Raw genomic sequence first — 281,127 nt, forward strand, 5'->3', positions numbered from 1 at the left:
AATAAATATACATATAAGGGCGGGCATATTGCCTTAAGGCAATTTCTTCCTACCTACCCAAACCGTTCAGTTTGAGAAAATTATAAATACATGGACATATTGAATCATACAATTTTATACAAAAATTAAAAACAAAGATTAACAAAATAAAAATATATAAAGAAAAAAAACACTATAATTTGAAGAGAGGAGAGGGGTTGGGAAGGAAAGAAGAAGGATAAAGGAACAATTTAAATATTTAGATGGTGATATTTCAATCTTGACTTAAATGTAAATAAAGAAGGGGCGTCTCTAACATTAGTGCGTAGATTATTCCACAATCGAGCGACTACTACTGTGAAAGAGGAGGCAAGAAAATTAGAGCGATGACAGGGTATTAAAAGGGTTCGTTTGTTATTTGAACGAAGAGATCGTCCGTGTTGTGAAAGAGGTTGGATGAGCTCTCTCAGATAAACAGGCGAAGTGGGATTATTTAAAATATTGTGAAGAAGTGATAGAATGTGAATGTTTCTTCTATGCCTGATGCTGGACCAGTGTAGTTGCGTGCGATACTCGGTATAACGAATACAAATATTCTGCAATCGTTCTAACTTATCAAGCAATTCAGAGTTAGCATCTGGATAACATACATCCGCGTAGTCAAGGAGTGGAGAGAAATTCTGTAATCTTTTAAGTGAATGCAAACTGCTATAAAGTTTACGACTAACTTCGTTAACCCGATCGTGCCACCCTAAATGCTTATGAATTATGATACCTAAGTTTTTGACTGAAGTCACGAATGGAATTTCTGTACCATCTATTTTGAAAAGAGGAAGTGTGGAAAGATTCACTTTTGAATACATTTGTTTACTAACAACAAGTGCAATTTGGGTTTTTGTTGGATTTATGAGAAGTCCATGTTTGTTTGTCCGTGAAGAGATATGCTCGAGTGCAAGTGACATTACTCGATGTGTTTCAACAATGTCGACGGGTTCGAAATGAATATACAATTGCAAATCATCGGCATATAAATGGTACGAACAGGGGAGGTTTTTTGTTATTGGATTGATAAAAAAAGGAAAATAAAAGTGGAGAAAGTACCCCCCTTTGTGGCACACCGGCGGTAAGATCAATCCAATTTTCAATAGAATCTGTAAAAAAATGTTAGAAGCATAATTCTTTTTTTCATTGACCTACCAGGGTCGCATTTGACGAGAATGCGTGTACAAAAATTGGAAGGATCATAGAATTAAGAATAGTCCAGAAGGAGCGTAGAATCATATTTGAATACATCGGACTGTGTCCAACAATTCCCCCACTTGGACACACTTTCGCCGCGCGCATGCTTGAAGTCACCGAGTCATATTGCCAGATCGCGAAGAATATAACCATAACACAAATGTAAGGTTAAAACAAATTGTTAATTTTTCTAAAATTGTATTGCACACGCGGAAACATTGATTGACACAACAGAGTAAATAAGTAAAGGGTCATTTAATAAGAGTAATTGAATTAATTAACCTAAAATATAAAACAAATTTTATTTTACATAAAACGGATATTTTTATATCATGTTAAATAATATTTTATGTTTTGAAGATAATGTCGATCAAATGTCCACCACGGCGTTGTTTAATCCGAGGTTCAATTTTCATTATTTCTCTTATTATATGAGCAAAGTAGGGTAAAAATTTACTACCCTGGCAAAACTAACGAAATTTCCATTTTGTTTCTTTAACAATATGACAGATGGAAAAATAATTCAATTTTTAAGTAATGCATTTGTTACATACACATTCATTTGCTAATTACAAAGAAACTAATGGGTCAAAACGTAAACCTACTCATTTATGAGTAGTTGAGTCGCCCTCTGTTTGATGTGCGTATGCGTTAGAAAATTGTTTCAAGAAACACTTTTTGGAAAAAAGGCAGCCCTTGTTTACAGTTCACTAGGCATCGAAGGATTAACGAAAAATAAGACTACTTACCGATCGTCGTAGTAAAATCGACCGCAGTGGGACATTCTGATGATTTCCGTATCCGTCGTGAGGGTCCCGGAGTCCAGCGCACATCCTCTGACTGTGATTCTTTCGCCCGTGTCATCTGCAAAAACAAAATGACGCCTTTATTATCATTATCAAACCGCCTTCAGTTGTCCTTGTATATATTTATTGGCACCTCGTTTAGTAAATGTTTTGATAAAGGTGTTTTCCTCATTTATTTATTTATTCATATTTTTTCTCTTACAAACTATAATTAATAATAAAAACAATGTGACATCACTGGGGTTACCCGTAACGAGGACACTCGACAATATTTAACAATGTTTTTGAGTATGTCCAAATGCTTGCAGACTGGCTGGATTTTCTCCCTAGGGAGTTGTTCATATTTAAATTTGTTTAAATTTAAACCAGCGAATGACAGGTCATAAACCCTGTAAATGCCTAGACTCCCATTTTCCCTTCTTAAAAATGTTTTCCCTCTCTGTTGCAACAAATTTAAACTTAACAATATATATATTTAAATATTTTTACATTTGAGAATAAACAAAGAAGACTAACTTAATAAACAGAGATAATTAACAAAATACACAGACAGTCTTAAACACTACGCATTTATATACATCTATATTATTTATATTACAAAACACACGATGAAAGAACAAAAACTTAACATAAGCTATACACTTGTGGAGCAGTTGTTTCAATATTAGTTTGGGCGAATGAGACAATCCATTTTATTTCTACCTAGCTGCACTATCCATTTTTTTATAGTCTTTTTGAACATTTTCTCGTTATTAATTGTTTTAATAAATAGTAGAAGTATGTTATAGATTTTAATGGAATAATACTCAAAATACCTTTGTCCGAAAGTGGTATTAGTTTGGAATTTCACCGGTGTAAATATGGAAAATATTCAAAAATTATTATTTATTACGCTATTCATTGCATTTAACCGGCGGTTGGCGAGCCAAATGTCAAGAGAAGCAGTCGCTATAGTAATTGTAATTTAATGTTCACTTTTTTTATTAGATACTCCTTACTATTTTGCAAATGCAATATATTGTATTATTTTTTACAGTAAACGCCACGCCGATTTTTCGCCAGTGAACTGTATTTATTTACGAAGAAAACTAAAAACAAACCGACGCGTGCGTTGACTTAGAGATTACGCACGCGTTGACGTATGATTGCGGTAAATTGTTCATTGTGATCGCTCAAATGCTTAGCGTGTTTTTAAGAACGTCGATAGTTATTTGTGATCGAGCTACTGGTGTTTTTCTTGATCTTTTGAAGGCGTTTGATCGCTTCGATCAAGAAACACTTATTCTTAAATAAAATTTGTGGATAGAGGTGGACCACTCGATTTGCCGATATCTTGTTTAGTAAATATAATTCAAAGACAGGGTTCAATTTTGGGTCCACTTCTAATTCTCGCCAACGACGCTGATGCTGCCGCGCTTCTTGGTAACAAAAGTCTGCGATGTATCGAGGGAAGCCATTTGCTGATGGACGTAGACAAATTTAATGCGATGGTTTTCGAAAGAAATGAAAGTTTGACTAAAGGTGAAAGTCACTGGATCACTGAAACGGGTAGAGGAATTTGCGTATCTGGGAAGTATGTTTACTAGGGATAGAATGACTATATGAATGAGGGTAACAGAGTGAACGCACAGAGACATTTTGTAGGCCCAAATTTTTTTTTTTACTGATAATATTTCATCGATTCCGAACTTTCAAAATTTTCCTTCTTTTAAAAAACACGCACTATCCTGGATTCAAACTAATGATATGTACCCTTTTTTCTATGATTTATTTTGTTGCCCTTTAATAATAAAGAATATTTTTGTGTTTTTTTTTTAAATATTTTTTATTTCCTTTTTTATTTAAACTATAAAAAAAAAATACCATATTATCTTTTACAGAAAATTTTATTTTTTCTTATGTTAAACAAAAATATTATAACTGTCTATTATTTATTATAGGAGCAAAATTTCATTAATATTTTCTTGTATACCCACGAACGATTTTTTTTTATTACTATTTTTCTACTAATATGTATTTCATTGATATGTAATTATGCTTTATTTTTTTAATACTCTGTTTTATTATTATGTTTATTGTAAAAAACAAAAAATAAATAAATAAAAATAATAATTTAAAAAAACGGTGCACTTAAATGAACCTTGACAAAAAAAAATTCGCAGGAGATAAAAATTAGAAATTTATAATGGAGTCCTGCGAACGTATTGAACGCGAAGAGAAGTAGGTGTCGAAAATGTTCACTTGTCTATTTGTCATTCCCTTTCCGCACCTAATGGTGCAAAGGGCACTGCATCGCAGCATATCTTGATCATTTTTTTGTAAGATTATTCGGTTCAGTTGCCAGTCCAGGGACTATGAAATATTCTAGTGTAAAACACCTTTTTAAACAAGTTATGTATTTCATGTCAACCGCGTTGGGAATCGAACCCGAGACCTCTTGCGCGGTAGGCAAATGCGCGACCACCACACCACGAGACAATGTAAAATAATATATGTAGCGTAAACGCAAGCACAATATCTCGCAGAGCAGAAAATTTTCCTTCCAACGACGCGCAATTTTTAGCATTTTATTTTACTTTCGGAACTCATTTTGGGATTAAAAAAAAACAAATAAAATTTACGTTAACATCAAAAGGTACTAACCATACACTCCGGCTATCTTGATGCACGACGTGGCGGGGAACAGCCCGTCCCTACCTTTCCGGCCGCCCATGCAGGGGCTCTCCAGAATGTCCAGGGAGTGGTTGTTGTGGAAGGGGTCGTCGCAGGCGGCATTGGTGCCGTTCATGGAAACACACTTGAAGCAGTCAATGGCGCCCGCTGAAAACGAATGTAAACTTGAATTTAACGCAATGCAGAAAGCAGCCATCCAAACCGACATTAACCCTCAACTATACGGGCTTCTGAAATCTTCATTTAAAGTTAAATAAAAAACGCCTCATCCGGCGTTCCCCAAGGCTCCATATTCTCCCCCCTTTTTTTAATATAATACTAGCTGACCCGACAGACGTTGTCCTGCCCGAACGTCGGCTTGCCTTGGAAAAAGACTTTTTATTGATAAGTAGGTACCTAAGTACTTGTTTGTGATTAAATTCCAAAACTAAAAATTGTTAATATTCAAATATTGAATTTAAGTAGGTACTTGTTTATGGTTGAATTCCAAAAAATTTTTTTTTTTTTTTTTTCAAATATGGCATTCTTTTTGCAAACGTCAAACTCCGGTCTTCTCACCAACAGAGGGGTGTACTTGTGTAGGAAAACGATTCATAAAACATTGTTGATTTTAATATTATTTTAGTATTACCAAAAATCCAGTAAAAAGAAATAAATGGGTAGAAATTATAAGGAATTTAAGGAAAAAATCTGATTGAGATCCACAAAAAATTGAGAACACAAAAAACAACATCTTTCCATTTTTTTTGTAAATGCATTCTCCTCGAATGCAACCCTGGTAGATCGATGAATAAAACATTAATGCTCCTTACTTATTTTTTACATATTAGATTGAAGATGTTAATATCTACGAGCACGCACAGCGCAAAGATCTATATTTCTCTGAAAACCGCACATAAATCGGTTAAGCCGTTTAGAAGTTCTGTGACATCACACTTACAGAGGAATTATTTATATAAAGATTTACAGGAACGACCTTCCCATCCTCGACGACCGTCATTCCTTCATACTCTACGCCCACGACACAGCCATCCTCACTCGATCAGCCCGTACAAAAACCATCACTAATAGACTACAGACCCACATCGACAAATTCCAAAGATGGTTCCACGAGAAGCGTCGCCATCCTCGTCTCCAGACGACTTCTGCGCAAAAGACCGCAAGATAATATCATCATGTCTGGAGAGAGCATAGCTTGGCACCCCCAACGGCGAAGTGTCTTGGAGTTACTCTCAACAAAAAACTCACGTGGGGTGAACACATTACACTCATTATTCGCAAAGCCATCTCCGCCAGAGCATCACTCCGCCCCTTCATATACAATAACAGCACACTAAATGACCAAACATTAAAACAAAGCTACTCATATACACGGCGTTTTTCCGTCCCAACATCACCTACGCCTGCCCCGTCTGGAGTACCGCCAATCACATCCATAAACTGCAGTCCTTCCAAAACAAAACCCCACGCATTATTCTACAAGCCCCGTGGTTTGTCAGAAGCTTTAGATGTTGGACTGATTCAATGTGATTTATACGGAGACCACACCTCGGAGGCACAACACTAGAAAAATCCTAACTAACTAACTAACTAACCATCACGCCATTTCCCCGGAGGGGTAGGCAGAGAGGATAGAACGCCACAACACTCTGTCCTGGCACACTTCCTTTGCTTCCTTCACACTCATACATCTTCTCATGCACGCACGTCGATTATTCCGACTTTTCACATGACCACTTTCAAGAATTTGTTGTACTCGATCATGCCATGTCTTTCTCGGCCTTCCTCGACTTCTACAACCGGACACATTCGCATCATAAATCTTTTTAGCCGTTCTTTCATCATTCATTCGCTCCACATGACCGAACCATCGCAAAAGACCTTTCTTAATTTTGTCGATAATGCTTAACTCAGCCTTGCATTCTGCTCTAATTTCGACATTAGGGCACCTATCATACATTGTTTTTCCGCACATTCGCCTGAGGGATCGCATTTCAACAGCATTCAGTCTACTTTCGTCCCTTTTTTTCCAACTCCATGCTTCGCTTCCATACATTAGGGTTGGTACCAGAACTCCATTATGAACTGCTAATTTAGCCTCTTGCGATAGACACTTATTTGCTACGACAGACTTTAAGGCACCATTAACTCTGTTACCGGCACTAACCCTCCTTTCAATATCCTCGTCCATATTTCCATCTCTAGTATAGTAACATACTACCCAGATATACAAATTCTTCGACCTGTTTCAAACTATCTCCATTTACTACAATCTTACATTCAGTCATAGTTACATTTCTTTCAAAGACCACGACGTTCGACTTTTGCACATTCATTAGCAAATCACTCTCCTTGCACACTTCGTAAACCTTTGTAACCGAGGATTGCAGTTCCTCTTCCTAAAAAAAAAATCCTAAAAAAATCCGAAAAATCCTAATCTCTTAAATTAAAGTACAATTAACCCTTCCATCTGCTGGCTTTTGTGGAGTAAAGAAGCTGAAACGTTTTATCGTGCAAGTGAGATTCATCCAGCTGAACCAATTTACCCACTAGGCAACGCCTGAAAACAATTTTCCATTTTTTATACTACTTCTTATCATCATCATCATTCCCTTTCCGCACCTAATGGTGCATAGGGCACTGCATTGGTACACCGATCGCAGCGTATCTTGATTATTTTTGTTACATGAAGGTAAGATGATCAGTCTTGCGCTTCAGTTACCAGTCCAGGGACCATGAAATATTCAAGTGTGAAAGCACCTTTTTTAAATAAATATTTCAAATCAACCATGTCGGGAATTGAACCCGACACCTCTTGCATGGCAGGCTAACGCGCTGACCATTACACCACTAGGCCGCTTCTTCTTATACCGGCTAGTTAATTCAACAATGTTAACAGATCATAAGCACTGTAAATGCGTAGCTTACATATTACCTTCTCAAATTAATTTGGAAAAATTGTTACGTTTTTAATAATGAATGAACAGGACGATTTATATCTCAACCCTCAACAGAGATTAAGGAATTTCTAGATAGGTTGATATTTCAAAATCCTTAAAATTAAATGGCGTTGTTTATTAAATTTTAATGTTCAATTATTTTATAAATAAACTGGTTCGCTGTAAGCAACCGGGGCTGGTATTCCAAACGCTTTCGCGGCTGAAGAAAATCCATTTTTCTCTTGTATTTACATACAAAAAACACGAGATAAAGTATTTTCTACGGCTGCGAGAGCGGTTCAGAATAGCACCCAAGGCCCTAGCGTCGCGTCTGCAACACAAAAATCTTATATTTAATTATTGTAATATTAATAAATAATGTAATAAATGGCTTACCTGCTGAAAATGCAGATGAAACAATTAGCCCAAGAATCGGTATTAGAAATGGCGTTATCAACATGTGTTGTGACATGCTTGTGCATTATATCTGAAACAAAATGTATTTGTAAATTTAATATCATCATTTTTTCGGACGGTGTATACAATTTAATATCACGCGTTATGTTTCCAGACGGTGTATACAATTTAATATCACGCGTTATGTTTCCAGACGGTGTATACAATTTAATATCACGCGTTATGTTTTCAGACGGTGTATACAATTTAATATCACGCGTTATGGTTTACGACCGTGTACACAATTTAATATCACGCGTTATGGTTTCAGACGGTGTTACAATTTAATATCACGCGTTATAATTTCAGACGGTGTATACAATTTAATATCACGTGTTATGTTTTCAGACGGTGTACCTATACAATTTAATAGCACGCTCACCAATATGTTTGAGCTTGTTTGTCTGAGAATATATCGAGGCTATACACAATTGTCTGAGAATATATCGAGGCTATACTGACATAATGAAATAGGTCAACAGTTTTTAACAACAACAAACCACCACGCCGTTTTCCCGTAAGGGTAGGCAGAGAGGATAGAACGCCACATTACTCTATCTTTGCATACAGATCTCGCTTTCTCTACATTCATACATCATTTCATGCACGCGCCGGCGCAATCGGCATTATTCCAACTTTTGACATGTTCATTCTCAAGTATTAGTTAAATTTGGTCATATGAGAAAATTATAAATACATGGACATATTGAATCTTACAATTTTATACAAGAACTAAAAACAAAGATTAACAAAATAAAAATATATAAAAAAAATAACACCATACTATGAAGAGAGGAGAGGAGATGGGAAGGATAGAAGAAGGATTTTACATTTACATTTACATTTTTTTTTTTGCACCACAACAGGCCAGAAGGCCTAATTACAGTGGTGAATTACATCACAGAGCACCCAGGCTTGAGAAAAATCACATTTTAATTTTTGTGTTCTCACCGGGAATCGAACCCGGAACCTTCCGTGTGTGAGTCAAGCGTCTTGACCACTACACCACGGAGGCCGCCGGATAAAGGAACAATTTATTATTTAAATAGTGTCATTTCAATCTTGACTTAAATTTAAATAAACTGTCTCTAACATTAGTGGGTAGATTATTCCACAATCGAGCGGTGATTCAAGTGAAAGAGGAGGCAAGAAAATTAGAGCGATGACAGGGTATTAAAAGGGTTCTCTCGTCACTAGAACGAAGAGATAGTCCGTGTTGTGAAAGAGGTTGGATGAGCTCTCTCAGATAAACAGGCGAAGTGGGATTATTTGAAATATTGTGAAGAAGTAATAGAATGTGAATGTTTCATCTATGCCTGATACTGAGCCAGTGTAGTTGCGTGCGATACTCGGTATAACGAACACAAATGTTCTGCAATCGTTCTAACTTATCAATCAATTCAGAGTTAGCATCTGGATAACATACATCCGCGTAGTCAAGGAGTGGAAGAAGTAAGCTCTTGACTAATATTATACACTATCTATATAAAGATATAACGAATACAAATATTCTGCAATCGTTCTAACTAATCAAGCAATTCAGAGTTAGCATTTGGATAACATACATCCGCGTAGTCAAAAAGTGGAAGAAGTAAGCTCTGGACTAATGTGTGCTTAACATTAATTGGCGAGAAATTCTGTAATCTTTTAAGTGAGTGCAAACTGCTATAAAATTTACGACTAACTTCGTTAACCTGATCGTGCCACCCTAAGTTTTTGACTGAAGTCATGAATGGAATTTCTGTACCATCTGTTTTGAAAAGAAGAAGTGTGGAAAAATTTACCATGGTGGCATCACACGTCCCTGTTTGACTCCTTTATGAAGTCAAACCACGATGTGTCTGATCCATTTACCCTAACACATGCTGTGCTGTCTTTATACAGAGAAGCAATAGCCCGCGTCAGATTTCCGCTCACTCCATACTCCGATAACAGCTTCCATAATTACAAAAGAGTATGGTTTACTAATAAACCTATCTAAAACACAAATTATGTTTGCGGGTAGTCAAAGATTGCTTAGTAAGCTGGACGTATCTTCACTTAATCCTCTTAATGTCAATGGTAACAATATTCAATACAGGAAATCCGTAAAAAATCTAGGAGTACAAATGGATGAACATCTCTGCTGGCGAGCTCATACTAATGAATAAAGCCGCAAAATATTGTTCAGTCTACACTCACTTAGAAGGTTGCAAAAATTCTTAGCCATTAATACTAAATCCAGCCTTGTACAAGCATCACTACTGCCCATTCTAGATTACGCTGATGTTTCCATGACTGATTTAAACTGTGGGCAACTCGATACACTTGAACGACTTCAGAATACATGCAAAAGGTACATTTTTGGTCTTAGGAAATATGACCACATTTCTGATTATCGTAGGCAGCTGAAATGCCTCAAAATTAGACAGCGGAGAGACTATCACTCCCTCTCACTTCTGCTCAATGTACTTCATAGTCCTAACGCTCCTATATACCTGCGTCGAAAATTTCAACGCTTATCAGTTCATGGTTTACCTCTTCGTTCTAATTCTCAAGGCACTCTCTTAATACCCATCCACCTCTTTCTTCTCTAACTAATATAGTGTCCATGCGGCTCCACTGTGGAGTCATCTCCCATCCACCATCAGAGATGTTACTACAGTATCTCTGTTTAAATCACGTCTGAAGAAACATCTCCTTTCTCTTCCTTAATCTCTCCTCCTTTCCTCTTTTTTCCTTTTTCCCATTGAGTAAAGTAGAGTTTTGATTTAAGGTAATTTATAAACAAATACGTTTATTTCTATTTTTATATATCTTTAGCTTTTTAAACTGTTTTTTCTATTGATAATGTTCTGTAACTTGAATTATAAAAATAAAATTTTTAACAATGTTTGAGTATGTCCAAATGCTTGCAGACTGGCTCTCCCTAGGGAGTAGTTCATATTTAAATTTATTTCAACAGAGAGGGAAAACGTTTATGAGAAGGGAATATGGAAGTCTAGGCATTTACAGGGCTTATGACCTGTCATTGGCTGGTTTAAGTGGCCACTTTACACGCTGTGTAACATTCACCATTCTGCCCATATTTGAACATCTATATTCCTTCAATCCTTTCATCTGTTGATGTTTGTGAAGTTAAAGAGCTGAAACCTTTATTTATGCGGGTGAGATTCATCTAATTGAATTATTTCACCTACATACTAGGCAACGCCTGAAAATGTTATTTTTTCAATTTCTATACTTCTTCATGGACCAGATGGATTTATCGAAGAATTGAAGAAATATGGATGTTCAAACATAGGCAAAATGGTGAATGTTACACAGTGTGTAAAGTGGCCACTTAAACCAGCCAATGACAGGTCATAAGCCCTGCAAATGCCTAGAATTCCATATTCCCTTCTCAAAAACGTTTTACCTCTCTGTTGAAATAGATTTAAATAAAACTTTTATTTTATTGGTTGGTTGGAAGAAATTGCCATTTGGCAATAAGCCCGCCAATGGACAAAAAACGTTATGTACAAAAAAAAAATTCTTTTTTCAAACGCTTTTTGCAGATCGACAAATGCGCAGAAAATAATGGAAGCTGTCTTTCAATGTAATAAATAGAGCGAAATGGCGTCTCTACGGCTGTTTTAGAATATAGCTGACTAAGTCTATTTTCAACTTATAATGTAAACGAACTGTGCAAAGCTTTCTATTGAATGCGGGCTTAGGAGTATTGCGTTTTAAAATCGATAAATATTCCAAAACGCCGCACAGTTTTTCGTTTATTTAATTAATATTTATTTTTAAATAACACAAAGGTATAACACGGTTAAATGGCGGGCTCATTGCCACTAGCAAGCTCGACGCTGACAACTCTAAGAGGGTTCAACTCCCTGGGGAGCTGTTTATATTTACATATTACAACATAGATGAAGAACATTTAAGAAAAGGTAATATAGAAGTCTAGGCATCTACAGGGCTTATGACCTGTCAATGGCTGGTTTAAGTGGCCACTTTACACGCTGTGTAACATTCACCATTCTGCCCATATTTGAACATCTATATTCCTTCAATCCTTTTATCTGTTGATGTTTGTGAAGTTAAAGAGCTGAAACCTTTATTTATGCGGGTAAGATTCATCTAATTGAATTATTTCACCTACATACTAGACTAGGCAACGCCTGAAAATGTTATTTTTTCAATTTCTATACTTCTTCATGGACCAGGTGGATTTATCAACAATATTTAGAGTTCGTCCAAATTTTTGTAGACGTGGACTGGATTCAACTCCCTGGGGAGCTGTTTATATTAATCCATATATAAAAAATTGGAAAACGCTTTTCAGGCGTTGAAATAATTCGATCGAAAATTGATTAAAAAAAACGCAAAAGCAAGCCTATTATATTAATTATTTATCCTTTTTTCGTGAACAACATCAAATGATTTTTCCATCTCTAACGTTTTTGCAGAATGATGTAACCTTATATATATTTATATATATGGATAATTTATATAGCGCCATTTTTGTGAAAATCACCTCAAGGGCGCTGTACAATTAATAAATATCCCAGTACGTCTTGCAGCTACGGAGCGCATGGACGGTTGGGATTTTAGTTCCTCGTTTTCAATTAAGATCAATCAAAAATTATAACAGATAGGAGCTTAGATTACAGGACGTCTTGCAGCTACAGAGCGCATAGACAGTTAGAAATTTAGCCCCCATTTACACATTTAAAAAATTGACAAATAAATTTAGTGTATTAAAAAATAATAATAATATGAATAACAAAAAGGAGTAAGATTACAACACGCGTGCAGCTACTAAGCGCATAGACGATTGGAATTCTAGACCCATTTACAAAATGTAGGTATTTTAAAGTTGATATATGAAAGCTAGATAACCAATCATCGTGCAGCTACAAAGCGCATGGACGAAAGGAATTCCAGCAAAGTTAAAACAATATCAATAAATTTATAAAAAATAGAGTATAGTAGTAAATTGGTCATGTGTTCATGCCAAGAAGTAAGCAATATAAAACTTAATAAATAAAGCACGGTTTCAACTCCATGGTTAACAAAGGGAGATAGATGTCATTATAGATAGACAGTAGGTAGATACCGTCGCCATGTGGCCCACTGGCTGCCTGATAATTTCTGGAAACGCATGTGTGTAGTTACTGGGGGATTATGTCTATTGTTCCAACGACTCGGTGTCCATTTTGGTCCGTTTTATGAGACGCAACATTCCTGCTCAATTCACCTTTTTACACGAATATTACACAAACGCGTGTATGAGCGGTTAGATTGATCATTTTGTATGTTATTAGAAGGCAGATATTTGAAATATGATGTATTTATCAATAAATGTCAGTTCACTTTTAGTAGCACTGTTGTAATTTATTAGTTATGGGTGTAGTGTTCTAAATAGCAAAATTTATGTACTTTCGCGTCACCTTGTAAGAACGTCGTTAATAATTAGGTTTATTTTAGTTTTAAAGCTGATTTTATACATTTATGTTGATTCATATGTCAAGCATTGTATTAAAAACATAAATGAACACGCCAGATACGAATGATTTTTCGTGTGTCAATATAAATCACTCCTTAGACGTTACTACAAAGTTATGTCGTCACTTTTTCTGACAAATATAATTCTAATCAAGCTAATCATCTTACATTTTAAGGACTATAGGATGTAATTGCCTAGCTTGGGACGGGAAATGTACCCTTGTTAGCTGGGCAAAGTGAACGTAAAATTGTATTTTTGATAAAAGGTGTAAATAAATAAATAAATAAAAAGACCCAATGCATTCTAAATACAATAACAGATCAGAAATTACAGTAGACAGTTATGTTGTTAAAATAATGTAAAAATAAAAATTTTAAGATAGAAAGTGCTTTCCTCAGGGAAGGCCCACTGTCGTGAAATATGTTGACATCTGAGGTGATGTGATTAAGTAGCAAGATTGTTCTACCAATCGGCACAACCATTGGCAGGTTGATTCTGCACCGTGGTAGGTAAAACAATCGACGCTGTCTTTGTCGAAGACAGTTATCAGGTACGAACAGGCCTACATCCATCAGAATTTCTGAGTCATGTATGCGACCTGGAAGAAGCGAACACCCAAATGAACGTCCCTCTTCCTCCAAATGACTGGTAGCCTGGCATCCAAGAAGAGCCAAGGATCCACACTCCCTAAGGTACAGAGAGCGCGGAAATTTCTTCCGCTCTCTCCACCGTCGAAGAGTATCGAGCCTCATGTGGCGACCAAATAATGCAACTGAACTCCAAACGACTTCTCACCGAGACATTATACAATGCCCTCATAATCCGAGTGTTAGAAAAGATCTTGGCATTTCTAAGAACAAAACCGAGCACTTTAAGGGAGTCATTACGTAGATTAACTATATGAAGATTGAAAAGTGCCCTACGCACCATTATGTGCGGAAAGGTCATGACGATGAACATAGTCAGAATGGAGAATTAACATGTTACAATAGAGATGAAGAACATTTAAGAGAAGGTAATATAGAAGTCTAGGCATCCACCAGGGCTTATCACCTGTCAATGGCTGGTTTAAGTGGCCACTTTACACACTGTGTATCATTCACCATTCTGCCCATATTTGAACATCTATATTCCTTCAATTCTTTCATCTGTCGATGTTTGTGAAGTTAAAGAGCTTAAGTCTTTATTTATGCGGGTGAGATTCATCTAATTGAATTATTTCACCTACATACTAGACTTGGCAACGCTTGAAAATGTTATTTTTTCAATTTCTATACTTCTTCATGGACCAGGTGGATTTATCAACAATATTTTGAGTTTGTACGAATTTTTGTAGAAAAGGACTGGATTCAACTCCTTGGGGAGCTGTTTATATAAACATATTACAACAGAGATTAAGAACATTTAAGAGAAGGTAATATAGAAGTCTAGGCATCTACAGGGCTTATGACCTGTCAATGGCTGGTTTAAGTGGCCACTTTACACAGCTCCCCAGGGAGTTTAATCCAGTCCTTGTCTACAAAAATTTGGACAAACTCAAAATATTGTTGAGAATGGAGAATGTTACACAGCGCGTAATGTGGTTTCTTCAACCGACGAATCACGTTGTCAAAAATGTTTTTCCTGTCAGCAAAAAAATTCGACATTAAATAACTGTCTTTATCGAGAAGACTTTTCATAAAGACGAACGAGTCTTCTGGGGCGGTTGTGCATTTGCGGGGCCTATGACCTGTCAGTGCAAAATAATCGATATACTTTAAAATGGCGACGGCATGCACAGATAATTTTTATAAAATTTGAACGTGTAAATACCATAATTGAAGAGCGCTGCCCGTAAACAAAATTAAAACTGTATTTTGAATGTTTTTTCACATATATAATTGACAGATTAGCGCATTAATCCTAGAAAGGGGGCGTAGTGATCCCCGAGGACCACAGCCTTTTTCAAAACGTCCGAAATCCTCCGAATGCTATATTTCGCACGCGCGACGCATTTTTTAAAAGACAGCGTTCTTTAAAACCGTTCTCAAATCGAGTTCTATCGATTTTTGCGCGTCCCAACAAAGCGATATTCGTGAAATTGTTTGGTAAACTGCGGGCTCTGCCGCTAGCGAATATCGACTGGAGGGCTGAAGAAAATTCTGGAAAATGTGTACAGTAGGGATGCGCAGACCTGTTGTTGGGATCGAATGATTCGATTGCTGGATAAAATTAAAATAAAACGAACTATCACGTCGTTTCAGTTATTTTATTTAACTTTTTGTACTTAATTTTATTTGTACATTGGCGGGCTTATTGCCAAATGGCAATATCTTCCAACCAACCAATAAAATAATAGTTTTATTTTTTATAATTCGAGTGACAGAATATATTCAACAGAAAATAAAGATTAAAAAGGTAAAGATATATAAAAATAGAAATAATCGTATTTGTTTATAATAAATATATTTGGACTTTATTTAATAGCCTTAATAGAACTATGCATTCCAGATAAACTAGCTGACAGTCTCACGCTTAGATCAGCTACGTCTACGGCGAGAGGAAAAGTTATTATACCTCTACGCAAACAGCGCACTAAATTTAGTGAACGCGCATTTGCGGTCGCAGGCCCCATGGCATGGAATGCTCTCCCAGCAGAGGTGCGAGGCTGTGAAAGTGAAGTGATGTTTCGGAAAAAACTTAAAACCCACTTGTTCTCTAAATCATTTGAATAAATCCGTAGCATGTGACAACAAAATAAATTGTTTTAATTAAATTACAAATTTAAAAGCTTCTATTAAATTTATTTAACAATAGAATCACCATGTAAAGCGCCCTTGAGGTATTAATATTACGAAAATGGCGCTATATAAGTTATCCATAATAATAATAATAATAGCCTTACGTGTCATGTACAAGGCTAAGGTACTCGGAAAAAATCGTTTTCGTTTGTCTTGGAAATGGTACTCGTATGTCCGATCACTGATTCTGGTTTATTACCTTTATGAGTCCAATCACCATTGTTGCAAAGTCCAAGAACAATGGCGCGCGATAACTACCTCTAACAACAGTGTGGATGTCTGTCAAGGATATTCCATCTTTTCTGCATTCTGCTTCAAGATTTTGGCGTTAAAAACTGAAAAATGGGCACAGAAATAACAGATATTTGATACTCTGAAGAAATATCATCGCGTGGACAATAGTCATCATTCCTTAATTTAAACCTACATAGGTAACTTCTCATAGCTCCGGGGCCGGTAAAAATTTGGGTCGTTCCGAAAGTACTTTGGTGATGACGACGGAAGTTTGCCGCATCAGCCAGCGTTGGGTTTAATGATTTTACCTGTGGAAGAAGCGCGGTAATGATCCTCCCAACGCTGCTGCGTATTTTGTTTTATACAGCGTTTAGCAAAGCTAAGGGGAAATTCTGAGAAGAAAGGTGCCGTTCTTTTACAAGTTGCGGCTCTTGCATGGTTTATAAATTACCTTAAATCAAAACTTTTACTCTATGGGAAAAAGGAAAAAAGAGGAAAGGAGGGAGATGTTTCTTCAGACGTGATTCAAATTATTTAAACAGAGATACTGTAGTAACATCTTTGATGGCGGATGGGAGATGATTCCACAGTCGAGCCGCATGGACACTATATGAGTTAGAGAAGAAAGAGGAATTGTGGATGGGTATTAAGAGAGTGCCTTGAGAATTGGAACGAAGAGGTAAACCATGAACTGATAAGCGTTGAAATTTTTCACGAAGGTATATAGTAGCGTTAGATCTATGAAGTACATTGAACAGAAGTTTCTTAGGCAGAGAGGATAGAACGCCCACCTCCTTCCTTCTTTCCTTCCCATCCCCATTCCCCCTCTCTCTTCATAGTATAGTGTAAATTTTAAATTTAGTTTCGTTTCAAAATTTGTATAAAATTATAAGAATTACCTAGAATATGTCCATACTCTTCTAATTTTCTCAAACTTAACAGTGAGGGTCATCATCATCACTCCCTTTCCGCACCCAATGGTGCATAGAGCACTGGATTGGCACACCAATCGCAGCGTATCTCGATCAATTTTGTTACATGAAGGTAAGGTGATCAGTCTTACGCTTCAGATATTAGTCCAGTGACTATGGAATATTCTAGTGTGAAAGCACCCATTTGAATAAATATTTCATATCTATCATGTCGGGAATCGAAACCGCGACCTCTTGCATGGTAGGCAAACGCAAACGCGCTGACCATTACACCACGAGGCCGACAACAGTGTGGGTAGGTAGGAAGAAATTGCCTTAAGGCCCTTAAAATGTTTTTGCATCCATTTTCGCTTCCTTTATTTTTCGACTTTTGACATGTCTATCTTTAAATATCATCATCCATATTTGTATTTGGTCACGCCATATTGTCTCTCTCGGTCTTCCTAATTTTCTGCATACATCAATATTCGCTTAGTAAATTTTAGCCGTTCTTTCGCTGTCCATTCGCTCTACATGTCCAAACCAACGCAGAGCTCCTCTCTTAATGTAGCCTTACATAATGTACATTACATTACTTTATGTGCTTTGTAATGTGAAACATTTTGCATATGTTTGAAATCCATTTATTTTTTTACTAAAAATAAACATTAAGGTTCTAATGCGATCTTAAGCTCGGGTTTCCTAGGACAGCGGTGCCCGTATTTTAACGGCCGTAGTGAACATTGATGCGGTTGACAGCCGTCGTAACGGTGACTAGAGAGTGGTTTCCTATAAAAATGGTGTTGATAACACCGTTAAAAATAAAACCACTCTCTAGTCACCACTACGACGGCTGTCCACCGCATCACCGTTCTCTACGGCCGTTAAGATACGGGCACCGCTGTCCTAGGAAACCCTAGCTTAACCCAGCTGTTGATATTTCAAAGTAAAAGTGTCGAAACCTTCATTGATGTAGGCGAGATTCGCCTAAAAACACTTTAAAAAAATTATAATAGGTCATAATTATATGTACTCGTATATATTCGTATTCGATTATCAGTAGAAAATCTGATATTCTTATGACCAGTTATTTATTTCATTGAATTATTCAATTGGTCACGTGCATCACTACTGAAAAATGTATGTTCCAATATAATACGCGCGGTTTGCGCATGCGCGGCCGCCATTTTGTATCCCAGTTTCAAATCATTTGTAAAATTAAACTACCGACATCTAGCGGACGAACGACAAAGTATATTATTTATATAAATGAACAATGGCCATTGATGAATAAATACATTATTTTAATTATTTTCCCATATTTAAAACTACTATAAAACATTATTTTTAATAGTCAAATATAATGGCAAGCTGTGCATAATCGATTATATGGACGATTCGCCAGGCAATTACATTTCAATACACAATCATTTGCAAGATAATATTTCTTTCGAACAGACAAATAAAATATAAACTTACATAAACTTTACTTGTTTTTATTTTTAGTGGTGGGGGGTCAGTGCTATGCAAGCTCCTGACGTCACTGTGGCCTGTGAAGATCTATTGTGACGGGTCCCCGAGAATAGTTCTCGCCCTCCGGGACCAGGTCTATAAATAGTCTAGCTGTAGGAAGGCGAGAGATAACATTTTGCTAAATCTCCCCCTGCGAGCCCAGATCCGTTAAGCATCAGGCTATTAGGTAGGGGGCAAACTCTTTACCATCCTCAGGTTTAACCAGTGGTCCCTCGCGGATGAGGCTCCTTTTATGATGCAAAGCATCACATTCACACAGAACACGTATAGGTGTTTCCTCATCTGCACTGCAGAACCTACATCTAGAAGTTTAGGAAAGGTTCATTCTGGCGCGGTGTTTGTTCAATCTGCAGTGCCCTGGGCGGGCTCTAGTGATAATCCTCACTTGATGGGGCTGAGCTTTATTAGGTCAAAAGCAAAACTTTTGGAGAAACTTCATTACTTAGTAACAGCTTGCCCACCGCAAACCGCGCACCGCATCTGAGGACCTACATGAAGGGAAAAATTGCTGTGTTTGTTTGATTAGAAAATCAAAATGGCCACATGGGGTACAGTGCATCAAATACCATGGGACGCAGTAAATCATGATCCACTGTGTACCTAAGATATTAGAAGTATTTCTTATGCTACCCACATATTCACCAAAGTCTAAATACATATTTATTTACTGACAGAGTACACCGTGGATCGTTTCCAATAATTTATTATGATGTTAGTAAATCAAAAAAATTACAATGCAGTCTGAAAATATGATAATTAACTCAGAGTAATAATGCGTAACCTAAAGAGGAGCCCAAACGTAGGAAAATCATTCTATGACTATTGGGTATTAAGTTAGCTACAGTTCGCAGCAAAACAGGTCGAGAATTGCCAAATGGATATTAATTTGCATTGTAAATAATTTTAAATGTGTACCTGTGTATTTATTATTGCAGGGTTATTCCAATTCATTTTTCTATAATTCGCCTATATTTATTTTACAAAACTGAAATACGTGTTTGTGTTTATTTTTTTATTTATTTATTAATTTTATTCACAATATACTTATGTTACATTTATTGAGATTGAAACGGCGAGTCGTAGCGGCCTGAAATTTGGACACGTCATTTAAGATGCGATTTCAAGGTTAACTTCGCTATTTTCGAGTAAAATTTGAATCCACCTCTACTCGATAAAGACTCAAACTTTATAGGGATGCCTAGTGCGGCCCCGACATATTGCCCGTAATCAACTGTCATTATCAACAGTAAACATACTTTAATTCACAAATTTATCACCTAAATTGATAAAAAATAGTATCTGAAATAATATGTTGATATAAGGAAAGTTTTTAAGTAACGTAATACACGTTTCGGGACAATAAATGCCAAAAATCAATGTAAATCGTGGGAAAATATTGGGAATCAATTCCCTATGAAAACTGACTCCTTTAACAGCTTTGACGCTCCTACTGCTGCAAGCAAACATACTGCAATTCGCCATAGTGGATTTTTATTTATTATAACGTATCCAAGTTATTTACAAACAAAGCCAAGCACAGCTACAAAAGCATTTGATCGAATCGTAATGTTTATGTTGTCAAATAAAACAAAATGGCCACCAATTGGTTGCTAACCAACAAACCAACATCGGTTGCGTTTTATGAAACATAGTGATAGGGCGTCTCTCTAGGTTACGCATTATTACTCTGAGATAATTAAGCTACAGTGATACTGTATAAATTTTATTAAAATTGTTCAAACCATTACAAAATTACGGCCCTCCAAAAAAAGGATGATCTACTCTCCGCACCCTGGCCCGATTATTCTAACCATATGTAAGATACTACCTTTTGTGTTAAGTCATCATTTTTCCTTTCCGCACCTAATGGTGCATAGGGTACTGCATAGGACGCGAATCGGAGCGTATTTTGATTGTTTTTGTTACATGAAGGCAAGATGTCTTACGCCAGTTCAGGGACTATGAAACATTACACGGGTAAACGTTGTTTTGCGCCGGTTCCATTTACAACTACGCTGGTCGGTGCCGGCGTGGGATTCCCCGGCTCGGCCGACACCAGAAGACAATAGGCGCCGCGATTCTAACAGCAGACACACTTTTACACGTTGTTTTATTCTATTACCGTGTACGCGAGCAGCCTATTGTGTGTGTGAAATTGTTCCCGAGTAGTATTTATTATAAAAAAACTCATTATTTATATCAAGAGATTATTATTCATTTTGTAAGCGAATTTAAACTGTATTTATTAAATATATTTACAATTTATTTGGAATATATATGGGATATGTATGAAATAAACATGTTAGATTGTCCTTAGAATTTGGACACGGATACTAACCTTGTATCCCATTATATTTGTGTTCATTTTACGCCGATTTTTTTAGTAAAACGACGTTTACCTGTATAGTAAAACACATTTTTAAACAAATGTTTCATGACGGCCATCCATCGCTATGATCTTACGTGGAGATGTGTTGACCTTTTTTATTGATTAGTCATTTTATTTTTATTTATATCCCTACAGAGATGAGGTAGAATTTTTTCAAATTCAGGATTATGGATATTCGAGCGTTTACAGGGCTTATGACCTGTCGTTGGCTGGGTTAAGTGGCCACTTTAAGTACTACAACATTCCCCATTCCGCTTATTAGCGAATATCCACACCAGGTAACATTTTTGATTTTTGTATTTATGTTACGAATTGAGAAACCATCCACAAGCGAGTTGGAGCGCCATGCCGTATTTTAATTAAGCAGATTACTATATTTTATGTAGTTAAGACTCTTCCGAGTTAAATTAATGAGGATATTAGGTGGATATGAGGAGGAGTTAAAATAACAGGTCATAAGCCCTGTAAACGCTCGAATATCCATAATCCTGAATTTGAAAAAATTCTACCTCATCTCTGTAGGGATATAAATAAAAATATATACCTACTCCCCCTTGGGAGAAAATCCAGATTTGTGTGTGTACAAGTACACGTACCAAAAATAATGTAGTCATTTTATTATGTTTATGTATCTATCGCAGGCTGTTCTTCTATATTCGGACAGATGTGGACAAATGCTACAGATGGTAAATGAAACACGCTCGCGCACAATTGTAAATGTCTTTATTCCGCAGGCCGTCAATCGTCTGGGGTGGCGGCAGCACCCGTACTTCAAAATGTCGTCTTTCACTCGACGCGACACAACGCCACAGCACTGTTAACATGGGAATTTTTTAGCAGTCTTAAGAGGTAACAAGATTCCAACTGACGAATTGAGCGGTAGATTGAAAACAGTTTTACTTAGCAAGTCTTTTTTCCTCTGTTTAAACCAAAACCGTCCACCAGATATTAAACCCATTCATGACAAGTTCTGTATGGAGTTGAAAAAAACATCCGAATTCTTTTGGTCATATTGAATTGGCTTGTGACAATAATCACGTAATTAATAATTATTCCTTTAGTCCTTAAAATAAAGCTTGAATAGAATGACAGCTGTCAGCAAAAGTGATGACAAAACTTTGTAGTAACGTCTAAGAAGTGATTTATTGACACACGAAAAATCATTCAAATCTAGTATGTTTTTTTTTTTTTTTAATACAATGCTTGACATTTAAATCAACATGATTATAAAAAATCAGCTTTAAAACTAAAATAAACCTAATTATTAACGACGTTCTTACAAGGTTACGTCATTTTGCAAAAATGTTAGAGATCGATCGAATAACACATTTTTTTTTGTTGTTCATGAAAAAAAGGATTCAATGTCTTATTTTTTAGTGAATAATTGTCTTAAACGCACTATAATAAGCTTTTTTTGCGTTTTTGTATCAATTTTCGGAAACAGAGTCTCATGTTTGCATGAAAAAACGGATAAAATCCATTTGATCGGTACGTGGTCTGTGCTCAGTACTTCCCCACCACTAGTCACATTAGTTTGGCAGCTGTCATTTTAATCAAGCTATATTTAAAAGACCATAGGGTACAACGTTCAAAATCAGTTGCAATGAATTCATCCGTAAGTGACGACATGAGCAAAATTGAAAATTCAGGGTTGAAAAAAAAGGTGATTATTTTTACAAAATATAAAAAAAAGCCAGTCATTTATTCGTTTTTTAAATGGTGCATAGGGCACTGCGTTGGTAACCAATTGCAGCGTATCTTGGTCATTTTTGTTGCATGAAGGTAAGATGATCAGTCTTACGCTTCGGTTACCAGTCCGGGGACTATGAAATATTCTAGTGTGAAAATACTCTTTCGAATAATTATTTCATATCAACCGTGTCGGAAATCAAACCCGAGACCCCTTGCATGGTAGGCAAATGCACTGTGCATGCTTTTAATTTGCAAATTATTTTATTCGATTATAAGCCTTCAAAATGGAATGTCAAATAGACAAAAGTGAGCAAATTCGACGCCTCTTTCTGGTCGCGTCCAATCGAGGAAATAAAGCAGCCAAAGCGGCTGGCGAGATTTGGGCTGTGTACAGTGAAGATGCTATGCGTCCGGACACAGCAAATTAGTCAATAATTCGCACAATCTTCACTTAATGTAAAAGAAAACACAATATCCTGTAGAGTAGGAAAAATTCTTGATGACGTACAATCTTTACTATTTTTGTATGGCTTTTGTTGGTACTTTTTAAATTCGAAAAAAAAACAGACGCAACTTATTTTAACATCTAATACTTCAATAACAACCATTTTTTTTAATTTTAGCACAAATTTGGAAAAAAAAATAATCCTCGTCACGATTGGGTAAAAAATAGGAAGCGTCGGCTTGTTTCACGGCGCCCGGTCAATTCGGCGTCAGGAGGAATCTCGTCGTTTCTCGTATCCGGTCAGGGCGAGCGGCGAACGAAGCACGCTCGCGCCCAGCGGACAGCGCCTCTACTCCGCGGGCCGTCACTTGTCCCGGTAGAGCGGCGGCAGCACGCGCAGGTCCAGCACGTCGCCCTGCGCGGGCCGGCGCGGCGCCGCCCCCTGCAGCACGTGCGGGGGCGCCATGAAGGGGTCCTTGGGGTTGCCGTACACCGTCTTCTCGGGGCTGCGGGTGCCGTAGATGCTCTTGCCTGGGAAAGACGGCGTCGTTAGTACAGAATATAAATGGCAAAAATTATGAATTTACGAGCTCGTCTGTGACAGGCGTTTCGGGCTCTTTTGGGCCTGCCGCACACTCGACGAGTGGCATGGGAAGTAGCGAGGGAAGGAGGTAGGCAACATTACTCGTCATGCTGCACGTCATGCTCCTCATCGTGCCCACCGCTCCCTAATTTGTCGGTATTTGAGCGCGAGTCAAAGGACCGGCAATATGAGCGCGAGTGGCTGGCCACATCGCGCGGTCGCAGTACGCATCGAGCGCTCACACAAGACGCACGCGACAATTTTGAATGACGTATATTTCTTAACATATGCATCGATAACTGTATGAAAGAACTGAAAGATTTAAGAATGGGAGTTAAAATGAGTGGTATAACTGTTAACTGTTTTCTGTATGCGGATGATGCCGCGCTTCTTGCTAGCAGCAAAGGAGACCCGCAATTCTTGGTAACAAAAGTCTACGATGTATGCAAGGGAAGCCATTTGCTTATGAATGTTGATAAATCCAAAGTGATGGATGGATGAAAGGGATGAAAATATAACTAAATGTGAGACCAGTGTGAACGGAGATATCCCGAATCAGATAGAAAAATTTGTGTACCTGGGAAGTATGTTTACTAGGGATGGAAAGGAGGGTGAGTGCCGGGAACAGGGTGAACGGTGCACTAAAATCTACTTCGGCAAACAAATGTTTATCGCGGGAGGCTAAACTAGCAGTTCAAAACGGAGTTCTAGTGCCGACTCTAATGTATGGGAGCGAAGTAAGGAATTGCAAAAATGATGATGAAAGTAGGTTAAATGCTGTCGAAATGCGATCCCTCGGGCGAATGTGTGGCAAAACGATGTATAATAGGCGCACAAATGTCGAGATCCGTGAACTGTGTAAGGCTGAGACACGCACTATCGACAGAATCAAGAAAGGGGTGCTGCGTTGGTTTGGACATGTAGAGCGAATGGACAACGAAAGAACGGCTTTTTAGCCGATCTACGATACAGATGTCGATGGATGCAGATGCGCGCCGTTTCCCCGTGTAGGGGTAGGCAGAGAGGATAGAATGCCATATCACTCTTCTTTGCATACAGACCTCGCTTCCTCTACACGCACGCCGATTGTTCCTACTTTTGACATGGCCATCTTCAAGTATTTGATGGACTCGATTGTGCCATGTCTTTCTCGGCCTTCCTCGTTTTCTGCATCCATCAACATTCGCATTGTAGATCCTTTTAGCCGTCGTCCATTCGCTTCTTTGAATTCAATTATAGTTAATTGAGGCCATTCCCTATTAAAATTAAATTTTTCCTTTTTTAAATCTCTTATTTTTTTAATGTGTAGTGACTCTACAGCACCGTAACGCGCGGGTGTTTTTAGGACAGTAAGGGAAAGCTGTACAAAATCATTATAAAATAGCTAGCTCGCCTTGGGTGACTCTGGGCGGCGTGCACGCCCCGAACACTTGCAGGAACCGCGCGTGGTTCAGGATGGTGTCCTGCAGCGCGGGGTCCAGCCCCCAGGGGCGCACGGCCGTCACCTCGAGCCCCCCGCGCTGCAGCAGCTCCAGCTTGGAGCGCCGCAGCGGCGGCGCGGCGGGCGGCGGCGGCGCGGCGGGCGGCGGCGGCGGCGGCGGCGGCGGCGGCGAGTAGCCGTCCAGGTCGATGATCTCGGGGCTGGGCGGGGGCGCGCGGCGCTCGGGCTTGACGCGCACGCTGCGCAGGCTCGAGGGGCGCGCGCGCGCCGCGGGCGGCGTCGTCACGAGGGGCTGCGGACGGCGATGATCGGATGAGTTTTTATTTAAAGAGCATTGCCTCGCTTACGGTGGCCTTAAAACTTGTAATGTATTTGTGAATAATACTGTACAAAACAAAAAACAAAAAAATATTACTACCAAAAGTCAAATATAATGGCAATTTCTTACCAGTCTACGGATGGAAATCAAATTACACTAAAAAATCATTTCCTTAAATTATTTCTCGATAACCCTTGGCCTACAGACAGATGCTCGGTGTATGTCTAAGAGACAGAATAAGAAATGAAGAAATAAGGCGCAAAACCCGAAATTGAAATGGCAGTGGGCAGGGCACTTGGCGAGACAAAATGATGGCAGGTGGACACCCAGAATAATGAAGTGGAGACCGTGGGCAGACAAAAGAAGTGTTGGAAGGCCACGGAAAAGATGGGTCGACGACATCGCCTCTATTGCCGGTAAACGTGGATGATTAAAGCGGGTGATAGGAAGGAATGGAGACGTTTGGAAGAGGCCGCCATCCAGCAGTGGAGAGAATAAGGCTGCAGAAGAAGAAGAAGAAGAAGAAAGAACCCTTGACCTATGTAGGTTAATGTTAAATAATATATTATAATTTGTTTTTACAAAGGTTTGCGAGATTCGTCCATTTTTGTTTTAATTATGTTCAACTAAATGTATTTTTATTTTTATCTGATAATCTTTAATTGCATCAATCCCAGAATAAGTTTGCTAACTTATGGGAATACAATTATGTTTTGTACATTTTTGTATTTTGAAATTAAAAAAAATAATTTTAAAAAAAGCTGTGCACGGTCACTTGTTTGGACGATTCGCCCCCGCTGTCTTTCTTTTCACCACTCGGTCTGCCGACAATTTGGCGTTAAATCGACGATAATTTCCATACCTTGTGGTCGACGGCGGTCAGTGGTAACTTATCCGGTTGCAGCAGTTTCTCGGGCGGGACGAGGGTTATGGCGGCGCGCGGGGGCTCGGCAGGCGCCAGCGAGTCCAGAAACTCCTGGTTCAAGTCTGCCGCGGGCTTCGATACCTGCCGGACAAAAAATGGATTATTTTCTCTTAGCACGGGGCGATATTTCATCATCACTCATTCCCCATTCCGCACCCAGTGGTGCATTGGTAAAAGAGACGCGGCGTATTTTGTCTGTACATCTGTGTCGTGAAGGTAAGGTGATCGGTCTTCATGAGCTACCTGCACAGATTCAAGCTATCCGAGATCGACACCTTAAGATGTATATTTCTGGTAACTTGGAGAAAACATTTGAAAATCATGTATACCTTAAAATTATATATTTGTTCGAAAAACCAGTTTGGTTTCACACAAAAATTCTGATTTATGAAGATTTTATTGTCTCCTGTAAAGTTGTCATTTAGAGACACACATTGAATTTAAATTAAGACATGATACAGAAAATGTAAAATAAAATATATTTGTTAATGGACTATCAAACTAAAGCCAAAGCATTTTTTTATTTATTAATAGGCTGTCAAACTAAGCTAAAACATCTTTTTTATTTGTTAATGGACTGTCAAACTACGCCAAAGCATCTTTTTTATTTATTAATAGACTGTCAAACTAAGTCAAAACATATTTTTTATTTGTTAATACTGTCAAATTAAGCCAAGGCATATATTTTTTTTGTTAATAGACTGTCAAACTAAGTCAAAACATATTTTTTATTTGTATAATAGACCGTCAAACTGAGTCAAAACATATTTTTTATTTGTCAATAGACTGTCAAACTGAGTCAAAACATATTTTTTATCTGTTAATAGACTGTCAAACTGAGTCAAAACATATTTTTTATTTGTTAATAGACTGTCAAACTAAGTCAAAACATATTTTTTTATTTGTTAATAGACTGTATAACTAAAACAAAACAATTTTTTTATTTGTTAATAGACAAACTAAGACAAAGCATCTTTTTAATTGTTAATAGACTGTCAAACTAAGTCAAAACATATTTTTTATTTGTTAATAGACTGTCAAACTAAGCGGAAAAATATTTTTGAATATTGTTATGTGTCATTGCAGTGATTTTTGGAAATTTTGAAATTACTGCGCCCGTGATGACGCAAGTTCTTGTCGGAGAGCTCTACTGACATTGAAAAGAGAAGCCCTGTGGCCTAAAAATACACTAAACGTTGAGAAAAATAGCCACCGGTCGTCGAAAGGCCATTTGCCGATTCTAAAGAACTTGTGAACTTGTATTTATTCAAACCATTTTAATGATTTTTTCATACATTTTAGAGAAACTCGGCCGTACATTTGAATGCTCTAATTTCCCAGGCACTGAACTTCCAAATTGACCTTCCGCACAGTGCCGGCGACGGAGCGCGTCGGTTCACGGACGACCAGACGAACGGCGAGCGTACCTTCTCGTAGTGGAAGCCCTCGCGGGGGTAGTCGTCGCGCAGGATGCCCGACGGGTCGTAGTCGGGCGCGGGCGGGTCCTCCTCGGCGCGGCCGTTGGTGCGCGGCGGCGAGTCGCTCGTGATGTCGATGGTCGCCACGGGGGGCCGCGGCGAGCGGCGCGCGCCCTCCGGCGGCGGCTCCGAGCGCTCCAGCGGCAGCAGGAACCTGGCGGAGAGGAAATTAATAGTCGTAGCTGCGAGACTTGTTTTAATATCATTCAAACACTTAAGGTAGCCCAGAACCTCTTCGTTTGTGACTTCTTGAACTCCATGGTCACTGGGGAAGAGACGTAGGCTCACTACCTCACACCGGAAACAAAAAGTGCATCGAAGTTGACGGGGACTATGTAGAAAAATAGCTAAAAGTCTAAGCTTTCCAATGATGTATTGCTCGTTGTATATGAAAATGGTTTTCATTGTTAAAAAAAATAGGGAAACATATTTTACGGACAACCCTCGTAAAACAAAATGTAAATGGGGGCTAGATTACTTGCCGTCCATGCGCTCTGTAGCTGCAAGACGCGCTGTAACCTAGCTGCTGTATGTTACAATTGAAATATATCATAATTGGAAAGGAGGAACCAGAATTCTAATCGTCCATGCGCTCTGTAGCTGCAAGACGTGATGGGATATTTATTTATTGTACAGCGCCCTTGAGGTGATTTTCACAAAAATGGCCAACAATATATCTTCTTTTTTTCTCCTACTTCAATCTCCAATTTTTCAATTGATTTCATGAGTAAGATACAAAAATCATCAGACGACACCTGACATCTCTTCAATTCAAACTGGTAGGCAAACAAATCATCACGCCGCTTTCCCGTAGAAGTAGGCAGAAAGGATATAACACCGCATCATGCTGGCTTTACATACAGGCCTCGCTTCTTCCGCATTGATCGCAGCGAATCTTGATAATTTTTCGTTACGTGAAGATAAGACGATCAGTCTTATCTTCAGGTGCCAGCCACAGTCCCAGGGATCATGAAATCGGGTCGGGAAAGTCGGGTAATCGAACCCGAGGTCTCTTGCCAACGCGCTGACCGTATAACTACCATGAGGTGGACAATTATTGAAATATAAATATTATACACACCTTTCGTAGTTCCGCCGCGCGACCGTGGCCTGGTGCCCGGCCGCGCCCAGCGAGCCGAGCAGCCGGCGCCAGCCCCGCGCCCGCGTGACCTCCTCGTACCCGCCCGCGCGCCGCACGGCCTCGTAAACCACGTGCAGGCTGACTGAAAGCAGCAACGGAAAACGTTGATAGTGACCCCCCCTGATCGAAGTAAATCGTTATTGTCAACATTACCAATGATATTTGTTACATTTTTGAAGCAAAATAAAGATATAGAACATCAGTGGCGTGCGTCCCATAAAGGCACATAAGCAGTGCCTAGAATTTCATTAAAATAATAGAAAAAAATATTATCAAAAATATGAGTAACTATTTTTAAAATTTGAAAAATGCGCCATAGATAATTCGGTTAAGTAGTGTATTGTACCGATCAGCGCACCGCTATCGGCCTGGGTCGGGAGAAACACGAACTACAAATGCCTTATTCTTCCATATGAACATAGCGCGTATGCAGGAACGAAATGTGTATGGGTGGGTTATATTTCAGTTGTAATTACACGTGTATGTGTAAGCTAGTAGGCAGTGCTTTTCGAACGTTGGTAGGTACATTGTTTTAGAAAGAACAAATGAATACGTTACTCACATCTAGCGTTTTTTTCGATTATTATTTAATAAAAGACAGTCATGTCGAATAAATAACCTCAAATTGGCTTCTTTTATAATTATACAATCGAGAGAATCTATGTTCCGCGTTTATTTTTAAAATAAAAATAGTAAAGGTAATTTTTTGGAACTTGATTTACTAGCTCAATATGACGGTATCTTGGAAAATCACTCGCAATAATCTAGAAGTGCATTTACGGGAATGTCAAATAGAGCCCAAAATAATTTCATTTCGAGTGTAGCAACCGTAATAAATGAAAATATAAAAATATTTAAAAGAAGGATTTCGTAGCAATATGTTATTAAAATTATATTAAATATATCATATAAATTTAGCATTTATTTGTATATTTGATGTAGCTTAGGTAATTTCAATACGAACTACAGCATAGTGATTCAAACTAATATGACTAGTGATAGTGAAGGAAACTGTTTGGTAAGATTGATTAGGTACTTATACTATATAAAACATACTTTTTTTTCTACTGCCTACCCTAGTTAAAAACTCTGTGCACGCGACTGAGCACATATATATAGCACATTTGCTAGGATGAGGCGTTCGAATTTATTTGCTACCTACGGGACCCTGGTTAAGATGTTGCATTTGCCTATTTATTTATTTTTTGCCTATATCTATTTACCGATATTGTGCCGGCCCCAGAATAAAAACTGAACTGGGCATGTGTACATGTGCTTTTTTACATTCTCACCGCGATCGCAAAGAAGATATTTTGCGATCAATAACTATTAAATCCACTGTGTTGTGTAATTCGCCAAGTGCCCCTCCTTCCTGACCACAAGATCGGATCAGATCCTGAATGCCGCGACAGAAGTTCCAGACAATAAAGGTGCCAGAACCCAGAATAAGGTGGGTGATTACAGTCATAGTATTTAGGGTTCAGTGGCAAAGCAAATAAAGGATAACGCATTCCGCGAACCAGCAATCGAGCGTTCATCCGCTAACGGGCAAGTGGCGGTTATTTTTGTACTCACGCTCTTTGGCGCCGCGGGCGCACAGCGCGCGGTCGGGCGGCGCGGCGCCGTCGCGCCGCTGGTGGAAGCGGCGCACGCGGCGCAGGAACGCCCGCTCGCGCGCGCTCTCGCCCTCGTCCTCGGACGGGGGCGCGGGCGCGGGCGCGGGCGGCGGCGCCGGCGGGGGCGCCTCCGCGGCGGGCGAGGGAACGGGCGCTGGCGGCGACTGTGGGATTAATATTAAACATCATTATGGTTATTTTTGAGTTTTTTTTATTATTATTTTAAATTTTTCATTGATAAACCCTCACGAGTTACATGCATTGCATGCAAGTATTTTTACTTTTGAAATTCACATTCTACTGTTAATAATAATATTTTAAACATCTTTTGTAAAGGTTGTCTGAGTCTTTTGTTTAGTTTTGTCTGGTAGTTTATTGTATAATTTCAGTCCATGGTTTATTAACAGATGAAAGAATTGAAGGAATATAGATGTTTGAATATGGGCAGAATGGTGAATGTTAGTGTGTAAAGTGGCCACTTACAACAATCATATTAAACCATTAGAAACGGTTCAAAAATTTATCAAAAAAAAATGCTTCACAAAAATCGCACTTTTCCCTCTTTCCAATTGTTCCAAGAAGCTAAACTTTTAGATCTTAGACAAATATATTGTTTTCAATGTTATAAAATATATTTTTAAGAACCAAAATTTATTTACAAGCAATTCAAATAGATCAAGTCAAAGAAGGAATCGTGTGTTAGAAATAGCACATTGTAAAACGAGACGAGGCCAGCACAGAGACATGCATATTTTATAGGCCCAAAAATTTTTAATTATTTTTTTACTGATAATATTTCATTGAATACAAACTTTCAAAATTTTCCTTCTTTTAAAGAACACGCACTACCCTGGATTCAAACTAAAGATATGAACTCTTTTTTTCTATGATTTATTTTGTTGCCCTTCAATAATAAGGAATATTTTTGTGTTTTTTTAAAATATTTTTTATTTCCTTTTTTAATTACTATAAAAAAAAATACCATATTATCTTTTACAGAAAATTTTATTTTTTCTTTCTTATGTTATACAAAAATATTATAACTGTCCATTATTTATTATAGGAGCAAAAATTCATTAACATTTTCTTGTATACCCACGAACAGGCCGTGCCTTTGTGGGATTTTTTTGTTCACTTTTTTTCTATTAATATGTATTTCGTTGATATGTAATTATGTTTTATTTTTTTAATACTGTTTTATTATTATGTTTATTGTAAAAAAAAAGAGAAAAAAAAAAGAAAACAGCCAATGACAGGTCATAAACCCTGTAGATACCTATACTTCTATAATACCTTCCCTTAAATGTTCTTCATCTCTGTTGTAATTTGTTAAGAATGAAAAAGTTTTTAAAATGAACAAAATATATGTACCCAATACAGGTTTAAAAAATGTCAATTCGACTCTCAATCAGCGTCGGTTGCCTTACCGTGGGCGAGCTGTGCGCGCTGTCGCTGTCCGAGGACTTGGAGAGGGAGCGCGCGCGGCGCCGCCGCCCCCTGCCGGCGCGCCCCTTCAGCCGGGGGGCCATGTGGTTGCACACGAACTCGTGCCCCTCCAGCTCCGGGTACTCGAACGTCTCCTGCGGGGCACACGACGACAATCATTATCCATCAGTTCGTCATTTCCTTTCGTTGTGAAATATTTAACAAAAAATTTAATAGTCTTGATATATTGAACACTCCATACAATATGTACAGAAGAGAATTAATAGGCTTGATTCATGCTCTTCATTCATAATTCATTTAATCATTAAATCAAATGCAATTTTCCACTCTCACTTTCCTTCAATTATCCTTTACCACTCCTTATCAATTTCCTTCTTTTCCTTTCCACTATCTCCTTGTTTTGTCCATATTTATCTTATTTTAATATTTATTATATTTATTCTTTATATAGTTTAAACTTCAAGCCGACGTCGCTTTATTACAGTATTATTTAGTGAATACATATAATTGGAGGCAGGCCCTACTATGTATACATTTTATCTATATTTTTTTTCAAATATTAATTTAACCTGTACATCTGTTTGTATTCGAAATAAATAAAATAAATAAAAATAAAAATTTCCAAATGATTTTCATCCGGTGAAGCTGCTACGAATATTTTCTAGCAAGTTTACATCAGCGGAAAGATGCCTAAGTATGAAATGTATTTTTTATACATTTTGAAGGCTAATTCTAGTGATAGAAGTAATAAAAGAAAAACGTTTCAGTTATTTAAAACGTAACAGGTATGTAATAATGCGTAACCTATAGAGAAGCCCTATCACCATGTTTCATAGAACGCGAGCGATGTTGGTTAGCAACAAATTGGTGGCCATTTTGTTTTATTTGACAACAAACACATAACGATTCTATCGGATGCTTTTGTCGCTGTGCTTGACTTTGTTTGTTAATAACTTGGATATTTACGTTATAATAAACAAAAATCCACTACGGCGAATTGCAGTATGTTTGGTTGCAGCAGTAGGAGCGTCAAAGCTGTTAAAGGAGTCAGTTTTCACAGGTAATTGATTTAGAATATTTTCCCATGATTTACATTGATTTTTAGCATTTATTGTCCCGACACGTGTATTATGTTGCTTTAAAACTTTCCTTATAATAATAATAATAAATATGGATAACTTATATAGCGCCATTTTCGTAATAAAATACCTCAAGGGCGCTTTACATGGTGATTCTATTGTTAAGTTAATTTAATTGAAGCTTTCAAATTTGTAATTTAATTAAAATAATTTATTTTGTTGTCACGTGCTACGGATTTATTCAAATGATTTAGAGAACAAGTGGGTTTTAAGTTTTTTCCGAAACATCACTTCACTTTCACAGCCTCGCACCTCTGCTGGGAGAGCATTCCATGCCATAGGGCCTGCGACCGCAAATGCGCGTTCACCAAATTTAGTGCGCTGTTTGCGTAGAGGTATAATAACTTTTCCTCTCGCCGTAGACGTAGCTGATCTAAGCGTGAGACGCCTGTCAACATATTTACTTCAGATACTATTTTTTTTCAATTTGGGGGCTAAATTTGTGAATTAAAGAATGTTTACTGTTGATAATGACAGTTGCTCACAGGCAATATGTCAAAGCCGCACTAGGCATCCATATAAAGTTTCAGTCTTTATCGAGTGGTCGATTAAAATTTTATTTGAAAATAGCAACGTTAACCTTGAAATCGCATCTAAAATGACGTGTCGAAATTTCAGGCCGCTACGACTCGGCGTTTCGGAGACGTGACGGACAAACAAACAAACTCAACACGGGACTTTGGTTCCGCGGAGCTGGGATTTATGTTCAATAAATGTAACATAAGTATATTGTGAATAAAATGAATAAATGAATAAAAAAATAAACACACACATGTATTTTCAGTTTTATAAAATAAATATAGGCGAATTATAAAAAAATAAATTGGAATAACCCTGCAATGATAAATGCACAGGCACATATTTAAAAGTATTTACAATGTAAATTAATATCCATTTGGCAATTCTCTTGCCAAATTATATTATAGACTAGCGGACCCGTTAGACGTTGTCCTGCCCAAACGTTGCGCGTTGGCTTGCCTGCTATTAGCTTGGAAAAAAGATTTTTAATTGATAAGGAGGTGCCTAGCTACTAGTTTGTGATTAAATTTCAAAAGTAAAAATTGTTAAAATTGAATTTAAGTAGGTACTTGTTTATGGTTGAATTCCAAAACATAAAATAAATATTTTTTCAAATATGGCATTATTTTTTCAAACGTCAAACTCCGGTCGTCTCACCAACAGAGGGGTGTACTAATGTAGGAAAACGATTTTTTAAAATGTATTGAATTTAATATTATTTTAGTATTATCAAAAATCCAGTATAAAGAATTAAATTGGTAGAAATTATAAGGAATTTAAGGAAAGAATCTGATTGAGATCCACAAAAAACGAATGCTGCTTGTAAACATTCAAAAACACACTTTTTTATACACAAAAAACAACATCTTTCCATTTTTTGTAAATGCATTCTCCTCGAATGAATAAAACATTTATGCTCCTTACATCTCTTTTAGATATTATGTTGAAGATTTTAATATCTACGAACACGCACAGCGCAAAGATCTACATTTCGCAGAAAACCGCACGTAAATCGGTTAAGCCGTCTAGAAGGAGTTCAGTGACATCACACGTACAGAGGAATTATATATATAAAGATATCAAGATATTGAATATTTTGGGGCCCAGAAAACTTAAATTTCTTTGCCCGAATTCAGAGTTTGCGGTAGACCCCGTGATGACCCATCCTCTAGTTTGACTTCTGGTATCTTATTGTAAAAATGTATCACCATATTCCTGTCATACTGTATAATTATACCACTATATTCCTGTGTTATTGTATAAATGTATCTCTATATCCCTGTCATATTGTATAAATGTACCACTTTATTCCTGTCTAATTGTATAAATGTATCACCATATAGGCAGAGAAAAATCGGAAAACTTACTCAAAAACATTCTAAAATATTGTATAACTCTATAATAAATTAACGTTGTTTATTTTTGCATAAAAATGTCTGCCTTAAAACTGGTTGTACCTAGTTAGGCAGACTAGATATGATCCAGAGAAATATATTCCCTAAGTATGTATGTAGTAGATAACGACATTATAACTTTTTGTTATTATTATTAGTCTTTTTTTTTAAACATGTATATAAATAATTAATTAATAAAAATAATATCTGATCTAGTTATTTTTATATAAAATTGTAAATAATATTTTTGATGATTCCTGATTTGCCCAAATGTATCTGTTTCAATGTGAGGCATCATATTTATTTTAGATTGATTAATATATCTAAGTCAAATGCGCAAATTAATTCCCTGGTCGCGTTAATTCAATCTCGCCCACGGGGCCGATAATACGAGGTCCGAAGGACTGATTGCATGAGGCCCAAAGGGCCGAATTCCCTAACATGAAACAGTCGACGATAGCCGACTGCTGCCGGCCAGTTATAATAATTTGAATGTTAAGTGGACTATCGACACACCAGCGCAGTGCCCTATGCACTATTCGGGTGTGCGCAGGGGAATGATTTTATTTTATTTTGTAATTCGACAAAGATACATACTAGAAAACATACAATTTGAAAGCATACGTCGATACAATTTTACATGCATATATTTTCAATTATAGAATTACACAAAAAAGATTTATATATTAAGATGTAATACATATTTTTGAATTTTTTTTTATATACAGGATACAATGCAATAAAAAATAAGTTGTACGTGTGTACTTATTAAATAAGATTTATTCCTAAGAGATTATTCGCAAAACAAAGCGGCTTTTTATCAGAGAATTAAAATGAAAAAGAGAAAATGGCCACGTATCACTATGATACGTGGCCAGTTGGCACACAAGTGTAGTGGCCTATGCGCCACTCTGTGTGGACGGGGCGATGTTGACGACGCTATGTTGCCAACTGGCGCACGTCTCTATATCGATGTCGACGGGGGAACGACGTATTCATACGCGGCCGGTTGCGTGCCGCAGTGGCGGGCGGCGGCGGACTCACCCGGCAGTAGAGCACGCGCGTGTCGGCCGAGGGCGGCGCGTACCCGCCGAGCGCGAGCACGTGCGGGCTGCGCAGCCAGCCGGCGCGGGCGGCCTCCTGCCCGTGCAGCCGGCGCAGCACGGCCCGGTAGCGGCAGTAGCGCGGGTACGAGAACACGACCACGCACGGCGCGTCCTCCGAAGCTGCAAGGGACAATGGGCGAATTAGAAGTTATGTTTATTTTATCATTTCAATTTACATCTTATTGTATAAATTTATCATCATATTCCTGTCATATTCTATAAATTTATCGCTTTATTCCTGTCTTATTGTATAAATGTATCACCATATTGTCTTATTGTTTATACAATTATATGGATCTCCATATTCCAGTCTTTTTGTATAAATGTATCACCACATTCCTGTCATTTTGCATAATTGTAAAATAAAATAATCAGCGCCAAAGACAGTACTGCACAAACTCCATAATTACAGATTGGAAAAAAATGCTTAAAAAGGATCGATTTTAATTTGAATATGGTATAAATAATAAAAAATCTACATTTTCTTGTTTATTTGCTATCACGCGGAGCTGTGGAAAAAGAAAGTACCTACTTAGCGCAGTTAAAGTATGACTGTATTCATGTCTTATTGTATAAATGTTGCACTATATTTCTGTCTTATTGTATAAATGTATTACTTTATCCCTGTCCTATTGTAGAAATGTATCAGTGTATTCCGTCTTGCTGTATAACTGTACTCCAGAAGCCACGCTCCACACTCCATATGGAGACACCAGTCACATGTAATACATATTATCGTTACATCTTGTTGTCTCGTTCAGAAAATTGTATTATATATTGTGCTGTGTACGTAATCGGTGCTGTGTTACGTTTATGTTTTCTTTGTAATAATATCATTGCATTATACCAACATAGCACTGTGTACACAACAATAAAATTAAATAAATAAATTACTGTCTTATTGTACAAATGCATCACTATATTAATGACTTTTTGTATAAATGTATCACCGCATTCCTGTCTTATCGTGTAAAAGTGGCACTATATTCCTGTCTTATTGTGTAAATGTCTCAAATTATCTTCGTCCCGGAATGGAATGGTGGAATGGACTACCTATGAGGGCCTTCTCCTTGTCGATGTCCGCGAAGTCGAGCCGGTGGTCCTCCGGCGGCGGGGCGGGGGGCGCGCCGGGCGAGGGCGGCGCCCACGCGGCCCGCAGCCCCCGCGCCCAGCTGCCGGCGCCCGCGCACGCCCACGCGGGCAGCTCGTCCGCGCGCACGACCACGCGCTCCGAAATGCCGACCACCTCGTCCTGAGGAAGAGACAGAAACAATATATCAATACTACAGTGTGTGATATTATCATCAAATTTTTATGCGCACCCGATGATGACATAGGGCACTGCATTGTTTCATTAATTGAATCGAATGTAGCGTATCTCGATAATCTGTTACGGGAAGGAGAGGTTATCAGTCTTACGCTTCAGGGACAGTGAAATGCTTCAGTGAAAAACTAAGCATAAGGAAAAAAAAAACTTTATAATATGTCCGATTACTTAATAAGCGCGGGCTGAAACTGTTCGTACCAAAGGGCTTCGCAGCACTGATGAAATGAAGGTCTTAAGGTCCATTACTGGAAAAACGCCCCGAGACCGAATCCGCAATACAATAATTAGGGTTTTACTTATTGACCTGGTATAAAGTTACGCCTAGGCATAGTGGTAGAATTAGAATGATGTTCTCATCCTTATTGTACCACTATGTCTAGCTGTTTAACACATTTTACCCTGAGCCCTCTTAAATTATTACACTCAAGTCATTCTTTAACCTCCAGCTAGGTTTTGACATTTAATTCGAAATCTTTTGGTTTGAAATGAAAAGAAAAATGCATGATTGTGTCGTCAAAGCGAGCTGGATTTAAGGAAAAAGACTTTTCATTGATAAGTAGGTACCTAGGTACCTACTTGTTTATGATTGAATTGCAAAGCTAAAAATTATAAATATTTAAATACCGAATTTAAGTATTTAGACACTTGTGCATGGTTGAATTCCAAGACTTAAAATAATTCATTTTCGAATACATAATTATTTTTGCAAATTACAAACTCTTCTCACAAACAGGGGTGCACTTTATTGATGAATGCGATTTTCAAAAATGTATTAAATGTCAGTTAATATATTTATTTTTAAAAAAAGACGAAATATTTGCTTTCTTATGATTTACCCAAATATTTCATTTTGAGGGCCATTTTCAACGAGTTGTAAATAACTCACTATTAGAAAATGGGAATCAAGTTGGGGTAGAGTGGGATTCGAACCATGGACCTTTGGTCCATGAGTCCGAGACACTAGCCACAGGACCGCAACCCGGTTATTATTTTAGTATTACCAAAAATCCAGTAAAAAGAAATAAATGAGAAGAAATTATAAGTAATTGAAGAAAAGAATCTGATTGGGATCCATAAAAGCGAATGTTTTTTGTAAACATTCAAAAACAAACTTATTTTAAACACAAAAAAACAGGATCCTTTCATTTTTTTACATATGCATTCATTCTCGTCGAATGCAAACCTGGTAGGTGGATGAAAAAAGATTTATGCTCCTAACTTTTTTTTTTACAGATAATATTGAACATTTTATTCTCTACGAACATGCACAGCGCAAAGATCTACATTTCGCTGAAAACCGCACGTAAATCGGTCAAGCCTTTTAGGAGGAGTTCAGTGACATCACACGTACAGTAGAATTATGTATATAAAGATATACACATACCAGTGCGAATGGTGATTTTATTTACAGGTAAGCTATAAAAAAATATCACATATTTGTACCTACATAGGAGGTACATAATATAATGTAAGTAATATATACTATGCATTGATATTTTTCTGTGGTTCTGTTTGATACAACAACTCTCATCCATGAAATCAACTCAAACTATGTAACTTCGTGATATATTATCCATTCCTTTAATATATAATTCGTTAAAAAGTAAATAAAAAATACCACTATGAATTCAGTCGATATTAGGTATTCAATTAATATGTCAACTAGCCGAATTGTTCTAGTAATTAATAGTGCTAAAAACGGCCGCGTGGAGCGCTATATGTCCTGCAATATGACGCATGAAAGTAATTATGGTCTTATGTCAAAAGCACCATCTCAAAGAAAAATATTCCTTAAGAAATAATGTTTGAAATACCGTTTTCCAAATCAAGAATCTTCAAATAATTTGTGTAATCTGCAAGTTTAATCTAGGAGAAAAAACCCTCACTGGGGTTTAGACATTCAAAATATAGTATACTTATTTGTATGAAAAAATAAGCTGGAATAATCGGCTAGTTTCTTGGCTCACCGCAGGCGCTGGGCGCGCCTTATTAAAATTTATATTTATATTAGGATAAAAATACAAACAGTGGAAATGATTTAAAATAAATGTTAATTAGTTATTTGTTTTTTTGTAAACAAAGTTACAATAAAACATTATTACGGATAGTCAAATATAATGGTAGGCTGCGCATAATCGCTTCTATACACGGTTTGCCCCCGATACATACATATATATATATCAGTGGCGAACGGTGACTTTTTTTATAGGTAAGCTTTAATTTTTTTCATAATTTGTACCTGCATGTACATACATACATGTAAGTTATCTCGCAAATGAGTGGAGGCGTATTAAAAAAAAAAGTATAAACAGGTACACGGATTCTTTTTCTATGTTTTTGTTAAAACAACAATTAAACAACAAATTATAACTTTGCGAAATATGTAGGTATATTCTCCATCATTTTAATACAGTATATGTATGCAAAAGTAAAAAAAAAAAATTAAAAAATAAGGATAATAAAAAGTATATTCATAATTCCTTTTTGTTTAGCAATGATTGAAAAAACCGTATATTTTTTTGTAATTTACATTTTAGACTGCAAATATTTACTCATTAAAAATAAAGTAAACATTTTATGGTAAGACGTCACTCCTATTATGTACACAAAAAATGATTTTTTCTTTTACGTAATATATTTTTTTTTCTCAAAAACTTTAAAAAAAACAATAAGATTAGATTTAAATTCATTTATTTATGCCAAAATACATAATTTTAACTTTACATATTACATTACATAACATGACATGACAATAACATTCATTAGAAATATTCGCAATAATATTGCAACAAAAATGTCACGTGACCGTCGTGACCGCCGCGCCGCGCCGTCAGTTTCGTTTCCTTCTAAACTGAGAATGAATAATGCAAGGAATTGACGACACCGGGCGAGGCGCCACTAGCTAAAACGCGCGGACTAAAAAACTGGCGTCATATGTCAAAAGATTACTATCAAACGAAAATGGTCTTTAGGAAAGAATGCTCGAAATGCTACTCTTCATTTGAAGAGTAGCATTTCGAGCATTCTTAGAGAATTCTCTATTTAGAGAAGCTTTAAATAATATCTGTAATCTGCGAGTGAACTTAGCGAGGAAAATATACGCACTGGGTTTTTGAATGTTAAAATACAGTATACATTTTGTATTGAAAAATAAGCTGCAATAATCGGAACCGGGCAATGCGCTGGGTGCGCATTTAGCAGTTTATATTTATATTTTGAGGAAGATATAAACAGTGACGTTCATTTATAATAAATATAGATTATTTTGTTTATTCTCCTATAATTAAAACTACTATAAAACATTATTATTAGTAGTGAAATATAATGGTAAGCTGTGAATAATCGATTATATGGACGGTTCGCCCCTGATATATGTAAAACATTTAAGTTTGTAAGTGAAAATTCTTGATGGAAATTCATTGTAATTTATTATATAAATAAAACACGAGTGATACTTTAATCCACAAATTTGGAATATCCAAGTCTCGAAGATGTCGCGAAAGCGATGAAACCGGTCACTGGATATTCCAAATTTGTGGATTAAAGTATCACTCGTGTTTTATTTATATAATAAATTATATATATATGTGCCTGTGCACATTGATTATTATTTTATTTTTTTTCAAAGTGTTACATTTTTCAATTTTTAACTGTTTATTTAGTTTGAATTTTGTTTTTTATTTAACATTATTTTGTACACTTGCCGAACACAAAAGTGTGACTATTTTTTGGCAAGTTCAACCCGAAGTGTTTTATTTTATTATGTAATGTTTTCATGCAATAAAGGCTGACTAATAAAAATATAAAATAATAATATAACTGTATTACAATGGCATGTTGACATTTATCTTCAATTTTATTCGCAAAGTAAAAGTAAGTTTTCTGTATGAAAAATATAACACATTTTCGTACTAGCGTCTCGATATGTACCGGTGCAGATAGATAGCGTTTGTAATCGCGGCCTTCATCAGCTATATTTCGAGTCTGTCCGAATGTTTGTGGACAAGGACAGCGCGTAAACCAGCCGATGACGGACCACAAGTCCTGTAAATGCCCAGGAATGGTATCCCGACAAATCAAATCAAATTTTGCACAAATATAAATATTTATTTGTTTTGACTACAGCGAAATAAATTCAAACTATTTCATACAAAGAGCTTTGAATGCTTTGCCGATAGATGTCTCTGCCATCGTTCGTTCATAGATGTCGCTAATAGTCATAAATATACAATGGTGTAGACATGCCAACATTACGTGCATGGCCAAATCTTTATAGAAGCTGTTAAAAATATAATATATAGTCTCTAGGCATTTGCAGAGCTAATTTATTTTCTGGAAACAAGCATTTTTTTTATTTTAAAAAAAAAAGTTTTTTTTACAGTATACATAAGAGGTAAAACAGAGTATAAAAAAATAAAGGATAATTACATAGCAATGAAATACATATTAACAGTAAAAATAGTAAACAAAAATCACACAAAGGCATGGCCTGTTCGTGGGTAGACAAGAATTTTTTATGAATTTTTGCTCCTATAATAAATAGACAGTTATAATATTTTTGAGTAACATAAAGATAAAATAAAATATTCTGTAAAATATTCTAAGGTATTTTTTTAATAGTAATTAAAAAAGGAAATAAAAATATTTTAAAACACATAAAAATATTCCTTATTAGTAAAGGGCAACAAAATATATCATAAAAAAAAGAGTTCATATCTTTAGTTTGTATCCAGGATAGTGAGTATTTAAAAGAAGGAAAATTTTGAAAGTTTGGAATCAACATTCGACAATGTTTTTTAAAATTTTTATTTGAAATATATAAATAAATAAAATAATTTTTCATTTTTAAATTCGTATTCTACTGTCTTTGTTTTAAAGAAATTTCAGCGTTCTTATAATTTATATAAATAATTCACTAAATGTTATTAAATATTTGTAAATAACTACTTACTGACTTTTCTATGTCTACCGGTTTCGAGGCGTACCCGTCTCTTCGTCAGGACACCAATTAAACCAACATGCAAACTAACATGCAAAACCCACTATACACCTTCACCATAGTTGTTGCACAAAAATATAAAACTAACACGACATGCATGTATTGGTACTTTGTAGTAACGTCTAAGGAGTGATTTATATTGACACACGAAAAATCATTCGTATCTGGCGTGTTAATTTTTTTTTTTAATACAATGCTTGTCATATAAATCAACATAAATATATAAAATCAGCTTTAAAACTAAAATAAACCTAATTATTAACGACGTCCTTACAAGGTTACATCATTTTGCAAAAACGTTAGAGATGGGACAAATTGATCGAAAAAAAAAATAATTTGATGTTGTTCATGAAAAATGTATAAATGTCTTATTTTTTGGTGAATAGTCTTAAGCACACTAAAATAGGCTTGTTTTTGAGTTTTTATATCGATTTTCGGAAACAGAGTTTCATGTTTGCATGAAAAATGCTGTTAAAATCGATTTGAACGGTACATGATCAGTGATCAGTAATTTCCCATCGTTTGGCAGCTGTCGTTTTAATCGAGCTATATTTTAAGGACTATAGTTTCATATTTTCGTTTAGAATCACGTTTATATTTGATAAATTAAAAAATAATAGTATTTTTTGACGTTCAGTTCGCTAAATTGGTACATTTTTTCAATCCTTTTTTGGGTACATTAAAAAAAAAATTGCCGATGCTCGTAATACGGCGCGCGATGCGCCCCTGGCGCTGCGTCACACACACTATCGTAGTGGGCGTGCGTGTACAGACGAGGCGGCCGCGCGCGAGTGTGCGTGCCCGCACACACTGGCGGAATCCAATAATGTATAACAAACAAGCAGATAAATACAATTAATATATACATATTACTTACTCACTGACGAAAAATTATTAGACACGTTATTTCTACACTAGCCACATCTTAGACAAAGTAATTGCGTTGCCTTCAACAATTAAAAAAAAAAAAATGTTTTCGATGGCCGAATACCACGCTTTGTTTAGAGATGATTCATTCGCATGAAAATAATTATACATAGCGCCATTTTTGTGAAAATAACCTCAAGGGCGCCGCACAATAAATGTCCCGACACGTCTTGCAGCTACATAGCGCACGGGTGGAACTAGGATCAGAGCAACTAGCAATATCTTGTAGAGCAGAATGATTTTTTTCTCTACTTTTTAAAAAACTTTTTGTGCTCATTTTTATACTTGGAAAAAAACAGACACAGCTTTTGTTAAACATTTTGTCTTAACATGATTACCAATGTACCTGAGCTTAGTCAGAATTTAGCAGCTTTATTCCCCCGATTGAACGCGAACAGAAAGCGGTGTCAAAAATGCTCACTTTCGTCTACTCGACATTTCATTTCGAAGGCTTGTGATATATATTTTTTTATTTTTAAAAAGAGCGTTCTTATAATGTAGGAAAATATTTAATTATGAGAGCCATTTTCAACGAGTTGTAAATAACTCACTATTAGAAAATGGGAATCAAGTTGGGGTAGAGTGGGATTCGAACCACGGACCTTTGATCCGTGAGTCCGGACACTAGCCACGGGAGCACAACCCGATTCAAAATAAAATAATATTTGTAACGTAAAAGCAAACGCAATATTTTGTAGCGCAATTTTTTTTCTATGTAATGACCTTTTTAACTTCTAGTATTCATTTTTAAATTTGAAACAAAACGGACAAAACTCGTGTAAATACCTACTTCATTTTTTTGATAAATATATTTTTATCTTAAAGTTATAAAACGCCAGTGGCTAATAGAGATACGGACAAAGCAGTATACAGTTTACAGCGATACAAAGGGTGCTCAGGTCGAGAATTACAAGCGCAAACCGAAACCATCCGTTACACGTTCGTTAGTGAACTAAAAACCGAACCAAAAATGTGCAACGCTTTTGTTCTGTCCAATCGAGCCAAGGGGCTTTTTTAGCGAATTATTACGCTGAGGTTTTTTACAAACTTTGAAACTAAATCCCGGAAGATTTAGATGGTTTTACCAGTTAAGAAAACTTAAAAAATGACATATAGCTGCATTAGTACATATTAAAATAGTATTTACCTGTTGATACTTTAAGAATCATTTATTTATCTCTCTCAGAATCAATTATCCTATATGCTATAACTTCCTGGGAGTTATCAAGCGAAACTTACATTAACTTTATTCAAACATCGCAAAAATCAATCATCAATTTGATACAACTTAAAGATTAATACGGCCAGAGACACAATATATCAATATCATTCATGTATAAATCTGTATATAAATGATCAGTTAGGGCTCTACTTCGGTACAACTTGATTTGTCAGCACGCGTCGCACTCCGAGCAGAAACACAAATGGGTACATGATTACAATACCAGCGGTGCTATTCTGAACCGCTCTCGCGGCCGTAGAAAACACTTTATCTCGTGTATCTGGAGCCAGTCAGCCAGTCTGCAAGCATTTGGACATACTCAAACATTGTTGAATTAACTACCTGGTAAAAGAAGAAGTGTAAAAATTGGAAAATTGTTTTCAAGCGTTGCCTAGTAGGTGATTCGGTTCAGCCGGGTGAATCTCACCCGCGTGATAAAGGTTTCAGTTCTTTTACTTCACAAAAGTCAACAGATGGAAGAGTTGAGGAAATGTGGATGTTCGAACACGGGCAGATTGGCCTTGTTAGGCCATTTTCAAACGAATGTGAATATTAGATGGATTGAATGTCCTTATATAGTTATATAATTCAAGGTACTCAAGTATTAAATAAAAATAATCTTATGAACGTGTACATTAATCATAATTGAGGGAAAAACCAATGGTTAATGGCGAGGCTAAGTGTTTAATAGGTAATGGGGAATTTAGGTATTTATATTTAAATTTCGGAAAAAAATATATATAAAGTAAGTATTTATTGACACACATCGGGAGATAATTAATGAAACTTTATAGTTTTATAATTTATGATAATTGTTGTCGAATCTATACCAATAATATTATAATAGGTAGCTGTTCTTTTTAATTTTAAAACATGATTGAAATATCATGAAGAAATTTATAAAGACATAAATGTATTATTATACAATTTTCCATCAAAATATATAAATGCAATTGTAACATGATTCATATATTAATTATAAGTAAATGACGCGTACGTCATGTAAGCGAGTACATAAATGGACAAAGTGAAGAATAACAGTCTATTTAAATATGTTCAATAGTGGTGGTCGGTTTGTTTATTTATTATTTTAAAATTAGGGTTATTTAGATATTTATTTATTTCCAATTGTTCGAGTATAGTAAGTTTACGTCCTTTGTTTTCAACGTGTAATGACATTGGGTTATTTGAGATATGAATTTTATGATTATTTTCAATTAAGTGATTGGCGAATTGAGAATCTTATTTTTTATTTTGTTTTTATATTTGTAAAAATGTTCAGTAGACTCAAATCAGTGTTTGATTTCTTGTATTATAAGTTTTAATATGGAGATCTAAAAAATAAACACCAAATCAATTGTCCCTGGACTGTCACCTGAAGCGTGAGACTGATCATCTTACGTCCATGTAACAAAAATGATCAAGGCACTCTGCGATTGGTGCACCGATGCAGTGCCGTTTCAGTGCGGCAATGAATTTATGTAGATGATGTAAGTATTTTTGATATTGACTCTCCCTTCCCGGTGATGTGTGGCTAGTACACATTGCATCTAATAACTTTAATATCTCCATAAATATAATAAATGATGGGTTGAGATTTTTCGTATTCTTTTGTTATACATTTACGTATAGGTAAGAATGTATTTTTATTAAATAATTAATGCTTATTGGGAACATAAAAAGCGTTTTATTAAAAATTTGGAGATATCACTGATACAATAGAAAGTTTACCAATTTGTCGCACGTTGCGTTCCTAGTAAAAGAGTAATCCTAATATATAATTGTCTCGCACACTCGTTACGTCTTACTCTCGATACTACGGGTATATTAAGGTGCGAAAGAGACTATTTTTATGCTTCACACGCGCGAACAGCAAAGCTTCTTGTACTTCTTCCTGACGCCCGTTAGCTGGGTTAGAATTAGTAGCTTCCGGGCTTTCGTTGGGGGCGGTTCTTTTGCGCGCACTGAGAGCACGAATCAATTTTAAAAAAAATGTTTTTAGCAATTAGATTCAACTATAAATAATTGAAACAATTGCCGATGAATATTACACTTTTACGATTGAAAATCCCTAATTTATTGCATGTGTAGTGACTACACAGCACCGAAACGCGCGTTTTTAGGACAGTAAGGGAAAGCTTCAAAAAAACTGAATAATTTATTATTTTATTTATTTATACGTTTATACATAAATTGTTACAAAAATGGCACAAAAAACACTCTGGCAAATTCTGCTTGTACTGCGAGTAGGCTCAGTATATGAAGGGTCGGCAAGCCAGAAATATTAGTACGTCTAATGTTGTAATCGGTTCCTATATGGGCAAATGCCTGTTCCAAGAAACCGATTTGTTGCGGCAAATATGGTTTTCGAATACGTTTCCTATAAATAAAAATAATATTGAAAAAATAGAAAAACAGCTATAGCCCAAAAGAGAAGAAAAGAAAAAAAAAGTACTGTTTACATTAAATATAAAAATAAAATGAAATATATAAATATACAGGTTGTTCTTTAAGCCCTGTTACATCCGAAACCACGATGATCAGTATGGGCAAGAAGACATATAAGCATATTTAAAAAAATATTAAGAACAAAGAAAAAAATTTAAAATAAAATATTTAAACAAACAAATGGTTGCTCACTTCTGCAGGGGAGAAGTGAGGGGAGCGCGGCGCAGTGTCAGACTCCCCCCTTCCCCCTCCTCGTTTCACCCCAGCAGAAGTAAGCAACCGTTTGCTTTTTTAATTTTATTCGTTCTAAAAAAATATTTTAATGCGCCAATATGTCTTCTTGCTCCCACTGATCATCGAGGTTTCGGATGTGACGGAGTTTAAAGAACAACCTGTATATACACACACGCATATATACTACATACATAACATACATATATACACAGATACTTTTTCTGAAATTAATATATCAAATATTTTTGTGTACCAGATATTATTATATTATCTTATATATAATTACTGTGAACTAATTTTTATTATTTGTTTTTAACAATAATTTGTTAATACCATTTTTTATACGTATAAGTATATGTAAATGTATATATTTTTTTGTTTAAATTCTTTACAAGTTATTTACAATTTGCTTTTTAATTCAATTACTTTTCTTATATCCATGTATATTTTTTTCTTTTTTAAATTATTACTTACTATGTTTGTACTTACCTGTATATTTTTTTGTAAATGCCCCTTGGGCGTATTGTAAAATTAAAATTAAAATAAAATAAAAAATAAAATATAGATACATATAGATATATATACACACATACACACATAATATATATGCACATGCAAAAATACATTAAATTTATAAATGATTCAATGGGATAGCATAATATTTAGATTACTATCCTCAAAAAAATCTCAGATTCCTTACTTCCAATGTCTGTCAACCAAATTGTTAATTTTTTTTTCAGTGCTGATGGTTTATCAGATTTCCAAAAACACGGTATCAGGTTCTATATCAGGTTAGGTCCGTTATATTCAACCTGGCTTCTCAGATTTTGTCATTCAGAGGTTTTCATCGGTACAACGACGATACACAATGTGGCGGCGGCCTGACGTGCTATTTTCATTTAATTAGTTAAAAATGAATAATAGAAAATGTAATAATAATAATCCCGAGTGGCGTAGATTCCGCCAGCGTACACAGCCCTGGTATTAAAACCAGTGTAGCAGCCGCGGCCCGGTGCGCCGATCAATTCTAAAATTATTTATTTATTTCCATTATTTTTACTAACACAATTCCTGTACTGCGCGGACGAGTTATTTTGTCCGTATGGACGACGATTTCGAGACGTTCCATTGTATATTGTCGTAAAATCCATTTTAAAGTATGTTCGTATAAAATATTTAATATCTGTTGACAAAAACATGAGATGCGTCCGTTGTATTTTCGCCAAATTTTAAAATAAGCACTGAAAGGGAAAAGTGGTAAAGTTTAAACGTCATTTGAAAGAAGATTTTCTGTTCTAAAAGATTTTGTGTTAGCTTTTACGCTACACGTATTATTTTATTTGATTACGAGCTTTCGAATTGGAATCTCGAGTAGACGAAAGTGAGCATTTTTTACATCCCGAGTAAAATAATGAAAAGAATACACTAGTGACTAATTTGTTGTAAAATAATGTAAGAGAAATACATTATTGACTAATTAGTTATAAAATAATGAAGGAGAAATACATTATTGACTTATGCGTTAAAAATAATGAAGGAGATATACATTATTGACTAATTTGTTTAAAATAATGAAGGAGAAATACATTATTGACTAATGCGTTAAAAATAATGAAGGAGATATACATTATTGACTAATTTGTTTAAAATAATGAAGGAGAAATACATTATTGACTAATGCGTTAAAAATAATGAAGGAGATATACATTATTGACTAATTTGTAGTAAAATAATGAAGGAGAATACATCATTACCTAAATTGTTGTATAATAATGAAGAAGAAATGTATTATTATCTAATTTGTTGTAAAATAATAAAGAAGAAATACATTAGTGACTAATTTGTTTAAAATAATGAAGGTGATATACAGTATTGACTAATTTGTTTAAAATAATGAAGGTGATATACATTATTGACTAATTTGTTTAAAATAATGAAAGAGAAATACATTATCGACTAATTTGTAGTAAAATAATGAAGGAGAATACATCATTGCCTAATTTGTTGTAAAATAATGAAGGAGAAATACATTATTGACTAATTTGTTTAAAATAATGAAGGAGATATACATTATTGACTAATTTGTTTAAAATAATGAAGGAGTAATACATTATTGACTAATCTGTTGTAAAATAATAAATTAATATCAATATTTAAAAAAAAAAAAACTAATAATAATAATAATGAAGGAGAAAACCATTATTTACTAATTTGTTATAAAATAATGAAGGAGAAATACATTAGTGACTAATTTGTTATAAAATAATGAAGAAGAAATACATAAGTGACTAATTTGTTGTAAAACAATGAAGATACATACATTATTGACTAATTTGTTCTAAAATAATGAATGTATTTCTCCTTCATTATTGACTAATTTGTTATAAAATAATGAGGGAGAAATACATTATTGACTAATTTACTTTGAAATTTTATTTTCAATAGCTCGTAAGAAAAATTTACCTCATTATTGAATTTCAAATAGCCCTTATGTACAAATGAGCCTTATCGTTAAATTTTAAATAGCTCGTATGGACAAATTTACTTTATTTCTTTTTAACCTACCCGTATGAACAAATAAACCTTATTATTCAATTTTAAATGGCTCATAATATGATCCAATTTACCTCATAATTGAATTTTAAATAGTTTAAATTTACCTCATTATTGAATTTTAAATAGCCCTTATGTACAAATGAGCCTTATCGTTAAATTTTAAATAGCTCGTATGGACAAATTTACTTTATTTCTTTTTAACCTACCCGTATGAACAAATAAACCTTATTATTCAATTTTAAATGGCTCATAATATGATCCAATTTACCTCATAATTGAATTTTAAATAGTTTAAATTTACCTCATTATTGAATTTTAAATAGCCCTTATGTACAAATGAGCCTTATCGTTAAATTTTAAATAGCTCGTATGGACAAATTTACTTTATTTCTTTTTAACCTACCCGTATGAACAAATAAACCTTATTATTCAATTTTAAATGGCTCATAATATGATCCAATTTACCTCATAATTGAATTTTAAATAGTTTAAATTTACCTCATTATTGAATTTTAAATAGCCCTTATGTACAAATGAGCCTTATCGTTAAATTTTAAATAGCTCGTATGGACAAATTTACTTTATTTCTTTTTAACCTACCCGTATGAACAAATAAACCTTATTATTCAATTTTAAATGGCTCATAATATGATCCAATTTACCTCATAATTGAATTTTAAATAGTTTAAATTTACCTCATTATTGAATTTTAAATAGCCCTTATGTACAAATGAGCCTTATCGTTAAATTTAAAATAGCTCGTATGGACAAATTTACTTTATTTCTTTTTAACCTACCCGTATGAACAAATAAACCTTTTTATTCAATTTTAAAATGGCTCATAATATGATCCAATTTACCTCATAATTGAATTTTAAATAGTTTAAATTTACCTCATTATTGAATTTCAAATAGCCCCTATGAACAAATTAGCGTTGCGGTTTAATTTTAAATAGCTCGTATGAACAAATTTACCTTTTTTCATTTTAACCAACTCGTATGAACATATTGAACAATTGACTTTGTAATTTCATTTTTAATAGCTCTATTTGAAATTGTCCCGATTCAACATGGAAATTTCTCCGCTAGTCAGGATTGAAACGGGCTAATTTTAAATACACGAAATTGAAAATGTAAATAAATTTGTCTTACAGCTACGTGTTTTTGATTAATGACCCTGCATGGCAAACTATTTAGTGTCAATAATAAATATTATGTATATACAAGGAAACTAATCGGAATAGATAACAAGAATCATTAAAAGAAGTCGAATTAATTAATGTCGCACAGTATTAATTTATCGATCATGGTTATTCAAGGTAAAAGCCGTATTATGTTACTTGTTCAGCGAGCCATTTTGTTTTTATTTAACTAACTAACTAACTAACCATCACGCCATTTCCCCAGAGGGGTAGGCAGAGAGGATAGAACGCCACACCACTCTGTCCTGGCACACTTCCTTTGCTTCTTTCACATTCATACATCTTCTCATGCACGCACGTCGATTATTCCGACTTTTCACATGACCACTTTCAAGAATTTGTTGTACTTGATCATGCCATGTCTTTCTCGGCCTTCCTCGACTTCTACAACCGGACACATTCGCATCGTAAATCTTTTTAGCCGTTCTTTCATCATTCGTTCGCTCCACATGACCGAACCATCGCAAAAGACCTTTCTTAATTTTGTCGATAATGCTTAACTCAGCCTTGCATTCTGCTCTAATTTCGACATTAGGGCACCTATCATACATTGTTTTTCCGCACATTCGCCTGAGGGATCGCATTTCAACAGCATTCAGTCTACTTTCGTCCCTTTTTTTCCAACTCCATGCTTCGCTTCCATACATTAGGGTTGGTACCAGAACTCCATTATGAACTGCTAATTTAGCCTCTTGCGATAGACACTTATTTGCTACGACAGACTTTAAGGCACCATTAACTCTGTTACCGGCACTAACCCTCCTTTCAATATCCTTGTCCATATTTCCATCTCTAGTAAACATACTACCCAGATATACAAATTCTTCGACCTGTTTCAAACTATCTCCATTATTTAATTTGTAAAACCAAAAGTTATCGAGTCAAAAGCACTCGTCCAGGATTCATACTCAATTTCACACTCCAAACTGTATTCTTAATCGACGCGTAAATACTATTAATAAAATAAAATAAAATTTATTTAATTATTTAATTTTGTTCAAAATTGTTTAAATTTCTTTGCAAATATATTTCTCTTTTCTTTTCTCGATTTTATTTATAAGTACATAATATTTATCTTTATTTGACTTAAAATAATATTTTTATTTATACAGGGTGTTCTTTAAACCCTGTCACATCCGAAACCACGATGATCAGTACGAGCAAAAAGACATATTAGCATATTTGAAAAAATATTTAGAAGGCAGAAATTAAAAAAAAAAATATATATTTAAAACAACAACTCGAAACCGGTAGACATAGAAAAGTGGTTGTTTACAAATATTTAATCACATTTAGTAGTATATATTTATGTATAAAAAAAATGAAAAAGAGAAATATTTTGTACTTAAAAATAAAGTCAAGAAAAGAAACGAAAAAAGAAAAAAAAAACACTAATAAAGAACTATGTTTTTTTTTCTTTATACAGGGTGTTCTTCAAACCCTGTCACATCCGAAATCACGATGATCAGTATGAGCAAAAATTAATATTGGCACATTCAAATATTTTTTTAGAACGAATAAAATTTACAAAAAAAAAACCAAATAAAACAACTGGTTGCTTACTTCTGCAGGGGAGAATCGAGGAGGGGGGAGGGGGAAGTCTGATACACTTTCAACCGCGCGGCCATGCCCCCCTCGCTTCTCCCCTGCAGAAATCAGTAACCATTTGTTTTTTTTTATATTTTATTTTTAAAAAAATATTTATTCTAAATATGGTAATATGTCTTCTTGCCCTTCATACTGATCATCGTGGGGAAATTACTGATCACTGATCATGGTACCGATCAAATCAATTTTATAAGTTTTTTCATGCAAACATGAAACTCTGTTTCCGAAAATTGATAAAAAAAAAAACGCAAAAACAAGCCTATTATAGTGTGTTGAATACAATTATTCACCAAAAATAAGACATTTTTACTTTTTTTGTGAACATTATCGAACGAATTTTTTATTTATTCGATCAATTTGTCCATCTCTAACGTTTTTGCAAAATGATGTAACCTTGTAAGAACGTCGTTAATAATTAGGTTTATTTTAGTTTTAAAGCTGATTTTATATATTTATGTTGATTTATATGTCAAGTATTGTGTTAAAAAAATAAATTAACTTTCCAAATGCGATTGATTTTTCGTGTGTCAATATAAATCACTACTTTGAAGTTACTACAAAGTTATGTCGTCACTTTTTCTGACAAATGTCATTCTAATCAAGCTATATTTTAACGACTATAGTAAAATGAACATTCAAAAAAAATATTTTTAAAATATAACATAATGAAATAAAGTATTTTAGTAAATGAATATTACATTTTCTTAACCCATTGCATTTTTTTTCATGTACACCTCTTTTAATCCAACACCGATTTTTTTTTTTAAATAGCACATTTGGTTAAAATTTAAAGCAACATTTTTTTTTAATCAGCATCCTGTAGATTTTAAATGCGTTGGTTCGAAACCTCACTAAAAAGTCATGTCGTCAGTTTTTTCTGACAACTGTCATTTTAATCATCTTACATTTTAAGGACTATAGTTGATAGTATTTGTGATTGAGCTACAGGTGAGCTACTACTGCAAAACCAGTCGACGTACAACTAACCGTATAGTCAATTTAAGTTATTATTTAAATATTTAGCAAAAATAACCAATATTATAATAATTTATCGTAAGCGTTTTTTACAATGAGATATTTTATACCTTGGGCGTAAAAAAAAATGTTTTCAAATAGAGAATAACACGGTTTAGTCACACGCAAAAACGCCCGGAAATAAAGCCTGTAAAAAAAAACTCTCCGCGGCACAACGCGCAGTGGAATCACAAAACGCTAACGGAAAATGACGTCAGCATCATATCGAAGTTTCGCCATTATTACTCAAGGCAAACAAACCATCGAGCCGTTTTCCCGAAAGGCTGGGCAGGTATGCTAGGACGCCATTACACTGTCCTCGCATACAGACCTCGCTTCCTCTAAATTCATTCATCTTTTCGTGCGCGCGTGACATCTGAACGTAGTCATGTAGAAAGCAGCCAGACATGGAAAAGTGAATCTGAGATAATGGCGCGTTTATGAAAAGAGTGAATAATCAAATCCACACAGTATTTGAATGTTTTTTAATTTAATTTAATTTATTTATTTTTACATGTACACATACTTATCCATATTTTTTTTTTTTTTTTAAAAAAAGAAATATTTGCGTTCTTATGATTTACCCAAATATTTAATTTTGAGGGCCATTTTCAACGAGTTGTAAATAACTCACTATTAGAAAATGGGAATCAAGTTGGGGTAAAGTGGGATTCGAACCACAGACCTTTGGTCCACGAGTCCGAGACACTAGCCACATGACCACAACCCGATTCGATATACATATCCATCCGATATACATATCCATATACACATACACATATATACACATACATATACATGAACACATATCAAACTACTCATAAATGAGTAGTTTTAAGTTTTGGCCATTAGTTATTCTGTGGACGTCGCTTAGTACGCAACTGCCGATTCAAATTTAACTATTGTGTCGTTTGTAAGTGTCAAAATACTGCCGGAAAAGGGGAATAGGGAGAAGGAATACAGATGTTCAAATACAGGCAGAATGGTGGATGTTACACAGCGTGTAAAGTGGGATTAGCTTTGTAAATGCCTAGACTTTTATATTCCCTTGCATAAAATGTTCTTCGTCTCTGTTGTAATACGTTACTATTTTTTTTTATAATACAATTTCTTGCGGCCAAATATTTTTTTGTGATATAAATTAATTTTTGACATAATTTTCTAGAGACAGAAGTATTTTTTTAGTTATACAATTTCTTGTGAAATTAATTATGTTAAAAGGAAGATAAAAAATAATACATTTTTGACAAAATCTTCTGTGATTCAAATCTATTTTAGACGACATTTCCACTGACGAATCAAAAATATATTTTAGAATGAATTCTGTGGCGAAAAAAATTTAAGTAACGTTTTGTACAACAGAATTCGTTTTGTTAAAATTATATTTAGCGTAAATATTATTTTTTTATGTTTGCATTTTTCGGGACAAATAAATTATCATTCTCGATAAAAAATTCCAGTGACAAAATTACTTTTTGTGACAGAAATGTGTTTCAAGTCATGATGATTTCGTAACACGAAAATGACTGTTTTCATTTATAATATTTTTACTGACAAAACAACTGGTTTTTTATTCATCTCGAGACAAGTGTATTTTAAGCAAGAATAATTTCTTCTGATATGAAAAAAAAAACATTTTCTTTAAATTCCTTGTGATAAAAATGTATTTTAAGCAATAAAAATTTCTAAAGACTTTAATAATAATCGTTTTCTCTTTATTTCTTAAGACAAAAATGCATTTTAAGCAATCTTATGACAAAATATTTTTTTTCGTTACAATTTCTTGTGACATTATAAGCAAGAATAATTTCTCCTGAGAAAAAAAATATTTTCTTTCAATTTCTTGTAATAAATATATTTTAAGCTACTACTACTACTACTACCATCACGCCATTTCCCCGTAGGGGTAGGCAGAGAGAATGGACCGCCACACACGTCTATCCTGGCATACACTCCTAGCCTCTTCCACATTCATACATCTTGTCATACATGCCCTTCGGTTCTGTATGCTTTTGACATGACCAGACTTAAGATTTTGGTTTATCTGATCATGCCACGTCTTCCTTGGTCGTCCTCGTCTAACGTTGCCGTTCATTTTTGCCATATATACTTGTTTTACCATTCTCTCATCGTCCATTCGTTCTACGTGACCAAACCATCTCAGAGACCCTTTTTAAATCTTATCAATTATATTTTAAGCAATAACAATATATTTCTGAAAACAAATATAACAACAATATTTTGAGTTTGTCCAAATTTTTGTAGACAAGCACTGGATTCAACTCCCTGGGGAGCCGCTTATATTAACATATTACAACAGAGATGAAGAACATTTAAGTAAAGGTAATATAGAAGTCTAGGCATCTACAGGGCTTGTGACCTGTCAATGGCTGGTTTAAGTGGCCACTTTACACACTATGTAACATTCATCATTCTGCCTATATTTGAACATCTATATTCCTTCAATTCTTTCATCTGTTGATGTTTGTGAAGTTAAGGAGCTGAAACCTTTATTTATGCGGGTCATAAGCCCTGTAGATGCCTAGACTTCTATATTACCTTTTCTTAAATGTTCTTCATCTCTGTTGTAATATGTTAATATAAGCGGCTCCCCAGGGAGTTGAATCCAGTCCTTGTCTACAAAAATTTGGACAAACTCAAAATATTGTTGATAAATTACCTCGTCCATGAAGAAGTATAGAAATTGAAAAAATAATATTTTCAGGCGTTGCCTAGTCTAGTATGTACGTGAAATATTTCAATAAGATGAATCTCACCCGCATAAATAAAGGTGTCAGCTCTTTAACTTCACAAACATCAACAGATGAAAGAATTGAAGGAATATAGATGTTCAAATATAGGCAGAATGGTGAATGTTACATAGTGTGTAAAGTGGCCACTTAAACCAGCCATTGACAGGTCATAAGCCCTGTAGATGCCTAGACTTCTATATTACCTTTTCTTAAATGTTCTTCATCTCTGTTTTAATATTTAACAAATATAACAAATTGAAATTTGTTGCAACAGAGAGGGAAAAAACATTTTTGAGAAGGGAATATGGGAGTCTAGGCATTTACAGGGCTTTCGACCGGTCATTAGCTGGTTTAAGTGGCCACTTTACACACTGTGTAACATGCGCCAGTCTGCCTACGTTTGAACATCCACATTTCCTCGACTCTTCCATCAAATTTAAATATGAACAACTCCCTAGGGAGAAAATCCAGCCAGTCTGCAAGCATTTGGAAATGCTCAAAACATTACAAATATAACATTTAAATAAATATATATTTTAAGCAATAGTAATTTATTATGGCAAAAATAACTTTTTCGTTACAATTTCTTGTGACATTTTTAGCGTCAATAATTTCTTACGACACAAACAACTTTATTGAAAAAAAATTGTAATACAAATGTATTTTATTTATTACAACGAAAATAATTTATTAGTAACGGTTTCTTGTGACATTTTAGTCAGGGAATCGAGCCCGAAACTTTCCGTCTAATAGTCGCCTATAACACAACGGAGGCCGCCAATTTTACCTGCGTAAAATCTAATAAATTAATTTTTAAAATCCAATAAATTCATAACGCCTGGTCATCCCCACGTATAATATTTGTGAGCTTTCCTATTTCCTCCTAAACTATCCCCCCTCTATATCTATCTAATGTCCATACAAGGGTTGTATTCACTACGCGACGAATTATAATACTACATATGTAAGTTAATTGCAATATTCATTATTAATTGCAAGCAACTTTTTGCTAAAAAATAGGTAATAAGAACTTATAATTAGAATAGTTATTTATAGTAAAAATATGTATATTTACGTATATTCCAAATAGATTTTTACAGTAAAAATATGCACTTATTTAAAATAAGAATATTCTCTTAAATTAGTAATGGGTTTTTACAATAAAAATATTTACGTATTTATAACAAGTATACGTACTTATTTATTATTTATTTTATTTATTTAATTTTACAACACGCCCAAAGGGGCATTTACAAAAATTAAACAGGTTAGTACAAACATAGTAAGTAATAATTTTAAAAATAAACAACACATTTAAAAATATAATATTTTGTTTGCACGTAGAAACAATAAAAAGCATACTGCAATGCAAAATAAAAAGTTAAACTTTTCATAATAAAAAGGATAAAAAATATGTTAGAATTAAAAAGAAAATTGTAAATAATTTAAACAAAAAAAAATATATTTATATAAATATATAAATACGTATAAAAAAATGTTACTTATGTAGAAACAAAAACCAATTTCATATTTTTAAATATAAAACTAATGCTTGCCAAAATTCTTATATATGTAGAACTTGCAATCTGTATAACAATAAATTTAACCATATTGATATTAATAATATAACATGCAACAATTTTAGAAAAGTAATTGAAAATCAATTTATGTTTCACTAATTTTTTTTTTATTTATTTTTTTTTAAATATGTTTTTTAATATTCTCTTATATAATATCTTATTTAACCGAAATACCTACCTGTGCAGTTACATTGTGTATGGATATGTGCATGTACATGTGTATGTGAGTTTGATATTTGGTTAATTATTATAAACACTTTATTTTATTTTAGTTTTTGAGTTTTTTATTTATTTTTATAATTATTATTGTCTTCAATTAAGTTGTTCTTCTTATAAGGCTCAATAATTATCGCAAATGTTATACTCGCTGCATATGTATGTATACTTATTATTATGTTATCCGCACTGTAAAATGTACATACATATCTAAATTTAATATCTATTCTTAACTTCTTATTGGTAATATTTATCTTTTAGCTTACGAGAAGGCCTGTAATTGGATATTAATATATAATTTAACCTACACTGTAATTAATAAACATTGTAATCTGTTGGCTTTCCAAAATAAAATAAATAAATAAAAATAAAATAAAAACAAATTATAAAAAATAGTTTACAGTAAGTATATTATATAAGATAATAATATAATATATGGTACACAAAAATATTTGATATAATATATTCTTATTTATTATAAAAATATGTACTTATATTAAGAACGTTTTTAATGTATTTGGTTTTTTAAAAGGTTTTCGAAATTCTTAAAATGAAGTCCAGCATTTGGTAGGCTTTTTTAACAATATAATTTATATGAGACCCGAACAGCAATCTATTATCAAGAATAACTCCAAAGACTCTAATCTCGCTATTTCAAATTATATTATATAGTCATAATTTTATTGACGTGTATAAGAGATACAATGAATCCTATGTAAAGAAGAATACACTACTACTATTATTAAATAGATAAAGCAAGTCAATTATAGAAATTTAAAGAATTCATTTCAAATGGATTATTTTTGACATTTCACCTTACGCCTACTCACTGTTGGTATATAACTTTTTTTCTTTGCATTTAAAAAAAAAATCCTTACAAAAATTATGTATCATTATCTCACTTTTAACCTCTCCGGCTATCCCTATGCAAAAAATTACGTCATTACGAAGCACAAACGAACAAACACACTTTCGCATTTATAATATCGTCATTATAATTTAATCTAATTAATTTTACCATGTATTTTTTTTTGTTAATTATCATGGCTTGACACGGGCACAGCCTAAAAAGCCTTGATAAATTTAAATGAATAAATAAATAAAATACATTCGTAGCACTCAATTCACTGCGCAAAAATCGCAAGCAGCTTTATTCCCTTGATTGAACGCGAACAAAAGTAGGTGTCATAAATGGCCGCCGTCTACTGGACATTCCAATTTTTTGAAGGCTTGTTATCAATAAAATAATATACGTAACGTAAAAGCAAACACTACATCTTGTAGAGTAGAATATTTTCTTTCTAAAGACGTATAACCTTTACCAATTTGTTTACTCTTGGGGATCATTAATACCCATCTACAATTCCTCTTTCTTCTCTAACTCATATAGTGTCCATGCGGCTCCACTGTGGAGTCATCTCCCATCCACCATCAGTACCTCTGTTTAAATCACGTCTGAAGAAACATCTCCTTTCTCTTCCTTAATATCTCCCCCTTTCCTCTTTCCTCTTTATTCTCTTTTCGCATTGAGTAATAGTATTAATTTAAATAATTTATAAACAAACTAGCGGACCCGACAGACGTTGTCCTGCCCGAGCGTTGGCTTGCCTGCTATTAGCTTGAAAAAATAATTTTCATTTATAAGTAGGTACCTAGGTATGATTGAATTTTAAAACATAAAATAATTCCTTTTTTAAATATAGAATTCTTTTATTAAATGTCAAACTCGGCTCTTCTTATCAACAGAGGTGCATACATTTATGCTCCATACTTTTTTTTTACACATACAACAACACCAAACCATCACGCCGTTTCCCCGTAAGGGTAGGCAGAGAGGATTGAACGCCACATCAGTCTATTTTTGCATACATATTTCGCTTCCTCTACATTCATACATCATCTCATGCACGCGCGCCAATTATTTCGACTTTTTACATGTCCATCTTCAAATATTTGTTGGATTTGGTCATGTCATGTCTTTCTCGGTCTTCCTCTATTTCTGCATCCATCAACATTAGCATTGTAAATATTCTTAGCCGTTCTTTCGCTGTCCATTCGCTCTACATGTCCAAACCAGCGCCGAGCTCCTTTCTTGGTTTTGGCGATAATGCTCGTCTAAGCCTTACATAATGAACGGATCTCAACATTTACACATAAGATTGAATATTTACATATCTAAGAACACGTGCAGCGCAAATATCTACATTTCACTGAAAACCGCACGTAAATCGGTTAAGCCGCCTAGTAGGAGTTCAGTGACATCACACGCATACTAAAATTATATATATATATATATAAATATACTTTTTAATACTTATTTTGTATGACTGTGTGTTTTCTGAATAAAATAAAATTAAAAATAAAAACATAAAATAAATAAATAAATACGTTTATTTATATTTTTATACATCTTTAGCTTTTTAATCTTTATTTTCTTTTGAATGTGTTCTGTAACTTGACATATTACAACAGAGATGAAGAACATTTTAAAGAAGGCAATATAGAAGTCTAGGCATCTACAGGGCTTATGACCTGTCATTGGCTAGTTTAAACATCCACATTTCCTTGTCCACCTGGTGGTCAGCGCGTTTACTGCCACGCAAGAGGTCTCGGGTTCGATTCTCGACATGGTTGACACGAAATATTCGTTTAAATTAGTGTTTTAGAGAGTTTTATATTGGAATATTTCACACTTCTATATTGCCTTCTTTAAAATGTTCTTCACCCCTGTTGTAATATGTTAATGTTAACAGCTCCCCGGGAAGTTTAATCTAGTCATTGTCTACAAATTTTGGACAAACTCAAAATATTATTATAGTGACAATTATTAGTGTGGTTTATAAAAGATGGTGTTTTATGTGTCTTATACAATAATGTTGTCTTTTTATTTCGGATGTATTAATTTGTATGATATTATGTATTGTCAAAAAAATGATTTTTCTTCTGTACGGTCCCAAATGAGTTTTTTTAATAACTCCTGGAAGTATAATATGTCATTTTTGTATTATATGTTTTATTAATAATAAAAATAATAAAAAAATAATAATTCTGTAACTTGAATTTCAAAAAAAGCAAAAAGTTCAAATTTATAAATAAATTTGGAAAAAAACCGACACAAATAACGCCAAAAATTATTAGCAATTTATTTATGAATTATGTGCGTGCGGGACGCGTGGTCACCCCGCGCGCGCTGCACCCCGAGCGCCCGGTTGTTATGACTACGAAAGGGGTTTGGGGAGGGGGCAGGGTACAGTACAGCGTAATGTGGAGGGGGTAAGGCCATGGGCGGGCGGTGGGGGCCGTCGGGAGTACCCGGCACACGCGTGCGCGTAAGCTAAACAGCCCCAGATAAGGGGATAAAAAAAAAAAACATAATTATTTTTTGAGAACGTCCAAATTTTTGTAGACGCGGCTGAAGCCCATTGTTATTTCAGTTATTAAATTGAAATTTATCGATATGTAACAAGGTATATTGATATTTTTTTTTGTTAATCTTCTGTTAAAATTTTTGTAAATAAATTTTGTGTAAAAAATACGTATGCTTTTAGTTCTTAATAATGTTTTTATCACTTTTTTAATTTATATAATTTCTCTGACTTTTTTCTTAGTAAAGGAAAAATTAGGAACCCGCTGACAGCCGGTTTCGCGATTTAGTGGGTTTTAATAATTTTTACTTATATATTTTCTGTTCATGTTTACCTTCTTAAATAAAAAAAAATACAAAAAAAATATGTCATTGGCTGATTTGAGTGTGCCACATTCATCATTTTGCCCGTGTCAAAACATCCACAGTTCGATTCCCGGCATGGTTGACACGAAATATTTATGTAAATTAGTGTTTTAGAGAGTTTTACATTGGAATATTTCACAATCTCTGAAGCGTAAGTCTGATAATTTTATTTGAATGTAATGAAAATCATCGAAATGCGTTACGATTGGTGTACGAATGCAGTGCTCTATGCGCCATTAGGCGCGGAAAAAGAATGACGATGACTATGACCTGTCGTTGGCTAGTTTAAGTGGCTCCTTTAAACACTGCGTAACAATCACAATTCTGCCGATGTTTATAACATTGGATAATTTATATAGCGCCATTTTTGTGAAAATCGCCTTAAGGGCGCTGTACAATAAATAAGTGTCCCTGCACGTCTTGCAGCTACAGGGCGCATGGACGGTAAATAATCTAGCCCCCATTTACATTTTGTTTTAATTTGAAAACGAAGTAAAGTCGATGAATGGCATGAAAACAAAAACATAAAAAACGCATTAAAAAAAATAGGAAGTCTTGCAGCTACTGAGCGCATAGACGAGTGGAATTCTAGAAGCTAAAAATTATATGTAAATTTATTTCAAATCAGCCAATAACAGGTCATAAGCCCTGTAAATGCCTAGACTTCCATATACCCTTCTCAAAAATGTCTTCCCTCTCTGTTGAAATAAATTTAAATATGAATTACTCCCTAGGGAGGAAATCCAGCCAGTCTGCAAGCATTTGGACATACTCAAACATTGTTAAAATTAAATCAATGAATTCACAAAAAATAAACATTAAGAAAAGTAGATCATTTATTATAGGAGCAAAAATTCATTAGCATTTTCTTGTAAGCCCACGAACAGGCGATGCCTTTGTGGGATTTTTTGTTTACTACTTTTACTATTAATATGTATTTCATTGCTATGTAATTATGCTTTATTTTTTAATACTCTGTTTTATCATTTGTGTTTATTGTAAAAAAAAAAAAAAAGAAAAATAAATATAAAATAAATGTGCAAAAAAATAAACAATTAATAAATAAAGCACTGTTTCAACATTATGGCTACCGAAATAAAGAAAGATATCCGAAGGGAAGCTATTGTCGACTGAAGGTATCATAGCCGGACATGTGGCAGCTCGCTGATTCCTGGAACTGCTGTGATCGAGGGATGGCGCGCATTGTTCCGCATTTTGGTTTAAGCGTCCACATTGTCTCAACTGACCCCGTAAATTTCAGTATTCTCATCTCGAACGTGTTTTCTCTCTCTGTTGCAATACATTTCATAGTTATTTGTACAAATATTGTTTATTTTTATTACCTTATACTTGTTTTTTATTTTTACTATTAAATCAAATTGCATTGTAGTATTGGCAAATACGCATTTCATAGATACATATTTTTATTTCTTATTTTTTCGTGATAATATATCCTTGCTTGTTTATTAATTTAACTTAAATTTGTCTTTCTTGCTTACCGTATCACTTTATTTATTGTTTGCTTTACAGAATTTATGTCATAAGCTTATATCTTTGCATTTTTTGTTTATATGCTCACTGTTTTTTCTTGCATACCTTTGTTATTATTGTTTTTTTTTTACTTTGTACAACTTTTTACTATTTACTAACTAATTTCACATATTTTTTTCTATATATTCTGTGATTATTATTTAGTATGTTAGCATGTCTTTCGTTTTTTTTTGTAAATGCCTTTTGGGCGTTAATGAACAATAAAAATAAATTAATTAATTTAGTTTAAAAAGCGTATTATCACCATTTTTAACACTCCTCTCACTTTTCTTAATCTATTTCATGCACATAACTGTATTCTCCATCCGTCTGGATACGGAGCGTAACAGATTAACTCCCTGTAGCTCAATCACAAATAACTCTCGACGTGCTTAAAAACAAGCCAAGCATTTCAGCGATCACAATGAACAATAATGAACATGCTTAAGTTATCGCAGTCATAAGTCAACGCGTGTGTAATCTCTAAGTCAACGCTCGCGTCGGTTTGTTTTTTGTTTTCCCCGTAAATAAATACAGTTCACTGGCGAAAAATCGGCGTTTACTATAAAATAAATAATACAGTATATTGCATTTGCAATATAGTAAGGAGTATCTAATACACAAATTACGAACAATCAAATCAAATTACGAACAATTACTATGGCGCCTGTTTTTCTTGACATTTAGCTCGCCAACCGCTGGCTAAATGCAATAAATAGCGTGATAAATAATAAATAAATAAATAAAAATAGCAGTTATGAAATATATTCCATATTTACACCGGTGAAATTCAAATATGTGATTGCGCAGCAGGATTATACGTCGCGAAACGTAAATATTTTGACATTAATATTAGGTGTTCACGGATGTTCCATTGTGATCGCGAATACAATAAAAAAACCATGGTGAGAAATTGTTATCACGTCGCTTATTAGCATGTCGTTAGTTATTTGTAATTGAGCTACTGGTGTGTTAAATCCAGTCCTTATCTACAGGGATTTATACATATTCAAAATATTATCTGATTTGGGGCCATATCGAAAATATATTTTTAGCTAATAACTTAATTACATCAGCTATTAAAATAAATTGTGTCATTTTTTTTTTTCAGATTTATAAATGAACACTCAAATTCAAACAAATTGCTAAAAATTATACGTCATTCGAAAGAAATTTTGCTTTACATAGTATTGTGATTGCTTTTACGTTAAATATATTGTTTGATTTGATTACGAGCCTTCAAAATGGAATATCAAGTAGACGAAAATGGACATTTACGACACCTCCCTCTGTCCGCGTTCAATCGAAGGAAGAAAGCTACCACAGCTGCTCGCGATATTTGCGCAGTGAATTGAGTGCTATGAATTATTGTATATTTTTTTGTAAAATAATGAATAATTGACAAATTTGTTGTATTTTCGATGCAATGGTCAGAGCGTTTAGCTACCATGCAAGAGGTCTCAGGTTCGATTCCAGACATGTTTGATCTAAATAATTTATTTAAAAATGTGTTTTTGCACTAGAATATTTCATAGTCCCTGGACTGGAACTTGAAGCGTAATACTGATCATCTTACCTTCATGTAACAAAAATGATCAAGATAAGCTGCGGTTGGTGTACCAATGCAGTGCCCTATGCACCAGTAGGTGCGGAATGGGAATGATGATGATGTCCTCTAGTTTTCTTCATTTGGAAAAAACTGACAAAACTTGATACACAGAAATTGACGTTTCGCTGTCCCGTTTTCCGCACCCCAAAACTAAACCGAATTGATGGTTGTTTTATTAGAAATAGAATCAGTTTTTTTTTTTTATATTTATAATTTTTGTATACCGTACGATCAAAGACGGCAGATAAAACAGGATGCTTTTTAAAGGTTTTGGATAATCCTGGCTCCCATAAGAAGTAATTAATTAAAAAAACAAAGCTATAGGGACACGCCGATGATAAATATCTGTATTGTCTAAAAAAAATCATTGCGAAAGTGTCGAAATCCAGGGAGAAAATACGAGAATACGTTTGTACGAAAAAAAAAAAATAAAAAAAAACGGATTAAATCTGAATTGAATAAGCGGTTTGAAAGACTCGATAATTTAGAAAAAAATATAAAGTACCATGTAATTAAAATTATGATTATTTTCTACCAGATGGTTTGCGAATTCGGAAACAACGTTATTATTTCAATTGTTTGACGAATACTTATAAAGTTTCTGCGTCAAATATAGACATTTTTTTCTGTTTCATCATAAAAATTGGGTCGTTTTTTTTACGATTTTGTCAAATTAAATAAATACAAAACTGCTGTGTGACGCGCCGGTTGCGATATGAACGCTGGCGGAAACAAATTCACAATCCGTCCCTAGGCAAACATGGATTGTGGCTCGCGTATTCGTGACGCAGCGGTGCCGAATATCTTTAATATTTTTTTAGTTTTTAATTTTACATCTTGTGCGGCTACGATCTCGCATAAGTCAAGACATAATAGAAGAATAGACGCATCTCTCTCATTTCAAAAACAATTAAGTCGTATTTTGCTATTGCAAGTCTAAATTATAAACACAAAAAAAAATCATTTCAATAACTATGAAGAAGCCGCAGTACATCACAAAATCGATACTTTACAATCTAGAAGAATCATCAATGATTCCGTCTTCCTTTACAAAATATGCAATAACAACTTAGATTGCCGTCAACTGCTTGAGAAAATTAAAATTCGTATTCCTCAACGCCCAACTCGGCTGCAACATTTATTTCATGTTGGTATTTCAAGCACGAATAATGACAAGAATGCATCTTTGCCCAGAATTATAAATAATTATAACATGTTTTTTGCTGAAATAGATAAATATTTCATAGAAATGGACTTCAGAATACATACATAAGGTACATTTTGGGTCTTAGGAAATATGACCACATTTCTGATTATCGAAGCAACTGAAATAGCTCAAAACTAGACAGCGGAGAGACTATCACTCCCTCTCACTTCTGTTCGATGTGCTTCATAGTCCTAACGCTCCTATATACCTGCGTGAAAAATTTCAATGCTTATCAGTTCATGGTTTACCTCTTCGTTCTAATTCTTCATCCACACTTCCTTTTTCTTCTCTAACTCATATAGTGTCCATGCGGCTCGACTGTGGAATCATCTCCCATCCACCATCAAAGATGTTACTACATTATCTCTGTTTAAATCACGTCTGAAGAAACATCTCCTTTCTCTTCCTTAATCTCTCTTCCTTTCCTTTTTCCTCTTTTCTCTTTTTTTCCTTTTTCCTATTGAGTAATAGTTAGTTAACATTCATCATTCTGCCCATGTTTGAACATCCACATTTCCTTAACTCTTCCATCTGTTGACTGTTGTGAAGTAAAAGAGCTGAAACCTTTATCGGATTTTAGTATTTATTTAGCCTTTCTGTCGTTTTTTTAAGGGTAGATAATATTCATAAATTATTTCAATTAAATAATAGAAAAAATAGTATTAAATCATTTCAATTAAATAAGTAATAGTAATGAATTATTTCAATTAAAAAACAGAAATAAATTATATCGATGTAATAGTCATAAATTATTTCAATGAAATGGTAATAACTGATTTTCACTAAAGAATAGAAATAAATAAAATTTAACGTCTATTACAATTCTATTAATTAGGTGAATTGAATGTTATAGTAACAAATAATTTTAATTAAAGTATATACTAAAATGAGTAATAGTAAAAAACCAATTCAATTAAATGATATAAAAGCATTATTTCGATGAAATAATATGAAAAATAGTAATAAATCATTTCAATTAAATAAGTAATTAATTACTTTAGGTAAAAAACAGAAATAAATTATATAGATGTAATAGTAATAAATTATTTCAATGAAATGGTAATAACTTATTTCAATTAAAGAAAATAAATCGATGAAATAGAATTTAGTGATTTTAATGTTATAGTAATAAATCATTTCGATTAAATTATATAATAAAATTAGTAATGGTAAAAAATTACTTCAATGAAATAATATAAAATAATTATTTCAGTGAAATAATATAAAAAATAGCAATAAATCATAAAAGTTAAATTAGTAATAGTAATTAATTATTTCAATAAAAAAACAGAAATAAATTATATAGGTGATATAGTAATAAATTATTTCAATGAAATAGTAATAACTTATTTCAATTAAAGAATAAAAATAAATTAAATCGATGTAATAGTTAAGTGATTTCATCAATTCAATTAAATTATATAATGAAATTAGTAATAGTAATAAATTATTTCAATTAAAGAATATAAATAAATAATATCGATGATATAAATAATTGAACAATTTCAATGTAATAGCAATATTTTTTTAAAAATTAAATTAAAACTATAAATATTATAATTCAATAGTACTAAATCATTTCATTCAAATTAGTAAGAGTAATAAAATAAAATTAAAAAACGTCAAAATAAGTATGTAATAAAAGCATATAACATTTTGGAAGGAAACTAGATTAGTTATTGTTCACTAGTATATACGTAAAAAAACATGCAACAGATTAAAAATTAAAAACAAAAAATGGTATGCATATAAAGCGCATATGTAGGTACCAGGGGCGAACCGTGTATATAAGCGATTATGCACAGCTTACCATTATATTTTACTAACCATAATGATGTTTTCTTGTAACTTTATTTACAGAAAAACAAATAAATAATGAACATTTATTTTAAATCATTTCCACCGTTTGTATTTTTATCCTAATATAAATAAATAAAAAAATTATAAAGCACGCCCAGCGCCTGCGGTGAGCCAAGAAACTAGCCGATTATTCCAGCTTATTTTTTCATACAAATAAGTATACTATATTTTGAATGTATTAACCCCAGAGCGGGTTTTTTCGCCTAGATATTAAACTTGCAGATTACACAAATTATTTGAAGATTCTTGATTTGGAAAACGGTATTTCAAACATTATTTCTTAAGGAATATTTTTCTTTGAGATGGTACAATTGACATAAGACTATAATTACTTTCATGCGTCATATTGCAGGACGTATAGCGCTCCGCGCGGCCGTTTTTAGCACTATTATTTACTAGAACAATTCGGCCAGTTGGACATTTCAATTGAATACCTAATATCGACTGAATTCATAGTGATATTTATTTATTTATTTATTAACGGACATTGTCCATGTATACAATTTATAGGGTTTAAATATTACAATAAAATAGTTTAAAACATTAAAAAAAAAGGAAAGAAGCATTGATAAACATAAGGGACACCGAGACAAGATCTGGACTATTTATTTAGTGCTCGTTTAAATCATTGTAAAAATTAAACCAATAAAGTCCAGATCTTGTCTTGAGTTAACAATACGACAAAGACAGGTCGTTGGAGAATTAATGCCATAGTTTGTTCTATGCTGATCGATGAACAGTACTTCATTGTTTCTCAACCTACGAGTCGGAATATTGAATTTTACTTGTCCCAGTAATGATGAAACATCGATTAGTTGATTTCATGGATGAGAGTTGTTGTATCACACAGAACCACAGAAAAATATCAATTTATCGTATATATTACTTACATTATAATATTATGCACCTCCTATGTAGGTACAAATATATGATATTTTTTTATAGCTTACCTGTAAAAAAAATCACCATTCGCCACTGCTTTACACACTGCGTAACATTCACCGTTAACTCAATCACAAATAACTATCAACGTGCTAATAAGCGACGTGATAACAATTTCTCACCGTGGTTGTTTATCGTATTCGCAATCACAATGCAACATTTGTGAACACCTAATATTAAATGTCAAAATATTTACGTTTCGCGACGTATAATCCTGCTGCGCAATCACATATTCGAATTTCACCATAAAATATTCCAAAACTACTATTTTTTTTTTTTACTACGCTATTTATTGCATTGAGCCGGCGGTCGGCGAGCCAAATGTCAAGAAAAGCAGTCGCCATAGTAATTGTAATTTAATTTTCTCTTTTTTGTAGTCGATACTCCTTACTGTTTTGCAAGTGCAATATATTGTATTATTTTTTTAGTAAACGCCGATTTTTCGCCAGTGAACTGTATTTATTTACGAGGAAAACAAAAAACAAACCGACTGCGATAACTTAAGCATGTTCATTTTTCGCCATTGTGATCGCTTAGATGCTTAGCATGTTTTTAAGCACGTCCATAGTTATTTGTGATTGATCTACGGGTAGGTATACATATTCGGGAGCGAGAGAGACAATTTCGCACGTCACACGCGATCAGCAAAGTTTCTAGTACTTCTCCCAGATGCCAGTTAGTAGCTACCCGACTTTCGCCAGCGCTGCGAGCATGAACTAGTAGTTTTTTCAAATAATTTAAGCAATAGCCTATAATATTTCATTTTTCCCATTTGCAATATTGCTGAGAGACATTGCATAGATTTATTTAGTAATTCTGTCGATGTTTTAACTTCTACATTTCCTAACTGTTTTATCTCTTAACTTTTGTGAAGTTAAATGACTAAAAGCTTTTTTAATGCGGGTAGGTATTAAATAAAACAGCTACTTACATTATATAATATACCTCCAATGTAGGTACAAATATACGATATTTTTTTACAGCTTACCTGTAAGTAAAATCACCATTCGCCACTGGCATTTGTAGGTACAGATTTACGAATAGTTTTTGTAGCTTACCGATAAAACAATTCACCGTTCGCCACTGCTGCGCAATATGTGTAAGCAGTTGTGTGTATTAACATAAATATTTACGTAGCATGCGGTAGGTGGGTGGGTGTGTATGTATGTAGATTATGATAAACGGAATCGAAACCCGGGTAATCGCGTCCTTATCGCGGAGCCGTTATCTGGCTGCGGCCGGTTCAAATATCCACAGAACACCGAGAGCGCAGTGCGTATTGCGTACCGGTGGATTTTTATAAGCTGGCGCGTGCGCTACACTTACGCATGCGCATTGCGCAGTTTCCGCGAACAAGCCATGGTATGGCATCGCACGGCATACGCATTATGAAAATAGTCTCTGTCTCTCTCGCGCAAAATAAGATTTATTTATTTATTTATTTTATATGTTTATTTATTTAATTTTACAGTACGCCCAAGGGGCATTTATATTAATTTAAAAAAAAAACTTATTTACAAAATAGTCTTAAAGTCCTGCTGAGTTGCGTACATACAATTATTTACACTTAACCTACATTAACAATAATTTTACTTGAAAAACAATTACATATTAAATTACATTTTGAAAAATTAAAAACTATAATACAAAAAACTTTTTTCTAATAACCATAATTTAAGGAAACGACTCACTTCTGTATTTAACTCAGCATTTTTAATATTGTTTGGTAACATGTTAAATATTTTAGGTATACTGTATTGCAGTGTCCTTTTGCCATATTTATTGCAGTATCTAGGAACAGCTAACCCTTCCATACTAGTAAACCTGGTGTTGTAATCATGTACCAACTTGTGTTTATACTCGGAGTGCGACGCATGCTGACAAATTAATCTGTACCAAAGTAGAGCCCCAACAGATAATTTATTTACAGATTGATACATCAATGATATTGAAATATTGTGTCTCTGGCGGTATACATCTTTATCAGTGGCGAGCCGTGCTTTATTTTATAGGTAATCTATCAAAAATGTTAATTAATTTGTACTACATATAAGTACTTACATAACACGTAAGTAATGTAATTATAAATGACTTTTTTTTTGTAATTCTGTGAAAATCAACTCAAACAACAATTATTATTAAGCACGCGATAAACGTAGTTTTATTCTACACTATTTTAATACAATACATGCACAAAAGTTTATTAACAAATACCACAATGACATTCCGCAGATATTTCCATTATGATCTGTCATTGACAGTACTGTCAAGACTTGAGCACTGGCCGATTTCTTTTAAAATGAATAATGCCTAAAACGGTTACTGCGAACGCCACCTGTCCTATGTGATACATAATATGTCAACGGTATCCCATCAAAGAAAAATAGTCCTTCGGAAATAACGTTCGAAATACTAGTTTCCGAATAGAGAATCTTCTAAAAATATTTGTAATCTGCAAGTTTGTTTTAGTACTAAAAAAGCCGACTTGGGTTAAAGACGAAAAATACAGTGTGCTTTTTTGTATGGAAGAATAAGCTGAGGTAATCGGCTAGTTTCATCGTTCAGTAAGAATGGGCTGGGCGCGCTTCATAGATATTTTTTTGTAGAAAGATATAAACGGCGATTTATAATAAATGACAATTACTTTATTTTTTTCCCATAAACATGGTTACTATAATTTATTATTATTTAAAGTCAAATATAATGGTGAGCTGTGCATAATCGCTTACTTTGACGATTCGCCCCTGATCTTTATGTAGTAGCAATTTGATCATAGAATTTTGCAAGGTTTGAATAAAATTCATATTAGTTTCACTTGATAACACCCCCAGGAAGTTATGGGGTGTCGTATAATTGATTCAGAGAGAGATAAATAAATAATTTGTAAAGTATTAACAGGGACATAATATTTTAATATGTACCATTCTATAACTTATTGCTCTTACTTAATCGCTTACACTATTTTCTAATATGTACATCCCATTTAAAATTACAATCTATAGTTAAACCTAAATAAACATACTGCTCAATATTTTTAATATTTTCACACATGCACGGTTGCATAATATACAATACTATATATACAATATACAGGGGAGTACATAGTCGGTAATAATTTAAAAGATAAACATCGCTTTTTTGTATACATGTAGAAACAATAAAAGCATACTGCCATGCAAAATAAAAAGTGAAACTTTACATGGTAAAAAAGAAAAAAATATATGGATAAAAGAAAAGTAATTGGATTAAAAGCAAAATGTAAATAACTTGTAAAGAATTTAGGCAAAAAAAAATATACATATACGAAAAAAAAATGGTATTAACAAGTTATTGTTAAAAACAAATAATAAAAATTAGTTTACAGTAAGTATATATAAGATAATAACATAATATCTGGTACACAAAAATATTTAATACATTTATTTCAGAAAAAGATAATAATGAATAATAATACACAATCAAAAACAGAGAAAAAATTGTATGTAAAAGAAAGTTTTATTACGACGTTAATAATTAGTTTTAAACAGTGCATTAAAGAACGCGCGTTTAAGAGTGCATTTAAGAACCACTTAAACCAGCCAAAGACAGGTCATAAGCCCTGTAAATGCCTAGACTTCCATATTCCCTTCTCAAAAATGCTTTCCCTCTCTGAGAATATGGAAGTCTAGGCATTTACAGGGCTTATTGTTGGCATCGGCTTTGTCATTGGCTGGTTTAAGTGACCACATTACACACTGTGTAACATTAATTCATTCTGCCCATGCTTAAACATCCACATTTCCTCAACTATATGTATGTTTTCCCTCTCTGCTGCAATAAATTAAAATATGAATAACTCCTTAGGGTGGAAATCCAGCCAGTCTGCAAGCATTTGGACATAATCAAACATTGTTGAATTACTACCTGGTAAAAGAAGAAGTATCAAAATTGGAAAATTGTTTTCAGGCGTTGCCTAGTAGGTGATTTGGTTCAGCCGGATGAATCTCACCCACGTGATAAAGGTTTCAGCTCTTTTACTTCACAAAAGTCAACAGATGGAAGAGTTGAGGAAATGTGGATGTTTAAACATGGGCAGGATGGTGAATGTTACACAGTGTGTAAAGTGGTTACTTAAACCAGCTAGTGACAGGTCATAAGATTTACATTAGAATCATCCGTTTTTGGAACAAAGTTTTTGATTTTTAAAAAAAGACTCGATAATGTCGCCACTTTGCTAATTAAATTGTTGATATGAATATGAATGTTTCAAGTATGTCCAAACGTTTGCAGACTGGCTGGGGGGGGGGGGGGTCGCCAACTGCACTAAACTGTTATTTTTTAAACGTCTTAGCGAAACAGCTTAATTTGTGAAACGGTAACTTTATTGCTATTTTTATTAAAAACCGAAATGCCCACCTCTAGCCCACATACGTAGAACGAAAATTGCGATCTTAGCGATTTGTAAACAATAAAATTGATGATTTATATCGATTATTATTATAAGACCCGGCTACACCCCTGCGCTCCCGGTGTGGACGAGCCACGTAATTTTGAATTATGCACAAAAATCAACTGTTGGCCGCGTTTATCACTTTGCATTTCAATAGTGCTGTGGCCATAATTAAAATTATGTATCCGTCAGACTGGATTTTAATTATTAATTTATTTAATTGGGAAAAAAACCACAGCTTTACTTTGCATTTCAATAGAGCTGTGGCCATAATTAAAATTATGTATCCGTCAGACTGGATTTTAATTATTAATTTATTTAATTGGGAAAAAAACACAGCTTTACTTTGCATTTCAATAGAGCTGTGGCCATAATTAAAATTATGTAGCCGTTAGACTGGATTTTAATTATTAATTTATTTAATTGGGAAAAAAACACAGCTTTACTTTGCATTTCAATAGAGCTGTGGCCATAATTAAAATTATGTAGCCGTTAGACTGGATTTTAATTATTAATTTATTTAATTGGGAAAAAAACACAGCTTTACTTTGCATTTCAATAGAGCTGTGGCCATAATTAAAATTATGTAGCCGTTAGACTGGATTTTAATTATTAATTTATTTAATTGGGAAAAAAACCACAGCTTTACTTTGCATTTCAATAGAGCTGTGGCCATAATTAAAATTATGTAGCCGTTAAGACTGGATTTTAATTATTAATTTATTTAATTGGAAAAAAAAACCACAGCTTTACTTTGCATTTCAATAGAGCTGTGGCCATAATTAAAATTATGTAGCCGTTAGACTGGATTTTAATTATTAATTTATTTAATTGGGAAAAAAACCACAGCTTTACTTTGCATTTCAATAGAGCTGTGGCCATAATTAAAATTATGTAGCCGTTAGACTGGATTTTAATTATTAATTTATTTAATTGGGAAAAAAACACAGCTTTACTTTGCATTTCAATAGAGCTGTGGCCATAATTAAAATTATGTAGCCGTTAGACTGGATTTTAATTATTAATTTATTTAATTGGGAAAAAAAAACAGCTTTACTTTGCATTTCAATAGAGCTGTGGCCATAATTAAAATTATGTAGCCGTTAGACTGGATTTTAATTATTAATTTATTTAATTGGGAAAAAAACACAGCTTTACTTTGCATTTCAATAGAGCTGTGGCCATAATTAAAATTATGTAGCCGTTAGACTGGATTTTAATTATTAATTTATTTAATTGGGAAAAAAAACACAGCTTTACTTTGCATTTCAATAGAGCTGTGGCCATAATTAAAATTATGTAGCCGTTAAGACTGGATTTTAATTATTAATTTATTTAATTGGAAAAAAAAACCACAGCTTTACTTTGCATTTCAATAGAGCTGTGGCCATAATTAAAATTATGTAGCCGTTAGACTGGATTTTAATTATTAATTTATTTAATTGGGAAAAAAACCACAGCTTTACTTTGCATTTCAATAGAGCTGTGGCCATAATTAAAATTATGTAGCCGTTAGACTGGATTTTAATTATTAATTTATTTATTTGGGAAAAAAACAACAGTTTGACATATAATTCATATAGAAAATAAGGACGCATTGGAACTTAGAATGTAAAAACCGTCAATAATCATTTTGTAAGGCTTGGTTTGGACACGTAGAACGAATGGACAGCTAGAGAACGGCTAAGAATATTTACAATGCGAATGTTGATGGATGCGGAAATAGAGAAAGACCGAGAAAGACATGGCATGACCAAATCCAACGAATGCTTAAAGATGGACACGTCAAAAGTCGGAATAATCGGCGCGCGTGCATGAGAAGATGTATGAATACAGAGGAAGCGAGATCTGTATGCAAAGATAGAGTGATGTGGCGATCTGTCCTCTCTGCCTACCCTTACGGGGAAACGGCGTGATGGTTTGTGAAAATGTTCAAAAAGGCTATAAAAAAATTGACAGTGCAGCTAGGTAGAAGTAAAATAGATGGTCTCATTCGCGCAAACCAATATTGAATCACACGGGTAACCCCAGTGAGGTCACATTATTATTAATTATAGTTTCTAATGGAAAAAATATGAATAGATAAATAAATAAATTGCATTATTTATAGGTTCAGTTTTTTTATGATGCCGGTACTGTTGTGACACTTCTCTCGGTCAAAGCGTAGTCAAAAATATTTTTTTAGCAAAAAGTTTCATGGTTTTCGGCCCGCGCTTGACAAACTGACCCCGCTTGTCAAGGTACCCCTCGCACACACATTTCAGGTTTCGGAAGCCTCCGACGCCGCCAGGCGATAAAGCACCCAACGGACACGCCGGTTCCATACAGTACCAAGGGCGATAGTCGCTCGCGCGGGTCGAGAAAACTAACTAATACTAATATAAATATATAAAGTAGAATACAAAATATTATGACAGTGGTGCAGCCGAGGCTCTACCGTCAAAATATTTTTTAAATTTGTTTACTAAAATATTCAAGCCACATATCGTAATGAAACTATCAGGGCCTCGATTATGATGGGAATATAATATTGTCATACCTTCACCTTGACGGTATAAAGTTGAAGATAAATTCTCTTTAGCGATTACAAAGATATACTACCAACCCCCCACCTTTAAGGTTTGGGTAGTTATATCAATATGAAACAAGAGGAAGCGTACTTCACGGTACAGATTTTTACGGTCGAAAATGACACGAAGAACGTAGAACCCCTCGATACATTTATCTACGCATTAAAAGTGACAAAAATTTTGTGCCACCGAGCAATTTTTCCTTTAATTATGATTTACATCAATTTTGAATCGTTTTGAGGCTGACACTTTTTTTCTTAAAAGCCCATTAAAAATATGAGAGAGAAATAAGTAAATTTTCAAGTCGAATTATATTCCGACATAACTGTCAGCTTAACAAATCGAACGTCTAGATGCGAAAATAATGTCGCTAGGTTCTGTCCTATTAACATACAAGAGTATCTAGGCGTTAGAAAGTTACCACTGTAAAAAATAAATTTAGTTATTATATTTTTTCAATCTGTTTTACTCTTTTTCTGAGAGAACGTATTAAAAGTCGGCCTTGTAATCGCTCAGTACTACCTCAGTAGATAAATGCAGACGATCGTTAAGCATATCGTTTTGGCAATGGTTAAAAGTCATATAAACATTAAATACAAGCGAGCTTTTTTGCTTGAATTGGGATTTGTAATCGCTTTGAAGTGGGCACTTTCTATCACAGAAGCCTATTTAAAATATAAATAAGAACTATTTGAAATATTAATGAAGTAATTAACGCGGACTAATTTTTGCGGTCATTCATTGGTTGGTTTTGATCATTTGATGTCGATATGACAAGCAGGTAGAACATACCGAGGTAAGATACAGATAGTACAGAAGTTAAGTATACCGTCTCGATATATACAGATGAAGATAGCGTTCATAATAAAGGCCCAGGTGTTAACATTGCTTGTGTCCGTTTTTATTCCAAATTTAAAAATAAGAACTAAAATACTAACAAAAATTGTACGCGTTATATGACGTTCGTTTACTAGGGATGGAAAGACCGAAAAATATATTGAAAAAAGAGTTAGTGCCGGGAACAGGGTGAACGGTGCACTGAAATCTACTTTGGCAAACAAATGTTTATCGCAGGAGGCTAAACTAGCAGTTCACAGCGGAGTTCTAGTTCCAACTCTAATGTATGGGAGCGAAGTATGGAATTGGAAAATCGATAATGAAAGTAGGTTAAATGTTGTCGAAACGCGATCCCTCAGGCAAATGTGTGGTAAAACAAGGTATGATAAGTGCACAAATGTCGAGATCCGTGAACTGTGTAAGGCTGAGACTTGCATTATCCACAGAATCCAGAAAGGGGTGCTGCGTTGGTTTGGACATGCAGAGCGAATGGACAGCAAAAGAACGGCTAAAAGGATCTACGATGCGAATGTTGACGGAGGCAGAGATAGAGGAAGACCGAGAAAGACATGGCAAAAAATACTCGAAGATGAACATGTCAAAAGTGGGAATAATCGGCGTGCGTGCATGAGAAGATGTGTGGCGTTCTATCGGATCTGCCCACTCTTACGGGGAAACGGCGTGATGGTTTGTTGTTATTATAGTATTCAAATCCCTTCATGAAATGGCTCCAAAATACCTATCGGGCCTTTGTATTAGGGAAAATACATGGCAAAGAAAATCTACTCTTAGGTCAGCATTTGATTCAGGAAGAGGAAAACTCGTCGAAATCCGGCGCTCCCCAAACACTAGATTTGGAGATCGTGCTTTTGCCGCCACCGGCCCCTCTGCCCGGAACCGATTGCCTTCAAACTTACGAATCATCGACAGTCAGTCAGTTCAGATCCCAACTAAAATCCAACTTCTTTAGACTATCATACCCTCAATTATAAATCTGGAAATATAATATATCACTTAAGTTTAGTTGAAGGTGATTTTTTACAAAAATTGGCGCTATATAAATCAGCCAAATATTATTATTGTTTTATTATATAAATAAAACACGAGTGATACTTTAATCCACAAATTTGAAATATCCAGTGACCGGTTTCATCGCTTTCGCGACATCTTCGAGACTGGTATCTTTATTAAAGAGTTAAATGTATTTATACAGAACAGAGGTAAGGATACATAATTCAAAGTTATATGTAAGTAAATTAAATAAAGTTATTTTTATCTTTAGGATCATTATCAAAAAAAAATTCTTTGGGTTAACTAATGGGTTGATATAATCAAACTCATTAAAATAGCATTAAATCAACCCAAAGAAATCTTTTTTGATAATGATCTTGAAGATAAAAATAACTTTATTTAATTTACTTACATATAACTTTGAATTATCTATCCTTACCTCTGTTTTGTATAAATATATTTAACTCTTTAATAAAGATACCAGTCTCGAAGATGTCGCGAAAGCGATGAAACCGGTCACTGGATATTCCAAATTTGTGGATTAAATTATGACTCGTGTTTTATTTATATAATAAATTACAATGAACTTCCATCAAGAATTTTCACTTGCAAACTTAAATTATTATTGTTGTTGTGAATATTGATCTTCTTACGACAATTTCCATTGTGAAAGTGATGCTAATTCGAGAAATTAAATATTCACTTCATTTTCAGATTATATAAAAAAAGTAACTAATTAGTCCTTTTCTCAAGGAAGTTTTTTGCTCTAAAGATTCGCGGTCAAACCTTGAAACGCCGCGTGTCTGTACTCATGTGGCGTCACAGCCACTCAAGGGTTAATACTTGCCAATTAATACAATATTTGATTGATAAATATCATTTGATTTCACTATCGGCGGAAAGAACGCTCTTGTAACGTTGGAACTTCAATAATAGTTCAAATGGAATTTTTAATTAAATTCAACTGACGGCCGTTCAAAGTTGGTGCGGCGTATATTCCCATCAGAAGGAACACTGGCGGAAACAACGTCAAATAAAACTCGACAATTTTCATGTAAAAACAATAAACGATGACAAAATGTAAAGGGCGTCGAATTGCACGTTTAATCATTGATATTTTTAGTAATTTATTATTAATTAAGGATGGGGTTTAAATACATTATATTAACAATGTTTTGAGTTTGTCCGAATTTTTGTAGACGAGGACTGGATTCAACTCCCTGGGGAGCTGTTTATTTTAACATACTACAACAGAGATGAAGAACATTTAAGAGAAGGTAATATATATCTATATTCCTTCAATTCTTTCATCTGTTGATGTTTGTGAAGTTAAAGAGCTGAAACCTTTATTTATGCTGGTGAGATTCATCTAATTGAATTATTTCACCTACATACTAGACTAGGCAACGCAGGAAAATGTTATTTTTTCTATTTCTATACTTCTTCATAGACCAGGTAATTTATCAACATTGTTGATATTATTAATAATTACCTAGTGGGTGATTTAGTTCAGGCGGGTTCAGGTTTGGCTCAAGCGTTGCCTAATTAATTAATTAATTATGGATAACTTATACAGCGCCATTTTCGTAATGAAATACCTCAAGGGCGCTTTACATGGTGATTCTATTGTTAAGTTAATTTAATTGAAGCTTTTAAATTTGTAATTTAATTAAAATAATTTATTTTGTTGTCACGTGCTACGGATTTATTTAAATGATTTAGAGAACAAGTGAGTTTCAAGTTTTTTCCGAAACATCACTTCACTTTCACAGCCTCGCGCCTCTGCTGGGAGAGCATTCCATGCCGTAGGGCCTGCGACCGCAAATGCGCGTTCACCAAATTTAGTGCGCTGTTTGCGTAGAGGTATAATAACTTTTCCTCTCGCCGTAGACGTAGCTGATCTAAGCGTGAGACGCCTGTCAGCTAGTTCATCTGGAATGCATAGTTCCCTTAGATATTCCGGAGCCGAGTTGTGCAGTGACTTATACATAAGCCAACAGAGTTTGTATTCGACCCTCTGTGGAAAACGTAGCCAGAGTAGTTCCCGAAGTAGTGGAGTGATATGACTGAACTTAGAGATTCCGAAAATAAGTCTCGCTGCGGCATTCAATACAGATTGTAGGCGAGTCATTTTGTTCATTGGTAGACCTGCGTAGATACCATTACAATAATCGACTCTAGACACTACAAACGCATTTATTAATTGACGGGCGGCATCAACCGGCAAATTTTTGCGTATGCATTTAATTTGTCTCAGCTGGTAGAAGCATGAACTTATCGTTCTACTAGTAGGTGATTTGGTTCAGCCGGATGAATCTCACGCACGTGATAAAGGTTTCAGCTCTTTTACTTCACAAAAGTCAACAGATGGAAGAGTCGAGGAAATGTGGATGTTCAAACATGGGCAGAATGGTGAATGTTACACAGTGTGTAAAGTGGCCACTTAAACCAGCCGATGACAGGTCATAAGCCCTGTAAATGTCTAGACTTCCATATTCCCTTCTCAAAAATGTTTTCCCTCATTGTTGAAATAAATTAAAATATTACTTGCATATTATGTACTTACATGTAGGTAAAAATTGATGATTTTTTTTTGTAGATTACCAATCAAATAAACCGAGGCTCGCCACTGCTATGTACCTACTTAAATTCAATATTTGAATATTGACAAATTTTAGTTTTGAAATTTAATCATAAACAAGTACCCTGGTACCTGCTTATCAATGATTTTTTCCAAGGTAATAGCAGGCAAGCCAACGATCGGGCAGAACAACGTTTGCCGGGTCCGCTAATATTTTATATACTGATGACTTAACAATTTAATACTCACTGTATAATTTTAAAGGAAAAATAATTATGTATGACATAGAACTATATTACAAAAATCAAACTGACGCATTCGCTAACAAAGACAAATGATGACCTAACTATACTTAATAAATAAAAACAATTTTAATGAATTTTTTCATACTCGAGAAACTGCACAGTCTAATTTTTACAGCGCGTAAGAAAATATTTTTATATCCAATTTCCCTAGACACTCAACCCGCTCAGTTTTCAAGCCGTGCTTTATCTCTATCGTAAAAAAATATAATATATAATTTTTATGTGACTCACTAAGCCTTTATTCTTAGTTCGTAATGTGCATACGCTGTGTTCGCTTTATCTTGTAATGTAAAATGAGACTCATTATTCTCTCATATTTATATATATATATAATTCCTCTGTACGTGTGATGTCACTGAACTGCTTCTGAACGGCTGTACCGATTTACGTGCGGTTTTCAGAGAAATGTAGATCTTTGCGCTGCGCGTGTTCGTAGATTTAAAAAAAATATTAAAATCTTCAATCAAATGTGTAAAAAAGACGTCAAGAGCATAAATGTTTTATTCATCGATCTACCGGCGTTGCATTTGAGGAGAATGCACTGACAAAAACATGAAGACATTTTGTTTTTTGTGTAAAAAATCCACAAAAATCAAACAGCATTTGATTTTTGTGGATCTCAATCGGATTATTTCTTAAATTTCCTTATAATTTCTATCCATTTAAATATTTTTACTGGATTTTTAGTGGTGCTAAAATAATATTGAATTCGATACATTTTTGAAAATCGTAATCCCACACAAGTACACCCCTCTGTTGGTGAGAAGACCGAAGTCTGACGTTTGCAAAAATAATGCCATATTTGAAAGAATATTCATTTTATGTTTTGGAATTCTACCATAAACAAGTACCTACTTAAATTCAATATTTGAATATTAACAATTTTTAGTTTTGGAATTTAATCACAAACGAGTACCCAGGTACCTACTTTTCAATAAAAAGTATTTTTCTAAGTCAAGCCAACGTTCAGGCAGGACAACGTCTGTCGAGTATAATAGTATATATTGTCAGTTCACTGATAAAACGCCTAAATTCATTTTTGCCTTTACTGACACAAAAAAAGATTGAGACAAACGTTTGACTTAACCTTTTCTGAGCCGATAAGGATTGCTTCAACAGTTACCTGTAGCTCAATCACAAATAACTATCGCCGTGCTAATAAGCGACGTGATAACAATTTTTCACCGAGGCTGTTTATCGTATTCGCGATTCGTGTACACCTAATATCTAAAATCTGTTGATGTTTAAAGAGCTGAAACCTTTATTTATGCGAGTGAGATTCATCAGCCAATGACAGGTCGTGAGCCCTGTAGATGCCTAGACATCTATATTGCCTTCTTTAAAATGTTTTTCACCTCTGTTGTAATATGTTAATGTAAACAGCTCCCCGGGGAGTTAAATCCAGTCCTTGTCTTAAAAAATTTGGACAAACTCAAAATATTGTTGATAAATCCACCTGGTCCATGAAGAAGTATAGAAATTGAAAAAATAACATTTTCAAGCGTTGCCAAGTCTAGTATGTGGGTGAAATAATTCAATTAGATGAATCTCACCCGCATAAATAAAGGTTTCAGCTCGTTAACTTCACAAACATCAACAGATGAAAGTAATACAGATGTTAAAATATGGGCAGAATGCTGAATGTTACACAGTGTGTAAAGTGGCCACTTAAACCAGCCAATGACAGGTCATAAGCCCTGTAGATGCCTAGACTTCTATATTGCCTTCTTTTAAATGTTCTTCATCTCGGTTGTAATATGTTAATATTAAATGTCAAAAATATTTACGTTTCCCGACGTATAATCACATATTTGAATTTAATTAATTAATTTATTTATTTATTAACGGACATTGTCCATGTATACAATTTATAGGGTTTAAATATTACAATAAAAGGATAGTTTAATACATCAAAAAAAATAAAAGAAGCATTGACAAACATAAGGGACATCGAGACAAGATCTGGACTATTTATGTAGTACTCGTTTAAATCCTTGTAAACTCAAACAAAAAAGTCCAGATCTTGTCTTGAGTTAACAATACGACAAAGACGGGTCATTGGAGAATTGAGGCCATAGTTTGTTCTATGCTGATCGATGAACAGTACTTCATTGTTTCTCAACCTACGAGCCGGAATATTGAATTTTACCGTTGTAAATGTAAAAAATATGACAAAACTGCTATTTTTATTTATTATTTATCGCGTTATTTATTGCATTTAGCCGGCGGTTGGCGAGCCAAATGTCAAGAAAAGCAGTCGCCATAGTAATTGTAACTGAATTTTTTTTTTTTTTTAAATAGGGCCATTTTTGTGAAAATCACCTCAAGGGCGCTGTACAGTAAATAAATATCCCAGCACGTCTTGCAGCTACAGAGCGCATGGATAGTTGGGATTCTAGTTCCTTGTCTCCGATTATGATATATTACAATTATGATATATAGCTAGATCACAGCACGTCTTGCAGCTGCAGAGCGCATGGACAATAAGAAATCTAGCCTCTATTTACATTTTTTTATTTGACAATGAAGTTCAGAGTTTAAGCGATATTTTAAAAACTAAGTAAAAAAACAAATTCATAAAAAAGAAGTTAGATCACAACGAGTCTTGCAGCTACTGAGCGCATAGACGGTTGAAATTCTAGACCTTATTTACTAAATTTAGACATTTGATAGTTAATAACATTTACATAATATGATTTATATAATATGATAGCTAACATCACAAAAAGTCTTGCAGCTACAAAGTGCATCGACGAGTGGAATTTAACTGAAAAACCCACTTGTTCTCTGAATCATTTGAATAAATTCTTAGCATGTGGTGGAAAAGAAATATGAAAAAGTACATTATATTTCTTAAATCAAAAAGTTAAAATTAAATTTATGTCTTTATATAATCACTTTGTATAGCGCCCTTGAGGTATTATATTACGAAAATGGCGCTATATAAGTTAACCATAATTATTAATATTATTAAATATAATATAAAAGTTATTTGTGATTGAGCTACAGCCGGCAAAAGCATGAACTTTTTTATTAATAATGAACTAATTTGAACGACTCCTCAAGTTCTGAAGAATCAACCAATCAATTACAGCGTTGTTCGTTGTGATTTGTGTTAAGATTGCCGGTTTCCGGGAAGCCATATTTTCACCATTAAGTGTTTACACAAAGATATTAAACAAGCTTAAATAAATAATGCATCTGAGGTCCCATTTGAAAATAGCCCCTTTATTTTGAGAACTGCATCTATTGTTTGCTTGCGGAGTGCGTATACTTAAAATTAAAATTCTTCCAAGAGCCAAGTGTATCGCTTAATTCTACACAATTTTACCGGGCGTTCCGGGTTCCATACCTACCCCTTCCGCGATCCACCGCCGGCGGAGGGGGTGTATCGGCGGGGGCGAGAGGGGGGGCACCAGCTACCCTTACCAATGTTCCCGATCGTATGTCGCCCTTTATACCCAGCAAAAGGGAACGCAAACCATCAGCGAGTCGCACAAATTATGAGGTGTGTCTAGAGTTGTAAAAATACCGTAGACTACCAAACCGTTCAGTAGTGTACCGGTAGTCGACCGCTTCCTACCGTAGTTTTGGTAGTTTATCTTTTAGGTAAAAAATATTAAATATTTTGATAAAATAAATACTTTTTTACTACGATTTGATTATTCTTGTTTTATTTTGAGCCCCTTGCCGTCTCTTTAAAGTTTATTAATGAATAATTTCATGTATCGTGACAGTACGGCTTCTTTACGGAAAATTTACATGAGAAGGACGAAAAAATAAAAAATATTAAACAGTGCCCTATGGACTAAAATGAGGCAATGCGCTATGGATGAAAATCATGTAATATTAGTAATAAAGTGATTAAACGGCCATTTAATTTTTTTTTAATGTTTTCTATGAAATCTACAGAAAAATACGGTATTCTAACGTATTTTATTTTATTTTATTAACATAAACGGAAAATCTGCCTTTTGCAAACATTTATAATACTACATATTTGGCTTAGTTAATTTATTTTTTTTTCAAACATAAATTTCCTTATACCCAAGATTTATAAAAAAAAATAACCTAAAAATTATACAAGATTTATATTTATAAAATTAACCTAAAAATTATACAGCATATTCAGTAGAAAGTTTAAATAATAAAACATTCTACAGTAATACAACAAGAAAATCATAAGTACTGTTTCATACAGCTGGGCAAAGTGAACAAAAAACTGTGTATATTATGAAATGCATGAATAAATAAATATGATTACCATTCACCATCTTTGAAAAAGTTCAAAAGGTTTGTTCTATAGGAACAATACCCTACACTAAATATATCGGATACGTGGGAATAACTATTGCCGAGTTCATGAAGTCTATATAATACGGCATTACAAGTATACACTGTCCGTGAATTGTTGCTACAAAACGGTGGCACCTGTCCAGTCATTCTTCCAGGCACCCTGAAGTTGATGAGAGATAATAGTTCGGGGCAATCCCATATTGAATTTACAATTTTGAATAAATTTAAAAGGTCTATAATTTTTCTTCTAGCGTTAAGTTTTAACAAATTTAATGTTTTTAGTAAAAAATCGTATTTTAAAAATTCATGACTGATTCTAGGTTTAAAATTTATATACCGTAAGAATTTTTTTTTAACTCATTGCTAAGAATTTTGGTGACAGTTGTAGTAAGGAGTAAGGAGTCCATATTGTAGAGTTATACTCTAGCTGGCTTCTCACTAATGAAGTATACATCAACTTCAAAGTGTCTATGTTTTTGAATTCCTTAGTCACACGTAACATGAAGCCTGACATTTTTAGAGATTTACTATTAATATTATTTATGTGCCTAAAAAAAGGATATTTTTTTATCAAAAACGATACCCAGATCGCGCACCTCAGAAGTAAAGCCTAATACGGTTTCTACATAAATATAGTTTCTTACTATAAAATATCAATGGTATACAGGCCTTATAATCAAATATTACTAATCAAGTCATTTTACAATACAGCCATTTTATTAAGAAAAATGTTTTTTACCGAAACTACCGAAAACTACCGTATTTTACCGTATTTTACCGTATTATACGGTAGAATACGTTTCTTACAATAAACTTCCAATGGTATACTACCGGCCTTACATCTCTAGTGAGGACACGGTGATATGGCGTGCTATTTTCTCCGCCTACCACTAAGGAGAAACAGCGCGATGGTTTATTTGTTTTTTTTGTGGTGTTTTGGCGAAAGTGGACAGAAAAATAACGGCTAAAATGATTTAGGATGCGAATGTTGACGGGAAGTGCATATTACCAGACACACAAATGATTCTCCTACCTGATTCAGAATACATCGCATTCAGACGTAATTTCATCCCTTGCAGTTAAGTTTGAGGGTTGGCCACCGCTAGGGGAGTTAGCAAACCCCTGCGCCCCGAAGTACGGAACTATGAACTACGAAATACGAAACAGCAGAATCGAGAAAATAATAATTTTCACGACTCCATCCTCATCTGATACACGGCGGACGACATTTTAAAACAATCCTTTTGTATCAAAATCATAATATCATCTAGATATGTATATATTTGATAAAATGTAATTAATTATTTGCATATAACCGCTTGCCGACTTTTATATGTCTACCGGTTTTGAGACGTACCCGTCTCTTCGTCAGGACACCAATTAAACCAACATGCAAAACCCACTATACACCTTCACAAAAATATAAAACCAACACGCATAGAATTAAGCATATTTATTTATTTATTTATTGTGGATAACTTATATTTAATAATAAAATACCTCAAGGGCGCTTTACATGGTGATTCTATTGTTAAGTTAATTTAATTGAAGCTTTTAAATTTGTAATTTAATTAAAATAATTTATTTTGTTGTCACGTGCTACGGATTTATTCAAATGATTTAGAGAACAAGCATAGTCCAGAAACCGCATGCAACCACAGCAAAGATGAAATAATTGAAAGAATATAGATATTTAAATATGGGCAGAATGGTGAATGTTACACAGTGTGTAAAGTGGCCCCTTAAACTAGCCAATAAACCCTGTAGATGCCTAAACGTCTATCGATATTTACTTTATTTATTCATATTTTTTACATTACAAACGATAATTAATAAAAAAAATAATATGACCTCACCGAGGACACTTAACAATATACTTTTTTTTTAAAAATATTTTTACATTTGAGAATAAAGAATGAAGACTAACTAAATAAACAGAGATAATTAACAAAATAATCAGATAGTTTTAAACACTACGTATTTATATATTATTTATATTACAAAACGCACAATGAAAGAACAAAAAAATAACATAAGGTATACACTTGTGGAGCAGTTGATTCAATATTGTAAATATTTAAAGCATTAACTTTGTGGTCAAAATTTTTACTAAATGTTATTAAACATTTGTATAAAACCACTTACAGACTTTTCTATGTCTACCGGTTTCGAGACGTACCCGTCTCTTCGTCAGGACACCAATAAAAACAACATGCAAAACCCACTATACACCTTCACCATAGTTGTTGCACAAAAATATACAGCAAACAAGCGTGTTTATAAAAACCAAAATTATAAAACCATCACACGTGCTTATTAAAACGCAGGTCGTGTTGGTTTTATATTTTTGTGCAACAACTATGGTGAAGGTGTATAGTGGGTTTTGCATACTGGTTTAGTTGGTGTCCCGACGAAGAGACAGTTACGTTTCGAAACCGGTAAACATAGAAATGTCGGTAAGTGGTTATACAGGGTGTTCTTGAAACCCTGTCACATCCGAAACCGCGAAGATCAGTATGAGCAAGAAGACATATTGGCACATTAAAATATTTTTTTAGAACGAAAAAAATTTTATAAAATTAAATATCAAAAAAAGCAAATGGTTGCTTACTTCTGCAGGGGTAAAACGAGGAAGGGGACGGGGGAGTCTGATACTGCGCCGCACTCCCCTCACTTCTCCTCTGCAGAAGTAAGCAACCATTTGTTTTTTTTTAAATATTTTATTTTTAAAATTTTTTCTTTGTTCTAAATATTTGGTAAAACGTGGTAAAACGATGTATGATAGGTGCACAAATGTGTGGTAAAACGATGTATGATAGGTGCACAAATGTCGAGATCCGTGAAGTGTGTAAGGCTGAGACATGCATTATTGACAGAATCAAGAAAGGGGTGCTGCGTCGGTTTGGACATGTGGAGCGAATGGACAGCGAAAGAACGACTAAAAGGATCTACGATGCAAATGTTGATGGATGCAGAAAACGAGGAAGACCGAGAAAGACATGGCACGATCGAGTCCATCAAATACTTGAAGATGGACATGTCAAAAGTGGGAATAATCGGCGTGCGTGCATAAGAAGATGTATGAATGTAGAGGAAGCGAGGTCTGTATGCCAAGATAGAGTGTTATGGCGTTCTATCCTCTCTGCCTACCCCTACGGGGAAACGGCGTGATGGTTTGTTGTTGTTGTTGTTGTTGTTGTTGTCTTCTTGCCCATACTGATCATCGTGGTTTCGGATGTGACAGGGCTTAAAGAACACCCTGTACATAAATATTTTATAACATTTAGATTCAATATTGGTTCGGGCGAATAAGACAACCCATTTTACTTCTATCTAGTTCCACTATCTATATAACCTTCTCTAAAATGTTCTTCGTCTCAAGTTTCAATAAGTTAAAATAAGTTTCGGTTGCAACCGAAATTCGGTTTCGGATGAAAATCTTGTTTCGGCCAGTCACTAACAAATTCGTTAATATATATTTTTTTAACACACACATTTTAATAAATAAATAAAAAATAATAATTGAATCGACGTGCTGAGAAAACTCTCACGCCGACTGTGCGCGCGAGAAAATAACATACAAAAAATTTAATAATAAAATATTACCTACGCAGAAACATGTTTAGCCGACTGTACAGTACCCGAGTTGAGCTAAAAGCGGCGGAAGCTTCGCTTAGCATTGCATTTAATATTATTTCGTTAAAATAATTGTAAAATCGATCGGGTCTCTTGGCGGATACAGTGACACATACGCGATGTTGCCGGCGCATCGGCGCGGTGACCTATGCACCGCGGGGTGAATCTCGCCGGAATCAATCAAAGATTCAAAAAGAAAAATAAACTTATCTTTATTCTGTCCAATTCTTTACTATCTTATAAGTCCACAGTATCAAGTTTATTTGTAGCTGCTCGTCAAACTATTATTGACAATTCAATTCCATAAATTAAAAAAATACTTGTTTATTTTGATTACCCTATACTTGTTTTTTATTTTTTACTATTATATCAAATATCAAAACCATATAAATTCAATAGAATCTGTTCAAAAAAAGATCTTAAAGTACCTTTTGTATAAGTTCCGAATTTCTAACCCACGTTCAAATTCAAATTACGAGCAAGTTCTAACTCTTTTTCATTTTAATTCTCTGATAAAACGCCGCGTTGTTTTCGATATAAAATGTCTGTATAAAATATTAAACTACAAAGTAGATACTAACCTCCTAAACAAAATACAAATAAATGCGGGATTGAGAACACTCAGACATCGGGAAATATTTAAACTGCCTTTGTTTTCAAATAATGCTACATACCACACACCTATGGACCGCATGTGTCGGGAATATAATATATACTGCCGAAACAATAAAATTGACATTTTTCATGATACTCTCTCAGCTTTTGCGAATAATCTCTTAGGAATAAATCTTATTCAATAAGTACACACGTACAACTTATTTTTTATTGCATTGTATCCTGTTTAAACAAAAATATTTAAAAATATGTATTACAACTTAACGTATAAATCTATTTTGTGTAATTCTATAATTGAAGATATATATGCATGTTAAATTATTTCGACAAATGTTTTTAAATTGTATGTTTTCTAGTATGTATCTTTGTTGAATTACCTAATAATAATAAATAAAAAAAAACTGCATTGTAGTATTGGCAAATGCGCATTTCATAGATACATATTTTTATTTCCTATTTTTTCGTGATAATATATGCTCGCTTGTTTATTAATTTAACTTAAAAATGTATTTCTGGCTTACAGTAACACTTTATTTATTGTTCGCTTTACAGAATTTATTTTATAAGCTTATATCTTAGCATTTTTTGTTTATATGCTTACTGTTTTTTCTTGCATTCCTTTGTTATTATTGTTTTTTTGTTACTTTGTAAAACTTTTTATTATTTTATTTATTTTATTTTATTTTATTTAGAAAACATACAGTCATACAAAATAAGTATTAAAAACAACATTTTTTTAACATAAAAAGACCAATTAAGTTTTCATAAATTAAAAAGATATAAACATTAAATGTGACAAAAAAATAAATAAGAATTTTAAGTGAGAAAAGAATAATTGTTGACATTTGCGTTTTCCATGGAGGTAATAAATAAAAATACCGAAAGTACACTCCGAGACATCCACGCACACACATGAACGCACATATAAAACATACACAAACATATGCATTACATGCGGCACATATACATAGCATAAATCACTCAAGATGCACATTCAGCAACTATCCCAAATAATCGACCCCATGAAGAAATTTTCTGTACAAATGCAACGTGCAATATCCCTTTTAACTAATTTCACATATTTTTTCTGTTTATTCGTAAATACCTGGAAAAGTCGGTGTCGGATTTTAAAGTTTTCTTCAAGATCATGAGACACAAATTTACAAATGAAAGGAAGCGGACGATCATTTACTGAATTAAATGTCGACAAATAATCTTCTGGGAAATCATCAACTGAGCCAACCACGAATAAAAATACATCAACCGAAGACATCGTAAATCGAGTTCCATCTGCGGATTTAATTTTTTTTAAATCAACATTATTTCATATCATCTCGAGAAGAAGACAATCAAGAATTTATTTCACTTGCCACTATTATTGTTACGAATATTTATTTCTTAGATAAATTTACTGTCAACCACTTACTCATATTAGCTAGGCAGAATTCTGAATTTTTATATTAACTAATCTTGGTACATTTGTAGAGAATTGCTTCTTTTATTAAAATTTTGTATTTCACTAACGAGTTGTTTATTTCATAAAATCCAGATCTGTAAGTCATATTTGTTCCATTTTACAGTAAGGTATATATTTACAGTAAGTTTTTGATTCCGTTCATAAAATTAAATTTATACAACATAATCTTATTTTTTTGGAGAATTCTCATGTCAAAATATTTACGTTTCGCGACATATAATCCTGCTGCGCAACCACATATTTCAAAACTGGTATTTTTATTTATTTATTATTTATTACGCTATTCATTGCATTTAGCCGGCGCGCGGCGGTTGGCGAGCCAAATGTCAAGAAAAGCAGTGGTTATAGTAATTGTAATTTAATTTTCACTTTTTTGTATTAGATACTCCTTACTATTTTGCGAATGCAATATATTGTATTATTTTTTATAGTAAACGCCGATTTTTCGCCAGTGAACTGTATTTATTTACGAGGAAAACAAAAAACAAACCGACACGAGCGTTGACTTAGAGATTACACACGCGTTGACTTATGACTGCGATAACTTAAGCATGTTTATTGTGATCGCTTAAATGCTTGGCATGTTTTTAAGTACGTCGATAGTTATTTGTGATTGAGTAATAGTCGTCGACAAAGTATATAGGTATATAAAATTTATTTAACGGCATATTCAAATCTCTAAGCATTTAAGATAAATATTTATTATCAAAGTTGATAACATTTATCAACTGTACTAGGTAAATTATCAAGTTCAACTAATTAAATTTAAAACCGGCAAATATTACGACCGAGTCGAAAAAAAATTTGAAATTGGAATATTCAAGTATTAAAATGATTCTATTGGTTAAAATTGTTACGATTTCGTCAAAATGGGCATGAATACTTACGACTTCAGAATACATGCATAAGGTACTTTTGTGGTCTTAGGAAATATGACCACATTTCTGATTATCGTAGGCAACTGAAATGGCTCAAAATCAGACAGCGGAGAGACTATCACTCCCTCTCACTTCTGCTCAATGTGCTTCATAGTCCTAACGCTCCTATATACCTGCGTGAAAAATTTCAAAGCTTATCAGTTCATGGTTTACCTCTTCGTTCTAATTCTTCATCCACAATTCCTCTTTCTTCTCTAACTCATATAGTGTCCACGCGGCTCGACTGTGGAATCATCTCCCATCCACCATCAAAGATGTTACTACATTATCTCTGTTTAAATCACGTCTGAAGAAACATCTCCTTTCTCTTCCTTAATCTCTCCTCCTTTTCTTTTTCCTCTTTCCTCTTTTTTCCTTTTTCCCATTGAGTAATAATTTTGATTTAAGGTAATTTATAAACAAATACGTTTATTTCTATTTTTATATATCTTTAGCTTTTTAATATTTTTATCTATTTGGAGTAAATTTAAAATATTACAACTTAAAATCATAACGATGATAATACGATACGTAAACTGCGTTTATTTTTAAAATTGTTCTTGTTTGATAGTCTATTAACAAATAAAAAAATTAATTAAAACACCACTGATCTTTCTTAGTCTTTTAGAGTCAGCCTAGTGGTGTAATGGTCAGAGCGTATGCCTACCATGCGAGAGGTCTCGGGTTCGATTCCCGACATGGTTGATATGAAATATTTATTTAAAAGGTGTTTTTCACATTAGAATATTTCATAGTCCCTGGACTGGTACCTGAAGCGTATAACTGATCATCTTACCTTCATGCAACAAAAAATAATCAAGATACGCTGCGATTGGTATACCAATGCAGTGCCCTATGCACCATTAGGTGCGGAAAGGGAATTATGATGATCTTTCTTATTGTCAATAAATAATATAAATCTACAATGTTTGATTATGTCCAAATGCTTGCAGACTGGCTGGATTTTCTCCCTAGGGAGTTGTTCATATTTAAATTTATTTCAACAGAGAGGGAAAAAAAATTTGAGAAGGGAATATGAAAGTCTACACAGTGTGTACTTAAAGTGGCCACTTAAACCAGCCAATGACAGGTCATAAGCCCTGCAAATGCCTAGACTTCCATATTCCCTACTCAATTTTTTTTTCCCTCTCTGTTGAAATAAATTTAAATATAAATCTATGGTATGTCCAGACTAGAGACACAAGGCGGTAAATAACCGTGGTATTTTACGGGAATTTTACGGGAATTTTACCAAATTTTGGTAAAATACGGTATTTTTCGGTAATTTACGGTAATTTTCGGTAAAAAACGAATATCACGTACTAATTTCAATTTTTCGAAGATATAAAATACGAGTTTAGTTTTAGGACACTTTACATGACTGCGAAAACCAGGTTTAGATCCATCGGGTGGTTGTCGAGATTTATTTTAAGTATGGGCGGACCATCGATCTTGTTAAGTTTCAAAACATAACAACCTTTTGTATTAAAAAAAGTGAAAAAAGTACATATCGAATGACCTCGAACGTTCCATAATTATAAAAAATCTCGACAACCACTCGGTGGATCTAAATCTGTAGCTTAATCACATATAACTATCGACTTTCTTAAAAACATGCTAAGCATTTGAGCGATCACAATGAACATGCTTAAGTTATCGCAGTCATATTTATCTTAAGCGTTTTTAACTCTTGTGTGGCTGTGATGTCACACAAGTCAACATAGGACACAAGACTTGATATATCTCTCTTATTTTTTTGAATGATGAATTCGTATTTTTTGTAATCTTCAAATGGACATTTTCACACCCGATTCGGAAAGTAAAATTTGTATAACTATGCTAAATATTTATTCAAAAAATATTTATCCTTGCTACGCGAAGAATGAATGTCCGCTAATTCAGCAACACATCTATACATATACCTTATACAAGAGAGAGCACGAAGATAAAAGTCATAACAGGAAAGACAGAGACGCTGTTCTGCGGCCGGTGTCGTCTAAAACAGATTTAGCCTTCAGTTGGTTAATGACAATGATAGGGGGCGCACGCGCGTAACATGAGCGGCGTTTTTGTGATTTTTAATTTATTTGCTATAACGGGGCTAAATTATATGTTTATTCGCATAAGTTATGGAAAACGAATTATTAAACAGTATGTTTCCATTTTTTTCATTTTTTTCAAATGTCTGAACTTCAGAATATTCCGTCTTTTACTAGTGGTAACACGATGTTACATCACCGCGCGCAAAGGGATTATTTACCACAGTCTTTTAAGAGTTAAAGAGATTATTTAAAAAAATCTTACGCGTTTCAGTAGCTCAATCACAAATAACTATCGACGTGTTTAAAAACATGCTAAGCATTTGAGCAATCAACAACCACAACAAACCATCACGCCGTTTCCCCGTGGGGGAAGGCAGAGAGGATAGAACGCCATATCACTCTATCTTTGCATACAGACCTCGCTTCCTCTACATTCATACATCTTCTCATACACGCACACCGATTATTCCTACTCTTGACATGTCCATCTTCAAGTATTTGATGGACTTGATCGTGCCATGTCTTTCTCGGTCTTCCTCATTTTCTGCATCAATCAACATTCGCATCGTAGATCCTTTAAGCCGTTCTTCGGTGAGGTCATATTTTTTTTTTTTATTAACTATCGTTTGTAATGTAAAAAATATGAATAAATAAACTAAATATCGATAGACGTTTAGGCATCTACAGGGTTTATTGGCTGGTTTGAGTGGCCACTTTACACACTGTGTAACATTCACCATTCTGCCCATATTTAAATATCTATATTCTTTCAATTATTTCATCTGTTGCTGTGGTTGCATGCGGTTTCTGGACTTTGCTTTATTCTATACGTGTTGGTTTTATATTTTTGTGAAGGTGTATAGTGGGTTTTGCATGTTGGTTTAATTGGTGTCCCGACGAAGAGACGGGTACGTCTCGAAACCGGTAGACATAGAAAGGTCGGTAAGTGTTTATGTACAAATATTTAATGAAAATTAGTACGTCATATTCGTTTCTTACCGAAAATTACCGTAAAATACCGTAAATTACGGTAAATAACGGTATTTTACCGCGCCTTTTGGTAAAATTACGTACTTTTACATCCATAGTCCAGACTTCCTTATTCCCTTTACTAAAATTATTCCCTTTTCCCTCTCTGTTGAAATAAACTTCACTCTTAATATTAAAGTGGTTAGTATTGAGTATATTGTTTACGGTGTGAAGACGAAATATGTACAAGTGATATTTTATATCTGAATTTATTATGCTTATTGCTACGCCGCCTGTGTGCGTGTGTGCGTGAGTGCGTGCGTGTGTGCGCGCGTGTGTTATTACAGAGGTGCTGGTGACCTCATTTGATATTACGATACAAACCGAGAAATAATAATGTCCCCGGTGTTATGTTTTTTTATTGAACGTATTCGATTTACGCGGAAATATAAATTTACGCGTTTTTCAAGAATAAGTTTTTTTTTTTTTATGCGTTTTAGAGATTCATTATTTTCTATGTATTTTTTTAAGCCCTTTTTTAAGAGTTATTTTTACAAATCTTAAGCGTTTTACAAGAGATTGTTTTTACAAATCTTAAACGTTTTACAAGACATTATTTTTACAAATCTTAAGCGTTTTACAAGACATTATTTTTACAAATCTTAAGCGTTTTTGAAGACATTATTTTTACAAATCTTAAGCGTTTTTTAAGAGATTATTTTTACAAATCTTAAGCGTTTTAAAAGAGATTGTTTTTACAAATCTTAAGCGTTTTTGAAGACATTAATTTTACAAATCTTAAGCGTTTTTTAAGAGATTATTTTTTCTAATCTTAAGCGTTTTTTAAGAGATTATTTTTACAAATCTTAAGCGTTTTTTAAGAGATCATTTTTACAAATCTTAAGCGTTTTTTAAGAGAATATTTTTACAAATCTTAAGCGTTTTTTAAGATATTTTTTTTTTAAATCTTACGCGTTTTACAAGAGATTATTTTTACAAATGTTTTACTGTAACTTTATTTACAGAAAAACAAATAAATAATTAACATTTATTTTAAATCATTTCCACCATTTGTATTTTTTATCCTGATATAAATATAAATTTTGATAAAGCGCGCCCAGCTCCTGCGGTAAGCCAAGAAACTAGCCGATTATTCCAGCTTATTTTTTCATACAAATAAGTATACTATATTTTGAATGCGCCCCAGTGCGGGTTTTTTCTCCTAGATTAAACTTGCAGATTACACAAATTATTTGAAAATTTTTGATTTTTGAAAACAGTCTTTCAAACGTTGTTTCTTAAGGACTATTTTTCTTTGAGATGGTACTTTTGACAAAGGACCATAATTACTTTCATGCGTCATATTGCAAGACATGTAGCGCTCCACGCGGCCGTTTTTAGCACTATTAATTACTAGAACAATTCGGCCAGTTGACATTTCAATTAAATACCTAATATCGACTGAATTCAAAGGAGTGTTTTTGATTTATTTTAAATGAATTATATATTTAAGTAATGGATAATGTATCACAAAGTTACATAGTTTGAGTTGATTTCATGGATGAGAGTTGTTGCATCACACAGAACCACAGAAAAATATCAATTTATAGTATATATTACTTACATTATATTATGTATTTCCTATGTAGGTACAAATATAGGATATTTTTTTAAAGCTTACCTGTAAATAAAATCACAATTCGCCACTGCAAAATAGTGAATGTTACACAGTGTGTAAAGTGGCCACTTAAAGCAACCGTGTTGTTTAAATAGTCACAAAAAAATATGTCACAAAAAAAACGCGACATGTTTGGGATTGATAGTTGTGACGTCAACATTTGTGACGATGTTCTATAATTTTTTTTATGGTTAGGAACAATGACGAATGTCAATAATCGAATGTGATGGTTTTTGAAAGAAATGAAAGTATGACTAAATGTGAAATCACTGTGAATGGAGTTATACTAAAACAAGTAGAGGAATTTGTGTATCTGGGAAGTGTGTTTACTAGGGATGGAATGACTGAGAAAGATATTGAAAGGAGGGTGAGTGCCGGGAACAGAGTGAACGGTGCACTTAAATCAACCTTGGCAAATAAATGTTTGTCGCAAGAGGCAAAATTAGCAGTTCACAACGGAGTCCCGGCCCCGACCCTGATGTATGGGAGCGAAGTATGGACTTACATGGAAAACTATGGAAAAACAGGGATGAAAGTAGGCTGAATGCTGTCGAAATGCGATCTCTTGGGGAAATGTGCGGTAAATCTATGTACGATAGATGCACAAATGTCGAGATCCGTACATTATGTGAGGCTGGGACAAGCATTATCGACAAAATCAAGAAAGGAGCTCGGCGCTGGTTTGGACATGTGGAAGGCGAATGGACAGCGAAAGAACGGCTAAGAATATTTACAATGCGAATGTTGATGGATACAAAAATAGAGGAAGACCGAGAAAGACATGGCATGACCAAATCCAACAAACGCTTGAAGATGGACATGTCAAAAGTCGCAATATTTGGCGCGCGTGCATGAGAAGTAGAGAAGCGAGATCTGTATGCAAAGATAGAGTGATGTGGCGTTCTATCTTCTCTGTCTATCCTTTCGGGGAAACGGCGTGATGGTTTGTTTGTTTGGGAACAAAGTTGAAAATAAACATGAATCGTGACGTATTGGAAGCGTGGCCAATGCTACGATCGTTTTTGCGGGAATCAAAAATTACAAATTTAAAAATGCTAAAAAGCAGCAAAAAATATTTTTTTACTGGCCAGTATTTCATAGACCCTTATTACTTTAAAAATTTTATAAAAGCTGTGTACTTACAGCCAATCTGCTATAAAAAAAAAAAGGTTTTTACCCTTGAAAATAGACGCCCTGTATCGAATTATGCTATTTACATAAATTATTAAATAATAAAGTAGACTTTTTTAACCTACTCTCCAAAATTAATCTTAATGTCCCCCTTTCGCGTGACAGGAAATAAGTATTTATTCCATCTGCCAGTCTGTAGCACTAACTATGCACAACATTCTTTCCTCTATCGTTCTTGCTATAATCATAATGTTTTTTTTCATCTATTGGTGATATATTTTACATACCCCTTAATGTATTTAAAAATTAATTAAGACTCATTCTTTTTGGCTGCGATACGATCCCACTTGCTATTTAATGATGCTCACACCTGAACACTTAAGCTAGGGTTTCCTAGGACAGCGGTGCCCGTATCTTTACGGCCGTAGTGAACGGTGATGCGGTGGACAGCCGTCGTAGAGGTTGCTAGAGAGTGGTTTTATTTTTAAACGGTGTTATCAACACCGTTTTTTTAGGAAACAACTCTCTAGTCACCGTTACGACGGCTGTCCACCGCATCACCGTTTACTACGGCCGTAAAGATACGGGCACCGCTGCCCTAGGAAACCCTAGCTTTACTCCCACACAAATACACATAAACACACCTATACACTTACTCTCATACAAATACCCTTTTGTTGTTCAACAATTTAGTATGTATGATTTTTATTTAGAAACTTCGCTGGTCTGTGTATTTAAACCGTATTTTTTAAATGTTATTATATCATTGTCGACCGTTTGTTTCTGTTAAATAAGTAAATTCGGCAACTACACGTGGACCGGACCATCTTCTAGGAATTTAGCGAAAACATGTGTTTGCACAAGCGCGATACTGCAACAGTGACTAGTGACCACCGAACATCTACGAAAGCCGCCCTTCGGATATTTTTATCTGTTATGTTATCCATAGTGTTGAAGTGCTTTATCTGTTTAGTTTTTTATTGTTTACTTTTTAGCACGAACACCTTACAAATTTACTATTATGCTCAATGTTTGTTTTTGTAAATTTATTAATTAAATTAATTAATTATGGATAACTTATATAGCGCCATTTTCGTAATAAAATACCTCAAGGGCGCTTTACATGGTGATTCTATTGTTAAGTTAATTTAATTGAAGCTTTTAAATTTGTAATTTAATTAAAATAATTTATTTTGTTGTCACGTGCTACGGATTTATTCAAATGATTTAGAGAACAAGTGAGTTTTAAGTTTTTTCCGAAACATCACTTCACTTTCACAGCCTCGCACCTCTGCTGGGAGAGCATTCCATGCCGTAGGGCCTGCGACCGCAAATGCGCGTTCACCAAATTTAGTGCGCTGTTTGCGTAGAGGTATAATAACTTTTCCTCTCGCCGTAGACGTAGCTGATCTAAGCGTGAGACGCCTGTCAGCTAGTTCATCCGGAATGCATAGTTCCCTTAGATATTCCGGAGCAGAGTTGTGCTTGTATTCGACCCTCTGTGGAAAACGTGGCCAGTGTAGTTCCCGAAGTAGTGGAGTGATATGACTGAACTTAGAGATTCCGAAAATAAGTCTCGCTGCGGCATTCAATACAGATTGTAGGCGAGTCGTTTTGTTCATTGGTAGACCTGCATAGATACCATTACAATAATCGACTCTAGACACTACAAACGCATTTATTAATTGACGGGCGACATCAACCGGCAAATTTTTGCGTATGCATTTAATTTGTCTCAGCTGGTAGAAGCATGAACTTTTAATGAAAATTTAAAGTTGCCAGAATTTCACTCGTCCATGCACTTTGTAGCTGCCAGACGATTAGTAATCTAGTTTAAATAGGTAAATGTTATCAAATATACACATTTAGTAAATGAGGTCTAGAATTCCAATCGTCCATGCGCTCAGTAGCTGCAAGACTTGTTGTTATCTAACTTCTATTTTTATAAATTTGTTTGTTATATATATATTTTTTAAATATTACTAAATCTCTTAACTTTATTGTCAAATAAAAAAATAAAAAAATGTAAATAGGGGCTAGAATTCTTATTGTCTATGCGCTCTTTAGCTGCAAGACGTGCTGTAATCTAGCTCCTGTATATCATAATTGGAGACGAGGAACGAGAATCCCAACCGTCCATGCGCTCTGTAGCTGCAAGACGTGGTGATTTTCACAAAAACGGCGCTATATAAATTATCCATATAAATAAATAAGTAAAAAAACGTGATTTTTCCCTTATTATCCACAAAGAAAAAATAATATGATATGGTTTTGTAAATAAATGCGCGTTTTAAGGTTCGACCAGCAGGCGGGTTTCGCAGCAAACGCCATCGTCAAACCGGCTGTGGTGAGTAATTAAGAAGTTCTTACCTCGCCGTGGTGAGATCTGCCAGCCGGAGTGTTTTCTGGTAAAAAATATAACCTCAGGCTGACCAGAGTTTTGTTCGCCCCCCGATCTGTCCACAGCAGCTGTAGTTCGCCTGCAGAAGAGACATAATACATTAATTTGTACATTTTATCAAAAGGCTGCGAGCTAATGGGCTATTATCGTGGATTTTTAAGTAGCTAATAAATTAATCTAAAATCACAAGCCGATCGGTACTATTCTTATTAAAATCTGTTAAGAAATAAGGGAGATATAAAGGATTCAATTCTAGTCATTTGAAAAGTGCCGAAAACAAACAATTCGTGACGTCATCAAGTATGACGTCTTCGGATGTTTTGTGACGTTATTGGATTTTTTTTCATCAATATCTATGGATTTTATAGAGTATTGTAAATAGCTGCCTTTTTCTATTCGTCGTTTGTTTACATTAACGGTGTCCTGTCACTTATCAAACGCTACGAGTTGTGGTTTATAATTTTCATGATAAATTGATAATTCAACTTATCATTATCACAATGAATTAATATTTAGAAGAGGTTGAAAACCATAAAATAATTAAAGAAATTCGAGATATAATGAGTGGGCAAGGGCGGGGGGGCTCAAAATAATATGCATAGACAACTCTCCTTATATTTCCATCTGTGGCCCGTGGCATTACCAACATTAAAATGAACGCATTACTCGTGAACTTCTGTGACAAAATTTACTACCAACTTACGAAACGATCGTTTTCGAAAGACTTTATTTTCTACTTCTACTACTACCATCACGCCATTTCCCCGTAGGGGTAGGCAGAGAGAATGGACCGCCACACACGTCTATCCTGGCTAGCCTCTTCCACATTCATGCATCTTGTCATACATGCCCTTCGGTTCTGTCTGCTTTTGACATGACCAGACTTAAGATTTTGGTTTATCTGATCATGCTGCGTCTTCCTCGGTCGTCCTCGTCTAACGTCGCCGTTCATTTTTGCCATATATACTTGTTTTACCATTCTCTCGTCGTCCATTCGTTCTACGTGACCGAACCATCTCAGAGATCCTTTCTTAATCTTATCAATTATACTTGTCTCCGATTTACACTCTCGTCTGATTTCATCATTCGTAACCCTGTCATACATTGATTTCCCACACATTCGTCAAAGAGATCGCATTTCAACCGCGTTCACTCGGCTTTCATCCTTCCTCGGCCAGTTCCATGTTTCACTTCCATGCATAAGTGTTGGGACGAAACAAAAATGAGGTTTATATAAACACTAGGAGAATTTAAAAATAAATAAATTGTAGAGTGGGTTAAATCTGATAACGAAAGGAGAAAATATATAAATTTAAATTGTATTTAAACATTACTAACAAATAAAAGCATACGTATTTTTCACCCAAAATTTATGTACAAAAAATTAAATAGATTACTGTTAACATAAAAAAATAATCAATATAAAGCCTTGTTACATATTAGTCATTTAATTATTTTTTTCTTAAAAGTTTCGTCAACATTTTTTTTTTAAGATCTGCGTAGGAATCTTACTGAAAATGTTAGTAATTGTATAATGAAGTGTTCTCTGGCCGTACTTGTTTACAAACCTCGGTACTGACAAGTCTTCACGTTGCTCTAGCCTTGTATTGTGTGTATGTACATACCATTTTCTGGTAGTTACTATCAAATCGATATCTCTAGTCCTTAAAATATAGCTTGATTAGAATGACAGCTGTCAAACTAATTTCATTAGTGATTGGAAATTACTGATCACTGATCAAATCGATTTTATCAGTTATTTCATGCAATCGTGAAACTCTGTTTCCGAAAATTGATATAAAAAACGCAAAAATATCTATTATAGTGCGTTTAAGACAATTATTCACCAAAAAATGAGACATTTATACATTTTTCATGAACATCAAATTAATTATTGTTTTATACGATCAATTTGTCCATCTCTAACGTTTTTGCAAAATGATATAACCTTGTAACAACGTCGTTAATAATTAGGTTTATTTTATTAACTAATTACAACAGGGATGGAGAATACCTTAAATAAGGGCATACGGAAGTCTAGGCATTTACAGGGCTTATAACCTGTTATTGGCTGTTTTAAGTGGCCACTTTACACACTGTGTAACATTCACACGTAAGGCTACTAAATACAGGGGTCCAAATATATATATAAAAAATATATATATATTTATATTTTTTTATTCATGCATTTCATAATATACACAGTTTATTGTTCACTTTGCCCAGCTGTATGAAACAGTACTTATGATTTTCTTGTTGTTTTACTGTAGAATGTTTTATTTTTTAAACTTTCTACTGAATATGATGTATAATTTTTAGGTTATTTTTTTTATAAATCTTGTTTTTAAAATTCATGTTTTTGAAAAAAATGAAAAAATATTAAGCCAAATATGTTAATATTATAAATGTTTGTAAAAGGCAGATTTGCCGTTTATGATAATAAAATAAATAAAATAAAATAAAATAAATCCATTTTATACTTAGAGTATATACATGTTATACTCTAAGATTTTATATATATTTATCGGTATTCGTAGTATGTGATATTTCCCTATTATTTTTATTGTTTTTGTTACAAACCTATTGCCATCAGTTCGGAGTCTGGCCACAGTTTGACGTAGAAGAAGTCCCCTATGGCGATGATCTGGTCTGGACCGGACTTTCGGCAGATTTTCAGCGCCTTGTAGAAGGCGTACGGTCCATGGTGGCCGGCGGCGGCGCCCAGCAACTGCGGACAGGCGCGGGGAACAATTTAGTACGGGACGATGGGCTGGGGAGGCGCAGGCGAAAACATCAAAAAATCATAACATCAGGAGAAACTCAAAAAGGAAGACAGGCAGATATACGTTTGAATAAAATTAAGGACAAAGTCCATTTTACGCACGTTGTTATTATAAAGAAATAATAAAAGACACAGCAGAGGGAATTAAATATAATGGATAAATATTATTGGATCCGGGTTGATATACTGTTCATATAATGACTTTGCCAAAGCCTTTGATACAGTCGATCATGATGTTATGTTAAACAAGCTAAGTGAGATCGGTTTCTCGGATGGAATGCTAAAATTAATGGCGAGCTACCTCCGAAACCGAAATCAATACGTTTCACATGGCTTGTTTGCATCAAAATTTTTTAATACTTACTCAGGTGTTCCCCAGGGATCCAACTTGGGTCCATTACTGTTCTCTATTTTTATCAATGATATTAAAAAAGTTGTAGTCAAATCGCGTTTTTTATTATTCGCGGATGACTTAAAACTATTTTTGAGGGTTAAAACTTTGGATGATTTTCGTTCTCTCCAAACGGATATATTAAACGTATCTGAATGGGGAAGACGAAATAAATTATTGTTCAATATTTCAAAATGCTCAGTTATGTCTTTCACCAGGGCCCACAAAACGCTATTCTTCTGCTATAGAATGAATGACCAGAATCTTTTGCGGATTGCGAAGGTTAAAGATCTAGGCATCACTTTTGTGAGTTCCCTGACATTTCATGATCAGATCGAAACAGTTTGTAGTAGTTCATTGAAGATGTTAGGATTCGTCTTGCGTACTGCTAGGGTTTTTGGTAGTACACGAGTACTGAGAATTCTTTATAACTCGTTGGTGCGAAGTAGACTCGAGAGTGGCTCGATGATTTGGGGACCGTGTGAGTTGAAGTACTCTCTTATGGTGGAGAGGGTTCAGAAGAAATTTCTTCGGTTTCTCTACATGAGGGAGTGCGGATATTATCCATGGCTTTATCCCACTGAGTTTCTCCAGGGTATGCTCGGTTACAGCAGTTTGAAGACTAGAAGGAATGTGTATTTAACAACGCACTTCTTTCGATTGTTGCGCGGTATTATTGACAACCCTGAAATTATGCGGAGCATTAGCTTTTATGTTCCTGATAATTACCTTAGACAGCGTCAACATAGACTGTTTCACATTCCAATATACAGGACCAACCTGCCAATGGTTATGCCTGTTGGAAGGGCTATCTCTATGTTGAACAATATCACTTTGGACATTGACATTTTTCACGTCTCTGAGGGAGTTTTTCGTTACAAGATTCTCTTACTTTTTTAACATATTATTCTTTGGATATTATGTATACTAATGTGTTTTTTTTACATATACCTAATTTTACCTAATTATTTATATATGTATGAATTAAGATATTTTATTTTGTAATGTACATATATATGAATAAATAAATAAATAAATACTTCAATAAAATTTAAATAATTCAACCAGTTTATTCTCGCTAAAGATGGGCGTTTCGGTTATTTGATAAGAGTAACAGATATCATTTTATTTAAATAACTGTTTTATTTAATACCTACCCTCATTAAAAAAGCTTTTAGTCATTTGACTTCACAAAAGGTAAGAGATGGAACAGTTAAGGAAATATGGAAGTTAAAACATTACAGAATGACTAAATATATATAAAACTATGCAATGTCTCTCAGCAATATTCCAAAAAAAATACAAAAAAATGTGAGGAATATAGACCTATAAATATGTTACCAAAATACGAACAGGTACTAGAAATAGTAATAAAAAACCAACTAGTTGAATATCTAGAAGAAAATGATTTATTATGTGAAGAACAATCTGGATTTAGAAATAAAAATTCTTGTGAGTCGGCGATCAACATTGTGATAGATACATGGAAAAATAATATAGATAAAAATAGGTTTATATTAGCTGTATTTCTAGATTTTAAGAGAGCATTTGAAACGATAGATAGAAAAAAATTAATACAAAAACTAAGAATACTTAGACTATCTAATAGTGCTATCAAACTGTTTCAAGAATATCTAAGTGAAAGGAACCAAATAACAAAAATAGATAACTTAGAATCGGAACCGATTGAAAATGAACTAGGTGTCCCCCAAGGATCAGTGCTAGGACCAATATTGTTCATTATATATATAAATGACATCACACAGATAATAAAACACTGCAAAGTACGACTATTCGCAGATGATACCCTTATATATATAGCGGGAGAAAACTATGAAGACTCAATTAATAAATTGAATGAAGATCTACAGAACATATCGTCATGGCTAAAGATAAATAAATTGAAATTAAATGTTAGTAAAACAAAATATATGGAAATAGGTAATAAAGCACATGGCATAACAATGAATGTAAATATTGATGGTAAAATTATTGAAAGGGTTGATGAAATGAAATACTTAGGAATTATTCTTGACTCCAGATTAAATTTAACATCACACTTTGAATATATACATAAGAAAATTTCAAAAAAGATTTTCTTCCTAGGAAGAATTCGAAAAAAAATAAACAAAAAGAGTGCAGAACTTATATACAAAACAATAATTGCCCCTCATTGGAACTATTGCTCTACTATATTATATTTAGCTAACGAGGGAGACATAAACAAGTTTGAAATACTACAAAATAGAGCAATGAGAATTATACTGAAAAAAAGCAAATATAATAGTGTTGAAAAAATGAGAAAACAATTGAACTGGATAGGAATAAAGAAAAGACTATTGTATAATGTATTTGTATTTATATATAAAGTGTTCAATAATCTCATGCCAAAGTATTTTATAAGTGAAATTATATTAAATAGAAATGTACATAAATATAGGACAAGAAATAGAAATAGGATAAGACTACCACTTAAGAAAAAAACAAAATAGCTTAATGTATAAAGGGTTAAAACTGTATGATGAGATGCCTGAAAGTATGAAGAATGAAAGAAAACTTACGGATTTAAAAAAAAAATGTTATGTTTATTGTAATAATGTAGTTATGTAAGAAATATTTAATAAGTATTTGTTATAATTGTAAATATATTAGTTAATATACAATGTAATATTAACTAACTTAAGTAAATAAATAAAAATAAAATAAAATGGGAAAAATGTAATATTCATAAGCAATTGCTTAAATTATTTGTAGTTGAAGTCAAAAGTGATAATTTTTTTAATTTAATCGCTAGAAAATGAAAAAACTACTAGTTCATGCTCGCAGCGCTGGCGAAAGTCGGGAAGCTACTAACTGGCTTCTGGGAGAAGTACTAGAAACTTTGCTGATCGCGTGTGACGTGCGAAATTGTCTCTCTCGCTCCCGATATATACCTACCTGTAGATCAATCACAAATAACTATGGACGTGCTTAAAAACATGCTAAGCATTAAAGCGATCACAATGAACAATAATGAACATGCTTAAGTTATCGCAGTCGGTTTGTTTTTTGTTTTCCTCGTAAATAAATACAGTTCACTGGCGAAAAATCAGCGTTAACTAAAAAAAATAATACAATATATTGCATTTGCAAAATAGTAAGGAGTATCTAATACAAAAAAGATAAAATTAAATTACAATTACTATGGGGACTGCTTTTCTTGAAATTTGGCTCGCCGACCGCTGGCTAAATGCAATAAATAGCATAGTAAATAAAAATAGTAGTTTTGGAATATTTTATGGTGAAATTCGAATATGTGATTGCGCAGCAGGATTATACGTCGCGAAACGTAAATATTTTTACATTTTATATAAGTGTTCACGGATGTTGCATTGCGATCGCGAATACGATAAACAACCATGGTGAGAAATTGTTATCACGTCGCTTATTAGCACGTTGATAGTTATTTGTGATTGAGTTAACGGTGAATGTTATGCAGTGTGTAAAGCAGTGGCGAATGGTAATTTTTTTACAGGTAAGCAATAAAAAAATATCATATATTTGTACCTACATAGGAGGTGCATAATATAATGTAAGTAATATATACTATAAATTGATATTTTTCTGCGGTTCTGTGTGATACAACAACTCTCATCCATGAAATCAACTCAAACGATGTAACTTCGTGATATATTATATTATATAGATATATTATCCATTACTTTAATGTATAATTTATTGAAAAATAAATAAAAAATACCACTATGAATTCAGTCGATATTAGGTATTCAATTGAAATGTCAACTGGCCGAATTGTTCTAGTAATTAATAGTGCTAAAAACGGCCGCGTCGAGCGCCGTATGTCCTGCAATATGACGCATGAAAGTAATTATGGTCTTATGTCAAAAGTACCATCTCAAAGAAAAATAGTCCTTAAGAAATAATGTTCGAAACACTGTTTTCCAAATCAAGAATCTTTAAATAATTTGTGTAATCTGCAAGTTTAATCTAGGAGAAAAAACCCGCACTGGGGTTTAGACATTCAAAATATAGTATACTTATTTGTACGAAAAAATAAGCTGGAATAATCGGCTAGTTTCTTGGCTCTTATTAATATTTATATTTATATTAGGTTAAAAATACAAACGGTGGAAATGATTTAAAATAAATGTTAATAATTTATTTATTTTTCTGTAAATAAAGTTACAATAAAACATTATTATGGTTAGTCAAATATAATGGTAAGCTGCGCATAATCGCTTCTATACACGGTTCGCCCCTGGTGTAAAGTGGTTTAAATACCTCGACTAACATATCCCTTCCCAAAAATATTTTCCCTCTCTGTTGCAATAAGTTTCAGTATTATACCGAAACGTAATCGGAGAGGAGCGAGCAGTTTATTTATTTTTTAATTTATTTTAAAATTTACTCACAAACGTATCTGGTTTACGAAATAGACACAAAACACAAATATAAAATATTTAATTCAAGGTATCCCAATACGCGGAGAGCCGGCCGCATTCGCCGGGCGGCTCCGTCGGGCGCGGCGCCCCGAGCAGAAATGCCCAAACCGCCAGTTCGGTCGGGGTCGTCGCGGGGGGCGAGCGATGCGGCCCCCTTTACCCGGTGGGGCGAAAATGCGCGACGGTAGTGGCGGGACCGCGCCGAAAAGGGGAGATGTGTTTAGCTTAGTAATTTTCGAGAGGTTAGATTTTAAAAGCAATCCAACAAGATTTACATCTGTTGATGGCCTAGCTGTACTAAAATTTAAAAATTAATATGGACAACGTCCTTGAAAAAATGTCATAAAAAATACCTGTAGTACTTTCATCTCTGACGTTCTTAACAGTTATTTGGTTTTTCTATTTAGTTTTTCGTATTTTTTATTTTCTCTCTATCTATCCTCGCCTCTGTTGTATACACCACGATTTGGTCTGACACACGTTTTGTATATCCGAATTATGTTTCCAATAATCATGTGTTCATTGTACTATACGACATTTCTTGGGCATCCAGAAGTTTACTAACTGAGATGGATATGTTCTCATCATCACTATGGCAGCATCATCTGCGTGGCATGTGACGTTAATGACCTTATCTCCCTTAGTAGATTCACTACTTTTTTTTATTCTTAAAAGCGTTTTTTTATATATTTATTCTGTTTGTGTAAGAAAAAGTTTTTGGGGTATATATTATTATTATTTTTTTTAATTTTATTTTATTTATTTCGAATACAAACAGATGTACAGGTTAAATGAATATTAAAAAAAAAATGTAAAATGTGTACATAGTAGAGCCTGCCATCCGATTGTATGTATTCACTAAATAATACTGTAATAAAGCGACGACGGCTTGAAGTTTAAACTATATAAATAATAAATATACTATATATTAAAATAAGATAAATATGGACAAAACAAGGAGATAGTGGAAAGGAAAAGAAGGAAATTGATAAGGAGTGGTAAAGGATGCTTGAAGGAAAGTGAGAGTGGAAAATTGCATTATTGTGCTATATTTAGTTATAAAGGTGCTAAACTTGCTTTGTTTCTTTGTTTTTCTCAGTATGTGTTATTTGTTAAATGTTAATATTATTTATGTCCCGAATTGAGTTGTTGTAACTCCTGGGAATGTAATTCAACGCATTGAACTTGTAAAATAGTTTGTGTTATATGATTAATAAAAAAAAATATTTTATAACGAAAGTGGTTAGAAGACAGAAAGTTTCCGTACTGATTTATTATTTTTGTAAAACATTTTTTAGCTTAGTATTTTTATCTTTCATTAAATATTTTTTTATTATTTTCTAAGGTTAACCTTTTATTTTATTTCTTTCTTATTTCTTTTCCATTTTTAGATCTTTGATAGGAATACCCAGTCTTTAAAACGGCTTAACGAGTATGTGGAGGGAGTACTTTTACTGAATAAGTGGCGTTATCAAATAGTGCAAATAAAAATATCGCGATGTTTGATTTGAACTGACAGAATATTGGAAATTATGTTTTTTCATACAAAACTAAAAATTTTGTTTGTTGCTAACAACTGAAAGTGAGAGATGATGTGTCCCATAGAATGACAGAAAAACATAGTCATTTAAACAGGGTGTTCTTTAAACCCTGTCACATCTGAAACCACGATGATCAGTATGGGCAAGAAAACATATTAGCATATTTTTAAAATATTAGGACAAAGAAAAGTTTTAAAAATTAAATATAAAAAAAAAACAAATGGTTGCTTACTTCTGCAGGAGAGAAGTGAGGGGAGCGCAGCGCAGTATCCGACTCTCCCCTCCCTCTTCGTTTCTCCCCTGCAGAAGTAAGCAACCATTTCCTTTTTTTAATATTTTATTTTTTAAAATTTTATTTGTTCTAAAAAAATATATTAATGTGCCAATATGTCGTCTTGCTTGTACTAATCATCGTGGTTTCGGATGTGACAGGGTTAAGTGAACACTCTGTATAATATTTTTATGTAGGTGTAAGAATTTACGTTTTTTATAGCTTATTTAAAACGGAAATCACCGCCTGCCACTGACGAACAGCTAAAAATGAGAGATGATGTATCCCATAGAATGACAAAAAAACATAGCCATTTATATAGTATTTTTATGTAGGTGTACGAGTTTACGAACATTTTTTGTAGCTTATTTATAACAAAAATCACCGCCTGCTACTGATGAATAGGTTTATTGGGGTCCAAAAAGACCCCCGTTCGGAAAACGTGAACATTTTGGAGTTTCAGTAAGGAAAAGCTTAAGATACTTAATCATCACCATCATACTATTCGCACTAGATGATGTTTAGGGCACTGCATTGTAACACAAAATGCAGCGTATCTCAATATACATACAATCGCTTAAAAATTAATTACAATAAACGACAATTGAAAAACCCGCCTCTTAAAGAGGTACATATTCACAAGATATTGGTTTTTGTAACAGGCTGTAAATTAAAAGGCGCCAGTAAAGGCACGCGGTGGAAATGCGAGAAATAAAACGACAGCCTCGAAAAGGTGAGTTGATACATTTTCACAGAGTGGTTTAAAATTGCTGGGAACAGTTGACGAGCGCCCGTCGCAACATTTATCGGATAGAATTACGAAATGCACTGGTCGCCTCGGGTTCACAAAATTAGTATTAATAAATAATGACAAGTGGGCAACGAGAAAGTTTAGTGCAGGAACTTAGGGCTGTAACACGATTTTGCCATTTTAAAGCGCAGTCCTTTCAAAATAGCTACATTAAAATAAGGAAATAAACAAGAGGTAACAATATATATTTTTTAATTGTTTCTGATAAAAAAAAAAATACTTTGGTGTTATGTGACTACTTATCCGCCGGAAGATAACGATTTTAAATATGGGACCTTTTCACACATGCCACGCAAATCCACCCGGCCCGGTAACTTTACCGCGTTTATCCTTCAAACGCATACAAAATGTGTCACCTTTTTTTTTTTTTTTTTAAAAGAAATATTTGCGTTCTTATGATTTACCCAAATATTAATTTTGAGGGCCATTTTCAACGAGTTGTAAATAACTCACTATTATAAAATGGAATCAAGATGGGGTAAAGTGGGATTCGAACCACGGAAGGTCCGTGAGTCCGAGACACTAGCCGCAGGACCACAACCCGATCTTCACACGTGCTGTAAAAATCTAGACGGCCCGGTATGGCTTGTTGTTCCTTTATCCTTCATCTTTCCTCCCCATCCCCTCTCCACTCTTGATAGTAGTGTTATTTTTTAAATTTTTTTTTGTTAATCTTTGTTTTTAATTTTTGTATAAAATTGTAAGATTCAATGTGTCCATGTATTTATAATTTTCTCAAACTGAACGGTTTGGGTGGGTAGGAAGAAATTGTCTTAAGGCAATATGCCCGGCCTTATATATATATATATATATATATATATTGTATATGTACGTATATAAAGTGTCAAATAAAATAAAATATGCCGGACAAAAATCTGACAAATTCTTTTGGGGTGTGCATAATCGCAAACGATGTTTTTTATCATTATCAATATTAATAGTTCGAATAACCGAATTCGATTATTCCCGTAATCGACTTTTTATTTATGGATAATGGGTCGTTTTTTTGACTCAGTATCCGCACAATGCTTATAAAGTATTTATTTATTGATTTTAAAGAAACAAACAGTCGACAATGATATTATAAAATTTAAAAAAAAATACAGTTTAAAGACAGACCAGCAAAGTTTCTAAATAAAAATCATACATATTATTCAATTGTGTTACAACAATAGTTATAGTTATTGTTCAAACACAGAACGGAGAATGTTACTCAGTGTGTAAAGTGACTACTCAAACCAGCCACCGACAGGTCATAAGCCCTGTAAATTCAAAAACTTATAAAAAATATTTAAGAAAAATACCAGATTTTATAAGTTGGGTAAAAAATAAATGCCACTTGGTTATAAGCTTGCCAATGTACAAAAGGTTGCTTTATCATCGTCATCGTGTCCCCATCCACACCCTGTGATACATAAGGCACTGCATTGGTGCACCAAATCAGCGTTATTTATTTATTCATACAAATACATATATTACAATAAAAAGATAATAACGTATCCCTAACTCTATGAGGCCAAGAGTCCTGCGCTTAGTTGGAATACAACATAATGGAAAGGTTAATTGATTCATTAATAAGGATTGATTATCTGTTACATGACGTGACGCTTGTGGCGCACCAAATACAACGTATATTGATTATCTGTCACATGACGTGACGCTTGTGGCGTACCAAATGCATCGTGTATTGATTATCTGTTACATGACGTGACGCTTATGGCGCACCAAATGCAGCGTATATTGGTTATCTGTTACATGAAGTGACGCTTATGGCGCACCAAATGCAGCGTATATTGGTTATCTGTTACATGACGTGACGCTTGTGGCGCACCAAATACAACGTATATTGATTATCTGTCACATGACGTGACGCTTGTGGCGTACCAAATGCATCGTGTATTGATTATCTGTTACATGACGTGACGCTTATGGCGCACCAAATGCAGCGTATATTGGTTATCTGTTACATGACGTGACGCTTATGGCGCACCAAATGCAGCGTATATTGGTTATCTGTTACATGACGTGACGCTTGTGGCGCACCAAATACAACGTATATTGATTATCTGTCACATGACGTGACGCTTGTGGCGCACCAAATGCAGAGTATTTTGATTATCTGTTTACACATTAAGTAAACACGCGGGCGAACGTGCCAGTTCACAATGGGGCGGACTGATCTCTACTCGATTCCCTTGTTCCCGAGAGCAGCCATCGAGTCGAAAACAGTCGTCCAGGGTTCTCCGTGTCTCGGCGGATGAAGACAGAACTGAAAACCACACCAAAAAGCGTGTCTAGAAATGTTTCGTGGATTGGCAGAAAACACTGGCATAAGTGTAATATACTTTGAAGGTGACAATATTAACCCAATAATGACTGAAAGATTTTTTATTTTCGAATTTCATTCTGAAATTTCAGATAATGGTTGTTATTAAAGTAAGGAAATGACACTTTTTTCCAAAATTCTACAGTTCTGTTTCCCCACCTCTTGGGATCCTAAAAAAAAAACCGGTTAAATAGTCAATATTTCTGGTTTTTCTTCCTGTCTCTTTCCAAACTCATCTGATTCTCAAAGTGTCTAACGTAATGTACTTTGATTAAGTTTGTATGCGCAAGCTTTATCTCCCCCATTAAAAACAACTGTTACTTTTAATTTGTTAGGTTAATTCATACATGTATCTTTCAATATTTTTTTTAGTGCAAATTATCAATTCTAATTCTGACCAGTCTGTTTTTTGGTAGGCTGGAAAATGTTGCTTTTAGCAGTAAGTACGCCAAAGTACTTATTATTTGTACTTGAAGATGAAAATAAATAAATTATTATTTAGCATATTTGCAATAACAATGTGTTATCTCGAAGAACGCAATTTTACAGGAAAAACACTTTTACTTCAAACATTTATAAAATTAAAAAAAATATAAAACCTGAACGAATGTTTATTTCAACCATGAATCTTAATTAAAGATAATGAAATGAATTGAAGATCCATAGTAAAAAATACATTCGTATGGATTTTTTACTTATCTTCCGGTAAAATTGCATTTTTAAAGATAACACGTTGTTGATCATTATCATCATTCTCTTTCCGCACCTAATGGTGCATAGGGCACTGCATTGGTACACCAATCGCTGCGTATCTTGATAATTTTTGTTACACGAAGGTAAGGTGATCAGTATTACGCTTTGAGTGCCAGTCTAGGAACTATGAAATATTTAAATGTTAAAACACCCTGTTAAATAATATTTCATTTCAACCATGTCGGGAATCGAATCCGTGACCTCTTGCGTGGTAGGCAAATGCGCTGACCATTACACGACGAGTTCGACCTGTATACTAAAATAATATTTTTACATTACTACTACTACTACTACTACCATCACGCCATTTCCCCGTAGGGGTAGGCAGAGAGAATGGACCGCCACACACGTCTATCCTGGCATACATTCCTAGCGTCTTCCACATTCATACATCTTGTCATATATGCCCGCCCTTCGGTTCTGTCTGCTTTTGACATGACCAGACTTAAGATTTTGGTTTATCTGATCATGCCGCGTCTTCCTCGGTCGTCCTCGTCTAACGTTGCCGTTCATTTTCGCCATATATACTTGTTTTAGCATTCTCTCGTCGTCCATTCGTTCTACGTGAACAAACCATCTCAGAGACCCTTTCTTAATCTTATCAATCATACTTGACTCAGATTTACACTCTCGCCTGATTTCATCATTCGTAACGCTGTCATACATTGATTTCCCACACATTCATCTAAGAGATCGCATTTGAACCGCGTTCACTCGGCTTTCATCCTTCCTCTGCCAGTTCCATGTTTCACTTCCATACATAAGTGTTGGGACTAAAACTCCGTTGTGCACTGCCAGTTTAGCTTCAATTGACATATTTTTATTAGAAATTACTGTGCGTAGTGCTCCGTTCATTCTGTTGCCCGCATTAAATAGTAAATTTTATGAACTATATGAAATATAAGACGTAAAAATTACTTAAGATTTTACAGTTTTGTAGAATTGTAACTCTGCTTACGTCGACCATACATTTGAAATTTGCGAGATTACTGCTAAAAGACAAATCACTATGACGGATAGAACGCCGACGCTTTTTTTATTTCCATATGTAACTCGTCATGCATCGGTAAATATCGAGAAATAAATAAATAAAATATAGATACGCAAATTGCGAAAGAGTATTTTTTTTAACAAACTGTCTTGTTTCCGAAATCGCCCGAATTCAAGGCAAATACGTCACGGCCCTAATTACAAAACACAACTGAGCCCGTACGGAGCGATCCGATTGCGCAAAACGAAAACTATTCCGCCGTTAAATAAATTAAAATTATTTTTTGCAATTCTGGCGACGAACGTTGTTTCCGCCGATGCGCGCCGGTGGCAGCGAGGACACTGGCGGAAACGATGTTCGCAGAATAGATATAATATTTTTATTAAATTATTATCAATTCGAATTTATTTGAGTTTTCTTCCTCTTCTGATTTCGATCCCCGGGATTGATTTGCGGCCGCAAATCTGAGATTTTTTCCTTCTGTGAAATACTAAAAGAAGCCATATCGTCAAAACACTGATAAAAAAACCCCTAAATGCATTATTGACTGTGCACGTTATTAATATATGCGATTTTCAAGAATGTTTTTAATGTCAGTTAATATTTATTTATTTTACAGAAACAAACAGTCGACTATGATATAATAACATAAAAAAAGATACGGTTTAAAGACAGACCAGCAAAGTTTCTAAATAAAAATCATACATACTAAATTGTGGTACAACGAAGGGTGTTTTTATTTGTATTTGTATGAGAGTAAGTGTATAGGTGTGTATGTCAGCGGCGAACCGTCCATATAATCGATTATTCGCAGCTTACCATTATATTATTTTATAGGAATGGTTGACTGTACAGAGCTGCTTGGTTTAATAACAATACATGTGCCAGCCAGGATTTGTAGACGGCACCACCTGTTTTATGTACCAATAAGTAAAACATCGTATGTTAAAAATGCTTTTTTTCGTAGGACTTTTTCAGTGTACATTACAAAATTTAAAAATATAGATTACACAAACATTACTCTGTCAGATTTAAAATTTACACTAAAAATGTATTATGTAACTTAGTAAGACATTATAATAATAAATATGTTCATCTCCCCTCCCCTCCTTATCCTCTCTTCAAGCATTTTTGTCCTTATCCCGCCCAATTTACAGTAACTTAATGTTCTTAAAATAAATATTTTAAAAATCTTTGATTATTGAGTACATGAAAATAACATTTTTATATGTATAAATTGTATGTATTTATTTGATATGTAATATATTTTCTTTACTAACTTTGTATACTATGTGGAAATCTGTTATTAGTTCTGAGTTTATACACTATATCTGTTTGTTTACTAAAAATATGTATGTAGAACTGTTGATTTCCCAAATAAAATAAAATAAAATAAATAAATATTTCACTACCAATAATAATGTTTTATAGTAGTTTTAATTATAGGAGAATAAATAAAATAATCTATATTTATTATAAATTAACGTCACTGTTTATATCTTCCTCAAAAAATAAATATAAGCTGCTAAATGCGCACCCAGCGCATTGCCCGGTTCCGATTATTGCAGCTTATTTTTCAATACAAAATGTATACTGTATTTTAACATTCAAAAACCCAGTTCGTATATTTTCCTCGCTGAGTTCACTCGCAGATTACAGATATTATTTCAAGCTTCTCTATTTGGAGAGTAGCATTTCGAGCGTTATTTCCTAAAGACCATTTTCGTTTGATAGTATTCTGTTGACATATGACGCCAGTTTTTTAGTCCGCGCGTTTTAGCTAGTGGCGCCTCGCTCGGTGTCGTCAATTCCTCGCATTATTCATTCTCAGTTTAGAAGGAAACGAAGCTGACGGCTCGGCGCGGCGCAGCGCGGCGGTCACGACGGTCACGTGACATTTTTGTTGCAATATTATTGCGAATATTTCTAATGAATGTTATTGTCATGTTATGTTATGTAATGTAATATGTAAAGTTAAAATTATGTATTTTGGCATAAATAAATAAATTTAAATCTAATCTTATTGTTATTTTTTAATTTTTCAGAAAAAAAATAAATATCGTAAAAGAAAAAAAAAATTGTGTACATAATGGGAGTGACGTCTTACAATAAAATATTTACTTTCTTTTAAATTAGTACCAAAATATTTGCAGTATAAAATGTAAATTACAAACAAATATACGGTGTTTTTAATCAGTGCCAAACAAAAAGGAATTATGAATATACTTATTTTATTATTCCTATTTTTTAACATATTTTATTTTTTTAAACTTTTGCATACATGTACTGTCTAAAAATAATGGAGAATATACCTACATATTACGCAAAGTTATTAATTGTTGTTTGTTTGTTGGGTTATTGGTTAAAATTATTTTGATTAAAAAGAAGTGGGTATTGCGTCTTCTGTTGCCAGCAGGTGAAACTGGAGCTGGAGAGATGAAGTTGTTTTTACACAAAACCATAGAAAAAGAATCCGTGTACCTGTATATACTTTTTTTTATACGCCTCCACTCATTTGCGAGATTACTTATATGTATGTTTGTACATGCAGGTACAAATTATGAAAAAAATTAAAGCTTACCTATAAAAAAAGTCACCGTTCGCCACTGGTGTATGTGTGTATGTGGGAGTAAGTGTTCAGGTGTGTGTATGTGTCAGCATCATTAAATTAGTATTACAAAAAATCCAGTAAAAAATAAATAAATGGAAAGAATCCGATTGGGATCCATAAAAAGTGAATGTTGTTTGTAAACATTAAAAAACAAACTTATTTAAACACAAAAAAAAAACATCCTTCCATTTTTTTGTGTATGCATTCTCAACGAATGCCACCCTGGTAGGTCGATGAAAAAAATATTTGTGCATCTAACTTTTTTTTTACAGATTCGATTGAAAATTTTGAGATTTTAATATCTACGAACACGCGCAGCGCAAATATCTACATTTCGCTCAAAACCGCACGTAAATCGGTAAAGCCGTTTAGGAGTTCAGTGACATTACACGTGCAGAAGAATTATATATTTATAGATATATAAATTTTTAAAAAGTTAAAAATTCAGAGGCGTTTTATCCTCTCTGCCAACTCCTGCGGGGAAACGGCGTCATGTAATGTCTGTATAGAGCTGGAAAAAATACATATAAATGTTTTTTTTCAGCTGTTTTCAAAAATGTTGTCATTCAGAGGGTTTTATCAGCATACGACGATAATATTATATGGTGCGTAGTCCATATCTCCGTTGGTAGCTTATCTCAAGAGGTCGTCCCGCCGACGTTAAATTAAATAGACGTTATAGATGGCATTTCTATTCGTAGGAAATTAGGAAGTTTAGCGTCTAGGGAAATTGGACATTATAAATAAATTGAAATTATGGTTTGACAAAAATATATTATCTTTAAATACGGATAAGACAAAAATCATCCCATTTTTTATTGACAAAACAAATTTAGATTCAGTAGTAAAATTAATTATTAACCAAAGCAATTGCAACAAAACTAACTGCGATCTTACATGTTCAGTACTTAATACAACAGATACAATTAAATATGTAATATTTAACAGGGCGCACAGCAAAGAAGAGAATTGACGAACACAAAAGAGCTTGTGTAAACTTGGGCACCCTGACAAATCCGCAATAGCGGAACACTTTATAGACACAGGACATTTTTTCGCCTTTGAACCAAAAATTCTACATAAATCTAGTAATTATAGTGCACGAATAATAAAAGAGGCAATTGAAATACACAGACATCCAAATAATATAAACAAAGACGACGGGCTTAAATTAAATTCAACATGGTTCCCAGCACTATATATGACAAAAACGAATAGAAATGTGCCTACTGCAGACTGCGACATGGTACAAATTACTAGTACATAAACACATACATTTCTCTATAAAACACACAGTTTTCCCTGAAGATGGCTCCTGCAATGGTAGCCGAAACGTCGGATCAAATCCAACATACACGGTATCACCCAAAAAAGATACATAATATTAATATTGACAATTAAATATCTCGGTGTATACATAGACCAAAACTTCAAATGGAAAGACCATATCAGTGAACTAGTTAAACGAATTAGAAAATGTATATACATATTTATTAAATTAAGGAATATTTTAAAAATAGCTTATTACTCAATGGTACAATATTTGTTACAATATGCTATTGTAGGATGGGGTGGTGCATATGCCAATATATTAAACCCTCTTAAAATAGTACAAAGATTAATTATTAAAGTAATATTAAAGAAACCCTCAACATTCAATACGGAAAGTCTATATAAAATATTTAAAAATCACACAGAAGACACTATTTATAAAATAAAATTTATAAAGAATTAAAAATAAAAGAATTGGAGATGAATAAGTCACTCAGATACTAACATAATATTAAAATTCCTAAATTCCACACAAGTCATGGTCAAAATAGTTTTGTCTTCAAAGGTGTAAAAAATTATAATAATCTTCCCAATAACTAAAAACTATTAAAAATAATATATCAATAAATAAATTTAAAGTAAATCTAAAGAAAGTGTAAAAACTGCATTAAATTTTAATTAGTATGAATGTATTATTATTTTATGTTTTTTTTTATATATCCTATGTTTACATACAATATTTGAGTTTGTCCAAATGTTCATAGACAAAAGACTGGATTTCACCCCCTCGGGGGTCATTAAGATTAACAAATTACAACAGGGATGGAGAATACCTTAAATAAGGGAGTATGGAAGTCAAGGCATTTACAGGGCTTATGACCTGTCATTGGCTGGTTTAAGTGGCCACTTTACACACTGTGTAACGTTCACAATTTTGCCTATGTTTGAACATTCATATTTCTTCAATTCTTCCATCTGTTGGTTTTAGTGAAGTTGAAGAGCTGAAACCTTTATTGTTGCGAAGAGATTCATCTGTCTGAATTATTTCACATACTAGGCAACGCCTGAAAACAATTTTTCAAAATCGGTTAAGCCGTTTAGGAGTTCAGTGACATCACACGTACAGAAGAAATATATATATATATTTAAAGATATATAAAATTAAATAAAGTTTACTGGGAAGTACATTGGGGAGATTATTGTGATTTTTGACACCTTTAAAGACAAAGCTATTTTGACCATACCTTGTATGGAATTTAAACTAATAAATAAATAAGTAATAAATAATAAAATTCCAAAGAATACAATTTAAAAAAGATAATCAGATATTAAATTGGAAATTATAAATTTTACAAATTTAGATTCATATACAGGATGTTCTTTAAACCCTGTCACACACGAAACCACGATGATCAGTATGGGCAAGAAGACATATTAGTATATTTTTAAAAAAAAATTAGAAAAAAAAAAATTTTTGAAAATAAAATATTTAAAAAAACAAATGGTTGCTTACTTCTGCAGGGGAGAAGTGAGGGGAGAACGGCGCAGTATCAGACTCCCCCCCTTTCCCCTCCTCGTTTCACCCCTGCAGAAGTAAGCAACCATTTGCTTTTGTTGATATTTAAAAAAAAAAAATATTCGTTCTAAAAATATATTTTAAATATAGTAGTATTGAAAAAAAACTAAATATATTGCATTTCTTTTTGTTAAAATGACCGTTGTTTTCTTTTAATAAATAAAATAAATAAATAATTATTGTAGTGATTTTAAAATAGAGTGATATTATTATATTAGAATAAAGTGAGTTTAATATATTTTTTTATATTAGACGAATTCTTTGTGTTAAGAACGGAATTTTCAATGTCATTCAAACGATTATATGTATATGATATGTTTCGTATACACGTATGTATATTAATAGTTAACAAATGTGTTGACCGGACGGACGGTTCGATGCGGACCCATCTGATAAGTACAAAAATAAGTAGAAACACTAACTAACTAACTAACCATCACGCCATTTCCCCGGAGGGGTAGGCAGAGAGGATAGAACGCCACACCACTCTGTCCTGGCACACTTCCTTTGCTTCCTTCACATTCATACATCTTCTCATGCACGCACGTCGATTATTCCGACTTTTCACATGACCACTTTCAAGAATTTGTTGTACTTGATCATGCCATGTCTTTCTCGGCCTTCCTCGACTTCTACAACCGGACACATTCGCATCGTAAATCTTTTTAGCCGTTCTTTCATCATTCATTCGCTCCACATGACCGAACCATCGCAAAAGACCTTTCTTAATTTTGTCGATAATGCTTAACTCAGCCTTGCATTCTGCTCTAATTTCGACATTAGGGCACCTATCATACATTGTTTTTCCGCACATTCGCCTGAGGGATCGCATTTCAACAGCATTCAGTCTACTTTCGTCCCTTTTTTTCCAATTCCATGCTTCGCTTCCATACATTAGGGTTGGTACCAGAACTCCATTATGAACTGCTAATTTAGCCTCCTACGACAGACTTTAAGGCACCATTAACTCTGTTACCGGCACTAACCCTCCTTTCAATATCCTTGTCCATATTTCCATCTCAAGTATCCAGATATACAAATTCTTCGACCTGTTTCAAACTATCTCCATTTACTACAATCTTACATTCAGTCATAGTTACATTTCTTTCAAAGACCATGACGTTCGACTTTTGCACATTCATGCCTGGACTTCTATATAACCTTATCTAAAATGTCCTTCATCTCTGTTGTAATATGTTAATATTAACAGCTTCCCGGTCCTTGTCAACAAAAATTTGGACAAACTCAAAATATTGTTGATAAATCCACTGAATCACAAATAACTATGACGTTTTGCGACGTATAATCCTGCTACGCAATCTCATATTTGAATTTCACCGGTGTAAATATGGAAAATATTCCAAAACGGCTATTTTTTTTTTTTTTATCATTTAGCCGGCGGTTAGCGAGCCAAATGTCAAGAAAAGCAGTCGCCATAGTAATTGTAATTAAATTGTCACTTTTTTGTATTAGATACTCCTTACTATTTTGCAAATTGCAATATATTGTATTATTTTTTATAGTAAACGCTGATTTTTCGCCAGGAAGCTGTATTTATTTACGAGGAAAACAAACCGACACGAGCGTTGACTTAGAGATTACACACGCGTTGACTTATGACCGAGATAACTTAAGCTTGTTCATTTTTAACTAATTGCAACAGGGACGGAGAATACCTTAAATGAGGGAAGATGGAAGTCTAGGCATTTACAGGGCTTATGACCTGTCTTTGGCTGGTTTAAGTAGCCACTTTACACACTGTGTAACATTCACCATGTTGCCTATAATTGGACATCCACATTTCTTCAATTCTTCCATTTGTTGATTTTAGTGAAGTTAAAGAGCTGAAACCTTGATTGTTGTGAAGAGATTCATCTGACTATTTTTTTTGTCTACAAACGTTTGGACAAACTCAAATATTGGAATGTTCATTATTGTTCTTTGTGATCGCTCAAATGCTTATAATAATAATAATAATAATAAGTATGGATAACTCATATAGCGCCATTTTCGTAATATAATACCTCAAGGGCGCTTTACAAAGTGATTATATAAAGATATAAATTTAATTTTAACTTTTTAATTTAAGAAAAATAATTTACTTTTTCAAATTAAAATTGAAATTAAATATATCAAAAACAAAATTTATGAATATTTATAAAATTATAAAAAAATAATACCCCAGGGTTACAAAATCAATATTGATAATATGAATTTAGTGGTTTTGTTACCACCTTTATGTAGGCACCTAGTTGGTGGCCTAATTTTGTGATGTACAAAGTTATGTGGGTGCACAGAATGAGAGCAAGTAAAACAGGGTACTTACGTTTTACACAAAGATTTATTCACGAAACTAAACTACTGAAGCTAACACCTTGAAAGAAGGATTCTAATAACTATATTAGGCAAAATAAAATGAAGTTGGTAAATCTAAATTGGCGGTAATTTTGTGCCTCGAAGACGCGTGCGGTGAGGTCGGAATCCGGTAGTTTTCTCCTAGCCGGTTTGGCCCGTTCGTACGCTCTACGTCGGCGTTCGGCAATGTTCGGCTCGTGCCGTCGTTGTCGACCCGCCACACAGCCCCCTTCCAAGTTTTGAAATCTGTTTTTCAAAACTGACGCTGTATCACCCTCCTGCCGCTACGCGTTGTGTATGCCGGTTGTTCTGTTGGTGTTTCCGTTTCTGCTGGACTGGCTCGTTCTTCCGCTGTCTGGAACGCCGGCTTGCACCTGTCCAGCGAAACCTTTTTATGTTCGCCATCCACGTCCAGTGTTACCGTCTTTTCCGCCCTGGTGATGACCTTGTAGGGCCCCTTGTAGTTCGGCATCAGGGGTTTGTACACTCTGTCGTCCCTCAGAAACAAGTGTGTGGCTCTCTTTAGTTCCGGGTGGATGAAAACGTTACCTTTATTGTGGTGCTCGACTGGCCTTGGTTTGACGTTTTGCATGAAATTTACCAGTTGCCTAGTGTAGGAGTCCGGGTCAATGTAGTCGTTCGTCTGCTCCAGGATGTCTGCTGGTAACTTTAGTTTGCACCCATACAGCATCTCTGCTACTGAGTGCTCTGCATTCGTGCGCAGTGTGGCCCTCAGTCCGAGTAGTATGGTGCTGATCGATTTTGTCCACGGAACAGGGTGGTGAGCTTTAATGGCCGTCTTCAGCGTTCTATGAAATCGCTCGATCATGCCATTACTTTGTGGATGGTAAGGCGTCGTGTTGGAGTGTGCTATGCCTGATCTGGAACAAAACAAGTTAAAGTCCGTAGACATGAATTGCCTACCCTGATCAGTTATAATTTTCTCCGGTACGCCGTATCTCGCAATCCAGTTGTCCCAGATGGCTCTGATGATTGTGTGGGTCTGGATATCTGCGATAGGGATTACTTCCGCCCATCGAGTGTATCGGTCGATACATGTGAGGCAGTACCTCAGTCCCTCTGATGGTGGAAAAGGTCCGATGAGGTCGACATGGACCACGCAGAATTTCTGTCTCGGCATGTCGATCTTGATGATCGGTGTCCTCGTGTGTTTGTTGACTTTGCTCTTCTGACAGGGTATGCAGGCCTTCGTCCAAGCTGCGCAGTCTGCTTTCATATTTTTCCAGACGCCTCTTTGACTGATGGTCTTGGTCGTGGCGTCGGCTCCTGCATGGTTGAGGTTATGCACTTGGTTGAAGAAAGATCTCTGTAGCGTTTTTGGGATGTACGGTCGCATGTTGCCTTTGTTGAGATCGAAGACGATTTCTTGTCCCTGCATGTTGGTTTTGATCAGGTTCAGAGCAGTGTTCTTGTCGTCCAAGAGTGCGAGTAGTTCGTTGTCCTGCCTTTGTTCTTTATGGATCTTTTCGAACGATATGTTTGCCTCTTGTTCGATCATGTCGATTCTTGATAAGGTATCGGCGACGACGTTGTCTTCTCCTTTTATGTATTTGATGTCCGTGCTGAACTGTGAGATGTAGTCTAGATATCTGAGTTGTCTGGGGCTTTCTTTGTCGTGACTTTTCCTTCTAAACACGAATTGTAGTGGTTTATGGTCCGTGTATATACAGAATTCTCTGCCCTCCAGATAATGTTGAAAGTACCTTACAGTCTCAAAAATGGCTAGTAGTTCCCTGTCGTACGTACTATATGAACACTGAGCCTTGTTCAACTTTTTTGAGAAGAAACTTATCGGTTTGTAGTTGATGCCGTCTGTGGTTTGTTGTAGCACGCCCCCGATTGCGTAATCTGAGGCGTCTGTCCCCACTGACATCTTGCTGCTTTCCTCTGGGTAGCTAAGCTTAGTGGCGTTGATCAGCGAGTTCTTGACCTCTTCGAAATCGTGTGTAGTGACTTCGTTCCACTCTACTTTTCTGTTGTCATTCTTTTTTGCTCCCTTGAGGTAATCGTGTAGTCGTATCAATTTGTGTGCTGCTCGTGGTATGAATCTTCGGTAGAAGTTTCCCATGGCCAAGAATCTTCTCAACTGCTTAATGGTTTCTGGCTTGTTGAGGTTCGTGATGGCTTCCACTTTTGTTGGCGAGGGTCCGATGCCTTCAGCCGAAATTTCATAACCAAGAAATAACAGTGTTTTCTTGGCAAACTCGCATTTAGATGGGTTTACCACCATTCCATGATCTTGAAGTCGCTGGAACAAAGCTTTTAAGTGTTCCACATGTGTTTCTTCGTCTGGTGAAGCGATCAATATATCGTCGATATATGCGTGTACTCCTTCTAGACCTCTTGTGACTTCGTTGATGTGACGTTGGAATGTTTGTGCAGCGCATGATAGTCCGAATGGCATTCTTACAAATTCAAATAACCCGAATGGTGTGGTTATAGCTGTCTTTTTAATGTCAGTTTCATTAATTGGAATTTGGTGATATGCTCGTTGTAAGTCAATTTTGGAAAAAATTTTACAGTTAAATAAGTCATTGCATATATCGTGGATATGTGGCAAGGAATAACGATCAGGTACCGTCTGTGCGTTTAAGCTACGGTAATCGCCACAAGGGCGATAAGTACCATCGCTCTTCTTCACCATATGCAATGGAGAGGCCCACTCACTCTTGGAGGGTCTACAAATACCTTGAGCCACCATGTGATCGAACTCTTGCTTCGCCTGCCTCAGTAGTTCTGGGGACAGCCGACGAGTCTTACACATAACGGGTTTGCCACGGGTATCTATATGGTGGATTGTGTTGTGTTTATCCAGCCCTGCGTATGGTTTATTGATATCTACTAGTTGTGGATACTTCAATATGAGTGAGTGGTAAATGTTGGTTTTGTCTGTTAATGATATGGAACATGTTATGTTGTTGTTTGTGGAGATGTCAAATGCTCTGATTATCTTGCCGTTTGTATTGTCTACTAACCGTTTGTTCCTAACATCTACTAACAGGTGGAAGTTGTGGAGAAAATCTGCTCCTATAATAGGGCGTGTCGTATCCGCTATTATAAACTTCCATGTAAACATTTGTTTACATCCCAGATTCAGTGTTACCGTGGTAACTCCGAAATTCTGGATCGTAGTCCCGTTCGCTGCATAGAGAATTAGCTTAGACTTTTCTCCATGGCGTTTGTGTAAAGATCTAGGAATTAATGATATTTCCGATCCGGAGTCAACGAGGTATGACACACCGGTATCACGATCTTTAACAAAGAGACGTGTTGTGTTGGTTGAATCAGCCGCCTCCGCTATGATTCGACCATCTAGTTTTTTGAAGCTAGATGCGGTTTAAATTCACATGGTGTGACGCATTTCTTAGCTTGATCGCCAAATTTTGTGTGGAAGTAACAAAGAATAGTTTTCTTGTTATTTCCGTTGGCCCTATAGCTTGTTTTGTTGAAATTGTTGTTGTATTTGTTGTTATTGAAATTGTTACTGCTGTTACTTGTTGTGTGTTTGAATCTATTGTTATTGTTGTTGTGACTATGCTGTTTGTTGATTGTGTGAAATAAACTCTCTACCTTATGGGTTAGAGCTTGTACGGACTGTTCTAAACTACAAATGTTATTTTTATTGTTGGTACCTACTACCGCTACATTATCCTGTGTGTACACCTGTATTAGGCGATCTGCTATCGTCGCTTGCCTATCCCAGTCATCTTCGCTTATGGCTAAATGCGCTTGGATCGTCTTGGGCAGTTGTTGTATCCACAAGTATTGCAACGTCGTTTCGTCTATTTGTAAACCTATTGCTAGCGTCCGCATCTCTCTAAGTAGGCTGGATGGGTTTCGATCCCCAAGCTGTAAGGAAGAAAACAGTTTTTCTCTCCTTCTGTCCTGTGGACAGCCCATGCGTTGGATTATAGCTTCCTTCAGCCTCGTATATTTTGCTCGGTTCGGTTCCATGAGTAAAATATCTGAAACTTGTTCTATGTGCGTTTGTTCAAGTTTTGACACTAAGTGACTATAACGTGCGTCTTCTGAAACTATGTTTGCCAACTCGAATTGTGCTTCTATCTGTTTAAACCAAAGTTCGATGTTGTTCACCCATAGCTGTGGTAGTTTAACGCTAATCCTATCCGTGTGGAACATGTTGTTTGCTGTGTTGATATTTGTCAAGTCAGTGTTGTCCTTGTTAGCCATTGTTTACAGTTTAAAAATATTCGTTTTTAAAAAAAAATTCAGAAAAATGTATGTAATAATGATTACAGTATAAGTTAAAATATTGAAATAAAAGTATTCAATAATGAGTGTAGTTGTATTAAAAAGTTAAGTTTAAATTATTAGATTTAAATTTAAATTTAAATTTAAATTTCAAACAAAAATATTTATTTTTTAAATGTCAGAGTCACTATTTGTTATGTATGTACTGTGCAAGTTATAGAAAAGAAAATTAAAAACAGAAAATTTAAATAATTATTTTACCATCCGGCGGAACACATTTTCCAACTATTAGGTATTTGTATTCTCCAAGCCTGAGTGGTCCCCTCAATATTAATATTCCTTTTGATTGTCCGTTGTACAATATATCAAGTTTAAAAATGTTTATGGTAAAACTTCAAATCTGTAACACATAATAACATGCATAGCCTAGGTTAAAAATATAAACATATATAGTACAGTCACACAATATAATGTATATAGAAAAAAAGTATGGATACTAATGTCCACGTACTAAGTTAAACATTCGTCGGCTTAGCCGCCCGAATATCTGTTTGTTTGATAGTTTCAAGTTGTTTACAAAAATAAAATTTTACAAATTGCAAGTATTGTGAACGACTGCGCCAGCTGAAAAATATTTCCGATAGATTTCGCTGGTAAAAAAAAAAACTTACTCCCGCAGTGCGTTCACAAGGAGAAAACTTTCGGATGCCTACGTCACGCTTGTCTCGCCATATAATATTTGTCAAAAATAATTATGTACCGGATTTTTGAAAAAAAAAAAAAAAAAAACAAAATTTAAGAACTATAAATAACAATTATTTTCCGGTACCCTGTAAGTACCTCTACTCAATCTGGCACCCTATGTAAATGTTCGTGTGAATTGTTTGTGTGTTCGACTCAAGAAAAATAAAAAAAATAAAATTTATATGTGTTGTAGGAATGTATTACTCGGCGTGCGATTTTTGGTGAGCGAGTCGCTCGAACGTATTATATTATGTTTGTTTATAATAATTTTAGTTAAATTATGAATCACCTGTTTGAATTAATCCCGGCCGAGTAATATTGTTAAGAAATTAATCCCAGTTTAATCAATTCACTAGTTACATTAATTACATTTACATTAGTTACATTTACATTGAAGATTGTTACCGACAGAAAAATTCACTCGATTCGCTCGGTCTTTGAAAAATCTAATTCTATTATATATTATAATTATTATAATATAATTCTATTATACTAAATTAATTAACCTTACAATAAGTTAACCTTGAAATAGATTAACCTTGATTAATTACAAATAAATTAAAAGTGCAATCAAATTAAAAATGAAATTTTAAATTTTTCATGTACCGACCGAAAAAAAGTAATTGTTGTACAATTTTGTCAAGCGAAGATATTTCTGTCTGAAATTTTGCGCAATTTTTATGGAATTTGAATGGGGTCACCGTGATTGATTGTTTAATGTTGTGTTTTCGTGTTCAAACGTCGGGGTATACCACTTTAGTGGTTTTGTTACCACCTTTATGTAGGCACCTAGTTGGTGGCCTAATTTTGTGATGTACAAAGTTATGTGGGTGCACAGAATGAGAGCAAGTAAAACAGGGTACTTACGTTTTACACAAAGATTTATTCACGAAACTAAACTACTGAAGCTAACACCTTGAAAGAAGGATTCTAATAACTATATTAGGCAAAATAAAATGAAGTTGGTAAATCTAAATTGGCGGTAATTTTGTGCCTCGAAGACGCGTGCGGTGAGGTCGGAATCCGGTAGTTTTCTCCTAGCCGGTTTGGCCCGTTCGTACGCTCTACGTCGGCGTTCGGCAATGTTCGGCTCGTGCCGTCGTTGTCGACCCGCCACATGAATATAAATTATGTGGACGAAATAAAATATCTCGGGGTCTTCTTGGATAGATATTTAAATTTTAAAAAACATACTCAATATGTAACAAAAAAAATTCAAAAAAAATTCATTTATGGGAAGATTACGAAATGTAATAGATTTAAAAAGTAGTATTCTTATATGTAAAACAATTATATATCCACACATAAATTACTGTTCTTCCATTTTTTTTATGTAATGAAGGAGAAATTCAAAATATACAAATTCTTCAAAATAAGGCAATGAGGATTATACTAAAAAATATATATATTCTAATGTAGAAAGAATGCGTAAAGAAATTGGCTAGCTCACAGTAAAGCAACAAATTAAATATAATGTGGCAATTTTTATACACAAAATAATTAAGGGGATGAATAAAATAAAAACAATAATACAATTTAACCAACAATGTCATGCATACGAAACAAGGGGTAAAAAAAAGATAAGATTAGCAATGAGGAGAAAAACAGAATCTCAAAACTCATTGTACAAGAGATTGAAGCTGTACAATGATTTACCCGAAGAAATAAAAAAAATAGAAAAAATTTAAATATTTAAAATTAATTTGAAAAAATATATAATTGAGAAATTTTGATAAAAAAAATGTGATATTATTAAAAGTTTATATTAGTTCTTAAAATGTTATGAACTAACTTAATTAAGCATAAATAAATAAATAAATATTACTATTTCTCCACTTGCTTTTAAGTTACTTGTGATTGAGGTACAGGAAAACAACGTTGTAATACCTATTCATCAAACTGCTCTGCCACCACATATGTACCTCTTAAAACATCAGCTACCCTTCGGATATTTTTATCTGTAATGCTATCCACAGTGTTGAAGTGCTTTATCTGTTTAGTTTTTTTATTGTTTACTTTTTAGCACGAACACTTTGCAAATTTACTATTATGCTCAATGTTTGTTTTTGTAAATTTATTGATAATTTTAAGTTGCCAGAATTTCACTCGTCCATGCGCTTTGTAGCTGCAAGACGATCAGTAATCTAGCTTCAATAGGTAAATGTTATCAACTATCAAATATCCAAATTTAGTAAGTGAGGTTTAGAATTCCAACCGTCCATGCGCTAAGTAGCTGCAAGACTTGTTGTTATCTAACTTCTAATTTTATAATTTTTTTTTTAATATCACAAAATCTCTAAACTTTAGACCATTCGAGTAGCGTCTATCATCTTGAATAATCATCCTTAATAATAAGTTAAGGAAGGCATATCTTTGTTTAGTTTATTATATTTTACTTTTTGTGCTGTTACATGTTCACTTAATTGCCATACTTACTAGTTCTTTGCTCAATGTATTGTTATTGTGTTTTTTTATTTATTTTTTTTATTTTTTTATTGTTTACTTTTTAAAATCATTCTTATGTTGTTGAAATTCCATTCGTCAATGCGTTTTGTAGCTGCAAGACTTTTTGTGATGTTAGCTATCATATCATTTTATCATATTATGTAAATGTTATCAACTATCAAATATCTAAATTAAGTAAATGGGGTCTAAAATTTCAACCGTCCATGCGCTCAGTAGCTGCGAGACTTGTTGTAATCTAAGTTCTATTTTTATAAATTTGCTTTTTATTTCATTTTTTAAAAATATCACTTAAACTCTAAACTTCATTGTCAAATAAAATGTTTAAAAATAAAAATGTAAATAGGGGCTAGATTTCCTATTGTCTATGCGCTCTGTAGCTGCAAGACGTGCTGTAATCTAGCTCCTGTATATCATAATTGGAGACGAGGAACAAGAATCCCAACCGTCCATGCGCTCTGCAGCTGCAAGACGTGTTGGGATATTTATTAATTGTACAGCGCCTTTGAGGTGATTTTCACAAAAAATGGCGCTATATAAACTATCCAAACATTAAACACACATCTACACTTACAAATATACATAAACACATCCTTTTGTTGTAACACAATTTAATAATATGTATGATTTTTATTTAGAAACTTTGCTGGTCGGTCTTTAAACTGTATTTTTTTTTAAATTTTATAATATCATTGTCGACTGTTTGTTTCTTTAAAATAAATAAATAAATACTTTATAAGCATTGTGCGGATACTGAGTCAAAAAACAACCCATTATCCATAAATAAAAAGTCGATTACGGGAATAATCGAATTCGGTTATTCGAACTATTAATATTGGAGACGAGGAACAAGAATCCCAACCGTCCATGCGCTCTGCAGCTGCAAGACGTAGTGGGATATTTATTTATTGTACAGCGCCCTTGAGGTGATTTTCACTAAAACGGCGCTATAAAAAAATAAATTATTCATATATAATATATTATTTACGCCAAATATTGCTGACTAAGTAATGGTAAAACAAATTAAACATCGCGTTTTCGTCAAAATGGCCAAGTTGGTTGCGTACGCTTAATTTTTTATGGTGCACTGGTCCAAAAGCGTAGACACAACAAACGCAGATAAATTTTAAAAGTATACGCAAGTTTTACGCTCCGAGCTGTGGCCTTATGGGAGCGGGCGTGCGATAAAATTTGAACCACTCTGCCGGTAGGTACTTTGTACCTACACACACACACACATGCACACACACACACACACAGACTGTTTAGCGTAAGATTAAATTAATCGTGTTTGTAGTGGTGACGGCTGGGTACCTGCAAAACATATGCTGACAGAGCCAAACTGATGATTGTAAGAAAACAATCTATGATAGCTTTAGTCTGTTGAAACGAACGCAAGATTAGAAAATCATACGATTTTGCCATTTTAAAACAAATGTTTCTCTTTAATTGCGCTATAATAAAAAAATCAAAAAACATAAATTAGATAAAAACAATATTTTATTTAAGGTATTTCTGTAAACAAATAAACTGACAAGTATGATTACTTTTAGACCGGCAGATTACGCCATTTCAAATTTAGACTAAACTTAGGTATCTGAGATCTCAAAAAAGACTAAGATTTGAATTAATAATTTAAAGATGATAAATTGATTATGAAAAAAGTAGTAGCAGTGGAAATGAAACAGTTAAAATTATTAACAAATTACAACAGGGATGGAGAATACCTTAAATAAGGGAATATGGAAGTCAAGGCATTTACAGGGCTTATGACCCGTCATTGGCTGGTTTAAGTGGCCACTTTACACACTGTGTAACATTCATCATTTTGCCTATGTTTGAACATCCATATTTCTTCAATTCTTCCATCTGTTGATTTTAGTGAAGTTAAAGAGCTGAAACCTTTATTGTTGTGAAGAGATTCATCTGACTGAATTATTTCACATACTAGGCAACGCCTGAAAACAATTTTTCAATTTTTAAACTTCTTCTTGAACCAGTTGGTTTCATTACAATATTTGAACAAACTCAAATATTGTTTAAATTATTATTTTATTTATTTTTGTTCCCAAAATGAATTACTGAATTCAATTATATAATATCTATTAATTATTAATTACATAATGTTATGTATTATTAAATATTATTTACTAGTACTTAATTTAACTCGGAAGAGTCTTAAATACATAAAATAAAGTAATATGCTAATTAAAAATACTTAACTTCAATATCAATACATAGATGGCGCTCCAACACGCTAGTGAATGGTTTCTCATTTAATAACATATATACAAAAATCAAAAAAATGTTACCTGTGTCGATATTCGCTAATAAGCGGAATGGGGAATGTTGTAAAATACGTAAAGTGGCCACTTAACCCAGCCAATGACAGGTCATAAGCCCTGTAAACGCTCGAATATCCATAATCCTGAATTTGAAAAAATTCTACCTCATCTCTGTAGGGATATTAATAAAAAATAAAAAATATTATTAAATAACTTATCTGCGTTGTAATTATTAAGTATAAATTTTTAATGTGTATATTTTTTTACAATTATTTTGTACATTGTTTTGATTCTTTTGTATACTGTTTTGTATAAATGTTTTCATTTAAATATAGAAAAGTCAAACAGGTGAGGACATTAAAAAAAATATAATTGTGTACTGGGTGTTTTAAATAAATAAATAAATATTTATTAATACATTTTGGAGAAACTCGGCCGAAGAATTAAATGCTGTATTTTTTACCGCGTGCAAGAAAACATTTTTTGTATCCAATTTCCCTAGGCACTGAACTTCTTCATTGTTGATTGGAGACATGTGGCTTCGGAGGATCCGATAGTCGCTAGGATTGTTTATTTTTTGCTGTTTTTATTTTAAATTTCATTGATAAACTTTTGAAATTCGCATTCGACTGTTAATAATAATATTTTAAACATCTTTCGTAAAGGTTGTCTGAGTCTTTTGCGTAGTTTTGTCAGCAGTGGCGAGCCGTGATTTATTTTATAGGTAATCTATTAAAAATGTTCATTAATTTGTACTACATATAAGTACTTACATAACATGTAAGTAATGTTATTATAAATTACTACTTTTTCTGTGGTTCTGTGAAAATCAACTCAAACAACAATTAATTACTTACCACGCGATATACGTAGCTTTATTCTACACTATTTTAATAGAATACTAAACTCATACAAAAGTTTATTATCACATACCACAATGACATTTAGCAAATATTTTCATTATGATCTGTCATTGACAGTACTGTCAAGACTTGAGCACTGGTTGATTTCTTTTAAAATGAATAATGCCTAAAACGGCCACTGCAAACGCCACCTGTCCTATGTGATACAAAATATGTCAACGGTATCCCATCAAAGAAAAATAGTCCTTCGGAAATAATGTTCGAAATACTAGTTTCCAAATAGAGAATCTTCTAAAAATATTTGTAATCTGCAAGTTTGTTTTAGTACTAAAAAAGCCGACTTGGGTTAAAGACGAAAAATACAGTGTACTTTTTTGTATGGAAGAATAAGCTGAGGTAATCGGCTAGTTTTATCGTTCAGTGAGAATGGACTGGGCGCACTTCATAGATATTTTTTTGTAGAAAGATATAAACGGTGATTTATAATAAATAACAATTACTTTATTTATTTTCCCATAAACATGGTTACTATAAATTATTATAATTTAAAGTCAAATATAATGGTAAGCTGTGCATAATCGCTTACTTTGACGATTCGCCCCTGTTTGTCAGGTAGTTTATTGTATAATTTCAGTCCATGGTTTATTAGTCTGGATTGTCCTTGTTTCGTTTTAGAAGATTGTGTATAATATTTTTCTAATTTTCTCGTATTGTGTTCATGTTTACTAAATTTTTTTTTCAATAATAATAAAATAAAATAATTATGGATAACTTATGCAGCGCCATTTTCGTAATATAATACCTCAAGGGCGCTTTACAAAGTGATTATATAAAGATGTAAATTTAATTTTAACTTTTTAATGGTTTTGAGTTTCTTCCGAAACATCACTCCACTCTCACAGCCTCGCGCCTCTGCTGGGAGAGCATCCCACAATGCGCGTTCGCCAAATTTAGTGCGCTGTTTGCGTAGAGGTATAAACACTTTTCCTTTCGACGCTGATGTAGCTGAGTTCGTCTGGAATGCAGAGTTCCCTTAGATATTCTGGAGCAGAGTTGTGCTTCGTTTTAGATCTACGTCTACAATTACATAAGTGGCTAATTTATGAATAAATTTTAAGAATTCTTGTTTAAAGAGTTCAGTTACATTTTAAAAAAATTTTTAGTTTTTTTTTAAAAATATACATAAGAGGTAAAACAGAGTATTAAAAAATAAATGATAATTACATAGCAATGAAATACATATTAACAGTAAAAATAGTAAACAAAAATCCCACAAAGGCATGGCCTGTTCGTGGGTATACAAGAAATGCTTATGAATTTTTGCTCCTATAATAAATAGACGGGTATAATATTTTTGTGTAACATAAGAAAGAGAAAAGAAAATATTATGTAAAAGATTATAAGGTACTTTTTTTATTTTATAGTAATTAAAAAGGAAATGATTATTACTTTTTCAAACATGAAAATATTCCTTATTATAGGGCAACAAAATATATCATAGAAAAAAAGAGTTGATATCTTTAGTTTAAATCCAGGATGGCGCGTGTTTTTTAAAAGGAAAAAATTTTAATTTTGGGATCAATGAAATATTACCAGTAAAAAATAATTAAAAAAATTTGGGCCTATAAAATATGCACGTCTCTGTGCTAGCCTCGTTTTACAATATGCTATTTCTAACTTATTTTTATGGATAACTTATATAGCGCCATTTTCGTAATATAATACCTCAAGGGCGCTTTACATAGTGATTCTATTGTTAAATTAACTTAATTGAAGCTTTTAAATTTGTAATTTAATTAAAACAATTTATTTTGTTGTCACATGCTACGGATTTATTCAAATGATTTAGAGAACAAGTGGGTTTTAAGTTTTTTTCCGAAACATCACTTCACTTTCACAGCCTCGCACCTCTGCTGGGAGAGCATTCCATGCCATAGGGCCTGCGACCGCAAATGCGCGTTCACTAAATTTAGTGCGCTGTTTGCGTAGAGGTATAATAACTTTTCCTCTCGCCGTAGACGTAGCTGATCTAAGCGTGAGACGCCTGTCAGCTAGTTCATCTAGAATGCAGAGTTGCCTTAGATATTCCGGAGCAGAGTTGCGCAGTGACTTATACATAAGCCAACAGAGCTTGTATTCGACCCTCTGTGGAAAACGTGGCCAGTGTAGTTCCCGAAGTAGTGGAGTGATGTGACTTAACTTAGAGATTCCGAAAATAAGTCTCGCTGCAGCATTCAATACAGATTGTAGGCGAGTCATTTTGTTCATTGGTAGACCTGCGTAGATACCATTACAATAATCGACTCTAGACACTACAAACGCATTTATTAATTGACGGGCGGCATCAACCGGCAAATTTTGGCGTATGCATTTAATTTGTCTCAGCTGGTAGAAGCATGAACTTATCGTTCTACTAATTTGAGCGTCAAGAGAAAGGTCAGAATTGAGTAAAACTCCCGGTAGTTTAACGGTGGGTAAAGCGGTACTCCCGACATTGGGTAGGGCCCGTATCCTGGATCAAATTCTGTCGTCTGGCTGAAGCCACCCATAGTTGTTCAGTTTTTGATGGGTTTAATGTTAGTCTGTTTTCAGCCATCCAGTTTCCTATTTTCTCGATGCATCCATCAATTAAATTGACAAGCGCACTTCTCTCGCCTGGTTTTAGTAAAACGCGATTTAATTGCTTAGTTTGTTTAAAAAGTTATTTTTTGCCGTTAGATAGGGTAGGTTATATACTAACTTTAATATTTTATTTTTCTGTCTTGAAATAATAATATACGTTCCCCAGTTCGGCCCGTGAGAACATTTTTTTAAATGTACACACTCACACCGATGCAGGCGAAACCGTGTGTGGACACCGCTGACGTCACTGTGTGCGAGCCGGTACAAATATTTTTGTGTGGAGAGTAGAGTAGGAAACCGAAGACCAACGGATTGATACACTCGCGTACCGTGCACCGCGTTGTGTGTACCGAACATCTACTTGTGCGGGCAGGGTGCTCCGGAAACTATAGTACTTCCGCCAAGCGGATCAAAACAAAAAAAAAAAAATTGTGCATGGCGGGCTTTATGCCACGCAGAAATTTCTAACAATATCCCATTGGGTGTTAACATAAGTTGTGTCCGTTTTTTTTTCAAATTAAAAAAAAAACACAAAAAGAAAAAAAATAGTTGTCAAGGCTAAGCGTCATTCGAAAGAAAATTTTCTGCTCAAAACGATATTGTGTTTGCGTTTACATATATATATATTGGAATAGTTGACTGTGCAGAACTACTTAGTTTAATAACAATACATGTGCCAGCCAGGATTTGTAGACGGCACCACCTGTTTCATGTACCAATAAGTAAAACATCGTATGTTAAAAATGATTTTTTTCGTAGGACTTTTTCAATGTACAATACAAAATTTAAAGATATAGATTACACAAACATCACTCTGTCAGATTTAAAATTTACACTAAAAATGCATTATGTAACTTAGTAGACATTATAATAATAAATATGTACATCTCCCCTCTCCTCCTTATCTTCTCTTCAAGCATTCTTGTCCTAATCCCGCCCAATTTACAGTAACTTAATGTTTTTAAAATAAATATAAAAAAATCTTTGATTATTGAAAAATATTTACGAGTAAATGAAAATAACATTTTTGTATGTATAAATTATATGTATTTATATAATATGTAATATATTATCTTTACTAGCTTTGTATACTTTGTGAAAATTAATTCTGAGTTTATACACTATTTCTGTTTGTTTACTATAAATATGTATGTAGAATTGTTAATTTTCTAAATAAAATAAATAAATAAATATAGTTGGATAATTTGTACAGAGCCATTTTGTGAAAATCACCTCAAGGGCGCTGTACAATTAATAAATATCCCAGCGCGTCTTGCAGCTACAGAGCGCATTGACGGTTGGAATTCTAGTTCCTCGTTTTCAATTAAGATAAATAAAAAATTATAACAGATAGGAGATAGATTACAGGACGTCTTGCGGCTACAGAGCGCATGGACAGTTAGAAATTTAGCCACCATTTACACATTTTAAAAATTGACAAATGAATTTAGTGTATTAATGATATTTAAAAAAAAAAAAAATGAATAATAAAAAGGAGTTAGATTACAACACGTCTTGCAGCTACTAAGCGCATAGACGTTTGGAATTCTAGACCCCATTTACAAAAATTAGGTCTTTTAAAGTTGATATATGAAAGCTAGATATAATTACAAATATTATTTTATTTCATCACAAGCCTTGAAAGGAATTGTCAAGAAGATGAAATCTTATGTTTTTGTTATTTTATTGTGCGTTTTATTAAATAAATTAATTAAATATTTAAAAAATACGTAGTGTATAAAACTGTCTGAACATTTTGTTAATTATATCTGTATATTAAGTCTTCTTTGTATATTCTCAAATATAAAAATAAAAAGTATATTGTTAAGTGTCCTCGGCACGGGTAACACCCCGGTGAGGTCACATTTTTATTTTTTATTATTAATTATTGTTTATTTGTGATCGCTCAAATGCTTAGCATGTTTTTAAGCATGTCGATATAACTATCGACATGCTTAAAAACATTTGACAGAATTAACAATAATGAACATGCTTAAGTTATCGCAGCCATAAGTCAACGCGTGTGTAATCTCTAAGTCAACGCTCGTGTCGGTTTGATTTTTAGTTCCTCGTCAATAAAAACAGCTTCAATTCACTGGCGAAAAATCGGCGTTTATATATTTACACTGGTTAAATTCAAAAATGTGATTGCGCAGCAGGATTATACGTTGCGAAACGTAAATATTTTGACATTTAATATTAGGTGTTCACGGATGTTGCACTGTGATCGCGAATACGACAAACAACCATGGTGAGAAATTGTTATCACGTCGATAGTTTGTGGTTCACATTATTTGTGATTGAGCTACAGGGGAGAATTCTTCTAATAAGCGATTATATGCAGCCCGGAACCTTCCGTTTGTGAGTCAAGCGTCTTGACCCCTACACTACGGAGGCCGCCATATATCCGTACCATATATCCATAGTCCGGCTCTTTTGTCTGAGTTATCATTAAATGTCCCCGGCTACCGCACCCGTCACACGTCGAGCTCTCATTTCATGTGCCAGCAGTTCGTACGAACTATGCCCAGAACTCTCCACTTATACGTTTTGTTAGTGAATATAATTTGAACTTTCCCCTTATTGATCCATTTGATTGTAAAAAAATAACATTTAAAATGCGCGTCTTAAAACATACTTTTTTGTCTTATACTCGTACTTAGTTTCAATAATAAAGTCTTATTTTATCTTATCTTATTTTATTTTATTATATTTTATCTCTAATTCTTAATATTTTAAATATATTAGTATTTTCGACACTTGACACTTGTGCAATATTTACACACATGTCCACTCTCATTCCAATATAACACCCACTCACCCACCCTCTCACTCACTTACACTCACACAAACACACTAGTATGTATTGTACGTGTATTTAATGTATTTCTGTGGATATCTGTCATTGGTTTTATTCTCTGTATATTTTATTTGTTGTATTTTTGTTACATATATTACTGTTGATATCCCCAATAAATAAAAAAAAATATCAATAAATAAATAATTACGTAAATCCGACGGCAAGTTTTAAAGAAATACAAAGGTCTCAAAATTGTGAGATTTCCCGAGTCAAATAAAATTATCGCTTGCAAAGCAAATAATTATATTGAGTGTAAATAATTTTTGTAACAGTGTTAACATTATTATTAATAATATAAAATTCGAATGAATTAATTGCTGACGACTGACTTTTAGTGACTCAATTCAAGGAATTTCGGTCATAAAGACATATGACACTAGATTCGACTAGATAAAACATATTTACTCAGTCATCTAAGTCATTCTCAAAAGAAAATAAAAAACCGATCATATTAATTTTACTTATTTATTTATTTTATTAGGCAAACAAACAGTACGTACACATATATTGCCAATTTCTTTGTATATTAGTGTAAGAAACTCATACACACACCAAAAAAAAAAATTTACACTTAATACAATAATATTTTGAGTTTGTCCAAACTTTCGTAGACAAGGACTGGATTCAACTCCCCGGGGAGCTGTTTATATTAACATATTACAACAGAGATGAAGAACGTTTAAGAAGGTAATATAGAAATCTAGGCATCTACAGGGCTTATGACCTGTCAATGGCTGGTTTAAGTGGCCACTTTACACACTGTGTAACATTCACCATTCTGCCTATATTTGAACATCTATATTCCTTCAATTCTTTCATCTGTTGATATTTGTGAAGTTAAAAGAACCTTACTGGATGTCAAAAATAAAATATAAAAAATAAAGAATAATTTAAAAAATATATATTTATAGATGACAACCATGAAGTTTCCCATAAATAAATTGTCTATGTTTTTATGAATGTATGTATGTGTATGCGCATGGGTGTATGTACGTGTGTGTGTATGTACATGTGTATATATGTGTATATTTATATATACATGTGTATATATATGTGTATGTCTGTATGTATATGAATCAAAATGTGTATCCGAATAAGTTTATATTTTGTTTGTCTGTGCTCTATATTAATTTGTTAAGTATTATAATATATTAAAATGAAATTGCCTAGCTTGGAACGGGGTATGTACCCACCCTTGTTAGCTGGGCAAAGTGAATATGGAATTGTATTTTGATAAAGAGTGTGAATAAATAAATAAATAAATAAAGAGCTGAAACCTTTATTTATGCGGGTGAGATTCATCTAATTGAATTATTTCACCTACATACTAGGCAACGCCTGAAAATATTATTTTTTCAATTTCTATACTTCTTCATGGACCAGGTAATTTATCAACAATATTTTGAGTTTGTCCAAACTTTCGTAGACAAGGACTGGATTCAACTCCCTGGGGAGCTGTTTATATTAACATATTACAACAGAGATGAAGAACATTTAACTTCACAAATATCAACAGATGAAAGAAGTGAAAGAATATAGATGTTCAAATATAGGCAGAATGGTGAATGTTACACAGTGTGTAAAGTGGCCACTTAAACCAGCCATTGACAGGTCATAAGCCCTGTAGATGCCTAGATTTCTATATTACCTTCTCTTAAATGTTCTTCATCTCTGTTGTAATATCTTAATACAATAATTTAAATTATGTTCAATATAATAAATGTAAAAGAAACGAAATGAAAAAATATTTATATAACAATAATAATAAATTTAAATATCTGCTTCTCTCAAAATTTCTATAATTTTTTACCTAAATTTACATACATTGTCACAAAAAATATCAGCCTCGGTAAATATATTGTTATATTGGTCGCATATTCTAGGTATTGTAGATTGTTTCAAATAGTTTGTTGACGCGTTCTCAGTGTAAAACGGAAGATTTTGTCTTGTCGGTCTAGATGGCACACAGAATGGAAGTCTTTCAAGTAGGTTTGGATGCAGATGATACGCAGATTTATTTTTATTGCAAACCAGGCGAGAGAAGTGTGCTTGTCAATTTAATTGATGGATGCATCAAGAAAATAGGAAACTGGATGGCTGAAAACAGACTAACATTAAACCCATCAAAAACTGAACAACTGTGGGTGGCTTCAGCCAGACGACAGAATTTGATCCAGGATACGGCTCTACCTAATGTAGGGAGTACCGCTTTACCCACCGTTAAACTACTGGGAGTTTTACTCAATTCTGACCTATCTCTTGACGCTCAAATTAGTAGAACGATAAGTTCATGCTTCTACCAGCTGAGACAAATTAAATGCATACGCAAAAATTTGCCGGTTGATGCCGCCCGTCAATTAATAAATGCGTTTGTAGTGTCTAGAGTCGATTATTGTAATGGTATCTACGCAGGTCTACCAATGAACAAAATGACTCGCATACAATCTGTATTGAATGCCGCAGCGAGACTTATTTTCGGAATCTCTAAGTTCAGTCATATCACTCCACTACTTCGGGAACTACACTGGCTACGTTTTCCACAGAGGGTCGAATACAAACTCTGTTGGCTTATGTATAAGTCACTGCACAACTCGGCTCCGGAATATCTAAGGGAACTATGCATTCCAGATGAACTAGCTGACAGGCGTCTCACGCTTAGATCAGCTACGTCTACGGCGAGAGGAAAAGTTATATATATATATAAAAATACATATATATAATATATTTGTCTACCTATTTCTAATATATTTGTACCAAAAGTTTAGCTTCTTGGAACAATTGAAAAGAGGGAAAAGTGCGATTTTTGTGAAGCATTATTTTGAAGATAAATTTTTGAACAGTTTTTAATGGTTTAATATGGTTGTTAAAAGCTCCCCCCCATCCAATTATTCCGAGTATCTGAAATATTTGCGAAATATTTTGATAAATAAAGCACTGTATCAACTCCACGGTTAACAAAGGGAGATAGATGTCCGAAGAGAATCTTTTGTAGACAGTAGGTAGATACCGTTACCATGTGGCCCACTGGCTGCCGGAGAATGACATTGGGCTATTATCATGGATTTTTTTTATTAGCTAATAAATTAATTTGAAAAATCACAAGACAATCGGTACTACTCGTATTGAAATCCGTTAAGAAATAAGGGAGATATAAAGGATTAAAGTCTAGTCATTTGAATATAAATAAAAACAGACAATTCATGACGTCACCAAGTTTGACGTCACCGTATGCGGAGATAGTTTTTACGTAAAAATTTATGATTCGAGAAGAGTAAGTGGAATGGGGTGACTCTGTTCAGTTTCGAACTTCAAACCTTCGTAAAAGAAAAATTAAAATTCTTATTTTTTAAATGAGAAAATATTATGTTGTGTGAGCGAGAAAATAATAAAAACTTTGTGATCAAAGTCAACCCTTCGGAGTGGGGTCGCTTTGATACGTCATGATTTTATGCGTTTGTTTTGAACATTTAATTTAATTTTTACTTTATTTAGATAAAAAATATAAGTATACAACGTATACAACATTACTACTAAATACAATTTTATATTAATTTAATACATATATTTACATTAAAGTTTCGATTTACGTAAAAAAAAACGATTCTTGTGTTTAAAATGGGGAGTGACGTTTTACAATAATTTGTTTATTTTATTTTTAATCGGTAAATATTTTTAGTATAACATATAAATTATAAAAAAAACGGTGTTTTAAGTCAGTGCTACACAAAAAAGAATTATAAATATAATTTTTCACTTCTTTTTTAATTATATTATCCATCCTCCGATAGTAAATTACTTGCAAAAAAAAAAACACTCAGGTATCAGCAAATTATGATTAGGCGTGTATTTAATAAGCGTTTAAGTCGAATCTCATGAAATAATTAAAAATAATATACTTTAATTCCACATAAAACAAAAAATATTTTTCTAATTATTGTAAAGCAAAAAATGTTTTTTTTAATTATTTTTTTTTATATAAACTCAAAAATAATAGTTTAAATATAAATCAAGATTAAAATTGAAAAATATTATGGTGATTAAAAAAAATGTATTTATGAAATATTTTAAATAATTGATAAAGATAACATAATATACCTTGCTTTTTGATGGAATAAAATTATCAGTTAATGAATGTATTATTGTGTATAGGAATTTGTTCATTGCCTGACATTATTATCGAAACAGAATGAGAGGTTATTGTGTTCTTTTTGTTTAGTGAAAACTTATCTTTCACAGCTTTGAAAACATTTATTTTACCGAACGAATTAGAATCCATTACTTTATTCCAGGGAAGCAATTATTGTATCTGTTTCTTACACAGACGTGAAACATACTTAGGAAATTAATATTGGCCATATTCAACAATGTTCGACAAAATTTCACAAGAAGTGCAATTGATGTGTATGAGGTTTTTTTACAAGCATTTCGTAACAATTATCTGATTTACTAGATGAATAACTTCACCGTTATCATTCGAGAATGAAGCTTCACATTTATTTGCTCACCTTCAAAAGAAAATCTTTTAGACTCGTTCATTTGAGTCATAATATTTTTTATTTATGTTCTGAAATCCCATATGTTAAGGGAAAATCCCCAGTCCCCACATTTTGGTAAATAAAATTTTCCTTCTGTTCTGGAAAACTTGCTTAAATGATTTGAAGGATGTTTAACTTTATATTATTCATTGTATAGTGTTTCAAATAATATTTTGTAATGGTTGGAAGCAGCCCGAATTTTTGTAACAGCTTTTCTTAGTATTTGAGCAAAATATTTTTTTGTAGGCCCTGTCTCAAAACTTTTTTTAATAAGTACGAATCATGTCGCTCTCAAAAAAAGATGTATTAAAATGATCAATTTCAGCTCATTTTAGAAAACTTCTTATTGTTCGTTAAATAAAAATTAAAATATTAAAACAATCATAATAATGGACACTCGGTGATATAAGTACCAGTAATGTCAAGACAATGCAAATTACGAAATTACTTATATCATTAAAAAAAGTCTATTACTAAATTAAAAAAATTAAAAAATATCTTGACGATTCCACTTCAAACTTCTTGAAATCTTACTTGAAATAAAGTTATATAACAATTTCATTTAAATCGTATTCCGTATTACCATTAAAAAAAACAGTTAAAATTGACCGAAATTTATTAATGATCACTAGTTATAGAGATAAATATAAACAATATATCCGCTGATCAAAGTCGCCTTACGATTTAAATGTCGCCCCATTTTACGGTCGCCATTTATTTCAAGGTTGGCTAGAGAGAGGGAAAAAATCATAGACAACAATACGCGTCGTTTCAATATCTATTCGGTATTACCAACATTTCAAACAAATGCACGATTCGTGGTGTACTGTTGGGTGGGTTTGGATGATCGAATTTATTACCAACCGAATAAAAACGCTTTTCAGAGATGTTGAAAATAGTAAACGAAATTTACGAATGAAATTATTGATTACTAGAGCTTTTATAAACACTAAAGGAGAGAATTGAGAAATCCTTTATATGTACAATGTGTTAAATCCGATATTCCTCCCGGGTGATAATACCCTTTTCTTGGTGGAACTGCATTTTAATTGTAATAATAAAAATACGCATATAGTTTTATTCCACTTTTATTTATAATTTTTTTACCAGTGACCGGGTTTTGTCGTGACCGGCATCTAATATTAAACGATCAAGTAACACACGTGCATTCTCCATTATTGTATCCATTAAAATACAAACAATGAAACTAATCGATAATGAATTAACTGCCGGGATTTTTTGCTTTCAAAGAATCACTTAATTACCCCCTGGGCCCGGAGACATAGCTGTCGATGGAAATACCAACCAGCGGCCCCTGTTATTTATTTATTTATTATATATTTACGGCCTAAGCCAATTACGACAGTTACATGAAGAAACATAAATGCAAGAAACTGAACAAAAATAACATAAAACTTTTTAGCAAAGACAAACAAGGGCAAAACAATAATAGTATACAATATATTAAAAAAAACGAAAAACCAAAAACTTTGAGCTAAACCACGCCAATCCAACTTCATCCCACACTGTTTAGTCGCGAAGAGATCTACGAAAAGCCGGAAGATCTATCCCAAAAAATTCCAAGTCGTGTGATGAATTGACTAATCTACACTTTCTGGACATTGGGGCATAAAAACCAAAGTTGCTCTTAGAAGATTTTATAAATAGCAGATTTTGACTTCTGGTGACACGGTTGGGAACATGAAAAGAAATTGATCGCAACAGAGATGGGACATCACTTAAAGCATTAAGTATTTTGAAAATGCATATAAGGTCCATCTCAGTTCTACGTCTCTCCAATGAAGACATATTAAGAGATTGCTCTATTTCAAAATAAGAATAATTACCCCTTTGTAATCCGAGCAACCATGCCACTTTTCTTAAAAAACGGTGTTGGACAGACTCGATATGGTCAATATGAGTCCTGTAGAATGGAGACCAAATAGGAGAAGCGTATTCTAGATGGGGTGGAACTAGTGAGCAATAAAGAGTTTTGATAGTATTAATATTTTTGAAGTCCGCCGTCACTCTATTGATAAAACCGAGAAGTTTGAGAGATTTGTTTACAATATTATCAATGTGTTCACGATAGGAGAGTTTACTATCTAAAGTAACGCCAAGATCCTTTATTGACGAAACCATTGAAAGGGAAGTATTTTTAGATTGTAGTTGAGTTGTATAGGTTTTTTTCGTCGCGAGAAAGATATTATTTCACATTTGTCAATGTTAAGTTGAAGACAATTGATGTCGCACCATTCATTAAAACAATTAATATCATGACGAAAAAGAAGACAATCATTGGGAGATTCAATCAGTTTAAGTACCTTGTTGTTATCAGCAAAAAGCCAGAATTTTGTATTTCGAAAAATAATTGATAATATAATTTAGAAAAATATTAAATAATAATGGAGCAAGGTGGGCTCCTTGAGGTACTCCAGAAGTAACAGTGATTGGAGAAGACAAGGAATTAGTAATTTGAATCAACTGTTTTCTTTCACTTAGGTAAGATCTGAAAAATGATAATAAAGGATCTCTAATACCAATGGCTAAATAATACAAATAAATTATACAAATTTAAATACGTGTAATTCAAATACAGTTTCATTATAAAACTTCATAAAATTATTTATTTAACAACAGTTTTTATTTTATACATTCAAACAAAACTTATATTCTTATAATTGTTATTACCTTATACTTTAATGATTTTAATTTTAACAATGTTTAATTATGTCTAAATGCTTGCAGACTGGCTGGATTTCCTCCCTAGGGAGTTGTTCATATTTAAATTTATTTCGACAGTCCTAAGGAGGAAATCCAGCCAGTCTGCAAGCATTTAGACATAATTAAACATTGTTGAATTACTACCTGGTAAAAGAAGAAGTATAAAAATAGGAAAATTGTTTTCAGGCGTTGCCTAGTAGGTTATTTGGTTCAGCCGGATGAATCTCACCCACGTAATAAAGGTTTCAGCTCTTTTACATCACAAAAGTCAGCAGATGGAAGAGTTGAGGAAATGTGGATGTTCAAACATGGGCAGAATGGTGAATGTTACACAGTGTGTAAAGTGGCCACTTAAACCAGCCAATGACAGGTCAGAAGCCCTGTAAATGCCTAGACTTCCATATTCCCTTCTCAAAAATGTTTTCCCTCTCTGTCGAAATAAATTTAAATTTAAATTATTTTATTTCCATAATTATATAAAATCATGATTTACAACCTCTGCTTGTACTTAAGTAAAATATAGACATTTGTTTAGTCTCCCATCAGTCTGACGATGTCGGTCACGACAAAACCCGGTCACTGGTAAAAAGATTACAAATAAAAGTGGAATAAAACTATTTATTTATTTATTTTATTTTATTTTATTTAGGAAACATACAGTACAGTTACAAAGTTTTATATTTTACACAGTGAGAAGTAACTCGTAATGGACCAGCTCCATATACGTATTTTCAAGCACAAGAATTGCTCTCTTTTTTTGGAGAGTTACAGTGATAACATTTACTAGATGTATTTGTATTGAAAAAAAAACATGTACCATTTATGAAATTTATTAATAAAAAAAAATATTTTAATACTGTATGTTTTATCTCTAATGTAAGAAAATGTGTATTTTATTTGAATAAAGACTCAATGGTAAAAACGTATAAACGTTTCAGAGAAAACCGTTTTTTATGATTTTTTTAAATCTAACTTTAAGAAGTAACTCATATTTTTTTTTTCCAAGAGAGGGAAAACATTTTTAAGAAGGGAGTATGAGAGTCTAGGCATTTACAAGGCCTATGACTTGTCATTAGCTCGTTTGAGTGGCCACTTTACACACTGTGTAACATAGTAGGTGAATTGGTTCAGCCGGATGAATCTCACCCACATGATAAAGGTTTCAGCTCTTTTACTTCACAAAAATTCAACAGATGGAAGAGTTGAGAAAATGTGGATGTTCAAACATGGGCAGAATGGTGAATGTTACACAGTGTGTAAAGTGGCCACTTAAATCAGCTAATTACAGGTCATAAGCCCTGTAAATGCCTAGACTTCTATTATTACCTTATCTTAAAAGTTCTTTATCGCTGTTGTAATATGGTAATTTTATTTCTAATGTAAGAAAATGTGTATTTTATTTGGTTAATAATGGTAAAAAATCAGCAAAACCGATTTTATGATTTTTTTATAATGGTGAATGTTACACAGTGGGTAAAATGGACACCTAAACCAGCTAATGACAGGTCATAAGCCCTGTAAATGCCTAGACTTTTATACTACCTTATCTTAAAAGTTCTTCATCTCTGTTGTTAATTTTATTTCTAATGTAAGAAAATGTGTATTTTATTTGGTAAAAATGGTAAAAAATCAGCAAAACCTTTTATTATGATTTTTTTTAAATCTTACTTAAAAAAGTAGCTTTTATCGTATTTATTTTTATTTATTTATCTTAATTTTTAACTAAGACATTGGTTTTTAACCGCAATAAAGTGCGTTTCAAGTCAAAGTCACATCCGCCAAAAACCCGAGTTGAGGGGTTTCTCAAATTACCGATTCAATTTTTGGGCAGTTCGAGGAAGGACTGTTATTAGAGAAGGATTGTCAATGACGAGTCCAAACGAGTTGATATGAATCGATATTTATTTTATTTATTTTCTATCGGACGCCCATTTTTTTCCGTCCACCGTGCAAGCCAGAATTGATAATTTAGCATACTTATCGCTACATATTATTTTAAATCCAATTAAGCAAAGCAGTTTATTTGAAAGCGATTTTTTGTTTGTGTAAAAAAAATACATTTAACCGCAAACTATAAAAATTAGAAAAAAAAACCCATTACTTGAATTGTTCAAAATACTTAATCATTTTCGTAATAAAAAATACTTAAAGATTCAATATTTTTACTAATTAATTTAAAAAAAATATACATTACTAGCGGACCCGACAGACGTTGTCCTGCCCGAACGTTCGCTTGCCTGCTATTAGCTTGGAAACAGACTTTTCATTAATAAGTAAGTAGGTACCTAGGTACTCGTTTATGGTTGAATTCCAAAACATAAAATAATTTATTTTCAAATAAATAATTCTTTTTGCATATGTCAAACTCGGTTTTTTTCGACAAGGGTGCAATTTATTATTAATAATATTAATAATAATCATAGTTTATTAACAAAAAAAACTATAACTTTATCTAGTACATACACACATAGGTATTAGATAAAAATACGTCAATCGAAGCTAAACTGGCAGTGCACAACGGAGTTTTAGTCCCAACACTTATGTATGGAAGTGAAACATGGAACTGGCAGAGGAAGGATGAAAGCCGAGTGAACGCGGTTGAAATGCGATCTCTTAGACGAATGTGTGGGAAATCAATGTATGACAGGGTTACGAATGATGAAATCAGGCGAGAGTGTAAATCTGAGACAAGTATAATTGATAAGATTAAGAAAGGGTCTCTGAGATGGTTTGGTCACGTAGAACGAATGGACGACGAAAGAACGGTAAAACAAGTATATATGGCGAAAATGAACGGCAACGTTAGACGAGGACGACCAAGGAAGACGTGGCATGATCAGATAAACCAAAATCTTTAGTCTGGTCATGTCAAAAGCAGACAGAACCGAAGGGCATGTATGACAAGATGTATGAATGTGGAAGAGGCTAGGATTGTATGCCAGGATAGACGTGTGTGGCGGTCCATTCTCTCTGCCTACCCCTACGGGGAAATGGCGTGATGGTAGTAGTAGTAGTGGATCATGTCAAGTCTGCCTGACTAGGTACAACCTGTTTTAAGGCAGACATTTTAATGAAAACAAAAACAATAACAACATATTACAACAGAGATGAAGAACATTTAAGAGAAGGTAATATAGAAGTCTAGGCATCTACAGGGCCTATGACCTGTCAATGGCTGGTTTAAGTGGCCACTTTACACACTGTGTAATATTCACCATTCTGCCTATATTTGAACATATATATTCCTTCAATTCTTTCATCTGTTGATGTTTGTGAAGTTAAAGAGCTGAAATATGTTGATATAAGCAGCTCCCCAGGGAGTTGAATCCAGTTCTTGTCTACAAAAATTTGCACAAACTCAAAATATTGTTGAAAAATTACCTGGTCCATGAAGAAGTATAGAAATTGAAAAAATAACATTTTCAGGCGTTGCCTAGTCTAGTATGTAGGTGAAATAATTCAATTAGATGAATCTCACCCGCATAAATAAAGGTTTCAGCTCTTTAACTTCACAAACATCAACAGATGAAAGAATTGAAGGAATATATATGTTCAAATATAAGCAGAATGGTGAATGTTACACGGTGTGTAAAGTGGCCACTTAAACCAGCCATTGACAGGTCATAATCCCTGTAGATGCCTAGACTTCTATATTACCTTCTCTTAAATGTTATTCATATCTGTCGTAATATGTTGATATAAGCAGCTCCCCATGAAGTTGAATCCAGTTCTTGTCTACAAAAATTTGAACAAACTCAAAATATTGTTAAAAAACAATAACATTACTAACTATTATAGTCCTTAAAATGAAACATGATTAGAATGACAGTTGTCAGAAAAAGTGACGACATAACTTTGTAGTAACGTCAAAGGAGTTATTTATATTGACACACGAAAAATCATTTGTATCTGGCGTGTTACTTTATTTTTTAATACAACGCTTGAAACATAAATCAACATAAATATATAAAATCAGCTTTAAAACTAAAATAAACCTAATTATTAAGGACGTTCTTACAAGGTTACATCATTTTGCAAAAACGTTAGAGATGGGACAAATTGATCAATGTAAATTGATCGACTAAAAAAGATATTCGTTTGATGTTGTTCATGAAAAATGTGTAAATGTCTCATTTTTCAGTGAACAATTGTGTAAAACACACCATAATAGGCTTGTTTTTGCATTTTTTATATCAATTTTCGAAAACAGAGTTTCATGATTGCATGAAATAACTGATGAAATAGATTTGATCAGTGATCAGTAATTTCCAATCACTAATGAAATTAGTTTGACAGCTGTCATTCTAATCAAGCTATATTTTAAGGATTTTAGTTAATTTACTATACAGTTTTACAATATAAATTTTTTAGGAATGTTTTTTGAGTAAATTTTCCGAATTTTCTCGACCTAAACCCAGAAGCCATTTTTTTTACAAATTTGTTAAATTGAATCCGGGTCATGGTTTTGCAATTTTTGGGTAACATATGAAATATTTTGGGGCCCAAAAATCTGAAATTTCTTTGCCCGAATTCAGAGTTTTTGATAGACCCCATGACCCATCCTCTAGTTTGACTTCTGGTAGTGCGGGAGTATTCCTTTTGTAATGAATTTATTATTTTAAAAAAACACGAGTGATACTTTAATCCACAAATTTGGAATATCCGATGACCGGTTTCATCGCTTTCGCGACTGGTATCTTTATCAAAGAGTTAAATGTATTGATACAAAACAGAGGTAAGGATAGATAATTCAAAGTTATATGTAAGTAAATTAAATAAAGTTATTTTTATCTTAAGGATCATTATCAACAAATTTTCTTTGGGTTAACTAATGAGTACATATTGCACCTAAAGGCCATAAACTTGACAAATTCGAAATTATCGAAATTAATAGATTAAAAAATAAACCCGACGTAGAATGACTTAATGAACAGATAACACATGTGCATTCTCCATTACTTTACCCATTGTAATATAATTTTACTAATGACTTTTTACCCTTTGTTTTTCAGAAATCATTATTTACAAAACCACACTCACGAAGGATGGGACGCTAAAAATAAAATAAAATACTTGAACTCATGAAAATAGCATTATATCAATTCATTAGTTAACCCAAAGAAAATTTGTTGATAATGATCCTTAAGATAAAAATAACTTTATTCAATTAAATTCTAATGTATGGGAGCGAAGTATGGAATTGGAAAAATAATGATGAAAGTAGGTTGAATGCTGTCGAAATGCGATCCCTCAGGCGAATGTGTGGTAAAACGATGTATGATAGGTGCACAAATGTCGAGATCCGTGAAGTGTGTAAGGCTGAGACATGCATTATTGACAGAATCAAGAAAGGGGTGCTGCGTCGGTTTGGACATGTAGAGCGAATGGACAGCGAAAGAACGACTAAAAGGATCTACGATGCAAAAGTTGATGGATGCAGAAAACGAGGAAGACCGAGAAAGACATGGCACGATCAAGTCCATCAAATACTTGAAGATGGACATGTCAAAAGTAGGAATAATCGGCGTGCGTGCATAAGAAGATGTATGAATGTAGAGGAAGCGAGGTCTGTATGCCAAGATAGAGTGTTATGGCGTTCTATCCTCTCTGCCTACCCCTACGGGGAAACGGCGTGATGGTTTGTTGTTGTTGTTGTTGTTATTCAATTTACTTACAAATAACTTTGAATTATCTATCCTTACCTCTGTTTTGTATAAATACATTTAACTCTTTAATAAAGATACCAGTCTCGAAGATGTCGCGAAAGCGATGAAACCGGTCACTGGATATTCCAAATTTGTGGATTAAAGTATGACTCGTGTTTTATTTATATAATAAATTACAATGAACTTCCGTCAAGAATTTTCACTTACAAACTGAAATGTTTTGTTATAAATAATAATGAGTAATGAATGCGATTTTCAAAAAAGTTTTCAGTGCCAGTTAATATTATTTTAGTATTACCAAAAATCCAATAAAAGGAAATGAATAGGAAGAAAGTATAAGGAATTTAAAGAATCTGATAAAGATCTAACAAAAATTTCACTGTGTTCCCCTTTATACATATAGGAGAACAATTTGTTTATTGTGCAGCAAATGGCCGGCGCCAAGACACGCCAGTTAAAATTAAAGTCGCCTAAACAAGCGACATAATTCCGAAACTATATAAATACCAGTGGCGAATGGTAGGTTTATTTACAGGTAAGCTATAAAAAAATATATATTTGTACCTACATAGGAGGTGCATAATATAATGTAAGTAATACTATAATGTGTCATTAAAAAATGTGTCATTAATTTTGAAGATGTTTTTTAAATTGACCTAAATTTAAATTTACTGTCTTATATTTCACTTAAAGATTCTTCTCATCGTTTCTTTGAATCTCTTAAAATAAATATGTGTTTATGTTTTTCCTTTTTTAAAAAAAAAAAAAAATGTTATTACTATTTTATTTTATTTTTACATCTGAGTATTTTTTTCATTCTTTATTTCCATTCTTAATTCTTAATTACTCTTACAAGTTTTCTTCATTTTTAATATTATTTCCATTTGTAAATAGTCACTACAAACTACAAACCTTAAAATATATTTTTTTTTCACTTAAATTTAAATATTTAAACAACTTTCATTTATGTTTTCTTTTTCCTTCTCTTTTTTATACTTTCATAATTAACATTAGATTTAATTGCTTTTTAATATGGAAACTTCACTGGTCCATTAGAATTAAGTCCAATTGTGTAAAATATTAAACTTTGTAACTGTACTGTATGTTTCCTGAATAAAAGAAAATAAAAAAAAATATACTATAAATAGATATTTTTCTGTGGTTCTGTGTGATACAACAACTCTCATCCATGAAATCAACTCAAACGATGTAACTTCGTGATATATTATATTATATAGATATATTATCCATTACATATATACTTCATTCAAAAATAAATAAAAAAATACCATTATGAATTCAGTCGATATTAGGTATTCAATTGAAATGTAGACTGGCCGCATTGTTCTAGTAATTAATAGTGCTAAAAACGGCCGCGTGGAGCGCTATATGTCCTGCAATATGACGCATTTAAGTAAATAGTCTCATGTCAAAAGTACCACCTCAAAGAAAAATAGCCCTTCAGAAACAATGTTTGAAATACTGTTTTCCAAATCAAGAATCTTCAAATAATTTGTGTAATCTGCAAGTTTAATCTAGGAGAAAAAACCCGCTCTGGGGTTAATACATTCAAAATGTAGTATACTTATTTAAATGAAAAAATAAGCTGGAATAATCGGCTAGTTTCTTGGCTCACCGCAGGAGCTGGGCGCGTTTAGTTAAAATTTATATTTATATTGGGATAAAAATGCAAACGGTGGAAATGATTTAAAATACATGTTAATTATTTATTTGTTTTTCTGTAAATAAAGTTACAATAAAACATTATTATGGTTCGTCAAATAGTAAGCTGCGCATAATCGCTTCTATACACGGTTCGCCCCTGATAAATACTTATATAGGACGGAAGCTTTTTAATATTTTACCACAAAATCTACGTCAAGAAATAAATTACGTAAAATTTAAGGATAAATCAAAGAAAAACTTCCGGACATATTAACATTAACCGTATTTTAAAAATAAAGATGTTTGTGCGAGTATAATATATGCCTGTGTAAATAGAATTAAGAATAGTCCAGAAACCGCATACGCACATCAAACAGAAGGCGACTAAACTACTCATAAATTAGTAGGTTTACGTTTTGGTTCATTGGTTTCTTTGTGGACGTCGCTCAGTACGCAGCTCCTGATTAGAATTCAACTATGCCGTGTTGTGTCCTTTAAAAGTGTAGAAATACTGCTAGGATCTAAGAAACAGGATGCAATCACAGTTCACGTGTAATTAGCAAATGAATGTGTATGTAACAAATGCATTACTTAAAAATTGAACTATTTTTCCATCTGTCAGTTTTTCGTAGATAAAAAATCGTCATTTCGTTAGTGTTGCCAGGGTAGTAATTTTTTTTACCCTACTTTGCTCATCTTATGAGAGAACTAATAAAATTTGGACCTCGGATTAAACAACTCTGTAGTGGACATATGACCGACATAATCTTTAAAACATATTAATAAATATTTAAGTGGTTTCTTGTTCCTTACACAATTGTCTAAAAATAATAATTAGATAAAAATACATATTTACAACTTCCAAATTAAAAAAAAGTATGAAAAATATATCATAATTAATTAAGTATTAATTATATAATAAAATATATCTATAAATCTACTGAGAAAAGGTCTAAACAGGCGGTATGAAATCTAGCTAGCTTTCAAGGTTATTGTTTTAAAATAGGTTTACGAATAAGAGTTAGATCACAACACGTCTTGGAGCTACACAGCGCATGGACGGTTGGAATTCAAGACACAATTTACGGAATTTTATTTTCGTAATATTTTGATAGTAAAAGAGCTTAAACCTTTATTGATGCGAGTGAGATTCACCCGGCTCAATTATTTCACCTAGGCATTCCTACAATTTGGATACTTCTCATACCAGTTATTAATCAACAATATTTTTAATATGTCCAAATGTTTGTAGAAAGAGATCTACTCCCTAGGGAATATAGAAATCTGGTGTTCACAATATTCACCATTCTGCCTATGTCAGTGGCCACTTAAACCAGCCAAAAACAAGTCATAAGCTTTGTTAATTGATATACACCCATAATTTGATATTTCCTCATCAAAAATATATTTCTTCCCGGCTGCAAGTAATTTTTCGAGTTTACATAAAAATTTTAAAAATTATGATTTTTAATTGATTTATTTTTACAAAAACAAGCAACAAGTTTTACTGCGCCCCTAAAAAATATAAAATCTACGACAGTTTACTAAAATAATCATATTTAAAAAAAAAACATTATTAAATAATAATGTCGGAGTGCATCCTTTCGCTTTCATGTTTCGCTTTCTGTCGTAACGTGTAGTACAGTCGCGGCAACGGTCGCGCGTGGAAGTCGGCCAGTACAGCGGGCGCGTCCGAGCGCCGGATGCAGCCGGCCGCAAAAATAATATTAAAAATATTTTTATTAATAAATTAAACTTATGAAAAGCGAAACCAATTTCAAATCGTTGCACAACACAAATTCGGAACGATAATTCTATGAAAATTACCGCCACGTTTTATAAATACAATACTATTTCCAATAATTTAATTCAAACTGTTTATATTCACAATCTTTGTCCCACAGGGCACTTCATATTTGTACATATCGTCGGTATGTTGATAAAACCCCGAAAGGATTATTGCCTATATTGAAAAAATCTATTTATATACTTGACTCGACAACAATAGTCTTTTCCGGTCTTGTACATATTTTGGACATACCCATGAAACTACATTAGTTCATTTAAATTGCTAACGAAACTTAAGAGGAAACGAGGTCTGACTTTTCTTCATGCAAACGAATTCCTGTAAACAAATTTGATAACTATTTTTTTAATACTTTAAGTGGGTTTCAGTACATGTTAACTTTGAAACTAATCCTCGGAATATTTAAATGATTTTATCAGTTGGTAAAGCTAAAAAAATGAGATTACAAATGTTGACATTTAGACGGTCTACCATTAAAGTTTGAAATTATAAATAGAACGCAAAATTAAAAAATTAAATTTGAAAAATTAAAAATCGGGTTGCGGTCCTGTGGCTAGTGTCTCGGACTCACAGACCTAAGGTCTGATGTTCGAATCCCACTCTACCCCAACTTGATTCCTATTTTATAATAGTGAGTTATTTACAACTCGTTGAAAATGGCCCTCAAAATTAAATAATTGGGTAAATCATAAGAACGCAAATATTTCTTTAAAAAAAAAAAAAACTGAAATATTTATACATACGTGTTTGTTAAATGACACATTGTAATTAATCGCTGTCCTGACGATGAAACGCTTAAGGCACAAATTTTGTGATTTAAAAATAAATATAAATGATACAAGATAATTCGGCCCTTCGGGCCTCATGTAATCGCCCCCCCGGGCCCCGTTTTATCAGCCCTACGGGCCTCAGTATTCGACCCTTGGCGCCTCGGTCACCCGGGGTTTTATTCTGAATCTTTTCTACCCCCTAGAGAGTGATTCATTTAGGTAATTTTATTTTTATAGATTTAACATTGAAATTTATTGCAACAGAGAGAAAACATTTTAGAGAAGGAATTATCAATTTCTAGGCATTTACGAGACTTGCGACCTGTCACTGGCTGGCTAAAAGACTACTTGACAATAAAAATAAAAAAACAGTTATAAAAATTTACATTTGAGGCATCAATTTTAACATGCCTACTGATTTCGGAACAAGACTGTTCCTTTGTCAAGGCTAAAAAATAACACCGAAACCGGTCGGATAATTAAATTAAATAAATTTATTTTACATAAATTTATTGAATTTACGAATAATTTTAAAATGTAGAATTTAATTTTTAAAAATAAATTTATAATTAGAATATATCATTAAAATATGTTGTGTACAGATTAAATAACCAGTTTTACGCATTAGGAGCTAGTCAACACAAATAAAAAACGCAAAAATTTATTTTCTATCGATGATTTTTTTAAATGTGGATATTTAAACATAGGCAGAATGGTGCGTAAAGTGGCCACTTAAATCAGCCAATGATAGGCTGCTGTGTGACATTCCCCTTACAATGATGTTTCCCTCCTTTGAAATAAATTTCAACGATTATTTTTTAAATAAAAACACTGTATATTGTAGCTGCAAGACACGTTGTAATCCAGCTCATAATTAAAATTTAACATATTTTGAAACGGGAAACCAAAATTCTAACCGCCTGAGTGCCCTGTAGCTGCAATACGTCTCGAGATTTTTACTGTTCTACTAAAAGTTTTCGGAGTGATTAAAAAAAATCAACACACTAGACAGCCTTGTTTTATATTTTCTTCTAATTTAACATAATTTAAAACGGGAAACAAAAATCTTAACTGCCTGAGTGCCCTGTAGCTGCAAGACGTCTCGAGATGTTTACTGTTCACAAATCTGTTTGCTGTACACAATCAGCACACTAGACAGACATTATTCTATCATTTCCTCTATTTAATATTTTGGATAAACTTTGGATAAAATATAAATAAAATAATTATATGTTTTTACCTTAAATGAATCACCTTCCATTGTGTGTTATAAACCAAAATTACACCATGATCACTTAAAAATCAACCTCATTTTCAGTTCACAATTAAAATATCAACAAATCAGTCATTAAAACCTCGCGAAACATGAAAAATATTGTTAATTATATCATACACAAACAACACTTATTTATAATCAAAAAAACGATTCGGTGACGCATTGTATCAACTTATATGTATAAAACTTAATAAAAAATACAAAAAAATGTATTTTTTATGATAATTCACACGCACAGAAGTTAAAAATATACATTTTTCATAAAATTGTGTCGAATTAAAGTTAATTTACTATAATTTCTTTGATTGACTTGTCAAAACGCTCGGTCGAACTTGAGTAGTTACGAAAAACATCGGATCCAACGGGGCAACACACGTTTTTTATTAATTAATTCTTTATTTCCACGCTAATTATGCGTTAATTTGTATTAATTTGTCGAAATTGTCGTCGGAACTGTCCATTTCACGTGGTTTCACTCGCGAACTGACAGGACGCCGCGGAAACAAAATGTCGCCGTTCGAAAAATTTTATTCAAAATTTGGAAAAATATTTATGGCTGTCGAGTTTAAATAATATTTAACAAGTAATTCTTAACGTACGCTCGGTACGCGCGGTCGGCCGATACTGCACTACATGTAGTGATGGAATAATTAGCATTAGCACGGTGAAATAATAGCGAAATCGAATTGCGTTAGCAACTAATTTGGGACGCTAAATTTAATGCGCTAGCAAAACCAAAAAAACATGTTTGAGTATGTCCAAATTCTTGCAGACTGGCTGATGTGGATGTCCAAAATTGGGCAGAATGGTGAATGTTACACAGTGTGTAAAGTGGCCACTTAAACCAGCCAATGACAGTTCATAAGCCCTGTAAATGCCTAGACTTCCATATTCCCTTCTCAAAAATGTTTTGCCTCTCTGTTGAAATAAATTTAAATACCAACAAACCATCTCACCGTTCAGAAGAGGTAGGCAGAGAGGATTATTAAACATATTTATTAAATCATATAATTTTTTGTACTCCAAATTAACTCCAAGAATTACACCAAACTCATTTTGGGACAGAAAAATATTTACATATAGCCTATATAACAACCATAGAAAAGATTGAAAATGTTCAACGAAAATTTTAACACCTAGATTATAAAAACAATAAAACGCTTTGCACTTACAGCCAATCTGCTAAACAAAATGGATTTTTAACGCTAGACGCACTATATCTGAATTATGTAGTTTACATAAATTATTAAATAATAAAGTTGACTCTTTTAACCTACTCTCCAAAATTAATCTAAATATCCCCTTTCGCGTGACAAGAAATAAGTATTCATTCCATCTGCCAGTCTGTAGCACTAACTATGCACAACACTCTTTCCTCTATCGTTCTTGCTCAAACTATAATGCTTTTTTTTATCTATTGATATATTTAACACGCTTCTTAATTTATTAAAAAATAAATTAAGACTGAATATTTCTGGCTGCGATACGATCCCACTTGCTATTTAATGATGCTCACACTTACACACACCTGAACACTTACTCCCACATACACAAACACACCCATACATTTACTCTCATACAAATAAACACCCTTTTGTTGTACCACAATTTAGTTTGTATGATTTTTATTTAGAAACTTCGCTGGTCTGTCCTTAAACCGTATCTTTTTCATGTTATTATATCATTGTCTACTGTTTGTTTCTTTAAAATAAATAAATAAATAAATATGTAAATATGATATAGGTGTGATAACTGTCATCAAGCAGAGGCGATATAGTTGGCTGGGCCATATACTGCGGATGGCTCTTGAAAGCCTAAACCACGCTTGCCTACTTAACAAGGCATCAGGTTCTAGACGTCCTGGACGTCCACTGAAGACTGTTCGTCGGCAGTTTATGTTAGAGCTGTGGTACGCAAATTTGATTTGGGAGGACGCACAGGAGCTGGTAGACGATAAAGATGCATGGAGGCTATTTGTGGACACTTAATGCTCCATCTAGGGAGCGGACATAGAATAATGATGATGATAGTAATAAATCAGTAATGATATGTTAATGAAACTGAAATAATATGGCAGTATTAAGTACATAATGCAATGAAATCAAAACAAAACATAATAATTAACAATTAAATTGTACCTTCCACGTACTTCCCCAAGTAGTATTTTTTTTTTTTATTCTTCTTAACATTTTTTGATATTCTATAGAACGTCACTTCAATCTATCTTTACATTCATACATCTTTTCATGCGCGCTTGCAGATTATTCAGACTTTTGAACTTTTTTTAATAAATATTTGCGTTCTTATGATACACCTAAATATTTTAATTTTAGAAGCCATTTATTTAGTAAGAATGTTTCTTCAGTCCAGTATTCATATATTGATATTGCTAACTTCCAAGTGATTTAAATTCAGTTCTTGTTTACATAAATTTTGACAAACTCAAAATATTAGTGAGTTATAAATAACTCACTATTTGATAATGTCGGACCTCTGATCCGTGAGTCCGTATCTTTCTTAGTCTACCTCGTTTTCTGGATCCATCATAATTCGCTTTATAAACATTTTTAGTTGTTCAGTCGCGGTTCATTCGCTCTACTTTATTTTGAAAATAATTTCCGTACTTGAATTCCATGCGTAAAGCTCGCCACCAGGACACCATTGTGAACGGCTGGTTTTGCCTCCTGTGAGACACATTTATTTTCCAAGTTTGGTATTGCTGGACCAATTTCTACTTATACTGCTGCTCCGTTATTTATAGCGGATGGAATACTTTGGTACGAACAGATTAAAGTATTATTATTTTTCTGATTTTTTAAAAAAGCATGCGCCCTTGAGATAATACTGAAACGGCGCTATCAAAATCATAATAACCATTATACTTCTATCTGCACCCGATGATGCATTGGGCACTGCATTGAAATATCAAATACAGCGGTTGACGATCATCTGTTACATAAATATAAAATGTTTAGTCTAACGCTTCCGGTGCCAGATCAGAGACAGGAAAATATCGCAATGCAAAAACCATAATATCACATCCTTTCTGCCAGCAGTCGATCCGAGGACCCCAAGTATGGTAGACGATCGCGCCAACCACGAGGCCGACTATCTTAAATCGATTTTCTTTTTTAAGATTTTTATGTCAGATGTCAGATTTTTACATCAAGACAAAACACTCATCCCGGGTTCTGGTTTGATTTCACACACAGAACTGTATTTTTCACCCGCCTAGACACATACAATTGCATGTGATACTGCAAAAAAAAGCATCAACCAAAAATATAAATAATAGCATAACACTTCATATGCTAACCCAATGTGATTCGCATGCTAATAAAATTAATTAAAAATAGCAATAATTTTCATTACTACTACATTGTATAAACGGTGGGGCAAACATTTCTCTGTCTTCCTCGCCCTCATTCGTTGGCTGGGAGAAAGAGCGAGACGCCTACACCCGACCCTACCCTCCACTCTCTCATCGCCGGTTCTCCCATTTCTTTCGCTCCTGTTCACGCCTAATGGGCACGAGAGAGACAGCGCTACGGTAATTTGAACGTTCGCCCGATACCTTGTCGGATTTTTGGAACCAGATATAAAAAACATTTTGGAATGAAAAATATAAAAATATTTATTTGCGCATGACGTCACCACACTTGTTTTTTTTTTTGAGGAAAATAAATTGTATTAATATTTTTATAATTATTTTTCTAACTATTACGAAAAGTTATATACTTTGTTTTAGAGCCAGACCGCGAAACTGGAACAAAAACTCTTAATGTCAATCATTAAAAAAAATCCTAATAATTTTTATCATAGCTAATTGAGTCTCTACAAAAAAAATTATACAAAACGTGTTTGACCAACGAAACAATACGCACCTGTGGCTCAATCACAAATAACTATCGACGTGCTAATAAGCGACGTGATTACAATTTCTCACTATGGTTGTTTATCGCATTCGCGATCACAGTGCAACACCCGTGAATACCTAATATTAAATGTCAAAATATCTACGTTTCGTGACGTATAATCCTGCTGCGCAATCACATATTTGAATTTCACCGGTGTAAATATGGAAAATATTCCAAAACTGCTATTTTTATTTATTTAGTTCTTATTTATCACGCTATTCATTGCATTTATCCGGCGGATGGCGAGCCAAATGTCAATAAAAGCAGTCGCCATAGTAAATGTAATTAAAACTTTACTTTTTTGTATTAGATACTCCTTACTATTTTGCAAATGCAATATATTGTATTATTTTTTATTGTAAACACTGATTTTTCGCCAGTGAACTGTATTTATTTACGAGGAAAACAAAAAACAAACCGACACGAGCGTTGACTTAGAGATTACACACGCGTCGACTTATGATCGCGATAACTTAAGCATGTTTATTTTTCAACAATGTTTTGAGTATGCCCAAATCTTGCAGACTGTCTGGATTTTCTCCCCAGGGAATTGTTCATATTTAAATTTGTTGCAACAGAGAGGCGTTGCCTAGTAGGTAAACTGGTTCAGCCGGACGAATCTCACTCACATGATAAAGGTTTCAGCTCTTTTACTTTACAAAAGTCAACAGATGGAAGAGTTGAGGAAATGTGGATGTTTAAAGTTTAAACATAGGCAGAATGGTGAACGTTACACGTTAAAAATAAAAATGATTAAATAAACATAAATTTTTAAACATCTGGGCAGCACAATTATTATAGTCCTTAAAATATAGCTATATTAAAAAGACAGCTGTTTTACTAATGACTCTAGTGATAGGAAATTACTGATCACCGAACAAATTCATTTTATCAGTTTTTTCATGCAAACGTGAAACTCTGTTTCCAAAAATTGATATAAAAACGCAAAAACAAGCCTATTGTAGTGTGTTTAAGACAATTATTCACAAAAAATAAGATATTTATATTTTTTTCATGATTAACATTACATGAATTATTTTTTTATTCGATCAACTTGCATTGATCAATTTGACCATCTCTAACATTTTTGCAAAATGATGTTTAAGAACGTCGTTAAAAATTAGGCTTATTTGACTTTTTTTAAAAGTTTTAAAGCTGATTTTATATAATTATGTTGATTAATGTTTCAAGCATAGTATTAAAAAATAAATTAACACCCCAGATACAAGTGATTTTTTGTGTGTCAATATAAATAACTCATTTGACGTTACTACAAAGTTATGTCGTCACTTTTTTTGACAACTGTCATTTTAATCATGTTATATTTTAAAGACTATAGTACGTAGTAATGTTATTGTTTTTTTTTTCATAAAAATGTCTGCCTTAAAACAGGTTGTACCTAGTTAGGCAGACTAGACATGATCCAGAGAAATCTATTACCTAAGTGTGTATGTAGTAGATAAAGAAATTGTTATTTTTGTTAATAAACTATGATTATTACTATAATTATTAATAATAATAAATTGCACCCTTGTAGAAAAGAAACGAGTTTGACATATGCAAAAGAAATTATTTATTTGAAAATAAATTATTTTATGTTTTGGAATTCAACCATAAACAAGTAACTATTTACAAATTACAACAGGGATGGAGAATACCTTAAATAAGGGAATATGGAAGTCAAGGCATTTACAGGGCTTATGACCTTCGGGTTAAATCGAGTCTTTTGTCTATGAACATTTGGACAAACTCAAATATTGTAAAGTAACTATTTTTTTATATTTTTTTTTATACAATGTATTAAAAAACTAAATTAACATGCCAGATACGAATGATTTTTCGTGTGTCAATAAAAATACCTCCTTAGACGTTACTACAAAGTTATGTCGTCACTTTTGCTGACAATTGTCATTCTAATCAAGCTATATTTTAAGGACTATTGTTTGTTTTATTTATTTTTATTTATTCATTTTTTTTTCATTACAAAGATTAAAACAATTATTACTACTTGACTAAAATTGAGACCTTAAAAATTGTGAACAAAATAACACTGGGAAACATACAAGACGACGACATAATATTAGTCAAAAATGCTGACATACACAAATATAACACCGGACAACAAAAACACTATCATATTGAAAAAGCAAAGACAAACACAGGACAGTCAAAAATACTACATAATGGACTTAAACACTACAACGACCTACCTTACTACTTGAAAACTTTTAATGGAGACAAATTTAAAATCAATCTGAAAAAGCACATGATGACTGAACTAACTAGACTAGACGAGACATAAAATGACTAGACAATATTAAATTTCTAATGTAACTCTAACGGGTTTTTTAAAATTGTAAATAAAAAAATAATAATTAAAATAATATGACCTCACTGGGGTCACCCGTGCCGAGGACACTTAACACACTGAATAAAAGATTTGCAGCCCCTGTCCGAAAATGTTATCTGGTGTAGAGAGTCAATAGTACACGCCAGTGTGTTAGTGTTAGTAACTACACACACACAACACTCTCTCACATATTTATATCTAATACTAACCAAGCTTATCTTTTCCTGGAGAGATTGAAAGTTGTGTACTTTTTATTTTAAATACTTATGAAATAACAATGAGGAAGCACACAGGTTTTTTTTTAAAAGCCTGTCAATAGGCTACAAATTGAAGTCCACTACTATTACTACTACCATCACGCCATTTCCCCGTAGGGGTAGGCAGAGAGAATGGACCGCCACACACGTCTATCCTGACATACATTCCTAGCTTCATCCACATTCATTCATGCCCTTCAGTTCTGTCTGCTTTTGACATGACCAGACTTAAGTTTTTGGTTTTTCTGATCATGCCACGTCTTCCTCGGTCGTCCTCGTCTCACTTCGCCGTTCATTTTCGCCATATATACTTGTTTTACCATTCTTTCGTCGTCCATTCGATCTACGTGACCAAACCGTCTCGGAGACGCTTTCTTAATCTTATCAATTATACTTGACTCAGATTTACACTCTCGCCTGATTTCATCATTCGTAACCCTGTCATACATCATTTTATCACACATTCGTATGAGAGATCGCATTTCAAGCGCGTTCACTCTGCTTTCATTCTTCCTCTGCCAGTTCCATGTGTCAATTCCATACATAAATGTTGGGACTAAAACTCCGTTGTGCACTGCCAGTTTAGCTTCGATTGACATATTTTTATTCGAAATTACTGTGCTTAGTGCTCCGTTGATTTTGTTGCCCGCATTCACTCTTCTTTCAACATCTTTTCCTACTCTTCCATATTATGAAAACATGCTTCCCAGATACTAAGAACGACTAAAAGGATCTACGATGCAAATGTTGATGGATGCAGAAAACGAGGAAGACCGAGAAAGACATGGCACGATCGAGTCCATCAAATGCTTGAAGATGGACATGTCAAAAGTAGGAATAATCGGCGTGCGTGCATAAGAAGATGTATGAATGTAGAGGAAGCGAGGTCTGTATGCCAAGATAGAGTGTTATGGCGTTCTATCCTCTCTGCCTACCCCTACGGTGAAACGGCGTGATGGTTTGTTTGCTTCCCAGATACACAAATTCTTCTACTCGTTCGAGACATTCGTTGTTAACATTTATTATGCAGTCAGTAACCTCACTATCCCTTTCAAATACCATCACTTTTTACTTACTTTCGTTCATCGCCAATTCGCTCCCCAGGCATACATTATGCATTCTAGAGACTATTTCTTGCAAACCATCACGAAGTCCAAAAATTATTTATTTTATCTTATGTATTGTATTATTATCGTTGCAATGATTTTTTTAAAGTTTTGTATTTTGAAATTACACCACCAGTGATGTCACGGATTTTTTTTGACATCAAAGAAACGCGGCCTTTTTTTTCTTCGTGGTTACATATTGGGAAGATAAAGACGTTATACCTTCACCTTGACGGTATAGTTGAAGATACATTCCCTCTAGCGATTATAAAGATATACTACCGATCCCCACCTTCAAGTTTTGAGTAGGTACATCGATATGAAACAAGGGGAAGCGTACGTCACGGTACACATATCTCTAAAATGACATAGCTTCAGTATGACGTCATAGATGAAGATAAAAGTCTTTCAATCGATAACAAAGGTATAGTACCGATACCACCATCAAGTTTTGATGTAAGTACATCATTTTATACCGACGAGTCTAGAACCCCTCGATGCGTTTATCTACGCATTTAAAGTGTCAAAAATTTTGTTCCACCGAGCAATTTTTCCTTTTATCTCGATTTATTAAAAATTTTAATCGTTTTGAGGTTGGCACTTTTTTTTTCTTTAAAGGCTTTTAAAAATATGAGAGAGAAATAAGTAAGTTTTGAAGTCGAATTAAATTCCGACATAATTGTCACTTTTATAAAACGAACGCCTAGAAATTTAAAGGATTAAAAAAAACGATGAGAAGAAACTCTCAAAGAAATAATAGACAATAAATTTAAGTTAATTTTAAAAACATCTTCAATGAATGTATTTGAAATGAGCATATTTAAATTTGTTGCAACAGAGAGGGAAAACATCTTTGAGAAGGCAATATGGGAGTCTAGGCATTTACAGGGATTATGGCCTGTCATTGGTTGGTTTAAGTGGCCACTTTACACACCGTGTAACATTCACCATTCTGCCTATGTTTGAACATCCACGTTTCCTCGACTCTTCCATCTGTTGACTTTTGTGAAGTAAAAGAGCTGAAACCTTTATCATGTGGGTGAGATTTATCCGGCTGAACCAGTTTACCTACTAGGCAACGCCTCTCTGTTGCAACAAATTTAAATATGAACAATTCCCCAGGGAGAAAATCCAGACAGTCTGCAAGATTTGGGCATACTCAAAACATTGTTGAAAAATAAAAATGCTTAAGTTATCGCGATCATAAGTCGACGCGTGTGTAATCTCTAAGTCAACGCTCGTGTCGGTTTGTTTTTTGTTTTCCTCGTAAATAAATACAGTTCACTGGCGAAAAATCAGCGTTTACAATAAAAAATAATACAATATATTGCATTTGCAAAATAGTAAGGAGTATCTAATACAAAAAAGTTAAGTTTTAATTACATTTTCTATGGCGACTGCTTTTATTGAGATTTGGCTCGCCAACCGCCGGATAAATGCAATGAATAGTGTGATAAATAAGAACTAAATAAATAAAAATAGCAGTTTTGGAATATTTGCCATATTTACACCGGTGAAATTCAAATATGTGATTGCGCAGCAGGATTATACGTCGCGAAACGTAGATATTTTGACATTTAATATTAGGCATTCACGGGTGTTGCACTGTGATCGCGAATGCGATAAACAACCATCGTGAGAAATTTTAATCACGTCGCTTATTAGCACGTCGATAGTTATTTGTGATTGAGCTACTGAGAAGAGCGAAGCGAAAGACCACGATCTAAAAGGTAAATGAAATAATCATTCTAAAGTTAGTTTTGGGGTGCAGAAGTCGGGACGACGAAACGCCGGTTTTGTCGACTTTTCTTCTGATTTTGTCATAATAAATAAAATAAATAAATTGAAATAAAAATTCTGACGGGCCGTATAACAAATAGTGGTGTGAGTAAACACCTTTGTGTGTGTGTATAAGAGTATTTTGTTTGTGTTAAATTTTATTTTGCCTCGCAAACCCCCATTTCTGACGTCACGATTTGAATGTTGCCAGGTGTTCAAAATGTATTTGTTTTCAAAACAATTCGGCCGTTTTTACACCACAGCGAAATTCCACTCGACCCGATAAAATAGCATGGAGTGGATGGACTTTTTTCGAATCATAATTATTTTTAAATGATTTTATTCATTAATTAGCAAATAATATATAAAAAATATCAAACGCAAAAGGTACCGACGAAGAAAATTTTATTCTGAGATATATATATATACATATAATTGGATAATTTTTTACTTTTTAAAATATTAATTCAACTTTTACATGTTTGTATTCGAAATAAAATTTAAAAAAAATAATAAATAAAATAATTTTTGTAGCGTATTTTTTATGAAAATCACCTCAAGGGCGCTGTACAATAAATAAATATCCCAGCACGTCCTGCAGCTACAGAGCGCATGGACGGTTGGGATTCTAGTTCCTCGTCTCCAATTATGATATATAGGAGCTAGATTACAGCACGTCTTGCAGCTACAGACAGTAAGAAGTCTAACCTCTGTTTACATTTTATTTATTTTGTATTTGACAATTAAGTTTAGAGTTTTAGTTATAATTAAAAATATGATATAAAAAACAAATTTATAAATAAAGAAGCTAGATTACACGTCTTGCAGCTACTGAGCGCATGGACGGTTAGAATTCTACACCCCATTTACTAAATTTAGATATTTGATAACATTTACCTATTGAAGCTAGATTACTAATCGTCTTGCAGAAAAGAACACGGACAAGTGAAATTCTATCAACATAAAATGATCAATAAATTTATAAAATAAACATTGAGCATGATAGTAAAATTTTAGTGTTCATGCTAAAAAGTGATAATGATACTCTTTTTCTTAAAAAATCGGTTCAGTTTTGGGTTTTGGAAAACAGAAAAACGAGACCTCAATTTTAACTTGCTTTGTTTCGTATATATGGCTACTATAGTCCTTAAAATATAGCTTGATTGAATCAAATAATATAGACCTAAAACTAAGAATACTCCTAATCAAGACTGAGTATCAAGTATGGAGTATCTTGATGTATGGCTGCGAGACATGGTGCCTATCCGAAAGAGATAAACCGAGACTGGAGGCTTTTGAGATGTGGTCCTATAGAAGACTACTAGGAATTTCCTGGAGAGACCACATTACAAATGAGGAGGTTCTCCAGAGAATCGAAGGTGGAAGGCACCTGCTCAGGACTTTGTCCGAAAGGCGAGCGAGATGGATCGGCCGTGTAATACGTCAAGAAGGCCCCCTGCATGTCATATTGGAGGGGATGACCGAGGGGACAAATTCTAGGGACGCCCACGCCGAGAGTGCCCGGAGGACCTATTAGAGGACGTGCGCTGCTCATCATATGTTGACTTCAAAAGAGCCGTACAAGACAGGGAGGAATGTAGGAGAAGAATGAATGTAATTGCTGTCAGCCAATCCCAGGATTGAGACCAGAGAAGAAGAAGTCCTTAAAGTATAGCTTGATTAGTAGCTTGATAAGTAGGTACCTAGGTACTTGTTTGTGATTAAATTCCAAAACTAAAAATTGATAATATTCAAATATTAAATTTTATTATTTATGGTTGAATTCCAAAACATAAAATAAATATTTTTTCAAATACGGCATTCTTTTTTCAAACGTAAAACTCCGGTCTTCTCACCAACAGAGGGATGTACTTATGTGGGAAAACGATTCTTTTAAATTTATTAAATTTCATATTATTTTAGTATTACCAAGAATCCAGTAAAAAGAAATAAATGGGTAGAAATTATAAGGAATTTAAGGAAAGAATCTGATTGAGATCCACAAAAAACAAATGCTGTTTGTAAACATTCAAAAAGCTTTTTTAAACACAAAAAAACAACATCTTTCCATTTTTCTGTAAATGCATTCTCCTCGAATGCAACCCTGGTAGATCGATGAATAAAACATTTTTTTTACACATTAGATTGGAGATTTTAATATCTACGAACACGCACAGCTAAAAGATCTATATTTCTCTGAAAACCGCACGTAAATCGGTTAAGCCGTTTAGGAGTTCAGTGACATCACACGTACAGAGGAATTATATATAAAGATATTTAGAATGTTTACAAAGTATACAACAATAAATAAATAAAATAAAATAACACGTCGCTCTTGAGACGATTTTCACAAAAATGCCGCCGTTTAAATCTAAAATAACTAAAATAATATTGGCACAGAAAATGAAAGTGCAACCTGACAGCACTGAGTCTATACAACCGTAGAGCTAATACAGATTTGTCTATGGTTAACACATACATAGAAAAGGTAGGTAAACTAATTTCAAACAGGCGTTCCCTTTTACAGGGTATTCAGAACAATATTTCTGCTTTTGTAATAAAAATATTTAAACAAAAAATTAAGAAGAAATGCGGTGCCGGACAAATTAGTTTTCTGTCACTCTCTCGCAGACGTCTCTTAGATATTGTGCGAAAAAGACAACTGCACGTCGCGTCGCGTCGGTCTGATTTTGCCTCACTAAAATAGACAAAATCGAGGTTTCGTTGTTCAGTTTTCTGCACCTCAAAACTGAACCGATTTGATTGTGTTTTAAGAAAGAGAAAAAAATTAAACATTTTTGTATCGGTACTTTTTCCACTAAAAAAATGTTTGGTATATATGTATTTTATTCAATTATTTATTCATATTTTTTTCCAATATAAATGATTTATAATAAAATTAATGTGACCTCACTGGGGTTACCCGTGCTGAGGACACTTAACAACATACTTTTCAAAAAAAATATTTTTACATTGAAAAATAAACAAAAAAGACTATACCTTACGTCCGAAGACGACAGATGTAATTGGGCTTTTTTGGGTTTTTGGATACTCCTTGTTCCCAAAAGAAACTATTTATCAAAAAAATCACTGCTCTAGTGCCATTTTTCTCACTTTAATTGTTATCTTTTATTTGTCATCTTAGATTTGTATGTTTCTTTTTTACTTTTTTGCAGTTTAAAAATTAACTAACTTGTTTGGCTTTAATTAATAAAAAAAATAACCAATTTGTTTCGTTTTCATTATTTAGTTGAATTAAATAGTTATTTTAATTTTATATATTGCACAATGAATTGTTCACTGCTGTGATTATTTCTGTAATATTTTTTATTGTAAAAGGTTCTTTGAACCGTCGATATATAAATAAATAAATAATATGTTTGTCTAAAGAAAATTCAGATAGCGTTTCCTCTTAAGTTAGGTAATCGGGTTGTGGTCTTTTGTTCCCTTGGCTAGTGTTGCGGACTGATGGATAATAGGTCCGAAGTTCGCTCTCCACTCCCGAAAATTGAGATATTTGGGTAAATTGTAAAAACGCAAATATTCCCAGTTTTTATGAAAAAAAAAGTAGTTCTTTTATTTTATTTTTCTTATAAAAACAAAACATATCACAGAATTTATACAATGGTTTCAATATGTCGGTAAAAATATATATATATATATATATATATATATATATATATATATATATAATGTGTCTCATTTACATTATGGGGATAACTTTTATTATAACACAATAATATTTATGCTAAGTACTTCTTTGAGTGTATCAGTGTTATTATTATACATGTAGGGTTGGTGAGGATGTGTGTATGTGTGTATGAGTGTGTGAGTATTGTATGTGTGTGACAATGTGTAGTGAATATAAGTGGACTTATTGAACAATGATTACCTTAATGAAGAAACCTATCGACCACCTTATCGATCGATGTAAAAATGTTAAGAACGCTCCAAATAATCGCGATGTTATAAAAATAATAATAATAACGTAAAATTAAGTTATTTTTTTAACTTTTTTAAAATATTTAATTACTTTTTTTAAATCATTATAATTTTAGTTCTCTTTTTTCTTTTTTTTCTTTTTTATTATTTTTTAGTCAATTTCTCCGTGTCCGGGGAGATTAAGAATACAGTTCTGTGTGTGAAACAGTCCGTCTCGTAATCCATTGGTCAGAGCGTTTGCCTACCATGTAAAAGGTTTCGAGTTCAATCACCGACACGGTTGACATGAAACATTGATTAGAAGAGGTTTTTACACCTGAGCCCAGATTACAATGGGGTGTAAAAAGAGTTATTTTAGTTTATTTATGTCTACAATTAGTTGGACGTACTCAAATCATTGTTGATTGAACTAACTGGTGTAAGAAGAAGTACAAAATTTGAAAAGTTTTTTTATGCGTTGCCTAGTAGGTGAAACAATTCAGGCAGAAGAATCTCACACACGTATTTAAAGGTTTCAGCTCTTTTACTTCACAAAAGACAAGAGATGAATGAGTTGAGGAAATGTGGATGTTTGAACATAGGCATAATGGTGAATGTTACACAGTGTGTTGAGAATACTAAAAATAAACATTATTATTTAAATATAACTTTTAATAACCATGTGGATACCACGATAAATAGTATATAAATCTATGTAATGTCTCGCTGCAGTCTCCTACAATGCGCAATGGTCTCTTGAGACAAAATTCAAACTTGTACACTTCTTCTGAAAATGGTTTTTATTACCGATTTGTTATTTTTTTTAATGTGTCTTCTTGTTCTTTGAAAAAAAAAACAGACACAATTTATGTTTACACTCAATGATTAATATTTTTATTTTTACATATGCATGTATGTTGAAGTAAAAAATAAATAAAGTGATACAAATGTCTGAAACGCCCGGTAGATTATCCATTTGAAGACCCAACACATTTACAATATTAAATTTCAAGCCGGTGTAAGAAACATTTTTGGTATGTTCAAATATGTGTAGACAAATTCTGGATATGGAAGAGTATCAAAAACTGATATACGTGCATATGGTTACAGAAGCGTGAGCCTGATCACCTTACCTTCCGGAAACACTTGATCGAGATACACCGCACGTACCTTACCAATGCAGTGCCCTATGCACCAACAGGTCTCCAAGAAAGACAATTCTATATCCAGGTACATAATTTTTTGATTTTCTATTTATCCTTGGCTAGAATATTACACTCGCTCGCGTTTTAGCCCGCTACAGAAAATTAAAGTGTGTAGTTTTTTTGTGGTGATTTTTTGATCCAGACAATTTTTATTAACAACGATTTGGGGTATATCCAAAAATTTGTAAACAAATTCTAGATATTTTACTAGCTAAGCGATGACTTTACGCATCATGTAATATTTATCATTCTGCCTATGGGTAGTTGATTTCGGTAAAGTTGAAGATAAATTCTCTCTAGCGATTACAAAGATATACTCCGCCGATCATTCCGACTTTTGACATGTCCATCTTTAAGTATTTGTTGGATTTGGTCATGCCATGTCTTTCTCGGTCTTCCTCTATTTCTGCATCCATCAACATTCGCATTGTAAATATTCTTAGCCGTTCTCTCGCTGTCCATTCGTTCTACATGTCCAAACCGGCGCTGAGCTCCTTTCTTGATTTTGTCGATAATGCTTGTCTCAGCCTTACATAATGTACGGATCTCAACACCTGTGCATCTATCGTACATAGTTTTACCACACATTCGCCTGAGAGATCGCATTTCGACAGCATTCAGCCCACTTTCATCCCTGTTTTTCCAAGTCCATACTTCGCTCCCATACATCAGGGACGGGACCAGGACTCCGTTGTGAACTGCCAATTAAGCGATTTGCTGATGAATGTCGACAAATCGAATGTGATGGTTTTTGAAAGAAATGAAAGTATGACTAAATGTGAAATTACTGTGAATGGAGTTATACTAAAACAAGTAGAGGAATTTGTGTATCTGGGAAGTATGTTCACTAGGTATGGAATGACTGAGAAAGATATTGAAAGGAGGGTGAGTGCCGGGAACAGAGTGAACGGTGCACTTAAATCGACCTTGGCAAATAAATGCTCGGAGTCATTCATAAATTTAAAAAATATATATTGAATGTACCATACCTACCGTAGAGTATATACAGATGTATATACTCTAAGGTACCTATAGTAAAAACATTTTTGTTAACTATGTATTTGTATTTTATATTGGATTAAATAAATAAATAAATATACAGATGAAGATAGCGTTTATGATTATCGAGGCCCTGCTAAATTATAAATAATATAATCAGTGATATTTTTAATAGTGGAAAATTTAAAAAGAAGAAAAAGACATTACTGTCACCTGTTGTCGATATGAATTAGCTTTATCCCGTGACGCAAACCAAACATAATGATACTTACGGAAAGTTTCGTTAGATGGCAGTAATTCTTATCTTTACGTCATTTTGGGAACATGATAATATTTGGTTATAAAACTTCACTGTCAATGTCAAATTGGACAAAAGTCGGGTTAAAATCTCTTCAATAAAACGTTTTGCGTATCGAATCTGTGTTTTTCTTTGCTGGTAAGTATTTTTCAAAGGTTTATCAAAATAAGTCCGGTTTCAGAGCAGTGATTCTATAGCCATATTTTGAATATGAGGGTTATCTTAATAACTTAGAACAGAAAAACAAATAATAAATAATATAATTCCAAAGAAGACAACGTAAAAAAATAATCAGATATAAATATTAAAATATAAATCATACAAATTTAGTTACATGCATAATCAAATCTACAACAACAACAACAACAACAACAAACCATCACGCCGTTTCCCCGTAGGGGTAGGCAGAGAGGATAGAACGCCATAACACTCTATCTTGGCATACATACCTCGCTTCCTCTACATTCATACATTTTCTTATGCACGCACGCCGATTATTCCTACTTTTGACAAGTCCATCTTCAAGTATTTGATGGACTTGATCGTGCCATGTCTTTCTCGGTCTTCCTCGTTTTCTGCATCCATCAACATTTGCATAGTAGATCCTTTTAGTCGTTCTTTCGCTGTCCATTCGCTCTACATGTCCAAACCAACGCAGCACCCCTTTCTTGATTCTGTCAATAATGCATGTCTCAGCCTTACACACTTCACGGATCTCGACATTTGTGCACCTATCATACATCGTTTTACCACACATTCGCCTGAGGGATCGCATTTCGACAGCATTCAACCTACTTTCATCATTATTTTTCCAATTCCATACTTCGCTCCCATACATTAGAGTTGGAACTAGAACTCCGTTGTGAACTGCTAGTTTAGCCTCCTGCGATAAACATTTGTTTGCCAAAGTAGATTTTAGTGCACCGTTCACCCTGTTCCCGGCACTCACCCTCCTTTCAATATCTTTATCGGCCTTTCCGTCCCTAGTAAACATACTTCCCAGGTACACAAATTCTTCTACCTGATTCAGGATGTCTCCGTTCACGCTGATCTCACATTTAGTTATATTTTCATCCCTTTCAAAAACCATCACTACAAAATAAATATATTTAAATCAATATAAAATAATTTAAAATATACTTGAAATAATAATTGAGAAAAGGTTTCTATAAGCTCACTCTGTGAGAAATTTGAGTAATAAATAATTTGCCGAATAACAGTGAGTCGTAAATTAAATAATTCAAAAATAAACAACGGAAAAACATAAAAATATCAATTTATGAGGGTATTGTTCAGTATTACAATCTGATTAGCTGTCTTTTAGCACCTGGTGCTCGTCCAATAATCTACATCTCAACTTAAGTAAGTGCAAGGTTATCCAATCATATACGACTACTCACTGAACGATGAAATATTATCATCTGTGTCTAGTATACGAGATTTGGGTATTATACTTGACACTAAACTTTCTTTTACAATTCATATTGAACATGTTATCAATAAATCCTTAAAACTTCTTGGATTTATTAACAGAAGCACAACTAACTTCAATAATATCAATACCCTTAAAGCTCTCTTCTGTTCCCTAGTTCGCCCGCACCTAGAGTATTCCTCTGTTATCTAATATTAAATCAGTTCAAAGTCGATTTAAAAAAGAGATAGGCTGGAGGTTGGGCTTATCCAGAACCTAATATACGTATAATGAGTTAGAAACTAGCTAAAATATATCCTCTCTTCGAGTCTGTCGAAATAAATCCGACCTTCTAGTCCTATTTAAAATTCTCAATACACTCTTTGATGCGCCTGAACTACTGAGCTCGATAAAATTAAATATCCCAACTAGAAACCTCAGGCAAAACTTACTCTTTCATACCGATAACGATAGAACTAACTATGGTTTTTATTCCCCTATGCCCAGAATTCTCAGGTCTGCCAACAAACATACCAGTCTTGATTTCTTTGATAACAAGTTGTCTTCTTTCAAACGATCACTGAATCAAATTCACTGCCGACGAACAGTCAGCAGTGGACGTCCAGGGCGTCGAGAACCCGATGCCTTGTAAAGTAGGCAAGCGTGGTTGGGGCTCTCAGGAGGCATCCGCAGCACATGGCCAAGCCGTCAACAGAAAAAAATATATTTATAGCCAATCAACAGAAAAAGAATATATATGTAAAAACATAATTGAAATGATAATTGAGATTTCTAACAAGTCGGGACATAAAAAACATATAATTGTGTCTATGTAAAATTGTGTATTTTGTGCATTAAACAAATAAAAAAAGATATGTTTTCTAGAAACTCACTCAATACTATAGTAAGAAATAGGAGCAATAAATCATATGCCAAATAATAGTACGTACTAAATTAAATTATACAAAAGTACATAGTGAAAAAACATAAAAATATCAAGATATATAAAAAGCAAATAAAAATAAAAGTATGGAAAGAAAAGCAGATTTGTAAATTTTTGCTAAATGCTAATCTCGAACTTTAAAAAAATTGACAACTTCGTCCCTATCGTTCTAAAAAAATAAAATATAAAAAAAGCAAATAGTTGCTTACTTCTGCAGGGCAGACACGAGGAGGGTGAGGAGGTAGTCTGATACTGCGCCGCGCTTCCCTCACTTCTCCCCTGCGGAAGTAAGCAACCATTTGTTTTATTTAAATATTTTATTTTTTATAAATTTCTTTGTCCTAAATATTTTTTTAATATGCTAATATGTCTTCTTGCCCATACTGATCATTGTGGTTTCGGATGTGACAGGGTTTAAAGAACACCCTGTATACGTATTTGTATGAATAAATAAAATAAATAAATAAAAAATGCGGATGTTTAAATATGTATTTATTTTCAGAATTCAAGAAGATGACTTCAACTAAGGTCAAACTGAATGATGGAAGGGAGATGCCAGTTTTTGGTCTTGGAACGTACGCTGTAAGTAACTTAGCCTCTGTCATAATATCCTGTGAATTCTGTTTACGTTTTGTGCCCTTGTATCGTATGGTAATATATTTTTTTAAACTGTTATTTTAAAACAGTTTTATTTAAACCGTTATTTTAAAGCTGTTATATTAAAACAATTATTTTTTCAAAATAGCTGAAACAGTTTTGCAAAAAAATAAACTGACACTAGAAGAAAAAAAAAACATTCACTTTTAAAACAGCTGTAACGGTCTCATTAGAAAATGAAACTGTGGTGGAAAAACAAATTCCCACGCGAATGCGGGGCGAGAATTAGCGAGGGGCGAAGCCCTAGGGCTTTGTGACAACACTATAGACGTCACACGCGACGTCGCGCGCCAGGTCCGAGCGCCGGACAGGACGAGAAGCGTTTTGGCTGTGCTCGGTGACACACGTTCTTCAGACAAAAACTTGATTTAATTTTAATTTTTACGATTTCATACTTTTTCTCAACTGCTTTATTTTACGTTTTACAAATTAGATTCCTTGAGTTATTTTTAAGTATTTCCATTCTCAACGATTTTTGATTATGTCCAAATGCTTGCAGACTGGCTGAATTTCCTCCCTAGGGAGTTGTTCATATTTAAATTTATTTCAACAGAGAGGGAAACATTTTTGAGAAGGAAATATGGAAGTCTAGGTATTAACAGGGCTTATGACCTGTCATTGACTGGTTTAAGTGGCCACTTCACACACTGTGTAACATTCACCATTCTGACCATGTTTAAACATCCACATTTCCTCAACTCTTCCATCTGTTGACTTTTGTGAAGTAAAAGAGCTGAAACCTTTATCACGTGGGTGAGGTTACACAGTGTGTAAAGTGGCCACTTAAACCAGCCAATGACAGGTCATAAGCCCTGTAGATGGCTAGACTTCCATATTCCCTTCTCAAAAATGTTTCCCCTCTCTGTTGAAATAAATTTAAATTTCCATTCTCTATTATATTAAGTTTAGTTAAATTTATATTTTGTATCTTTTGTATTAATAAAAGATAATAAAACTGTAAGTACAATCTTTTACTCTATCTGTGCATTGCACATACCATGTTAGTCTGAAGATTTATCCAAAACGAGCGTGAAGTAAAAATTGTTCTCACGAGACGATTTTTACAGAACGATATCAACGCGGATAAATATTTAGCAATTTATGTGGAACCTACTAGGCAGTCGACATAACCCGACGTTTAGTAGGTAACAAACACCACCATAGCTTCTATGATACTACTACTACTACTAGTACCCTCACGCCATTTCCCCGTAGGGGTAGGCGGAGAGAATGGACCGCCACACACATCTATTCTGGCATACATTCCTAGATTCTTCCACATTCATACATCTTGTCATACATGCCCTTCGGTTCTGTCTGCTTTTGACATGACCAGACTTAAGATTTTGGTTTAGCTGATCATGCCACGTCTTCCTCAGTCGCCCTCGTCTCACTTTACCGTTCATTTTCGCCATATATACTTGTTTTACCATTCTTTCTACGTGACCAAACCATCTAGAAACCCTTTCTTAATCTTATCTATTATACTATACTCAGATTTACGCTCTCGCCTGATTTCATCATTCGTAACCCTGTCATAAATTGATTTCCCGAACATTCGTCTTATATATCGCATTTCAACCGCGTTAACTCGGCTTTCATCCTTCCTCTGCCAGTTCCATGTTTCACTTCCATACTTTCCATACATTGGGACTAAAACTCCGTTGTGCACTGCCAGTTTAGCTTCGATTGACATATTTTTATTAGCAATTACTGTGCTTAGTGCTCCGTTCATTTTGTTGCTCGCATTCATTCTCCTTTCAACATCTTTTTCTACTCTTCCATCTTATGAAAACATGCTTCCCAGATATACAAATTCTTCTACTCGTTCGAGACATTCGTTGTTAACATTTATTATGCAGTCAGTAACCTCACTATCCCTTTCAAATACCATAACTTTTTACTTACTTTCGTTCATCGCCAACTCGCTCCCCAGGCATACATTATACATTCTAGAGACTATTTGTTGCAAATCGTCCTTGCTGCTTGCTAACAGAACTGCATCATTAGCACACAACAAGCAGCTTACTGAAAAAATAACAATTTTTGCTCCAATACCCATACATTCTATCTCTTCCATACAGTTGTCCATGTATAGATTAAACAACCATGGCCTTTTGAGATCGCAAACATGGCAATATAGTGGACTGTATTTTAAATTTAATATATAAATAAATTAATATCCTCGATATGCGGTATGCAATGTCAATCAGTCACAACCCCAACAAACGAAATGGATCAGGAATGGAAGCCACTAACCTGGTTCGTTCTTGATGGAATTGCGGTAGTCTGACTGGTCAATTGCGAGCGGCTCCAACACTAGGATAGGCCCCCGATCTGGAGCTGAACACTGGTGGTTGGTGGAAACAAAGTCTATGATGCGGCACACGTTCAACAAAATAAACGCGCGATTCACGACACGAGGTCTTATTGTGGCGGATGATCAAAGGATACTAAGGTGGGAAGTTGTTGTGGGTACAAAGAATGTCGAAGTTGTGACAATAATCGACAAATGCACACCCACACATAATTCGCAACCACAGGGTATCAAATGAAACTTTTAAAAATAACAGTTTAAAAGTGCCTGTATAAAATTGTGCCCCCCTCTCCCCACATGAAATGTAAAAAAATTAAATTGTTTTTTTAATATCAGTTTAGAGCAGCGTGGCTCGTTGCAAATAACAGTTTAATAATTATTTGTGAAACTGTTTCATCAGATGTAGCTTGGGTGTGCATTTGTCGATTATTGTCACAACTTCGACATTCTTTTTACGCACAACAATTGTTCACTTCCCACCTTAGTATCCTTTGATCATCCGCCACAATAAGACCTCGTGTCGTGAATCGCGCGTTTATTTTGTTGAACGTGTGCCGCATCATAGACTTTGTTTCCACTAACCACCAGTGTTCAGCTCCAGATCGGGGGCCTGTCCTAGTGTTGGTGCCGCTCGCAATTGACCAGTCGGACCACCGCAATTCCACCAAGAACGAACCAGGTTAGTGGCATCCATTCCTACTCCATCTCATTCGTTGGGGTTGTGACCGATTGACTCTGCATACCGCATATCGAGGATATACCGAATTTAAGTTTCGGTCTAGTTTTGGTTGAAACCAAAGCCGACACTTCAGCCGGCCACTATTATGCAACACATCATCAATATATTCAGTTATTGGTGTGCTAATGCAGTGCCTTATGCACCATTGGTTGAGGGGAACTGTTTCTTATTAAACCAATTTTTGATAATTGTTTTAATGCAGCTAAATTTTGACCTGTCTGGGAGTGCGACAGATTCTCTGCCTACCCTGGCGCAACAGCAGGTCAGTTTGGGTATAATTTATTACTGTATGACTAAATTCCTCTTATATAAATGTCTCTTTGTATCCCCGTATTGTATAAATGTCTCTTCGTATTCCCATCTCATTGTATCAATGTCTATTTGCATCCCCATCTTATTGTATAAATATCTCACTGTAACTCCCTCTAATTTTATAAATATCTTGTAATATCTCACTCTTACAGTGCATAAGTCTCTTCGTATCCTCGTCTTCTTGTGTAAATGTCTCATAGTATCCCAGTCTTATTGCGTAAATGTCTCACAGTATCCCCGTCTTATTGTATAAATGTCTCTTCATATCCCCGTCTTGTTGTATAAATGTCTCTTCACATGCCTGTCTTATAGTGTAAATGTCCTAGTGTATCCCTCAATCTATTTGTATCATATTGTATCACCGCGTTTTTTTGCATTGTATAAATATTAAACTGCATTTTTGCCCTAATACTTATGTATGTAGTGAAATCTTTTGTTAAAATGAAATGGTTGGTTTGCCTTACCGCAGTTTCGTTGCAAGGTAGCGTGAAATTAAATAAAAGTTTTACTTACATTGTTCTGAGATTTAATAGATAATATGATGAATATAAGATACACAAAGATGTGATTAAATTAAGTTCAACACTGAATGAATTAACCGTGACACGAATTTACATGATGCGGGTATTTGTAAGTTTTAGAAAGAGAGAGCAAAAGCGAACTGAACCGAAGTCGACCGGGCACACGCAGATTCTGGCGAGCTCCGACCGTGCCGACGTCGGGCAATTCCGATGTGTCTTGCGCTGTGTTGTTAGTGGTAAAAATGCAGCGAGAATGCGTGCCCATATGTATATATATTGCCATTAACTTTTTACCTGTTTATCATATCTCCATCAAGTTTCTATCAAGTCCCCTTTCTCCGTCGTTCTTCCAATGGGGTTAAATCCCAACACCTTCAATGCAGCAGCGAGGCTTATTACGGGAGTAAAAAATATTCTCACATCTCACGACATCTTCGAGATTTGCACTGGTTAAAAAGCCCAGAGATAATAAAATACAAGCTTTGCTGGACAGTATTCAAATCCCTTCATGAAATGGCTTCAAAATAACTATCGGAGCTTTGTATTAGGGAAAATACATGTCAAAGAACATCTACTCTTAGGCCAGTATTTGATTCAGGCAGAGGAAAACTTGTCGAAATCTGGCGCTCTCCAAACACTAGATTCGGAGATCGTGCTTTTGCCGTTGCCGGCCCCTCTGCCTGGAACCGATTGCCTTCAAACTTACGAATCATCGACAGGCCTAGTAAGTTCAGATCCAAACTGAAATCTCACTTCTTCAGTTTATCTTATCTTCAATTTTAAATCAGAAAATATTATATGTCAGTTTAGCTCAGTTAGAATGTAAGTTTGAGTGTACAATTGTTAAGCGCCCTTGATGTGATTTTTCACGAAAATGGCGCTATATAAATCAGTCAATTATTATTATCCATAACTGGAAGCTCAATCGTCCCCAATCCCGAGATAAGCCTCCTTTCCAGACTGGAATCGACGGTTTCAGACTGGAATCGACTGCCGAGCCTAGCTGTTCTTTCCATTTCGGTCAACCGGCTCAACAACTAAAGGAAGAAGAACTTGGACAAAAAGTAGTACACGAGATATGGCAAAGGCTGCCTGCTTTTTATTTATTTGGTCTACAAACAATGATAAATGCTATTTAAAAGACATAAATACAACACACTTTTAAACAAAATTAATAATGTACAATTTATAAATTAAAATGAAATTATTTAAAAATTAATGAAATAATCTTTACTTATATAATTCTTCTGTACGTGTGATGTCGCTGAACTCCTCCTAAACGGTTTAACCAATTTTCGTGCGGTTTTCAGCAATATGTAGATCTTTGCACTGCGCGTGTTCGTAGATATTAAAATTTTCATCTGTCAGAGTCTGGAACTGAAGTGTGGAGTGGGTAAGGAGTGGGCTTAAGATAATATGCATAGACAACTCTCCTTATATTTCTAGCTGTGCCCTGTGGCATTACCAACATTAAAATGAATGCATTACTCGTGAACTACTGTGACAGAATTTATTATTTATTTATTTAACTTTTTGTACATAATGTTAATATTACATTGGCGGACTTACCCAAATGGCAATTTCTTCCAACCAACCAATAAAATAAAAGTTTTATTTTTATAATTCAAGTTACAGAACATATTAAATAGAAAAAAAGATTAAAAAGCCAAAGATATATAAAAATAAACGTATTTGTTTATAAATTACCTTAAATCAAAACTATTACTCAATGGGAAAAAGGAAAGGAGGAGAGATTAAGGAAGAGAAAAGAGATGTTTCTTCAGACGTGATTTAAACAGAGATACTGTAGTAATCTCTTTGATGGTGGATGGGAGATGATTCCACAGTCGAGCCGCATGGACACTATATGAGTTAGAGAAGAAAGAGGAATTGTGGATGGGTATTAAGAGAGTGCCTTGAGAATTAGAACGAAGAGGTAAACCATGAACTGATAAGCGTTGAAATTTTTCACGCAGGTATATAGGAGCGTTAGGACTAAGAAGTACATTGAGCAGAAGTGAGAGGGAGTGATAGTCTCTCCGCTGTCTAATTTTGAGCCATTTCAGTTGCCTTCGATAATCAGAAATGTGGTCATATTTCCTAAGACCAAAAATGTACCTTATGCATGTATTTTGAAGTCGTTTAAGTTTATCGAGTTGCTCACAGCTTAAATCAGTCGTGGAAACATCAGCGTAATCTAGAATGGGTAGTAGTAATGCTTGAACAAAGGTGCATTTAGTATTAATGGGTAAGAATTTTTGCAACCTTCTAAGTGAGTGTAGACTGAAAAATAAAATATTACCAACTTACGAAACGATCGTTTTCGAAAGACCTTATTTTCCAAACGAAAATATTCTTTATAAGGGCTTATATAAACTCTAGGAGAATCTTAAAAGATCTTTTATTTGTAGAGTAGGTTAAATCCGATATTCCTCCCGAGGGATAATACCCTATTGAAATTGAGCAAATTGCTTGTGGGTTTCAGCGCGGAGGCAGTAAAGATTTGCAATGCCAGCTGGCCGTGGAGGCCGCCATCAGTTCGGGGTATCGCCACATCGACACGGCGGCGTTCTACGACAACGAAGCTGAGGTGGGTCGGGGGATTTGCAACAAAATGGCCGACGGAACTGTCAAAAGGGAAGACGTCTTTCTGACGACTAAGGTAACGCTTTTCTTACTAAACAAAACCAGCTGTTTGTTGCAACAGAGAGGGAAAACATTTTTGAGAAGGGTTTATGGGAGTCTAGGCATTTACAGGACTTATGATCTGTCATTGGCTGATTTAAGTGGCTTTTTATGAGCTAATAAATTAATCTAAAAAATCACAAGCCCATAATATTCTTATTAAAATCTGTTAAGAAATAAGGGAGATATAAAATATAAAATTAATAAATATTTGAGTGATATCCCTATTGTGATATTTTTTTGTAGCTTGCCTATAAAAATATTCACCGTTCGCCACTGGTACTTAGGCCCATTGTTTTGCTGTAAACTAAAGCTAACTTCATGATGTTTTTTTCAGTTGTGGAACGATCGACACGAAAAGGAGAAAGTGGTCCCCTCTCTAAAGGAATCGCTCAAACGTTTCGGACTTGACTACGTGGACCTATATCTCATACACTGGCCCATCGGTCAAAAGGTAAGTCCTTTCTTCCTCTCCTTTCCGCTTCACCATACCATCCAGGAGTCATCTTGGTTGAGGACTGTTAAAATGAAGTGTCCACGAAGAGCCGCCAGACATTTATGTCAGCTGCTATCTCCGGTGCATCATCCCAAGTCAGGTTCGCGCCTCGTTCCGACATTACTACCGACGAACAGTCAGCAGCGTACGTCGAGAACCTGATGATGCCTTGTAAATAGGGAAGCGTGGTCAACGCTCTCAGGAGGCATCCCCAGTACAAGGCCGGCCAGTTGTGATGTGAGGAATTGGCTGGATATACTGCAAAAGCCTTGCCTACTTCACAAGGAATCAGGTTCTCGACGTCCCGGACGTCCGTCGCTGACTGTTCGTCGGCAGTTCAATCTGACTTGAGAGGATGCACGGGAGAGTTGCCTGAAGGCTCTTTGTGGACGCCTCTAGAGAGCGGACATGGAATTATGATGACTACACATTCTCTAAAATATGAGATATTATTGGGCACCCCTGAGAGTCTCCCATTTCTCAACTCAAAGGCTAACAATCCCTGTTAGTGAAGAATGAGGAATTCCACTGTTTCCTAATTTATTTATTTTCTATTAGCGTACTATTTAACTAAGCAATTTTTTTTTTGTGCGTTTTTTACAAAGATATGATTTTTGAAAGTTACATTTATCAAATACCGCGCCAAATGACTGTAATCAGTGTGTCACTTTTCAGTAGTGACGTCATGAAACGGTTGGCGTTCTTACTTTCACTGACCTGACAAGAATCTATGGAATATTGCGTTGATTACTTCATTTAGTTGATCGTAATTTGCTCATTTCTATGTTATGGTTGTTTTTACGAACGTTTCGATTTAGGAAAACCTAGAAAGTTGACATAATCTCTGGTTGAAATGTCAAATTATACAAATTGTACTCTTTTTTTTCTATGGTCAAAACGTTGCGGGGGCTTTAAGCGGAAACCGGAAATACTACACGTAGATATACGGAGTGACGTCATTATTTACGATTTAAAAATGAATACTATTTTTAACATTTTTTATTTATTTTTGCGTGCGTTTTTGGGATATTTCATCCTACTCCAAATTTTTTAAATATTCACGTATGCACAAAAAAAAAACATTTTTTAAATTTAATTCCGGGTTGGGCTGGAATTCCTCATTCTATTCCCCCTTTTCCTCGATCCAATAAAATGCGTATTGACAGTACAGGTAAACGACGTTTTGCGTTTGTGCCGATTTACAATGACGCCAATTGATGCCGGCGTGGGATCCCTTGGTTCGGCTGACTCCAGACATCAGTAGGCGCCGAAATTCTAATGGCAGACACACTTTTACACGTTGTTTTATTCTATTACCGCGTACGCGAGCAGCCTATTGTATGTGTGGAATATTTTCCGAGTTAGTTTTCGTCTTGTTTTTAAGAAAAATAAAAAGAAATGATTGTATTTTTAATTTTCTTACTATTAAAATTAAAAGAATATTCAAATATATGTAGTTTATTCTATGATTCTGCAAGAAAGGAAGCAACAATCAAAGCAGATGAAATTGGATGCTTTTTTTCAAAAAAGTGTGAGAATTTAATTTAGTACCGACAAACTGGCGAGTTAGTATTTATTATAAAAAAATCATTATTTATATCAAGAGATTATTATTTATTTTGTAAATGAATTTAAACTGTAGTTATTAAATACTTTTATAATTTATTTAGAATATATAAAGGATATGTATTAAATAAACATGTTAGATTGTTCTTAGAATTTTGACACGGAACCTAACCTATATATATTTAAGAACCAAAATTTATTTACAAGTAATTCAAACAGATCAAGTCAAAGAAAAAATCGTGTGTTAGAAATAGCACATTGTAAAACGAGGCGAGGCCAGCACAGAGACATGCATATTTTATAGGTCCAAATTTTTAAAATTCTTTTTTTACTGATAATATTTCATTGATTCCAAACTTTCAAAATTTTCCTTCTTTTAAAAAACACGCACTATCCTGGATTCAAACTAAAGATATGAACTCTTTTTTTCTATGATTTATTTTGTTGCCCTTTAATAATAAGGAATATTTTTGTGTTTTTAAAAAATATTTTTTACTTTTTTAATTACTATAAAAAAAAAACCATATTATCTTTTACAGAATATTTTATTTTTTCTTTCTTATGTTATATAAAAATATTATAACTGTCCATTATTTATTATAATAGCAAAAATTCATTAGCATTTTCTTGTATATATATATATATATATAGTTGGATAATTTATATAGCGCCATTTTTGTGAAAATCACCTCAAGGGCGCTGTACAATTAATAAATATCCCAGTACGTCTTGCAGCTACAGAGCGCATGGACGGTTGGGATTCTAGTTCCTCGTTTTCAATTAAGATCAATAAAAAATTATAATAGATAGGAGCTAGATTACAGGACGTCTTGCAGCTACAGAGCGCATAGACAGTTAGAAATTTAGCTCCCATTTACACATTTTAAAAATTGACAAATAAATTTAGTATATTAATGATACTAAAAAAAATAAAAATATATGAATAATAAAAAGGAGTAAGATTACAACACGTCTTGCAGCTACTAAGCGCATAGACGATTGGAATTCTAGACCCCATTTATAAAATTGAGGTATTTTTAAGTTGGTATATGAAAGCTAGATAAGCAATCATCGTGCAGCTACAAAGCGCATGGACGAGTGGAATTCCAGCAAAGTTAGAATGATATCAATAAATTTATAAAAAATAGAGCATAGTAGTAAGTTTGTCAAGTGTTCATGCCAAGAACTAAGCAATAAAAAAATAAAACACTGTTTCAACTCCATGGTTAACAAAGGGAGATAGATGTCCGAAGAGAACCTTTTGTAGACAGTAGGTAGATATCGTCACCATGTGGTCCACTAGGCTGCTGGAGAATTTCTGGAAACGCACGTGTGTATACCCACGAACAAGCCATGCCTTTGTGGGATTTTTTGTTCACTATTTTTCTATTAATATGTATTTCGTTGATATGTAATTATGCTTTATTTTTTAAAAATTCCGTTTTATTATTATGTTTATTGTAACAAAACAAAAATATATAAATATCTTCCATTATATTTGCGTTCAGTTTACGCTGGTTACTCGTGAAAACGACGTTTACCTGTATTGATGTTTCCAGGAAGATGGGTCTTACTCCGACACCGATTATTTGGAGACTTGGCGTGGGATGGAAGAATGCGTAGAGCTGGGCATCGCCAGGACAATCGGAGTCTCCAACTTCTCCATCCCGCAGCTGGAGAGGCTGCTCGGGGCTTGCAAGATACGCCCCGCCGTCAATCAAGTGGAGGTAGGTTAAAATGTAATGTTTGGTGCGTTCGGCCACAATTCTTGATTTCCTGGGCCTCGATTATGATGGGAAGATAAAGACGTCATACATACCTTGACGGTATAGTTGAAGATAAATCCCCTCTAGCGATTATAAAGATATACTACCGACCCCCCACCTTCAAGTTTTGGGTAGGTACATCGATATGAAACAAGGGGAAGCGTTCGTCACGGTACACATATCTACGCTCTAAAATATTTATTTATTTGACACTTTATATACGTATACAATATATATACATATAAGGGCGGGCATATTGCCTTAAGGGAATTTCTTCCTACCTACCCAAACCGTTCAGTTTGAGAAAATTATAAATACATGGACATATTGAATCTTACAATTTTATACAAAAATTAAAAGCAAAGATTAACAAAAATAAATTTATTTAAAAAAATAAATTAACACTATACTATGAAGAGAGGAGAGGGGATGGGAAGGAAGAAGAAGGATAAAGGAACAATTTAAATATTTAGATAGTGAAATTTCAATCTTGACTTAAATGTAAATAAAGAAGGGTTTCTAACATTAATGGGTAGATTTATTTATTTATATACGGCATTTCTGCCATTTACATATATGTGGTATAAAGAGTGCTTAGAAATAAAAATATTAAAAATAAAAAAAAATCGAGTATGAAATATTAATATACTCGTACTATACACATTATTAATTACTTGAAATACATACATATTTTAAAGAAATTATACAATAACAAAATACATTAATCAATCAAATTATATCAAATTATAACTATTCCAACCCAATCTTCTGAAGATGATTTGCTCTTTTTGATAAAAATATGTTGGTCACTTTATTTTTTAGGTTAGGCAGAGATAAACTAAATATATCAAAATGTGATGCATATTCATTCCCGGTATTCTGTAATCTAACAATAGGTGAGTTATATTGAGCTACCGTTCGACAATTTTGACAATAAAATGTTGTAGATGTTCTGCTTAATCTAGGTGGTACATAGAATGAAATCAATTTCAGTAGATCAGGGGTATCAAACATCGGTTTTATTATTTTATATAAAGTCATAAGATCGGTCAATGTTCTTCGTTCTTGCAATTTAGTTAATTTAAGAGAGTCTAAAATTTTGTTATAATTTAATTGATTAGTAGAAAAACCCATCTTAAAATGAATATATCTAAGAAATTTATTCTGAATTCTCTCAATAGAATCTGAGAAGGTGATTTGATAAGGTGACCATATTGGAGAATTATAATCTAGTTGGCTTCTAACTAGAGATGTGTAAAGATATTTTAATGTGTTTATATTATTAAAATCTTTTCCGGTTCTAAGTACAAATCCTAATAATTTTACAGCTTTGTTAGATATTTTAATAATGTGCTCTTTAAATAATAATTTTGAATCAAACAAAACACCCAGATCGCTCACGGTAGAAACATCAGTAATTTTAATTTGATTTAACATGTAATTAAATAGAATCGGATATTTTATTTTATAGAATCTCATAGCTTGACATTTGCTTATATTGAGTTGTAATTTATTTTGTTGGCACCAGATGTTTAATTTGGACAAATTATAGGACAAAATGTTACAATCGTCAATGTGTTTTATCTCTCTGATTATTCCACAATCGAGCGGCTACTACTGTGAAAGAGGAGGCAAGAAAATTAGAGTACCTAATATCTGGTACACAAAAATATTTAATACATTAATTTCAGAAAAAGATAATAATAAATAATAATACACATCAAAAACAGAGAAAAAATTGTATGAAAAAGAAAGTTTTATTACGACATTAATAATTAGTTTCAAACAGTGCATTTAAGAATGTTTTAAAATGGATAATTGATATGTACACATATGTGTTTACTTAGTGACAATGTGCAATAGCGATTGTATAAAAAAACCTTTCTCTGTTATAACGAGTATCGCTTATAACGAGCAAATTCAAGTGGTCCCATCTTCCTCGTAATAACCAAAGTCGACTGTATATATAAAGATTCAAATATTTTGGGTATCTCGAAACTTTCAGATGAATCCCAACCTGACGCAAAAGGGTCTTCTGAAGTACTGCAGGGAGCAGGGAATCGTACTGACTGCATACAGCCCTTTTGGCTCGATGCCCGAGACGAAGACGAACCCTAGTTCGCCGGCCCCTCGTTTGGACGATCCCATACTGACGAAGATTGGAAAAAAGTATGGGAAAACCAGCACTCAAGTTGTGTTGCGTTACTTGGTGAGTTTCATTCAAATACGGCTTAACCGTGTCCTGGCGGATGAAGAACACAGTTACGTGTGTGAAATCTAAATATAGTCATTTTCGTAATACCTCAGGGGCGCTTAACATAGTGGTTCTATAGATAAATAAATTTAATTGAAGCTTTTAAATTTGTAATTTAATTAAAACAATTTATTTTGTTGTCACATGCTACAGATTTATTCAAATGATTTAGAGAACAAGTGGGTTTTAAGCTTTTTCCGAATCATCACTTCACTCTCACAGCTTCGCACCTCTGCTGGGAGAGCATTCCACGCCGTAGGGCCTGCGACCGCAAATGCGCATTCGCTGAATTTAGTGCGCTGTTTGCGTAGAGGTATAATAACTTTTCCTCTCGCCGTAGACGTAGCTGATCTAAGCGTGAGACGCCTGTCAGCTAGTTCATCTGGGATGCAGAGTTCCTTGTGTTAACGCCCGTTATATCTTCAGTTTGATTTTTTTTAGCTGGACTGCGGAGCGGTTGTCATCCCCAAGTCGGTCACGCCGAATCGCATCGCGCAGAACATCCAGGTCTTTGATTTCCGCCTGACCGATGAGGAGATCGCCCAGATCGACTCCTTCAACAAGGACTTCAGAGTCGTGGCCGTGGCGATGTGGAAGGATCACAAGTTCTTCCCTTTCTAAGAAAAAAATACTCGAAAACAGACAACGAATTCCTTTTATGTTAAGAGTATTAAACAAAGCCAAACATTTTTTGTCAATATTTTTCATCGCTGATTTTTAAAATACCGCCTGTGACGTCACGAGTTGTCGTCTAAGAGTTGTGCCTGCATTTAAAAGTAGAACCCCTTAGTTGTCAAAATACTTTAAGGGGTTATATCTCAGAGTAAGAATGCGCCAAGCTACAGAGGAGCCCAAACGTAGGAAAACCATTCTACGACTATTTGGTATTAGGTTGGCTACAGTTCGCAGCAAAACAATGGGCCGTGCTCAGCTCGAGAATTGCCAAAAGGATATTTATTTGCATTGTAAATACTTTTAAATATGTGCCTGTGTATTTTTTATTGCAGGGTTATTCCAATTTATTTTTCTATAATTTGCCTATATTTATTTTATAAAACTGAAAAAACATGTGTGTGTTTATTTTTTTATTTATTTATTCATTTTATTCACAATATACTTATGTTACATTTATTGAGACATAAATCCCAGCTCTGTGGAACCAAAGTCCCGTGTTGAGTTTGTCTGTTTGTCCGTCACATCTCCGAAACGCCGAGTCGTAGCGGCCTGAAATTTGGACACGTCATTTTAGATGCGATTTCAAGGTTAACGTTGCTATTTTCGAGTAAAATTTGAATCGACCTCTACTCGATAAAGACTTAAACTTTATATGGATGCCTAGTGCGGCCCCGACATATTGCCCGTAATCAACTGTCATTATCAACAGTAAACATACTTTAATTCACAAATTTGTCCCCTAAATTGAGAAAAAATAGTATCTGAAGTAAATATGTTGATATAAGGAAAGTTTTTAAGCAACATAATACACGTGTCGGGACAATAAATGCCAAAAATCAATGTAAATCATGGGAAAATATTGGGAATCAATTCCCTGTGAAAACTGACTCCTTTAACAGCTTTGACGCTCACCGTAAAATCTATTCTTTATTTATTATAACGTAAATATCCAAGTTATTTACAAACAAAGTCAAGCACAGCGACAAAAGCATCCGATCGAACCGTTACGCATATGTTGTCGAACAAAACAAAATGGCCACCAATTTGTTTTCTAACCAACAAACCAACATCACTTGCGTTCTATGAAACATAGTGATAGGGCGTCTCTCTAGGTTACGCATTATTGCTCTGGGGGTTTAACACAGTCAGGAGGCCCAAAAATAGCTATTTTTCAAGAATTTTTTCTGAGAAGACCTTTAAATTTATCAATGTAAAAATTTGTACACATATTATGGCAACTTTTAACTATATTTTAACATTTTTTATTTATAAAAATAATAATTTTGAAAGCTGCTATAGCTGATCTCCAGGATCTCCTCTCAAGAAAGGCGCCTTGCGATGACCACGATAACTTTCCACTGGATTATCTAAAATATAACACCCAACGGATTTCGTTACAGTAAGGAATAAGCAAAATATTTTTTTGGACAAAATGGCGGCTTCTCAAAAAAAAACAAAAAAAAACAGTGCCCTATGCACCATTTTATTCTGACAAGGGTGGAGAAAAACAAGAAACGGTTATTTATTAAAAAATATTTTTATTAAAATGATTAAATAAAGTTGTATGTACAAAAAATTTCCTTATTTTATTTGATATATGTTTGCCTAACTCTTTACTCAGTAAAATCCAAATGCTGCCTATAAAACGCAATGCAAAAATTTAATAAAAGCATCGACATGAAATGAAGTGTTCTTTATCAAACAGACGAGAATCATTAGGGAATGTGGAAATCTATGCATTTACAAGGCTTACGACCTGTCATTGGCTTGTTTTAACAAACAGAAAATGATATTATTTTATTCGATGTGAATTTGCCTCCACAACTGTTTGCCCAGTAAAAACCAAATGCTGCCTATAAAATTATTATTTGGCTAGTTTGAGTGACCACTTTAAATTTGGCGCAGCATTCGCCATTCTGCCCATGTTTAAACATCCACATTCCCTCAACTCTTGAAATCCAGCAATGCGTACGAACATTTGGCGAGTAATTTTGTGATATGAGTGTGAGCATTTTTGAGTATGTCCAAATTGTTGCAGACAGATACGGGAATTTTTTTCTGTGTCCGGGCGGGTGAAGACTACAGTCGTGTATGTAACGATAGGTAAAATTTATTGTCTAATATTGATAGTAAAAATGCCCATCATGACACTGATCAGCCTCTCCATAATAATGGACAGAGGACGGAGAATGTTGACGGCTTTCAATATTTGGGAGTTCACAAAAATAATGTCGCTAGGTATAAAGAGTATCTAGGCGTTAGAAAGTTACCACTGTAAAAAAAAATTTAGTTATTATATTTTTCCATCTGTTATACTATCTCTTTGAGAGAACGTATCGAGAGTCGGCCTTGTAATCGCTCAGTACTACCTCAGTAGATAAATGCAGACGATCGTTAAGCATATCCTTTTGGCAATGGTTAAAAGTCATATTAAAATCATATTCAAGTGAACTTTTTTTTGTTTGAATTGGGATTTATTGGAGTTTATAATCGCTTTGAAGTGGGCATCTTCTATCACAGAAGCTCATTTAAAATATAAATGAGAACCACTTTAAATGTTAATGACGTAAGGAACGCAGACTAATTTTTGCGGTTATTCATTGGCTTGTTTCGATCATATGATGTCGAGATGGCAAGCAGGTAGAACATACCAAGGTAGATAGAGATAGTACAGAAGTTAAGTATACCGTCTCGATGTATACAGGTGAAGATAGCGTTCATAATCGAGGCACTGGGTCGGTTAACGGCCAATACAATTATCATGGCGAGGTGCCGCCGCCGTCGTGCCCTGACGAAGACAGTAGCAGCCAGGGTCACAGCGGACGTGGAAGCTGCCGAGCCCCCATCACCACCGGTAGCGCGAGTCTAGGGGCAAAGAGACTCCGCCCTCGAATGGGGGGAGGGCAATGTGGGGTCGAGAAGATAAGAGTTACGAATGTCACGCGATGAGCAACGAGCAACGAGGGACGAGTGAGCGACCGTCTGGTAGTTCACGCGAGGAGGCTAGCACGTCCTGGACACCGCATTATCATAACTCATGTGATCTTAGATCCAATAAGCCACACATCATTATCAAAGAGTGTTTTGATAAAATCCCCAGTGTACCCGTAGCGTAGGAGCCCCAATATATTCCGAGAAAGAAGAAGAAACTGACTCCTGAAGCGTAGGAATGGTCTGCTTCCCGCGCTGTCTATAAGATTTGGACTTGTTTTGTCTATGGTTTGCGATGTACTTTTAAAATTTTTGGAAGACACGAAGATTTTTGAGTCTTTTTTCCATGTCTGTATGGAAATCTATGGAATTGGAGTTTGCCGGGACTTTGATATCTGAAAAGAAAAAAAGTTAATTATTTAGGGGGCGATTACAATCGGAACATACAAATGCCATACCTTCACTATGACAGTATAGAATTAAGAATAGTCCAGAAACCGCATATGCGCATCAAACAGAAGGCGGCTAAACTGCTCTGAAACGAGTAATTTTACGTTTTGACCAATTAGTTTCTTTGTAGACGTCGCTCGGTACACAACTACTGATTTGAATTGAACTATGCCGTGTTGTGTCGTTTTGAAGTGTAGAAATGCTGCTGGGATCAACAAGAAACAGGATGGGATCACATTTCGTGTGTAAGTAGCAAATGCATTACTCAAACTTTTTTTCAATTTTGGTGGCCATTTTCAACGAGTTGTAAATAACTCACTATAGGAAAATGGAAATCAAGTTGGGGTTGAGTGGGGTTTGAACCTCGGATCTCCGGCCCGTGAGTCCGCAACACTAGCCACGGGACCACAACCCGGCTTACAATTTTTAAAATTTACTTTAATTTTTCACCTGTCAGATTGTCAAAGAAAACAAAATGGCCATTTTGTTAGTGTTGCCAGGGTTGTCGTTGATGTCTTTCTCTCGAAAAGAATTAAAATGGCTTTCCAATCCGTTGCAGTTAACACGAAATACCACATTTTTAGTCGATATTTCATACCGACCTTCCCAGGAATCGAACTCGGGACCTTAAGCATGGTAGGCGAACATGTCAATACTAGACTGCGGGGGGCCCGCGGGGATTTTTGTCCGAGAGTAGCCAGTGAGCGGAAAACACTCGTCCAGGATTTCGGTTCTATTTCACACGCAGAATTGTATTCTTCATCTGCTTGGACACAGACAGAATAGATATTGCTAGTTCTCTCCATACTTTAATTTCCTATAGTGGGCCGACGTGCGTGCGAAAATACTATTCAAACAGAGCATATGTAGAGAATCGAAAAAACTTTGAAAAGAAATTGAAAGCTCATCATCATTCTATGTCTGTATGGTATCCACAAAGAGCTTCCATGCTCTCTGTCGGCCGCCAACTCCTTTGCGTCCTCCCGAGCAGGTTTGCGTCTCGTAGTTCTGACATGAACTGCCGACGAACAATCAGCTGTGGACGTCCAGGATGTCGAAAACCTGATGCCTTGTAAAGTAGGCAAGCGTGGTTAAGGCACTCAGGAGGCATCTGCAGTACATGGCCAAGCCAAGCGTATCGCCTCCGCTTGACGACAGTTGTCACCGGAGTTTGCTGCGTCCGTTCTCTTATAAAAACTACAAAAAAAATTGAAAGCTACAAAAACATTTTGTCCACAAACATGTGGATGCACTCGAAATAAAAGGCGATGAAAATGTAGAATATTCACCGATTTTCGTGTTTATCTCCGTGTCTGGTACGACCGGGAGCGTGGGGAAGAGGTCTTCTTTGCCGACGGGGCTGCCGGCGCCGACGGGGCTGCCGGCGCCGACGGGGCTGCCGGCGCCGCCGGAGCCGGCGTCCGCCGCGTTGCTGCTGGCGACCAGATCGCGCAGCTCCTGCTCCAGCTCGTCCCGGTCGAAGGTCATCCCGAGCGGCTGAGAAATGGCCTCTTCTATGCCGCTGTACGTGTCCAAGCACTGGAAAATAATTGAAAATAATATTTGTATCGATGACATTTCAATGGTGGACGGAGACGGAGGCAGTGCGTTGCCAAGTAAAAAAACATTTTTTGCTTATTATTAGTGGCATAAAAAATATTTTTAAATTTGCAATTTTGAAATCCCGCAAAAACGGTCATTCCATTGGCCACGCTCCTAATACGTCACGATTCATGTTGATTTGTTCCCGGCCATCAAAATTTGTTCAGAACATTATCACGAATCTTGACGTCACAACAACACGTCGCGTTTTTCTCGCAATTAAATTTCTTTAATTTTGAAAATGCAATTCATGCTGCATTTTTACCGCTAACAACGCCGCGTGAGGCGACAGGATCGAAACTCAACAGAATCTCCGTGTCCCGTGTCGGCTTCGGTACGGTTAGCTTTTTGCTCTCTCTCTCTAAAACTTTCAAATACCCAAATAATACAAATTCGTGTTACGGTTAATTCATTCAGTGTTGTGTTTCATTGAATCATTATTTGTATAATCTTGTATTCATCATATTATCTATTAAATCTCAGAACAACGTGAGTGAATCTTTCATTCAATTTCACGCAACTTTACAACAAAACCACGGCAAGCAAACCAACCATTTCATCCCAACAAAAGAATTCTTTACAAATGAATTATTACGAGGCACTTACATCTTTGATATCATCCATAGTGTCCATCACATTATTTTCTTCTAAGCCGGTTTGTCTCATAGTGATCTTCAGAGCGCTCAATCCAGTTCTGAAATCAATTGAAACCTTAATCTGAGGAATTTGTGTATCCGGGAAGTATGTTGACTAGAGATGGCGGTGGCTTCTGGGAACAGGGTGAAAGGTGCATTTATATATACGCCCAATGGGCATTTATAAGGACTTATTTATACATGGAAAATTATTATAAAGGAAAGTAGAATGACACAATGGTATATAGTAGACTCGGTGGGAGTGGAAGCGGGAGAGAGGTGTTCATAATTTAATTTGGTTCAGAGATCATTTGAAAGAAGACAACTTGTTATCAAAGAAATCAAGATTGGTTGTTTGTTGGCAGACCTGAGAATTCTGGCCATAGGGGAATGGAAACCATAATTAGTTCTATGGTTATCAGTATGAAAGAGCCAGTTTTGTCTGAAGTTTCTAGTTGGGATATTTAATTTTATCGAGCTCAGTAGTTCAGGCGCATCAAAGAGTGAGTTGAGAATTTTAAATAGGACTAGAAGGTCGGATTTATTTCGACGGTCTCGAAGAGAAGATATATTCAAAGTAGTTTCTAACTCATTATACATATATTGGTCTCCGGATAAGCCCAACCTCCAGCCCATCTTTCTTAAAAATCGATGTTGAACTGATTCAATATTTTGATGTGAACATCATAATATGGAGACCAGATAACAGAGGAATAGTCTAGGTGCGGGCGAACTAGGGAATATAAGAGAGCTTTAAGGGTATTGATATTTTTGAAGTCAGCTGTTCTTCTGTTAAGGAGTTTTAAGGATTTATTGATAACATGTTCAAGGACCGCTTAAGGGAGCTTGGAGGCAACTGAAATGGCTCAAATTTAGACAGCGGAGAGACTATCACTCCGTCTCACTTCTGCTCAATGTACTTCATAGTCCTAACGCTCCTATAAACCTGCGTGAAAAATTTCAACGCTTATCAGTTCATGGTTTACCTCTTCGTTCTAATTCTCAAGGCACTCTCTTAATACCCATCCACAATTCCTCTTTCTGCTCTAACTCATATAGTGTCCATGCGGCTCCACTGTGGAGTCATCTCCCATCCACCATCAGAGATGTTACTTCATTATCTCTGTTTAAATCACGTCTGAAGAAACATCTCCTTTCTCTTCCTTAATCTCTCCTCCTTTCCTTTTTCCTCTTTCCTCCTTTTTCCTTTTTCCCATTGAGTAATAGTTTTGATTTAAGGTAATTTATAAACAAATACGTTTATTTATATTTTTATATATTTTTAACTTTTTAATCTTTTTTTTTCCATTGAATATGTTCTGTAACTTGAATTATAAAAATAAAACTTTTATTTTATTGGTTGGTTGGAAGAAGTTGCCATTTGGTAATAAGCCAATGTACAAATAACATTACGTACAAAAAGTTAAATAAATAAATAATAATTTATATATTTTTTGTCCTAGTTTTTATTTAATTTAATTGTATTTTATTTTATTAGTGCCTGTATTTATTATAAGAAATTGTATTTACCATCGTTAGAATGGACTGCATAAGTCCGTCAAATAAATAACCCATCTCGGGGCCGTATCGTGACTCACCTGAAGGCGTCGTATATCTCGGAATCGCTGTGAGCTTGGCGAACGGAGTCCACCAGGTGAGAGATGGACTCGTGGCTGTTGGCAGCTTTCTCCATTCGGATTTCCAGAAGTTTCTTCTGTCTCAAATGCCCCATCGCCTTAGAAAAAAACATTTATAAACAATGTCCCGAGTAGGTCCAAATGTTTGCCGAGACAGGCTGGATTTCACTCTACACGGAGTCATGAAGATTACAAATAACAACCGATGGAGAGTATTTTTTTATTTCAATCAATCATTTAAAAATAGCTTATTACTCAATTGTACAATCTTTGTTACAATATGGTATTGTAGGATGGGGTGGTGCATACGCCAATATATTAAACCCTCTTAAAATAGTACAAAGATTAATTATTAAAGTAATATTAAAGAAACCCTCAACATTCAATACGGAAAGTCTATTTAAAATATTTAAGGTTCATACTCTTTATAAAATAAATTCTATTATACAAATATATAAAGAAGAACAAATAAACGAATTCGAGATGAATAAGTCACTCAGATACCAACATAATATTAAAATTCTTAAATTCCACACAAGTCATGGTCAAAATAGCTTTGTCTTCAAAGGTGTAAAAAATTATAATAATCTTCCAAATGAACTAAAAAGTATTAAAAACAATATATCAATAAATAAATTTAAAGTTTATCAAAATAAGTTTTTTGAACACGTGTAAAAACAACATTGAATTTTAATTAGTATAAATGTATTATTGTTTTATGTTTTTCTTTATATTTCCTAGTCTTTTATTTTAAGATAGACCGGATCTTGTCTTGAGGTAGTAATTTTTTTTTTTTGTCCTAGCTTTAATTTTATTTAGTTGTATTTTATTTTATCAGTGCCGGTATTTATTATAAGAAATTGTATTTACCATCGTTAGAATGGACTGCATAAGTCCGTCAAATGAATAAATTATATCTTCCATTATATTTGTGTTCATTTTACGCCAGTGACTCGTTTAACGTTTACCTGAATTAAATAAATAAATAAATATTTTTATTTATATCCCTACAGAGATGAGGTAGAATTTTTTCAAATTCAAGATTCAGGATTATGGATATTCGAGCGTTTACAGGGCTTATGACCTGTCATTGGCTGGGTTAAGTGGCCACTTTATGTAGGTACTACAACATTCCCCATTACGCTTATTTAGCGAATATCCACACCAGGTAACATTTTTGGTTTTTGTATATATGCTACGAATCAAGAACCCTACTCCCGTCTTGGGAGAAAATCCAGATTTGTGTGCAGGTACACGAACCAAAAAATGAAATAAATAAATTACTGCAAAGACATTCATATTTCATCCCTTAAAACGTTCCCCATCTCTGTTGTTATTTGTTGATCACAGAACTGTGTTCCTCACCCGCTCGGACACGGAATCTACACGATAAGCTGATTGAGACTTACCCCCGTCCGATCGCCTCTGGTCAAGCAAATTTTTGCAGACAACCTCATGGCAGAAGACTTTTCATTCATGTTCTCTATGGAAACTTCTAAATGTTTTTTCGCTTTTTCTAACCGAGGAAGGCAAATTTCGCCTTCTGTTAAAGGCTTTACTTTCGTGTTTGGATCCAAAGCTGTAAAAGAAAAAAAAACACCAATTTCACCTATGGTAACATGACAGATACAAATGTTTTCTTAACTCTTAAAAGGCCGTGCCAAAAAGGTCCTTTGGGCGCGGAGCTGTATCATCGTGTCACATTAATCAAATAATCTTTGATATATTAGCCGGTTAGCACATGTGTAGGAACTGTAGTGGTTGTGGGGGCTCCTACCCCAGTTAGAGATTGACAGAAGACACGAGGTTGATGTTTAATGCGTATTTATTACATGGCGAATAAATATAAACTCAACAATGTATTTTAGTTTGTTCGAATTTTTGTAGACAAGGACTGGATTCAACCCAAGATGAAGAACATTTTAGAGAAGGGAAAATAGAAGTCTAGGCATCCACAGGACCTATGACCTGTGGATGCCTAACATTCACCATTCTGCCTATATTTCAACATCTATATTCCTTTGATTCTTCCACCTGTTGACGTTTGTGAAGTTGAAGAGCTGAAACCTTTATCATGTGGGTGAGTTTCATCCGGCTGAAGCGATTCACTTACTTGGAAGAGTTGAGGAAACGTGGATGTTTAAACATACGCAGAATGGTGAATGTAAATCACATGTGCCCTGTGGACGCCTAGACTTCTATTTTCCCTTCTCTAAAATGTTCTTCGTCTTTGATGTATCATGTTACATTACATTACATTACATTTGTTTGCACCACAACAGGCCAGGAGGCCTAATTACAGTGGTGAATTACATCACAGAGCACTTGAGGCTTGAGAAAAATCGCATTTTATTTTTTTGTGTTCTCACCGGGAATCGAACCCGGAACCTTCCGTACGTGAGTCAAGCGTCTTGACCACTACACCACGGAGGCCGCCAATGTTAATATTAACAGCCCCTTAGGGGGTTGAATCCAGACCTGGTCTACAAAAATTTTGAGAAATTCAAAGTATTGTAGATAAATCGACCTGGTCCAAGAAGAAGTATATAAACTGAAAAATATTTTCAGGCGTTGCCTAGTATGTAGGTGAAAGTTTTTTATTTATTTTATTCATATAAATACATATATACTAGAAAAAAAATAATTATCCCGGACTATTTTCATCATCAGGCTCTAAAAGCTATTTCAATTTTATTTTAAAACTCTGACCAAAGACCGCGGACATATTTTTAACAATATTTCACGAACCTAATTTGAAGAGTTGCCTGTCGGTGCTGCACGTGGCTAGGTTTTGGCTCTGAAGCCAGTTCATCATCAGCTCCATCGAGTCCCCGACATGCGTCCTTGAAGCCATCAGCGTAGAGGCCGTCTTCAGCTCTTCCAAACTGCCGATTTTCAACTCGTCGGGTACCGAGGACAGAAATGCCAGCGATTGGTTCTGTGAAAGAGAGAAAATTATAAAAACATCACTACGATCATTTCTCTATACGCATCAAGTGATGCATAGGGCACTGATTTGGTACCCACATTTGTGAATTTTCATCACCGACATCTGGACTCCAATCCACAACTAGTCAAATAAATAAATATAAAAATAATATACGAACTAATAATACAGCAACAATGTTTTGAGTATGTCCAAATGCTTGCAAACTGGCTGGATTTTCTCCCTAGGGTTTTCAGGCGTTGCCTAGTAGGTGAATTGGTTCAGCCGGATGAATCTTACCTGCATGATAAAGGTTTCAGCTCTTTTACTATGGATACCTTATATAGCGCCATTTTTGTGATATAATACCTCAAGGGCGCTTTACAAAGTGATTATATAAAGATATAAATTTAATTTTAACTTTTTTAATTCAAGAAAAACAATGTACTTTGTCACCACGCTAAGGATGTATTCAAATGATTTAGAGAACAAGTGGGTTTTAAGTTATTTTCCGAAAGATCACTTCACTCTCACAGCCTTGCATCTCTGCTGGGAGAGCATTCCATGCCGTAGGGCCTGCGACTGCAAATGCGCGTTCGCCAAATTTAGTGCGCTGTTTGCATAGAGGTATAATAACTTTTCCTCTCCCCGTAGACGTAGCTGATCTAAGCGTGAGACGCTTGTCAGCTAGTTCATCTGGAATACAGAGTTCCCTTAGATATTCCGGAGCAGAGTTGCGCAGTGACTTATACATAAGCCGACAGAGCTTGTATTCTACTTTCCGTGGAAAATGTAGCCAGTGTAATTCCCGAAGTAGTGGAGTGATATGACTGAACTTAGAAAATAAGTCTCGCTGCGGCATTCATTACAGACTGTAGGCGAGTCATTTTGTTCATTGGTAGACCTGCGTAGATACCATTACAATAATCGACTCTAGACACTGCAAACGCATTTATTAATTGACGGGCGGCATCAACTTTACATTACCTTTAATGATTCCAAATGGACAAACTTCTTCTGCCGGTCCAGGGCCGAGGCCTTGGAGCTCAGCAGGGAGGAGGCGGCCCACACAGCCGGCCGCACCAGCTGGCGAGCGCCCCAGCCTATCCAGCCCTGGCTATACGGTTGCACCGATGATTTCTCTACCAGAGCTCTGTCACTGGAAACGAGGAACCATAAAATACTTACTAAACAATATTCCTCTTGAATAGAGGTGGGTTAGACCCTGTCACCGAAAAGATACCAGTGGCGAGCCGTGATTTATTTTATAGGTAATCTATTTAAAATGTTCATTAATTTGTGCTACATATAAGTACTTACATAACATGCAAGTAATGTAATTATAAATGACTATTTTTTTTGAGGTTCTGTGAAAATCAACTCAAACAACAATTATTACTAACCACGCGATATACGTAGCTTTATTCTACACTATTTTAATAGAATACTAAACTTGTACAAAAGTTTATTAACACATACCACAATGACATTCAGCAGATATTTTCATTATGATCTGTCATTGACAGTACTGTCAAGAATTGAGCTCTGGCCGATTTCTTTTAAAATGAATAATGCCTAAAACGGCCACTGCGAACGCCACCTGTCCTATGTGATACATAATATGTCAACGGTATCCCATCAATGAAAAATAGTCCTTCTGAAATAATGCTCGAAATACTAGTTTCCAAATAGAGAATCTTCTAAAAATATCTGCAAGTTTGTTTTAGTACTAAAAAAGCCGACTTGGGTTAAAGACGAAAAATACAGTGTACTTTTTTGTATGGAAGAATAAGCTGAGGTAATCGGCTAGTTTTATCATTCAGTAAGAATGGGCTGGGCGCTGGCGCTGGGCGCACTTCATAGATATTTTTTTGTAGAAAGATATAAACGGTGATTTATAATAAATAACAGTTACTTTATTTATTTTCCCATAAACATGGTTACTATAAATTGTTATAATTAAAAGTCAAATATAATGGTAAGCTGTGCATAATCGCTTACTTTGACGATTCGCCCCTGAAAGATACGTGTCACTTGATTTGTATCTTCAACTTTTCCCTTACTGTCCCAAAAACTTTCGCGCGTTACGGTGCTGTTTAGTCACCACACATGCAAAAAATGAGAGATTTTTTTATAAATAAAAGGAGTTAAGGATTTATTGATAACATGTTCAATATGAATTGTAAAAGAAAGTTTAGTGTCAAGTATAATACCCAAATCTCGTATACTAGACACAGATGATAATATTTCATCGTTCAGTGAGTAGTCGTATACGATTGGATTTTCCACACGAAAAAATCTTATAATCTTGCACTTACTAAAGTTGAGATGTAGATTATTGGATGAGCACATGAGTAAGAGAAGAAATGTAGTGGGTGCCGAGGAATTAAGATAATATTTTGGACGTGGACAGAAGCTAAACAGGTAAATCACTTAAATACGCTATTTTTAATAGAAAATTAAATATCTCACGCGATCATTTGTTCCATAACGGTGTCCAGACACGCGGGGTACTTTCCCTTCCTCTGGAAGGCGCTTTTAATATCGTCATAACTAAAGGAACCCGATTGCTGGCACCATTTGCAGATCATCTCCGTCCAAAACTTCATTTTCGCCTCATAATCTGTCGGATTCAGTGATCGCAGACGAAATGGGGCGAAAAGCGACGTCATCCGTACGTCGTCACTCCAACAGGGAGGCATCGAGCCCTTCGCCAAAGGCATATGCGATTCTAATTCGGACATCAAAAAGCTAGGTTATAAATTACAGATAAAAATTCACTAATAAAATGTTAAGGCACGCGTCAATTCGTTAAAACAACAAATGTTTCACATTAAAAACAGTTATTTTAAAACATAACTGTACAATTATACGGTATTTTTCAACAAATACGCATTTTAAAACAATAACACTAGGACATGACGTAAATATTTTGACATTTAATACAAATTTGAATTCTTCTTTGTTCGCGTGTTGCCGCATCATAAAAAGGGTTGCCATTGTAAAAAAACAATGAGGCGGTTCTAACTTTGACCCAACAGGCTACTAAAATAATGTTATTTTTTGCAGTTTTTATTTTATTTTAATTCTTCCATATTTACACATGTGTTAGTAATATAATATATACAAGTAAGTAAGTTAGTATATTTAATAAAATGTAAACATGTAATAATACAGCATATTTACAACTTAACACCATTTAAAACTAAATATTTACATAGATTTTTCAATACATGTTTATTGGAGGGGACAGGAGAGTTAGAATATGAATAGGGAATGGGATATTAATATCAGAGAGGTCGGATAGGAAATCAGGATAACAATCATTTATGGGGCATAAAAAAAAACATGGTTTAAATCTTCTTCATCAAGCTGACATTCGCAAATGGCAGAGTCCCGGACATGGATTCTGAAGAGGTGAGAACCATTGCAGCAGTGCCCAATGCGCATTCTGCATATGGAGGATGTCTTAAACTTGTTCACAATCACTTTGGAAAACCAAGGCTTTTCTGTTACATTTGGCATTTATTTTAATTAGTTACAACTCACAAATAATTATTTTACCATTTGTTTCGAAAGGAGCCTCTCTATGGAAAGCTGTCAAATCGATCTCAAAGTAAAGTTGGGTAATAAATTGCTCTACAATTTATTTGATGGGAAGATTGTCTTTGACTTACATTGGTGGCGGTTGATTTTGTGTGACGTAAAAATTATAATTGTGTTTTCTATATTTTTTAATGAAAATAACATTCTAATTTGTTAAAAAACAATTGGTTAATGGATTTTTTTTTACTGTCAAGTGTCTGTAGTAGAATAAGTTTGTTTTATTTAATTTGTCCTGAAACTTCAAACCAGGTAACAAAACTTTTTTTCACCCTTGCAAACACACTGAATTTTTATTTATTTTATTGTAATATTTCAAAACATGGACGATAAGGATAAACCAAAGGATAAACGAAAGGATCTCAATCTGATTTATCGTTCATCTCAAATAGATAGGAGCTTGATTACAACACGCCTTGCAGCTACATAGCGCATGGACGGTAAGAAATCTTGCCCCAATTTACACATTTTTAAAATTGATAAAAAAATTTCATGTATTAATGAAATTGAAAAAAAAAGTAAATAACAGTAATTAAACGGAGTGAAATTACAACACGCCTCGCAGCTATTAACCACATGGACGGTTGGAATTCTAGACACCATTTACAAAATTTAGTATAAGTATTACCAAAGGCATCCCTTCACACTGGTCTGAACAGGACATTGCGGAGAATGCCGAGGTAAAGATAATAAAGCCCAAGTTGATGCTGTCGCAGTACTCACACAGATGTAAAGCTTGTATACAGCAGGGGCGAACCGTGTATAGAAGCGATTATGCGCAGCTTACAATTATATTTGACTAACCATAATAATGTTTTATTGTAACTTTATTTACAGAAAAACAAATAAATAATTAACATTTATTTTAAATCATTTCAAATCAATTTAAATATAAATTTTAATAAAGCGCGCCCAGCGCCTGCGGTGAGCCAAGAAACTAGCCGATTATTCCAGCTTATTTTTTCATACAAATAAGTATACTATATTTTGAATGTATTAACCCCAGTGCGATTAAATTCGATTCTCCTAGATTAAACTTGCAGATTACACAAATTATTTGAAGATTCTTGATTTGGAAAACAGTATTTCAAACATTATTTCCTAAGGGGTATTTTTCTTTGAGATGGTACTTTTGACATAAGACCATAATTACTTTCATGCGTCATATTGCAGGACATACGGCACTCGACGCGGCCGTTTTTAGCACTATTAATTACTAGAACAATTCGGCCAGTTGACATTTCAATTAAATACCTAATATCGACTGAATTCGTAGTAGAATTTTTTAATAAATTTTATACTAAAATAATGGATAATATATCTATAAAATATAATATATCACGAAGTTACATAGTGTGAGTTAATTTCATGGATGAGAGTTGTTGTATCACACAGAACCACAGAAAAATATCAATTTATAGTATATATTACTTACATTATAATATTATGCACCTCCTATGTAGGTACAAATATATGATTTTTTTTAAAGCTTACCTGTAAATAAAATCACCATTCGCCACTGGTATACAGAGTTTTACTTTTCTGTGTAAATTATATTTTATTCAATTATTGATATTTACTTATATTTTTTTTAAACGTATTTTATGCCCAACTTGTGGTACAGTGGTTAGCGCGTTTGGTTGCCGTGCATGAGGTTAACGTGAAACAATTCAGAGTAAATTTTTCACAGCAACGTTTTGTGTTCATGCGGAAATAATTTAAATGTATTCCTATTTATTATTTATTCATTTATTTAATAAACGCCCAGAGGGCTCTTACAGCATACAGTAAAGTACATAAAGCATTATAGAAAATATCATAAAATAAAATCATGATAAAATTTCTTGGTTTAGTTTTGCTTTTTTATTTTTTTGACCAACGAGCGCTTTCGCCTAAGTAGTCATCTTCAAGACTGGTGAATTGTGTACAACGTTTACAGCTTTTATACTATTTCGGATATTATCCATGGCTTCATCCCACTGAGTTCCTCCAGGGTATGCTCGGTTACAGCAGTTTGAAGACTAGAAGGAATGTGTATTTAACAACGCACTTCTTTCGATTGTTGCGCGGTATTATTGTCAACCCTGAAATTATGCGGAGCATTAGCTTGTATGCTCCTGATAATTACCTTAGACAGCGTCAACATAGACTGTTTCACATTCCAATATACAGGAGCTGTTGGAAGGGCTATCTCTATGTTGAACAATATCACTTTGGACATTGACATTTTTCACGTCTCTGAGGGAGTTTTTCGTTACAAGATTCTCTTACTTTTTTAACATATTATTCTTTGGATATTATGTATACTAATGTGTTTTTTTTTACATATACCTAATTTTACCTAATTATTTCTATATGTACGAATTAAGAATATTTATTTTGTAATGTACATATATATGAATAAATAAATGATGAATGAATGAATTCTAACATATTTTGGAGATTAGGAGATCAAATAAGTATTTTAACAGGGGACAGAAAACATAAATAATTATAACTAGTTTGTAAATCATTACCTATAAGGTTTTATCTAGAAATATCAACAAAAACATCAATATCATAATTATTACACTAAGCTCGTAATTAATTCTAAAAAAAAGAATGAAAGAAAAAGGAAATAAAGTGAAGATGAGTATAGAAACACATTAAAAAGAGGAGAATTGAGAAGATGGCCATTTGATGGATAGGATAACTGATTTGATTACATCAGTGTCTCGATTATGAACGCTATCTTCATCTGTTTATATCGAGACGGTATACTAAACTTCTGTACTATCCGTATCTTACCTCGGTATGTTCTACCTGCTTGTCATATCGACATCGAATGGTCGAAACAAGCCACCATTCCATAATGACCGCAAACAAAAAAATAGTTCTCATTTATAGTTTATGTACGCTTCTGTAATAAAAAGCGCTCACTTCAAAGCGATTATAAACTCCGATAAATCCCAATTCAAGCAAAAAATGCTTGCATGAACATAAATTTTGTATGACTTTTGAAAATCACCTAGACGGTACGCTTAACGATCGTCTGTATGTATCTACCGATCGACTACAAAGCCGGCTCCTTTAAAGTCTCAATACCTACACTCGAAAAGATAGTAAAACTGCCGGAAAAAATATAGCAACTAAATTATTTTTACAGTGGTAACTTTCTAACGCCTAGATACTCTTATTTGTTAATAGGATAGAATCTAGCGACAATATTTTCACATATAGGCGTTCGTTTTATTAAAGTGTCAGTTACGTCGTAATTTAATTCGACTTCAAAATTTACTTATTTCTCTCTCATATTTTTAATAGGCTTTTAAAAAAAAGTGCTAACCTCTAAATGGAATAAATTTTTTGACACTTTTAATGCGTAGATAAACGTATTGAGAGGTTCTAGACCCGTCGCGTCCGTATAAACCGATGTACTTACATCAAAACTTATCGGTAGTGGACCTTTATAGTCGGTCGGGAGACTTTTATCTTTAACTATGACGTCATACTAAAGCTATGTCATTTTAGAGCGTAGATATGTGTACGGTGACGTACGCTTCCCCTTGTTTCATATCGATGTACCGACCCAAAACTTGAAGGTGGGGTCAGTAGTATATCTTTATAATCGCTAGAGGGAATTTATCTTCAACTATACCGTCAAGGTGAAGGTATGACGTCTTTATCTTCCCATCATAATCGATTCTCCTACTATTTTGACAAGAGTCTCTTTATGTATTTTTTGTCTTTTAGTTTGTAATGTATTTATTATTCAAAATAAATTAATTGAATTAAATTGAGTGTCCAAATAAGGAAGATTGGAAAAGACTTTTGATCAAATTGATTTTTCTCATGGATATGTTTGTATTCCGTCGGTATCACAATTCATAATGTGAATTATAGAAAAAGAAAATATGTATTTTTTTGTAAGAAGTCTGTTAATGTACAGATATAATTGTAGAAAATGAGGTAGGTACAGGGTGTTTGGGAGCGAACCGAACAGGCTGAAGGGTGATTTTGACAGCTAATTTCGTTATGAATACGGATGCGATCAGCACTCGACTGGCGATCCAATTATATCTGCGCGCCGAGAGGGTAACCACGCCGTACTTCGAGCCGAGTAATCATTATTAAATTATTTTAAATAAACTAGGATAGACTGCCATATCACTCTGTCTTTGCCACTTTTTTTTTTTTATTTTATTTTATTTTATTTAGAAAACATACAGTCATACAAAATAAGTAATAAGAACAACAATTTTTTAACATAAAAAGACCAATTAAGTTTTCATAAATTAAAAAGATATAAACATTAAATGTGACAAAAAATAAAAAATAAATAAGAATTTTAAGTGAGAAAAGGATAATTGTTGACATTTGCGTTTTCCATGGAGGTAATAAATAAAAATACCGAATGTACACTCCGAGCCATCCACGCACACACATGAACGCACATATAAAACATACACAAACATATACATTACATGCGGCACATATACATAGCATAAACCACTCAAGATGTACATTCAGCAACTATCCCAAATAATCGACCCCATGAAGAAATTTTCTGTACAAATGCAACGTGCAGTTAAAAATGTCTACATCAATACTGAGTCCGTTATAATGTCTACAGGTACGTCTAATGAATGAATTCGAGGTATAATTGTTTTTACAAGTTGGTACATAAAAAAGGGAATTTAATCTAGTATAGCGAAGAGGACAACGGAAACCAATATTTTGTAAAAGATACGGCGAATCAACTATGTTATTGCTACTTTACACACTGTGTAACATTCACCATTCTGCCCATGTTTAAACATGCACATTTCCTCAACTCTTCCATCTGTTGACTTTTGTGAAGTAAAAGAACTGAAACCTTTATCACGCGGGTGAGATTCATCCGGCTGAACCAAATCACCTACTAGGCAACGCCTGAAAACAATTTTCCATTTTTTATACTTCTTCTTTTACCAGGTAGTTAATTCAACAATGTTTGAGTATGTCCAAATGCTTGCAGACTGGCTGGATTTCCTCCCTAGGGAGTTATTCATATTTGAATTCATTTCAACAGAGAGGGAAAACATTATTGAGAAACGAATATGGACGTCTAGGCATTTACAGGGCTTGTGACCTGTCATTGGCTGGTTTGAGTGTTCACCATTCTGCCCATGTTTAAACATCCACATTTCCTCAACTCTGCCTAGACGTCCATATTCCCTTCTCAATAATGTTTCCCTCTCTTTTGAAATAAATTTAAATACCTTTTGGCGTACCAAAATGCTGCGCTATCTCGCCCACGCGCTCCAAAGAAACATCTCTATTCCCTTACAAAATGAATAATATAGCGATATAGCTCGCAATTACCAAATTAAAGATTTTATCATTATTTTCAAAGCGAATTTCACGTTTAGGTCCCATATTATTTATTTATTGACGGACTTATGCAGTCCATTCCAACAATGGTGAATACAAATTCTCCTTTTACCAGGTAGTTAATTTAACAATGTTTAATCGCGGGATACACCTGATCGTAAACGATAGATTCAAACAAATGCGTCTATAAAATGCCTATTGGGCGTATATATAAATAAATTAATTATGTCTCTCTCAGTGCGATTATTATGGTCGCAATACCCGGTTAAATTTTAGGTTATTGGTGGAGAAATTGACTAGAAGCAGTTTGCAGTGCTATTTGGGTAACCGAGGTGAACTTCCGATCAAAATTACAGACACAATTTTCAACAGAGGACATATTTATTATTAAGGAATATCAAAATATCTGAATCATAAAAAGTGATTATTTTCAATTGGCTAATTAGCGAATAAAACTTTTTCTGAATCGACGAAATTTAGTTGGTTTGGAGATGTAGAGCGAATACCCGCCACATACCGCACACGGCATCTGTAGTTCAATCACAAACAACATGCTAAGCATTAGAGCAATCACAATGAACGATAATGAACATGCTTAAGTTATCGCAGTCACAAGGTACATTTTTGGTCTTAGGAAATATGACCACATTTCTGATTATCGTAGGCAACTGAAATGGCTCAAAATTAGACAGCGGAGAGACTATCACTCAATCTCACTTCTGTTCAATGTACTTCATAGTCCCAACGCTCCTATATACCTGCGTGAAAAATTTCAACGCTTATCAGTTCATGGTTTACCTCTTCGTTTTAATTCTCAGGGCACTCTCTTAATACCCATCCACAATTCCTCTTTCTTCTCTAACTCATATAGTGTCCATGCGGCTCGACTGTGGAATCATCTCCCATCCACCATCAAAGATGTTACTACATCTCTGTTTAAATAACGTCTGAAGAAACATCTCTTTCTCTTTCTTAATCTCTCCTCCTTTCCTTTTTCCTCTGTCCTCTTTTTTCCTTTTTCCTATTGAGTAATAGTTTTGATTTAAGGTAATTTATAAACAAATACGTTTATTTCTATTTTTATATATTTTTAGCTTTTTAATATTTTTTTCTACTGAATATGTTCTGTGACTTGAATTATAAAAATAAAACTTTCATTTTACTGGTTGGTTGGAAGAAATTGCCATTTGGCAATAAGCCCGCCAATGTACAAATAACATTATGTACAAAAAGTTAAATAAATAAATAAGTCAACGCTTGTGTAATCTCTAAGTCAACGCTCGTGTCGGTTTGTTTTCTGTTTTCCTAGTAAATAAATGCAGTTCACTGGCAAAAATATAAAAAAATAAAACAATATATTGCATTTGCAAAATAGTAAGGAGTATCTAATACAAAAATGTGTAAATTAAATTACAATTACTATGGCGACTGCTTTTCTTAACATTTAGCTCGCCAACCGTCGGCTAAATGCAATGAATAGCGTGATAATAAATAAATAAATAAATAAAAATAACAGTTTTGGAATATATATTTCTTTCTTGCAATATGTAAATATAACAATATTATTTTTAATTTTTATTATGGATTGTTTAAAGGATGGAAAGCGGATGTATGATTTGTATCATATATTTGCTTGCTATCTTATTTCAGTTTTTATGTACATATTATTACTTGTTACTTTATTACTATTTGTTGCTATATTATTGTTGTTAACATACCTATGTGTGAATATTTTTCTGTCCCAAAATGAGTTTGTTGTAACTCCTGGGAGTACAAAAAAAAATTGTATGATTTAATAAATAAAAATAAAAAAATATTTTCCATATTTACACCGATGAAGTTCAAATATGTGATTGCGCAGCAGGATTATATGTCGCGAAACGTGAATATTTTGACATTTAATATTAGGTGTTCACGGATGTTGCGTTGTGATCGCGAATACGATAAACAACCATGGGTAGAAATTGTTATCACGTCGCTTATCAGCACGTCGATAGCTATTTGTGATTGAGTTACTGAAGGGGAAGATTCCCATCGCGATTGCCAAGTGTCAAGCGAATGGACAGCGAAAGATTGACTAGAAAGATTTAAGATGCTAATGTTGATTCGTACCCTTAGTGCAAGGTATGAGAATTTTTTGTCTGGAAAATATAATCATAACACAAATGTAAGGTCAAGGTAAAATAAAAGCAATTTGTTGATTTCTCTAAAGTTTTATTGGACACGCGGAAACATTGATTGACACAACAGCGTAGATAAGTAAAGGGTCATTTAATAAGAGTAATTGAATTAATGAACTTTAAACTTAAAATATAAAACAAATTTTATTTTACATAAAACAATTATTTTTTTATCATGTTAAATAATATTTGATGTTTAAAAGATAATGTCGGTCAAATGTCCACCACGGAGTTGTTTAATCCGAAGTCCAATTTTCATTAGTTCTCTCATTAGATGAGCAAAGTAGGGTAAAAAAATTTACCACCCTGGCAACACCGACGAAATGTTCATTTTGTTTCTTCGACAATCTGACAGATGAAAAAATAATTACATTTTTAAGTAATGTATTTGTTACATACACGTTCATTTGCTAATTGCACATGAAATGTGATTGCACCCTGTTTCTTTGAGATCCTAGCAGTATTTCTACACTTTAAATGGACACAACACGGCATAGTTGAATTCAAATCGGGAGCCGCGTACTGAGCGACGTCTACAAAGAATCTAAGGGGGTAAAACGTAAACCTACTAATTTATGAGTGGTTTAGTCGCTTTCTGTTTGATGTGCGTATGCGGTTTCTTTACTATTCTTAATTCTATGGATAAAATATTATCTATCATCTGTGTCTAGTACACGAGATTTGGGTATTATACTTGACAGTAAACTTTCTTTTACAATTCATATTGAACATGTTATCAAGAAATCCGTAAAACTCCTTGGATTTATTGACAGAAGCACAGCTGACTTCAAAAATATTAATACCCAACTCCAAAGTTTGTCCAAATTTTTGTAGACAAGGACTGGATTCAACTCCCTAGGGAGCTGTTTATATTAACACATTACAACAGAGATGAAGAACATTTAAGAGACCTGGTGGCTGGTTTAAGTAGCCACTTTACACACTGTGTAACATTCACCATTCTGCCTATATTTGAACATCTATATTCCTTCTATTCTTTCATCTGTTGATGTTTGTGAAGTTAAAGAGCTGAAACCTTTATTTATGCGGGTGAGATTCATCTAATTGAATTATTTCACCTACATACTAGACTAGGCAACGCCTGAAAATATTATTTTTTCAATTTCTATACTTCTTCATGGACCAGGTAATTTATCAACAATATTTTGAGTTTGTCCAAATTTTTGTAGACAAGGACTGGATTCAACTCCCTGGGGAGCTGTTTATATTAACATATTACAACAGAGATGAAAAACATTTAAGAGAAGGTAATATAGATGTCCAGGCATCTACAGGGCTTATGACCTGTCAAATAATTCAATTAGATAAATCTCACCCGCATAAATAAAACAGAATTTTGGAAAAAAATTGATCGGAACCAGCATGAACACGATCACAATACTAGAGAAAAGAACAAAATTAGACTTCCATTTAGGAAAAAGGCAAAGTCACAAAATTTAATTAAAAAGTATTACGAAATGGAAAAAAATATTTATGAAGAAAAAAACATATCAAAATTTAAAATAATGGTCAAGACATATGTGATAAACAATTTATAAATTAAATATATTTGCAATGTTATTATTAGAACACACAACAATATGTATGATATGTGTGCCCTACTTTAAGATTTAAATAAAAAATAAAAAAAAAGGTTTCAGCTCTTTAACTTCACAAACATCAACAGATGAAAGAATTAAAGGAATATAGATGTTCAAATATAGGCAGAATGGTAAATGTTACACAGCGTGTAAAGTGGCCACTTAAACCAGCCATTGACAGGTCATAAGCCCTGTAGATGCCTGGACTTCTATATTACTGTCTCTTAAATGTTCTTCATCTCTTTTGTAATATGTTAAATATCAATACCCTTAAAGCTTCTGTTCCGTAGTTCGCCCGCACCTAGAGTATTCTTCTGTTATCTGGTCTCCATATTATGATGTTCACATCAAGAATATTGAATCAGTTCAACATAGATTTTTGACAAAGATAGGCTGGAGGTTGGGCTTATCCGGAGACCAATATACGTATAATGAGTTAGAAACTAGCTTAAATATATCTTCTCTCCAAGACCTAATCCTATTTAAAATTCTCAACTCACGCTTTGATGCGCCTGAACTACTGAGCTCGATAAAATTAAATATCCCAACTAGAATCCCCAGACAAAACTGACTCTTTCATAGCGATAACCATAGAACTAACTATGGTTTCCATTCCCCTATGCCCAGAATTCTCAGGTCTGCCAACAAACATACCAGTCTTGATTTATTTGATAACAAGTTGTCTTCTTTCAAACGATCACTGAATCAAATTCAAGTATAAACACCTCTCTCCCGCTTCCACTCCCACTACTTTTTACCGTTGTGTCTTTCTACTTTCCTTTGTAATAATTTTCTATGTATAAACAAGGGTGCTCCTATTTTTTTTTCTCCGAATTTTAAAATAAAAGGGGTCTAAAAAATTGCCTTTTAGATTACTGGGAATGCAAAAAATATTAAATATTTATTTTGGCCCTAAACCAGAGCTTGATGTTTTTGAAAAAGTCGTTTTTTTGCGCTAAACCGGCTGTCGTTTCGTATTTAAGTAAGAAAATCAGTCCAATTAAATTTTATAATGTGCATTAAACCTTATTAAATAAGCATCTAAGGGTGTGAGTTGCACTTTGTTTTGTAATAAATGGGTAGCATTGTTTCAACGAGCCATTGTTTTCGTCAATATTCGCCAGGCGCTCGACGGAATCAGTTGCGCGGAGTGTAAACTTTTTGCATTTCGGTAGTTTTAAAACGTGTTCGAATTTGTGATGTGATTAAATTATATATTTACCAACAAAAAATAATTTTATCAATATAGATGATTAACAAAACGTTTAGACAGTGATAAACTTCAAACCTCGGTTGAGGGCCAAAAATAGTATGGAATATTTTTTTGAATAATTTTCACGTTCAATGTGATCCAAAATGCAATGTTTTAGACCCCTTTCAATTTCATGTCAAATAAAATAAAAAACTTCATACATCATCGACCCACTAATAAACATGTCTTTAAAAATGCCCATTGGGCGCATAAGAAAATAACGGAAAGGTGTTTTTGAAGCGACACACAGGCGAAATTTGGTGTTCACTAAAATTATAAACGCTAGTATTTGTATTTATGTTTTTATTTTATTTTTCATAACATATAAATCAATAGGTACAAAAAGAACAAAATTGTAGTAACTAATCTTTGCGCTTATTAAATTAATAATGCCGGAGCATTAGCCTTTAAATTCAAAGTTGTATCCGCCCTCAAAATGACGCGTTGCCGGGGCTGCGCCACCATCTTGACCATTTTCTGCGGCCCCCACCTGGAAAAAATAAAATAAGAACAGATAAGCGTTATTCCGTGTCCGGTGGATGAAAAATACAGTGCTGCGCGTGAAGTACTACCAGAAACATGTGAGTTTTTGATTCGGGTTAATCAGGTAAACATCCTGGAAAAGAAAATTAAGCTATACATGACATTTAGGCTAACCTATGAAGAATTGGTAGAGCGCGCGCCGTGCCCACACAAGCCCAAATTCAGACCTCCAAGCGCAGCGCCTCGCAACCCCCATCCGCTCGCGACAAACCGTTTCCGGTAGTCGATAAAACGAGCTATCCAGTCATAAATTTAGATGTAATAATACACGCTTCACGTCTAATGATGGCTTGGTAGTACCAAAAGTATATAATAAATATGGAAATAGAACTCTCAAATATTTAGTACCTAGAATTTTTAATTCATTACCAAAAGAACTTAAATTTAACTGACATTGTAACAAGAGCAAAATAAGAGAGTGGCTACTCGATCAAGAGTTTATATATAAATAGTAGCTTAGGTGTAAATATTTTATTTTTTCATATATTTTCTTGTTTTTAAAAAATAAATTTATATATTATTATTTGTATAAACATGTTTATTCTGATCTTTCCGGCTGTTAATTTTTATATGTTATTCATTGTTTTTATAAATGTAAATAATATTATTAAGTCAGTATAAATATAATCTTCACCAACAAGCTACAAAAAGTGGCTTGGTGGGATTTTAGTTTTAGTAAAAATATAACAAGTGAAATTTTTTTTTAAATTGTAAAAATGTATAATTATGCTATTAAATCAAATAAAATAAATTAAATACAGTTAATATAATTTTTTTTTCTATGCCATAAACTGTACTATATTTGAAAATGAATTATTTTATGTTTTGGAATTCAACCATAAACAAGTACCTAGGTACCTTCTTAAATTCAATATTTGAATATTAATAATTATTAGTTTTGGAATTCAATCAGAAACAAGTATCTCGGAGGTACTTACTTATCAACTAAAAGTCTTTTTCCAGGCAAGCCAACGTTCGGGCAGAACAACGTCTGTCGGGTCCGTTAGTTAAAAATACAATGTATACCCACACATCTTTGTGGGTTTTTTTTTACGTTAATGTAATAGTTTTTTTGTGTATTTGTAACTAATGTATACCTATTGTTAATGCGAAAAAGAAATTATAACAAATAAAAAAGCCTCACTAATTGTCCATTGTCCTGATACTTTCTGTAGTTGATGCTATGTCTCTGTTCCACGTTGTACAGCATAGCTCTGCTCGGCTTGGCCGGCCTGGCCTGACCCGGTCCGGCCTGACCCGGTCTGGCCTGACCCGGTCCGGCCTGACCCGGCCTGGCCGGACTCTGCAACCTCTCTTGGTGCCTCTGCTGCTGAAACTGCTCTTGGTTTGGGTTGAACAAGGCTTGCTGGAAACGAAAAATCTAAATTAGCGAGGCGATTTTGTTTGGACGCGTACGGCGAATGGACTGTGAAAGAACAGCCTGAAGGATTCAGGGAGCGATGTTATTGAACCCAGAAAACAAGGGAAATTGAAAAAGACAATGTGGCATGACCAAATCCAACAAATATTATTATTATAGATAGCTTATATAGCGCCATTTTCGTAATAAAATACCTCAAGGGCGCTTTACAAAGTGATTATATAAAGATATAAATTCAATTTTAACTTTTTAATTGAAGAAAAACAATGGATATTGTCACCACATGCTAAGGATTTATTCAAATGATTTAGAGAACAAGTGGGTTTTAAGTTTCTTCCGAAACATCACTTCACTCTCACAGTTTCGGACCTCTGCTGGGAGAGCATTTCATGCCGTAGGGCCTGATTTAAATGCGCGTTCGTCGAATCAAGTGCGCTGTTTGCGTGGAGGAATAATATCTTTTCCTCTAGCCGTAGACGTAGCTGATCTAAGCGTAAGACGTCTGTCAGCTAGCTCATCTGGAATGCAGAGTTCCCTCGAATATTCTAGAGCAGAGTTGTGCAGTGACTTATACATAAGCCAACAGAGTTCGTATTCCACCCTCTGTAGAAAACGTAGGCAGTGTAATTCCCAAAGTAGTGGAGTGATATGACTGAACTTAGAAAGTAAGTCTCTAAAATTTAATTGTGCACTCGGAAACATTGATTGACACAACAGAGTAGATAAGTAAAGGGTCATTTTTAATAAGAGTAATTGAATTAATGAACTTTGAACATAAAACGGATATTTTTAAATCATTTTTTATGTCTCGTCTAGTCTAGTTAGTTCAGTCATCACGTGCTTTTTCAGATTGATTTTAAATTTGTCTCCAGTAAAAGTTTTCAAGTAGTAAGGTAGGTCGTTGTAATGTTTAAGTCCATTATGTAGTATTTTTGACTGTCCTGTGTTTGTCTTTGCTTTTTCAATATGATAGTGTTGTTGTTGTCTAATATTTTATTTTCTCTTATTACACAAAAATATTATACCTGTCTATTTATTATGGGAGCAAAAAAATCATAAACATTTCTTGTCTATTACTATTACTATTTTTACTATTAAAATGCATTTCATTGCTATGCATAGCTATCCTTTATTTTTTTAATACTCTGGTTTACGTCTTATGTATTTAAAAAAAAACTTAAAAATATAATAATAAAAAACAAAAAAAAAATACAATTGACTTATTTACTCTGTTGTGTCAATTAATGTGTCCGCGTGTACAATAAAGTATTTGAGAAATTAACAAATTGCTTTTTTTAAAATTTATTAATTACATTTGTGTTATGGTTATATTTTTCGCAACCTGTCAATATTACGTGGCGACTTTAAGTATGCGCGCGGCGAAAGTGGGGGGATTTTTGGACACAGTCAGTCCGTTTTAAAGTGTAAAAATTCTGCTTGGATCTTAAAGAAACAGGATGGGATCACATTTCATGTGTAATTAACAAATGCATGTGTAAGTAGCGAATGCATTACTTAAAATCTGTCAGATTGTCAAAGAAAACAAAATGGACATTTCGTTAGTGTTGCCAGGGTAGTAAATTTGTTTACCCTACTTTGCTCATCTAATGAGGGAACTAATGAAAATTGGACCTCGGATTAAACAACGCCGTGGTGGATATTTGACATTATCTTTAAAACATCGAATATTATTTAACATGATATAAAAATATCCGTTTTATGTAAAATAAAATTTGTTTTATTTAAGTTCAAAGTTCATTAATTAAACGACACTTTACTTGTCTGGTCTGTTGTGTCAATTAATGTTTCCGCGGGTACAATAAAATTGTAGAGAAATGAACAAATTAACGACTTCGCGAATTCACACGGCAAAAGTGGGGGGATTTTTGGACACAGTCCGATGTATTCAAATATGATTCTACGCTCCTTCTGGACTATTCTTAATTCTACGTAGGTGGCAGTAAACGCCCTTAATAACGCGTGTGTTGGCTGACCTTGTTGGACCATCTTGGACCAGTTCATGCACTCTCTAAGCTATCGAGAAAATAACTTTTGCGCCTCTCTCTCGCGTCACCACTTACATCTTCCATTATATTTGTGTTCATTTTACGCCGACTTGAAACAACGTTGACCTGAGCATATAAAAACCTACCTACCTATCAGCTTAAAAGGTCAACACATTAAGACATAACATTTCAACGACTTTCGAACTTTTCGACTTGTAGTTTCTATCCCTCAGCTTACCGGATTCTAATTCCGGAGAAAATATCAGCCAATGAAAGCAATAGTGGAAGTGGAAATCATACAGAAAGTGGACCTTTTGAATGCGTGAAATCATTGTGAACAACGTTAGGGCCTGTAATGAAAGTTAGATATAAGATTTCCTACCTTTGGTTTGACATAATCCTGTGACGTATACCTCTGGGCCTTTCTCTGTCTTTCTTCGAACCTCTCTCTCGGTTTGTTGAATCTATTTCCTTCTTGGACGTACTGTTCTTGCTGGCGGGGCTCCGCCTGCCCTTCGCTTCCCAGATCTAAAGAAAACAATAGCAAAATTCGGTGCGCGTTAGTGTTAGCTGCCAAAAGCATGCGTCGTATTAGCACGTTGGTTTAACATTTTTCACCTATGGTGGAGGCGTATAATGGGATTTGTATGTTAATTTAATTGGTGTCCTGACAAAAAGACGAATTTATTAACACTCAAAGAATGGACTTCCTTGAAATTTATTACAACTGAGCGGGAAAACACTTTAAAGAAAGGAATATGAAAATGTTGACCTGTCATTGGCTGATTAAAGCTGCCGCTTTACACGCTGTGTAATATTTACGTTTCTGTCTATGTTTAAGCATCTACATCACGTCAACTATTCTATTTGAATATTGTGGTGAAAGTTGCACAGTGCTCCCCTCCCTGAAACCTTGAAATTACGTAATCTTTATTTATATAATTCTTCTGTACGTGTGATGTCACTGCGGTTTTCATCGAAATGTAGATCTTTGCGCTGCGCGTGCTCGTAGATATTAAATTCTCTTCTAATTTCTCATTTATTTCTTTTTACTGGATTATTGGTAATGATAAAATAATATTAATTGACATTAAATTTATTTTTTTGAAAATCGCATTCATGTATAAAGTGCACCCCTGTTGTGAGAAGAGCCGAGTTTGACATTTGCAGAAATAATTCTGTATTTGAAAATCAATTATTTTATGTTTTGGAATTCAACCTTAAACAAGTACATACTTATCAATGAACAGTATTTTTCCAAACTAATAGCCGGTGGTCCGCTAGTTATGTGTAATTTTTGAAGTCCCATTGTATTTTGAATTTTTATTACATTTAAAACCCAGTTTAAGGTTTTTCCCCGCAATCAACGTAGGAGAAATTTGCAATTCAACGGTCTGAAATTAATTTCTTTCATAATACGATCTTTTTTGTGGCAGAAATTTTCAATTTTAGTTGTAATTTTAAAAAGAGTTTATGATGTTTTATGGAAATTTATTGCAGACATTTTCGCATTGCTGACAGCTCAAGAGTCTGAAGTTAGCCTCTTATCCAACTTTTTATAGTCCTTTAAATAAAGCTTGATTAGAATGACAGTTGTCAGCAAAAGCGACGACATAGGTTGGTATAATATTTAATTTAGGGTTTTGCTGTAAATTGAAAATAGTGTGGGGACAAAATGTTACCCTTGCGGTACTCCGGAGGTTGATATTCGGCAATCGGCTTAAACGGTTTGGGCTGCAAAGGCACGTGATCCCCTTCGATTATCTGTTGGTAAGAAAATAATATTAGTTAAAACATTTCAGATTTGGTGGAATTTCTTTGGTGGAAAATAATTTTTGGCATTGGGGTGGAATTGAGAACGATTGAACTTCCAGTTATGACCTCGTAAATTGGTCTTGGGATTTAATTAATACACCTCGTACAGGAGGTAGTCATATTAATGATTCGTAGTTGAAGATAAAAGTATCACGATCGACTGCAAAGATATACTACCGATCCCCCCCCCCCTTAAAGTTTTGTTGTAAGTACATTGGGTTTTTGTCGGCCTCGTGGTGTAATGGTCAGCGCGTTAGCCTGCCACGTAAGAGGTCTCGAGTTCAATTCCCGACATGGTTGATATGAAATATTTATTTAAAAGGGTTTTTTCACACTAGAATATTTCATAGTCCAACAATGTTTTAGTATGTCCAAATGCTTGCAGACTGGCTGGTGAATGTTACACAGTGTGTAAAGTGGCCACTTAAACCAGCCAATGACAGATCACAAGCCCTGTAAATGCCTAGACTTCCATATTCCCTTCTCAATAATGTTTTACCTCTCTGTTGAAATAAATTGAAATATTTTATAGTCCCTGGACTGGTACCTGAATCGTTAGACTGATCATCTTACCTTTATGTAACAAAAATGATCTAGGTACGTTGCGATTGGTATACCAATGCAGTGCCCTATACACCATTAGGTGCGGAAAGGGAACGATGATGGTGATAGCATCGGTTTATAACCACGGGTTTAGAACCCCTCGGTGCGTTTATCTACGCATTAAAAGTGTCAACAATTTTGTTTCACCGAGAAATTTTTCCTTTAATTATGATTTACATCAATTTTGAATCGTTTTGAGGCTGACACTTTTTTTCTTAAAAGCCTATTAAAAATATGAGAGAGAAATAAGTAAATTTTCAAGTCGAATTAAATTCCGACATAACTGTCAGCTTAACAAAACAAACGTCTAGATGCGAAAATAATGTCGCTAGGTTCTGTCCTATTAACATACAAGAGTATCTAGGCGTTAGAAAGTTACCACTGTAAAAAATAAATTTAGTTATTATATTTTTTCAATCTGTTTTACTATTTTTCTGAGAGAACGTATTAAAAGTCGGACTTGTAATCGCTCAGTACTACCTCAGTAGATAAATGCAGACGATCGTTAAGCATATCGTTTTGGCAATGGTTAAAAGTCATAAAAATCATATTCAAGCGAGCTTTTTTTACTTGCATTGGGATTTATTGGAGTTTACAATCGCTTTGAAGTGGGCACTTTCTATCACAGAAGCCCATTTAAAATAAAAATGAGAGCTATTTTCAATGTCAATGAAGTAAGGAATGCGTACCAATTTTTGCGGTCATTCATTGGTTCGTTTCGATCATATGATGTCGATATGGCAAGTAGGTAGAACATACCGAGGTGAGATACATATAGTGCAGAAGTTAAGTTTACCGTCTCGATATATACAGATGAAGATAGCGTTCATAATTGAGGTCCAGCTCTTTTATTTCTTAAACTGATGGTAGTGTTGAGGAAATGTAAATGTTTAAACATAGGCAGAATGGTGAATGTTACACAGTGTGTAAAGTGGCTACTCAATCCAACCTAGACCATGCCTAGACCTCCATATTCCCTTCTTAAAAATGGTTTTTCTCTCTGTTGCAAAAAAAATTGACCTAAATAAAAGGAAATCCAGCCCGCCTGCAAACATTTGGGCATACGCAACTATTTTAAATGTTAAGGAAGTAAGGAACGCGGACTAATTTTTGCGGTCATTCATTGGTTCGTTTCGATCGTATGATGTCGAGATGATAGGTAGAACATACCGAGGTATGACATACTGCCGTCATAAGACGTTTCTACATATAACAAAAAACGGAGAAAATTAATATTTTGTGACTAAAAGATTGAAAAATTCGCTGTGTGAAAAATACTACAAAAATTAAGTATATTATTATGCCACAGTATGTATTATGGTTTGCCGTAACGGAATATCTATATTCATTTTTATAAATTTTACGTTATATATTTTTAAATTACCATTTTCATTTTTCTTTTATTAAAAAAAATACAAGAAAATATTAACAAATTACAACAGGGATGGAGAATACCTTAGAAAAGGAAATATGGAAATCGAGGCATCTACATCATAGATCCTGTTTACTGCATACGAAAATAAAATAGGGACGAGTTTGAGTTTGGGTATCGTCTATTGTCTTGTTAACCTTAATAATAAGTTAAGGAATGCTATCTTTGTTTAGTTTTTTATATTTTACTTTTTGTGCTGTGACATGTTCACTTAATTGCCATGCTTACTACTTCTTTGCTCAATGTATTATTATTGCGTTTTTCAAAATTATTTTTTATTATTACTTTTAAAAATCATTCTTATGTTGTTGAAATTCCATTTGTCAATGCGTTTTGAAGCTGCAAGACTTTTTGTGATGTTAGCTATCATATTATGTAAATGTTATCAACTATCAAATATCTAAATTTAGTAAATGGGGTCTGGAATTTCAACCGTCCATGCGCTCAGTAGCTGCGAGACTAGTCGTTATCTAAATTCTAATTTTATAAATCTGCTTTTTATTTCATTTTTAAAATATCACTTAATTTCTAAACTTCATTGTCAAATAAAAAATTTAAAAATAAAAATGTAAATAGGGGCTAGATTTCTTATTATCCATGCGCTCTGTAGCTGCAAGACGTTCTGTTATCTAGCTCATATATATCATAATATTGTAATATATCATAATTGGAGGCGAAGAACTAGAATCCCAATCGTCCATGCGCTCTGTAGCTGCAAGACGTGTTGGGATATTTATTTATTGTACAGCGCCCTTGAGGTGATTTTCACAAAAATGGCGCTATATAAATTATCCAAACATTATTATTATTATTATGACCTATCATCGACTGGTTTAAGTGGCCACTTTACACACTGTGTAACATTCACCATTCTACCTATGTTTGAACATCCATATTTCTTATTTTTTCCGTTTGTTGATTTTAGTGACATTAAAGAGCTGAAACCTTTATTGTTGTGAAGAGATTCACCTGACTGAATAATCTCACTAGGCAACGCCTGAAAACAATTTTCCAATTTTTAAACTTCTTCTTGGACCAGTTGGTTTTTGTTACAATATTTGAGATCGTCCAAATGTTTGCAGACAAAAGACTGGATTTCGACCCCCTCGGGAGTCATTAAGATTAACAAATTACAACAGGGTAGGAGAATCCCTTAAATAAGGGAACATGGAAGTCTAGGCATTTACAGGGCTTATGACCTGTCATTGGATGGTTTAAGTGGCCACTATGTACACTGTGAAACATTCACCATTTTGCCCATGTTTGAACAACCAACTGGTCCAAGAAGTTTTAAAATTGGCAAATTGTTTTCAGGCGTTGCCTAGTATGTGAGATAATTCAGTCAGATGAATCTCTTCACAACAATAAAGGTTTCAGCTCTTTAACTTCACTAAAATCAACAAATGGAAGAAATGAAACGATGCTCAAACATGGGCGGAATGGTGAATGTTACACAGTGTGTAAAGTAGCCACTTGAACCAGCCAATGACAGGTCATAAGCCCTGTGGATGCCTAGACTTCCATATTCCCCTTTTCTCCATCCCTGTTGTAATTTGTTAATCTTAACGACTCCCGAGGGGGTGAAATCCAGTCCTTTGTCAACAAACATTTGGACAAACTCAAATATTGTAACAAGAAAATATGTTATACTGCAATGTAAAGACGTTTCTAGCTAGAAACGCCATTTTATTTTGTAATTAAGTAAACGTCTTTTTTTTCAGTGTGCCAATTGATTCTACTCAACTAAATAAAATAGACGTTATCGATCATCATCCGCCGCGCCGCCTCCAGACTCCAGACTACTGTGTGTATGCAGTTTTCCCGATCACCAGTTTTCCCGTTAGCGCGTGAGCTGATCGCCGACAAAGAAGAAGATTACCAGGTTAGTCAGTGTTTTTACATATCGATTTTCTCTGGTTCGAGTACATTTTAATAGATTGTTGGCTGCGTTATCCACCAGCTCACATTGCCAATTTTGGAGAAAATAATTCAATTGTCCGCTATAGAAAAAATATATTTAAATTCGCAAAGGAGAAGTATTTATTGACACTTTATATACATATACAATATATATACATATAAGGGCGGGCATATTGCCTTAAGGCAATTTCTTCCTACCTACCCAAACCGTTCAGTTTGAGAAAATTATAAATACATGGACATATTGAATCTTACAATTTTATACAAAAATTAAAAGCAAAGATTAACAAAAATAAATATATGTATAAAAAAAAATAACACTTTACTATGAAGAGAGGAGAGGGGATGGGAAGGAAAGAAGAAGGATAAAGGAACAATTTAAATATTTAGATAGTGACATTTTAATCTCGACTTAAATGTAAATAAAGAAGGGGCGTCTCTAACATTAGTGGGTAGATTATTCCACAATCGAGCGGCTACTACTGTGAAAGAGGAGGCAAAAAAATTAGAGCGATGACAGGGTATTAAAAGGGTTCTCTCGTTACTAGAACGAAGAGATGGTCCGTGTTGTGAAAGAGGTTGGATGAGCTCTCTCAGATAAACAAGCGAAGTGGGATTATTTAAAATATTGTGAAGAAGTGATAGAATGTGAATGTTTCTTCTATGTTTGATGCTGAGCCAGTGTAGTTGCGTACGATACTCGGTCTATTTACACGGCTTCACCACCGGCCATTTACTTCTTTTTTAATTATTTTTTTTCATTTCATTTCATTTTTTTTGCACCACAACAGGCCAGGAGGCCCAATTACAGTGGTGAATTACATCACAGAGCACCCAGGCTTGAGAAAAATCACATTTTAATTTTTGTGTTCGCACAGGGAATCGAACCCGGAACCTTCCGTGCGTGAGTCAAGCGTCTTGACCACTTCACCACGAAGGCCTAGTGACGCCGACTAAATAATCAATTAGCTTCGAAATTACCGGCAGATCTTAAATTTGATTGAAAACGAGTAGGTACATTCATTTCAGATGTTTAAACGGAATAGAAGAGAGAATTTGTGTATCTGGGAAGCATGTTTTCAAGAGATGGAAGAGTAGAAAAGGATGTTGAAAGAAGAGTGAATGCGGGTAACAAAATGAACGGAGCACTGAGCACAGTAATTTCTAATAAAAATATGTGAATCGAAGCTAAACCGGCAGTGAACAGCGGAGTTTTAGTCCCAACACTTATGTTTGAAAGTGAAACATGGAACTGGCAGAGGAAGGATGAAAGCCGAGTGAACGCGGTTGAAATGCGATCTCTTAGACGAATGTGTGGGAAATAAATATATGACAGGGTTACGAATGATGAAATCAGGCGATAGTGTAAATCTGAGTCAAGTATAATTGATAAGATTAAGAAAGGGTCTCTGAGATGGTTCGGTCACGTAGAACGAATGGACGACGAAAGAATGGTAAAACAAGTACATATGGCGAAAATGAACGGCAACGTGAGACGAGGACGACCGAGGAAGACGTGGCATGGGCAGATAAACCAAAATCTTAAGTCTGGTCATGTCAAAAGCAGACAGAACCGAAGGGCATGTATGTCAAGATGTATGACTGTGGAAGAGGCTAGGATTGTATGCCAGGATAGACGTGTGTGGCGGTCCATTCTCTCTGCCTACCCCTACGGGGAAATGGCGTGATGGTAGTAGTAGTAGTAGTAGAAGACAAAAATGTACAGTCGAACTCGGTTATAACGATCACGGAAATAGCGAGATCTCGGATGTAACGAGGAAGCATTAGTTGACATTTTAGTTCATGGTTTTCTCCATACAATTATTCACTGTTATTACGAGCTGCTTCTCGGACATACCGAACAAAAATTACGTCACGGTACACATATCTACGCTCTAAAATGACATAGCTTCAGTATGACGTCATAGTTGAAGATAAAAGTCTCTCGACCGACTACAAAGGTATAGTACCGATACTCCCCCCCCATCAAGTTTTGATGTAAGTACATCGGTTTATACCGACGGGTCTAGAACCCCTCGAAACGTTTATCTACGTATTAAAAGTGTCGAAAATTTTGTTCCGCCGAGCAATTTTTCCTTTAATTATGATTTATTAAAATTTCTAATCGTTTTGAGGATGGTACTTTTTTTCTTAAAAGCCTGTTGAAAATATGAGAGAGAAATGAGTAAGTTTTGAAGTCGAATTAAATTCCGACATAACTGTCAGTTAAATAAAACGAACGCCTAGATGTGGAAAGCCTACTGTTGGACATGGGGGTGCTTCATGACATACTCAGTGGACGCCTTGATAGTCCGGCTCTTTTGTCGGAGTTATCATTAAATGTCCCCGGCTACCGCACCCGTCACACGTCGAGCTCTCTATTTCATGTGCCGGCAGTTCGTACGAACTATGCCCAGAACTCTCCACTTATACGTTTTGCTAGTGAATATAATTTAAACTTTCCCCTTATTGATCCATTTGATTGTAAAAAAATAACATTTAAAATGCGCGTCTTAAAACATACTTTTTTGTCTTATACTTAATTTCAATAATAAAGTTTTATTTTATTTTATTAAATTTTATCTCTAATTCTTAATATTTTATATATATTTATATTTTCGATACCTGACACCCTCTTTCCAATATAACACCCACACACCCACCCTCTCACTCACTTACACTCACACAAACACACTAGTATGTATTGTACGCGTATTTAATGTATTTCTGTGGATATCTGTCATTGGTTTTATTCTCTGTATATGTTATTTGTTATATTTTTATTACATGTATTACTGTTGATATCCCCAATAAATAAAATAAAAAAAATAAAAAAAAGAACGATCACGGAAATAGCGAGATCTCGGATGTAACGCGGCAACATTAGTTGACATTTTAGTTCATGGTTTTCTCCATACAATTATTCACTGTTATGACGAGCTGCTTCTCGGACATACCGAACAGAAACATTGTCAAAAATTACACAAAAATCTTCAATTGTTAAAAACAGCATTCTCAAAATAAAAATCTAAGTAATAACATCCAAACGGTCGGCTAACGTAAAGGATAAATACCGCCGGGCGTTGGGATCGGATTATGTTTATGATAGCCATGTAATTGTGTGAGTACCTAATTGGATTTTCGCCGACAATATTGAAAAATGAACACTCAGGGTTTTTAAAAAATCCAAGTTTTGTGAACTTAGTAGGTGTAGTAGTAGTAGGCTTTTGTAGTTTATGAATGACATGCTTGTTTCAGGGTTTTTTAAAGATTTTTTTATGTTCTATGCTTATTTCAATACACACTAAATATTACAAGAGGGTGATGCCAAATGAGTTCTAGACCAGATCAGTTAAAACCTAACCCCTGAATTATAAACACGTCTACTGACAAGAGGAAGTGTCACCCAATTCGTGAAAAAGTGGCAATTATTCGTAAAATCGAACGTGGCGCGAAAAATGTGGAAGTGTGTACAGAATTTTCTCTATCTTCATCCACAGTGTCAACATTGTGGAAAAATAGGCACGTTTATTTGTCTGCATTTGAAAAAAATATCACGTATTTTAATCAGTCTTTAATAATTATATAAGTCAGAAAAGCCTTTTATATTTAGTAATCTTCGAAACTTTTTGCAGTTTGGTCTAATGTATTAGTGAGAATAACAGGGCTGCAGTGGCGAATGGTGGTTTTATTTACAGGTAAGCTCTAAAAAAATATCATATATTTGTACCTTCATAGGAGGTTCATAATATAATGTAAGTAATATATACCATAAATTGATATTTTTCTGTGGTTCTGTGTGATACAACAACTCTCATCCATGAAATCAACTCAAACGAAGTAACTTCGAAATATATATATATTATCCATTACTTTAATACATAACTCGTTAAAAAATAAATACCAAATAGCACTACGAATTCAGTTGATATTAAATATTTAATTGAAATATCAACTGGCCGAATTGTTCTAGAAATTAATAGTGCTAAAAACGGCCGCGTCGAGCGCCATATGTCCTGCAATATAACGCATGAAAGTTAATGGTCTTATGTCAAAAGTACCATCTCAAAGAAAAATAGCAGTTGAGAAAAAAATATTGAAATACTGTTTTCCAAATCAAGAATCTTCAAATAATTTGTGTAATCTGCAAGTTCAATCTAGGAGAAAACATCCGCACTGGGGTTAAGACATTCAAAATATAGTATACTTATTTGTATGAAAAAATAAGCTGGAATAATCGGATAGTTTCTTGGCTCACCGCAGGCGCTGGGCGCGCTTTATTAATATTAATATTTATGTTAGGATAAACATACAAACGGTAGAAATGATTTAAAATAAATAATAATTATTTATTTGTTTTTATGTGAATATAATGGTAAGCTGCGCATAATCGCTTCTATACACGGTTCGCCCCAGCAGGGCTGTGGTTACTTTAGGAAGATAGATGTATTTTTGGTAGATGCGTATTTTTTTCCTGATTCTGAATATGTATTTAACTCATTTTCGAAAAAATGTTAGACGCGTCATTCTTTCTTACGACGGCCATTCATAGATATTTCTAGAAAATTTAAAAAAACGTTCTCAAAATGTTCCTAGTGAAAAATTGTGTCGAGTCACAGAACGCGAGCAAAAGGTTTATTTATTCATGTAAAAAGTGTGACGAAACTTGTCAAGATTTGTACAGATTGTGCGGGTTCTTGTGGATTGCGTGTAGGAATGCGGAATCGATTGGAAAAATGTAAGAACTATATCAGTTCACTAAACCTAGCTGCAAAAATACATACTTAGTTCGAGTATTTCGTTATTTATTATACAACCCATAGACACAATTAACGACAATGCCTTATGTAATTTTCTAACGTAATAACTGCATACACTTTCTCGTTCTACCGGCTGCCTTTTAAATTGAAATTACAGAGGCAAATATTTCGACGGTCCTACGTTTTTATTTTTTTACGCAAATACATTTATTTTTATTTTTATTTTATTTTATTCAGAAAACATACAATCATATGACAAACATATGACAAGTGGTAGAAGGTAGAACATACCGAGGTGAGATAAAGACAGTACAGGAGTTAAGTATACCGTCTCGATATATAAAGATGAAGATAGCGTTCATAATCTAGGCACAGAACGTAAAATGTTATTATTATGTATTTTTTTTATTTATTTAAATCTTAAAGTAGGGCACACATATCATACATATTGTTATGTGTGTTCTAATAATACCATTGAAAATATATTTAATTTATAAATTGTTTATCACATATGTCTTGACCATTATTTTAAATTTTGATATGTTTTTTTCTTCATAAATATTTTTTTCCATTTCGTAATACTTTTTAATTGAATTTTGTGACTTTGCCTTTTTCCTAAATGGAAGTCTAATTATGTTCTTTTCTCTAGTATTGTGATCGTGTTCATGCTGGTTCCGATCAATTTTTTTCCAAAATTCTGTTTTTTTATTAGAGTTTATAATTTTATGAACAAATATCATTGTATTGTAAAATATTCTTTGTTTATATGTTAATAATTTCATTTCATTTACCATCGACTTTACCCTCGTATATCTGTTTTTTTTCAAAATGATTCTAAAGGCTTTATTTTGTAATACAGTTAGTTTATCTATGTTTTCTTTGTTTGATAAAAATAAAATGCTACTACAGTAGTTAACGGGTGGTTCAATAATTGCTTTGTAAATAGTTTTGCAGGAGTCCTTATCAATAAATCTTCTGATCCTTCCCAAAATTGTTTTTTTTTTTGCAATCTTATTTATTACCATCTTAGCGTTTTGGTGAAATGTAAGTTTTGAATCCAACATTACACCTAAATATTTAATTTCAGTGACTTCATTAAGTTTTTCATTTTCTATTACAATTGATGGTGTAATTTCTATTCTTTTGTTTCCTATATTCATATATTTAGTTTTATTATTATTATACCTAGAAGAGTTTACCCGTACAAGAGAATAAAATATACTCACACGAAACCCGTCCTTTCCGGCCATGTATTTGACAGATATGGTTTTACCATTGGAGTCTATGTATTCATAGGCTCCGGTGCGCGAGCCATCGGGAGAAATGGACTCTCCTTGCTTGAGGCCATTGTCAGCCGCAAACACGTAATTGAAAACTCCGTCTATAAATAAAAAAAACAAATAAGAAAACAGTCGGGGGTAGGCAGAGAGGACAGAATGCCTCATAGCTTTTGAATAAGACTCAAAAATATGACTCTTTGCAGACGATGCCTTAATATATACATATATCGGGAGAAAATTATAAAACAATTATGGACAGACTAAATCATGATCTTAATAATGTATCACTGTGGCTAAAAATTAATAAATTAAAATTAAATGTTAACAAAACTAAATATATGAATATAGGAAACAAAAGAATAGAAATTACGCCATCAATTGTAATAGAAAATGAAAAACTTAATGAAGTCACTGAAATTAAATATTTAGGTGTAATGTTGGATTCAAAACTTACATTTCACCAAAACGCTAAGATGGTAATAAATAAGATTGGAAAAAAAAAATCAATTTTGGGAAGGATCAGAAGATTTATTGATAAGGACTCCTGCAAAACTATTTACAAAGCAATTATTGAACCACCCGTTAACTACTGTAGTAGCATTTTATTTTTATCAAACAAAGAAAACATAGATAAACTAACTGTATTACAAAATAAAGCCTTTAGAATCATTTTGAAAAAAAACAGATATACGAGGGTAAAGTCGATGGTAAATGAAATGAAATTATTAACATATAAACAAAGAATATTTTAAAATACAATGATATTTGTTCATAAAATTATAAACTCTAATAAAAAAACAGAATTTTGGAAAAAAATTGATCGGAACCAGCGTGAACACGATCACAATACTAGAGAAAAAAACAAAATTAGACTTCCATTTAGGAAAAAGGCAAAGTCACAAAATTCAATTTTATTTAAAGCAATTAAAAAGTATTACGAAATGGAAAAAAATATTTATGAAGAAAAAAACATATCAAAATTTAAAATAATGGTCAAGACATATGTGATAAACAATTTATAAATTAAATATATTTGCAATGTTATTATTAGAACACACATAACAATATGTATGATATGTGTGCCCTACTTTAAGATTTAAATAAAAAAAAAATAAAAAAAAACTCCCGTTGATCCCCTTTTCTCTTACATCACTTCACATTACATACATTAATATTGTTAGTTTTAATCAAATTTTTCTTCTGTAATTTGTATTACTGCGAAAATCGCTTTACTAAAATTTTATCAACTAGCTTTGGTTTAAATTGCTCCTTATATTGCTTTTTCAAATTTTATATATTACTTGCCATACCTGTTATTCTTTTTTTTTCTCTGCTGCATTGACATGTTTTTATACTTTTAAGCTACTTTTAATTAATTATATTGTATATGTATATAAAATCAATATAATGCTGCTCTTACTATGTGTCATCAATTTTGAAGATGTTTTTTAAATTGACATAAATTTATTTTCTTATTTAAAGATTCTTCTCATCGTTTCTTTGAAACCCTTAAAATATGTATGTGTGTATTTATGTTTTTCCTTTTTAAAAAAATGTTATTATTTTATTTTATCTTTACATCTAATCATGTTTTTCATTCTTTATTTCCATTCTTAACTTTTAATTACTTTTACAAATTTTCTTCATTTTTTTTACTTTAATTTTAATTTTTAGACAACTTCTATTTATGTTTATTTTCCTTCTCTTTTTTGTACTTTAATTAATAACCTTACATATAATTGCTTTATTTTTATTATTTATTTATTTTTATTTTATTTTATTAGGGAAATCAACAGTTCTACATACATATTTTTAGTAAACAAACAGATATAGTGTATAAACTCAGAACTAATAACAGATTTCCACATAGTATACAAAGTTAGTAAAGAAAATATATATTACATATCAAATAAATACATACAATTTATACATATAAAAATGTTATTTTCAAGTACTCAATAATCAAAGATTGTTTAAATATTAATTTTAAGAACATTAAGTTACTGTAAATTGGGCGGGATAAGGACAAAAATGCTTGAAGAGAGGATAAGGAGGGGGGGGGGGGAGATGTACATATTTATTATTATAATGTCTACTAAGTTACATAATACATTTATAATATGAAAACTTCACTGGTCCATTAGAGTTAAGTCTAACTGTGTAAAATATAAAATAATGTAACTGTACTGTATGTTTATTTTTTTTTATTTTTTTTTTATTTATTTAACTGTTTGTACATAATGTTATTTGTACATTAGCGGGCTTATTGCCAAATGGCAATTTCTTCCAACCAACCAATAAAATAAAAGTTTTATTTTTATAATTCAAGTTACAGAACATATTCAATGGAAAAAAAAATTAATAAAAAGTTAAACATGTATAAAAATAGAAATAAACGTATTTGTTTATAAATTACCTTAAATCAAAACTATTACTCAATGGGAAAAAGGAAAAAAGAGGAAAAAGGAAAGGAGGAGAGATTAAGGAAGAGAAAGGAGATGTTTCTTCAGACGTGATTTAAACAGAGATAATGTAGTAACATTTTTGATGGTGGATGGGAGATGATTCCACAGTCGAGCCGCATGGACACGATATGAGTTAGAGAAGAAAGAGGAATTGTGTATGGCTATTAAGAGAGTGCCTTGAGAATGAGAACGAAGAGGTAAACCATGAACTGATAAGCGTTGAAATTTTTCACGCAGGTATATAGGAGCGTTAAGACTATGAAGTACATTGAACAGAAGTGAGAGGAAGTGATAGTCTCTCCGCTGTCTAATTTTGAGCCATTTCAGTTGCCTACGATAATCAGAAATGTGGTCATATTTCCTAAGACCAAAAATGTACCTTATGCATGTATTCTGAAGGCGTTCAAGTTTATCGAGCTGCTCACAGCTTAAATCAGTCATAGAAACATCAGCGTAATCTAGAATGGGTAGTAGTAATGCTTGTACAAGAGTGCATTTAGTACTAATGGGTAAGAATTTTTGCAACCTTCTAAGTGAGTGTAGACTGAAAAATATTTTGCGGCTTAATTCAATGCGGCTTAACTTAATTAATGTTTCCTAAATAAAAGAAAAAAAAACAAAACAAATATCCCCTGATTATTGTCTTGAGAATGTTTAAATGAATGGTGTGACATTAACTGTCTTTAACTTAAAATAATATCTCTCTCGCGACCAGAAAAACCTATATAATTCATCGACAAAATCAGAAATATTTTGCTTTCAATGGTTTCATCAATAGGTATTGGAAGTATTCTGGAATTAAATAAAACATAATTCAATAAATTATGTTTTGATGACATACCTAATAGTATAGGGTTTTTCAATAAGGACGGGTAGATGTTGAAATGAAATGAAACAAGTTGTACGTAAGGTATTTACAAAATTATTTTTTATTTGAGAGGCCCATATGTGCCATCAAGTGTGAAATATGACATGGTTTAAATGCCCGCCTCGGCTTCTTATGGTGGCACGGATCCGAGTGGTCCAATTTTCAATGACTTCCGCGTAGATCCGGCTAATTTTGAGCGATGGCCTGTGTTATGTTCACCCTTAGGGCATCGGTCGATTGTGGTTTATTTGCATAGACCTGTGACTTCAAAGAATCCCACAAGAAAAAGTCTAGCGGGGTCAAATCGCATGACCTTGGTGGCTCATTCAGATCACCCCTGCGAGAGATACCCTTACCCCCAAATCGTTCATGCAGAATGTCAATCGTGGCGTCCGCTGTGTGGCACGTAGCGCCGTACTGCTGGAACCACATGTCGTCCAGGTCGATACGATTCAATTTGGGCCATAAGAAATTGGTTACCATCGTTCTGTAGCGCTCGCCATTGACGGCGACCGCCTAACCAACGTCGTTTTCGAAAAAGTACGGACCAATGACGCCGCCGGCCCAAAATCCACACCAAACGGTAACTTTTTGAGGAAGCATTATCACCTGGTGAACCTCGCGTGGATTGGTGTTGTCCCACATACGGCTGTTTTGCTTGTTAACACAGCCATTCGTCCGAAAATGCGCCACGTTACTAAAATGATTTTTCGGCGAAAATTGGGATCGTCTTCCAAACGATTCGAAGCCCAGTCGGCGAACAAACGGCGTTGTCTATTGTCATAAACTTTGGGCTCCTGGGCCAGTTGGATCTTGTACGGGTATAAGGCCTAAGTCCCGACGCAATATTCGCCAAGTTGAAATCTGCGAAAGGTCGAGTTCTTGTGCACTGCGAGGAATCGACTGCCTCGGGTTCTGCTGTACACTTTCACGGACAGCGGCGATGTTCTCGGCCGATCTTGCGTTCCTTGAACGCACGGGTGTTCAATTGTGTAACTTGCCGTGATAATTTGGCATTAGTAATTGAATAATAAAACAAATATTTGACGGATGACCCAATACAATAAAGCCGCCACGGGCCGTCAAAATCTATCCGCGCCAATTTAAAAACCTTTATAATGTTTGTGATATTTAATAAATCATCAGTTTTAACTATTGTAAGCACCATGCAATGGACTAGATATTAATATCATTAATGATGGTAAAATATTTTCAAACTTACTTTTAACGAACTCTTGACAAGACGGTTTTGTCAAATGACAATGGTAGCATTGGAAACTCATTTTTATTGTTTTTTCCTTGGTGCCATATCAATAGTTTATACTTTGAACTGAGTATTGACACTATAACAATATTAAAAGTGTAAAAAATCACCTGCAAAACACCAACGTATAAATGCGTAATTAATACGAAATTATAGGCAGTACTGCGTATTGGGCATTACATGAAATCCGCAGACTAAAATGGTGAAATCTGACAGCGCTGAATATTGACCACAGATATATTTTTTCTATGACTGTAGCAGTGTTGCCAACCTTAATGTTGTTTGAAATTAGGCACTATTTTAGTATTTGTCATGCGCTAATTTTATTCGGTGGCCTCTGTGATGTAGTGGTTAAGACAATCGACTCACACACGGAAGGTTCTGGGTTCGATTCCCGGTGAGGACACAAAAATTATAGTCCTTAAACTATACCTTGATTAGAATGACAGTTGTCAGCAAAAGTAACGACATAACTTTGTAGTAACGTTTAAAGAGTGATTTATATTGACACACGAAAAACCATTCGTATCTGGCATGTTTTTTTTTTTTTAAATATAATGCTTGACATATAAATCAATGTAATTATTAACGGCGTTCTTACAAGGTTACATCATTTTGCAAAACCGTTAGAGATGGGACAAATTCATTAATGTAAATCGATCGAATAAAAAAATTATTCATTTGTTGTTATTCATGAAAAAAGTATTATTGTCTTATTTTTTAGTAAATAATTGTCTTAAACACACTATAATAGTCTTGTTTTTGCGGAAAAAGAGTTTCATGTTTGCATGAAAAACTGATCTGATCTGATGAAAATCGATTTGATCGGTACATGGTCAGTGATCAGTAATTTCCATCACTAGTGACATTAGTTTGGCAGCTGTTAATGAAGCTATATTTTAAGGACTAAATTTTTTTCTTCAGACTGGGTATACCGCGCTGTAAGTTACCACTGTAATTGGGTCTCACGGCCTGTTGTGGTACAAAAAAAATCGATCTTGTAGAAAAGTCTTGGGAAAACTATTTAAATAAAATAATAAAAAGGGAATTCACTCCATATTTCAATGTAAATAGCAATGTGTTCATCGCGGGATTCTGAAATACCATTCTTGACATAACAAAATTCCAGCAAGTTTTGTCAAAAACTTGTCACGTCAAATTTGGTGTATCAATCTTATATCACGTTTGTACCAAGCTTGGCTTGCTATCTGGAACCATACTTGACATAACAAGTTTCCATCAATTTTCGATAAAAACTTGTCTCGTCAAATTTGCCGTATCAACCTACCATCAATCTTAAATCAAGTTTATACCAAGCTTCACTGCTTTGGTTAATATGTACTAAACATTTATAAATTAAACGTACATACAATGTTTTTGTTATATGGTGCCTTATTTCAAGATTTATAGCATAAAAATAAATATTTAAATAAAAATGTGCGTACCATTTGAGACGGCTTGCTTGTGTGTCAAAATGGCGGGCGGGGGCGCTCTGCCTGAATCCTAAAAATATTATAAATTTGTAAATTGTTGGCGTTATTGTTTATGAACTCAAAACGATGCATAGAGCACTAGGTCCACTGATTATCGGTCTTTTTTTTTAGATAAATAGAAATACATTAAGCAATATGCAGACTCTTATTTAGAAAAAAGGCGTAGCTACAAAATTCAATTTTACATAAGATTCAATAATATTTTGAGTTTATCCAAATTTTTGTAGACAATGACTGGAATTGTTGATAAATCCACCTGGTCCATGAAGAAGTATAGAAATTGTAAAAATATAATTTTCAGGCGTTGCCTAGTATGTAGGTGAAATAATTCAATTACACGAATCTCACCCTCATAAATAAAGTTTTCAGCTCTTTAACGTCACAAACATCAACAGACGAAAGAATTGAAGGAATGAAGATGTTTAAATATGGGCAGAATAGTGAATTTTACACAATGTGTAAAGTGGCCATATAAATTAGCCGGTGATGGTCATAAGCCTTGTAAATGCCTACATTTCTTTATGACCTTCTTTAAATTGTTCCTTATCTCTGTTGTAATATGTTTATTTTAAAAGATTTTTATAATTTAAATTTACATTACATTTTTGAGAAAGGGGTATGTAAGTCTAGGTATTTACAGGGCTTATGACCTGTCATTGGCTGATTTAAGTGGTCACTTACACATTGTGTAACATTTACCATTCTGTCCATGTTTAAACATCGTGAAGTAAAAGAGCTGAAACCTCCTATCCCTTTTACAAAAGCGTTTTCCCTCTCTGTTGCAAAAATTCAGATTCAAATGACTCCCCAGGAAGGAAATCCAGCCTGTCTTCGAACATTGGGACATACTTAAAACGTTGTTCACCATTTGACATGTAATAAATACACATTGAACGCCAACCTCGTTTCTTCTGTCCATCTCCAGCTGGGGTAGGAGCTCCAACCCTCACAACTATCAAAATCCTACACGAGTATTTGAAATGCGAAAGAGAAATAAGCCAATTTCAATTTGACGTTGAGTGACATTTGAGTTTGACAGTTAAGACAGGAGTGACAGCACCATTAATTTTATTTTTTTTAATTCGACCACAACAGGCCAAGAAACCCAATTACAGCACAGAACACCCAGACTAGAGAACAATCACATTTGAATTTTTGTGTTCTCACCGGGATCGAACCCGGAACCCTTCGTGCGTGAGTCGAGCTTAAGCCACTGCACCACGGAGGCCGCTAATTTTAATAGAGATATTTCAAAAGACTCACCGAACCGGAGTAATCTTGATGAGTAGGATTTTGATCATTATAGAATGTCTGCGGTCCTCTGGAATCTTCTCTCTGTGCATTTGTCGTAAGGATTAATATTGAATAACACGCCAGATGCGATACCTAGAATATATTTTTTAAAAAGCATTAGAATTGTGTTTATATATCTAAAAAAACCACTAAAATTTTCATATACTACATTTTAACAATCGTCTCGCCAAAAATAGTGTTGAGGGATCTTTGCGTGATCATGGCTAAAAATAAACATTCATTTTCATCCCACACTGGGTACAGACCCAGCATTGATAACATTTAACAACACCGTTTTCCCAAGAAACCACTCTCTAGTCACCGTTACGACGGCTGTCCACCGCATCACCGTTCACTACGGCCGTTAAGATACGGTCACCGCTGTCCTAGGAAACCCTAGCTTAAGTCCCCACTTCGCCACTTGTGTTATTTTTTCAACCGTTGGGCTTTTCTATCTGTTCTATCTTCTTTATTTCTTCAGGTCACGCATTGTACGGCTTCAATCCCTTGTACGATGAGTTTTTAGATTTTGTTTTCCAGGATAGATGTGCGTGGCGGTCCATTCTCTCTGCCTACCCCTACGGGGAAACGGAGTGACAAATACATTGTTTTCAATGTTTAAAATATATATTTAAGAACCAAAATTTATTTACAGGAATTCGAATAGATCAAGTCAAAGAAGGAATCGTGTGTTAGAAATAGCACATTGTAAAACGAGGCTCGCACAGACATGCAGATTTTATGGGCCCAAAAATGTTTAATTCTTTTTCTAAATATTTCATTGATTCCAAACTTTCAAAACTTCCTTCTTTTAAAAAACACGCACTATCCTGGATACAAACTAAAGATATGAACTCTTTTTTCCATGATATATTTTGTTGCCCTTTAATAATACGGAATATTTTTGTGTTTATTTAATTATTTTTTTTATTTCCTTTTTTAATTACTATAAAAAAATACCATACTATCTTTTACAGAATATTTTATTTTCCCTTTTTTATGTTACACAAAAATATTATAACTGTCCATTTATTATTATAGGAGCGAAAATTCATTATAATTTCTTGTATACCCACGAACAGGCCATGCCTTTGTGGATTTTTTTGTTTACTATTTTAACTATTAATATGTATTTCATTGCTATGTAATTATGCTTAATTTTTTGAATACTCCATTTTACCTCTTATGTTTATTGTAAAAAAACAAAAAAAAATAAATGAAAAATAAATATAAAATAAATGTGCAAAAAAGTAAACAATTAATAAATAAAGCACTGTTTCAACATTATGGCTACCAAAAAAAAAAAAAAATTAAAATTTTCAATACCTTGTTTTATGTTTATTTTGTAATTTTTAAAACATATACGTACCCTTTTTATTTGTAGTGTATCATAATTTTTATTCTGCTTTTGTAAATAATGTTATAGTTTAAAATATAAAAACGCCTGTAAATAAATATTGTTATCTGCATGTCCCTAAATGAGTTTTTTTTACAAAAACTCCCTGGAATTATTATATGAAATCATGTGTAATATGTTTTCAATTTAAATAAAAAAATTAAAAAAATTATACATTTTCAAGAAATTTCGCCATATGCTCTAATTTATATCGCGCGCAAGAAAACATTTTATTATATCCAATTTGCCGTTGCACTGAACTTCTCCACTTAAAATATTAAGGTTAAAAAAATATCAAAAACACTTACCCAATTTATAACGGCCATAATTTAATTGTTCTGCTTTTTTTATTCGGTTTTTTTTTCTGAAAAAAAAAAGCGTTAGAGATTTCATCGTCATTCACTTTCCACACATAATGGTGCATAGGGCACTGTATTAGTACACCAATAGCAGCGCATCTTGATCATTTTGGTAACATGAAGGTAAGATGATCAGTTTTACGCTTCAGGTACCACCAGTCCAGTACCTTAGTCACACATAACTATCAACGTGCTAATAAGCGACGCGATGACAATTTATCACCACGGTTGTTTATCGTATTCGCGACCACAATGCAACATCCGTGAACACCTAATTTTAAATGTCAAAATATTTACGTTTTGCGACGTATAATCCTGCTGCGCAATCACATATTTGAACTTCACCGGTGTAACTATGGAAAATATTCAAAAACTGCTATTTTTATTAATTTATTTATTATTGAAAGGAATGAAAATATAGCTAAATGTGAGATCAGTGTGAACGAATATATTTTGAATCAGGTAGAAGAATTTGTGTATCTAGGAAGTATGTTTACTAGGGATGGAAAGACCGAGAATGATATTGAAAGGAGGTGAGTGCCGGAAACAGGGTGAACGGTGCACTGAAATCTACTTCGGCAAACAAATGTTTATCGCGGGAGGCTAAACTAGCAGTTCAAAACGGAGTTCTAGTGCCGACTCTAATGTATGGGAGCGAAGTATGGAATTGCAAAAATGATGATGAAAGTAGGTTAAATGCTGTCGAAATGCGATCCTTCAAGCGAATGTGTGGTAAAACGATGCACGATAGGTGCACAAATGTCGAGATCCGTGAAGTGTGTAAGGCTGAGACATGCATTATCGACAGAATCAAGAAAGGGGTGCTCGTCGGTTAGGACATATGGAGCGAATGGACGGCGAAAAAACGGTCTACGATGCGAATGTTGATGGATTTTGATGGAAGGTTTTTAGCTCTTCAACTTCACAAACATCAACAGATGAAAGAATTTAAGGAATATAGATGTTCAAATATGGGCAGAATGGTGAATGCTACAGTGTGTAAAGTGGCCACTTAAACCAGCCAATGACAGGTCATAAGCCCTGTAGATGCCTAGACTTCTAAATTACCTTCTCTTAAATGTTCTTCATCTCTGTTGTAACATGTTAATAAAAACACCCTTTTGAATAAGTATTTCATATCAACCATGTCGGGAATCGAGCCCGAGACCTCTTGCATGGTAGGAAAACGCGCTGTCCATTACACCACGAAGCCGACTATAAATTTAAATCAATATAAAATATTTTAAACTACATAACACTCAATCCTCAACAGAAACGGAGAGTTTTTATCGACACCCTTTATATTAGTTAACAAAAGATTAATTCTATAATCATGAAATTAGGAGGAACGCGGTACGACTTTTCTTCATACAAACGTATTTCCGCATTTTCTCCCTGAGTATCGGCACTAGAGTAGTCATTATTTTACACATTATAGATATTTACCATTCGCGTGTCCCTATTCATCCGGCTGAACCAAATCTCACCCACTTGTCAAAGGTTTCAGCTCTTTGTTTCACAAAAGTCAACAGATGAAAAAGTTGAGGAAATGTTGATGTTAAAACATAAGCAGAATGATGAATGTTACACGGTGTGTAAAGTGGCCGCTTCAACCAGCCAATAACAGGTCATAAGCCCTGTAAATGCCTAGACTTCCATATCCCCTACTAAAAAAGTTTTCCCTCTCTGTTGCAACAAATTTAGATCTGAATAACTCCCTAGAGAGGAAATCCAGCCTAAATGTTATTAAATATTTGTATATGAGCACTTACTGACTTTTCTTTGTCTACTGGTTTCGAGACGTACCCGCCTCTTCGTCAGGACACCAATCAAACCAACATGCAATACCCACTATACACCTTCACCGTAGCTGTTGCACAAAAATATAAAACCAACACGACATGCATTTTAGTAAGCACATGCAGTGATTAGTACAAACGTGCACTTATTAAATTATGAAAATATTATGTTGCTTGATTGCATGTTGGTTGCACGTCTCGAAACCGGTAGACATGGAAAAGTCGGTGGTTATATACAAATTAGGCGGCCTGCGTGGTGTAGTGGTCAAGACGCTTGACTCACAGACGGAATGTTCCGGGTTCGATTCCCGGTGAGAACACAAAAAATAAATGTGGTTTTTCTTAAGCCTGGGTGTTCTGTGATGTAATTCACCACTGTAATTGGGCCTCCTAGCCTGTCGTGGTGCAAAAATAAAATAAAATAACAATATTTAATAACATTTAGTAAAATGTATGACCACAAAGTTAAAGCTTTAAATATTAATTATATGAAATCCAGCCTGTCTGCAAACATTTGGACGTACTCAAAACATTTTTGAATCAACTACCTGGTAAAAGAAGAAGTATAAAAATTGGAAAATTGTTTGCAGGCGTTGCCTAGTAGGTGATTTGGTTCAGCCGGACGAATCTCACCCGCGTGATAAAGGTGTTAGCCCTTTTACTTCACAAAAATCGACAGATCGAAGAGTCGAGGAAATGTGTGTGTTTAAACATGGGAAGAATGGTGAGTGTTACACGGTGTGAAAAGCGGTCACTTTAACCAAGGAATAGGGTGTAAAATACCTTGGGTTTGAATATATTCCGACGAAACTTTTTTGAGTCACTTTCACTCTGTTTTTAGAACTAATAATGACTTTTAAATGTTTTGTGAAACGCTTTTATTAGCTCGGAATCAATAGGAGCTCCCACTACAAATGGTGTTGAAATCCAGTATAAAGTTCGTGTTGCATGGATCGGAAATGGTACAAGATCTTTGCAAGATTTCACATATTTTATTTAATTTTATCAACATAAACGGCAAATCTGCCTTTTACAAATATTTACAATACTTTCATATTTAATAATAACAAGATATTCCTCAAAAGTAAATTACTACGTACCAAAAAGTAAAATAACTTTGGCTATGAGACATTTCTCTGCGGTAGGTCTAAGAATTTTTAATTTACTAGATCAGGTATCAAATATGAAATAGACTTGTTTTTATATGCTATGGACATTGTATCAGAATTTTCGTAGCTTACCAATTTAAAAACTCACCGCTCGCTACTGCAAGAGAGAGTGTTGAGTTGGGATACAAGGAAATAGAAAAGGAAGCACGCATATTATACAAGAATACTTCAAATAAAAAACATACATTTCAACAGAGATGAAGAACATTTTAGAGAAAGTAATATAGAAGTCTAGGCATCTACAGGGCTAATGACAAGATATTCCTCAAAAGTAAATTACTACGTACCAAAAAGTAAAATAACTTTGGCTATGAGACATTTCTCTGCGGTAGGTCTAAGAATTTTTAATTTACTAGATCAGGTATCAAATATAAAATAGACTTGTTTTATATGCCATACTACCGATATGGACATTGTATCAGAATTTTCGTAGCTTACCAATTTAAAAACTCACCGCTCGCTACTGCGAGAGAGTGTTGAGTTGGGATACAAGGAAATAGAAAAGGAAGCACGCATATTATACAAGAATACTTCAAATAAAAAATATACATTTCAACAGAGATGAAGAACATTTTAGAGAAGGTAATATAGAAGTCCAGGCATCTACAGGGCTAATGACAAGATATTCCTCAAAAGTAAATCACTACGTACCAAAAAGTAAAACAACTTTGGCTAAGAGACATACAGGTCCAAGAATTTTTAATTTACTAGATCAGGTATCAAATATAAAATAGACTTGTTTTTATATGCCATACTACCGCTATGGACATTGTATCAGAATTTTCGTAGCTTACTAATTAAAAAACTCACCGCTCGCTACTGCAAGAGAGAGTGTTGAGTTGGGATACAAGGAAATAGAAAAGGAAGCACGCATATTATACAAGAATACTTCAAATAAAAAATATACATTTCAACTGAGATGAAGAACATTTTAGAGAAGGTTATATGGAAGTCTAGGCATCTACAGGGCTAATGACAAGATATTCCTCAAAAGTAAATCACTACGTACCAAAAAGTAAAATAACTTTGGCTATAAGACATTTCTCTGCGGTAGGTCTAAGAATTTTTAATTTACTAGATCAGGTATCAAATATAAAATAGACTTGTTTTTATATGCCATACTACCGCTATGGACATTGTATCAGAATTTTCGTAGCTTACTAATTTAAAAACTTACCGCTCGCTACTGCAAGAGAGAGTGTTGAGTTGGGATACAAGGAAATAGAAAAGGAAGCACGCATATTATACAAGAATACTTCAAATAAAAAATATACATTTCAACTGAGATGAAGAACATTTTAGAGAAGGTTATATAGAAGTCTAGGCATCTACAGGGCTAATGACAAGTAAAACAACTTTGGCTAAGACACATACATTTCTCTGTGGTAGGTCCAAGAATTTTTAATTTACTAGATCAGGGAACAAAGGAATCTGAGTCATTTTCGAAATTCAAATCTGGTTTGAGTAACTGGTTGCTCGAACGGGGATGGATTTCTGAGATCAAATGTGGACTAACTGGTAAATGATTAATATGTATTTATAAATGTAAAATGTAATAATGTATAAAGTATCAATGATGTGTATAAACTTAATGTATATATATATGTATGTATACGATACGATATATGACGAAAAAAAAATTGAAATTTTTTTTTTTTTGAAAAGTTTAGGAAATGTGGATGTTTGAACATAGGCAGAATGGTGAATGATGTCTGATGTCCCAATTTAACGCTCTTAATATTTAGTGTTATTTGAAATATTATTTTGGTCCAGTAAATAAATTTTAATCGAGGTAACCTGACACGGGCTATTGCGTCGCTGTATAAGGACAGCGCAGCATGTGTGAAGGTAAATAGATAAAAAAAAAACAGTTTTTTTTTTTTTTTATGAGAATATCCAATAGAAAAATACTCGCTTGAACATGATTTTTATATAACCTTTGACATTTACCGAGACGGTATGCTTAACGATCGTCTGTCTTTATCTATCGAGCGATCACAAAGCCGGCTCGAGAGCAGGAATAATCGGTGTGCGTGCATGAGAAGATGTATGAATGTAGAGGAAGCGAGATCTGTATGCAAAGATAGAGTGATGCGGCGTTCTATCCTCTCTGCCTGCCCCTACGGAGAAACGGCTCGATGGTTTTTTGTTGTTGTTGGATTTCCAAAAGTGACAGTCTCATGGCGCCATATGACGATGTATTTTACATATTATATGGAGGATATTAAGGAGATAATGATTTATGCATGTAACAGTGGAACGACGGCTAAGCCTCATATGTCCATTTTTAGGCATTTTATTTTATTTTATTTTTTTATTTAATTTTACAATACGCCCAAGGGGCATTTACAAAAAATATACAGTTAAGTACAAACATAGTGCGTAAAAATTTAAAAGATAAACAATACATTTAGAAACAATAAGAAGCATACTGCCATGCAAAATAAAAAGTGAAACTTTACATAGTAAAAAGAAAAAAATAATTTTTATGGATATAATAAAAGTAATTGAATTAAAAAGCAAATTGTAAGTAACTTGTAAAGAATTCAAACAAAAAAAATAAATACATTTTCATATACTTATAAGTATAAAAATAAATATACAGGTAACTACAAACAAAGAAAGTAATAATTTTATAAATACACAACACATTAAAAGAAATAAAAAAAGATTTTATATACATGTAGAAACAATAAAAAGCAAACTGCAATGCAAAATAAAAAGCGAAACTTTGCATTAAAAAAAAAAAAAAAAGATTAAAAAATATGAATATAAGAACAATGTTAAAATTAAAAAACAAATTGTAAATAACTTGTTAAGAATTCTAAATATATATATACACACATATATACACATATATACGTATAAAAAAAATGTTATTAACAAATTAATCTTAAAAACAAATAATGAAAATTAGTTAACAGTAAGTATATGTGTGAAAATAATATAATATACGGTACACAAAAATATTTGTAAATTAATATCAGAAAGAGATAAGATAATAATAATACACATCAAAAACAGAGAAAGAATTGTATGAAAAAGAAAGTTTTATTACGACATTAATAATTTGCTTCAAACAGTGCATTTAAGAACGTTTTAAAATTAATAATTGTCGTATTAAAAATGTCTATTTCACATGTAAATTTGTTGGCTAAGGAATGTAAACGCGGAATCGGAATTTTGAGGTATACAAGCGTTTTAGGGCCAGACGGCGAAGCTTCCTCACCGTAAATTAAAGAGAAAAAAATGTTAAAAGCATCGATGGACACTTTTTTTAGGTTTGTGAACTAAAATTCCGATCCGTCAATGTTTGAGTATGTCCAAATGCTTGCAGACGGGCTGGATTTCCTCTCCGGGGAGTTGTTCATATTTAAATTTATGCAACAGAGAAGGAAAACATTAATGAGAAGGGAATATGAAAATCCAGGAATTTACAGGGCTTGTGATCTGTCGTTGGCTGGTTTAAGTGGCTACTTTACACACGTGTAACATTCACCATTCTGCCCGTGTTTAAACATGCACATTTCCTCAACTCTTCCATCTGTTGAATTTTGTGAAGTAAAGGAGCTGAAACCTTTATCACGCGGGTGAGATTCATCCGGCTGAACCAAATCACCTACTAGGCAACGCCTGAAAACAATTTTCTAATTTTTATACTTCTTCTTTTTACCACTTCCTAGGGAGGAAATCCAGCCAGTCTGCAAGCATTTGGACAAACTCAGACATTGTTGAATTAACTACCTGGTAAAAGAAGAAGTATAAAAATTGGAAAATTGTTTTCAGGCGTTGCCTAGTAGGTGATTTGGATCAGCTGGATGAATCTCACCCGCGTGATAAAGGTTTCAGCTCCTTTACTTCACAAAAGTCAACAGATGGAAGAGTTGAGGAAATGTGCATGTTTAAACACGGGCAGAATGGTGAATGTTACACAGTGTGTAAAGTGGCCACTTAAACCAGCCAATGACAGGTCATAAGCCCTGTAAATATCTAGACTTCCATATTCCCCTCTCGAAAATGTTTTCCCTCTCTGTTGAAATAAATTTAAACTGAAAATACACGTTTGTGTTATTTTTTTTATTTATTCTTTCACAATATGCTTATGTTATGTTTATTGATACATAAATCCCACCTCCATTGAACCAAAGACCTGTGTTGAGTTTGTTTGTTTGTCCGTCACATCTCCGAAACGGCGAGTCGTAGTGGCCTAAAATTTGAACACGTCATTTTATATGCGATTTCAAGGTTAACGTTGCTATTTTTGAGTAAAATTTTAATCGACCTCTACTCGATAAAGACTCAAACTTTATATGGATGCCTAGTGCGGCCCCGACATATTGCCCGTAATCAACTGTCATTATCAACAGTAAACATACTTTAATTCACAAATTTATCCCCTAAATTGAGAAAAAAATAGTATCTGAATTAAATACGATGGTATAAGGAAAGTTTTTAAGCAAGATAATACACGTGTCGGGACAATAAATGCCAAAAATCAATGTAAATCATGGGAAAATATTCGGAATCAATTACCTGTGAAAACTGACTCCTTTAACAGCTTTGACGCTCCTACTGCTGCAAGCAAACATACTGCAATTCGCCATAGTGGATTTTTATTTAGTATAACGTAAATATCCAAGTTATTTACAAACAAAGCCAAGCACAGCTACAAAAGCATCCGATCAAACCGTTATGTTTTTTGTTGTCAAGCAAAACAAAATGGCCACCAATTTGTTGCTAACCAACATCGCTTGCGTTCTATGAAACATAGTTATAAGGCTTCTCAATAGGTGCACGCATTATTGCTCTGAGACTGACACCGTTTTTAGGCTTGTGAACTAAAATAACGATTTTTTAGAGCTTTCAAACTTTCAAACTTGTCTTCTTCTTTAAATTAATATAAACTGACATATCATACTCGGGCATCTTTCTACCGCCAGCGGCATCACAATACATGGCCAATAGTGACCCTTGTTTAATGAAGCTTGACGCTTCCGATCGAGTATTCATTTGTTGCCTTACCATACAAAAGACAATACGATTTATAAGCAATTGTATTTAAACGATAAAGCAATTTTCTTACTAACAAATTGAGATCTATCGACAACAGTATAATATTTGATATCCATTTCCTCGGATATTTGCCTATTATTTGACACTTTAGATACATAAACAAAAAATATACATACAAGGGCGGGCATATTGCCTTAAGGCAATTTCTCCCTACCTACCCAAACCGTTCAGTTTGAGAAAATTATAAATACATGGACATATTGAATCTTACAATTTTACACAAAAATTAAATACAATGATTAACAAAATATAAATATATAAAATGAACACTACACTATGAAGAGAGGATACGGGATGGAAAGGAAAGAAGAAGGATAAAGGAACAATTTAAATATTTAGATAGTGATATTTCAATCTTGACTTAAATGTAAATAAAGAAGGGGCGTCTCTAACATTAGTGGGTAGATTATTCCACAATCGAGCGGTGATTCGAGTGAAAGAGGAGGCAAGAAAATTAGAGCGATGACAGGGTATTAAAAGGGTTCTCTCGTTACTAGAACGAAGAGATAGTCCGTGTTGTGAAAGAGGTTGGATGAGCTCTCTCAGATAAACAGGCGAAGTGGGATTATCTAAAATATTGTGAAGAAGTGATAGAATGTGAATGCTTTTTCTATGCCGGATACTGAGCCAGTGTAGTTGCGTGCAATACTAGGTTATGTGGTCAAATTTGCGAAGATTAAAGATATGACGAATACAGATATTCTGCAATCGTTCTAACTTATCGAGCAATTCAGAGTTAGCATCTGGATAACATACGCCCGCGTAGTCAAGGAGTGGAAGAAGTAAGCTCTGGACTAATGTTTGCTTAACATTAATTGGCAAGAAATTCTTCGCACTGTTAAAGATTTTAATTCCGTCCACTCCCTAGTACCTAATTATCACTTATTGGGAACAGAAAAAGCATTTTCACCCATTAAATCACCCATTCAGCTTGCCCACCACATACCAGTGGCGAACGGTGATTTTGTTTACAGGTAAGCTATAAAAAATATCATTTATTTGTACCTACTTTGTAGGTAAATAATATAATGTAAGTGATATATTCAATAAATTGCTTTTTTTCTGTAGTTCTGTGTGATACAGCAACTCTCATCTATGAAATCAACTCAAACGATGTAACTTCGTGATATATATATATCTGACATACAACGAGCATATAGATAATACAGTCAATAAATCACTGAAATTACTCGGCTTCATTAACAGAATATCCTCTGATTTTACTCATGTCCGTACAATCAAAACTCTTTATTGCTCGACTGTTCGCCCTCTTCTAGAATATGCCTCCTAGAATAGTGGTCTGGTCTCCATTCTATGTCAATTGCATAAATCACATTGAATCTGATATGAAGTATATAATACTGGCAGTGCACAACGGAGTTTTAGTCCCAACACTTATGTATGGAAGTGAAACATGGAACTGGCAGAGGAAGGATGAAAGCCGAGTGAACGCGGTTGAAATGCGATCTCTTTTACGAATGATGAAATCAGGCGAGAGTGTAAATCTGAGACAAGTATAATTGATAAGATTAAGAAAGCGTCTCTGAGATGGTTTGGTCCCGTAGAACGAATGGACGACGAGAGAACGGTAAAACAAGTATATATGGCAAAAATGAACGGCAACGTTAGACGAGGACGACCAAGGAAGACGTGGCATGATCAGGTAAACCAAAATCTTAAGTCTGGTCATGTCAAAAGCAGACAGAACCGAAGGGCATGTATGACAAGATGTATGAATGTGGAAGAGGCTAGGATTGTATGCCAGGATAGACGTGTGTGGCGGTCCATTCTCTCTGACCAAACCGTAGAGTTGGATTCAAGTCTACTCCTCACTAAAGTGCAGTACAATAGTTTAACGGTAAATATATTTTTAAAATTTGACTCAACTCTCAAAATAAATCCAAGCATTTTCATTCCATCATCAGCGATCTGATTAATATGAAAGGTAAACTGTAGTTTCCCATCAAGCAAAACACCCAGATCTTTTATTTGAGACATTCTGATCAAATCTATACTATTTAACAAATCAGGTTTTTGCATCTACAAAAGGTTTTATTTTGACATTTACCCATATTTAACTGAAGTTTATTTAAACTACACCAATAGTCATATCACTCCACTACTTCGGGAACTACACTGGCTACGTTTTACACAGAGGGTCGAATACAAACTCTGTTGGCTTATGTATAACTCACTGCACAACTCTGCTCCGGAATATCCAAGGGAACTATGCATTCCAGATGAACTAGCTGACAGGCGTCTCACGCTTAGATCAGCTACGTCTACGGCGAGAGGAAAAGTTATTATACCTCTACGCAAACAGCGCACTAAATTTAGTGAACGCGCATTTGCGGTCGCAGGCCCTATGGCATGGAATGCTCTCCCAGCAGAGGTGCGAGGCAGTGAAAGTGAAGTGATGTTTCGGAAAAAACTTAAAACCCACTTGTTCTCTAAATCATTTGAATAAATCCGTAGCACGTGACAACAAAATAAATTGTTTTAATTAAATTACAAATTTAAAAGCTTCAATTAAATTAATTTAACAGTATGTAAAGCGCCCTTGAGGTATTTTATTACGAAAGTGGCGCTATATAAGCTATCCATAATAATAATAACAATAACAATCAGTTTCATTTTTTATAATCTTATATATTTTTAAGTCATCAGCAAACAGTGGTATATTAACATCTACAAAAAATTTGACTACATCATTTACAAAAATACTAAACAAAATCTATTATTATTAATTTAAATTTATATAATTTCTCTAACGTTTGTCTTTGTAAAGGAAAATTAAGAAACCTGCTGACAAGCCGGTTTCGCGGTTTTGTGGGCTTCATCATTTTTCCTTTTAATTTTTCTGTTCATGTTTTACCTTCTAAAATAATAAATATATACAAAAAAAACATCAGTGTTCAGAGAACAGGGGGTTTTTAATAAATAAAACTATCGACGCCTGATTATTTTATCCCCCGTCATTGTGCAGATATGCGTCGATGGTGTTATGGGGGACTGGGGTGAGTTCTCTGCTGGAGACACGTCAGACTGAATTCATTTATGGGAATATTTCCCATAGAGAAAATTCCTCGCTAAGAAATGCTCCTAGAATTTAGAACGAATTCTCCCGATATCTTCAGTTCTTTTCCAACTGTAAAATCTTAATATTTAAAGGTTTTTAATTTTTGTTTTATACATTTAATACTTAGAGCATCTTTAGTAAAACAAAATGGTATACGCACAGAATTAAGATTAGTCCAGAAACCGCATACACGCATCAAACAGAAGGTGACTAGACAACTTTTGACCTTTCCCTTACTGTTCTAAAAACTTCCGCGGGTTACGGTGCTGTGTAGTGACTACACATGCAAAAAATGAGAGACTTTAAATCGTAAAAGTGTAATATTCATCGGCAATTGCTTCAATTATTTATAATTGAAGTAAAAAATTATGGTATTTTTTTTTATTTTCTTTTTTTTTTTTTTTTTCTTTTATTCAGGAAACACACAGTACAGTTAAAAAGTTTAATATTTTACACAATTGGACTTAATTCTAATGGACCAGTGAAGTTTCCATATTAAAAAGCAATTAAATGTAAGGTTAATTATGAAAGTATAAAAAAGGGAAGGAAAAAGAAAACACAAATGAAAGTTGTTTAAAAATTAAAATTTAAGTGAAAAAAATATATTTTAAGGTTTGTAGTTTGTAGTGAGTATTTACAAATGGAAATAATATTAAAAATGAAGAAAATTTGAAAGAGTAATTAAGAATTAAGAATGGAAATAAAGAATGAAAAACATGCTCAGATGTAAAAATAAAATAAAATAGTAATAACATTTTTTTTTAAAAAAGGAAAAACATAAACCCATATTTATTTTAAGGGATTCAAAGAAACGATGAGAAGAATCTTTAAGTGAAATATAAGACAGTAAATTTAAATTTAGGTCAATTTAAAAAACATCCTTAAAATTATTTTAAAGGTATTTTAATATAATTGCAAAAAATAGGAAAAAAATCACTAATTCATGCTCTCAGTGCGCGCAAAAGCACCGCCCCCAACAAAAGACGAGAAGCTACTAATACTAACGCAGCTAACGCGTCTGGAAGAAGTACAAGAAACGTTGCTGTCCGCGCGTGTGACGCATAAAAATTATCTCTCTCGCTCCCAAATACACCCGTAGTATCGAGAGTGAGACGTAAATAGTGTGCGAGACAATTATATATTAGGATTACTCTTTTACTAGGAACGCAATGGCGACACATTGGTAAACTTTCTGTTGTATTGGTGATATCTCCGATTTTTGATAAAACGCTTTTTATGTTCCCAATAAGCATTAATTATTTAATAAAAAAAATCATTTTTACCGATACGTAAAAGAACGAGGTTGAAATGCGATCTCTTAGATGAATGATTGGGAAATCAATGTATGACGCGTTTACGAATGATGAAATCAGGCGAGAGTGTAAATCTGAGTCAACTATAATTAACAAGATTAAGAAAGGGTCTCCGAGATGGTTCGACCATGTAGAACGAATGGACGACGAAAGAATGGTAAAACAAGTATAATTGGCGAAAATGTACGGTAACGTGAGACGAAGACGACCAAGGAAGACGTGACATGATCAGATACACCAAAATCTTAAGTCTGGTTATGTCAAAAGCAGACAGAACGGTAGGGCATGTATGACTAGATGTATGAATGTGGAGAAGGTAGGAATGTATACCAGGATAGACGTGTGTGGCGGTCCATTCTCTCTGTTTACCCCTACGGGAAAATGGCGTGATGGTAGGAGTAATAGTAGTAATGTAAAGAAAACACAATATATTGTGGAACAGAAAATTTTCTTTCGAATGACGTATAATCTTCACCATTTTGTTTTAATTTTGGTGATAATTTTTTGATTTGACACAAAACGGACACAACTTATTAAGATACACTAAGAGTATTTTTTTACTTGGAATGGACAGCAAATGCAAATGTTGATGAATGCAGAAAACGAGGAAGACCGAGAAAAACATAGCGCGATCAAGTCCATCAAATACTTTTAGATTGACATGTCAAGAGTTGTAATCGGCGTGTATGCATGAGAAGATGTATGCATGTAGAGACAGAGTGATGTGGCGTTCAATCCTCTCTGCCTATCCCTACGGGGAAACTGCGTGATGGTTTGTTTGTTTATTTTGTTTGTTTGTTTGTTTGTTTGGTTGGAGTCGAAACAAATAAAAAAATCATAAAAACATGTGCTTCAAAAAAAATAAAATATTTTATGATTCAATAGAAGTTTGAGAAAGATCGGAGTTGAATAAGTCAGGTTGGTATTTAGAGCGTGGGATGCTTATTTCTTTATTACGCGACTTCACGCTATTACGTCTCAATAGAAAATAAGAATATAAAATATTTCTATTACCACAACGCGCGTGGTCTTAGAACTAGTTCTTACTAATGACGGCCATACGAGGATACTAAATAGATGCAAAATGAGGGGCCAAACTCCACACAATGAGTTTATCATATTTGCACCCGATGGCGTATTGTACAATAATACAAAATAATAATACATTGTACAATACAACTGTACAATGATAGCAAAATTAAAAATGATTACATTAACATATATTTCAATAAACATCTGGACAACACGTTTAAAAGTATATAAATCTATGCAATATCTCGTAGCAGTCTCCTGCAATGGTCTCTCTTGTACACCTCTCCCGAAAATGGCTTCTGTTTGGAGTGCTTAATATGTTAATCCAGGACATTGAACCAGGGACGAAGGAGCAAATGAAGCAAGTGAGGCTGAGCCTCACTAAGAAATCATTGCTATTCACCAGTACCTAATATGTATAATAATTTGCATTATATCAACACATTATGAAGATAAAAAACTAGCAACCAATATAAAAATGCTCAAAGATGCCTAAAACATGGTCCGTACTGTGTTATTTATTATGGGTACCTATTTAAAATTTACGCATATTATACTACTACTACTACTACTACCATCACGCCATTTCCCCGTAGGGGTAGGCAGAGACCGCCACACACGTCTATACTGGCATACATTCCTAGCTTCTTCCACATTCATACATCTTGTCATACATGTCCCTCGGTTCTGTTTGCTTTGGACATGACCAGACTTAAGATTTGGTTTATCTGATCATGCCGCGTCCTCCTTGGTCGTCCCCGTCTCACGTTGCCGTTCATTTTTGCCATATATACTTGTTTTACCATTCTTTCGTCGTCCATTCGTTCTACGTGACCAAACCATCTCAGAGACCCTTTCTTAATCTTGTTAATTATACTTGATTCAGATTTACACTCTCGCCTGATTTCATCATTCGTAACCCTGTCATACATTGATTTCCCACACATTCACTCGGCTTTCATCCTTCCTCTGCCAGTTCCATGTTTCACTTCTATACATAAGTGTTGGAACTAAAACTCCGAAACATACTTATACATATCCGAGGCGTATTATACTTATCCTTAAAATTTGAGCTTCACTTGAAATTTGGTATCAAAGACGCCACTGCATTGAACACTCTCGGAGCCAGAAAAGAGAAATTTCTCTGGGCAAAAGTCGAACGTGTTTTTGGTTTAAATAATTCAAATTACAGAAAAAACTTTTACAAGCATTCTGCTGGGATCTCCTCCTGTAGCCGCATGGCCAAAAATGTGTCAATGACTCTTTTAAATAAAGTCTAATGTCCAGTGCATCCATTATTGAAACAGTGTCTCAGATTATATTACATCTCGATAGAAAATAAGAATTTAACATATTTCTATTACCACAACGCGCGTGGTCTTAGAACTAGTTCTTACTAATGACGGCCATATGAGGATACTAAATAGATGCAAAATGAAGGGCCAAACTCCACACAAGGAGTTTATCATATTTGCACCTGATGGTGCATTGTGCAATAATAAAAAATAATAATACATTGTACAATGCAATTGTACAATAATGGCAAAATTAAAAATGATTACATTAACATATATTTCAATAAACATCTGTACAACACGCTTAATAATGTATAAATCTATGCAATATCTCGTAGCAGTCTCCTGCAATGGTCTCTCTTGTACACCTGTCCTGAAAATGGCTTTCGTTTGGAGTGCTTAATATGTTAATCCAGGACATTGAACACTTTCGGGGCCAGAAAAGAGGAATTTCTCTGGGCAAAAGTCGTACGTGTTTTTGGTTTAAATAATTCAAATTACAGAAAAACCTTGTACGAGCATTCTGCCGGGATCTCCTCCTGTAGCCGCATGGCCAGAAATGTGTCAATGACTCTTTTAAATCAAGTCTAATGTCCAGTGCATCCATTATTGAAACAGTGTCTCAGATTATATTACATCTCGATAGAAAATAAGAATATAAAACGCGCATTATTTTTGTTTGGATATATTTATTGTAAAAATCGCCTCAGAACCTTCTCTATTTCAACAGCATTTTAATATAAGCCCTGGTTCTATTTCGCACGAATAATTGTATTCTTCGTCCGCTCGGACACGGTAATTAATAAAACTGCCCAGTAAGGTAGGCCGATAATTTATTTTCCGAATTTTGAAATCTAAAAAGTTGCCTTTCGGATTACTCGGAATGCAAAAAATATTTGATGCTACTTTTGATCGGAAAAGTCGATTTTTAGCGCTAAACCGGCTGTCATTTTGTATTTAAGTAAGGAAATCAGTCCAATTAAATTTCATAATGTGCATTAAACCTTATTAAATATGCATCTAAGGGCACTTTGTTTTGTAATAAATGGGTAGCATTGTTTTAATGAGCCATTGTTTTCGTCAATATTAGCCAGGCGCTCAACGGAATCAGTTCCGCGGATAGTAAACTTTTTGCGTTTCGGTAGTTTGAAAACGTGTTCGAATTTGAAATGTGATTAAGTTATATCTTTATTAACAAAAAGATAATATTATCAATATAGATAATATTAACAAAATGTTCAGACAGTGATAAACTTCAAACCTCGATTGACGGCTAAAAAGAGAATGGAATGTTTTTTTAAATAATTTTTACGTTCAATGTGATCCAAATCGCAACTTTTTAGACCCCTTTCACTTCGATGTCTAAAAAAATAAAATAATTCATACATCCTCAGCCTCTGCTGCCCAGTACTGTCCACAATTACAAAAGTGGATTGGTAATTTGATACAATGTGATATATTTTATTCCCAAGTAAATTTGTTTGCAAATGGACTCTACGAGGTCGTGATAGATTTATTTTAATACGGCTTATGTGGAGAGGATTTGCGAAAGCATTCAAGAGCGTCCAAATGTTTGTAGAAGAGGATAATTAACTTTGCCTTCCCAGTACCAGGAAGGGAAAATAGGTTTGTTTTCAAAGGAAATAAAAAATTACAATAATCTTCCCAACAACAACAACACAACAAACCATCACGCCGTTTCCCCGTAGGAGTAGGCAGAGAGGATAGAGCGCCATAACACTCTATCTTGGCATACAGACCTCGCTTTCTCTCGAGAAATTATAGATTTACTCCGTTTTGAAATCATGAGAATTTTTTTATTTTTAAATATGACTTTTTTGGAAAAGTTTTGTCAGGATTTTTTTTAAAGCTTACCATTAGGAATGCTCCTCTGGAGTTTTGCGGTCTGGCCCTGAAAAACCGTGTATAACTTCAAATTACTATTTAAATACAAGAGCTAGTCTTTTTTTTGGAATGTTACAGATATAACATTAAAAAAGCATAAAGTAAATTGTAATTGATTTTTTTTGTCATTTATTAAAATAAATAAAAAAAATATATGAAAATCATGTTTGTATGATTAAGTGAAGTATAAAGGCTGTCTGGGGATCGGATATTTACTCAGTGAAAACCAAATTCCCCCCATATAACGCCTGCATAACACCCACAGTTCTTAAAATATATAGCTTGATTAGAATGACAGTTGTCAGCATAACACGACATAACTTTGTAGTAACGTCCTAGGAGTGATTAATATTGACACAGGAAAAATCATTCTTATCTGGCATGTTAATTTATTTTTATAATACAATACTTGACATATAAATCAACATAATTATATAAAATCAGCTTTAAAATTTAAAAAAATTAAATAAACCTAATGAATTACGACGTTCTTACAAGGTACGTCATTTTGCAAAAATGTTAGAGATAGGACAAATTAATCAAATAAAAAAATTATTCATTTGATTTTGTTCATGAAAAAAAGTATTTAATGTCTTATTTTTTAGTAAATAATTGTCTTAAACACACTATAATAGATTAACAAATTACAACATGGATGGAGAATACCTCAAATAAGGGAATAAGTCTAGGCATTTACAGCGCTTATGACCTGTCATTGGCTGGTTTAAGTGGCCACTTTACACACCGTGTTACACACTGTGTAACATTCACCAGTCTGCCTATGTTTAAACATCCACATTTCCTCAACACTACCACCTGTTTGATAAATAAAAGAGCTGGGCCTCAATTATGAACGCTATCTTCATCTGTATATATCGAGACGGTATACTTAACTTCTGTACTATCTGTATCTTACCTCGGTATGTTCTACCAGCTTCTCATATCGACATCATACGATCGAAACAAGCCAATGGAATGACCGTAAACATTACTCCGCGTTCCTTACGTCATTAACATTTCAAATAGTTCTCATTTATAGTTTAAATAGGCTTCTGTAATAAAAAGTGCTTACTTCAAAGCGATTATAAACTCCAATAAATCCCAATTCAAGAAAAAAATGCTCGCTTGAACATAAATTTGTTATGACTTTTGGAAATCACCTAGACGGTACGCTTAGCGATCGTCTGTATGTATCTACCGAGCGACTACAAAGCCGGCTCCTTCAACGTCTCAATTCGTTCACTCTGGAAGATAGCAAAACAGACGAAAAAAGTATAATAACCAAATATTTTTTTATAGTAGCAACTTTCTTTCGCCTAGGCACTCTTATTTGTTAATAGGGCGGAATCTATCGACATTATTTTCGCATCTAGCCACTCGTTTCGGAAACTGACTGTTATGTCAGAATTTAATTCGACTTCAAAATTTACTTATTTCTCTCTTATATTTTGAATAGGCTTTTAAGAAAAAAAGTGCCACCTCAAAACGTTTAAAAATTTAAGTGAATCGTAATTAAAGGAAAAATTTATCTGTAGAACAAAATTTTTGTCACCTTTAACGCGTAAATAAACGTATCGAGGGGTTCTGGACCCGTCGGTATAAATCGATGTACTTACATCAAAACTTGATGGTGGGGGTATCGATACTATACCTTTGTAGTCGGTTGAGAGACTTTTATCTTCAACTATGACGTCATACTGAAGCTATGTCATTTTTGAGCGTAGATATGTGTACCGTGACGTACGCTTCCCCTTGATTCATATCGATGTACCTACTCAAAACTTGAAGGTGGGGGCTCGGTAGTATATCTTTATAATCGCTAGAGGGAATGTATCTTCAACTATACCGTCAAGGTGCAGGTATGACGTCTTTATCTTCCCATCACAATCGAGGCCCAGAAAAGGTATATACATACACATAATACAAGGCTAGCAGATCGCCTCGTCTAGATCCGTCGCGTCGGTATAAACTGATGTACTTACATCAAAACTTGATGGCGGGGGATCGGTAGAGTATCTTAGTAGTCGGTCGGGAGACTTTTATTTTCAACTATGACGTCATACTGAAGTTATGTCATTTTATTGCGTAGATATGTGTACCGCGACGTACGCCTTCCTATGTTTCATATCGATCAACCGACCCAAAACTGGAAGGTGGGGGTCGGTAGTGTATCTTTGCAATCGCTAGAGTCCCCATCATAATCGAGACCCTAAAACCTTTATCATGTGGGTGATTTTTTTTTCTCTTTTAATGCGTAGATAAACGTATCGAGGGGTTCTAGACCCGTCGGTATAAACCGATGTACTTACATCAAAACTTGATGGCAAGGGGATCGGTAGAGTATCTTAGTAGTCGGTCGGGAGACTTTTATTTTCAACTATGACGTCATACTGAAGTTATGTCATTTTATTGCGTAAATATGTGTACCGCGACGTACGCTTCCCTATGTTTCATATCGTTGTACCTACCCAAAACTTGAAGGTGGGGGGTCGGTAGTGTATCTTCGTAATCGCTAGAGTTCCCATCATAATCGAGGCCCTGACACCTTTATCATATGGGTGAACAAATGTTTTATCTCTCTGTTGCAACAAATTTAACGGAGAAAATCTCTAATGCCTATCTCTAGGGGTTGAATTCAGTATTTTGTCTACAAACGCAAAATATTGTAAATGCACATTTTATCGTTTAAGAGTGTCCGAAGTTAACGATTTAAAAAGTTTATTTTAGACTTTTTGCGAAGCGTCCGATTGCGCGCTGCCTCAGTGACGGGCGTGCGAAATTCAAGATTTCACAGCGACTCAAATTATATCCAGTCCCTTGTGATCTAGTCAATTTTATTCAATACACTTCTAGGTAACTCCGCGGGGCAGTGGGAGAACGCTCGGCTTAAAATGATGCGCAGTCTGATTTTTCTTCATACAAACGTATTCTAGTATTTTCTCCCTAAATTATTTCTCCAAGATTTTTTTTTATTTGAAAATTTATTTATAAACCCTTACGGATTATAACATTCATTTTACAAAAAATAATATAAACACTTTCATTCATACTATGTTGTTCAAATTAGATTAATGTAAATAATTGTATTCAGTTGTAATATTGTATTTTCATTTCTAATCAATAAAAAAAAAAAAAAAAAAGTATACATATGTAAATGAAAAAAAATCCAAATACAAACAGTAAATTTTGGAGTACCACAAGGATCTAGTTTGGGTCCACTAATATTTTTTTATTTTTTTAATCAATTTTTTTCATTGATATACCCTTGCGGGTTACATACACTTAAAAAATATTTTTACTTTAAAATTTCACATTCTACTGTTAATAATAATATTTTTAACATCTTTTGTAAAGTTTGTCTGAGTCTTTTGTTTAGTTTTGTCTGGTAGTTTATTGAATAATTTCAGTCCCTGGTACATTAGTCTCGATTGTCCTTGTCTTGTTTTAGATAGTTGTATATGGTATTTGTCTGATATTCTCGTATTATGTCCATGTTGACTACAATTTTTTACAAGTTTTAGTTCTTCGTCTACAATTACATCAGTGGCTAATTTATGGATAAATTTTAATGATTCTAGTTGAAAGAGTTCAGTTATATTTAATTGCTTAGTTTGTTTAAAAGTTCTCTAGTTGCTTTTAGATAGGGGAGGTCATAAACTAATTTTAATATTTTATTTTGTTGTCTTTGTAGTCTGTTTATGTCATTTTGATTTCCTATTCCCCATAGTAGTTGCGTATAACATATTTTAGTTTTAACATAGGCTTCATACATTCGGGTTTTTTCCGTTTTTGGAACATGGGTTTTGATTTGTAAAAAAAGACTCGATAATGTCGATTTAAGTAATATGATTTGAGTAATATATAGCATTGGTCTGTATCTAACAAATTACCCTCTGGCAACAATGTTTGAGTATGTCCAAATGCTTGCAGACTGGCTGGATTTCCTCCCTATGGAGTTATTCATATTTGAATTTATTTTAACGGAGAGGGAAAACATTATTGAGAAGAGAATATGGATGTCTAGGCATTTAGAGAGCTTATGACCTGTCATTAGCTGGTTTATCATCATCCACATTTCCTCAACTCTTCTATCTGTTGACTTTTGTGAAGTAAAAAAGCTGACACCTTTATCATGTGGGTGAGATTCATCCGGCTGAACCAATTCACCTATGAGCCGACGCCTGAAAATATTTTTTTAATTTTCACACTTCGTATACCAGTTATTTTAATCAACAATGTTTTAAGTATGACTAAATGTTTACAGACAGGCTGGATTTCCTTCCTAGGGAGTTATTTAGGTCTAAATTTGTTGCAACGGAGAGAACAGCCATTTTTGGGAAGGGAATATGGAAGTTTAGGCATTTACAAGGCTTATGAAACAACCACTAGCCTGTTTAAGTAGCATCTTTACACACTGTGTAACATTCACCATCCTGCCCATGTTTAAACATCCACATTTCCTCAACTCTTCCATCTGTTGACTTTTGTGAAGTCAAAGAGCTGAAACCTTTATGACGTGGGTGAGATTCATGCGGCTGAACCAAATCACCTACTAGGCAACGCCTGAAAACAATTTTCCAATTTTTATACTTCTTCTTTTACCAGGTAGTTAATTCAACAATTTTTGAGTTTGTCCAAATGCTTGCAGACTGGCTGGATTTCCTCCCTAGGGAGTTATTCATATTTGAATTCATTTCAACAGAGAGGGAAAACATTATTGAGAAAGGAATATGGACGTCTAGGCATTTACAGGGCTTATGACCTGTCATTGGCTGGTTTGAGTGTTCACTATTCTGCCCATGTTTAAACATCCACATTTCCTCAACTCTGCCTAGACATCCATATTCCCTTCTCAATAATGTTTTCCCTCTCTTTTGAAATAAATTTAAATACCTTTTGGCGTACCAAAATGCTGCGCTATCTCGTCCACGCGCTCCAAAGAAACATCTCTATTCCCCTACAAAATGAATAATATAGCGATATAGCTCGCAATTACCAAATTAAAGATTTTAGCATTATTTTCAAAGCGAATTTCACGTTTAGGTCCCATATTATTTATTTATTGACGGACTTATGCAGTCCATTCCAACAATGGTGAATACAATGTCTTATACTAAATACAGGTACAATAAATAAATAAAAATAATCACTACCTCAAGACAAGATCTGGTCTATCTTAGTTTTTTCCTTTTTTTTTTTTTTTGAATTAAATGTCAAGGTCACGCCAAAACCCAACTGGCGGTTAAATAATGACTGAATTCGTGTTGGGCATTGGTTGAGTGTCAAAATTTTAGAGGGGTCAGGGTAAATCGCGCTCTGCATATTCTTCATAAACTGGTATTCCCGTATTTTCTGCCTGGATCAAGAAAGGGGTGCTGCGTTGGTTTGGACATGTAGAGCGAATGGACAGCGAAAGAACGACTAAAAGGATCTACGATGCAAATGTTGATGGATGCAGAAAACGACCAAGACCAAGAAAGACATGGCACGATCGAGTCCATCAAATACTTGAAGATGGACGTGTCAAGAGTAGGAATAATCGGCGTGCGAGCATGAGAAGATGTAAATCCGCGCGGAGAAATATTCCTATAGATGCAACTAAAGCTCTTGTAAATGCTTATGTCGCTTCGCGTCTAGATTACTGTAATGGAATATACGCAAATCTCTCAAAATATCAAACTAATAAACTTCAATCTGTTTTCAATGCGGCAGCGAGGCTTATTGCGGGAGTAAAAAAATATTCTCACATCTTGCAACATCTTCGAGATTTGCACTGGTTAAAAAGCCCAGAGAGAATAAAATACAAGCTTTGCTGGACAGTATTCAAATCCCTTCATGAAATAGCTCCAAAATTCCCATCGGACCTTTGCATTAGGGAAAATACATGGCAAAGAAAATCTACTCTTAGGTCAGCATTTGATTCAGAAAGAGGAAAACTTGTCGAAATCCGGCGCTCCCCAAACACTAGATTTGGAGATCGTGCTTTTGCCGCCGCCGGCCCCTCTGCCTGGAGCCGATTGCCTTCAAACTTACGAATCATCGACAGTCCCAGTCAGTTCAGATCCCAACTAAAATCCCACTTCTTTAGACTATCATACCCTCAATTTTAAATCTGGAAATTTAGTTAGAATGTAACTTTAGATATACAATTGTAAAGCGCCCTTGAGGTGATTTTTTACAAAAATGGCGGTAGGTAAATCAGCCAAATATTATTATTATTATGAATGTAGAGGGAGCGAGTTTGTTTGCAAAAATAAAGTGACAGCGTTCTATTCTCTCTGCCCTACCATTGCGGAGAAACGGCGTGATAGTTTGTCGTTGTTGTTGAAAATTTTAGGTTATATCTTTTGTAATTAATAAAAAGCCGCCGGGGCCCTCGCTGTGAATAAGTAAATCAGCCATATTGTAAAATGAATGACTGAAGTCCACAGTTCACTATATTTTCACAGACACGCAAAAGAACCGGTGATTTATACAAACTATTTGCATTCAAATCAAAACATTTATTTCGCTAGAAGTAAAGTGGCGTACGATATATTTTTTATCTTCCCTATCCGAGTCCATTCAACAGATTCTAAGTGTTTCTACATGTTCTCTTTCTAAATCTTCACCCTCTCTTTCCAACCCCCCACTCTTACGGCACGAATTTATTCCACTACAATCTCTTATAATAATGAGTGTATGTGCGGTTATATCCAAAGTGTGTATATCCAAACATTAAAATGTCGTGAGTGTGCTTAATGAAATTAGACACGGCTATCGGCAGCATATGTTATTTATTGAACTTTTTGTACATAATGTTATTTGTACATTGGCGGGCTTATTGCCAACTGGCAATTTCTTTCAACCAACCAATAAAATAAATGTTTTATTTTTATAATTCAAGTTACAGAACATATTTAATAGAAAAAAAAATTCAAAAGCTAAAGATACGTATATCGTATATAAAAATAGAAATAAACGTATTTTTTTATGAATTACCTTAAATTAAAACTATTACTCAATGGGAAAAAGAAAAAAAAGAGGAAAGAGGAAAAAGGAATGGAGGAGAGATTAAGGAAGAGAAAGGAGATGTTTCTTCAGACGTGATTTAAACAGAGAGAATGTAGTAACATCTCTGATGGTGGATGGGAGATGATTCCATAGTGGAGCCGCATGGACACGATATGAGTTAGAGAAGAAAGAGGAATTGTGGATGGGTATTAAGAGAGTGCCTTGAGAATTAGAACGAAGAGGTAAACAATGAACTGATAAGCGTTGAAATTTTCACGCAGGTATATAGGAGCGTTAGGACTATGAAGTACATTGAACAGAAGTGAGAGGGAGTGATGATGGGAGTCTCTCCGCTGTCTAATTTTGAGCCATTTCAGTTGCCTACGATAATCAGAAATGTGGTCATATTTCCTACCTTATGCATGTATTCTGAAGTCGTTCAAGTTTATCGAGTTGCTCACAGCTTAAATCAGTCATGGAAACATCAGCGTAATCTAGAATGGGCAGTAGTAATGCTTGTACAAGGGGGCATTTAGTATTAATGGGTAAGAATTTTTGCAATTATTTAAGTGAGTGTAGACTGAAAAATATTTAAAAAATAATAATGTACACGTACATATTTAATTTGGACTAAATACAATAATTTATATGAAACATTCGATTGTGTTAATTTAATATATATATACGGGTATGTACTCAAATCTAGCAAAGGCAAAGCATTGCCGGGTTCGGCTCTTTGGATATAAAAAATATTTTCTCATACGCGGTAAATGTTAGAACATTCAATTGAACGGCCGAGTTTCTCCAAAATGTACGAAAAAATTAATTACAGGTAAATGTCGCTTTTCGCCGGGGGGTAAAATGAACACAAATATAATGGAAGATGTAAGTTTAGGATCCGTGGCAAAATTCTAAGGACAATCTAACCTGTTTTTTTAATATAATAAATCCTTTATTCATTCAAAATAAATTATAAATGTATTTAATAAATACCAGTTCGTTGGTACTAAATAAAATTATCACATTTTTTAAAAAAAAACATTCAATTTCATTTGCTTTGATTGTTGCTTCCTTTCTTGCAGAATCACAGCGTAAACTACAAATATTTTAATATCATTTTAATTTAAATAATAATAAAATAAGAAAAAGTAATCATACCTCTTTATTTTTCTTAAAAACAAAACGAAAACTAACTCGGAAATAATTTCATACACACAATAGGATGCTCGCGTACACGGTAATATAATTGAATAACGCGTAAAAGTGTGTCTGCTATTGGAATCGCGGCCGGCGTCGTCTGGTGTCGGCCGAACCGGGGAATCCCACGCCGGCACTAGCCGGCGTAATTGTAAATCGGCGTAAATCGAACCGGCGCAAAATGAGGTTTACCTGTACTTTGAAATGACTCTTTGAAATGACTCACTAAAGTAATGGCATCACTACATTGCCTCTTCTACAAAATTAAAGATTTTATACCAAGAAAGGAAAAAATTGTGATGTACGAAGCCTATGTCAAAAGTAAATTGAGTTACATGATCGCCTTCTGGGGAACTGGCAACAAGACAGACATAACAAGAATACAAAGACAACAAAATAAAATTCTTAAACTAACATACAACCTACCCTACCTGACCTCTACGACTGAACTGTACAAAAAAACACACCAGTTTGACATAAACTACTTGACTAAAATTGAGACCTTAAAAATTGTGCACAAAAAAACACTGGGAAACATACAAGACGACGACATAATATTAGTCAAAAATGCTGACATACACAAATATAACACCGGACAACAACAACACTATCATATTGAAAAAGCAAAGACAAACACAGGACAGTCAAAAATACTACATAATGGACTTAAACACTACAACGACCTACCTTACTACTTGAAAACTTTTACTGGAGACAAATTTAAAATCAATCTGAAAAAGCACATGATGACTGAACTAACTAGACTAGACGAGACATAAAATGACTAGACAATATTACATTTTTAATATAACCCTAACGGGTTTTTAAAAATTGTAAATAAAAAAATTTAAAAAAAAATCAAAAAACGTAGTTAGGCAGAAAGCAGCCAGCCATAGAAAAGCGAAACTGAGATAATAGCACCTTTGTGAAAAGGGTTAATATTTAAATCTACATGACAGTTGGAATGTTTTTGACTTTGACAATTAATAATCAATGAATACATTCGTTTTTTTATATTAAAAAAAATAATCTTATAATGCATTTGACCAGTTTAAATGATTTTCAAAGTACCGTAAGATTTTTCTAGTGCTGTGGGCGTTTTCTGTAAATTGAGCAATTCTGTAAATATTTTCAGAAGGAAATTATTACAGTTTTTTCGTTTGAAAGCGGCCCGGCTGTTTTAAGCAGAACATAGAACTGACCCTTCTGTACTCGATAATACCAATATCAATTTTTTTTCAAAATCGTGGACTGGCTGCTTTCAGCATAACTACATTAAAATGTCATAGGTTCTTGTGAATAATCAATCAACTGTAGCGTTATCTGTTGTGATATTTTTTTAACGTTTAGTGTATTTTGACGGCTACGGGGTTCCACTTTTAAATGTCTTAATTCACCGACACGAGTGGTATAATTTAAAAAAAACAAAACTTTGAAAAATCGTAGCGATGATAATACGAAGCGTTTTTTTTTTTAATTTACCTTAGTCCATCAACAAAAAATATAAATAAAAAACCGCTGAACATTGTCAATGGCTGACGGTCCTACTATGTACGAATATTTTCGTTATACTTACATTTCTTTAAGCATTATTTAAGCACCTATTTGCATTCTAATAAAAATAAAATAAAATACATTCTCCCCTGGATTAGTTTTCCGTTTCTGTGTGATTATTTGATCTGTTTTCTATGGCCGTGTGTGCGTCCTGAGTGCGGCTAGATTTGTTCGTAGTTATACCATAGACGCGATTTGTGTATGTGTCGGTGGAGAGGGTGAGGTTGCCATGACTACACTCTCCCACTTCGCTTCCTTTGCGCCGCGAGTCGGAATGAAAGTTCTATTTAAATGCTGCCAGATTAAAGTAAACGCATTGTACTTTTTTTTTAATACGTGTATATCTTTGATGTATGGAAAAACACCAAAGCGGTGTTTACAAATAAACCCTTTGGCAAAAAAATAAGTAATTATTAAAATTGGGGTTAAACTAAGGGTACCGACAATGATAAGAATTATACACGTGCGTTCTGGTAAATTTTGAAAGCTTAAGCAAATTCCTTGCAACCCGCCACGGGTAAATACTTGGGTTTTTGCACTTATTAACAGAGGTCAATAAAACACGACTCCGTACAACGAAGTAAATCCCGAAATTCTTTCAAGGGACCGGACTTAATCCTACCCCATCATAAAATGTAAAACTTCCGTCTCCGGAACGTGAGAAACTAAGCCCGGATTATCTGCGTACAGAAAAATGCATAGGGTACTAATGCGGTCGACATATATTCCGGTCGTTTCTATATGATGGCAAGATGATCCTTCCAACGCTTCGGTTCGGTCTAGGGACTAGCGTAAATAAAATATTATTATTTAATTAAATAAACTCAACAGAAAATACCATATTTCTACTGTGTTATCTTTATATATATAATTCCTCTGTACGCGTGATGGCACTGAACTTGTCCTAAACGGCTTAACCGATTTACCTGCGGTTTTCAGCGAAATGTAGATCTTTGCGCTGCGCATGTTCGTAGACATTTCAATCAAATCGGTAAAAAAAACATAAGAAGCACAAATCTTTTTTCATCGACCTACCAGGGTTGCATTCGACGAGAATGCATCCACATAAAATTGGAAAGATGTTGTTTTTTTGCGTTACAAAAAAGTTTGTTTGTGTATGTTTACAAACAATATTTGTTTTTATGGATCTCAATCAGATTCTTTACATACTTTTCTTTTAATTTCTTCCAATTTCTGTCTTTTTACTGGATTTTTTGGAACACTAAAATAATATTAACTGGCATTAAATACATTTTTGAAAACCGCATTAATGAATAAAGTGCACCCCTGTTGGTGAGAAGAGCTGAGTTTGTTTGCTTAGTTTAAAAAGATAATATGATAAATACAAGATTAATAAAAATAATAGTTCGGGTTGTGGTCCCGTGGCTAGTGTTGCGGACTCACGGATCAGAGGTCCGAGGTTCGAACCCCACTCTACCCCAACTTGGTTTCCATTTTCTAATAGCGAGTTATTTACAACTCGTTGAAAATGGCCGCCAAAATTGAAATATTTGGGTAAATTATAAGAACGCTAATATTTATTTTTAAAAAATGTTAAAAATAGTTAAATTAAATTCAACACTGAATGAGTTAACCGTGACACGAATTTATATTATGTAGGTATTTGAAAGTCTTAGAGAGAGAGAGCCAAGGCTAACTGAACTGAAGCCAACACGGGACACGGAGATTCTGTTGATTTTCAATCGTGACGACGTCGAGCAGTTTCGATGGCCTTACGCGGTGTTGTTAGCGGTAAAAATGCAGCGTGAGTGCGTGCCCATAAGACTCTCGACAATACATCTTTCACCTATAAAAAGTCTTTCTCATATGCTCTCGCCAACCATTATTTCTTCTATAAGACTCTCGTCAACATGTCTTTCCTATGAGACTTTTGACTCCGGTTCTATATCACACATAACTGTATTGTTCGTCCGCCCGGACACTAATATAGCATTAAATATTCCGCCTGGCAGCACTCGCAGGATACTTCGCACTCTCATTTTATTCCTTTCAGGCAATTATCCCGCCCCCCCTGCCCACCCCGGTATCAACCACCCCCATCGCCCGTTACCACCCTCGGCCGCGCGGCGCGCGCACGTTTCGCTAATAGTGCGGAGTCAACCACAAGAAAAGACACCTGACAATCAATTATTTTTTTCAAATATTATTTTTTTATATTTTAGATAGAATCGAACGCCATTTCACCTTGTCTTTGCATACAGAACTAGCTTACTTTACATTCAAACATCTTCTCATGCACGCACGCCGATTGTTCCGAATTTCGACATGTCCATCTTCGATAAATACAGGTACTAGTAAAATAAAATACAATTAAATAAAATTAAGGCTAGGAAAGAAAAAATAAAAATTATTATCTCAAGACAAGATCCGGTCTATCTTAGCGATTTTTTAAATCTATAAAGACTTTTTTTAAATTTATTTACAATTTTAAAAAACCCGTCAGGGTTACATTAGAAATTTAATATTGTCTAGTCATTTTATGTCTCGTCTAGTCTAGTTAGTTCAGTCATCATGTGCTTTTTCAGATTGATTTTAAATTTGTCTCCATTAAAAGTTTTCAAGTAGTAAGGTAGGTCGTTGTAGTGTTTAAGTCCATTATGTAGTATTTTTGACTGTCCTGTGTTTGTCTTTGCTTTTTCAATATGATAGTGTTGTTGTTGTCTGGTGTTATATTTATGTATGTCAGCATTTTTGACTAATATTATGTCGTCGTCTTGTATGTTCCCCAGTGTTATTTTGTGCACAATTTTTAAGGTCTTAATTTTAGTCAAGTAGTTTATGTCAAACTGGTGTGTTTTTTTGTACAGTTCAGTCGTAGAGGTCAGGTAGGGTAGGTTGTATGTTAGTTTAATGATTTTATTTTGTTGTCTTTGTATTCTTGTTATGTCTGTCTTGTTACCAGTTCCCCAAAACAAAACAAAAACACCAAAAAAGTCCAGACTTGTCTCGAGTTTACAATACGATGGTCATGCCATATTGTCTTCTCGGTCTTCCTCGTTTTCAGCATCCATCAACATTCGCATTAGCATTAGCCGTTCTTTCACCGTCCATTCGCTCTACATGCACAATGCTTGTCTCAGCTTTATATTATGGACGGATCTCAACATTTGTGTTTCCTCAAAATGTTATGCTTTTCTGATGCAATAAATTAAGATCTAAATAACCTAGGGAGAAGATCAAACATTTAGACAAACTCAAAACATTATATCCACACACGTCTATCATATATTCTATATTCTTAGCTTCTTCCACTTTCATACATCTTGTCATACATGCCCTCCAGTTCTGTCTCCTTTTGACATGACCAGATTTTGGATTTTGGTACATCTGATAATGCCACATCTTCCTCAGTCGTCATCGGAGACGTCACCGTTCATTTTCGCCACATATACTTGTTTTACCATTCTTTCGTCGTCCATTCGATATACACAATCAAACCATCTCAGAGACCCTTTCTTAATCTTAACAATTATACTTGACTCAGATTTACACTTTCGCCTGATTTCATCATACGCAACCCTGTCATCCATTGATTTCCCAAACATTGGTCTAAGAGATCGCATTTCAACCGCATTCACTCGGCGTCCATCTTTCCTCTGCCAGTTCCATGTTCCACATCCATACATACTTCTGTCGATACTAAATATCCGTTGTGCACTGCCAGTTTAGCTTCGATTGACATATTTTTATTAGCAATTACTGTGCTTAGTGCACCGTTTATTTTGTTGCCCGCATTCACTCTCCTTTCAGCATCTTTTTCTACTTTTCCATATCTTGAAAACACGCTTCCTAGATACACAAATTCTTCTACTTGTTCGAGACATTCGTTGTTTACATTTATTATGCAGTCAGTAACCTCACTTCCCCTTTCAAATACCATCACTTTTGACTTTGGTTCATCGCCAATTCGCTCCCCGGGCATATATCATACATTCTAGAGACTATTTGCTGCAAATCAGCCTTGCTGCTTGCCAACAGAACTGCATCATCAGCATACAACAAGCAGCTTACTGAAAAATCATACATTTTTGCTCCAATACCCATACATTCAATCTCTTAAACTTTATATATATAATTCCTCTGTACTTGCGATGTCACTGAACTTTTCCTAAACGGCTTAACCGATTTACGTGCGGTTTTCAGAGAAATGTAGATCTTGGCGCTGCGCGTGTTCGTAGATGTTAAAATCTTCAATCTAATGTAAAATAAAAATAAAGAGCGTAACTGTTTTATTCGTCGATCTACCAGGGTTGCATTCGAGGAGAATGCATGTACAAAAAAGGATGTTGTTTTTTTTATGTATAAAAAAAAATTGTTTTTGAATTTTTACAACCAGCATTCATTTTTGTGGATCTCAATCAGATTCTTTCCTTAAATTGCTTTTAATTTCTACCCATTTCTTTCTTTTTACTGGATTTTTGGTATTACTAAAGTAATACTAACTGACATTCAATACATTAAAAAAAAACGTATTCCCGCATAAGTGCACCAATTTTTTGGTGAAAATAACAGAGTTTGACATTTGCAAAAAGAATGCCACATTTGAAAAATATTAACCTTATGTTTTGGATTTCATTTATAAACTTAAATTCAATATTTGAATATTAACAATTTTTAGTTTTGGAATTTAATCACAAACAAGTAGCTAGGTACCTATTTATCAATGAAAAGTCTTTTTCCTTTTATCCGGACAGTTTTCACGACACAATCAGGCATTTTTCTTTTTATTTCTTTTGGTTTCGAATTAAATGTCAAGATCGCGTCAAAACCCGACTGGCGGTTAAAAAATGACTAAATTCGCGTTGGGCATGAGTTGAGTGCCATAATTTTAGAGGGCTCAGAGTAAAACGTGGTCTGACTCTTCTTTATTAACACGTATCACATATTTTCTCCGTTGATAATGGCACTAAAGCAGTGATTTTTGCACGATTTTGGTTTGAGAACAACAAGAAATTTTAGCCAATCGCATAAGGAGATAAAATGAAAAACCAACCCTTAACCAGCTAATAGCAGGCAAGCCAACGTCTGGGCAGGACAACGTCTGTCAGGTCCGCTAGTTCTTAGCCTATATAAGGAGATCCTCTTTTGGTGAGCGTTCACAAAACTCACAAACACTTTTGCAACCTCCTTCCCCCACTCACACTACCCTGAAGTCCTCGTGCGACCAATAATACGCTCAACAGGTTGGTATTTGTTGAAATAGCAAAAAATATTATTCCGATAAAAAAATACATGAATTTAAAAATCGGACACAAAATAGCAAAATTACGGTATTTGAAATTTGGTCACAGAATAGGCATATTGCAACAGAGGACAAATGACAGATTGGTTGGTTAAAGTGTCCGCTTTACACACCGAGTAACATTCACCATTCTGCCTGTATTTAAACAGCTAGATTCCTTTAATACCGTGGTGTTTGTGAAGTCAAAGAGCCGAAACCTTTATTGATGCGTGTGAAATTCATCCGACTTATTTTTTTACCAGGCAATCCCTGAAAATATTTTTTAATGTTTATTTATTTGTACATACGCCCAATGGGCATTTTTAAGGACATATTTAAACGTAGAAAATTATTATCAAAAAAAGTAGAAAGACACAATGGTATATAGTAGACTCGGTGGGAGTGGAAGCGGGAGAGAGGTGTTTATAATTGAATTTGATTTAGTGATCGTTTGAAAGAAGACAAATTGTTATCAAAGAAATCAAGACTGGTATGTTTGTTGGCAGACCTGAGAATTCTGGGCATAGGGGAATGGAAACCATAGTTAGTTCTATGGTCATCGGTATGAAAGAGTCAGTTTTGTCTGGGGTTTTTAGTTGGGATATTTAATTTATCGAGCTCAGTAGTTCAGACGCATCAAACAGTGAGTTGAGAATTTTAAATAGGACTAGAAGGTCTGATTTATTTCGACGGTCTCGAAGAGAAGATATATTTAAGTTAGTTTCTAACTCATTATACGTATATTGGGCTCCGGATAAGCCCAACCTCCAGCCTATCTTTCTTAAATATCGATGGTGAACTAATTCAATATTCTTGATGTGAACATCATAATACGGAGATCAGATGATGGAGGAATAGTCTAGGTGCGGACCAACTAGGTAACAGGAGAGAGCTTTAAGGGTATTGATATTTTTGAAGTCAGTTGTGCGTCTGTTAATAAATCCAAGGAGTTTTAAGGATTTATTGATAACATGTTCAATATGAATTGTACATATTAAGTAATTCCCGATATTACATAATTTGATAAATCGTTGGGAAGTTTATTTATTTAACACTTTATATACATATTTATTTATTTATTTATTATATATATACGGCCTAAGCCAATTACAACAGTTACACGAAGAAACATAAATGCAAGAAACTGAACAAAAAGAACATAAAACTATTTAGCAAAGACAAACAAGGGCAAAACAATAATAGTATACGATATATCTAAAATAAACGAAAGACCAAAAACTTTGAGCTAAACCATGCCAATCCAACTTCATCCCACACTGTTTAGTCGCGAAGAGATCTACGAAAAGCCGGAAGATCTATCCCAAAAAATTCCAAGTCGTGTGATGAATTGACTAATCTACACATTCTGGACATTGGGGCATAAAAACCAAAGTTGCTCTTAGAAGATTTTATAAATAGCAGATTTTGACTTCTGGTGACACGGTTGGGAACATGAAAAGAAATTGATCGCAACAGAGATGGGACATCACTTAAAGCATTAAGTATTTTGAAAATGCATATAAGGTCCATCTCAGTTCTACGTCTCTCCAATGAAGACAGATTAAGAGATTGCTCAATATACAATTATATATTGGAAGCAAGTTCTTCCTACCTACCCAAACCGTTCAGTTTAAAAAAAATACTATGAAGAGTGGAGAGGGGAAAAAGGAAAGAAGAAGGATAGATAAAAGAACAACGTAAATATTTAGAAAGTGACATTTCAATATGCAAATAAAGAAGGAATCTCTAACATTAGTGGGTAGATTATTCCACAATCGAGCAGCTACTACTGTAAAAGAGAAGGCAAGAAAATTAGAGCGGTAGAGGGCATTAAAAGGGTTCTCTCGTTACTGGAACGAAGAGATAGTCCGTGTTGTGATAGAGGTTGGACGAGCTCTCTCAGATAAACAGGCGAAGTGGGATATTGTGAAGAAGTGAAAGAATGTGAATGTTTCTCCTATGCCTGATGCTGAGCCAGTGTAGTTGCGTTAAATCCAGTGTCTACAAAAATTTTCACACACTCAAAATATTTTTGGTTATAAGTACTGAAATAGATTGCAACAGTTCTTCCATCTGTTGTAAATACCTTTCAGGGCCTGTAGCTCAATCACAAATAACTATGGACGTGTTTAAAAACATGCTAAGCATTTGGAGCGATCACAATGAACAATAATGAATATGCTTAAGTTATCGCAGTCATAAGTCAACGCGTGTGTAATCTCTAAGTCAACGCTCGGTCGGGTTGTTTTTTGTTTTCCTCGTAAATAAATACAGTTCACTGGCGAAAAATCGGCGTTTACTATAAAAAATAATACAATATATTGCATTTGTAAAATAGTAAGGAGTATCTAACACAAAAAAGTAAAAATTCAATTACAATTACTATGGCGACTGCTTTTCTTGTCATTTGGCTCGCCGACCGCCGGCTAAATGCAAAGAATAGCGTGATAAATAATAAATAAATAAGTAAAAATAGCAGTTTTGGAATATTTTCCATATTTACACCGGTGAAATTCAAATATGTGATTGCGCAGCAGGATTATACGGCGCGAAACGTAAATGTTTTGACATTTAATACAGGTGTTCACGGATGTTGCATTATGATCGCGAATACGATAAACAACCATGGTGAGAAATTGTTATCACGTCGCTTATTAGCACGTCGATAGTTATTTGTGATTGAGCTACTGAAGGAATAATTTATATCCGACAAAGACTCTCCATGTGATTTGCCAAACGCTCAGTCAAAGCAGTAGAGTTTTTAGTAGTTTTAGAGAGAAATTCAATTTTAATTTAAAAGCTTGAAATTTTCAAATGAGTAACTCGTCAATTGATAAAGAAAAACATTTATTTTTTATATAACTGAAACCGATAGTAAGACCCACGATTTTTAAAACGATCTCGGGTATATGGAGGAATGTATTATACTTACACTGATTATCATTTATTTATTTATACTTTTACATTGTTGGCATTATTTTTTATACAGAATAATGTTCCCTCACTGGGACGTCCCGTGCCGAGGGAAACATTTTACAAAATGTGAAACATGCCTTAAATTAGCTATTTAACAAAGTTAACATAATAATAACAATAAACAAAACATAATTAATCCAATTAACCGAATTACCGAATAGAGGAAGGGTAGCATATTTGGAATACCAGTTTGTTTGATTTTTTTATTTAAAGAAATAAGCCATTTTTCGCCACAGAAAAACTCTTGAATTGGTAAAAAGTTATGTATCTTTATTCAAGAAAACAATCAAAACGAACAAAAAATTATTTCCATCATAAAAATAAAATAAATCAAAAAGGTCCAAAAGTGTAAAGGTGCAGGTAATTTGGAATACAGTATTCCAAATTATATTCACCTTTTTATTGTACTGCGTGCTTAAATTTATCCTTATTCTATAGTCGTAGATATACGTACCCATATTGTTTTCTAATGGTATCTTCGATAATACGTTTTTAGTTAATGTTTGTTTTTATAAAGGTTATCGTTCCGTGCGAAAATCACAAATGTACACACTAGCTTCGTATCCACTACAGGCACAGTGGACCCATTCTTCTCCTCCTTTATCTCCACTATATTTTCCATCGAAGAAAAGACACACAGAATCTTCATTATCAGGAACTCCTCGTTTCTCGACGGTGTATCCTCTGACGTATCTGTGTCGTCTCCCGCATTGCCACCAGCATCTGAATCTGATTCACTCTCTCTCACAGGTTTCCTCTGGTTTTTTTTTTATGTTGTCTTCTTTTTGTGTGTACCTTGACGCTTTTTTCTTTGGATTTGATTTCCTTCTTCTATTTTTTCTCCTGTGCCTCTTGAAGATTATTTTTGTAAGAAATTATCGTGAATCTGGCTGGTTTTCATCCTCTATTGCTCGTTTTCTGTTTTGCCGTGGGTTCTGAAATATGAAATGGGCTAACAACAGAGTCACTTTCTGTTTGAGCGGTAGAAGGCCTCGGCTCAGCTTCATCAATATTCGCCAGCTGCAATGGTGCATCCAAGGATGACGAGGGTGTCGTCCGAGTCAGGGTGCTTTGGGGATTATCACTCTGTTCGAGAAATTCTGAAGCAGCAGCTATATAATCGGCGTCACTGAAAATATTGCGATTAAAGGGATATATGCCACTAATTTTAAATCCATTTGCAGCAATTTCTCCAGTTTGACACTTGATATAAGCTTTTCCAAACAGCTCAACTACATCGTAACGTGTAACGGGTCTATTTTTTTCTCTGAGGAAAACTCGAATTTCTTCGCTGTAATAAACCTTTAAAGGACCCACGAAGGTCCGGTCCAGTGGCTGGATTTTATGAGTGCAATGGGGTGGTAGTGAAAGAATCGTCACATGATGTTGTTTGGAGAGATCTATTAGCTCAATGTTTTTCGTGTGGCTGTAATGTCCGTCAAGAATCAAGAGCACAGGGGATTCCTCAGTTGGTTTAACATAATCAATGAAGTGTTGAAACCATCGAGTAAATAAATTCGTCCTGTCCATTCCATCCTGATGGATGAGATTTCCCTGTGGAAACAGCTGGAGCACCTCTCATCAAAGCATCGCTCATATTCTTCCGGGGGAAGATTATCATCGGTGGAACAAAAATCCCTGCAGCTACCATGCAAGCTACAACGGTAATTAATGATCCTCTTTCGGCAGAAGTTATGGCGCCTATTTGTTTTTTTCCTTTTCGAGCAATGATTTTTGGCACCTTGCTTTGGACTATTGAAAGACCAGTCTCATCAACATTGTATATGCGTGCAGCAGGAAAAGACTTTTCATTCTGTATTTGTTCAAGATTGTCGTAAAACTCGTCCTTTATTTTTTTCGTAAATCCATTCACTCTTCATTATTTTTGGTACGTGTACTTGTACAAATCTGGATTTTCTCCCAAGGGGGAGTAGGTGTATATTTTTATTTGTATCCCTACAGAGATGAGGTAGAATTTTTTCAAATTCAGGATTATGGATATTCGAGCGTTTACAGGGCTTACGACCTGTCATTGGCTGGGTTAAGTGGCCACTTTAAGTACTACAACATTCCCCATTCCGCTTATTAGCGAATATCCACACCAGGTAACATTTTTGATTTTTGTATTTATGTTACGAATTTTGAGAAACCATCCACAAGCGAGTTGGAGCGCCATCTATGTATTGATATTGAAGTTAAGTATTTTAATTAAGCAGATTACTTTATTTTATGTATATTTTTTATCAATATTCCTACAGAGATGAGGTAGAATTTTTTCAAATTCAGGATTATCGATATTCGAGCGTTTACAGGGCTTATGACCTGTCATTGGCTGGGTTGAGTGGCCACTTTACGTTTTAACAACATTCCCCATTCCGCTTATTAGCGAATATCGACATTGGCATCATTTTGATTCCTGTATATATCCTATTCAACGAGAAAGCATTCACTAGCGTGTTGGAGCACCATCTATGTATTGATATTGAAGTTAAGTATTTTTAATTAGCATATTACTTTATTTTATGTATTTAAGACTCTTCCGAGTTAAATTAAGTACTAGTAATCGCCTGCAGATGATTCTGCAATTTATTTATACTTATATTTTGACCAGATCTTATTACACAACATTATTTTTTGGTGTGTGTATTTTTTGTACATACACAAATCTGGATTTCTCCCGAGGGGGAGTAGGTATATATATTTTTTATCAATATTCCTACAGAGATGAGGTAGAATTTTTTCAAATTCAGGATTATTATAAACGCTCGAATATCGATAATCCTGAATTTGAAAAAATTCTACCTCATCTCTGTAGGAATATTGATAAAAAATATATATACCTACTCCCCCTCGGGAGAAATCCAGATTTGTGTATGTACAAAAAATACACACACCAAAAAATAATGTTGTGTAATAAGATCTGGTCAAAATATAAGTATAAATAAATTGCAGAATCATCTGCAGGCGATTACTAGTACTTAATTTAACTCGGAAGAGTCTTAAATACATAAAATAAAGTAATATGCTAATTAAAAATACTTAACTTCAATATCAATACATAGATGGTGCTCCAACACGCTAGTGAATGCTTTCTCGTTGAATAGGATATATACAGGAATCAAAATGATGCCAATGTCGATATTCGCTAATAAGCGGAATGGGGAATGTTGTTAAAACGTAAAGTGGCCACTCAACCCAGCCAATGACAGGTCATAAGCCCTGTAAACGCTCGAATATCGATAATCCTGAATTTGAAAAAATTCTACCTCATCTCTGTAGGAATATTGATAAAAAATATATATACCTACTCCCCCTCGGGAGAAATCCAGATTTGTGTATGTACAAAAAATACACACACCAAAAAATAATGTTGTGTTATTTTATGTAGTTAAGACTCTTCCGAGTTAAATTAAGTACTAGTAATCGCCTGCAGATGACTCTGCAATTTATTTTGACTTATATTTGACCAGATCTTATTACACAACATTATTTTTGGTACGTGTACTTGTACAAATCTCAAGGTCATAAGCCCTGTAAACGCTCGAATATCCATAATCCTGAATTTGAAAAAATCTACCTCATCTCCATTCACTCTTGCCTGAGAAGTTCCACTCGGCTGCTTTATAGACAAAACATCCTTATTACGTTTTAAAAATCCCTTCAACCAAAATCTTCCCGCAAATCCTTCTTTGAATTGATTTTTGATATTATTTTTCATGGCCAGTTGATATGCTGAGCGACGCAAATCTATTCTAGTTAACCCATACAATTTATTTTCCATGGTCAATATGTAATCGATAAACATTTTTTCAAGGACTGGACCCAATACTGGCTTTCGACCAATGGTCTTATTAATCACTGATGCAATTGGCGCGTCTTTTTCGTTCACAAATCGAAAAAAAGTAGTTCTAGGAACTTTGAAGTGTTTAGCTGCCTTCAAATATCCCATTCTTTTTTCTTTAACGGCACAAATAGCGGCAATCATTTCATCCTTCTCCCATCCCTTCCTCTTCTTATATTTAACAGCAGACATTTCTAAAATAAAAAATAATAATAATAGATTAGTAGGTGTCAAAATATAGTGAATATAATTTGGAATATTCCAAATTATATTCACACTGGGTATTCCAAATTAGCAACAAGGTAACCTAACCTAGCTTGAATCATTTTTTTTTTTTTAATAATGCAAAAATCTACCCTAAATCACAAACAAAGTTAGATTTTGCATAGCATATTACATGATGAAGATAGATAAAAGACTTACCAAATTTTTTTTCGAAAAAGACGTTTCGCACTTAATGGCACTGTCAAAAGAAATGTCAAAATGGCGGCCCACTTTTTTTTACCGTTGCATTGATAGCCATGTGACATCCGTTTTGTAAAAAAAAAACAGAGATGGCGCTATTTGTAATGTCCGAAACTTGTCTATTCCAAATTACCTTCAGTATTCCAAATATGCTACCCTTCCTCTACTGTATATTAGTAACAGTTATAAGATTAACTTACAAAAAAATGTATAATTTTATGTTACTGTATTAATTGATAATAAAAATTTAAAAAATACATATTTTAACACATTAAAGAGCAGAAACCTTTATTGTTGCGGGTGAGATTCATAAGATTTAATTATTTCACCTACATACTAGGCAACGCCCATAAATATTTTTCAATTTTTATACTTCTTTTTGGACCAGGTGGATTTATCAACGATGTTTTGAGTTTGTTAAATTTTTTGTAGACCAGGCCTGGATTCATCCCCCAAAGCAGCTGTTAATATTTACACATTACAACAGAGATGAAGCACATTTAAGAGAAGGGAATGTAGAAGTCTAGGCATTCACAGAGCTTATGACCTGTCATTGACTGGTTTAAGAGGCCACTTTACACACTGTATTTGAACATCAATATTCCTTCGATTCTTCCATCTTTTGACGTTTGTAAAGTTACTACTGAAGTGGCCATAAGCCCCGTGGATGCCTAGATTTCTACATTCTCTTCTCTAAAATGTTCTTTATCTCTGCTGTAATGTGTTAATATTAACAGCTCCCTAGGGGGTTGAATCCAGTCTACATCTACACAAATTTGGACAAACTCAAAACATTGTTTCTATACATTTTATGTACATACTAGCGTACTATTATTTCATTGGGAAAAGACTTTTCATTAAAAAGTAAGTACCTAGGTACTTGTTTATGATTGAATTCCAAAACTAAAAATTATAAATATTCAAATATTGAATTTAAGTAGGTACCTACAGTCCTTAAAATGTAACATGATTAGAATGACAGTTGTCAGAAAAAGTGACGACATAAGTTTGTAGTAACGTCAAAGGAATTATTTATATTGACACACAAAAAATCATTTTTAAGCTTGTTAATTAATTTTTTTAATACAATACTTGAAACATAAATTAATATTAATATATAAAATCAGCGTTAAAACTAAAAGAAAACTAAAATAAACCTAATTATAAACGACGTTCTTACAAGGTTACATCATTTTGCAAAAACGTTAGATGGGACAAATTGATCAATGTAAATTGATCGAATAAAAAAATAATTCATTTGACGTAGTTCGTGAAAAAAGTATAAATGTCTCATTTTTTGGTGAATAATTGTGTTAAACACACTATAATAGGCTTGTTTTTGCGTTTTTTTATAAATTTTCGGAAACAGAGTTTCATGATTGCATGAAAAACTGATAAAATCGATTTGATCAGTGATCAGTAATTTCCCATCACTAATGAAATTAGTTTGACAGCTGTCATTCTAATCAAGTCATATTTTAATGACTATAGGTACTTGTTTATGATTCCAAAATATTCCAAAATATAAAATAATTCATTTTCAAATATAGAATTCTTTTTGCAAATGTCAAACTCGGCTCTTCTGTATTTGTATTTATCATATTATCTTTTAAACTAAGCAAACAAATTCAGCTCTTCTCACCAGCAGGGGTGCACTTTATTCATTAATGCGATTTTCAAAAATGTATTTAATGTCAGTTAATAATATTTTAGTGTTACCAAAAATTCAGTAAAAAGAAATAAATGGGAATAAATTATAAATAATGAAAGGAAAGAATCTGATCCATAAAAAGCTAATGTTGTTTGTAAACATACTTATTTTTAACACAAAAAAACAACATCCTGCTATTATTTTTGTATATGCAATCTCGCCAATCTCAATCTCCTGGTAGATCGACGAAAAAAAGATTTCACAGATTAGATTGAAAATTTTAATACTTACGAACACACGCAGCGCAAAGATCTACATTTCGCTGAAAACCGCACGTAAATCGGTTTATCCATTAAGGACATCACACATACAGAAGAATTACATATATAAAGATAAAGGTGGCCATATTAATAAATAAGATTGCAAAAAAAATATCAATTTTGGGAAGGATCAGAAGATTTATTGATAAGGACTCCTGCAAAACTATTTACAAAGCAATTATTGAACCACACGTTAACTACTGTAGTAGCATTTTATTTTTATCAAACAAAGAAAACATAGATAAACTAACTGTATTACAAAATAAAGCCTTTAGAATCATTTTGAAAAAAACAGATTCACGAGGGTAAAGTCGATGGTAAATGAAATGAAATTATTAACATATAAACAAAGAATATTTTATAATACAATGATATTTGTTCATAAAATTATAAACTCTAATAAAAAAACAGAATTTTTGAAAAAAATTGATCGGAACCAGCATGAACACGATCACAATACTAGAGAAAAGAACAAAATTAGACTTCCATTTAGGAAAAAGGCAAAGTCACAAAATTCAATTTTATTTAAAGCAATTAAAAAGTATTACGAAATGGAAAAAAATATTTATGAAGAAAAAAACATATCAAAATTTAAAATAATGGTCAAGACATATGTGATAAACAATTTATAAATTAAATATATTTGCAATGTTATTATTAGAACACACATAACAATATGTATGATATGTGTGCCCTATTTTAAGATTTAAGATTTAAATATTGCCATCTGATACTGAAATTATGGATATATAAACGAAGGCAGAGTAATGAATGTTACACAGTTTTAAAGTGGCCACTAAAATCAGCCAACGACAGATCATAAGCCCAGTAAATGTCCAGAGTTCCACACATCCTTCTCTAAAATGATCTCAATTTTGTTGTAATTTGTAAATCTTAATAACTCTCCAGGGGGTGTAATCTGACTTTGTCTTCAAACATTTGGGCACACTCTAAATATTGTATCTTATATACAGTTGAAAAAATAAATAATTTCTCTTGCTTTCTTCTAATAATCCTGATATTTATATGGGCATGCGCACACCTAAAACTATCTGCGATTTCGCAAGAAAACACACAAGCGGGGCGTAATTTTTTACTGTTTATAAAAAGGTTAAAAGAGCACTGAATTGTGATATTCTAAAGCGTGTCGTTTATGTCGTTTTTTGACGAATTCACCCCGTTTTCAGGGGGTAGTTTAAGGATACGATATTTAAGGATGCTGTGATTAGGGACGCGAACGTCGTTTACAATCGATCTGTCAGTAACCAGTTGTAAATATATTCCTGAATATTTATCATTCGAATCATTTGTACTATTTTTTTATAATATGCGTGTGTATAAGTATATACCTACTTAAATTCAATATTGAATATTCATAATTTTTAGTTTTAGAATTCAATCATAAACAAGTACCTAGGTACTTTACTTTTCAATGAAAAATACTTTTAAAAGTGAAAGATGTTCAAATACAGTGTGTAAAGTGGCCTCTTAAACCAGCCAACGACAGGTCATAAGCCCTGTGAACGCCTAGACTTCTACACTCCCTTCGCTAAAATGTGCTTCATCTATGTTGCAATATTAACAGCTCACTAGGGTATTGAATCCAGTCCTTGTCTACAAAAATTTGAACGAACTCAAAACATTGTTGATAAATACTAATTACTAGAACAATTCGGCCAGTTGACATTTCAATTGATTACCTAATATTGACTGAATTCATAGTGGTATTTTATATATTTTTTTATGAATTATTTATTAAAGTAATGGATAATATATTTATACGAAGTTACATCGTTTGAGTTGATTTCATGGATGAGAGTTGTTGCATCACACAGAACCACAGTAAATA

General features: G+C 34.1%; 6 protein-coding genes across 10 annotated transcripts in view; 1 reads left to right on the forward strand and 5 right to left on the reverse strand.

Annotated features, from left to right (window-relative positions):
* The window catches only part of LOC148277780 (uncharacterized), an 18,211-nt gene extending 2,520 nt beyond the window's left edge, over positions 1 to 15,691 (reverse strand). Inside the window, exons 1-4 of the mRNA XM_088232414.1 lie at positions 15,381 to 15,691; positions 8,033 to 8,123; positions 4,668 to 4,844; positions 1,968 to 2,082 (exon numbers count right to left, since the gene is read on the reverse strand). Coding sequence (XP_088088540.1) covers positions 1,968 to 2,082; positions 4,668 to 4,844; positions 8,033 to 8,108 — 368 coding nt within the window. The 5' untranslated portion in view covers positions 8,109 to 8,123; positions 15,381 to 15,691. The remainder of the gene's footprint in view (positions 1 to 1,967; positions 2,083 to 4,667; positions 4,845 to 8,032; positions 8,124 to 15,380) is intronic.
* Positions 15,692 to 22,121: 6,430 nt separating this feature from the next.
* Positions 22,122 to 157,767, reverse strand: LOC148277781 (AT-rich interactive domain-containing protein 5B-like). Its single transcript, XM_088232415.1, has 12 exons — positions 157,118 to 157,767; positions 103,099 to 103,246; positions 100,488 to 100,597; positions 37,713 to 37,911; positions 36,598 to 36,779; positions 32,483 to 32,635; positions 31,015 to 31,219; positions 29,380 to 29,521; positions 28,248 to 28,452; positions 26,758 to 26,901; positions 25,529 to 25,868; positions 22,122 to 24,083 (listed from the first exon to the last, which is right to left on the reverse strand). Exons 1-12 carry the CDS (start codon positions 157,136 to 157,138, stop codon positions 23,917 to 23,919), a joined length of 2,016 nt encoding a protein of 671 aa, XP_088088541.1. The 5' UTR covers positions 157,139 to 157,767; the 3' UTR covers positions 22,122 to 23,916.
* A 15,228-nt stretch (positions 157,768 to 172,995) lies between these two features.
* On the forward strand, positions 172,996 to 189,720 carry LOC148277782 (aldo-keto reductase AKR2E4-like). The gene is made up of 7 exons (XM_088232418.1): positions 172,996 to 173,123; positions 175,842 to 175,921; positions 182,371 to 182,547; positions 182,908 to 183,024; positions 186,192 to 186,359; positions 188,404 to 188,607; positions 189,094 to 189,720. Exons 2-7 carry the CDS (start codon positions 175,853 to 175,855, stop codon positions 189,271 to 189,273), a joined length of 915 nt encoding a protein of 304 aa, XP_088088544.1. The 5' UTR covers positions 172,996 to 173,123; positions 175,842 to 175,852; the 3' UTR covers positions 189,274 to 189,720.
* Positions 189,721 to 190,911: 1,191 nt separating this feature from the next.
* Positions 190,912 to 202,460, reverse strand: LOC148277783 (charged multivesicular body protein 7). 2 transcript variants are annotated; one of them, XM_088232416.1, is made up of 9 exons: positions 201,981 to 202,401; positions 200,496 to 200,667; positions 199,331 to 199,520; positions 197,992 to 198,161; positions 196,544 to 196,680; positions 194,917 to 195,004; positions 194,095 to 194,247; positions 193,998 to 194,058; positions 190,912 to 192,653 (listed from the first exon to the last, which is right to left on the reverse strand). In XM_088232416.1, exons 1-9 carry the CDS (start codon positions 202,250 to 202,252, stop codon positions 192,562 to 192,564), a joined length of 1,335 nt encoding a protein of 444 aa, XP_088088542.1. In that variant the 5' UTR covers positions 202,253 to 202,401; the 3' UTR covers positions 190,912 to 192,561. The 2 variants fall into 2 exon arrangements, with proteins under 2 accessions (XP_088088542.1, XP_088088543.1); XM_088232417.1 differs by having other exon boundaries at positions 193,998 to 194,247; positions 201,981 to 202,460.
* Positions 202,461 to 213,784: 11,324 nt separating this feature from the next.
* LOC148277784 (uncharacterized) lies at positions 213,785 to 241,024 on the reverse strand. Of its 4 annotated transcripts, XM_088232404.1 has the most exons (10): positions 240,957 to 241,003; positions 238,324 to 238,379; positions 236,590 to 236,712; positions 235,279 to 235,336; positions 229,183 to 229,337; positions 219,109 to 219,190; positions 217,809 to 217,954; positions 215,307 to 215,405; positions 215,184 to 215,276; positions 213,785 to 213,986 (listed from the first exon to the last, which is right to left on the reverse strand). In XM_088232404.1, exons 2-10 carry the CDS (start codon positions 238,339 to 238,341, stop codon positions 213,897 to 213,899), a joined length of 864 nt encoding a protein of 287 aa, XP_088088530.1. In that variant the 5' UTR covers positions 238,342 to 238,379; positions 240,957 to 241,003; the 3' UTR covers positions 213,785 to 213,896. The 4 variants fall into 4 exon arrangements, with proteins under 4 accessions (XP_088088530.1, XP_088088529.1, XP_088088532.1 ...); XM_088232403.1 differs by having other exon boundaries at positions 215,184 to 215,405; positions 240,957 to 241,024; XM_088232406.1 differs by lacking the exons at positions 235,279 to 235,336; positions 236,590 to 236,712; positions 238,324 to 238,379; positions 240,957 to 241,003 and adding an exon at positions 233,944 to 234,033 and having other exon boundaries at positions 215,184 to 215,405.
* A 32,874-nt stretch (positions 241,025 to 273,898) lies between these two features.
* LOC148277785 (uncharacterized) lies at positions 273,899 to 277,034 on the reverse strand. The gene is made up of 2 exons (XM_088232419.1): positions 276,600 to 277,034; positions 273,899 to 274,021 (listed from the first exon to the last, which is right to left on the reverse strand). Exons 1-2 carry the CDS (start codon positions 277,032 to 277,034, stop codon positions 273,899 to 273,901), a joined length of 558 nt encoding a protein of 185 aa, XP_088088545.1.
* Positions 277,035 to 281,127: the final 4,093 nt, after the last annotated feature.

The sequence above is a fragment of the Micrasema longulum genome, unplaced genomic scaffold (genome assembly GCF_059751315.1).
Source record: "Micrasema longulum isolate JH-2025_06_02 unplaced genomic scaffold, ASM5975131v1 h1tg000982l, whole genome shotgun sequence".
In the NCBI taxonomy this organism is placed as follows: Eukaryota; Metazoa; Arthropoda; class Insecta; order Trichoptera; family Brachycentridae; genus Micrasema; species Micrasema longulum.

Coding starts and splice junctions, on each gene's coding strand:
- LOC148277781 (XM_088232415.1), bottom strand. CDS start 157,138: ATGGAAGGTGATTCATTTAAG. Junction 32,636..36,597: donor CGCGCGTGCTCTACTGCCGG/GTGAGTCCGCCG, acceptor TGTGCCCCGCAG/GAGACGTTCGAGTACCCGGA. Junction 24,084..25,528: donor GCCGCCCAGAGTCACCCAAG/GCGAGCTAGCTA, acceptor CGTCTTTCCCAG/GCAAGAGCATCTACGGCACC.
- LOC148277782 (XM_088232418.1), top strand. CDS start 175,853: ATGACTTCAACTAAGGTCAAACTGAATGATGGAAGGGAGATGCCAGTT. Junction 175,922..182,370: donor TTGGTCTTGGAACGTACGCT/GTAAGTAACTTA, acceptor TGTGGGTTTCAG/CGCGGAGGCAGTAAAGATTT. Junction 188,608..189,093: donor AAGTTGTGTTGCGTTACTTG/GTGAGTTTCATT, acceptor GATTTTTTTTAG/CTGGACTGCGGAGCGGTTGT.
- LOC148277783 (XM_088232417.1), bottom strand. CDS start 202,252: ATGTCCGAATTAGAATCGCATATGCCTTTGGCGAAGGGCTCGATGCCT. Junction 200,668..201,980: donor GTTATGGAACAAATGATCGC/GTGAGATATTTA, acceptor CCTCGTTTCCAG/TGACAGAGCTCTGGTAGAGA. Junction 192,654..193,997: donor GGAGATAAACACGAAAATCG/GTGAATATTCTA, acceptor TTTTCTTTTCAG/ATATCAAAGTCCCGGCAAAC.
- LOC148277784 (XM_088232403.1), bottom strand. Junction 229,338..235,278: donor CAAGCAAGCCGTCTCAAATG/GTACGCACATTT, acceptor TTTTATTTATAG/ACGGAGTTTTCAATTACGTG. Junction 213,987..215,183: donor ATCAGGACAATGGACAATTA/GTGAGGCTTTTT, acceptor TATTTTTTCCAG/GTGGGGGCCGCAGAAAATGG.
- LOC148277785 (XM_088232419.1), bottom strand. CDS start 277,034: ATGTCTGCTGTTAAATATAAGAAGAGGAAGGGATGGGAGAAGGATGAA. Junction 274,022..276,599: donor AGCCGAGTGGAACTTCTCAG/GCAAGAGTGAAT, acceptor GCACCATTGCAG/CTGGCGAATATTGATGAAGC.